General features: G+C 39.9%; 2 protein-coding genes across 13 annotated transcripts; one reads left to right on the top strand and one right to left on the bottom strand.

The window, feature by feature from the left end:
* The first annotated feature begins 18,122 nt into the window (after positions 1-18,122).
* On the top strand, positions 18,123-176,852 carry magi1a (membrane associated guanylate kinase, WW and PDZ domain containing 1a). 12 transcript variants are annotated; one of them, XM_072682178.1, is made up of 25 exons: positions 18,123-18,875; positions 61,646-61,762; positions 113,437-113,556; positions 115,853-116,062; positions 118,273-118,474; positions 121,580-121,662; positions 121,879-121,926; positions 122,635-122,673; positions 126,109-126,166; positions 126,470-126,573; positions 127,772-127,891; positions 129,503-129,688; positions 130,138-130,767; positions 145,035-145,069; positions 148,673-148,931; positions 155,147-155,238; positions 156,184-156,376; positions 157,434-157,745; positions 161,677-161,880; positions 166,750-166,837; positions 167,101-167,155; positions 169,112-169,255; positions 171,359-171,497; positions 171,974-172,062; positions 173,641-173,795. In XM_072682178.1, exons 1-25 carry the CDS (start codon positions 18,578-18,580, stop codon positions 173,695-173,697), a joined length of 3,882 nt encoding a protein of 1,293 aa, XP_072538279.1. In that variant the 5' UTR covers positions 18,123-18,577; the 3' UTR covers positions 173,698-173,795. The 12 variants fall into 12 exon arrangements, with proteins under 12 accessions (XP_072538279.1, XP_072538280.1, XP_072538268.1 ...); XM_072682179.1 differs by lacking the exon at positions 121,879-121,926 and having other exon boundaries at positions 122,638-122,673; XM_072682167.1 differs by lacking the exon at positions 171,974-172,062 and having other exon boundaries at positions 18,126-18,875; positions 173,641-176,852.
* Positions 176,853-182,966: 6,114 nt separating this feature from the next.
* LOC140557594 (rhodopsin) lies at positions 182,967-184,031 on the bottom strand. The gene has a single exon (XM_072682180.1). The coding sequence runs from the start codon at positions 184,029-184,031 to the stop codon at positions 182,967-182,969; it is 1,065 nt and encodes a 354-aa protein (XP_072538281.1).
* Between the last annotated feature and the right edge of the window lie 40,280 nt (positions 184,032-224,311).

The following is a 224,311-nucleotide window of genomic DNA, read 5'->3' on the forward strand; positions in this document are numbered from 1 at the left end:
TCTCTCTCTTAGGTTGTGTTCTCAGGTAGTATACAGGTGATGTTAACACTCAGCTTGTTCTGTCCCTGTAGTTTTTTTTGTTTTGCTTTTTTTTTTTTACCCATTTACAACCAGCAACAACCTCTTTACAAACTGCTTCAACATGCTCTGATGCATTAGCTAGCAGACACCTCTGCCAACCAGCATCACACTGAAGCGATATGGGGAGAAAGAGCAAGCCATCTACCCACCTGAAGGGAGTGAGGCCAATTGTGCTCTCTTAGATTCCGCCTGCTGATGACCCCATATTCAAACCAGCAATCCTCGGGTCATAGCGGCAGCGCTTTAGTCCACTGGACCACTCAGAGCACTCAGGATGCAGTGAAACTGTGTTTCCAGGAATGATGGTGTTCTATCCAATACCTTTAGAATGAGTTGGAATGGTGATAATTCAACATTCTGACCTCACTAATGCTCCAAAAACTATTTTTTATACCCTTGATTTCGGACGAAATGATGAATGAGCAGGCGTCCCGGTACTTTTGTCCATATAATCCATATCAAATACAACATATAAACATCACCTGTATACTACCTGAGAACACAACCTAAGAGAGAGAAAGGAAGGAGTGGTCATTAAGTGGGCATAAATAAAGAGCTGGCAAATTCTGCATGGCAACAAATGGGCTCTTAACTGTACACCAGCAAGGTTGTCTCCAAGCTAGGTGTTTAAAATAAAGTAAACGGACATGGGCAAAGATTTTTAGATGTGGTGTCACCTCTGGACTTGCAAGCACGGATGTCATAAGCTGAAGGAGGAGGAGCAATGATGAAGCAGCGTAAAAACACTGTGCAAAGCACAGCAGTTGAAGGAACAAGCGAATTAACTCTCATTATAAATGTAAATCCCCGCTGACTGTGTGCAGTCTCTGCTGAGAAATGCAACTTCAAAGTGTCTGTGGAAGGAAGGAAAGGATAACATGTAGGAAGACAGGAGCGGGGTTGAGAAAACGAGGGCAAGGAAGAGGCCTGAAAAGCTCACTTTTCTTAGATGACTTCATTTTTAAGAAAAAGCTGATGAAGAGCTGCTTCTCCATTCTTTTTAAATACACTTATTGCAGTGCAAAAGTTAAATGATAAATAAAACTAATAAAACTACTCTATTTCTGTTTTATTTATTTATCTTGGAGTTTGGCTTACATTATCCACAGGTGTTGTTTAAAAGACATAAAGCTCATGTTGGAAGGGAACGGTGTGTGAATAGTAATAGAGGTAGAAGTAGATGTTTGTGTGCAGTCTGAAGTTTGCATTTTGGATTTTGTGGGAAGATGTGCAAAGCAGACCAGGCTCATGGACATGGCTGGATAAATTGTGTGAAAATAGGGCCCTCTACTGGATGTGGTTGGGGTGGTGCAACAGATAACACTTCTACCTGCCAGTGAGCTATTACACCCTGTGGAAGACTGGAGTTTATTTCCCAGCCTGGGTGATATAAGTGCAATACGGTTCCTTGGGTGAGACCCTTAACAGTGCATTGGCCCATCTCTGTAATACGAGTTACCTTGTTAGTTACTCTGGATAAGAGCGTCATCTAAATAAATGTAAATGTAGCTGTATCACCCGAATGGTTACTACCTACTCATGCACATCTTGACTCCTGACAACACTGGTTAAAGTATTGATATCAGTATTAATATTGGAATATTAGCCTAGTATACTTAAAATGTTAAGCATATTTCACAACTGTACTTGTGAGTGTATTATTTCAGTGCTTTTTGGGAGTATACTTAATAGTGTCATAGTAGTAAATTTAACATCCATCCATCGCTTCATCTTCTTCTTTGTTGTCAATGGGCCCTCTCACCTAGGGGCAAGTTAGCATGGCAAATTCACCTACCATATGCATTTCTGGGAAGTGCCCAGTGGAGACCCTTGCAGACATGAGGAGAACACCCCAAATACCTCAACCCCTCAACCCCTGACTTTTAGAGTTGTGTGACACACCGTGCACTACCTGCAGTGCCACTGTGTGTATATGTTACAGTTTATATGTGTGTGTATATATTACAAGTATAAATTTATATTATTCATTTATTTAAGTACATCAAAGCAAACAATGTGTACAAACATAGGACAGATATACTTAGTCTTTTCTGTAGGCCCGACAGTAGAAGTATAGACCAACATCTACAATGTATACTTATACATGTCTGTATACTTAGCAGTATAAGCCTGGTATACTGAAGCTTCATTTTAGTTAGTATAGTCTGAGATAAATACATAAAAGGTACACTGAGTAAACCGACTCTAACTTGTTTGAAAGAGGGTCAGTATTACTTAGTATTATACAATACTCCATTTGATCCAATACACATGGCATCCATGTGACGCAATCTCTGCAATCGGTACACACTATGGTCACATCAGATACAGCCAATGGATATTTCAGCAGTGCAGCAGAATTATATGTAAAGCTGTAATCTATTCAGGAGAACTTTGCTTTGTTCTGTTGAAGGGTGAGCACTAAACGCTGCCCTTTATGTAGCTCAGTCTTTTACTTTACAGAACAATGTACAGTTAGCAGCTCAGGATTCTCCACTAGGGGGTGCTGTTAGTACAGCTTTCAGTGCTTCACATCACTGACACTGTGCATCCTTGTTTAAGGGGGCATTACATACTCAGAGCGCGCTCCATCACTCCTTTCCTTGCTGGAGCCGACTGCATGACAGTGTTCAGTGCAGCGTCCGGGCTAGAGGTGTCCACAGAAAAATGGTGAGGGATTACATGGAGGATTTACGGACAGCTATAGAGCAATGGCAGCAGATGATAGCTCATCTTGACAGTGATAAAGCTGAAATAAGCACCGCAAGAAACCAGGGCCTGGAGAAGAGGTGTCAGGAACATAAACCAGGGGAAGTCACAGAAACCAGTTGTTGAGTGAAATTTACCTTAAACAGAAGGACGAAAAATGACCAGGTCTTGTAGTAATCAGTCCTTACTGACCAAAAAAAGACATAATACAAAGAAATATATTAAATTTGAACTTTGACTTTAGTGTGATGTACTTCCATCAGAAAAATAAGGATGCTCATAGTCCTCACTCTTAATAAGTTGATGTTTTGTCTGACTCCAAGCTGTGATCATTTAGACCTGGCATTAACAAGCATTGGGCATCCAGATAGTATCTGGATATATACTTTAACCAGACACACCAACACATACCTAAATTCTGCTTTACTTCTTGCACGGTTGCAACGGTTTCTCACCAAAATTGCCTTGCTTCGGGAGATTGTGAACAGTGGTACGATGCGAACGGTGGTCACGCAGTGGAACAGGTGATGGTTCTCGTGTTCCTCTAACAGCTCTATCAGAAAATGTGACAGACTATTTATACTGCGAGGGACTATACTCTCTAATACTGCACTCATAGAAAGGTAAAGGTAAAGGTGCACGTGCACAGCGAAATGTACAGTGTACATTTAACCCATCTGTGGTAGTGAACACACACACACACACTAGTGAACTAGGGGCAGTGAGTACACACAGACCCAGAGCGGTGGGCAGCCAACTCCAGCGCCCAGGGAGCAGAGAGGGTAAAGGGCCTCGCTCAAGGGCCCAACAGTGGCCGCTTGCCGAGCCCGGGAATCGAACCCACATATACCTTTAAATAGCACGAGCGCCAACACGCACACACACACACACAAGAGAGCGCCAGTGAGCAAGGGAGCAAGAGTCATACGTCACAATAGCTAATAGTGGTTCTGAGACGCTTGATAACTACAAGCCCAGACAAAAGAAAGCAGAGAGGTTCAAAGAAAGAGAGAACTTGCAGACAGACAATGGCTGAAAGTTAATTCAGACAGAGTTTTGGAGATGGCTATGCTTAGGAAGACCTCGCACAAATGGAAAACTTGACCGGAATGGTACATACAAATATTTAAGACCTTGAAGAAACTAATCAGCAGTAAAAAAAAAAAAAAAAAAAGATCAGCTATAAAAGAAGGATGAAGTGAGAAGTATAGAAATACTGTACATAAAAAGTATTAGGTGGGGGGGGGGGATTCGGTCAAAAGATCTGGAAGGGAAGCCAGGTAAATAGTGCTGATGACCCAAAAGGTGAAGGAGCTGAACAGTGAAAGGGGGGTGCTGAAAAAGCAGATAGCTCAGCAGGAGAGGATGATGATGGCAATGTTTTTTTCACTGTCCCACGTCTAGGAAATAACATTGCTATCCAATTTCCCTTCATCATTTAGGGGCTTTCTGGGAGTTTTTAAACACTACAATCAAATGACTATTGATGTGATCCTGATCATTCCTATGAAGCCTGACTTCTTCAGACTGACCAGTAGATGGCGTAATCGCCTTCTCCATACACAACTATGCACCCCCTGCCAACTGACATCTCAAATACATCACCCAGTCACAAGCTTAATCATGGTGAGAGCAAAGCCTCTGCTATTCTCATTTAAATTTCTTACTCCTTTCTTACCTCTAAGATTTCTCCTCTGCTGGTCTGTGAGGCAGAAATGTGAAGCCTGATTTAATCCCTTAAACTGTATGAAGTCTCATAATTAAATAACTACTTTTAGTCTAATATTTTAGTTACTAAATAACTTAAAGTAGTTATTGAATAATAAATGTCCCACAGTGTAATTCAATGTAATCCAAGTTGAACTTATCCAGAGCGCTCGCTGAGTGGTCCAGCGGACTGGGGTGCTGCCACTATGACCCGAGGATTGGCGGAATGAATGTTCACAATGTAACTTCCGTGACAACACTCGCGAGAACTTCACTGCACTACGTAGCACTGCATAATCCCAGTCAATGAAGGTTCTGAATCTCTTAAAAGTCCTAAAACGCATGTGTAGAGTGTGTCCTTCATTAGGGGTGGCCCGAAACGCGAATTATACTTCCCAACTGTAGAGGGAGCCCAGAAGCAAGAATGACAATTCTCACATATTGCTGCTTTAATAGGCTTGTAAGTAAACAACTACAACTGAAATGTTCAGAACATTTACCACTTACAGTTACCACTGTTGGTCTTCTGAGCAACACACCCGCCCATGACCCTGGATTTCCTAGTTGCGAAATGCAATGCAATGTAATTTTGTTGTACTGTATAATGGCAATATACTTACTTACTACGCCTGTTTAGTGGGACTCACAGGCTTAAGGAAAGCAGAATTATCTACCAGTGCTAAGTAGATAACGAAAATTCTTTATTCTTTTGATGACTATATCGATCGGTATCGTGTCTAAAATGTTTTGTGCAGTTTATCCTTTCATCAAAGAATCTTTCATTGCAGCTTGTTTTGACAATAACTGAGATTTCAAGTCCATCCTCCCAAAAAAATCAAGTAGAAGAAGAAGAGATAACACCACTGTAAAACACTGAACAAACCAGAAGGCCTTGTCAGGTAAATATTTAGCAAGGCCAGCCAAAAAACAGCTGAACTGTTTTCTTTCCCATAGAGACCTTGTTGTGGGATGCATCCTGGTTTTGCATTGTGTTGGTCATGTGACAGGCCTGGAGCAGGATATCCTGCTGCTGAAATAGCCTCACACACACACACACACACACTGATCGAGTGAGCTGTCCATTCACTCTCGATGAGCTTACAATGTGCCTCAAAGTGAGTGAGTGATGAGAAAACTGGTCTCAGATCTGTGTCAAAGGCCATATTCCACCAACAACCTGTCTACATCACTTCCTGCCTTGTAACAAGACCAGGATTGTAAGTGTGTTGAGGTCAGGGCAGTTTCTCATGGTGTACTGTAATGGTCACACATGCTTGCATGAGTAAAAGTATTATCTGTGCACTTTTTTATTGGAAACATCTGTCTTGTTAATGGGGGCGCTAAGGTGACCACCACTGGTGTCTCCCATTAAAACTGGTAGTTGAATGTGTATTAGGTCTTCAATACTGCATGGGTTTGGGGACCATCCAGCTCATTTTGCTTCTCTGCATTTTTTTGTTCATTTTAAAACTTCAAACTGGATACTGATACACTCCTCAAAGCAGAATTTCAGCATCAGCAGACTACTACACACACTGCAACATTTATGACATTTGTCTGACACTGAGATTTAAGGAAACTACCGTTTGCATCATGTTAAACAGGTAGATGAATGTAGCGTTAGGAGTCTTGTCCAAGGACTCTAATTTGTGTAGTTTTAAACTATATATTATCAATAAAATATCACACCTCTAGGCTCCATCCGCCAGAAGTGTTTCACTGCAGCCAGGACAAATGGAAGTGGACCCACTCCTCCCAAACTACTCAGTTTCCTGCCCAGTTTCCTTATTGCTAATTCTTACCCGCTTACTATGTGTCCTCTATACCGGACGTGACACAAACACACGCGTGTTGCGAGGCGCCAGCAGTTTGAGTTTTCCCCTTATGGAAGTACAAGCTGCAAGCTGTCTTCATTGTCAGTATATAGCTTAAATATACTCATGACTAAATCTGAGCATAGCTTTTGGAACTAGCTGTTAACATTTAGCTAGCTGTTTTGTTCCCAATGTCAGGTAGCTTTAAATAAATACTTACTTTCAAACAATAAATACCAAATCTCGCATATTGCTGCTTTAATAGACTTGTACGTAAACAACCACAACCAGAGATGTACAGAAATGTAGAATTCAAATGTGGTTTGAATCCAACTGGCTATTCAGACTAGGCTGTACTGTTGCTCTATTAAAACAGGCCAACATGGGGGCATAATTTAGGCCACAAGATGGTCAAAATTGCGTTTTTAGCCTTGCAACTTGTGTAGTATGTACATGTGTAGTATCAAATATATGAAACATGTTCTAATTGATTGACTACATTTAGGTCACAGAGGGGTTTAGGAGGTAGTGGAAGCTCAGTGGTTAAAGCACGGGGTTATTGGTTGTGGGTTCAATATCTGTTTTCACTAAGCTAATTTGAGCATCACTTTTTAAACTAGCTGTTTTGTCCCCAGTTTTAGGTGGCAAATAGTTTTAAATACTGTACTGAATATGTACTTTCACATCCCAAGTGGCTGTTTGTTGAGATGTATAGTAGCCTGGATTGTACACCTACCAAGAATATGACATTTAAAATACTGCAAATACTGCAGTTTCTGCTTAACACAGGGGTTATTGCATTAACTGTGTCTGGTGTGAAATGGGCTTAACACGAGCCACCTTGTTTGTGCCGCTAACACAACAGAATGGAACAATTCCATGCTCTTGGAGGAGAATGCTAACTATTTCTGTTACTAACATACACCCACTTGTTAGCATCACTCTGAGTGGTGGGAAAGAGCGAAGCCAATTGTGCTGTCCTAACTAGCTACCCCAAATGAACCCAGAATTATTAGATTCTGTTTTATATGTGAGGTAAGAGATTCTAATAAAGTGTCAGTTATGTGAAGGTCATAAGTTACAGTTCTTATAACTGCATTCTGCAGTTATACAGTATAAAAGTTCCAAAAAGTTTCAATCCACAAAACAGTTAAAGCACAATTAAGCCCCAGTGTTTGGAGTCTATTTACAATTTGTGCTATTTCAAAAGCTGGGTGGGGAGAAGCGTGGTTTGTGGGCATTTTCGTACCTCCCTCCAATTAAAAAGTGAATTCTTCTCATGAAAAGACAATCTGTCTGTCTGCGGCTTTGTCCCAGGGGCAAACACACAAGCCTATATTAAAGAATCGCTGTGGAATATGCCCAAAGGGCGTCTATTCAGAGCAGCAGAGATATGAATTGCGAGAAGCCGGCCTCATTATCATCATTATTACATATTCAACCTAATTAACATAAATTACTATTCATCCTCATGCACAACTCTCAAAAGGTGTGACCTAATGGGGCTCGAGGGGGTGTGGCAATGGAAAGGGGAAGAGTCAAATGTGTGTGTGTGTACATATGCACGTGATCTCTTAGCTTGAGTGGCCAAAAACTAGACATTTACAGCCGTATGTTCACTGGTGTCAGTTTTCTGATGTTTTAATTTTCTGCATCAGTGTTTACCTCTCCCAAAAAGGTCACACTCAAGCCATTTCGGGCTTCACAGGACCAAATCATCATTTCTTCTAATGCAGTGATATTATAGCATATAGGCCACCACACAAGAATGTATTGAATGAGTGAGGTGGTGAGGAAGGTGTGTAAGTGCTAGGGAGACACAAAACAAAATAAAAAAAGACTCAATATTATATACGTTTCCATACATTTTAAATTCCAACAGAAAATAAATAACAATAGAATGTTATAAAGGCCTTCTGCTCCACCTTCTAACAAATGAACGCTCTAAAATCATAGCACCTATACTCTGACTAGTAATGATAGTGGAATCCTGTTTTGGTGCTTTATAGAATGTTTTAAAAAGTCCTAACTAAAATTAATATAGAAGATGTTCCAGCAATGCAAAGAACCCTTTAACTTGGCGAAGAACTGTTTAAAAAGCACCAGTCATTTGAGCATGAGTGTATGCATAACATGAGCTCCTCCCCCTCTCATCCTACTTTACACTAATAGGTGTTCTGTCCACAGCGGTGGGGGGGGGGTGGCTTGAAACGTGAATAACACTCTACAACTGTAGAGAAAGCCTAGGAGAAAAAACGCCAGTTCTCACAATGGTGCTTAAAATATGGTCATAATGGCGCTTAAAATCCTCGATGGATAACCCAAATATAGATTTTTTTGCACATTTGAAGTAGTTTTTTTCCGCTAGATTTCCCATATTGGGAAAAAACAAAACATATAAAACACAGCATAATCATTGTACTTTACAGTTGAAATATACATATTCATCCAATAAAGAGTAGTCTAACTGTGAATTAAAAGGTGCAGAAGTGTGGTCTGTGCAGTTCACATAATTTGACCAGGGGTGCCCAAGTCTTTGAGTATGACTGTGTATGCACAGCATCTTTTAAGGAACAAGAGACCAGAAGTGGAGCAGTAGAACATTCTTGTGCTTGCGATGCAATGTTTTTTGGGCCGGTTCAACACTTCTGTTGGTGTGTTCACTAAGCCGGAACATCCAGACGCCTATCTGAGTCAGCTGCCTACTGTCTCCAGCTGTGTGCTCGAATGTGTGTGTTTGTGTCTGTGTGTGGCTGGCGGCAGAGCAGAGGTTATGTGAGTTATATAAAAAGGGAGAGAGAGACTCACAGAGGCAGGGAACAACATCTATCACATGACAACTCGACTCAGATCTCTCTCTCACTCTCTCTCTCTTAGAGCTTCCTCATTCTTTTTTTTGCTCATTCACCCTTTCTGATTTGCAGTTGCAAGTTCACTATACCATGTAAGTGCTTTCATCTGCTGAGACGTTTCCTCTTCTTCATCCTCTTTCCAAAGGCGTGGCTCCCACAGTGGTTTCTCTCGTTTTTGTTCATTTGGTCATGTGTGGAGCTGAACGTTCAGCTGTGCACGTATGTGGATGAAAAGGGCCCATTTAGCACTTTCCTCTACTTGAGTGGCTCTGGAGCATGAGGATTCCCAGGAGGCTCCTGGCCCTCGCAATATTCATCTGGTGAGTCGTGCATTATTTAGAAGGGACAGTATATTTTCTGGAGTCTAATTTCCCTCAGGTACATCAAGCATATGTTTCCTCAATCAGACTCTACAGGAAAGCACGAGTAACTCCTACATGGACAACAGCCTGTGTTCACTATATATAAACCCCAACACATATCTAGGTTTCATTTGGTGGCTGTTTACAGATACATATCTAAGTAATCTGGATTCTTAACATTTAGGATATGTAAGATAATTTGACACATAGAAAATGGGGGACAAAGCAACTCCTATATATATATATAGGATATATACACACACAGTGGGGAAAATGTTCTCCCACTTAAAAAGATGAGAGAGGCCTGTAATTGACATCATAGGTAGACATGAGAGACAAAATGAGAAAAAAAAATCAGAAAATCACATTGTCTGATTTTTAAAGAATTTATTTGCAAATAATGGTGGAAAATAAGTATTTGGTCAATAACAAAAGTTCATCTCAATACTTTGTTATATATCCTTTGTTGGCATTGACAGAGGTCAAACGTTTTCTGTAAGTCTTCACAAGGTTGGCACACACCGTTGCTGGTATGTTGGCCCATTCCTCCATGCAGATCTCCTCTAGAGCAGTGATGTTTTGGGGCTGTCGGCGGGCAACACAGACTTTCAACTCCCTCCAAAAGTTTTCTATGGGGTTGAGATCTGGAGACTGGCTAGGCCACTCCAGGACCTTGAAATGCTTCTTACGAAGCCACTCCTTTGTTGCCCTGGCAATGTGCTTGGGATCATTGTCATGCTGGAAGATCCAGCCACGTTTCATCTTCAATGCCCTTGCTGATGGAAGGTTTGCACTCAAAATCTCACAATACATGGCCCCATTCATTCTTTCATGTACACGGACCAGTCGTCCTAGTCCCTTTGCAGAGAAACAGCCTCAAAGCATGATGTTGCCACCCCCATGCTTCACAGTTGGTATGGTGTTCTTTGGATGCAACTCAGCATTCACTCTCCTCCAAACACAACAAGTTGTGTTTGTACCAAACAGTTCTACTTTGGTTTCATCTGACTATAAGACATTCTCCCAATACTCTTCCGGAACATCCAAATGCTCTCTAGCAAACTTTAGACGCGCCCGGATATGTACTGGCTTAAGCAGGGGAACACGTCTGGCACGGCAAGATCTGAGTCCCTGGCGGCGTACTGTGTTACTGACGGTAGCCTTTGTAACGTTGGTCCCACCTTTCTGCAGGTCATTCACTAGGTCCCCCCATGTGGTTCTAGGATTTTTGCTCACCGTTCTTGTGATCATTTTGACCCCACGGGCTGAGATCTTGCGTGGAGCCCCTGATCGAGGGGGATTAGTAGTGGTCTTGTAGGTCTCCCATTTTCTGATTATTGCTTCCACAGTAGATTACCAAGCTGCTTGCCTATTGCAGATTCAGTCATCCCAGCCTGGTGCAGGTCTACAATTTTGTTTCTGGTGTCCTTCAACAGCTCTTTGGTCTTCACCATAGTGGAGTTTGGAGTGTGACTGTTTGAGGTTGTGGGCAGGTGTCTTTTATACTGTTGACGAGTTCAAACAGGTGCCATTAATACAGGCAATGAGTGGAGGACAGAGAAGCCTCTTAAAGAAGAAGCTACAGGTCTGTGACAGCCAGAAATCTTGCTTGTTTGTAGGTGACCAAATACTTATTTTTCACCATTATTTGCAAATAAATTCTTAAAAAATCAGACAATGTGATTTCCAGAATTTTTTTTCTCATTTTGTCTCTCATAGTTGAGGTCTATCTATGATGTCAATTACAAGCCTCGCTCATTTTTTTAAGTGGGAGAACTTGCACAATTGGTGACTGACTAAATACTTTTTTCCCCCACTGTATATATATGTGCATGTATGTGTATGTGTATACTGCTAACAATTGCTATCACTAGCATGTAGTGTTTTTGCTAGGTAGTAAAAAGAATTATACTGTTCAGCTCTGTATCTTAAAATCATAAAAGACACACAAGTTAACAATATATACTTAGAGGAAAATGGGGGACAACACAACTCTGAAACACAATGTCCCTTTTGTATATCCTACATGTTGGTTGATACTGTCCATGTATGGAGACAAAGCTATAAGGAGCCCAAAGTTATAAGGAGTGTTTTGGGCCTGGGCTGCTTTTTTGAATGAGGCACAATACAGGGTAACCAATCAGAACAGAAGTCATTTATATCCATTAATCATAAAGGCAGAATCAGTAAAACTCCATGTTTAACCCCTTAACACTTTAAGGCTTATTACACACTAAGGTGTATTATTCAGTATCTATAGGGTCTTCTGTACAAACCGGTGGGGCTATTCTTAGGTAATAGAAGTTTGCAATATTAGGCTTTTTAAAGAGGTTCATTCTAAGTATAAAGAGATATTTCAAATTGTGATGTAAAAAGTTTTTTTTGTACAAACTGAATGAGTATATAGTGTTTTGCATTACATTTTAAGCACAATACTAAAAATATTTTACAAAAAAGTTCTACTCATTAATAAAAATCGTAATAATGCTAAGATTAAGTTCGTTTTTCTTCTGAAGAATTATGTTTTCTTTCTTAATAACTATGTATGTAGGCATGTATTACAACTTTTTCCACAGCAAGTGATCCAAATGTCAAGCACACATTAACTACACAGTTTTTTTTTTATTAGTGACCAGTGCAACATTTATATACAACAAATCCATTCTAATTATTGACTTCATTCAGATTCCAAAGTCAGACATTCAGTCATACCAGCATATGGACAGGCTCTATCTGCTTTACACTTTGCATGATATCAATGGCAGGTTTGCACGTGTGTGTGTGGTTAATGGGCTGTTATGGCAGTGTGTTCTCATGGGAGAAATGTAATAAAGCCTTTGTTGACTCAACTACAGTGGCAGATCGATCAGACTGTTTGACTGCCAGGTTAATATTTAATTAGACCACATTGATCCGGCGAATTTCGAATTCCGGGCAGTTTCATGCTGTTAGTTATTCAACTGTATCTTGTTAGGAAATAAAGGACGCATTGGATTTACACAGTCTCTGGCCTGAGCTAACTTAATCTGTAATCCTTCACTTGATAACATATCAAAACACTTCTGTATATTTACACACAGACTGATGACATATACATGACTGATAACATGCACATAATATGAATGATACTGTATTCATACTGTAGGTGCTACAAACAGTCCTTTGAACAATGCCATAAAAGAAACATCCAACTCCTTCATGCAGCAAGACATAGGAGACTTATTATAGGACTTATAGGAGTATTATTCAGTAACTACAGGGTACAAACTTGTGGGGCTATTCTTTGGTAATAGAAGTTCATAATAAGCACTTGCAGCCCGCTGGCGGGCTATAGGCTTTTATGGTTAAACTGGTTAGAATCTTTACACCATTGGTTAGAACCTTTACATAAAAAACATCTAAAAATGTTATTAATGGTTCTTTATGGAACCAAATGTGTTTTTTTTTACTGCTCCTATAACGTTACTATGTTTCTTACAACAGCAGCACTACAGCATACAAGCTTAGTGTGTCTACAGTATAAAGTAACAGATCCTCCCTTCAGAAGCAAAGACTTTACATTTAGGGGACACTTTGACCCTGTTTACACCTGGTCTGGGTTGAGCAGTATCTGGACTGTATCAGATTGAATGGTTGTATGAGTTCTTAGCCCATGCATTTACACTTCCTAGTCAAATACATCTCCCATAAGGCTAAACTTCAATTGCTGTGTGAGACAGAATATGCATAATCGCTCATTTTCACTGCAAATACTACTGCTGTGTGCATAATGTAATGCATGTATCTAAAATATTATCGGGCTAGATACTAGTCACATACTAGTGACCAGGTGTATGGGGCATCTTAGGGGCAGTGATGGCTCTGTCTTTAGATGCACTGGGCTATTGATGATAGGGTTGTGGGTTTGATATCCAGGCTTGGCAAACTGCCACTGTTGGGCCCTTGAGCATCCTTCCTGCTGCCCAGACGCCGCAGCGATTGCTGCCCACCTCTCTTGGCATTTGTGCTCACTGTTACTGTGAATGTTTGATCTCTAGTGTGTGCGTGTATGTGTACTTACTGCATGGACAGCAGAGGTTAAAGGCAGAGGTCAAATTCTAACATATATGCTTGGCACCCACATGCTTGGTTAATATGCTTGTCTAGTGGAAATGAGGTCTTATTCATGCTTTAATGATTGAGCAGACCACATTGATGACTTATTTTTGGTGTTGAAACACATGTACCACCATTCTCATTCTTGCCACGGTCACTCACCCTTTACAGATGGGGGGTCCTTTTTTGGACAGACAAAAATTTCACTAGAAACACCTTCATCTCTGTGGTGCAGTTTTCCAGTGCAAAAAGAAATATGGCACTGGCAAAAATAATTCCACTCTCTTGTGTAGTTGATGTATTATTCACAGAAATAAGTCACTGTAAAGCGGCTGCCGTTTGTCTCAAATACGCATGACATCCCTCTTTCCTTCTAATACCACTGAGTGATATTTATAGACACATGTACAGTACAAGCAGCCTACATCAGCAGCATCTGAGTGTTTGTGTTTGTATGCCTGGGAATAGAATGCATGTGTAGAAGATGTGTGTGTGTTCATGCTGTGGATGCAGTGTCCTGCGGCTCTTGTCTTGCTCTCTGACTTTTTGCCAAATGCCATGTTTGCTGTGACTGACAGCGTCACTTTGTGTTCGTGTATAGATTTAATTTTCGGAGTCTTAGCTTACTTTTGCATGGAACAACACTCTCCAACGCAAATTCTAGCACGTACTAGACACTGTTCAATGTCTTTAATTTCTGTTTCTGGTTATGTGTATATAAGCCACACTCACCAAGCACTTCCTAATCCTACCCTATCCCACCACTAATACCCTATCCTACCACTAATAATTCCTCATGTCATGGATTCCACAAGATGTTAAAAAATCTGGTCCATGGTGACCTGATTTCATGATATCTACTGACTGAGATCAAGTGTCAAGGAAGGCCTCTAAAGAACATGGAAGTCATTGTTATGTTGGAGGTCATGGAAGTCATGGAACTAGTTGGAGATGGCATGGCTTTATTACATGATGTATTATCATGCTGAATGTATTCATGCTGTTGGTGCCAAATTCTGATTCATTTTTCAGTCTTCAACACTCCATTTTGGGTGAGCCTGTACCTACTGCAGCTTCAGCTTTCTGTTCTTGGCTGAAAGAATGGAACCCTGACTAGGTATTGCGCTGTTGCAGCCCAACTACCTCAAGGTTGGACATGCTGTTCATTCTGAGGTGCTTTAATATTCACCATAATTGCACAAATGCAATGCTCGGCTTGACTCGCCATCCGTTAAGATCTATGGAAGACCAGCATCCAGACTTTTTTCTGCCCTAGCACCTAAGTCAACTTCCCTTGGGTGTCAGTGCGGCAGAGTAGTGTACAGTCTTTAAACGCAGACTGAAGACCCATCTCTTCCAAAAGTACTTCGAAAAAGTGTAGGGTCGAGCATTGTGGCCTTCTGACTTTTGTATTAAGTAGCATCTAAGACTTTTGTATTCAGTAGCATCTAAGAAGGTATCTATTGGATACTAACCGATACAAACTAACTAATGATATTTTCTAAATAAACGGTGAAGCACTTTTGTAATGTGCTTTGGATAAGAGTGTCTGCTAAACGCCCTTAATGTAAATGTAGATGTAAATGCAGAGTGGTTTTCTGAGTTACTGTAGCCTTTCTGTTAGCTCGAACCTGGCTCTTCTCTGTCTGGCCATTCTCTATTGACCTCTTAATTAACAAGAAGCTCACATAGACAGACCTGCTGCTACTGCTGTTTTTCTTTATTGCACAATTCAGAGAAAACTCCAGTGCTGTCATGCTGAAAATCCCAGAAGATCAGCAGTACATATCAAATATACCAACAATGATGCCACACTCAAAACTGAGATTGCATTTTTCACCATTATGATGTCTGATGTGAACATTATCTGAAGCTGACCCCTATCTGCATGATCACACTGCTGCAACACAATTGGCTGATAAGATAATCACATGAAAACCTAGGTGTACATGTGCTACACTTCTGCAGTGAAGCTACAAGTCTAATGGAGCTAAAAACAGTAAATGAGGCTCTTGTGTTAAAGAAATATGGTTCCATTTCATTCTGTTCAATAGAAATGAAGCAAAAAAATTCTGCCATGTAGTGACAATTGTAACCAGAGTCTGTGCAATTTACTACTGTCCAAATTACTGTCCCTGAGCTCAGCTTTGTTTGCTCTTTTGGATATTGAGATGAACCAAAGCTACTACATCCAGATGCAGTTTAGATTTGGACTTGGGCTTTGGGTTTGTTAGTTCGGACTTGGTCCAGACCAGAAAATAAAGCGCTGGCCGAGACTGAGTACAAATACTACTAAATCAATCACATCTAACTGTAATAATGTTAGCTGGCTGGCTAACAACTAATTAGATCACACTGACTATTTTACGCTAACATCAGACTTACTGGGAATACAGCAAAGAGCTATGTACAGAATGTCTGTTAATGTGGACAACATCACAACAAAACATGATAAATAACAGTATGATTAACAAGCTAGTTGCCTGACAGCTTGAGTACAACTCAACTACTCCATGTCCTGCAGATGGTCTGTTCCAGCCAAGGCTGTCAATCAATTAATTGTATTTAATTAAGTGTAACCCTGCCTTTTTTCTACATAGCAGAATAACATTTACAAATTTCTGTACAATAAAGACGTGCCAATATTAGCACACAAATAACTAACTGTTGGAATTAGACACTATAGATAGTTTAGTGAAAAATGAGATGGGTTGTTTTATCATTGAAGCTTATGGGGATGGGCAGAGACATACATCATACTGTGTGTCCATACAGCAGAGTTAGCATTGGTAGGAAGGTTCATTGCCAGCCACACATGCCTATGCCATAGCAGCGCCTCCACCATGTTTGACAGATCCTCTGGTCATTGGATCTTTCCGTCTCCATGTTGCTGAGCTCACCAGTGCATTCCTTTGGCTACTCCTTTGTTTGCACTGACACCTCTTTGGACATTATATATAGAGTTCACATGAACGGCTACCAAATGCAAATTCAACACCACCAACAACTCCAAATGCAAATGCATGACTGCAGACCTTTTATCTCTTTCATGTGCCATGAAACAATGTGAAAACAGGCCCCACCAGGCCGTGAAACTGCTTACCTGTTGATTGCCCTATTCATTTTGAGGCTGAGGAAATGAGGGAGGGAATGCAATATTTTGTTAAACCACTTGAATTGCTGTTAAAAGTCTTCTTTGGACGTTCTTGCAGCTTCTGTGTGTTTGTGTATTCTTATTCTGGCTTCATGCGTGAGAAACAGCGACATCAGATTCACTCACTCAGCCGAACCTCATTATATTTGAAGGACAAGAGAATAAAGTTCACTTGACTTGTGAATCAGTGAATCGTTGAATCGGTTTAGTAGACTGAATCGAACATCAGATTCGTGGCAGTCAGAAATCAGGGCTACAAAGTCAACTGTTCTTTAGACAGTATTAACAATACAAACTGACTGTGCTTAATTTGTAGCCTATTCTTTAAACCAGTAAATACATTTATTGTCAAAGAATAAACAAGAGGGTTTTCAGTAATCTGCCTTGTCAGGAAAACGTAAATTCAGAAGGAGGACTCTTCCAGTCCTCTCAGTACTTGCCGGTTTAACGCATTACCAGCCTTATGTCTCGCGATGACATCACTTATGTCGGGTATAAGAGCTCGTGGGGATTTGATATCAGTTTAATCCGGTTTAGGTCAGCATCGCGTGCGGTTGTATCTCAAGCCGACCATTAGGACCCTGGAGGAAAGCTTGAACTCCCCCTTCTCGTTTGTTTTTTATCCCCACCCGTTTTCAGACAAACCTCGCCTCTCGCTCTAGGGATTGGCTGGCATTTTCTCAGGCAGGGGGGGCGTTTCACAAAGCAGGATTTTTTCCTTTATCCCAGTAACTTCCTCATCTGTTCGTCTATCGGACAGTGTACACTCAGGGTTTAAATGATGGCTGAACTTAATAAAAACACTGCTTTATAATTATACCCTCCCGTCCCAGTTCCCCGTTCTGAAACGAGTCACTCCAGAGACAAGCCCCGCCTCCCGAGCATTCTGCGCTGTAATTGGCCACAATTTCATATTTACAGGTCAATCCGCCGTGCTGAGACGCCTTGTCAATGACTTCCGACCCAATCCTGAGAAGGAGGCGGACACAACATTAAAGAAGTTATTTTACAGAAATGCTCAAATATAGAATATAGACATGCTCTCCATGAGACTAAAGAATATGGCACGTATTTCTGATTTTATCAGTGAGAACGAATTTCTGCACACTTTATTGTACAATATTTATTTAAAAATTTTAAATGAACACAAATTTGAACATACTATGTTGCATGTTGTAAACACGTGTATCACATTAATAAACAAAGAAGCAAACCAATAATAATAATAATAATAATAATCATCATCATCATCATCATCATAGCACAGGGGGCGTGGCTTGTCGAATATGGGTAGGAAAAAAAGAACGCCAGCGCTTCTGAGTTCACTGTTGCGCGCATGCGTGACCGTTCGCTCCGCGCTCGAGCTGGAGAGCCATGACAACATGAACTCTGATGTACCTGCTTAAAGGAGCCGCCGGAGAAGAGTCAAACTCTCAGGTAAAAAGTAGTCCAACCATTTCACCCAACTCAGAGAAGTGTTTAACTGAGGGAGTTTAACGTTTCGTGGATTTGAAAGTTAAAGCGGGCCACGGCTTAATCGATTGAGAGGAGTCTTCAGAAATCAAACACCGAGTAATGTGAGAAACGCCGTTCAAACTGGGGAAGCGGTAACGGACGCTCGTCGCTTGTCGCTCTTTGTGGATTATAAAAGTGCACTTTTAGGCGAGATGACCGAACCGGGCCACTTCCCACTGTCCGCCGAAGTTGTGCTCTTTAATGCCGGGTGTCTTTACTAACTCCGCCGGCGGGACGGGCCGGCTGTCCGACGCACTGGATACAAACGCTTCTTTATTTTAATCCAACATGTCTAAAGTGATACAGAAGAAGAACCACTGGACTACTAAAGTGACCGAGTGCGCGGTGTGTAAAAGCAGCGACGGGGAGCTGAGCGTGCAGCTGCGCGGCGGGGCAGAGGACGGAGAGTTCACGTACGTCGGGGAAGTGCGCGAGGACGCCGCGCAGTATAAGTACGGCCAGCTGAGTGAGGGGGAGCTGCTGCTGGAGGTCGAGGGTCTGTCCGTGTCTGGACTGCCTCTGTACGACGTTTTGACGGTGGTGAAAAACTGCAAAGGTCCCGTCCGGATGAAAACCGTCAGACAAGGTGAGTTGAGAAAGAGAAAAAGGGAGGAAAGCTGATTGGCGTCATCGTCAGGAACAACATCCGCACATTGTCCCGCTCTGACCACACTAGCGGTCAGTTTTCCAGGTGTTGGTTTGAGTTGGGTAATAAAACTCACAAAATGCCTCCCCATAAAATACTTTACCACAGTTTTACCCACGAAACGACTTTCCCCAACCGTTTGGACCCCCTGTTCACCCACAGTGTGTGTGTGAGTGTGATGTTAAAGTAGGGCAGCCGGACTGAGGCGGCTCGTGATGTGCAGCGCGAGCGCGCACTTTGACGGGAAGCTGCTCTGACACACTCTGAGGCCTTGTTGTTGTCTGCTAACAGAGAAAGATCCTCTTCAGCTGCTCACGGGCTACAATATACAGTAGCCTCTACAGTCACACGCGCACGTCTGTATTCCCGTCTTTGTGGGGTCTTCCCGTTGACTTCTGTGCACCTTTAACTAATCCTCGCTTTGCCCATCCTACACCTAACCCTGCTGTTAAAGGGGAATTTCACCAATTGTTCAAAACTTCTGAATAATTAATTAAGTAAGACGTGAACAGATGCATTCATAGTGGTTGGACTGGAAAGTCTTAATTATGGAGAAACTGGCCCAGTCAGAATGGGTTACTGTGGTGGTGATGGGAACCAGACGTCCAAAGCGTTTAAAGCTTTTAAAAGCTACACTGAACGACTTTACTCAGCATGGTAATAACTGAATTTGTTGATAGATTTACATTCACTTTTACATTTAAGCCATTTACCAGGCACTCTTATCCATAGCTTTGCTGTTTACTCAGAAAAATACCCATAGACTAGGATCCAACAGATACCTCTAAGCTTAAACGCTACTAAATACAAAAGTCAGTATGGAGACCACAATACTCAAGCCTGCACTTCACACAAGAAGAGATGGGTCTTCAGTCGGCAGTGACTGACGTTCGGATACTCAGGGGAAGTTTGTTCCACCACTTCGGTGCCAGGACAGAAAAAAAACCTGTATGCTTGTCTTCCGTGGATCTTAAAGGACGGTTGGCCAAGCCGAGTAATACCTGAGGCTCAAAGGGCTATCAGATGCCTAAAACATTGTTTTACAATAGTTTTGAGGTACGTTTTGGTCTAAAACATACTTTTTAAACAGCAAGTGACATTCAAAGAAACCACAGTTTTAAGGTCTATAATTTTATCTTTGACATTACATATAAACACTCAAAAGAGGTGTTTAGAGTCTATGGTCGTTTGGGATAGTTCATAAAATCCATATTCTCACTGTACGTCCGAGCTGGTAAATGTGTGCACTATTTCACAGCAAACCAACTTGTGTGCAAGTGATTTTGTGTGCAACTCAACGATTCACACGGTTAAGCTGTATTTCTAGTTTAAAACAAAACATATGACCAGCCAGACGTCTCCACACCATCAAAAAAGCTAAATGTTATTGTTTTTCATCATCCTAAGTCATTTGGTCCCACTAAGAGCTAAAAGCATGACCATACACACACACACACACACAGACTTACTCAGCACTTGGGCACATTAATTAAATACACAGTCATTAATAGAGACAGAAATATCACCTCTGCATTCGCCTCACTCCCCAATACCCTCTTCCACAGCGAATACCCAAAACCAGACTGCATTTACACCAAACACCACAGCTCTCTGCTCCTGTCCGTCTGTGCGTCTGTAAAAACACCACCAATGCCCAGAGGAAAGACAGCCATGGAAAGATGGTGTATGGTGTGGAAGGACAGTGTTGTGTGTGTGTGTGACCGAGTGCCTTGCTAGGAGTGGTGTGTTGTTCCCTAAACAAAACCCTCACTATTGTAGACAGATGTAGTTCTGACAGAGGCAGTCTGCAGTATTGCACGACTCGAGTTATTTCTGGAGACATACGCTGGAACTTTTCATGGTCCTGACCCGTAGATGATGGACTACTGAACATCTGTGTAACGTCTAAGTGTGTGTGTGTGTGCAAGTGTATGTTAGAGAAAGATAGATGATGAATATGAAAAGGGGAGCGTGGGATAGTCTCTGATATCACTTTTCGTCTCTGGATTCACCATTGGCAGTCCTCAGTCTTTTTATCCTTAGTCCACAGCCTTAGGAAACACATTTGGGCACACATTTGACCAACTACAAATTGACAATGAATAAAGCTGGATAATTTTATCTTTTTTTTAATATAGACTGGCAGTAATGGACATATTCTGTTAAGACATTGCTGCAAATACTTGTTATATAGCATAACACTGAAATCTATAGATATTACTGATCTACAAAATACACGAAATGCTTCTCACATAGTTCTGTTTCCATTTCTGTTTCATGTCACAGTAAAAAAGAATTTCCCTCCCTTAAGTAAAAGAATGTGATGTAGTATGTAAATACTATGGCTATCCTGACCCTGTTTTTTTTGCTGTTTTCGTTTCGTATTGGCTAGTGGTGTAACGGTTTTGGTATGACAGGTCCCAATTTACTGTTATCTCGAAATTTTCCCACACAGCTGCTTTAAAGAAGCAGGCGGACCTTTTAGCTCCTGTTTGTCATTTGCACTCATCATACTTCAGACAGCAGTTAGCTTAAGCCAAGCTTAGCATACTAACTAAAAAAAGCATTATTCCAAATTGGTATTTCTTGTCGGCCTTCCGGCCTACCCCTACAGGTGGGAAGTGGAATTTGCACTTTAAGACACTCCTACAGGGCACACATTTCTGAACATGCTAAGAGGTACATGCTTGCATTAACCTGCTCCTTTGAACGTGCTGCTCAACGGTAACCAAAAGAAGTGCACTTGTGCCAGCAGTAAAACTAAGCGTTTCCATGATAGTTTTCAGTTTTAACTGGCTATAATTCAAAAGTGAAAGATGTTTTGGATGTCCCACATATTATTGGAAGCAATATATGAAATATATGTGTCTGACAACAGCAGAAAATAGACATACACACTTGTCTTTGAAGGAAAGGTGGCTTCTCTCAAATGCAGTCAAACACCAGAACTGCAGAAATGACCTGTTTTCATATTCCACTGTAAAGACGTTACACATTTCAGACTCTAAAGAACTGTCGTTTCTGAAAATTGTGCATAACTACAGCAGGTCAGCTTATGGCATCAGGTTTAAAATAGCCAGTACCTGGTCCATGAAATATTAATATATGAAATTAACACATTTACAGTATATCCACTTATTCATCCTAAAGAAGTTCAGTCCTGTGCATTCTCATATAGGTATTTATTTTTTGACACAATGCAGGGCAGCCTATCAGAGCTGAGGCTGTATATCAGTCTTAAAGGCACACCGACAAATCAGCTTGTTAAGGGATAAAGAGCGGTTGAAAAATGGTCATGAGCAAATATGTTATTGCAACTCTGTGTGGTTGTACCAAACAGAGTTGCAATAACATATTTGCTCATGACCATTTTTCAACATCATAAGTGGACCTTAAGTAGAAATAAAATGTGGGATACAGTTGGTTTCTTTAATGTAACATCTCCCACAAAGTTATGTAATAACATTGCTTGTGAAGTATATTGTTTGTTAATCATTACCGCAATATCAGTTTTTGCAGTACTGATATCCAGCCGCTGTATGGATTTGCAGCTCACCTGATTTTCTCTAATGAATAATTGATTAGAGAAACTAGGTACTGAATGGTTACTGTAATGCTGCATTCCATTTATCTTAGAAGTGGGATGTTGGATCTGGGAATGACGTCACACCCATACATTCATAGCATTTAGCTGAGGCTCTTATCCAGAGCGACTTTCAGGGTTACTCAAATTACAGAGGAGGGCAAATGTAGTGTTAAAAGCTCACTAGCAGGCAGTTAAACATTCTAATAATTGTACACTATTTCAAAACATTACCAAAAACAAATAGCTGGAGTCTTAATATAGTCAGTATATTATAATACTGTATAATATTACTGCTTTTATTACTGTTGGTGTACTGTGCGGCCATCTTGGATTTTGAACTCTGGGTTGGTGAGGCTCTCATGACTTTCCGAGTAGGAAATCCCACTTGTGAGGGCGTTCCAGTTGAAATTCCTACTTGGAACCCTTAAAAACCATCCCAGTTCAAATGGAATGCAGGCATAAATACATTGGGCTTTCTCAGTGAAGTGTTTGAAAGCTAAGCTAACATACTCACGTGCATACAATCTCAATGTATGGTTCATTTGAATTCATACTAGTGTTGTAATATGACCATTTTGTCCATATTGAATGACCCTAAGACTTGCTGTATTTCTAAAAGGACAGAGCTAGGTGTGTAAAATAAGACTTCTTGGATAGGTGATGGCGACCTGCCATTGTGAACAGTGAGGGAATCAAATGCACACAGGTTAAGAGGACAAACTGTTCCATATGTCCAAAGTAAAGGTGTTAGAAATGTTCCTTTCATCTAGCATACCACTGAGGACAGTCGCCGTCGTCCTTTCGTCATGCTGATTTCACGGTCAAACATTCCTCACACAGAGACACACACACACATACAGTCACACACACTTGCCTTAATTGTAAAAACATTGTACTGTGGCCTTGAATGGCTTTGTATGTGGTTTGTGTGTGGTTTTATCACTTGGAAAATCATTAACTGTGTTACGTAAGATTAGCTATCGCTGCATTAGTGTATACACACACTCACACAGACCTGCACTTATCCCTCCCTCTTTTGGGGATACGTGTTGCTGTCTTTAAAGTATATGGCACAAGATCCAAACAAAAGGTTACCAGGCAACAGCAACTACGTGTGCTCCTTGTACACCTGAGCTCACCTGTTTATGTGTTTAAGGGAGGAGGGACAGAATATGACTTACCCGAGCATTTTGAATGATATTGTAAACAGACAGATGAATAGAGATAGAGATTATGTAGACAAACAAAGAAAAATGAGTGATGTCGTCTTTAACCTGTTATGCTGACTTCAGGAGATTTTTGTTTATGAGCATGAGAGATAACGACTGTAAAAAACAAATGACTTTTAGACACTCCAAAATTGCCCACAAACTGGACTTACTGGAGTTAAGTGTTATCAAAGGTGCCTTATTGTCTGTTTTGGCTGATTTAGGCTAAGCCTTATACATAAAAGGTCCCAAAAAATAGCAAAAATCCAGAAAGTTAAAATGTTTGTTTCAACAGCCTGCACAGCTCTGCTCAGCAAACCTTCTGGACCTAGATTTGCAACCTGTGCGTAAGATTATTTTTCCTGAGGGAGTGCAATAACAACTTTGAAAATGAACAACTCTCACACACTCCACAATGGCCTACAAACTAGTCACGGGTGAGGGAACGAAAGAAAGAGCTCTCTCTTACACTTTCCAGTCGTTGGAACAATGTAAATCTTGTGCTGATAATGGCTATCATGAGACAAGCTGGCCTGCGCTGGCTATTTTCATCAGCAGAACTCTCTGGAGTTGCGGAGACAGCAAACACGCGTAGTCAAGGTGCAGTCAGGATCAAAAGCCCAGACAAATAACCCGTGACCATGCGGAAACGGACCAGGTTCAAAGGTTGTTCCGCGCAGGTGTTTCCTATTGTAAAAGACAACTGCATTTGAGCCAACTGAAAGCTAGACAACAGCTGTAGGTTTGTTCAGAAGCAAGGCAGCCGGTTGCATGTTGTTTTACCAATAAATAAGCCAACCAAACAGATGTACACCCAGAGTGTGACTTGTGTTTAGTAAGGCTATATGGTTACAAGCTTTCCAAAGCTTAAATGTAAGCAACTTTTAACCAGTTGTTGTTTTTTTACCGCAGGGTATTTTGATGATTGTTTGAAACATTTCTGGACCTTTCCTATAGCCTATAGAATTTTTAGCTATTTGTTAGCCAGCACAGCTAATAAAATGACAATTGGAATAGAGCTGATGCCTCAAGTTATTTCAAATTTTGCAGTCTTCTAAATCAAATGAATAGATACAAGCTATCTCATTTATTATTATTATTATTATTATTAGTGGTCATTTTGCTGATGTTTGGATTCAGTGGGGCGGGCAGGGAACATATCTTACTTCGTTAACTTTTTCCTTATTTTCATGGTGAACTGCATTCACACGGCTGCTAAAAAGTGACTGGCTGAGGGCCACATCAGTTGACTTGAGCAATTCAACTTTAACCATTTACAATAAAATTAAGCAGTGCTTAAAATGAGAAATATACACCCATTAGGAAAGGTATAAGTAAATAAATAAGATCTCCTTAATATCGCTGTAGTTTCTCCAAGACGACAATGAGGTCAGATGGAAAAAGTAGACTTTAGCATTTCTGCCGAGTCTCATGCTAATCTAATGCGTCTCCTGAGATAAAGACCTGTGTAATCTCACTTCTGTCTTCTCTTGAGTTTTAGTACAGATCTCAGTAAAGTCTCACATTGTCTCAATATGAACTCCTGTTATAAGTAATGAGAACACCTCTTCTCACTCAAGACTAAGTTTCAATGCTGTGAATAACTGTTTTATTTGGGTCATTTTATTCATCTTAATAGCTGCACATCTTACAAAAATATGAATTCTTGTTTTATTTAAATAAACCAGATTTTGCAATATCATTGCATTTAAAGCCCACATAACCAAAATGAAGCTCTCTTATGTTAGAGACATGAGAAGAACTAGATCACTGAAAAATAAATGATGCTCAGAACAGTTAAAGGTAAAAGAGGAAGAGAATGACCAGCAACAAGAGGGAAGGATCTAAACAGAGAATTCATGATTGAGCTATTAATAAACAGGGTATTCTGGAGAAACACCATTCATATGTTTTTCTTAATATGCAAAATGAATTCTGTTCAAGAAAGGTTAAAAATGAAGTATAACTGATTGGACAGTTGTTTGTGTTAATTTAACAGATTTTTTTTATTAGGGTTACAAAGCTTTAGTCTTTAATCTTTGAATGATTTTGCAGCTCTTTCATTGCTTTATAGAGTAATTATTGTTCATTCAAAAAGACAGAAAAAGGAAATAGATTAAATCAAGACAAGAAAGAGATCTCGTTTCTGTCTAATGCTATTTCACCTAAGCAACATCTGTGACAAAGTTGATCTCTAAATGAAACATAAGTGAGATCACAAGACATCAAGGATCAGCATTTGAGCAATACAATTTTCCTCTGGGTGAGGTGTTAACTGTTGTCTCCCCATGTCCTTAGAGTACAGTACTATATATTTATCTACTGGCAACTAAGCTGTCAAAAACATGCTGCAGCATTTTTTTCTATGGAACATTCTTAGTAAAGTCAGTATTCACTCATGTAACATTGCAGTACATGGTACAAAGCAAGACACTACTGTGTGCATGTGCTGAATTTAAAAAAGCAAATGTTTGCACTGATTCAAAATTTAAGCTTGATAAGTAACTCTATTCATTTAAATTGCTCAAATTGCTTGTTAAAGGCTGTTGCTTGAAGCTGAAGACAGAGCAACCACTACTGACTGACAAGATCCAAGTAGCAACAGAAAAAAAAAAATCCTGCCCTGCTGTTGTGTTGATGACTTGAACAAGGACCAGTATATAGGGTACAGCACACTGCCCTTCGGAAAACAGAATCTAAAACCTGCATCATTCACTTTAAAACTCAAAACAAGCATGCTAAAAAATATCTAGTAAAACAGGCAACCTCTCATTACGTTCAGACAGAAAATGATAAGGACATGAGAGCAGCACCAGCTCCCATTGCTGAGACAGAAGAGGTCAGGAGTATTTAACAAGAGGGGACATCAGCATATCCACTGATCCACTGTGCCAACAGTACCTCAGTTCCACGAGAGACCTTGCTCTTAACAGCTGGGAAATACCAGTGGCTTTCAAGTGACAGCTCTGTGCTATCCTGATCTCTGTCTGTCAGAACTCATCCATGTACATCTGACCTGAATGAGTCTAAAAAAACTTCTCAACAGAATGCCCTTAAGGAGAACCACTGTAAGGTGTCTGTACTACTGAAAAAAGGTTCGTAGGACTGTTTTAGAAGAACCTTTAAAGGCGCAGTAGTCAAGATTTGAAAAACACAACCTCCCAGGTCTGAGGGATGTGATGATGTTAGCATTTTACTACGCCATTTAGCTTCTTGGTAGTAAAATGACTGACCTATAAATAGTTATAATAATAATAATGCTTGCAGTGATTCTCTCTGTTTTGATCAAAAAAAACAAAGTGCTGACTGGCTTTCTCCATGTGCGTTTGCAAAGCAGACGGACATGGGTGGGGTAATTAGGCACTGAAGAGTGTCTCATACAGACTGACAGGAGATCAATGTAAGTACAGACAAGGTCTGTATTTACAGACAAGGACTGTATTTAGCCTGAGGTTTTCTCAGGCCCCAAATACTAGGGATGTCTCGATCAGTTCCAGTGGGCCAGTCCAGGCTTTTTTGTAATGGATTGAGTATTGCCTATTTCAATCTCAGTCCAATTCAAAGTCTTTGTTTTAACCATAGTGTTCAGAGTACGTTCTGGTGTCCCCAAGGCGGACATTATTCCCAGCTGGCAGCACTGAGAAGTGTTCTCAGGTAGGTAAATTAAAGAGTTTCGAGTCTTCAGTGTAACTATTTTCAGTGGAACGTGAAAACATAACATTATATCTGAAATGTAACAGCGCATTAAGAACTGAGTGAAGGCTAATGCTAATACACACACTATTGCATGCCAGAAATGCACTGCATAGCTATAATGCACTGAGGATTGTCTGTATGTGGGTAAGCATCGTTATTGGAGGGAGCATGAGACTTCAGTTTTTAAAATACATTGTACACAGATGAATGTTTGGCTTGGAATCACTTATTTTTAGCATTGATTTAGGAAATCTAGCTTGATTAGATGGTGGAATGTGGCATTGAAACCTTGTGGGCATTTGTCCATTGAATTTGAATGTTGTTCTGTCTTCAGACTGTTCTGTGCAGAACACTGTTATGAATACAATGTATGAATAAAGTCTGCTGCATTTTGACAGTGCCATAACTTGTCATGCAATATAGTTATGAAATATTCAAATTTGAGAAGAGAACCAGCCTAAGGCTTCTTCTTCTTTTTAGGAAGTGAGCATTTTAAATAAAGCTTTGAGTTGGCAACATTAGAATTAGTATGAAACCTACGAAAGAGTGTGACCTGAAGTTTGACCAGCACTGCAATGTGATGTTTATGGAGATTCTGCAAAGTAGACCAGAGAGATGAATTTGTGGAGCTAGATAATGGTAACAACAGGTCTGTCAAGATGATGGAAACTGATTATATGGTATACTATGTGCTGCTCTGTTATTTACATTGTCCTTTTTTCTCTTTTTCCTCTTTTTCTTCAGCTCTCAGAAATGCAGTTTATGCAAAAAAGATACAGTTAGATTATTTAGGAGTAGATGAATATAATGCTTGCACTGTACCTTGGGGGCTATGTTAAGTATGTAACCTTTTTGGATGGAATGATGACAGATGGTTGCTTTCAGACTAATGGCAATTTCTGCTAGCTTTGAACTTCATTTATCATAAGCCTTTGATGTGTCAGGAACGGATGGAGGAAGTTACAGGGAGGCATGTCCATATGTTTTCAGATTTGACCAGGGATCTCACACTTAAATCACCTGGGGATTGACAATTAGATCTTTTTTACATTTTGGTTTTGCCATGTAGAAATTATAGCACTTTTATCGATAATTCCCCACCATAATGTGTGGTGCTTATGATTTCTCAGGTGTGTTTAAGAGTACTTTTAGCATTTGATCTTAATTCTAGGGTTTTTAATCACCTCTGGAGCAACATGAGGAGAAATTCAGAACCTTAAGAAAGGTTCCAAAAATAAACTCTCTGGAACATTATAACACAGAAAGAGAGAGAACTGGTAAACTAGTGCTGGGCAATTTGACCTCAGATTAATACCACGATTAATTTAATAGTTTACCTCGATTACGATTAATTGATGATGATTAAGCTGCTCAGTTGGCTCAGTGTTCTTATGTGAATTGTCATCTGAAAACACAAACCAAAATAATTTAAATAATCAACATGGTCAAGATTACATTGATTATAAATTCTGAACTTTGATTTGGATTTATGTTTGATTAATTGCACAGCCCTGATAGTAACCCTGGTGGGACATGTGGTCCAGGAAAGAACTCCACAACTAATGACAAAATAGTTTTAATAATAATGAATAAATCAGAATCACTGTTCAGGAGGCAGGTGTGAATTTGTGAAGGAGGACTGTCCATGGAAAACTATGAACAGAAATACAGAGACTGCACTGCAATATGCAAACCACATAGTACATCAACTGGCTGGTGGATGTAACCTATATAGGATGTGCCGGCTCTAAAATCTTCCCTTCAGAAGACCTAATGAGCTAAAGTACAGAAGTAGATAGTAAAGATTCATAGAGAGGTTTACTCTCTACATGGGTTTACTCTCTTCCATGGATTATTTGCCAGTGTGAAGATAACATTGAGAGCCGAGAAATATTGTTTAATTTTGTTAGCTAGAGTTAACCAACTACTCCAGGACTCGTGCACATCCCTACTGATCACTCAATTAATCATGTAAAAAAAAATCTATAAATTACTCAGTTACTAATGAAATTGTGACAGCTGTATTCTGGGTGAAGACAGAAAATCATTAACATGGGATGAGTCATGGAGGAGGGGGATAGAGGAAGAGGGATAGAGGAAGAGAGAGAGATAAAGGGAGGGATGTATGGAGGTCAGGCTCTGTGTTGAGAGAGAGGTATGTCAGACATTCCTGCACAGTGGAGCCTCCTGGTACGCCTCAATGAGCCAGACACCCTCATTCCCCAAAAAACACCCTGATTCAGCACTCTCATCATTAGCCCCTTCTCTTCTATTTTCTTTTTTCACTCTTCTCTTTTTCCTGTCTCTCTTTTCTTTCATTATTTAACCCTTTACACTTTACCTTTACACACAGAAATGTATATATTTTTTATTAAAATGAAAGAGATCGATGTGCCATGTAAACATTGTTAATGTTTCTATGTGACCTGTTTATTCCATTTTTTTGGAAAGCTGCTGTGTTTCTGAATGAATCACTAATGTTGCATTAAGTAAGGCAAAATTAACCTCTTAATAACCATTAAAATGTATCTACCAGCATTGCTGTAGTCATTGTATACTTTTGACCATTTTGTTGCTATATAGAACCATTTGTAAAAAGGTGTTTTTTAAGGAAAATGATTATAGAGAAGAACAATTTAACTATGCATATATTAATAACTTTATAATATAATACATTTATCAGATTCAGATCAGATATTGCTAATGTGGTATTGTGTTGCTGAATGTTTAAAATCCAACTTTTTTAACATAAGGTCTTCTTCTGTTTTTCTAACAGTCTAAAATAATGAATGTCCAATGACATCATAGTTTTATTATTGCCTCCAAGAACTGCTCCATATAAGTGTTACGATAATAGAATGTTAGTTATTCATGATAATATCATTAGTGCACAAACATACACAAAGCACGGAAGGTAATGCTTAGGCGTAGGAACATAGTGTTTTTGGCCGGTAGCTCACTGCCTGTTTCTCTCCCTTACATGAGTAGGTATTCATCTTTTAGCTAAGATATTTCATCCTGTGAACTGGTGCTCTACTCTTTGGTCAACTACAAAGGAATTACTGTTGTCTAATCTTCACCTTTGACACACTGGGCCTGATGTGTGCTCATGTTACACTATAGCACCTAAACAGTGTAGGCATTTTGCTTTAACCCTGTCTTACCCACATTCAGGGACCTTGGCTTTGTCTTCTGTAACTTATTAAAATCTAAGAGGAGTTATGAATTGTGAACTGTGTAGATTAGCATGTGAAATTGGAGCTGTGTGTTATTAAAAGCATTTTTTATCTATGTAAAAAGCAGAATGGTGCCTTTATTGTTGGATGAACTTTTTGGGTTTGGAGAAACACATGTGATTTTAAAAATGTTCTTAGTATTATAAAGTACTTAGCACTTTTGGAAACCCATTCCTGGCTGAGTAAATGAACTCTCTATTCATGAACCAAGTGGACTAAAGCTTGTTGCATCAAACTATTTCAGAAAAAAGATTCATTTAAATGTAAATTCATTCAAAGCACTAACCTGTGACACAATAAAACACAATAAAACATATGATTTTTCTTATGTCAAGCCATTTTGGCTTATTAACACTTATTAACACGATTAAATAGTCTTGCTTAAAAAAATGTATGATCTATTTATTGTACTCCAGATAAACAGAAGGTTTTGCGTTTTTATTTCTTGCATTGTAACTATACAGAAATAAGTGTTTTATTTATCTGTAGTTCTAATCCAGGTAAAGACCCACGTGTAGAATACATACCGGTGATGCATCTCTATGAATTAAGTTTGTAACAATTCATTGACAAAGTATGCATTGTGGAGATGCAACAATGCATTGTGGAGAATATTTATTGTTTTAATTCTGAAATTAATCTAATGCATTTGCAATGTTTGAATACTATCATTTGTAAACATCCAGCACCAAACAGCATCCCACTGAAGCACTACTCACCACACTCCTCTTGCCTCACAGCTCGGTTCTTAGTACTAGATTATGCAAGGATAAAGACATCAAAATATCACCGAATCATGAATCCAGTATTGTAATTTGAGTGTATCGTCACTCCCCTGTAAATAACAGTTTTTTGTTTAGGCATCAAAAGTCCCAACCTTTCGCTATAGGACTGCAGACCAGTTCTGTAGGTTTGTGCGTGTGTCTAGGTAAGTGCTGAACAGTGTTTAAGAACTTTTACACCCACACTCTTACACTCTTTAATGTAATCCCCTCACCCACACAGCCCTCTCGCTTTGTAAAACAGGTGTGTGTACTGTATGAAGGTAAATTAGCCCTCGTTTTGTATGTGTGATGCTTGTGTTCAGGTCAAAGACTGCTCGGCTGTGTGTCTGCTCGGCTCCATCTATCTTTTATTACACACATTCCTCAGACTCATGTATCATTTGTTCAGAACATTCTCTCAGGCTGTATGCCTCACTTTGCCAAGAGCAGTGCTTTTTGTGCACTTGTTAGAGACGTTTCAGAGGTTTTGTGGTATTAAGTAGGATTGAGTATCATTAAAAGGTTTTCTGTACTTTGCTTCCAATGAGGATTTTTGAATAATACTATTTATTTTTTTAATAGCAAACCAAAAATAGGTATGGCATAACCCAGAAATTAGTGTGCTGTGCTGGAAGTGGGTGTATTTCCTGAATGTTACAGATTTATGATGCAGAGTGTAATGTAGACTGGTTGGCTCACTTATGCTTATAAGACTGACAGCTTTTGCCGTTGGTATGTACTTATATGTGGGTATGTAATTGGGTTAGTACTATGACAGTTTTGAGTTTCAATACTCAACCATTGTATTAAGTTTAGTATTGCACTTAGGGAAACCAGAATAAGTGTACAAAATGAATACATACAAAACATGCAGATTGTCATCTAAATTATGTGCAAGGAACTGCAAAATATAAAAACTTTTACAGTGATTTTGGTAATAGATTCATTCAAATTAAATTCTTCAACCCAGGCTTCCACCTGTCAACTATAAAAATAGTTTAAGGTTGCAGTCAACACCAACAAAAACATTGTAATTTTATTTATTTATTTATTACTTAAATATTATCCATAAGAAATTAAGTTAAATGTATTATTTTCCACTCATAGCTCATTGAAACATGAAGAAATGTAGTCAAAGGTGTAAATTAAAACAAAGTTCAGTTTGCATTTGTATTTGTAGATGACATGAATAGAATTTGAAGTTATTATTGGGAGCATTGTTTTTTTTTTGCAAAAGGAATTATTTTTATTCTATTGCCAATAAATTGTAAAATCTGTGGAACGTAGACTGAATGTAGTTAATTATGTAACTATACACAGTCATGTAGGAATATTATGACCATTCCTGGTTTGCAACTCAGGCCATTACATCAGCTCCACTTACCATATAGGAGCACTATGTAGTTCTGTAATTCTATAATTCCAGACTGTAGTCCATCTGTTTCTCTGCATACTGTGTTAACCTTCTTCTTCTTCTTCTTCTTCTTCTTCTTCACCACAGCAGCTATTATTTGGGTAGTGTGTCATTCTTAGCACTGCAATGACACTAACATGGTGGTGATGGTGTTAGTGTGTGTTGCACTGGTTTCAGTGGATCAGACATCAATGCTGTTGGAGTGTATAAACACAGCAGTATCACTGCTGGACTGAGAATAATCCACCAACCAGAAATGTTCAATCAACAGCATCCTGTGGGCAACATCCTGTGACTGCTGATGAAGGACTAGAGGATGACCAACATAAGCAACAACAGATGTCTCTGACTTCTACAAGGTGAACCAACTAGGTAGGAGTGTCTAATAAGAGTGGACAGTGAGTGGACAGTGTTTGTGTCTGATCCATTCATACCAGTGAAGCACACATTAACCCATTAACCAAGTCAGTGTCACCGCAGTGCTGAGCACCCAAATAACAGCTGCTCTGTGGTGGTCTTGTGGGGGTCCTGACCATTGAAGAACAGAGTGAATAAAGGCTAACAAGGTATGCAGATAAACAGATAGAGTACAGTCTGGAATTGTAGAATTATTGAACTGAAAAGCCCTCTTACACGGTAAGTAGGGCTGATAAAAAGGTTGGGTTTAATATTCTGATTTGACTGTGTATAATTATTAGGACGGTCAAATGCTTAAAATATTTACAATGAATCAGATTATGTTGTGTAAAATGATAATAAAGGTTAAGCATAAACCCAGCTAACCATCTTTTCAAACTGCTGCTGACGCATCGTTACTGGACAGCTGAATAGGCTTGGAGGAGAACGCTTGGGTGCTAACAGACAGTTCTTTTACGTCAGCTTGCAGACACCCAAACTTGCTAGCACTGCGCTGAGTAATGGGGAGAGGGAGGGCCATTCTACCCACCCAGAGAGAGTAAAGGCAGTTGTGCTGTCTGTGACTCCCAGCCACAATGGCTCTGTCATTACCAGGGATTGAATTGCCAATCTCCCACCTGGTTGGTACAACCCTTAGACGGCTGCACCTCTCAGGAGCCCCCACGATATATACATATGTCATAGCGACAGTCAGTGGTTCAACTCCTCTGTGATTGTAGCTGTCACTCAGCTTGTGTATTTTTGTTATACTGGCTCTCGAGAGGAACTGTAGATCCACTTTCCTGTTACTGTTATCAGTTTGCTTTAGTTTGCTTAAGTTTGTTTATATGTACTGTAGGTTCCTCACCAGCACTGACCAACATAAGCTGCAGAAGGTGCTGAAGGTATTGTTGTAAAGACCATTGGAAAGCTGTATTTAAACAAAAGAGCTGCAGTGACACACCCAGTAACATCCAGTGTGTGAACAACCCGACACATTGTTATATTTAGTGTCTTTTTGGTAAATAAAAAATGTTGTTAAATGTGTAATAATTATGTAACTGTGTTTAGGTAACAGTGCATGTCAATCAAATGTACATCAAAAGAACTTTCTTAAACCTGGTCGTCTGAAAGTAGAAGAACGGATTACGAATAAGAAGTGCTCAGTTCTCAAGAAGTCTTTTATTGTGCCATTTTCAGTTTCCTTTAATTATACACTAGGAGGAACCCTGAAGCCTCATCAGTCAACAACATCCTGTTTCTCTTTTGTCATGCATCAGCTTTAGTATGCTATTATGTTAGCTTATGGCAATATACCAGAATACGTTTTTGCCCATTCCATAGATATCTGAAGTTTGTAAAAGACATTCTGTGTTTGATTTTAAGGTGTGTAACAGACATTACCACATATTTAACCTTATCTTGTAGTTTAACAGTGAGCTGTGGCACAGAGCTGCTGCCGGTATTCCAACAATCGACTGAATCCTGGTTAGGCTAACACTCATGTTCATGGTCAGCAGTGGTGCTGTAAGGGATTTTGGGCCCCATGAAAAGATATTATACTGGGCCCCAACACCCCACTGCCCCAGGCTACATGCTTTGAGTGATGTTATCTGGACAACCAGCTCTGGCATCCTGGAGTGACCAGCTAAAACCACCATAGACCATTATTAATATAGGGATGGGGAGGCAGGGCTGCTGATCCTCAAGCTACTTCTGCCTGTCCTGGCACAGTGCAGAGGCAGGGGCAACTTGTTTTGATTTAATTAAATAAAAATTAACAAAAAATTACAGACATAGCTTTGATTTCCAGAAACTGTGAAATTCTCACAAATATAATCATACCAATTGAAATTGATTGAAAATAATCAGGAAAGTACAAATTTATAAAAAAAAATCTAAATGTATCACATCTGGATGTAGAACAGGTTTGATATGTTTGGATGTGTTTGGACACTTTTTTAAAAGGTTATGTTTTGGTTGAATGTTCAGTTCAGAATAAACTGCTACTGTTGTAACATGCCATTTTTGCAGAGCACACACCATATGTGCTTTTACAGTTCAGAGGCTAAAGCTTAAATACATCCTGAGTGTGTAAGGATGACTGCTTATTCATGTGCATATGTGTGTGTGTGTTTGCTTAGTCGTAGGCTATGTTGGAGGTGAACTGATGTCCACTCAGTCCACTCACAGATGCTCTCCCGACAGGAGCTGTCTGGGCTTGAGTGTGTTTGTCTGTGTGTGTTCCCTGCCCTACCTGGCCACACCTGGTGCTTGGGCTCACTGCTTTCTTTGGAAACACTTACACATTCTGAGTGTATCACATCTTTGCCATTGTGCAACCTCTCGATTGTGATGTTAATAACTATTGTGCCCAGAGAGAAATACCAGACTATTTGTGTTCTGGATTTTTCAGTGGAATTGGCATCAATTAATTAACCTCACTGATAGATTATTTTAGACATTAATGGCAAAATGGAAATTGAATGGTTTATTTAGAGGTGGTTTTCCTTTTATAGAGTGGAAGTAGTGACAATTGCTACAAAGTGTACCCTCAGGCTCTTCCTCTCAATTACGGTTAATGCCTTTATAATTTCATAACCGTTCAGTAATCTCTTGCAGACAAAGAGGGATGCCTTTTAAGCCTGGGGCTGCCTGTGGGCTATGAGTGATTAGGATATGTGAGTGGGCGTGCTTTTATATGAGTGTAGGTGGTCGTGTCTCGGTTTTAGGGGAATTTTGGGGTGTTTGGGAGTTGACATGGTGGTTTGGGGTTGTCAGGGTGCGTAAGAAGAATTAGATTTTAGTCTGGCAGGGAATGAGTTGTATTTAAGGTTAGTGTAGCTATAGCTGCTTTTCTCACCCATATCTTTACCAACAGTGCAGAGGCTACATTATTCACACTTGCATCCCTTAAACAATGTTTTTTCAGGATGCATGAATTCACTTTTTTACGCATTCACTTGCTCTACATGTTTCTAGCATGTGTTTCCTCCGAGTCCCAAGTTTTTTTTTTTTTTAAGTAACAATAACATGCAAGTGATATGTGACAAAGACGCACAAAAGGGTTCTTCAGGGGTTCTATATAAAACTATGACAACTCAAAGAACCATTTGGATGCTTAAATGCTTTGTCTGGTAGAAACTTTAAATAGTGGTATTCCATTCAAAGCACCTTTGTTTTCCATGAAAAGACACAGATACTACTGTGGGTTGCGTTTCTTTTTCTTATGGATCTATATTTCTCGACATGTCATGTCAAGTGGGTAAAATTCAACTGGACTTGGATATAGAGCTTGTAGTGCTATGTAATCCTCTGCAGCACTATTACTGAGGAATCCTTCTCCTCTAAAAACATGTTCAGTTTTGATAGTTTGACCTAACTTTTTTCCCAGTATTGTATCTACTTGTGCGGGTAAGTTGCCATGCCAGTCTCAATATGAATATTGTTTCTGGTTTGCGTTCACATTTGATTCCTTCCCATTTAGTTACAATTCATTTTCCAAATAATTGGTAAATGGGGCATATGAAATGCTTCTGAACTGGGAAAGGGGCAGCTACTGTTTGATATACCATGGTATAAGCACTGATGATCATCAAGACATTTCAGATTTGAACAGTTCTGATAACCAACCAACCTGATAATCAGTTCATTTTAGCTGCTAATTTCATGCTACTTTTTAAAAGGGCTTGGTGATCTATAAAGATGAAAAAGTCAAACACAGCAGAAAACCAAAAGCACAAGCTTTTTAAAAAGGGTAAAAAAGGGTATTACATAAACTATAAAAACTGAACTAGAAACAGTAACACCTGGGAAAGTAATAATTAGGAGTAGTTACAAACTAAACACAGGGGAGGGAAATGACTAGGGGCAGAGCATGACAAGATACAACAAAGACAAGCCAGATTTAGAGACAGGAATGGACAGAGCCTGTCCAGGGGAACTTTTACAATCTGCAAGAGTTACATTCTTCTTGCTCACAAAGTTAAATCCATTAGTTTTACAGGCCTTAACAGCACCCCCCCCCCCTTTTTCTTTTAAATTCCAGTAACTACCAGCTGCTAATCAATAAACTATTAACAAAGAAATTTGCAGTATTAAAAGGTCAATGCTTTACTTTTCGCTTTGCTTTACAAAACTTTACTTATGGTTATGTGTTAATGTGATGCTATTTATGTTAATGTCCCTCTCATTTTCTATTAATTAAGCGTATAAAGAGTGGTGAACTTCTGCACATTCATGTTCAAATTCAGTTTGCTTTTATAACATTTACAGACTTAAATTCTTAAAATGCCGTATTGCATGCCTGTGAACACCTACACCCAAAAGAAAACTGGTCAGCATATTAAACCATAAACACAAGTACTGCTCAGTGCGTCGCACAAGCTACACTTACTAATCACTCACCATGTCATAGACCTCTTTTCAAATTGCAGCTTCTCCAAACTGTGTCCTTAGCAGAAATAAACACTAAGGCTGTTAATGAAGAGAAAAGCAATAGGGGCCAGTTAGCATTATGCAAATGCTATCTTGCTACGAGGTTCCCTGCTAGCTTTCATAGCTTGTTAGCCATGTTAGCGTGAAGCATTGCTTCAGATGGAAAGTGAGGTATGAAGCAGATAAATGAGTGGAAATGGAGATGGGGAGGCAGCCTGTGGCAGTGCAGGGCTGGACTCAGATGTGGCGTGACAGCGCTATGTGCTCTGCGGCACACTAATGGAAACAAAACAGCTGAAAATAACCCAAACTGCCACAAAAACAAAACAACAAAGTCACAAAAAACCCACAGCCACACTCAGGATCGGCGGAGCGCAACAAAATGAGCGTGGGTTAGAAAGTGGGCAGAGCGAGGAAGCAAAAACAATACACTTTCTCCATATCTTTCCCTAATGACTTCCTCTATGCACTTATCTGCACTGCTCAGTCATCTTCTAATATGTAAATAATGTTAGCCCTGATTAAAGACTATGTGAAGTTTTTTATTGCCATGTTACTGGAAGCTGCTTGTGTTTGGTTGCGGTACCCAAACGTACCATAACAAAGATGATGTTTACATACCTACAGTACATTCACAAATTTACTATGACTTAATCAGTCTGTGTAAAGTGTAAGGTGTAATAGTGTAAGGCAATGTACTACTACGTTTAACATATACAGGACATGCTGTAATTAAACCTCAAATCTATGAAATGTTTATAGGACAAAGGTTTAGGTCTTTATTAGAAGAGGACAAAATCTCTCAACTTCTCAACTGTCAAATCCTGTCTTTTACTACCTATTACTTTAAATCCACTATTAAGCAATCAAAAACACCAATACATTTTTCCCCATTTTCAATCTTCCCTTATCCGTTAAATTTAAAAAGACTGTTTTAATACTGTGCCTTTAATACTGCTATCTAATCACTGTCCAAATTTTAGTTTCCCATTTATGATCACAGCAGCTGCTATTTTCATTTACTTATCTAGAGCGACTTACAAGGTTACTCGTATTACAGAGGTGGGCCAATGTAGTGTTAGGAGTCTTGCCCAAAGACTCTTATTGGTATAGCGCAGCATAGTCACCCAGACTTGGAATTGAACCCCAGTCTCCCACATGGTGTGGTAGCTCACTGACAGGTAGTGGTGTTATCTGTTGCGCCACACCAACCACCAGTGAAAATATAAATAGAAAAAATTCCCAGTAATCTCCTGTAATAAAATCTCTTTACAACTTGTTACCAAAAATGTTTTTTTTTTTTTTTTTTTACCACAGCAATGCATAAATATCCTCTGTTATTTTGTTATTACTTTGTAATTTGAAATCTGAAATTTGTCTTTGGTAGAATTTAAAGAAGGTGGTTCCAGCACACAAACCCAAGAATATTAGTAAACTGGATGCCACTGCCCATGAGGAATGGGCTAAGCTTCAAAAAAAAAAAAAAAAAGCTGAAATGTTACCTAGGAAACCCAATTACAGTTGGGTAATAAACCTCATTTTTGATTGAATTGAATAATTTTTGCCACTGTATTTATTTGTATATTTATTAGGGCTGAGCTATGGTAAAAACACTATATCACAATATTTAAAGACTTTTTTGCAATACACAATATTTATCACAATACATGTAACCACAGACTAAAAACATCAGTAGCGGCAGATTCTTATAAACTGCTATTCAGATACTCTCCTGATTTTTATTCAACATCTGCTGCTCTTCATCTAATTAAACCAGTCTAATCACACTGTTTGTAATGAAACCTGCAGCTGATCAGTGTTTATTAAGCACTAACAGTACCCTCCATATGCTTAGAAAAGCATATTGTTTTCACAATAACAAAACTTATCACAATACTATAAAATATTGTCATATTGCCCAGCTCTAATATTTATATACAGTTGCAATCATTATTATTTAACCCTCATCACAAGTTGTATCAGAAAGTAAAGACTTTTTTGAGACAGCAATGACGTGTGCATATATATGCATCTAACAATCATGGTCCAGCAGTTTCACACATTTACATTTCCTCAGAAAGCTTCTTATAAAGCCTCAAGACTGGTATTTGTTTTCTTCTAAGAATGAAAAGCTGTGTGTTTACATGTGCAGTCATGTAAACACAGTCAGAAGTTCTATATGTTTTGAGTTGAACATTTATACTGATTTAAGTGTAAATGCATTTGGTCACACGCGCCTTGACACGCTGTCAGGGTTTAACGGAATAAAGTGCTTTAGAACATGTTCTCAAGCACATTTTCCTAAATTAGTCAGGACCCTTATGAGTACTACATAAATAGAATCACTCCGAAATAGATTTAGAAAAATCTCAGCCATGTTTTACAAAGGGTTTGAAGCACAAAGATCACTTTCAGATCCAGTGAAGTCACTTTAAACACTGTAACGGTGTGTCCTGACAAAGGGACCTGTTCTGATGCGTCTAAAGACATCAAAGTAAGGTGTCGAGCCAGAATCTATTTCCAGAACAAAGCATTTGACATAAAAAATGTCTCCATCCTGTCACACGGTCACTCGACATACAGGAAAAACCCACATTCGTATACACATCCTCACACAAATGACATAAGCTTTGTAATATGGATTTTATGTTTATGCACAAACAATACTCGTACAAAACTGTTATGTGTTGCTCTGTAATAGAAGATTGCATGTACTAAAAAATTCCACATCCACACCGTGGATAACCCTACAGTGAGGTGCTATTTAAGTCTCTGTCTGCACTTATCATTGCAGTAGCATGGGTTTCAGTACTTTTTTGGTAGTGCATGTTTACTTTTGGTGTTATTATTTAGTTTGTTGATGAGTATAGCAATATTGCCAGGGATACAGTCTCACTGTGTGGTCTAAACACGCTTTTTTGGACATCCCTTCTAATGAATGACTTTGACTTATTTCATGGCGCACCCCTTTGGGATGATTTGGAGGGGTGTTTGTGATCCAGAACTATACATCAGTACTGAACCTTACTAATGCTGTTATGGCTGTAACTAATGCTGTTATCTACTGTAATGCCTGTACTGTAAGTTTGTGAGTCAGAGTCCACACTTTGGTCTCAGTTAGTCCGCTTTGAACATCTTGGAAAATTTTGAAAAAAATGTGCAAAATTTCATAAGACAGCAAATTTGAACTCTTTAATTCCAAACAGAGTGCTTGGTCATGAATAATTGACAGGGAACAGGCCGTACTTAAAAGCTGCTCCTGCAAGTCCAGCCGTGAACTAGTTTTTGAGGGACACCAGCAAAGACAAAATGAATAATGGAGAGACAATACAGGACTTGTACTTGGTGTACTTGGTGGATACGTACTAAGCTGACTGACTGTTTTCTGGAAAAAGGCAAAAGAAATACATGATTTTATATCTAATGAATACCTTGGAATATTATATCATTTTAAGGCACATAGACAATAGAATAAATGCAACGCATGTATAATGTTAATTACGGCATAGGGCATAGCCCTGTTTTCATTAAATCAATAAATGGCTGAGACTTCACTACTCTATATCTCCATATTAAACATTTAGATTTTTCAATATTTGCTTTGACACTAAAAGCAACTTAACTATGGATATGCAGAAACTATTACTAAGAACATTCTATAAGGTCAGATAGCAACTTGTATTACTTTCTTGCTTTTTCCTCAAAAAATAAAGAAAGGAAGAAAGAAACTATAGACCCGCTATGAGAACTCAGACTTGAGGGGCTTATGTATTTTCACTTTACTCCAGTTGCCCTTTGGCCTGCTTGTAGAATCTTCTGTTTCAGTCTTGTGGAAGCTCCAGCGAAATTTGATGAGTCATTATAGGCAAACATTTTCATTCTTTCTCTGCAGAGTTCAGATCCCTGATGTAGACATGTCTCCCTCCATCTCGTCACTCGTTACATTTCTCCCTCGGTTATATCACCGCTTCATTCTGCTGCTTGACTCTGCCCTGCTGCTTCTTTTTTTTCCCACTGTTCTTTTTTTCTCTTGTTATGCTCCACATCCCTAAGCTATGCATATTTTTAGACCTCTCCTGCATGAAATGACAGTTTTATATGGTGTCATAGGAAGACGCTATGGCATGTGTCTTGTTTTCTGGACTGTATATGATGAGTGTTTAAAAAGCATGCTAAGTTGAAAGTTATATTTTGTGGAGGCACTTTTTTGTGAGACTGTGATCTGATAGACGTCAAATGTAGTTCAAACCGAAAATCATCCATCGATTCAGCCATCTTGTGTTCCACTAACTTCTGGACACAGTGGTCTGGAGTCCACCTGGAATTATTGGCCGCAAGGCAGGAATATCCCTGGGCAGGGCGCTACCAACACACACACCCATACCCTGAGGCAGTTTAGCATACCAGGTGGTCAGAGGAAACAAGAGCACGCAGAGAAAACACCAAACTTCTTACAGCCAATGACCAGGGCGAGGATTAAAGCACAGCCATAGGCCTCTGGAGCTGAGCGCCACCATGCCACCGTTTTCTTTTTTGGGTAGCATCAGAGATCAAACCTTCAGTCTCCTGAAAAGTGCCAATGCTTCGGTTACACTTGGACATTTAACCTAGCATTGTTCTCTGCTGTAGTGATGACCAATTACCAATATTCAGCTTACAGATACACACATGCTGCCTTGCTTCTTGAGCTAGCATTACATTCAGACAATATTTGTCTAAAAGTGTCCATTGTACCAAATTTCTTTGTGTCTTTCTGTGTGTACTTTTTAAAATGAACCAGGTTGTTTTAAAGGGTAAAGCCAAGACTCAATTTCACACACAGGACCTACTATCTGGAACTGTCTGCCACTGTACCTGAGAACTTGTAACAGACCAGCTAACAACAAATCCCTATCCAAAATGAATAATTCTAAGAAGTGTGTTTACTTAAGATCAATTACATTATAATCCCGGATAAATTCAAGTTCAAATATTTATTGCCACAAATGAATGATGTGCTTTTTTATTAACCATTTAGTTCCTTGAATACAGGCAAGCTTTTAAGTTTACACACAGCAGTCACATGACTAATTGTGTTTATGTGATTTACATTTCTAAAAGTGGGTTGTGAAGAAATGATAAAAGCATAGCAAAAATAAAAAAGCAAATACTCTTTCAGCAAAACAAGACGGCATGCTTAAGAAGCTGTTTTGGCACTGATTCAAAGTCTAGAATCTGTGCTTTTGTCAGATATGACTGCTTTGTATAATGATATCTGATAAAGACAATTAATTATACAAGAAGACACAATCAAGCCAATGGGGACTAGAAAAAGGAAATAATTTATAATAAGGCACCTGATCTTTTCATTTTAGACCATATATTCCTGGCATGGTGGCCTCTGAATATTGCCATGAAAATGTCGGTGACCCACAGCATCCAAAAGACAGTGGCAATCAGTGGCAAGACGCAGCTAAAGCCAATAGACTGTCATTGTCAGCATTTCTAGGGGAGATTGAAAAAAGATTTTAGTTTGGAGTTTAGTTTCTAGCCAATGCCAGCTACCAAACATCATCAGTGTGTACTGCAAGGCTTAGTTAGGAATAAAAAGGCTGCTGCTGATTAAGTAGCTTTGAGTAGATGTATCGTATCTGTGATGATGACTAAGCTAGAGAGACAGCTGGTTTTCGAGAGAGCAATTAGATTAATTTGATCATAATTACCTCTTTCCTCTTCCTTTTTGTGCTGAAGTCATCATACCCATACTTTGTCTCTTTGTTGTCTCACATCCTTCTCCTCAGCCCATGAACCATTGCAGTCTTCAATCAGCCATATGATTGGTGGACTGGTGTAGGTCGCTTCTGATGTGAGATATGATTCTGACTGATATGAATGTTTTGTTAAGGAACTTTGTGATGATAACCTATAGGCTTTTATATAGTATGAATAAACAGCTGTAGTCCGATTAAAGTTCAGTAGTGTTAATGATATGCCACTGTAGTACACTGTTAGCCACTGACTTCACTGCTCAGACCTACTGATCCTGACAATTCACAAGTTGAATCAGGTGTGCTTGAGCGAAAGCAAAAATTGCCCACAAAATTGGTTCTATATATATAACATGAACAAAGCATTCTTTGACTTGTAATGCTAGTGGAACCTTTTGGTGCTTTACAGAACCATTTTCAAGTTCTATATTGATTCATCTTCAAAAAGGTTTTCCACCAATGCAAAGATTACAATTCATGGAGCTTTCAGTATCTGCTTCTTTCAATAGGATGTAGTGGCATTTTGAGAATATGCTCCATTGTCTCAATCACGTTTTGAAAGGTTCTATGTAGAACCATCTGCAAAAGGTTTTCCACCAATGTGAACGCTTGCCTTTTCTCACGCTGTAAGATTCTAGCTCAGCTCTGGGAAGCCTTCTGACTCCATCTCAAATGGACAGAGGGTTTACAGCATGGCCAGGGGGATCTGAAGCATGGGATCCATGCTCCGACCTATCAAAGCATGGACTCCACATGACCTCTGAAGGGGTCCTATGGTTTCTGGCACCAATACGTTAGCAGCAGATCCTTTAAGTCCTGTAGGTTGTGAGGTGGGGCCTGCATGAGCAAGTTGTCTGTACTTGGAAGGTAGGTACTTATCGCTGCATACAGGGAACACCCTACAAGGCCTACTGTTTTGGACATGCTCTGAATCTGAACATATTTTTCAAACTACAATTCTAGCTGTATAAAACAAAGGAGATAAAAGACATCTCCTTTTACTGTGCCACTACAGACATGTGGTCAAACTCCAATATGAGCCCATACATGAGCTTGACCGCACATGACAAAACGTCTGACTGGACTGCGCAGTTATATTGTATCTCAATTCTGATGTAGGAATATTCTTAGTGATTAAATGTAGGGCTGTACAATAACATCTTTCAACATCGCAATCACAATGTGTGCAGACACAACATTCACATCACATGACGTGCAGTGTTGCATAAGGCACATTTAATTAGATTTATATAAATCAATATCTTGTTTTTCTGCTTGATACAAAAGGAAAATCTGCACTGTTCTCATTTTCCATGACAGATTATATCTATCCAGTATATCTATCATTCATTTTGCTTCAGTATTGGATACACAGAGTGCATTATTAATAATGACATGTTGGAACATTAACTTCTGGAGAAACCTGGTGAACATTCCTGTATTTTTTATTATTGCAGTGTATATCACAGAACAACGTTATATCGCAATTCCATTTTTTCCAATATTGTGCAGCCCTATTAAAATGTTTATTAGTCATTAAAAGGGTGCAATTGCACCATTATATAATATTGCTATATTATTATTATTATTATAATACCAATTTTAACTTAAAATGTACACATTAAAGTTTATTAAAATAATTTCTAGAACAAACTACCAAACTAAAAAATTAGGTGTCATGACAGACATACTTCCAACAGTCATCAACAAGAACTGACTGTTTACTCACTGCCTAATATTTATACCTCACCCCTTTCAGCATTGCCCTCGCAATGTGTACATGCATAATAGTCACAACACAGGACATTCAGTTTCAATTTCAATTTCAAATAAATATGGCAGAAAAATGATTGCAATGTCATTTTTTTCCAATATCTTGTAGCCCTAATGTTATGGGCTATCAGTGTATGATGTGATGGGGGAAGAAGACTAAATGAGATCTTTGCCTATTCCATGTACATTTATAGAGGACATCTGACATGCACTTGGATAAAAGCATAAGAATGTTTTAATTCCCTCCTTTAGCACAAAGGAAGCAGTCTTCTATGTTGTTGATCAAATTTGCTTTTAGTTTGGGCAGAATTCAGCTTAGAGTCTGTGTGGGTCGAGGGTGTGTTTGGAACATGGCTGATTCAATCAGTTCAAACTATGTGCTGTTTGGGTGGTGTCCAGTAGCAATCTCTCTTCTTGCCTTCCTTGTTCTTTCTCAGGCTCCCTCCATCCATGTTTTGCTTTGCACCATCCTTTTCCTGCTGACTCTGTCTCGCTGGCTTTTCTCACTCGCTCCCCCCCTCTCCCTCTCCCTGTCCTACTCACTCATTCAGGCGAGTTGATTGTTTAACTGGGCCTGGGTTTCTTTGGCTAAATTTAGCTGGGAGCAGATGTGTGTGTGTGTGTGTGTGTGTGAGTGTTTCTGTGTGTGTGTGTGTGTGAGCCGGCATATTGCCTGACTCCATATCCCAGCATTCTGTTCTCTGACTCAGCAGTACAACGTCACAACGAGAATGGGGTCAGACGTCCCCCCACTCACCCACTCACACACAAACACACACACACACACACAGCCTTGAACATGTGGTTACAGGATGAAAAGCTGTCCATTAACCTGTAGTGACTCGATGAGCTTGAGCAGTGACCATTATAGTTCACACAGATGTGGATAAAACTGGTGATGTCCTGAATAAAGAAACATCGCAAACTGGGGCCTGACCATTACTTTCCTGGAATTTTGAGTTAAAGGATTGTTCAGTTAAAAAAAAGCATCAAAAATGTTTCCTTAAAATGCTATGTAAGAACACCACCATTATTATTAAACCTAAGCAAAAATGTTTACTTTTTATGCAATCAAAACAAATGCAACTGCAGATCAATGGGACCTGAAGACAGAGCACAACAGTGCTACCACTGTGAGCCACCAATCTTGTCAATAAGCATGTCAACAGCAAATTACAAATCAATGCTGTGTGTTTGGAGATCGATACAGCTTCGCAATATTTAGATACTTCAGTACATCAATGTATTCTTCCCCTTCTTATTACTATATCAACTGATAACATTAGTTGTCCTTAAAGTATTCACTCTTTTTTTTTTGGTAAAGATAGTAGTTCTATGAAGAACATTGACAAATATGTGTGAATGGTTCTTTGCCAGGTTAGTAGAAAAACTTTTTGTAATTTTTAAAAATAATTCAAGGAATCTGTTTCTGGACAGTACAGAGCGATTGTAGCTTAGAGTGTAACAGTGACACAATTTCTCTCTTGGTCCGGCTTTATCATACACCCTTTAGAACGGGCTTTACCTCAAGTAAGGTAGTTCTTGGAATAGAAAAAAACAAACAACTATTTGTTATTCGTTGACCTAATGTTACTGTATTGGTCTTGAAACCAAATGATGTTACTGCACATCAGTTATGTGTCCTTGCAAACATAATTTGACCATCCTTTAGCAGATGATCGTTTGTGGTTGGTGTGGTGCAACAGATAATACCACTACCTGCTAGTGAGCTACCTCACCACCTGGGAGACTGGGGTTCCCAGTCTGGGTGACTATGCTGCGCTACACCAATAAGAGTCCTTGGGCAGGACTCCTGACACTACATTGGCCCACCTCTGTAATATGAGTAACCTTGTAAGTCGCTAAATGCCATAAATGTAAATGTTATGATCTCCCATAAACAGCAGAAATCACTAGATTAGGGTTAACATGCTAACAGTTACCACAAAGTCAAAGTGCAACACTGTTTTTATTAAGTATGGAAAGAACAACACTAGAGAGGGCAACTAAAAGGCTAGTTTTAGCCCTTTATCTTTGGTAACATCAGTATTGAGCACTCCTTCCTTACCTATTCACAAGCACCATGGGCCATTAGTTGGTGGGCTTAGTTGGTGAGTATAACAGCACCCCCCGCTGGTGACTGCCTTGCTCTGTGAGATCACAGGACAATTCCATGCCTCTGGTTACTGTGCTTCGTGTTGTTTGGTGAATGTTTGTAGATGTGGTATAAGTTAGCATGACTGTCAGTGGAAGCAGTAAGATTGTCCAGAAACATCTTTATCAAATGCTTAATAGCTCAGAAGATAATGATTTGCCTTGCAGCAGGACAATGCTCAGAGTTTACTACTAATACTTTGATTAACTTCAGACGTTAATACTCAAATGTTTGTTGGGCTCAGATCAAGTATGAGTTTCATAGTTTTAATTGGATTTTATTTGGATGTCCCTATTTATTACTTCTAGTCTACATTTTTTTTGTCTAACACATTGAAGGCACACTGGAAGAGTTAGCAACAAGTGACCTTTGAGGCCCACAAAGCCAGCATGAAAACAGTGGGTGTGTCCCAATTACATACTACGCAACGTGGTACGCAATTGGGACGCACACAGCCACTCTGTTGTTTAAGGTCAATTAAGGTAATTTATAATCTATTATTCATTTTTGTTAAGTGAAAACATTTAGCTAGCTCAGAGACCTTCTCTAAACATCATTACCCTCAGAAATATATCGCAATAGGGAACGCTTTACAATGACTTTCAGCCGTTGCTAGTCATGCTAGCATGGTTGAGTACATGACCACTGTCTTTAAGCCAAATACACACATGAGCACGAGTAAGGGCTTAGATTGCTCTGTCCTGGGGCTGTGTAACCTGAGTGCGCTGTTCTCCGCAAAACTCACCCAACAAAAGACACACACAATACACTCTCTTGTTTTACATACAGCAGCCTATCCACTCTCAACATGGCCGTCTGCATCTCACTCATGGCTACTAAGCTCTTTTATGCCACTGCATTATCTCGCCCTATTAGAATATATAGAATATTAGAGATAGATAGATACCTTGCAGTCCATAAGTGACTGGACAGTGCAGGTTTCTGGTGATAGTGGTGGTAGTTATACAAACACATTGGGTTTGAAATGAAACAATGGCAAGTGCAGGTTTAGTTGAAAAATATTGGGTGAAACATACAAATCACAGCCTCCCAGTTCAGGCGATCACAAGTAAATAGGCAGGTCTAGAGTTGATTTTAGATGCAACCTTAACATCTGGTGTCAGTATTTAGCAAAATACCTCCAGTACCTTCCAAAATGATCTAGCATAAAATGTGTCCCCCCTCCAATGACAGATCGATTAGAGATACAGTCAGGATATGTGTCGTAAGTTGAAGTCACTGCTAGATTTCTGTCTCCAAATTTTGTGTGAGCAAAAGGACATGCATTTCATGGGATTTGCTGCAATGAGCATTTTCATGCCAGCGACTTCTGGAGGGAAAAACTTCAGCAGGTTCAATTGTGGTAAACTTTCACATGCAAACTCGTGTTTTTTACCACTTGACCCCTGAAGCGGCAACCCTGCTCTGAATAACCCAAAACAGTGGAAATGCTAACGTTAGCAGTGTCTAAGCAGGAGTTTTGACTCTTAATAAAGTGAGAAGAGAGAGACATGCACAGTCAGTCCAGACGCTGAATTATCGTCTTTTCTGAGGTTTTACAGTTTATTGTAGGTGAGTTAGCCGGCCTACTAAGTTACATGGCACACAAATCACCCACCTCCCCAACCATGTACAAATGTAATGTAGCAGGAATGTAATTATCTGGTGAAAGTATGCATACTTACACTTACAGCTGCAGTGATACTGTACTGTGGTGAGAATGTAATGACATGGCTATGTTTACCATTATATTTATGTTAATGGCAAGTTAGCTCATGTTAGCATACTAACAGCACCACAACTGAGGATCTTTTGGTGAGAAGGCTTTAGGATAAGCCCTAGTCAACACCCCTTTTGCAAGGCCATGCAAACTGCAAATGTCTGGTGTGACTATGGCTTTAGCATGTGGGTCAAGACATTGATCAACAAGTAGACATAAGACAGTGATTTGTGAAAACATGAAAAAAATGTGACTAATTTACAATGGTCAAGCGGGTTAAGCTGGCTGACCAGCTTAGCTCTTGAACGGCATAAGATATGCTTTTGTTTGATGGTTTAGCTGGTCTACAAGCTTGATCAGCCTGACCAAGCTAGATCACCAGTATGTTCAAGCTTGACCATTCTGGTCGACCAGCATGACCCCGCTAGTCAACCAGCATGACCAGCAAGACCAAGTTGGTAGACCAGCATGACCCCATGCTGGTTACCAGCTTAGGATATGTTTTCTCACCTTGACCATTGAAGACCAGCTCAGACCATCTTAAAAGCAGCTACCAGAAAAAGCTTGATTTTTTTGCAGGGTCGTGATGGACAAGAACCTTTTAAAAGTCTAAAGAACTTTGTAATTTTTTGATGTAATTTTTTAAAACAATTTCATAGGTTCTTCACACTCATTGAAGGAAAATTATCATTCTGTAGCATCACTCAAAGAAACAAATCGTTGTGTTTGGTATTGTGTAGCTTTGGGTGTTTTAATACACACAAAACTAGCTTTTTCCATGACAGATCCAAAGTATTTTCTGTGTTGCTGAACATGCGTTTGCCGTTGAACCCATAGTTACATTAAACTGTGTTATGGAGTAAGAGATCTCCCTAACTGATGCTATCTGTGGCAGTGACCTTGTTTGTAGCGTGACCTGACTCTGTCTGCAATGTGTGTGTGTGTGTGTGTGCGTCTAAGTATGCATGTATTTGTGTGTGTGCATGCTGTCCAGCTGTCTCCTTCACACCTCACAGATGAGGGTGACCTCCATTAGCACTCCAGATGCCAGGGGGACGCCTGCCTAACCATGCAGTGCTCACGTCAGCTCCTCCACACTAACCCTCAGCTCTAAAACCATAACATCTATCTGATATCTTATTCTGGCCTGACCCCACACTAACTATTGTGTACAGTTTTCATTATCCTATTGTCTGATTTAGAGACATTGGCCCAGAGCAGCATCTGATAACATGTATCATTTTACTTAGCACAATACAGTGAGACAGAGCTTTTTTTGGTTTAGGTGAAATTCTCATGCTTCCTTTCAAACTGCTATATAGTTTGGCTGGTAAAGGTCAGTCAATATTAAGGTTCTGTTGATTTATTGAGATTAGGTGCAGAAATATTGCTGACAAAAATGAAGTAATGGCCTAAAATATCAATTTTAGGAGTGCACACTGGTTAAAATCAAACACCATTCACTTTGCAATTGCTATATATTATTGGTCAATTTTATTGGTTGTAAGAGGAATAGTAAGAGCATAAGTAACTTCTTAAAAGTGGTATCGGTAGCAGTGACAATTATCAGGCCCTAGCATACACAAACTGTGGCACCGTATGGTCTTTTTATGCGACTGATTGCTAAGGCCATGATGTTCTAATCTGAAGACCAGTTATGGTCCTGCCAAATTGACCTTTCATAGCTGTCCTTTAATGATGATGTCATGTCTCTCAGCTTGCCTTGTTCACAGACAGTTTCGCACCTAGTAGTGTGCGTTCAGCACATAACTTTGTGCCAAGGTACCTGCTAGCCATGACACACATAAGCTGGCACAAACCTGGCCCATGACAAACTCACATAAGCTATTAATACCAGTAACTGAGCTTCACATAAACATTATTAACTGCACACAGGCTATAGCTTTTCCACGGAATCCTACAGGCCATGACAGTTTTTGCTGGAGTGTTCTTTAAGAGTGTTCAGGTCTTGATCCTAACACAGTGTTGTTAATGTCATGTTACCATTAGGGGTAAAGGTTAAACCCCTAGATCAATTTTGTATGATTTATCGATAGTTTTACATTTCCAAAGTATTCATAAGAGACAGTCATACATGTTATTTTCAGGAGATTCTGAAGAATATATGTTATTTTCAGGAGATTCTGAAGAATATATAATATAATATAACACATTTTAAATCAGCATTATGCGAGAATTGGTATTTCTTGTCCAGGGCTTCCCTTACTGCCGGGAAGTGGAGCCACTAAAGGACACACTGTGCACATGTTTTTCTGGACAAGCTGCGAGAAACAGAACCGTCACTAAAGATGATAGAAGCATGTGGACTGTTGCGGTAGAGTGATATTACCAGACTTTACACGAATTACATTGTTCAGTAGCAGCATGCCGAGTCTAGAGTAGCTACAATAGAGACGCTGTTCTTCTTGTTTACAAGTCAGTGGAGCATAAAAATAAATCAGAAGCTGCTATTTTAACCCCTTACAAACTTCTATTACCAGAGAATAGCCCCACCAGTTTTTACAGAAGTCCCTGTAGGTACTGAGTAATACGCCTTAGTGTGTAATAAGCTTTGGAGTGTTAATGGTTTAAGGTAAATATGCTGCAGAATTTTACTTTAATTAAATATTTAAATCAAAAAAATTTAAAGCTTATTTTTGGCTTACCATATTTTGAATGTATGAATGTAGGCTTGTTTCTTATATATGTAATCCAGTCAGGGCTGTAGATTTACTGCAACTATCCTCATATATCATTCCCCTGTATCTTGTAGTATGATTCAAGTGCATTAGCCACATCAGCATTGTTTGATTAATGCATGTCTTTAAGTAGAGGCACAATAAATTGTTTCTAGGTATATCCCTATTTATTGCCCAATTCAATCGGAATACCAAAATGCTGATCCAATCCAATCTGTGTATTTCTATAAAGAATATAGCTACACCATTTTCCTAGCCTACGTCTAATATGTTTCATATGATTATGGCACGGTGGCGCCACAGGTCGCATGTGTGCTGCACAGCTTCAGGGGCCTGGGATTGTGCGGTCACTTCTCACTCCAATCGCTGTCTATGAGGAGTTTGGTGTGTTCTCTGTGTGTCTGTGTGGCATTGGCCCTGCTGAACTGCCTCTAGGTATGAGTGTGTGTAATAACCTGCAATGGACTGGTGCCCTTTCCAGGGGGTATTCCTGCCCTGCGCCTAGCGATTCTGTGTAGACTTACTGTGACCCTGACCATTAAGAAGTGAATAGAAAGATACACGATATGGACAGAAGTATTGGGACATCTACACATTACATCTACTGAAGCTCTTAACAGCAGGTTGGTAACTCTGCAGTTGTTAAGTCAGCACCCGACGACCCCGTCACACCCATTTTAAGTGGTTCCTAAACGATTCCACTTTTTAATAATCCCACAGTCAATTGTGGAAGGGATCTAGAAAGGAAGAGATTTCAATGAACTGACTGGTTGCAACAGTGTCATTCTTGTGCAGTACCACGCTCTTTAGAACAAATATTTGTAAAGACAGACTGAATGGTCCTAGGTGCTCGATTAATACACTGTATATTTATACACCAGTGGCAACAGGAGTGAAATACTTGAATTCAGTGATTAAAAAATGTGTTCCAATACTTTTGTTCATGAGTGTTTGTAGACGGATGGAATTCAACCATCCTAAATGTGTTATCAGATTATCTGCTGTGAAATCACTTCATGTTGGATATGTATATAGTAAAACACCCTTTTTGTAGCTATTTTACAGTGTTGTGAATGTGTTGGGAGTTCATTGTTCTGTAAAGCACACACTTTAGCCTGCTCTGTTCTCTCCCTGTCATGAATGTGCTGTTCAATGCTGGTTTAACCAGTTATAATTCAAGAATGAAAGATGTTTTGGTGCTATTGGGGCCAAAAATGGCAGAGCATAGACAAACTGCTGCATAACAGCTGCACGCTTACATTCACACACCCATTTCTGGAAAAAAGGCGGCTTCCTCAAACGCAGTCAAAACACTATCGTTGAATTCCACTGCAAAATAATGGAACCCTAAAATGCTTTGTTACATTCTGAAAACATGTCTCACTGCTTTCAGGCCGTAAATAAAATTTGTGAACGGTGATCTGGAGTAAAACAATCCAATAGCCTTTCCACTACAATGTGCAAGATCCCCTGGATTGGATTGTGGCATTCTTAATAATGTTTTTAACATTATTGCAGCACTGTGTCCTTTACCCTTAGTTTGCTTTTTACTGTTATTCTGTAACTATTATAAAATCTAAAGTTTCAGTGTCTGCAATAAGTGATTCATGATCTACAATAAATGATTCAGTATCTACAATAAATGATTCAGTATATTACTGATGAAGTATCTCCTTTATACAATTTAGCATCTGCTATAATGTAACTATTATACATGATACAGTATATACTTTGAAGCTAATATTTAATTTAATTAAATGCAAAATCATTTATATAATACATTGTTGTCACAAAGCAGCTTTACAGAGATCCAGGTCCAAGCCTCATTTGAGCAAGCCAAGGCTGAGCCAAGTGGCAAGGCAAAACTCAGAGGAACCAAGACTCAAAAGGGGAACCCATCCTCCTCCCAATGTGTAACTTTTGTGGTTTGAGGGCAGGGAATTGAAGTATGAACCACATACTGGCCTTTAAGGTTAAAAGGTTTACAAGTGAGTGAATGCTTTTGTGTGCTGTAAACTTTAGCTGTTAGCAACATGACAAGAATATGATGTCAGCATACATACCACAGTATTAACATTTTAGGTTTAATCAGTACAGAAAACAATCCATAGCCACGTTTAACATTAGTACAGTGGTTTCTGTTTAATGCTTAAAGCAGGCCTAATTATGTTCTCTTTGTAATGAAACATGGAGTTGCTCAGAGTTGGGAAATATAGAGCATTTTCACTGTGTGTTCACAAACAAGCATTCTTTATATTCTTAGCGAACGTCACAACCAAGCACAATCTCAGAAGAATATTTCCTTAATTCACTAAATAATCAATAATTAATAATACAATGAAAATAAATAAATAAAATAAAATAAATAATAGTAATAATAACAATAAATACAGTGTTATATTATTATATTGTGAGGAATATCTTAATATGATATGCCTGTTAGTTAGTTGTCCTTTGATATCCTATGTCTGTATATTTGTGTATGTGTGTGTCAGTCCAGTATCATCTGTGTGTGTGTGTGTATGTGTCTCTGGCATGTTAGTCAGGTGTCGTGACACGCACACAATAAACGTTGTGTGTTAAAAGGTTGTATGGTTTGATTGTAAACATATTTTTCCCCCTGAATTACGTCAGAATACGCTGAATGTTTAAACTGTTGTTGTAGTTCTAAAACGTCCCAGAGGGTGGCAGCAGACGCAGCAAGCTCGCCAGCCTGTATGTGATTGGCTGGTTGGAGTGGGTTACTATGGCGACCAGGCCAGAGGAAGCAGAATAGGTCCATGGAGTAGTGTGGCACAGAGGGCAGTATTGAGCTATGGAAAACACACACACACATACACACAAAGGCCAGCATTGAGCCAGCAGACACGAACTGAATCACAATCAGAGAACACACACACAGGCAGGCACACACACACTACCATTCTGTTGTAGCTCATCTCTAAATGGCTGTTAACCATGAAAATGTACTTAAGGAGCGCACCAAGTATTGGATCAGCTTACCCTGAGAAAGGACCAATAATGTTGATAAGCTTGCTAGGGGGACACATGCATAGATGCACCAGTGAATGTCAATAATACACAGTCATACACTACATATGAAAAGCAGAGCTACACATTAAAAGCATGGTTTACTTGACTTGATTTATAGGGTAGCTAAAGATGTGTTAAAGGGACACTCCAGGGTTTTTCAGCCTAATCTCTGTGTGCTGCATCTGGCGCGTGCAGTCGATTACCATGGACAGTAATTTCCTCATTAGGTTCTGGTCTCAGTGATGGTTAACCAAGTTGCCGCAGTAACAGCCCCCAGTGACGGTAAAGCTCATTTAACACTGGTGTGTTGACCGTGGCGGTCCCCTCTGCCAGGCTAGTGCGCATGGTGTATTAGATGTGCTTCTACTGGCTGAAATCACCATATGGTTACCTGTGTTATAGGTAAAAGGCACTGATGAAATGAAATATGTGCATATAAAAATGTGCATACCACAGTGCTGTTAAAATGACCATTTGGGCCAGACCTAGTTCAGACAGCAGCAGTTGTAGGTGTCATACGTCAAACACATTGCACTCTGTGGATGTTTCAGTCTGTTTTAGCATTTAGCACAAACTTTATCAGCAAACTTTTAAACTTTTTAGTGCGATATTCATTATGCAATATTCGCCATTCTGTTCTTTATTACAACATTAATTGTACATTACGGATGACGTTATTCTTCAACTTATAAAATTTATAAAATTTAACCTCAATTTTTCAGGTTTAGGGTCAGATTATGTCTTCACACAGTACTCTAGGTCACATGGGGTCTCATTGCAGAGAAAGCTGAGACTGTTCGGAATATTTTATTCTAAAACATGTGGGTATTCACTTATATACGAGTGCCTTTAAAGGCGGATTAAAGAAAATGCAAAAAATCTAGAAAATTCCTAGACTCCAGAGGGTTCATAGAGGTAGTGTCTCTTTTAGGGCATTTATAAATTTGTCATAATTACTTAATCCTGGAAGCATCAGAAGATGTTTCTACAAAGACAATGATAATAGTAATAATTTGTTGTTGGATCGTCTTCTTCTTCTTATTATTATTATCATATGCTTCTGTGAATGAGAGTTCTGTTACTGGCACAGGCCTGTTTCTCATACTTAAGAAATTAACAGTTTATGATGTAATAATTTAAAATGATATTTGATATTTAATATGATATTTGATAATAATCATTACAAAAAATACAATATATGATAGAAAACAATAAGTATGTGCTTTAGCGCTTCAGATTTTGCAGGCCAAGGAAATGATAATATGATCATATGATCAAAATTATGGTCCATGACAATTAACTGTGTGCTACAGATGCAACAGGTAGATTTTGGGTTGAAAAAGTCCTGTATTCATATTTCATTCGCTGACAGATTTGGGTGGAAACCCCACCAGTTAATGACATAAACCATTCCCTGGTGCTTTATGTAGGTCATCTTGAGTATGATGTGTGTAAAATGCAAATTATACAAATACAAATGATATTTTGAGTCATTTTCAGTTGAAAGAGCGTATTGGGTATCAGAGAGTTTGAAGTCTGACTTCCAAATTTAAGGCCCCTAGACTACCTCCACTGAAGAAAACACTCACACACACACTCCCCCACACACATACACATGCACACACACCAAAGTCATCTCATCAACATTTGAATAATTTAGCATAATAGACCCTGGGCTACAAGAACATGTGACTGTGTGTTTTGGAAAAGCACACACACACACACACACACACACAATTGTGCATGTGAAGATGACGATGTGAGAACACAGGCACAAAAATAGACTGAAAATGAGAAAGCATCCCTCTCTCTCTCGCTCACTCTCTCTCTCTCTTTCTCTCTCTCACACACACTCTCTTTCTCTCTCTCTCTAGCCTATTTACATAAATATGAACCCCACAGCTGAGACCAGGACTTCTGACAAGTCTTTTCTATAAGTGTGTGTGTGTGAGTTTGTGTGTGTATATGTGTGTGTGTGTGTGTGTGTGTGTGTGTGTGTGAGAGAGAGAGAGAGAGAGAGAGGGAGACAGAGAGAGTATGTGTAGGCTTCTTCAAACCCAATTGAGGTTAGAATGTGTAACTAGATTTGAGGTTATGTAATGTTTACCGGAGGCCTGCAGAGTGGGCAGTGTGCATGTGTATGTGTGTGTGTGTGTGTGTGTGTGTGTGTGTGTGTGTGTGTGTTAATTCTCTGTTATTTGGGTTAAACCCGCCTCTTTTGCCCCCTCATGCAATCTGTCCAAGCCAGGACATCTCCCTCTCTCTCTCTCTCTCTCTCTCCTACCTAACACTCTGTCACTGTAATTCTCTCCAGCTATCAGTCTGTCCTCTGATACCTGCCTTTTTCTTGTCTTTCTCTCTTTGTTATTGTCTTTTGTTTGATTTGCAGCCTCTCTTTGCTCTGCCGTTCAGATCAGAGGTGACCAAGCTGTGAGGCGTCTCCATCAGTCTGGTCAGATTGTCGTATTAGATATGTCTGTCTTGCAAAGGCGTCTCAGAGTATTCTCTTTTGATATTTGAATCAAAGGAAAGGTTATAAAAAGCGTGACGTGGTCATTTTTGCTTGATAACTCTAATAACTGCTTATTTTTGACCAGTGCTGGCAAGACAATGTGTGGCTTGTGAGTCTGATTGAGACCTATCACATTTGAACATCATGTTATCAGTTAGGATTTAGAGTTATTGCTGTTTACATGAAGATTGACCACATGTACATTCCAATTACATTCTGTATGAGCAGTTGAGGCCACTGAAATCGAGATAAAGCCTCCACAAGGCTGACCTCTAGACATTAATAAACAATGATCAGTCAGACATAGTGGCAGACCCTCTCAACCTCTCCATTTCAGAGGGACAGTAAAACCTGTTCAGCGGGAGCTCGCTAATCCGGTAAATGTTTTTGCTGCGATGCCAAACTAATTCACTTGGTCACAGTTTGTTACCACATCATTTATTAAATGTCAGCTGCTGGATTTCTTTCTGCTACTTCGCTTAAATGCCATTTGCTGTTCTTCAGAGATGTCATCTAGCAAATTTAGCTGTCTGTGCAGAACCCAATGATCCTACAGCATTTAGGCCTGTTGTTCTGAGAGCCAAAATGCAGAATTGGTAGCCAACAAATCAATCTCTATAAATGAGAATTAATCAACTTAGCCAAAATTAAGGCTGGGAGAAAAGTAGTAGGATTCAACAAGGCCATGTTCACACAAAATACAATGAATTTTACTTTATGGACAAAAGTATTGGGACACCTGCTCATTTGTTGTTTCTTCTGAAATCAAGAGTAAAAAAAAAGTTTGTGCTGCAAGTGGTTTATGATTGCATTCAGTGACAAGAAAGGTCAGGATGTTTGATGATCGCCAACACATCACACCACTTCTCTACAGGGACTAGACAAGGTGTGTGCTTTCACATATGTGTCAGGGATGGGTGCAACTTAAAGGCGGGTGGGGGTGTCCATAAACATTCAGACATATAGTGTTAGTGTATGTCATGTCATTATATACTCGTCTCAGTTTAGTTTGAGCTTATATGGTGCCCTGTTGCATGTCAGAAGAAGACTCTGAACTGTCATGTCGGATTTTTTTTTCAGCAAAGCAAGGCGGAGCAAAAATATTTTTTTTAGCACAATACAATCATAAAATATGAAATATGCCCTCTTATGAGAGCTGACTGATTGTTTGGAAACCACATTTTTAACAGAAAATGTGTTTAATTAAAACAATAATTGCGATAAAATTACACCATGCATAACTGCAATACTTACAGCTCCAAAGGGTTAAAATCATCAAACGAAAGCAGCTTGAGAAGTGTCAGTTGAAGAATCTCTTAAATGCAAAAAACTTTGTTCTTATACAAATAAATGATAACTGACCAATATTGTCTCAACGGTGGGCTCATGGAAGCAAGGTGCGCACGCATACATGTGTAAGCTTTACCCTGCACAGCCAGTATGTGTCAGGCCAGTGTGTGTCCTGCTTGAGCACAGAGACTCCCTGCTCAACCTGCATTAACGTGTGTTGTGGAGGCATGCAAAAACGGTGGGACGTATTACATAATTGATCAGCTGATTGATTCATGAGGACACCCAGGCTGCCGCTCCTCCAGCTGCAGTAGGAGGATGTTGTGTTTTACAGTAATACAAGAACGAAGGACTGCTGGGGAAGTGCGTAGTTCAGGTAATTCAGAATAATCAGATAGGGTTGAAGTGATTAGCCTTCAGTTTGCCTTTTGCTTTCAAAGCCACATTGACACGTGTCAATCATGATGTCGTAGATCTCTAATAGATTTCAAATCCTGGTCTGGTCTTGTCTGGTATTTGGCATCATGTGACTTAGAGGAAGCGTTTGCTAGCCTTCACCCTCCCAGCGCTGGATGCATATAGAACTATAAAGAATAACAACAGAGCACCGTTTTTGAAGAACGTCCAGTTTTTATTTTTGACACTCCACATTGCATTGTGCAGATTTGTCCACCTCTACAAAAATAAGCTTAGTTCAAGCTGTTTGGCATATGACTATGGCAAGAGCAAATGACCCACAGGAGCTAAAAAATCCACCTTCAGCTTTCTTTTGAGAAGGTTGGGCTTAAGCTTTAGATGTATAACTAATACCAACGTGGAACAAAGAGATTGAAACACTCCTCCTAATGCACACGTTTGATTATTTTTACTATTATATTTATTTTTTTTTACTTTTATGACGTAATTCATTATTTTGCCAATTGTTAACAGTCCTTCATCAAAATGTGACTAATGCAAGAGTGTTTGTTTACTGTATGTTTTACAGCCTGTAGTGTATTATACTGCATGGGGTGGGGGGGGGGTATATGACACTATGTGGGGAAAAAAACTGTAACTTGATCCATCATCTGTTCAAAATAAATGAAAATAAGCCTGATCTTATGCATTGGGAGGGATGTGCTGCTTTTCCCCATTCCAGTTTGTACCCTCATACCATACCAGGATGTTAAAACTATGGAATGAACCAAACCGTGAGTTCACTTACTGTAATGTGGTCCTAACTAATGGCTGGAAACTGGCAATGACCAAATTGGCGACTAAAATGGGGAAGGGAATTGCTGTCAACAAGATACGTTGTGAACTACACTACTCTAATAGAATAGAATAGAATAGAATAATCATTCTTCCCCCTGGTGCTTTTTTCTTCATGTACACAACGCATTATGATCTGTGGTCTGCGTGTGTGCACACACATCATGCTGTGACGTGGCTTCTGGCTTTCAGTGTTTACAAAATGGCACGCCGAGCCAGTCCACTGAGCACACCTACATGAACTACTTCCTTAACCTTTTTATCATAAACACCAGAACGTGTTTGTGTTCACACTCCAGCACAGTGGACACAATGGCCATGGACACTACATGCATTTATCCATTTGCTTCTTTTCTTCTTTTTCATCCTCTTCTCTTTCTTCTCCTTTTCCTTCTTCTCCGGAGTGCCCAGTAGGGACCACAACACTGGTTGTCAGCTGCAGACGGTTGCTAGGTAACAGTTACCTGACTGTGGTTAGCCGCCACTGAGTGACACACATATGGACCGGATGCACTGAGCGAGGAGGAAGAGATTGAGAGGGAAAGCAGGATTATTTTTCCACCATATACAGTCGTTGGACCATAAGGAATGCTTTCTCATCATGTCTGTTGTTGCTAATCAGTAACTCTGAGTAAGGTTTTCTGCAGTGTATGGCTATGAATACTAACTATGAGCTTAGTCATAACCATAACCCAAAACCTAAACACGAGCCTAATCCCAAACCTCAAAACTAAGCCCAAAACCTAAGGCCTAAACATCTCGCTCTTGTCTTTATACCTCACAGGTCGGAAATTACAATATGCTAATGCTTTAAACGCACTCTTGAGTCACTAGAGTGTCTGGTTAATGCGTCCATAACTGATGACTCATGGTGTGTAAGGGTTTGGACACACCTGTTTCTGAAATCCAGGGTATTAATAGGCCGTTAGTCTTTCCTTTGCGGCATCACAGCGTCATCTGCTCTTCTGGAAAGACTTTGCAATCAAAACAATGCTGTGAGGATTTGATAGCAGTCAACCACAGCAGTTGAATCGTCCCAAATGTAATGGATAGCAACTGCATAACAGCAGCATAGTAACCACTTGAAACACCACTGCAACCACCTTGTTTACCAACTGCAGAGCAGCCACTCTGAACAGCTTAACAACTGTCTTGCAACCCCATAGCTACCACCTGGAATATCATAGGAACGACATAGCACCACTTGAATCCGCATAGCAACCATTTAGCAACAGCACATCATGTACTTAAAACAGCATAAAAGCTACCTTGGAAACCATTGCAACTGTATACTTGCAGAGCAACCACTTTGAAACAGCATAACAACTGTCTAGCAACCCTATAGCTACCAGCTGGAATACCATAGCCACCACTGGGATCAGCATAGCAATCACCTAGCAGCCATTTCGAAACAACATAGAATAACTTGGAACAGCACTATAGCCAGCTAGAAACCACTACGCAATCACCTTAGGAACAACATAGCCACCACTTTGATCAGCATAGCAATTGCCTAGCAACTACTTAGCAACAGCATGGAATACCTTGGAACAGCATTACAATCAGCTAGAAACCACCTTAGGAACAACATAGCCACCACTTGAATCAGCATAGCAACTGCCTAGCAACCACTTAGCAACAGCATAGTATCTACTTGAAACAGCATAACCACCTAGCAACCACCTAAGGCTTGCCCACCCTTAAATCAATGGATGATTTAGTAGGTAATGTTCATTTTTGGGAGCCACTGATTAATATATTGATTGTGTGTGTGTGTGTGTGTGTGTGTGTAGGACATAAACTGAATAAGGACCTGAGGCACTACCTAAGTCTGCGCTTTCAGAAGTCATCACCAGACCACGATCTTCAGCAAACCATCAGAGACAATCTGTACCGCCATGCTGTGCCTTGTGAGTACCAGCAGACAATACTTGCTTACTTACCTAGATAATTACACACACACATACATACACAAACACACACACACTCTTCCATGCCTCACATTCTAAACTCACACGTGCTTCCATCCACAACATGCTGAGTGTTAGCGTTTTCACAATCTGGTGTATCTCTCATGTTTCCCCTGGGATATCCTGTATCCTATTGTCTAGTAAAGCTATAGCAACAGAACATGTCGTGAGGAGAGGGAGAGGGATACGGTCAGATAGACAAGACAGCACAGATGCTATCTGCACACACATTATATGTGCCTAAGTTACTGTTAGGGAGAAGCAGGTATAATGCAACAAAGATGAAGCTGCATGCACATTTGGTCATCCTTTATAGTCTCATATCAGCATCATCAGAGATTGGAGAGATATAGTTCTGTCATTAGTGTTTTTCAGGCTAAAGTATATAGTATATTCTAAAGTATAGCATGGTTTTCTTGCAGAGATTCATTGAAAATAAAATGTAGACTATATTTCAAAAGGTCAAAAATACCCAAAGGATGGTTCTTTAAATGTATTTAAATAAATAAATAAAAGGAAAAGTACCAACAATCACATATTTGAATACATCAAATATCTGCATTTAAATTACTATAATTAAACAAGAGATTATATTTATTTGTACACAGATATTTGTACAGTTCAAATGATTCAACCCCATTGCAAATTAACAATTTTCAGCCGTTTGCATAACACTGATCCAAACATACACAAAATGTTGCAGTTTTGTTTCATTGTTGCACAGAAGTTCTAGGATTCTGTTCTGTTGGGCCTATAACTAAGCAGTATGTCTGGAGCGGGACGGATGAAATAAATAGCGAAAAGAACACCCTGCCTACAGTGAAGCGTGGCGATGGCTCGGGTGATGCTCTGGGGCTGCTTTGCTTTCTCTGGCACTGGAAACCTGCAGCATGTGGAGGGCAATATGGATTTATTGAAGTGTCAGGAAATCTTAGCAAAAACCAAGGCGTCATTGGACCTTCCAACAATTGAAAATATTTAACAAGTTCAAATTTGCCAATTACAAAATTACTTCAAACTTTACAATTTTTGCACCTATATTTAATTATTGTAAAATTGATCAGGGTAATTCTGTTGTTTACCTGACACCGTTACCACTACCAATTGTAAACCCATTTTCATTTACTACTAAACCAAAGTTGTATGTTTTCCCTCTCAGCCCTTGCTGTATAAAAACGCACATGGTGTCACCCATACAACTGAGTGTGGCAGTTTGCTTGAAGTTGAACTTTTGCCAAAAAGAGTCACCCCTAGGCACCCTAGCCTAAAATTACTTGACATCACACTCTCACACTGACAATGAAGGACTTTGCTGCACTTGGTTACTTTTGGGTGTCCTATAATCCCTCGAATCCACCGTGTAGGACCCTCCCCAAGGCATTTTTCTCACTTCCATAAATCTTACCAGCTCTGAATGAAGGAGACAGGCTTTCTGGCTTGTTGAGCAAATGAGTCAGGTCATCTGGCTTGAGGGTGAATAGAGGGTGGGCAGTACAGAGTTTGGTTTGATCTAATTTCACTTTCAATTGCAGCCTCTCATGTTAAAGCAAGGACAGATCAAGCACAGCTGGTACTGATTGATTGGTATTAGCATGTGTTCTTTATCATAAGGGCTTATTTTTGTTTACACCTTGCCACTGAGCACTGCAGCCCTTCTGGAAAGCTGTTAAAATGTTAAAATGACCAAAAACAAATATTCATGGTTATTTCATAAACTGTTTTATTAATATGTTAATCATACAGCATCATCAAAATGAGTTGAGCATATCATATCAGTGCTTAATGTATCTGTACCTTAAAAAATAGCATTTATTTACCCACTGCTATGATAATATTAATGTATGTTAGCCTGTCTATGGTTTTCCTCATCTTAGATTGATTAATGGGTTTACATTTATAAATAAGAGTGAGAATGTTAGTTAATGCAAGTTTTGTTGTACTGTGTTTTATTGTTCACTGGGAATCCTTAAGTAAACAAGTAAGTTGATGAGTTTGTTGTAGTAATGGGTGATATGAATTCAAATCAGTATAACAATTAATTGAACATTCTACCTTGATGAGGTAAAATGAACGATTATATAAGCTGCTTGACTTGCTCAGTTGGCTCTGTGCCTGAGTTATCCTCCATGTTAGGGTCTAAACACATGGTAGTATGTTTACAATGGGACAATACATGATTACTCAGTGGGGAAAGTATTAACAAAATAAAAAAATCAATTCAATACAGAATGAAAATTCAAAATAATCGAAATGGGCAAGATTACGTCACATAGAGGCTCTGAATGTTGCCTTGGATTAGAATTTGGCGGTATGGTAAAATTGTTGCATCACAATGTTTAAAGACATTTTCACGATATGTGATATTTTCTCAATATTTTTTCATGCATGCATACTTCAGTTGCCAGTAGCTGCCAAAACTACTGTCAAAATACTGTCCCATGCTTAGTACAGTGATTTTATTTAATTTATTTTTCTACTCCATCCTGTTAAACAGGACTAATTGCACATGCAGTTATTCAGTGTTCCTAAAGTACTGACGATTTAGACGATATACTAATTTAAAAGCTATGGCGTATCTCAATTAATTTATCACGATTCAATAAAACAGTATCATACTGCCCACCCCTAGATTTGATTAATTAGTTAGTTTTTGGTTGAGCCTATTAGTTGTCTTAATTTGAAAGTGTTTTTGCACAAGATGTTTTTGTGTTTTTGCCCTTTTTTCTCTACAGATTATCCTTTTTTAATTCCCTTCCTCTAGCTAGACTTTCCCATCATACAATGCTACCAGCACTGGGAAGGTAACAGCATGTGCTCCCTCTTATAAAGTCAGCCAGTGCATCTTTTTTCTGCTGCTAAGTTTTGTCTGCTAAGAAAGGACCTTAGCCACCATCTACTCTTTCTCTGGAATGGTCTTCACTGTGATTAGACCGTGTTCTTAAATGGAACTACAGCATGACTGTGAATGCCTACTTTCTGCATACTAGACTGGTTTACATAGAGGAATGAGAAAATGAGATCCAATCAGTGTCTGCGTGCTGTAGCTCCACTGAAAAGGGCAAGGGTAAACTTAGGACTTCAACAAGCATTTAAAGGGCCTAGTGCTTCTTTCAGTGCCTTTTTGCTTGGAGGGGAATGCTAAACTCCTGACTCTGACGTGTACAGTGGAGATGCACAGCCTTCAATTGTTTTTTTACCAGGTTTCTGCACCACCAATCTGACCACGTGGAAGGGACTTGCTTATTCCAGTGACTTCTCTTCAGGCTTGCATCTCAGATCTCAAGGCTTTCTCTAGGAAGCAATGTTTTTCCAAATGCTGCTTCTCAGTTCTACTGTTTATGAATTCAGGCAATTTTTCCTCCCAAACTGTTCCCAGTTTCCCCGCCATTAATATACTTACTGGCTGACACAGGTTGATTCTCTGGTATTGTTCCATTGATAAATGCCATGTGGCCTGCTTGCCTTGGCTCACACTACCACGTAGGGCTAATGAAGTGCAGCTGAATATGGTAATCCCTTTCTCTGTTGCCTGGTTTCACCTTTCTTGTTCTTCCATAGCGCTGTGCCCTAGTCAAAGCCCTCACCTGTGTTTAGTTTAGTTTGCACCCCCGCCTTCTTTGTCAGTGTCCCCAGATGTTTCTTGTCAGTGGATACATTGTCTTGAGTAGAAGTTTGGGCTTTTTTGACTGGATTATACATTTGATTGTTTTTTTTTTATTGAGAAGTAGTAAACAGCATCTGTAAATAATCAAATGTAGAACACTGAATATTTTCAGCAAATCCTAATTCACAGGTACTCTGTCTTTAATAACATGGAAACACATTTTTGTGGGTGCTATGCAAATGTTTGGGCATTTCTTACGGAATCAGGTCTTAGTAATGCTTCCTTTAGCAGAAGTTACAAGTTTGTAAATACTTGTCCTAGCCTGTCTTTCAGTTCAACTTTTCTGTGATTTTCTATAGGGGTCATTCCATAGGGGTCATTCCAAAAGCTTAAACTTGTGCCAGTTCAGGTAGTACATAGTGGTTTTGAAGTATATTTTGAATTATTATCCTGTCTTGTATAAACCTTATCCTTATTTCAGCTCCATTATTTTAACAGATGGTTTGACATTTGCACCCCGGATTTGCTGGTATTTTGTGGAATCCATTCTCTCCTCCACCTGTGCAGTATTGCCAATGCCACTGCAGACAGCACAACACCAGTGCATGATAGATCCACCCTAATGCTTCACAGGTGGCATGGTTTTATTTTCAAGAAATGCAGTTCCTTTTTTCTCCAAATGTACCTTTGCTGATTTTGCCCAGAGAGTACTGTCTGGCTCATTTAGATGTTCTGCACTTTAAACGTTGTGTTTTGTGATAAGACTCATTAAAGGCTAGATTCTTATGTTTGCTTGCCCTCTCAGCTAAACTTTCTTGCAGGTTCTTGGCAGCCATAAGATGCCTTGGATTTGCCTGCCTTATCAGCATACACACAGTTCTCTCTTAGAGTTTGCCTGGTCTACCAGATTTCTTCTTTACATCTTCATATAGCTTTTCCCTGACATTTGTTTTTTATCTTTAGACATTTTCTTAGAGGACCCCCTCTTCCTCCCCCATGTTTTATCAGTGTTACAAGGTTTCAGAGAGTTTATAGAACTCAGAAATTTTATTTGACAGTTCCTAATTACAGCTGGTGACTTAGGCCTGGTTTCCTAATTTAAATCTGAGACCTTGATTCCAAAAATGTATTTCACACAACTTGTGAAAAATGTAAGTATTAAAGTGCACAAAACATTATTATGATTGCTAAGAATAATCAGAGTTTTTGTCAATATTAAATTAGTTTGCTCCCACCCCATTTGATATATTTAGCCACACAAGATTTCAGTAAAATTATTACTTATTTGACATATGCAAGGTAATTTTGGAGAACAAACACTAGCAAAAATACCTTAAAAACCTGAACAAAAATGTAGATAAGCTGTACTTTACAATTTTTCTCTGTCAGTTCTTTGAGTGGATAGATGCTTTGGTGTTGGTGAGAGTGTTTGATTGTAAGCCACTTTTTTCTTTTACAAAATGTTATATTTGACCATGTTTTCCACTCTGTCCGAAGCAAAAGACAGGCAGTGTGGTGAGATGTGTGTGGAATCTGAATGTTGTACCTGTATTCAGTCTGTATTCTTGATCTTCGCAATGCTTACACAGGGGCTAATAGCGAGTGACCAGGGGCTAATGGCTGAGTGTGCGTACACACACACACACATATATATATATATATATATATATATATATATATATATATATATATATAATATATATATATGACCATCAGGCATCTAAAGGCTTGATTGAAAAGCCTGCCAGTGAAATATATTGAACATGTATAGGTGAGTTGCGCCATACTCGTCGTTTCCTCCTGCCAAGCTGGACATTTAAACATTAGTTCAGAGCTGCTCTCCACCCCCGGTCCCTCCCCTTCTCTCTCCTCTCATCTCCCTTGGTGCCATGTGACGTTTAAATCCAGTGAACTGGTCCAATCCCCTGGACGTTTGGGATTATGATGATTTGCTGAATCTCTGAATCTGATGTATTGGAAATGGAATTCCTCTGTGGTCATGTGACAAGCATTTACATTTTAGGGGTGGAGAGAGGGAAAAAATTAGAAAGAAAGAGAGAGAACTCTTCCTGCTTAGTCAGACTGCTGATCTGTTGTTGCCCCCTGGAGATGCAAGATTATCACATAAAATATGAACACCATAAATGAATAATAAAGGGCTAAACCATTACAATTACTTTCAACTCTCATTTTTTATCAGTGATTCTCATCGCTCAGTTGTTTGACTGATCATTGAACCACATTTGTAAAGAAAGGGATAGAATCTATTGTCAGTATTTAATATTCTACTGTAATATAAATGCCTAACCTGCTGCTAGATAAACTCTATACATGCTGAACAAAGTGACACATTAAGTATGCTTCATATTGGTTCACACATGGGCTATATTTGAATCAAGCTAACTCAGTTCATTAGTTTTTTAGTGTAAACGTAAACAGTTGTTTTCTTTTTAGATTTGCCAAAAAAAAATAAACATCTTATATTCATTTTTTTTATTACTTGTAGTCAGAAAACACTACAGTATACTGTATAGTATAATCTATTTCCAGTTCTCCACAGTCTTTCTGCACTAGCACTCTTATCACAATTAGGATTATGACGAAGAGTCAAATAAAAAAATTAAAGAAACATCCAGCCTCTTTGGGGAAAAAAAAGTGATTGACCAAATCTGTTGACAGATAACAGATGCAGCTCATGCTAATGTCACGAGTTAATACGAGTAGCCGCAGATGTTGCCTGTCACGTTTCCCGTCGCATTAAAACCAGCGCCGCTCACGCTGCAATCAGCATTCAGCTGAGACACAACATGAAATATGATTGGACAGGAATACAGAATGAAATTCAGTTTTGCCCAGCAGTAGCCTTCTTCTTCAGAGCATAAAGCAGTGTTTTAGCAATGTTGTGTTTTAAGTCCTGAATTTTATAATCACTGTGGGTTAATTGAAGTATTGATGCAACTATTGATGATTTGCTGCCTTTCAGATTTGAAGATATCTGGCTTTAAGTGACTGCAGTTACTGCCAGTTCTGTCAGTTTCAGAAGCATGTAATAGCAGAATATAACAGTAACAAAGTGCAGGATGTTGTAGTGACAGAAACAGATAGCAACATGACCATGCGCTGCAAGAGCAGATAAAAACACAATTCTGCTAGCAAATTATATATGTGTTCAAAATGATTAGGTATAAAATAATTTTATGTGTGTTGGTTAGGGATGTAAGAAAATATTAATATCTTGAAGTATCGCTGTTTAATATTTAGCAATACTGTATCAATTCTCATGAACACAGTATGGATTTGTTTCATTTGTAGTTTACATGCAAAGATTGGTAACAGTGGTTGATTTTGTGTGGTGTTTTAACCCTGACCGCTAGATAGCAGTCTTCTATACTCTGTCTTCAAGTCCCACTGTTCTGATTGCACTGCAAGTAAACTTTTCTTTTACTCAGACTTTAAGCATATAGTAGTGTGGTTTTTAATAGGGGTTGCATGATACTACTTTTACATGTCCAATACCGATATAGTAACCTTGACTATCCACAGGTATCGATAGCCATTCGATGCCATCTTTTTTCCTGTCTTAACCCATAGACCCATGGTCAAATGTGCATGATTTTGACATAACTTTATTGCATAAAATAGTAGATTTGATAGGACATGCTATGAATTTGAAGAATTAGTAAGACAGGAATTTAAATATTTGTACTAATTTGACTATGTTTAGATCATAACTTTACTTCATGCCTGCAATTAAAGTTTGATAATTGTTAATTTGTTTGTAAAGACTATAAAGACATATTTATAGATAGGGTAAGTATTACTGCTTGTTGTAATGTGTGTATCTCTGTGTAAATTACACAGATTGTGTAACTGACTTATGGCACCTAGAATATGTAGTAATATACCACATGTAGGCTTGAACCTTGCATTTACATGATAGTTTAGGGTAGTGGCTCGGATTATCCTTTTTTTCCCTTCTAATATCTAATCCAGTGAGTTTGGCAAGTATCGGGCCGGGTATTGGAATAGCACATCCCTAGTTTTTCATACTATGACAGTTGCTTACAGTATCACAATATATTGCAGTATACCAAACCGGAACCGCTGTATTGTGATATGTATTGTATCATCAGGTTCTTGCCAATACACAGCTCTAGTATTGGTCTACTTGTACTTCAGGGTATACATACATTGCTTGTATTGATGGCAATATATAAACATTTAATAAAATGTATAAATTAGGACTAAATCCACATGGATTAGCATTACGGAGTGATGGAGCATTTATTTCTTTTATATGGGGCTACAGATTTAGTTAAATGAAAATATCTAGATGTTTTAGCAGAGTGGCCCAGTGGCACCTAAACCTTGTGCTCTTCTGGAGTGCCATAAATAATATGTCATTACATATCACTTTCAAATATCCATCAAAGATCCATCTCTCCAATGCTGAAAAGAAACAGTTATCTGAATGATTGTTTGAACATTTATTTGCCAATAGCGATATGATTACAGTTTCTTTATGCATCAGTAATTGTTTGTGAATTATTATCACAAAATTGACCTTTACAGTACTGATACTGAAGTTCATAAAATGCAATTAGGTCCTCTAGCCAATCACAGTGCGTTCACCAAAACAGCACAAAGCTGTACTTTATAACCATTATATTTTATATAATATTGTATTTGTAACCAATAACCATTATTAATTCAACAATGGGTTTCCATTCTTTTCTTTTTCAGCCATTCTATTTGTAGATTTGCTTGTGTGCTTGGCATCATTGTTCCAGAAGTCTTGTGGTTTGTTCAGATGCAGCTTTGCAAACGTAAGCCATGCTGCCATGTTCTTTAAGAAGCTTTCTCCTGGCAACCCTTCCAAACAAGCTGTACTTGTTCAGTTTCTTTCTAATTGTACTTGTTGTCACGAACTTGAACATTTAACATGCTAACTGAGGCTTGTAGAGTCTACTCTGAACATTGCATAGTCTGACCTTGGGGTGAATTTACTGGGACGTCCACTCCTGGGAAGATTGGCAGCAGTCTTGAATGTTTTACACTTGTAGAATAGTGTAGAATAATGGACTTTGGATTGCTTGTAAATGGCCTTTTAACCCTTCCAAGATTGACAAGCAGCAACACTTGCTTTCCTAGGATCATTGCTTATGTCTTTCCTTCTTGGCATGGTGTTAACACACACCTGAATGCTCCAGATCAGCAAACTGCACAAACTTCTGCTTTTATAGAGATGGTCACACTTGCTAATGATCCATTAATCAAGGGCATTTGATCAGCAGCATCTGGCTTCTACCTACTCTCTTAATTCTTATGGAAGCAGCATTTTTCATTCATTTATAGTTAAATAAATAATGACAGTGGAATCTGTTGTGTGTTGTTGTTCATCTGAGGTTGCATGTACCTAATGTTAAGACCTGCAAACCTTATTCAGCACACAGCACTCCGCACAAAGTACACAGATCTGAACTTCAGAATTGTATCTGAAGCCGTTTCTATTGTTTGAACCGTGTGTTATTTTCCAGGTGAGTCCTTTCTGCTTATTTACATATTTGTTTGCATGCATATTTTGCATCACAAGGACTGGCCAGAGAATGAGCTTCTAACTACGAGGCCATGGACTACAAAAACTATGATTGAGGGTTTCACATGTCACAGTCTAATGTATTAATAATCCAGTACTAATAAATGCATCTATTGATTTTTTTTTACCTACAAGTCGCCTAGCCTAGTCAAAGTGGCTCAGATGGGAGTAGGTATCACTGCCCAGAGAAAATGTTGAGAAATATTTATATTTTTATTTTTATTTTTTTTACAATTATTTAAGAGTACTTAAGTACTTAAGAGTTTATTAAAATACAGAAAAAACAGCACTTGTCCTTTAAGAGTAGCAGGTTTGTGTGTTTGCATGTGCGAATGTGTATGATGTGTGTGCTAACTGGTGATGCTGCAGAATGGAGGACAAGATGGAGTCACACAGCTGCATTTCAGCTCCTTCACTGCTTTTCCTCTGATTTCCTCAGAACATAAACCTAGGTCAAACGGAGTGCACACTCAAGGCATCTGGCGGGTGTGTGTGTGTGTGTCCGTGTGTGTGTGTTTTTATGTGTGTGTATGTGTCAGTAAGTATGTGTGTGTGTGTGTGTTTAGGGCCCTAGAGTTATTGGGCCCAGTGTTTTTGCATGTGTAAAGACAGAAGGACAATAGACTGAAGTCTCCTTGTCATTGATGCTTTCCTCAGTGCCAGAACAGCAGGGGGGGTTGGAATGCTCTGAATGAGCGAGTGCTGGAGTGCTGGACTTGCGGTGTTTGAATTTAAATGTGGCTGTAGTGTGACGATGCCAGGAACAGGAAGGGAAAGTTTCTTCAGGTGCACTGAGGCAGGCAAATTTGCACCAAGGTCCAAGAATGTAAAAATCTAGAAGCTTTTGGACTTGAAGTAGACAAAGATGGACAAAAATTGACCCTGGCTAAAAGTATGGAAAATAATAAAAAGTAGAGCTTGGGAATGTTTTTGCTTCTTCTGGCTAGTAATGTACGAAATGACTTACTTCATTACGTGAATATACACACAGGGACACAGCCTGTTGACACCTGGTATTAACATGCGTGTTTGGTGATCAGATTACAATTGGATTTCACCTGTCCACATGAAAAACCAGGTGTAAACACCCCCAAGATGCATTGTGATCGGATTACGATTGAATCACTGAAATGCGTTTTCTGTGATCGGATTCCGTCAGGCAAGTGGAAAACAACCTGTTAAAAAAACACAAGTAATAGTTACATACACCATGTCGGAGTCAGTGCAGTGCTGAGAATGACCCACCACCCAAATAATAATGCCTGCTCTGTGGTGGTCCTGTGGGGTTCTGACCATTGGAAAAACAGTCAAATGTAGTTTTTCTATGGCATCGCTTAAAGAACCCTTTTAGCACCTTTGTTATTAACAGTGTTTTATTTTTTTAACTACTAAGCTATTAAATTGAACATCTGAAAGTATAGGCCTGTACAGGCTAATGGTTGGTGTGGCACAAAAGATTATACCACTACCTGCCAGGGAGAATGGGGTTTGATTCCCAGTCGGGGTGACTATGTTGCTGTACACCAGCACACAGGTTTTTGAGCAAGACCCCTAACACATACATTGGCCCACTTCTGCAATATGAGTAACCTTGTAAGTCGATCTGGATAAGAGAGTATAAAGTGAAATGTAAATGTAAAAAGTGTAGTGTAAATGTAATGCTCAAACTACCCTACACTCTTATACTCTACCGCCCCACAGATAACAGCATGAGTGTGTTCTGTTTCGGTCTCGATTTACTAGACGACTGGGCTCTTACTTTTTTACCACTCCGATATCCACTTCTACATTCTCTGCTGATATTGGCCCAGTACAGATACTAGTATGCCACTATCTTACATAAAAAAATAAGCAAATAAACGTCATCAGCATATTATAGAGGCAATGCACATGACGTCACAGGTGGCGGGAGTCACTGTGAATACCACGTTCAGTGTGAATGCCGCTAACACAAGTAAGAGCTGTTGTGCGATTGACTGTACAAACAGATTCAGCAGGAATTCTGAGCTGTGCTGAAAACTAAATAGAAGAGAAACAAATGGATTGCTGCAATTTGCAGAAACAACTGGAATCCAAGCACCGAAACATGTGGGAGCTCACTGAGTAGTGAAGTCACGCTCTGGAAACAGGTGGGAAAACAATTTGCAACATTCTAACTTCAAGAAAGAGGGAGAGCAAGCAAACCTGGATGAACCAGTCTACTAAAGGAGCCTGAGCACCATTCACTCGACTGTGTGCTCTCAGATACGAGGTTTTAGCCTATAAATGTGTGTGGTTTGAGCCTCAGTTAGCTGGACGTTCCTGGCTACACATCGCAATTTGGATGGATTCCTGTCGAGTCCAAGAGTTGCCTTTAGCATGAGCAGATAACCGCTTGTTTGGTACCCGTGTTTTCCCCAATAAACGCAGCCATGCTGTAGAAAACTACAGTGAACGTGACGTCAATGCAATCTATAGTGTGGGAGAACACTGTAAGAGATAAAGGGAAGTCTCAGAACCATTGAGGGCTGGAGTTAAGGTGGCTATAGTTGTGTGCTAGAAAGCCAGACCCACCTCTGATAAGTAGAGCTAGGACTGAGAAATTTGAGCCAAAGGAAGTTAATTGGGGGGTTGGTAGGGTCTGGAAACTCTGGCATGAAAGGTGGAGATTTATAGGATGTTAGATGTTATAATAACTGCATTTCGGGAGGAGGAACATGCCTAAAGCCCCTCCTTCTTCTCTCCAAATGACGTTATCTGATAACTCAGCATAGACACACTACATTCATTACAGGACTGGATCTGTACCCACACACATACACACACACCTAGAGGTTCAACGCAGCAGGTCAGTGAAGTTTCTTCTGGTGGCCTTAGGAATATGGACTCTAGTAGGAATAAAAGTGCAGCAGATCATGAAACCTTTTCATTCATGTGCAAAATGGGATACTATACAAAATCTTATTAAGGCAAACTCTCTCTCACACACACACACACATACACACTGCTCCAAAGCAGAAGCCCAGAATGTCTAGGGTTTTTTTTTACGCTGTCAGGATGGCTTTGTCTTCCTTTGTTCCCACTCTTCTCTCATCTTTCACTCTGGCCTGAGGGAGCACTGCCTCCTTTCTTTTTTTTCTTCCTTCACATGTGTTGTTGTCCTTCTCTCTCTCTCTCTCTCTCTCTCTCTCTCTCTCTCTCTCTCTCTCTCTCTGTCTCTTTCTCTTCATTCCTACTCTTGGTGGAAGCTAACAGGTGCTTGTTGCTGCAGTTTCTCCAGAGGTTGCAGCAGTGTGTTCATCTGTGTTTTGTTGAGAAAGAGTGTGTCCTGTGGCAGGAAGACACTGTGTTTGTGAATCCCCCTCTACAGATGGCCATTGTTATACTGTGCAGTAAATGTCAGTCAGTGACAGGGTAAGTCAGTGTCTCTCGCTCTTTCTCTCTTTCTCTCTCTCCCTCTCCCTCTCGACCTCTCTCTCTCTTCCTGTGTGAGTGCCCGTCTCTCTGCCTTTCTGTCTCTGTCCCTTCATTTCCATTCCGTTCTGTCCTCCCAGCTGCTGCTGCCTGCTAAAGCAGAGTTATCCCTTATCCCTCAAAGCCCTCCCTCTCTCGGCCGCTCTCTCTCTCTCTCTCTCTCTCTCCCTCCCCCCACCTGATCTCTCTCTCCCTCTCTCCCTGCTCTCTCATTCTTCAAATCCTCTGCCGACCGCCAGCCCTCTCTCGCTTCTGCTGTTACTCTTTCATTCCATTCGCTCTCTCTCTCGCGCGCGCTCTCCTCAGCCTCCTTTCTCTCTCTATCACTCTGTCCATCACCTTCTCTCTCTCTCTCTCTTTCCCTCCCTCGTTTTACACGCTCCTTTTTTCCCAGTCCGTCTTCTCAGAGAAGGATCATTGTGCTGGACACATTTTTCTGCTAGCCGTTGACACAAAGAGAGGATTACCGCTTGATCGGAGAGGGCCCTGTGTGTGTGTCTGTATGTGTGCGTGAGTGTGTATGTGCACCCGTGTGTAAGTGTGTGTGTGTGTGTGCGTGCGCTGGAAGAGATTGCTCTCCTGCACTTCACTTCGACATCCAGGCAAGTGTCTCTCTCCTCTGCTTTCTTTTAACCATCTGTTTACCTTCTACCAGTGATGAATAGGTGCAGCCTCAAAGCCTGCAGTTTTTCATACAGGCAGTCGACTAACGTAGGTGTGCAAATGGCTGGACTGGTCAGGGAATATGAATGGCTGTGATGGTTATGTAGGCAAAGCATAAGCAAGCCCCCCTAGACTGGTGTGACTGGTGAGGATAGAGCGTCATATGCTTGTAGCAGGCTCGATTGTACGTTAAAGCTGGGTTAGGTTAAGGAAGGCTACATTGATGTTGTGAAGCTGTTTCAGTGCACTAAAACTGGTGCTAGGCTTTTTTGATCAAGAAAATGGCTGGGGGAAGGAGGGGGGCTTCATAAAGATCGAGCTGGTTTCTGTGGGTTAGATAAACACTGATTTGGCTGTATTTTGTGGGTCATTATCTGTCTTGAATAGATACACCAGAGATCATACTGGTTGGAATAGGTTAGATTTAGACTCATATGTCACCTGCTTTGGCAAAATTGAAGGTTGAGTCAGCTGGCATGGCTAATTAACAGCTCATGTTATGTAGTTTGAGGTGCACACTGAGGTGTGCTAAAAATCAGGCTAGCTTGAATGAGTTTGATATAGATTTATGAGCTTTAGCTGATTTGCTAAAGATTGAGATTTGTATGGAGGTTTGCATGGTTTAATTAAAGACTTGTGTGGTTAAAAGCAAGCTAGCTAATATAGGTTATATAAAAATTCCTAGATTTTCTGCTTTAGCTAGATATGCTAACAATTTAGCAGCTATGTAGCTTTATATGTTACCTGGTTACCATATGTTACCTGGTTGGACTGGATGTACTAAAGATTGAGCTGGCCTGTATGAGTTAGATATGGACTTGTATGTTATCTGGTTTGACTCTTTAGCTAGATGTGCTAAAGAGTGAGCTGGCTTATATCATTTATATGGGTTAGATATGATGAACGCTTTTCATTGTAAAATATGCACAAGTCAGGGTTCTGCTGGTTTGCTGAAAGATAAATATATTCAACAAGGGCTATTTTGGTGTATGAAGGCCACTAAAACATGTTGGGTCGTCCAAAGGAGGACTGCATAACCAAGGTGATGAACATCAGGGCTCCAAAGCCTGGGTTTGTTCCATGGTTTTGGTAACTACAGCCAAAAGCGGGATCTCGCTTGTGTAATCTGTTAGTGCATGTAGAGTGTTGTGTAGTTTAGAGTTTGCATAAGGCAGTGTTGAGATTAAAAAAATACTGAGCTGTGTTAGAGAATTCTCTACCAGGTAGGTTCAGGAACTGTACCGTGACGTTACTCAACACTGGTTTTGGACAGAGTGTGCTTGCGAAGGGTTGTGCCAGTTTACAAACTGCTGGACTGACTCACTGTTTGGACATACAGTTGTAGTCGGATTTACATATGCTCATCATGGACATGAATGTCATGGAAAATTTAAATAGAGCTTACACATACAACGTCAAAAATATACATAGAGCACACCTATTATTACAGCACCCATGACCAGGTGCTTTTGGTAGCAGAATTCCGGATGGATATTTGACCACTTGGAGTTCAAATAAATTTGATGGTTTCCTGGCACTGACCCTTTGTTTAAGCCCATATTTTCGATAGGGTTGAGGTGTGGACGTTGGTGAGGCCATTCCATAAGCTGAATGTTAGCCTGCTTTATCCATTCCAGAACCACCTTTGATGTGTGTTTAGGGTCATTGTCCTGTTGGAACACTCACTTGTGTCCAAGTCTCAACTGTCAAGCTGATGCTTTGAGGTTATGCGGAGGAATTTAGAGGTAGTCATCCTTCTTCGGTATTCCATCAGCTTTCTGCAATGTACGAGTTCCACTTGCAGCAAAACTACCCAGAGCATGTTGCTACCACCACCATGCTTAACAGTTGGTACAGTGTTCTTGGGGTTAAATGCTTCACCTTTACTCCAGCTTTTACCATTAAGAATTTTTCTTTGTCCATGCAGTCAGGTGAAAACTGAGCTTTAAAGTGTCAAATTCTGAGCAGGAACATGGCAGCCTCTCAGTCCATGGTGATGTAAAGCTTGCTTGACTGTTGACAGTGGTTCTGGTGTTCCATCAGCTTCCAGTTCATGGCAGGCCTGTGTCATGGTGGTTCTTGGGTTGCTCCTGACCATCAGAACCATCATTTCCCCTGAGCTGTGGGTGAATATTTGGGTCTTGTTCCAGACCTTGTCAAATAGTTGGCGATCTTGGATTCTGCACTTTTTTATATATGGTTCCATGAGACATTTCATGAGACTTAAATTTATACATCTTAAAGATGTAAATCTGGACTCCTTGGCTGGTTCCATTGTACTTTGTGTTGGTTACCACAGAATGCTGAGAAACAAACCCTTTTTCTGTGTTTTTTTGGCACAGAGCACAGAGAAGAGATTTAAAGACCATGGCAAGTTAAAAGACTGGGATTTTCAGCACCACTCTATCTCAATCAATAATCTAGGTTGGTGCATGTGTGACGCTGTATTTATAATTGTGACCCTGTTAATAAATACGTTCTATTAAATATATATGTCGTAAACTCCTTTCTAGTTGGAAGAAAACTGTAAATACCTGACAATTCAATGACATTTATCCACACAGTGAATGTATATAAACCTCTGACCACAGCTGTATATTGGTTCTGAATGTGTCTAAGAAGCCCAGGTGCATTTAGTCCACCAAAGATGGCATTGACCCCTGGTCGAATTACATGTGAAAATAAGTCCACATCCTCTACAGAGGACACAGTTCTGTACAATGTAATGCACAAATATAGTTATTATATATGCTTAAATAAACATATTGTGGGCAGTTCATAAAATGTTGCATGTACAAAAGTTATGGCACAGTTTTCTGTTATGGTTATGGTGTTTTTACCTTGACATTTTTTCATTAAGACTGTTTCTTAAAAAATGCCTTTTGTATCGATATTTAGAATTTCAATTTGCCTAGGGCTCACTGGGGGTTCAGCAAGGTGTAAACATCTTGTTTGTGTTCTCATGGTAGTCTGTAAAGGCATTCATATTAAAATGGTCAACTCATATTTGCAAGACATAATCAGCAAACAAAGTTACTACTGATTATTCAGAGGGTTTATGAAAATGTTGAATGCACTTATGACCTAGGAATCAACTGGATTTCTTAAATGTATTGTACATTAATGCAATACGATGTTATGTCAGTGTAACAAGAACTGTAATGTGCGTTAATGGAGTGAAAATTTATCCCAAGTAATTTTGGACCATTTCCATTGGTCCATTTCCATTTCCATTTATAATCAAATGTTTACACTATGTGAGGATCAGCTGAGGATCAGCTTAAAATGGTTTAATAAAAAGGAGAAATAAGAATTTGCAACCCTCTCGCAGTTCACATCTGTATCTGCAGGTCTTAATATACAGTTTACAGTTTGACAGTTTGAATTTTTGGCTTCAAAGTTTTTGTAAAGATAATTATAAACGATACATTAGTATGTTAACAAACTAGATCTGTGCATTGGCAAGAACCAGGTATGACGAGGGTTTCCAATTCAATACAACGGCCATAACAGCGTGTTTATTTTAACAGTGTATCACGCCGCTGAACTGAAAGAAGTAACGTAAAAGCAGGCTGAACGCTTCTCAACCAATCAGCTTGTGTTTAATACTGTTTAATAAATTGTGATGTATAGCAAAACTGTAAGCAATACACAATATATTGTGTTTTTTTGTATCCATTTTAGGTCATAGAAACTGACTTATTGTATAATCAAAGGAGTGGATCCAGCTGTGATTTAAACACAACACCAAATGAACCACTGTCTGCCACAGATCTTTACGTGTAAACTTCATTTTTGTGAAATAAAATATAATATCACAAAACTCCGATATGTCAATATTTTTGTACATCCGTAAAACAAGCGTGTTGCTGTTGCTTTTCAATTGTCTGACAGGCATTATACATTCTAGGTTTGACGCATGAGTATGAGGTCATATTTATATTTGCAAATAAAATGTGAGATGTTTTTTGCTTGTATTGTAAACAGCAAAGATGGACTTTTGGAGGCCAATATTTGTTTAATCTAACATGCTGGATCTCCAAGCGTAAACATGAATGATAACGGATAAGATTAAACCGATTCAGCACGCGTATGATGCAAATCTCATTTCCCACAGAGCGGCTCTCGCGTTTAAACCGATGACCACTGTGCAGCGTCCAGTTTTCCACTTCTGACCGCTGAGACTGTAACTGTAAAATGACTAAGAGACTCCAATCTGATCTTGCAGAGTCTCTGGCCATCCGGAATGTTCTGAAAGTGGTGATTAGAGCTGTGCTGACATGAGTGTATGTCTGAATCAGTGTTTATTCATGTAGACCTGTCTACTGAATCTTTTGTCCTGAGAATTCCTCTGCTCAGCAAGTATTCTGCTTTTACAGTGTTTTTTTTGTCGCGGCCTCTTAAGTTTGAGGCCTCCTCCGATGCATGTTATTTTCTTTTGGCGTCATTTGATGGGGATAAGCTTGAGACAGAGGAGGATGATGATGATGAAGATGTGTGGGTGTGCGGGTAGGCCAGAGAAAGGGAGAAATGTCGTCTAAGAGGACGAAAAAAAGGAATATCAGACATGTCCAGCTCATGAAGGACAGATGGCCAGTGCTCCCTTGCTCTCCCTCTCTTTCTCCCTCATACACACTCACACACACGCACGTACACACACACACACACACATACACATTTATCTAATTCATCTCCGGGCTTTGTGGAGGGCCTTGTGGCACACAGAGCCTCTTTCACAAGCTGAAGCAGCCGGCTGCAGAGAAAGAGAGAAAGAGAGAGAGAGAGAGAGAGAGAGAGAGAGAGAGACAGATGCAGAGAGAGAGGGAAAGAGAGAACGAACAGGAAGGGAAAGAAAACGTGCATCTGAAGAGAAGAGAGACAAGTGAGGTAGGAAAAGGGAAGCAGAGCGGATGGATAAGAGAGTGGTAAAGTAGAGGACTGAGGGAGGGAAAGGAGAGGAGAAGAGAAAGCACGAGAGAGGGAGAAAGAGGAGGAGGGGAGGGGTGGTTATTGTGGTAAAAACGGTAGAGGTCAGGTCCAGATGCTTCCAAAACAAAAGAGTCTTTCTCAGGAAGCGGCAGGGGGAAGCGTGGCACTCGCCATTGTGTGTGTGTGTATGTGTGTGTGTGTGTGTGTGTCATTTGTCTGTGTCACTGTGTGTGTGTGTGAGAAGCTCACTGCATTGCAGGGTGTTTTTCTAGTAGCCTCTCTTAACGACCAGCATTCACCCAAGCTCCAGGTCTAAACTGTCTCCAGGCCTCTTGTGTGTGTCTGTGTGTGTCCTATATGTGTATGTGGGTGTGTGCATGCATGTTGGTACAGGCTTGACAAAACACACATGGATCGCAAATGGAGTTGCTGATTGGATAGAAATGAGAGAGCTTTTTCTCATTGAGAGGAAGGAAACTGGTAGGGGAAGCCAAGTAAGGAATAACAATATGGACAGGCAAGTGCTGGCTAGAGCTACCTTTCCCACTCTCTCTCTCTCGCTCTCTCTTTCTCACTTGTTTTTCCTGCCTTTCCGCTATCCTCTATCTCTCACCTCTCGCTCTATGCGGAACGGCGTCAGCTCAGAGGATATTGGGCTCTTGACATGTCAAACATTAATCATGAGCCGTGTGAGCACAGTGCTTAAAGGTGCATGGAACAGTGGGGCTTTGTGATGGCCAATTTCACCCTCTTCAGGTTGTGTTGAGCATGAGTGCTAATACTTAGCAATAGAGATTCAGAATTGCACCTAAGAAAGATGCTATGACTTCCTGTATGCTATGATGCTATGACTACCTGTACAGAGGTTGGCATCATTGGGCGGCAGGGCAGGAATACCCCTAGACTGGACGCAAGTCTATATGCAAACAGTCCCAATACAAACAGAAACATATTGTCTCTAATAATGGCAAATTAATTATTGTATTGTATTGTTATTTCCTGTGTGTGTGTGAATCTGACTCTCGGGCTTATTACACTGGAGTTGAGGAAAATGGCGTTTAATGAAATTCGCAACCAAATCCTTTCATTATTTTGATTCAGTGCTGCACAAAACCAAAATAAACCGGACTAATCAATCAAGAGTTTTATTGTCATATGCACAGCAGAAACAGACAGTTACGCTGTACAATGAAATTCTTACTTTGCTGTCCCTCCATTCACCAATAGATAAAGATAACAAAAAAGAAATTAATAAATAATAATAAAAAATATATACAAAATAAATAAAGTATAATAATATAAGTTGAAGTAAATAAAATTAAAGTAAACTTAAACAATTATGCTAATTGTACTAAAACATGCAGTAAATCACCATTCTTTAACTAATGTTGCGATTCAATGTGCTCATAAAAGCATACTGGGACATAATTTAGCACAATGACAACCAAAAAAAGATTGTCATATTGCCCACCCCTCGACTATCCGTGGAACCCACTGCACCATTCTGCATTGGCACTATGTATGCTTGGTCTTATTGCCGTCATAACACACACATAGATTTCTTGGCATAGAGTATAGACCTTGACGTTGTTTATTTCAACAATAAACACCAGACCCCAACGTAAGACCCAATAAATTACGGTTGGGATGGAGAACAAAGATTTTCATTTCAATTCCCCCTCCGACGATAGAATTAGCAGTAGATTAGTGGGTTACAATGGAAATGCAGGGTCCAGATATCTGGGGTCCACATTTGCCTGGTTCTTTAAAGATGATTTTGCGTTCTGAAAACAGGCCCAAAACCGCCTGACCCACTTTTAATAATGATATAATGACCCAAACCTAACCTAAAAGCAGACAAAGAATCCAAAGGGAATTCCTTACAAGCATTTAATACGCCTTGTTTACTCTGATCACACATCCGTTGAACTCCAGCTAACCTGATCTGTTCTTTTAAACTGAACAAGCAGAGACACAAAATCCATCCAAGCCCTGTTTCTATGCGTGCTAGTGATAGACTATATAATCCCGGCTGATTGAAGAAGTGGTGTTGTGAGCAGGGTGCTAGCTGGGTGCTAGGCTGAAAGGTAATCTTAATACAATTTCTTCAGTTAGCTAACCACACACTGTACCACCTGGACACCAGCTAAAGACAACTGCCTCCAAAGGATAATACTGCATGTGTAGTCACATGTGTAGTCTACAACTTGGAAGCAACATGGAGGAGAACTCAAACATTGAGCCAACTGAGCAACTTGAGCAGCTTATGTATTCAATGGTTCGTTAATCGCAATCGAGGTAAAGTGTTTAATTAATCGTGATATTGGAGGTCATACCGTCCAGTGCTGGTTGAGGTTCATTCATCCTTAGCAGGGGGATATTTCTATTACCATGTTGCTGAGTGACAATGTGTAACCTTAAGCATAGTTACATTAGCACATCGTCTACTGGAACCATGGTCTCTCTTCCTGATTTTCTAGATGCAAGTGCTGAGTAGAATAATGGCACCTATCCAGAAATACAAGTCATTCACCTTGAACAAAGGCAGTACCTCAGCAGCGGTCAAATAAGACGTACACTCTGGCTTTGTCCATAGTTGCTTGGTGAATAAGAAAAAAAAGGAAGACCATGAAATGACTTAGCAACACAGAGACTTAAGAGGAAAACAACACACACAAGGGCTGAGAGAAACCAGGCTGAACACAGTGACACCAATACAAACAAACAAGACAGAGATGCAAGTAACGAGGAGTAAGGGTGCATCTTCATCGGGCCAGAGAAATGACATCATTAAAGATATTCTCTTAATAAAACGCATTATGATAGAAGGACTCTTCCGACATGATGTAAACAATACCACACATTAACACTAATGTTCAGTGTACAAATAGCCATGCTTTCAAGTTGGGTTGTATCTAGTTCATTTTACTGCAGTGTGCTAATGCAGTGCACTAGACTGTCAGTAACTCCAATGTTAAAGTTGCCTCTTCCTTAGCTAAATACCTTCCAAAGCAGTAGTGTTTCTAGAGACGGTATCATTGCTTTGTACATTGTCTAAGGCTCCAACACATTAAGTATGATTATGTTCTATTGATTATGTATTTTTGGTGGAAGCTAAACATTGAACAGTATAGTAACTAGCATTGCACCAATACTGGTACTGCACCGGTATCAGCACCAATACTGGCACTTACACATAGTATTGGTATCGGCAATAGAGAGCACCGATACCATGAAGCTTACTGACTCCCTACATTTGTTTTTGTTGCATAGAACATTTTTGTTTGTACACTTTGTTCTGAAACCAAACTTTTAAACAACTAGTAAAAGCCAGTCATAAACATGTATTACCATTTTACAGACATTTAAAGGGAACCTTTACGTTTACATCACTTTTTGTTTCCAAAGGTTGAGTTTCAGCAGCTTGTTTAAGGGCCACACACTGATGTTTTGTACCTTTTTACATAGAGACATGTTCCTAAATGTAAAATTGCTGTATAAGCACTTTTTGTTTCTAAACTGGCATTTTATGTAAAGCTCTGAAATGTGAATTTTAAACACGTATTAAAAAGCTTTTTGGTGAAGCTTGTACTTTCACTGTTCTTTCAAGCTTTTTATTTGGGATAAGATATAAAATAGTATGACCTATTAATAGGAGAACACTATAAATATCATGATATATAGCCAACTATCGAGTATTTAAGTCAGAGTTGGTATCTGCATCGGTACTCAGCATCGGAAAGGAAAAAGTGGTATCGGTGCATCCCAAGTTATAACCAGTCGTAATGTTTTGGAAATCTGTGGTTTTTGGTCTAGGCTTTGAAGTAAAACTAGTCTTTTGTCCATGTTGGAGGGACGTCCAGACGTTCTCCTGTTTGATCTGATTGTAAGGTGTAAGGTCTATAGGGAGCCATTTTGGTCACATCCAAGTTGTGTGTGTGTGTGTGTGTGTACGGTTGCTTTTGTGCCACTTGTGGCCTTGAGTCGTGCACAAGTGTAAATGTGGTCTGGTTGGCCGTTTTCCAGTTATGGCCGATTAAAAAACGTCCGATTCCGGTCACCAGCCGATTGCTTGATGCATGTCTAATAGATATGGCATGGAATATGAGAACAGTGTGACCTGGTGCGATGGCAATGCTGAGACGATGCATTTTGCAGCTCTTCTTGTCAGACTTGTAAAACAAATTCTGGTGCAAATGCTTTGTTAGTGCGGTTTGTTAGAGTGAGTGTAAATGCTAGACGAGGTCACCCCTGTCTGCAAAATCTAGTATCAAACTTGGCCATCCGCTCCACCAACGTCATGCCATCCGCATCTGCCCGCTCCATCAAGGGTGAGTCTCTGTGCAGACCTGCCCAAGTTTCTGTGCTATAACTTCTCCTGTCTGATGCTTTTGTTCAGCGGGCTTCAGCGAGTCCCAAACCACACACTACCACACTACTAGCCACCATTAGACCTGCTCAGTATTGTAGTTACTGTAAACTAAAGATATCTTAACGGTCCAGTGGTTAAATGTTTCTAGGTTTTTAAACGTTTTTGCCCTTATAGTATTTGTATGGATCATGCAGGACCCACGGTCACCTCCACCTTGTGCCAACCTCATACACACCTCATACAAGCTACAAGCTACAACACACCCTAAGAATGCTGGTAAAGTGAAGTGGAAGTGACAAAAGTTCAAAAATAGGCCTGTAAAAATGAGTGAGATGAGGCGGTTTTGTTACACAGTAGAAGCACCCTATTATTGACTGGGTCTGTATGACCCAGTGCCTTACAGGTTGAACTGGAAGCCTACCCCATTAAGCGTGAATTGATTTTGCCTCATTTAAAGCTTCTTGACATGAGATATTTATATGGTAACATCAGTTCCTGCACAGTCGACTGTTAGCTTTAGCTGTTACTGTGTGTGGATTGGCTGTTGTGTGTTTGCAGGTGTATGTGGAGGTTTCTGCATGTACAGGAGATGCAGTGTGGTATTTAAAGAGGTGCTGATGAAAGTCACTTATTGGTCTTGGAAAGAGAGTGTCTTCCTCTGCTGATTTTCTCATTCCAGATGAAAAACACGGATGGAGGGATGAATCATCCTCTCGTCTAAAAATATCATCCCTCGTTTTTCCTTTTTTTTCTTTTCTTTTTTTTTAGATTTCCTCTTTTAGGAGCTACAGTGCCAGGTTGTGTGTGTGTGACCCATTTTTTTCTGGCCTAATGTTGCAAGTGTGGATTGCTTATAGCCCTGTGTGTGCTTGTGTGTGTGTGTGTGTGTGTGTGTGTGTGTGATGTGCATGAAAGTGGTTTGTCCACAGAGGATGCTGGATGTTTAAACAGCTCAGCTTTGGCTCGGCAGGGCCGACACTGCACCTGTACTTACATATACACTGGTGTGGTGGTAGTATGAGACGGATACTTGGTACACTGCCACTGCAAAAGAGTCAAACAGCAAAGTAGACACTTCAGTAGACCTATCCAGGCCCCGCCCACAGATTTGTTCTTTCGTGGCTGCTTTTGAGGGGTCAGACAAGCTCATTTCAAATGATATTTATTTTGTATTAGTGATGTAGATATAGATTAAGTGTGATTATTTGTTTTAGAAATTTGAGAGGGAATTTGTTAGGAATAAAACCTTGATTGATAAGCTAAGAAGAAAGTGCACCAGCTTCACCTGCTGCTGACACTTGAACATTAGCTAGTTAAGCTTGTGGCTTATCCTGCTAAGTAATGTATCAAAGCCAAAATCACACCACCCAGCCCGTACACTCCAAGAACTAGCATCATCTGGATACCTGGTGATCGCCTTCTGAAAAAAACAAAACAATGTACTGAATGTGCCTGTGTGCAGAAAAACAACTTTAACATCATGTCAGGCTATGCTAACAAGATTGTCAGCTAAGAGGTCACTTGTAATGTGTAGAGTTAGGCTTCAGCTGGAACATTTACATAAGCATGCAAAAATAAAGAATGCCATTCAAACATTAAATGCCTGCACTGAAGCTAAACCCAGTGTAAGCTGGCGAGGTCTTATTATTCTAATGAACATGCGTGACTGACGGCCCTCCATCACTGGCAAATAAACTTTGGTTACGTTACCATGGCGAACTGCAGTTGTGATTTCACAGATCTTTAGGGTTTACTGAGATTTGGATATCTATAATTGAGTTACCAGCCTGTATGTAAATTCGAGTTTGAACCGTGACTAGGGCCAATGTGCCCCATCGTTCCTCTTGCTCTTACAGCGCTGTGCCAGTAGGGCAGTGGCTCGGAGATGCTACGGTGCTGCGTCCTTACCTCCCCTCTGTAACCCCAACTCGCAGCTCAAGCAAGCGGGTGTCAATGCAATCACAATCTCACAGCAACGCTCCAAAATCTAGTAGAAAGCTTTTTCTACACAGTAGTGACAGATACTCCAAAATTTACAGGATACAATTTTTAGTACCCTTGATTTCAGTACAAACAAGGAATTAGCAGGCGTCCCAATACTTTTCTCCATATATACAATGCTAGGCTAAAAGCTTACCCTTGTTGCCGGGAGGAAAACAAGATTTGCGGCTTTTGTGTGAGCCATTGCATGACTGTGAACCAGCAAATCAGAGCAAAGGCCAAATCATTGGGTTGTAAATGTGCGTGTAAACCACATCTAAGCATTTTTTTACCCCAACCGAAACCACATGTAAAATACTGAGTAAATGCATTATATGCCTTAGAAGTGCCCATTCCCAGTTATAAAACGACTTGCTCTCCAATGTCTTGCTTACCAATGTTGAAAACCGATCAGAACTACACCTACCGCTGACTATGAACATTGGCTATGAACGGTCAATGCTCACTGAAATTATGGCAATATGTTGATCAGGCTAGACCAGTAAAGTTAAGCTGCTCTGTGACTATGATACAAATGTTCTTTAAGGCTTGTTTAAATTAAGTAACAGTAGCTATAATTTGCATCCACATTATGTGCATGTGATCCTGATCTTGATCATGGACGGCACAATGGTCATGAATAAATCAGAGGTAAATGAGAAAGATAAAGGCAAAGCTACCTGAAATCAGTAATCTACCAATTAGTTCGCCAGTGAATCGAGTTCTAAAAAGGTCACACAACAAATTGGTCAATAACAAAAGCCATGCACAACCTTTCAGAGGTTCTACAATACTTCCATCAGGATCTTCCTCTTACGGACTAATGAATGCCTTCAGCTGCTTTCAAGATTCACCCATTGCTGACACAGATCTGCTAATGCTCGACTCCAGCATTGAGCTGTGGAGCAGTGGAAATGATTGGTGTTCCATCAAGTACTTTTGGCATGAGTCAGGGACTTGGGGACGAGGTGGGGTGATGATCTTCCAACATCCTGACCTCACTGGTGCTCTTGTCTCTGAAAGCAATCACAATCTCACAGCAACGCTCCAAAATCTAGTAGAACGCTTTTTCTACACAGTAGTGACAGATACTCCAACATTTACAGGATACTGTTTTTAGTACCCGTGATTTCAGTACAAACAAGGAATGAGCAGGCGTCCCAATACTTATTACCATATACCTTATACCATATACATTACAGTCCTGGAAGGTTGTGCAGGCAGCAGAAGTAGGATTAGATACTGTAAGCTCCAGTTTAAGCAGTGAGGTCTTGTTAGGGTTTCTCTCCGCAAGCCGGAACACCGCAGTATTGATTATCGGGCCGTCAATATTATTGATGAAGTGCCGCCACCACATTGAGGTGTAAGAACTTGCCACGTCCTCTGCGGGTCACTTTCGGGTTGATGTGTGCTCTGAAACACAAACTTCACACACACACACACACACACACTCTTTCTCTACCAATAAGGAATGGACATGTATGCACATACACTGGCTATTTTGTGTGGTGTGATGTGTGTGATGGAAAGATATTCAAAGCTGCAGCCTTTGGTCCATTTTTAGCTCTTACACTCGAATAAAAAAAGCACATCTCACTTTCCTTCCAGCTTCCCCTCTGAATTATCTGCCATATTACCATCCGCTGATTTAAAATAGCAGTGGAAGTGAGAGAGAGAGAGAGAGTGAGAGAGAGAGGTGGGTTTATAGACAGTTAGTGGCATAAGTGGGGAAAGTGCAGGATTTGAGCATGTGTGTAGTTGTGCTTGGGTGTGTGTGTGTGTATGTGTGTGTGGATGCAGCCAGCCCACCATTACTGCAGCATAAAGGGAACTGCTTCCGGGATTAACACAGATGCGTGTGTGTGTGAGAGAGAGAGGATGAGAGAGAGTGAGAATGTGTGTATTAAGCTGAAGTCTCATCACGCTGTGCTGTTCCTGTTGTGAGATATTGATGAGCTGTTCCTGTGCTTCATCGCCACAGAAGAGCTTAATGTGTGTGTGTGTGTGTGTGTGTGTGTGTGTGTGTGTGCACGCACACACGTTTTTCAACACTGATGTGTTGACGCACTCGTCCATTGTTGCTGTCTGGCTGCATAACATTCTCTCTCTCTCTCTCTCTCTCTCTCTCTCTCTCTTTCTCTAGCTCTCTCGTTTTCCCTCTTTCTCTCTCTCTCTCTAGCTCTCTCGTTTTCCCTCTTTCTCTCTCTCTCTCTCTCTCTCTCTCTCTCTCTCTCTCTCTCTCTCTGTTCTCCCTCTCTGTCTCTCTCTCTATTTTTCTCTCAGTCTCCCTCTGTCTTTTTCTCTTCTCTCCCTCTCTGTCTTCCTCTCTCTATCCTCCTCTTTATTTGGCTCTTTTCTTCTCTCTCTGTCTCTCTCTTCCCACTTTCCATCTCTTTTTATTTTTCTTTGTCTTTTTTGTTCTGTTCTTCTCTCTCTTTTTTCTTCTCTCTATCTCCCTTTGTTTTTCTCTTTTTGTCTCCTACCCTCTCTCCTTCTTTCTACCCCTCCCCTCTTTACTTTGCTCTTTTATTCTCTCTTCATCTCTTCGAATCTCTCTCCTCCTCCCTCTGTCTTTCTCTTTCTGTCTCTGTCTCTCTTCTTCCCCCTCTTTTTTCTCTTTTCGTCTCTCGTACCCTCTACTTATTTTTCTCCCTCTCACTATCTCTCTCTTGTTTTGTGTGTTTTCCTCTCTCTCTCTCCTTTTCTTTATCTCTCTCTCTCTCTCTCTCTCTCTCTCTTGTCTCCCTCTCTTCTGGTCTCTCTCTCCCTCCTGCCCTGCTTTTTTTCTCTGTCTCTCTTCCTCTAACCCTCTAACCCTCTCCCCCTTTCGCCCTCTTCCTCTCTCTCCCCCTGTCTCACTCCTTCCCTCCCTCCTGGCTGTCATCTCCTCCCTCCTCTGCTCACTCTCAATGGAGGCTTTAAGTCTATTTTTTTTTCTCCTGCTACCTTTTCCTTTTTTTTCTATCATCTCTTTCTCACTCTCTCACTTTCTCTCTCTCTCTCTCATTCAGTGACAGAGCTATTATGAAGAAACAGCTGAGGATGAAGAGAGAGAGAGGTAGAGAGTGAATGGTAAAGCAGCGAGTGTAGATGTGAATAGTGACTGGTATGAGCTTTAGTGAGTAATTAAGCTCTGGACTATGTTTTGCAGCGTTCGTTAATTTTTTTTACCTGCTTGTGGCTGTTCTCCATTTTTTTCCCATGACCCCCCATTCGCCCACCCCCCAAACTCTACTCCCCCTTCCTCCACCCCTCCCTTCCCCTGTAAATGAAAGGAGAGCGAGGGAGAGCTGGAGAAGAAAGCAAAGGCTCAGCTGTGAATGTGGTGGCACTGGCTAAAAGAAAAGGCCTGTTGTGAGCGCCCGCATTGTGTGTGTGTGTGTGTGTGTGTGTGTGCGCGTGTATGTGTCTGGCCTCTCGTTGATCTCTGTCCAGCCGCCCTCGAGACGAGCTCAGCTGGAGAGCATTCTACTGAATCAACCCTGAAAAGGAGAGAGAGAGAGAGAGAGAGAGAGAGAGAGAGTAATAGATAGACAGATGAGGACGAGAGAGGAGGCAAGAGAGGGAGGTTAGAGAGAGGGAGGGAGTGAAAGAGAAAAAGGAAGAGTGGGAGAGAGAGGTTAAAAGGGAAAGAGAAGAAGAGAGTGAAAGAAGGAGAGAGAGACCAAAAGAGATAGAGAAGGAAGGATAGAGAAGAAAAGTGAGACAGCAATAGAGAGGTTGACACAGAAGGAAAGAAAGGGAGGGAGGGAGGGAGGGAGGGAGGGAAGGAAAGAGAAGACATGAGAGAAGGACGGAGAAAAATAGGGAAAGAGGGAGAGAGTAGTTAAAGAATAGAGGGAGAGATAAAAAGAGAAGGAGGTAGGGAAAGAGAAAAAGACAGAGAGAGGGAGGTTAGAGAGAATATGATGGCGAGAAAAAAGAGTGAGGAAGAGAGAGCTGTTATTAGTGACCTCATCAGTTGCAGTGGGATCTCCAGCCCACCAGAAAGCTTTATGTATGCTAGTCTGTACTAAAAAGATCTCTCTGCTTTGAGGAAATCTGATTTGAACAGTTGCATCTTGTCAGACCTAAACCTGTATTATTACTGTATTCAATCAGTGTGTAAGAAAAGTCAGTAAAACAATGATGCTGAAGCCCAACTTGTAGACCCGACCAGGCCTGAGCCGTAGACATTGACATTGTTACAGCGCTTTGCTGCTTGAGCTGATTGATTACGTTGAAGGACGTTTTCACACTAGCGTTTTCTTTTTTATCCAGACCCTGGAGCACTTCGGTACGTGGAGCAGTGTAAATGTGTTTTCTGCAATAATGGTGCTCCATCCAGTACTTTTGGGATAAGTTGGGGAGTTGTGGATGAGGTGTGGTGGGGTGGTGATCACCTAGCATCCTGACCTCACAAACGCTGTTGTTGCTGAATGCAACCAAATCTTCACAGCAGTGCTCCAAAATCTAGTAGAAAGCCTTCCCTGGACTCCAACAGCTACTCCAACAAAAGCAAGATAAACTCGTTTTTTTTTAACACTGATTTCAGTAATGGATAAGAATGAGCATGTGTCCAAATACTTTTGTCAATGTAGTGTACAGTACAAATGTAGGTAAAATGAATGTATTTAACATGACTGCCGCAATTAAAACAATACCTGGCCACTTTCAGATTCCGAACGAGCACACCGGTCTAGCTAGCCCAACTAGCCTAGCCTATTAAGCCTGAGTGGGGAAAATCCAATGGATATTAGAATTATGCAAATTAAATCATGCTAATTAGTGGATACTGGCTTCCATTCTCTGCTAGCCTTATTATAATGCTTGGTCCAGCTTAATCTTTTTGCAGTATTCTCCATATACACTGATCAGCCATAACATTAGCACCATCTTCCTAATATTGACTAGATCCCCCTTGTGCCGCCACAACAGACGACTATTTAAGGCGTGGACTCCTTAAGACCAAGGTGTTAGCAGCAGATCCCTGTAAGTTGTGAGGTGGGGCCTCCACAGATTGCATCAATGAGTCTTAGGTACCCATTTACCAGTTGTCCTATCTTGGACCACTTTTAGTAGGTACTGATCACTGCATACCAGAAAAAAAAACCCATAAGACCTGTCTGATGTTTTAAAGAGACGCTGTGTCCCAGTTGTCACAATTTCACAATTTTTGGTTCTTATCAAAGTGGCTCAGATTCTTATGCTTGCCCATTTTTCCTGCTTTTAACATCTTACTTTCAAAAGGTTCACCTGCTTATATATATATATCCTTATTTATATTCTTAACCGAAGCCACTGTAAATAAAGATAATCAATGTTTTCCTTCTAGTGGTACTAATGTTATGGCTAATTGGTGTATGCCATAATCATTGTCTCCAAAAAACACCTTCCCAGCCTGTGCTTGTTCTGATATAAGGGTATTTATAGCGAGGCTTCTGGCAAGTCTTTACACTACATGTTGGCACATTGCTGTGAGGATTTGATTGTATTGCGATACAAGAGCATTAGTAATGTCAGGTACTGTCATGTCAAGGCAATTTGTTGGATCTTACTGTTGCTGCTGCACAACCCAATACTTGGGGGGCTTTATACCCATCTAGCCGACGCTTGGCACTAGACACGATGACCTTTGGCTCATGTGCAGCTGCTCCTGAATGCTGTTGGCTGTGGAGATTATGTAAGCTGTGTCTGTGCAAACATGAACACTCCTGTCAGCAGTGAAGCACCTTACAGTTGCTGAATTCACTGATCAGAAAGGGTTCTGGAATTTGTGTGTGTGTGTGTGTGTTTTGTGCAGCTAAATCAGTGCTATTGGCAATGATGTGTGATATTGATTCCAATATTGGTGCCATATGTGTTCGTGTCCCTGGAGAACACTTCAGTGTACCTGCTCCATGCACTGATCAATTCATTCCTGTTAATAATTTGTTTTTCACTCCATCTCGGCTTGATGATAATTGACATGCTTGTGTGTGTGTGTGCGTGTGGGTGTGGGTGTGGGTGTGCGTGCGTGTGTGTATGTGGTTTATGGTTCACATAGGGCATGCAGAGGTGAGCACTTGAGTAGACGAGCTTTAAAGTGGAGTTCAATCAATGTTTGTGTGTGTGTGTGTGTTGCAGTAATTGGTTTGCAGGCCCAGGAGTCCTCCTCTCCCTGTGTGAATATTTTTCAGAGTCTTAGTGAAATCTTCAGCATTTTAGCTCTCTCTCTCTCTCTCTCTCTCTCTCTCTTCAGTAAAAATTATATGCGTATGCATCACTTCTGCATGTATCTCTCACCGAGTGTATCTTTCTTTCTCTCTCTTTTTGTGTATCTCCCTCTCTTCATAAATATCCCTATTTATGTATCTCTATCTTTGTGTATGTCTCTCTCTCTTCATGTATGTCTCTCTCTCATGTAAGCATCTCTATCTTCAGGAAGAATTATGAGTATGCATCACTCTCTCTCTCTCTCTCTCTCAATGTATCTCTCTCTGAGTGTATCTCTCTTTCTCTCTGAGTATCTCTCTTTTTATGTATCTCTCTTTGTGTATCTCCCTCTCTTCATGAATATCTCTCTATATGTATCTCTATCTTTGTCTATGTTTCTCTCTCTTCATGTATCTGTCTCTCTTGTGTATGTATCTCTCTCTCTTTATGTATCTCTCTCTCTCTCTGTCTACATATATCTTGCTCTCTTTTTATGTATGTATCGCTCTGATTTTGTGTACCTGTCTCTCGTCTCTCTTTCTCTGTGAATCCCCTCACTCTTAAGGTCTCCCTCTCTCTTTTGGAGTATCCCCTCTCTATTCATCTCTCTTCATCCTCTGTCATCATCTCTCTATATGTGTGTACCTCTCTGTTTGTGTTTCTCTTTCCCTCTTTGTATCTCTCTCTCTTTCTCTCTCCCTCTCTCTCTGTTTTGCTGACAGCAGTGCACCTCCCTGTAGTCGCTCCTTTGCTGATGTTTGTTCTAGAAACTTTCTTGAACGTGGTGATGTAATGTTCACTGTCTTACTTGTGATGTAGAAGCAGGAAGAAAGAGACAGGTGTACTGTGTGGATGTGTGTGTGTGTGTGTGTGTGTGTGTGTGTGTGTAGATCTGTATCTGCGTTCAGATTGTCTGTCTGACTCTCTGTCTTTCTATTTATCTACTGAAGTGTTTTTCAGGGAAAGCTGTTTGTAAGAAGGTGTCTTTTATGTTGCTGCTGGGTTTTTGGATTATGACAGACTGCAGTGTGAGACTGTGCTGAGGCTTCTCTATGATACTGAATACTGTGATACAGTAAAGCGCTGCTGAAGCTGGATTACTTTTACCACAGGAGCTTCTGTAATGTTATTGATCTACCCTTACTCCACCCACAAATGCACTCTTTTCAAGCTGTTCTGTGGCTGGATAGGCTTTATAGAATATTGGGCACAATTCTATTCAATAAAAACATGTAGCCCATAACTCCATTTGGGTCAAATTACCTACATTTAGAGAGCTGTGTTCATTTCAAATGATATTTATTTTGCATTTATGTGAACGGTCACACTGTTAAAATAGACCAGGTGGGTTTTTTATGCAATCATGCTAATGTAAGCATGGTGGCAACGTCATTGATGATATTTTCAACCTGCCCAAGCTGCCCATAACATCTTAGAATGGACAACACAACATTAGACTTTGCAACAACAGTAGCGGACTGTCCAAACTGCTACATGCTAATTTTCACAAGTATCCCTATAGGATATCTATAGGATTTGTATTATTATACTAGCACTAAGCTAACAGTGGTACACATCAGCATTTTGGGGAAGTTTTAGAGCAGATGAGGCTATTTTATTCTTATTAGGGAGGTATGAAGGTCTTTCTGAGGGGTTTGGAACAGTATTTGTCTGACAACATTGCTCCCATCTTCTGGAGATCAAACTGGGATTGACTTATTGCTCTGTTAGTTCCTAATTATGTTGGTGGTTAATGTGACGCACATGACCTTCAGTCTACCTCACAAAGTCCTAACCTATGGGTGAGCTAGCCTGGCTATATCTGCCCAGACACAACAGGAAAAGAAGTCCAAAGGTCCAGAAGGTAACAGAGTTCAGTGTCTACAAAAGAACTGGAATAAACACATAAAAAGAAATACAAAAGAGATTGTACCATATATATATATATATATATATATATATATATATATATATATATATCAAATGATATTTATTTTGCATTTGACTGATATTTGTCACATACATCTAGACTGGGTGTACTTTTGTGTGTACTGGGTGTACTAATTGTTAGCATGGTAGCTAATCATCTTTGGCTGATTGTTAGCATGGTAGTAAATTTGCTTTCCCTTCCAACCTGTCAAGCTTGGATTAGCTACAGCAGCATAGTTTGCCATTTCCACTGAAACCTCAACATATAGTTTATAGTATATAGAATACAGTACTTAACATAATGTACATAACACTTCTGTAGCATCATAGAAGTAGTAATACTTAATATTTCAACATTTTATTCTATATAGTAATATAAATGTGGATTCCTGTTAGGTGGAATAGATTTTTTAAGCTTAGTCTGAAAAGGGCTTGACTTTCCTTTCTGATTTAGGAGTCTTGCTAGTATACACACCCCACTTATAACAGATTATACTACATGGAATACCTACTGGCTGTGTAGAGCACAGGAGGTCCTTAATGTGTAGAAGGTGTAGTTGGTTGGGTCTTCTAACCCCCTTCTTTATGAACATTCACATACACCCCTAAGTAGTCACTAGGGGGTTGGAAGCAACAGATGTTTGGCTGTGTTTGGTCAGACAATGAGCTGCTGCCGAGCCGAGCCGCTGACAGCAGGCAGACGACAGGGTTTCACATATCACCCATCTCCCCTCAGTGTGTGTGTGTGTGTGTGTGTGTAAATTAGACCCTGCAATGCTTTACAAAGCCTGTATGGGTGTGACTGGTCTGTTCATATCTTTGTGTGTATGTGTGTTGGTTACTTGGATAAAGGTCAGGTTATATTTTGGCTATATTAAGTTTATTAATAATATTTTGGTTTGTGTTTTGTTACTTTATTATTTGGTATCATTGTATGTTGCGCTTATTAAAGATTATACAGCGACAGTGCTGCCCTCTGAACGAAACCTCTGAAGGTTTAGCTTTCATTGGTTTACGGGCTGTGTACATTTACTCTTAAAAACAAACAAACAAACAAAAAAACAGCAATAAAGCTTGAACACTACAGAAAAAGAAAAGATATAGATGAAATAAGCCGAGTATATTTGAAAAAGTCACTAATTAAGCCAAATTACAATATTTAATATTTAAATATTTAAAGCAGCAGTATGAAGAATTTGTAGTTCTTTCTCTTGGGTTCCCCCTACAGTCGGGAGAATTTGCACTTTAAGAAACCCTTAAAGTATGTTATTCTTCCCATTACAAGTCATAGAGCATCACAATGATTTTTAAGCTGTTATTTAGAGGTAAGAATGCTGTAAATGCTTTGAAGTAGCGATGCACCAATCCGGTTTTCAGTTCCAATACCGATACAGATACATAAACTTTGCATATTGGTCGATACCCGATTACTATACTAACTTTGTAAAACAAAATATAAGAAATTAACACATAGATATCCATGTACTAAATTGCTATTTCTTTGTCACTAAAATAAACCTTGACAGGAGTTTGGAGTGCAGGACCTTGACACATCATTCTAATTCAAAATAAAAAAGAGTCAAACTTAATAATATAATTATTAATTACAAACTTATATACTAATATATTAAAATACATAAAATGTATCAGCCAAACCTGAAAATAAGTAGCTTCACTTTGTCAAACACACAAACAGTAATCAATCTTATTTTTACATTTTTAGCGTAATTCAAAATAAAGTCTGAACATTTAGTGCAGTCTCACACCAACAAATTAAAGTGAAAGGATCGGTTCCATGGATTGGTCTAATTATCTGATCCTAATATCAGGACCGATATCCGACCCTAATATCGGATAGGTGCATCTCTACTTTAAAGCACAATAAATGACTGTTTGTCTGATTTAGAAGACCAACATGCATACTAGGCTGTGACTGTGGCAGGACTGTTTGCCAGCCTTAATTCTTTCTTCTGGGCAGAAAGCAGCCCAGAATGTGTGTCCAAATTCTATTCAATTAAACGCCACAATAATAATAATTATCTTTCAGGTTATATTGCTCATGAATGTTTGTATTAATCTTGTGATCTTATACTGGCTTTCAGTGACATGACATCAAACATGATATTTTCATTCTGCGCCTTATTTTTCTGTTCCTATCTGTTGCCTATCTGTTCTAAAGTTGCCAGATATGTAACTCTAGAATTAATAGTCACTCATAAAACCATTCATTTTTATGTTCTAGTGTTGAAAACAAAGTATTACGTCTTTCTGATATCATAACGTAGCATCAATCCATGGCTCCAATTTGGCAGGAAAAGCAGTTTACTAGTCGTGTTGCAGTTTTAAGGAGCCTTACAGCTCAGCCTCATTCAGTCAGTGCAGATCTAATTTACACGTACATGTTTGTAATAGAATAGTGTAAAGAACCCTTTAGAGGGCTAAAGCGCCTCTTCTCTTGCTATAATCTCAAACATCTCTATTTAAAACATAGGACTTTACGGAACCAAAGATGCTTTGTCTATAGCATTGCTTCAAAAAACATTTGAACCCCCTTTATTTTAAAGAGTGCAGTGCAAGTGTAAGGTTTTATCTCCATTAACTACAGTACACTGTGAAATGCTGGATCAGTGTGAAGTGCAGTACAATTGTAATCTCATTGACTTGCTAAATTAACTGGCAAAAATCCATGTAAAGCAGATAGCCCTGATGCTTAGCTGTACAGTGGTTGAAGAGGTAGATTTGTGTATTTCATTCCAGTTGTACAATGTAATTTACTCAAATATGTCTGCAAGTGCAGCTTTACACTGTGGGCTGCTCGGCCTTGCTGGGTTCTGGAAATATAATATGCAGTAAAACACAGTCAAATAGGTGTAGGTATAAAATCAGGCAGTAGTGAAATATATGAGGCTTGGCTGCTGTGTATTCTGTATAGTGGAAAGACAATGCATAGTGTACTGGACAGTGTGTCTGTGTGTGTTTGAGCGAGGGATGAAGGGACTGAAAGAAAGCCGAGCAGGGAGAAAGAGAGGTGGGGGAGCAAAGCTCTGCAGCCATAAAACTGATTAATGTTCATGCTTTTCGATTGCAGCAGTGTGTGAGCATGTGTGTGCGTATGTGTGTGTGTGTTCATCCACACACACTGCCTAATGTGTTTTTTTTTTTGTTGTCATTTTTAATATTCTCTGAATCAATACATTGTTTAAAGTTCCAGCCTCTTTTACTCCAGGGTTCAAACTGGAATAATGGCATGTTTTAAATTGAGATCATGTCATATGAAAACCATGTAAATCGTATTTCCCACTTTTTCTTTTTGCCCTTTGATCCAAACTGAGTGCTTTATTATTCAATATCAGCTAGGGTTAAACCATCAATCCTTCCATCTCCTTATCCACTTCTTCCTGGTCAGGGTCATGGTAGGTCCAGAATCATTGGGCACAAGGCAGAAATACCCCCCTAGACAGGCGCCAGTGCATCGTAGGTCACCACACACACAACTGTTTACTCACACACTTTAATATTTAATAAGGTAAAAGGTAAAGGTGCACGTATTTGTCTACACTGTACAGCGAAATGTCTCCTCCGCATTTAACCCATCTGTGGTAGTGAACACACACACACTAGTGAACTAGGGGCAGTGAGTACACACACACCCAGAGCGGTGGGCAGCCAACTCCAGCGCCCAGGGAGCAGAGAAGGTAAAGGGCCTCGCTCAAGGGCCCAACAGTGACAGCTTGCCGAGCCCAGGGAATTGAACCCACAACCCTGTTATCGCTCTAACCGCTGAGCCACCACTGCCCCTATCTGTAAGAGTTGTCATACGAATATCCAGTTGTTTGTAGGAAATGAAAAAGGGAAAAACAATGGTGCTACTTTTTGGGTTTTTATGTAGGGTAAGCGCTGGATGAGTTGTTTGACAATTAGAATTATTTTATACATTCATGTGCTGTCTTTTCTCCTCCTTCGTTTGTCAGAGAAATATACAGTATATTCCCTGTTTCAGATTAACATCAGTTAGGTCAGTAAAAAGTGAAAAATGCATCTCTGCCGCCTCTGCCATTAACGTGCTCAGTAACGTTTAATGTCTTATGTTAACGAAACACCAGAGGACTTTGAAAATACTTTAAAGAGACTGAAGTCTGACACATGCTCACTAACACTCTGAGAACAATTTGTCATTACTTACAGATGATTTTGCAAATCTTGCTTAATGACTATTTGCAAGACTGCAAAAAGTCATTGAAATGCTTTCACATCATGCAAGAAACTGTTGAACAATGGAGCAGAAACAGAAGCAGCTTTTGGCCACAGCTACACAGTAGTTAAACACAGGCCTCCACCTGGACTTAGTCCTCTTGTGTATCTCGGGTCATGCTGCCTGCCATTAACAGCCAGAGCCTGAGAGAGCATAATTAGTACTAATGAGTGTGTTGGGTAAAAATAAATAAATAAAATAAAGTATATCTACTATTTTTCTAAAACATACCTACCTTCTGCAGATTGTGTGTAATGCCAGTTCATGGAGCCCCTATGACAGTGCCATGAATAGAGCATGACAAAAACTCCAAAACATAAAAAATTGTAATTGGACTGGGCTTAATATAGCCCTGATTGGAACAACACTAGTAGAAATGTCCCAAAAAATAAATACTCCTGTAAAGTTAACAATTCAGCAGGTTTCATTATTACAGTGATCACACATGATTTGTATTTTCCCTAAAAGAAGATTTAGGAACACACCAATGAGATCTACTGCATGCTGGGTGTGTGTTGCTCTACATACACCGTTTTCAGAAGCTAGGCCACAAAGGGTGAGCTGCTGCTACTGGGTCAGCTAGTCAATATTTGTGTATTCCTCAGAGGGCTTTTAGCATGCAGAAGACATGGTGTCATTTATCTCTCTCTCTCTCTCTCTCTCTCACTCACTCACTTATTCACTCGCTCAATCATCAACCTGTCCACTAGCACAACCTAAAACCAGCAGGCTGATTTAAGTAAGCCTGGCAGCTTCCAAATGACCTGGATCAAAATATTCAGGTCTTAAACCTCTGCTTTCAGAAAGCTCAAAGTCAAGCCCACTTGACCAACTGCTGGTTAGTTCCAGTTAGAAGTGTTTACAACTGTAACAGCACAATACTTCAAGACATTTTCATGATACATGACAAAAACAAACCATCACAGCCACATTTAACAAGGACACACAGTGTCATTGATGCAAAGCATCAAAAGCTGTTTGCTTGTACCTGCTTAATGTGAGTGAGTGAGTGAGTGAGTGAGTGAGCTATAAGTACAAGTACCTTTATTCAGTGTTTCACATGCTGCACTAATGAAACACAAACTCAGGGGACGTTATTTGAAATCTGACAATGCCCACAATGTGCTCAGAGGGTCATACTGTGACTGTTGATGTCATCATATTGGCCAGACCTACTCTCAATGCTGGCGTGTATCTGGAAAACTGCAGTTGTTTGAGACTAGATGTGTACATGTCTGACCCTGATTGAAATAATGATGTTTTTAACTGACGTTTTTCTAAATAACATAAATCACACAAACACATAATTGGATCACATTCCACACCAAAACACTTCTACCATATACAGTAAAATACCTGCTTTAACCCTTCACAGCTGTTTCACACCTGATAAACCGAGCATTAATTTTGCATGCTTTTGTGGTGTGTCACTCAGTTAGGACTGCTTTACCATAATAGGAGGTATTATAGTGGTAAAAGAAATACCTAGCATACCTGACTAAAACACAACTAGATTTTTATCAAAAAGAGCATTAACAAAAAAGCTAATTTTGCAAACTGCTAGCCAAATACTATCCCATTCCTTTTACACCCTTTTACTTCTAGTAGCAATAATAATAGCTCTAGCTTTGGATTCAGCATTCTGTTTATAAACAATCAAATAAAACACTAATTAGAAATATTTGTCATATTGACCACCTCTATTCATAACCCTACAGAAAAAGAAATGTTATGTCTGTCCAAAATGCTGATCTAGATGGATTTATTGACAGTCTTTTCATTTTGCAAAGTCTTTATGTATCAGCATCTGAAATGCTTCCTATTGACAAACTGTAGCTTTGACCTGGAGATTGCACGATGCCACAAAGCTTCTGTGTGTCTCTGTCTGTTTGGTCATCTGTCTTCTTTCCCATCATTTCTGTGATTTTGCAGAGGTGTCGCAATCCTTTTGCTTTTTTGTTTTAACTTTAGGTTAAGATGGCACAATAACATGGTGTACCCATATTGTTTTTTTAATGTATATATTGAATCTTTCCCTTTTTCTCCCATTGTGGCACTGCCACTTAACCCACCCATTCGTACCTCCCCTAATACTAGCAATGCCCCCCGACACTAGGTCGGTAAGGACACATGTCTCCTCCAATACATGCGAAGCTAGTCACCACCTCTTTTTAAACTGCTATCAGTGTGGCATTGGTGTGGCTTCGCCAGAGGTAGGTGCCAGGTCCCCAGCTCCACCGCACCAGCTGACAGATACAGAGTGACAGACAGAGTGGTGAAGGGAGATTGCACCATCTACCCACCCAGAGAGAGCATGACCTGTTGTGCTTTCTTAGGCTCCGTCCACTGACGGCAAAGGGGCATGGATTGGGATTCTAACACGTAACCCCCCACCATAATGCCATAGTGGTAGCGCATTAAACCACATTAAACCACTTGGAGTACAAATATAGAAATTTTCTATATTTCTATGTCTTAAATCTGATCTAGCATTTTCTGCTGCCGATACAAAAGCACATTGATGCTGATTGGCCAGCTCTAATTTGACCCCTCCACTGTGCCATACTATCATTTGCATATTTAAACTACGTATTATTCTGTCCAGTTCTGCATCATACATGTGTTATAACGTCTCTCTGAGCACAGCTAGCAGGGCTGAATGTACCGCCTGCCTTGTCCTCAGCATGGCGGTGGATATTTCTTTCCCCCTCGCAGAGACGCATCCAACCACAACTCTCAGAGGAGATGGAATTTGCATAAAAGAAGCAATGATTCATGGGTAGTTCATCGGTCTTTGCCGCCTGCAGTTCTGAGCGCCGAGACACGGAGCACTTCCAGAACACATAATCACACACACGCACATGCGCACACACACGCTTGCACACACACACACACACACACACAGTGTGGGTCATACTAATCAAATATTTAGCCGGCTTCATCTGGGAGAGAAAAACAAGCATCTCTCTCTCTCTCTCTCTCTCTCTCTCTCTCTCTCTCTCTGTCTCTCTTTAGAAGCATGGCTGCTGTAGATAACAAATAGACAAATACACAAATAAAAGCACAAATCCTTCACAAAGTGTCCCTGAGCAGAGTTTGTAATCAGGCTCTTTTGTGAAGTATTTAATGTGTGTCTTTACTTATTAGGCTTGACTGCAGGGAGGTCTCACAGTAAGATACTGCTCGTCTGACTGGGATTTTAGGGAGGTTTAGGAAAGCTCATTCACTCACTGAGTTTACTGCTGTTCTGTAGGCCTGACATCAGCTCCAAGTACTGTTCTACAGATGTATCTACCAACATTGGCCCTTATTTACGTTCTTAAGAAGGAATTACTTTTTAAAACCCACAAAGATTCTGACATTCACCAGTGTTTTCTTATTTGGAGTTTGTTTTTTGGACAATGGGATCTGTCATTGTAAGAGCTGTGAACAATTCTGTGGTTTAACCCCTTAACGCAGATAGGCTTATCACATAGTATGGCATATTATTCAGTAACTACATGGATGTCTGTACAAACTAATGGGGCTATTCTTTGCTTCTAGAAGCTTGTCATAACACTTTCGGCTGAGCAGCGGGCCGTAGGCTGTTTAAGGGGTTAAAGACACATCCTGAATCTGACATAGAATTTTCGTTAGGATATTACTCAAGAACAAAGAAAGAAAAAACTCAGGAAATTGTTGAGAAATAAGACATATTGCTTTTACATTATATAATCAGCACAAAAATCCAAATTGCTCATTTTGGAGGAAGTTAATGTACTCATCTTCTATCAGATGAACACAAAAACAAGCTAAATAGACCTTTGAAAAGATGCTATTGAAGAACCTCTCTTGTTTTGGTTCTTTTGCTATGTGTTTTGCAGATTTCTCCACTAACATGTCTTATAAGTTATGTAATGAGCACACGCTTATTAAAGGTTTTGACCTTTGGGGGAGGTTAATGTGCTCATGTTCTAACAGACTTGCGCATACATGTGCTAAAGAAGGGTTCTTTGAAAAGATGCCACAGTGGAACTCATCTTTTTTAGCAGATTTATCCACCAACATTGCTTTTAAGTTATATAATGAGCACATTCTTTAACATAGTTCAAGTACTCATGTTTGTTTCAGACTCTTACTTTGGTCCTTCAAAAGAACCTCCACATAATGTATGGCTTCTATGCCAACCTTTTTTTCCCAAACAGCACATTCAAGACAAGGACCATCATTACCAGCAGTATGGGTTAAACTGTTTAGCTTGAGTATAAAAAAAGATAAAATAAAACAATGTAATTTGTAATAATGTAATCCCACTTAATAAATGTATAGATATCGGTCAAGCCCTAATTGCCACCAGCTTTGTCCTGATTTTTGCAGAGCAGGGAATGTTAGATTGCCTTTTTTCCTGCAGTCACTCCTGCAGAGTAACTCCTTGTCACTGATATTAATTTAGAGGTTGATCAAACAGCCTGCACAATTTTCTTCAAAAGGGGCATTTAATCATCAGATAAGCTCAGAAATGATATGCGACGTCACCTCCGATCAGTGTCTAATTTCTACATTTTTTCACTTTAGAGCTGAAGGATTTTGAAGGCTTCTCGTCAGGCGCAGACTTCAGCTTCTAAAGCTGTGGTGGAGTTGTTTAGTGATAGTTGTCATTTTTAAAGCTCTAGCTGTTGTTGGGTGAAAGACTCCATTTCCCAGAGTGCCTTGCTGTGTAGGTGAGAATGTAGGTCACATCAGGGTTCCCCGAACTCATGTCACATTTCGCTATTTATAGCCTGTGAGTGTGTGTGTTTTCTAGCATGCCCTTAAATCAGTTCTGTTTTTGAAGGATTACGGTGTTGATTATACTGACAGAGTCTACACTGCCCCTTTTAAAGCCTTCGAAACCCCGTTTTTAATGGTGTGGTTAAAGCAGCATTATGTAGCATTTTTACCTTAAAATACTTCACCTTAAAACTTCAAATCTTGTTGATGCTCCTCTGATTTGTAATGAGGGTAGCATCTTTGTTGTTGATACTTCAGGTTTGGCTGTTAACTACACTATGCAACTTTGGAGAAGCAAAGAACAAGGAACAACACGTGTGAGAACTGTGTAATGCTGCACACATCATTTCTGTATCTCTCTGCTCTTCCAAAACAACTTTCCCTTTTTCCATACTGTTGCTTTAACAAAGGTTGATATCATATTTGTCATTTAGAGAATACTCATAACATTCCATAAATTCCTACATAAAATAGAAATGGAAAATGGAAAAAAATATATATTTTTTTTACTTCCAGCGTAAACATTGTGTTGATGAAATATATTGTTGCTGTCATGCAAAAATGCTCCAAAATGGTAAAAAAATATATTTACTTCCTTTGAAAGACAAGAAAGTTTTTTCCTCCTCCTGGAAAGATTTTGGAAGATTTTTGCATGACAGTAACAATATATTTCATCAACACAATGTTATTTTTTATGTGCACTTTTTGCCATTTCTATGCTGATGTAATATATTTTGTGTGGAATGTTTGTACATATGAGAATTCAATTGAATGCTTTCCTTTTTCCATAAAAATGTCATTAATAGTTCATTCTTATTTCATGGATATTGGATTCTATTTTGTAGAAAAACACAGGGACGCCATTGCAGTTAAAATATCTGATGATTATCAGAGCACAGACAGTACTGTCGGTAGAGGCTGTTAGTAATTATGTATGTTTCCTCTCCTGCAGTTCATAAACCTGTGTGATTAATCATGACTAACTGCAGCAGACTATGTGATTAAGCTGATATTTTTAGCATTGATTCCTCCAACACGTTCTGCAGAAGGTTGAAAGTCATTTATGTACTTTAAAGTGATACATGACAGAACACTGCTGCCATTTTTAATGTGTCTGAATTGCTGAGTAAAGCGTTACTAAAACTAACTCAACACCATGAGTTGTTCCAGCAGATTAGATTAGAAATGTCATTAGCGAATGGTCATTGTGCTGTGGACAGGTTAACATACACCCATACACCAGCCACATCCTTAAAACCACCTGCCTAATACTGTGTAGGCCCCCCTCATGCCACCTATTACCCTGTCACCAGCTGTTCTTCCTTGGGCCATGCTTGGTAGGTTAACCACCACACAAGGTCTGCCTGATATTTGGGAGATTCTCTGAGCCTGTTGTCTAGACATTACAATTTGGCCCTTTGTCTCAGATCCTTGTTCTTGGCCATTTTTAATATTTTTAACTTTAAGAACTGTTGACTGTGTTGCTGCCTATGTATATGGTGTGTATCCCACTCCTTGACAGGCACAATTGTAATAAGACAGTGTTCACTTCACTTGGTTTTAATGTTATGGCAAATTGGTCTACTGTGTTGTCCAAGTAGCTAAAGTGGATGAAGTATATCATACTGCTGAACATGCCATCAGCTTGTTTTGCATAGCTAGTCATGTTGGATCACTAGCTGGAACAAATAATACATTTCTCATGCTTACTTTTCTTGGGCCACAAATGCAAGCCCACCTCAATACCTCCTCACTGTCCCCGTCTGTTTTCTAATAAAACACAATGGTATATTACAATGTAGATCGCAGTCGGTTATAATGCTATGCTGGTACATGTACATTATGGGTTGCTTGTTTAGTGTGTATACAAAGACAGATGTAGAGAGATCTCTATGAGATGTCATGAAAACAGCGTCAATGACAGGAGACAGAACATTCTTCCTACTGCTACAATCAATAGCACGTCTGCGGTTACGCTCTAGAGCTGTCACTGCTGATTATATTAGCAATCAAGTAATCTATCAATTATTCTGCTGATTAATTAAGTTATCAGCATATTGGAAAAAAGGCTAAACAATGCAGATAGACTTCATTTAGCAGTAACAAAACATTTGACCATTTATAGGGCAAATATATATGATCACTTACTCTTGACAGATATCTGTTGTGTTGTTTTATGGTAGGTGAAAGTGCCATGATTTAAGTTTCTATAGCATGTGTGTATTAGCATTCCCGCTAGCCTCCATTTGGTTCTGAATGTGCTCTTGGTTCTCCCGCTGGTAAAAACAGAGCATTTCCATGATAGTTTTCCATATAGTTTCAGATGTTATGTTTTTATGTCCCACTGTAAAATGGCTCCACACTGGAGACTCTAAACTCTTTTATTCACCCTCGGAGAACATTCTTACTGCTGCAGGCTGGGCAATAATGTCTGTTAATGGCAGCTTGAGTACTGCTCTGAACACAGTGGTTAGCACAAAAAATCGTACTTTGATTTGGATTAAAATAGCCCATACCGGATTCATTAAAGTATGCTTGGATCTGCCCTGATCTCGATCCACATCGGATTGGGACATCCTTACTTTTAAAGAAAGAAGGAGCTCGTGGCTGCTGATTGTTGGGACAAGGTTTGAGGAGTCCGAGTATTTATAAAGCCTTGAAATGTGAACAAGCCTTAACAAACCAATGAAGGTCTTGGTAGACTGTCATATTATGCTCTCATGTTTGTGATGATTATTGCGAGGAGTGTCAACAGCTTGCTGTTTGCACTTGTGTGTGTGTATATGGCTGTATTTGTTAAATACAGTGTGTACATTAGACAGGGATTTAAATGCCCATTAGATGATTGTTTTTCACGAGGCCTAGTACCCTGTCAGTTTTCTGTCTTCCTTTCATTCTCCCTCTCCCTCTGAATCTCTCTTTTTATCTTTCAGCTTGCAGCCGTTAGCTCTCAATAAGGGTTGGCACTTGCTTATCCAGCTTTTGCATTTAGCTTGGCTTGCTGCCACCCCTTGATGATTGACTGGCATGTTTACACAGATACAGTGACCCATTCTGCAGTGGGGCCCTGACCAATGAACGTCTGGGGTGAAGAGTTAATTTGCATTCTTTGTGTGGGGCTGGTAAAAGAGGAGGGGCTACAGCAGTCTGCTATCAAACATCAGGATAGGGGTGGCCAAAATGCTGATGTGGTATTGTTATCCTGTGTTATGTTGTGGAGTATACAGTAGGACAACTGCATGTATCATAACAATGCCTTACTTTAGATCTGTTCATCACACATATAGGACACTGGCCAATATCTCATTCAACCTCATTACAAATTGTAGCGCATGTGTTATCATTTCAAATGGAATTTATTTTGTGTGGATGTCAAATGCCACACTGTTAGATAGGGTGTAGATTGCTTGTTGCATAATCAAACTAATGTTAGCAGTTAGCTGAAGGCGAGTGCATGCTTCTCTGTGTCACAAGAAGCCAAATCCACATCTTTTTGAACTGCCTCAACACTTGTAAAAGATCGCTAAGTGCCAATTCTGTTCCATCTGTGACCAAGTGCCAAGGATCAACTCACAGTCCCCCAATGCGTTGATGGTTGTGCCAAATTTGTTATTTTATTCATTTAGTTTTATGATAGATGGCACAATATCACTCTTGAGTATCGTCTGATCCAGTATCTATTTATCATTTTCGACTGATTATGACCTGGTACTCATTAGGAATGCACCGATCTGGCTTTTTTAGTTCTGATACCGATACATAAACTTTGCTCACCAACATTTTGTAACATTGAAATAGTAACATTTAAAATCACTATACACATAATTTTATTTTTGCCATATTCACAGATTTTGCACACTAGTGTTCAGCACTGTTTCAATGTAGAATGGTCTTCATTACCATTTGCTCTGTCTGTATCTACCAGTGTTTGTTAGGGAGTAAAGGATGGTGCTGTAATTTGACCTGTTTTGCTGTACCTTAGAGGTGTCAGGCCAATTATAAGTCATGTTGTTGGTTTTGCACATCATGAGGACCTGCTGGTTTGACTACTACTATGTTAAATTTTTAGTCTAAAGAGCATTGCCATTCATGGAAGTTGTTTTTGGACACATTGTGTAGTCTGTTGAATTGTACATTTGAAAATTGCTGATCTAACACAACCCCTAAGGTGTTCCCTAAGGGATGCCGTTGATGTAATGAGATTGTATTCCAAGTTATTTTGATCTACACTATATGGACAAAAGTATTGGGACACCTGCTTATTCATTGTTTATTTGTAATCTAGGGTATTGCATTCAGCATGTTAAAGCAGTCAGGATGTTGATCACCACCCCATCCCCAACTTTCCAACTCACCCCATCCCATCTCCAACTCCCCAATTCACCCCATCCCCAACTCACCCCATCCCCAACTCCCCTCATCCCATACTCAACTCCCCAACTCACCCCAAGAGTACTGGATGGAGCACTGGATGGATCATTCCAGAGAATACAGTTCTAATGCTCCACAGTTCAATGCTGGTGGGCTTCATGTCCTTCTAGCCCAGGTCTGGCATTAGGCATGGTGCCAATAGGTTCATGTTTACATGCTTCAGAGTGTCTTACTATATTTTCAGTACTTTTCTACAGAGACCAGACAAGTCGTATGTGTGCATTTGCACATTCATGTCAACAGTGGGTGCCGCATTCATTAGAAGGGGTGTCCACAAACATTTGGCCATATAGTGCATTTCTGCTGACATATTTATTGTAAATGTACACACATAGGAAATGACTGCTGATGTTGTGAATCAGGCAATAATTTATTGGCTCCAAAAATCTATCTTTATATCATCAGATCTGTCTCCTATAAGAAGAAGTAAAGACGAGTGTGATTTCTGCTTCTTGAAAGTTGGATTTTGGTTGTCCATAGCAACAGCTCCGGGTGTCTGGCAGTCGAGTCGTCCGCTGAGATACATGTACAGTGCAATATATACGCCTATACAAATGTACTGCTGTTTCTGAATCCATATAGTATTTCAGAAATAGCTGCACTGAGTGGTCAGCTGCGTTGAACAGTCTTGCCTGTCATCAAAAATGATAACATCCAGCATTTTAACATCCAGCAGTTTTGATTGGATTTTTGTCTAATGTGTTAGGGTTTAGAGAAGAAGAACAGCAGCATTTTTTTTGTAACGGGGTGGTACAGAAGCAACACTACAAACGCGAAATACACAAATACAAATTTGCACCTTTTAAGCTCCTGATCTTGCATTCATTTCTTATGACAAACTATCAGCCCCATACTTTGTCGATACATGCTGAGTCAGGACAACATGACATTGACAAGACATCACAGTGTCATTATATTGTCATGAATGAAGCTTTGATTGTTCGATGGGCCCAGATGAGGGAACAGGGTACCGTTACAGATTGGTTAGCAAGCTACATCGCATCTTCCTGTGGCTTACAGTGTGGAATGCAATAATTGCAGCATTGTGCTATGATGTTGCACAGGCCAAAATTATACAGTACATGCTGTATGTTGCACAGCCTCGGAGTATGAAGTGAACTGCTTTCAATCCACCATGAAGACTGTGCACAAATATATCACTGTGCACAACACACCACTGAATTGACGTTAAGCGCACACTAACCTTACAGCACCTTAATCCTCCCAGCAGTAAGGACCTGTAATACAATTACCCCAATTGACCGGGTGCCAGACCTCAGTGGAAAAGAATTAGGCATCACTCTTTGACCCAGTGGAACTTGAGCCAGCAGTACATTCATGCTGTTTCACATGACTAAACAATATACTGTATGCTACTGTATGTAGTGTGATTTCTCAGTGCTGCCGTTGCCTTTAATTTGGAATATAATGAACATAAGCAGAAAATGTGTGTCTTCCATTTTTGAACTGGACACATGAATTGGATTAGAAATGGAATATCAGTATTCATGGGTATCTGTCCTGGGTCTTAGTCAGTATCTGAGCAAATTGTGGTGGCTAGACGACTGGGTCAGAGCATCTGTGTTCCCGGTATGCAGTAGTAGGTACCTAAAGGTTGTCCATAGTAGGATAACTGGTAAATTGATGTGCGTGGGGTGCAGATGACACAGGACACCTTTAGAGGTCTTGTGGATTTCATGCCATGATGGGTCATAGCAAGATTAGGCCGGTGGTTTTAATATAATGGCTGCTTCATGTACTTCCCTCTTCAGTCTTTACAGTAACTCTGATGAAATAAACCAACAATAAGCCCCAAGCAATCTGAACTGCATTCGGAATGAGTGCGCTTGCCCCGAAACCATCCAGCATTAAAGACAGCATGCCCTCTTTATACAGAAATGGAAATAGAAGCACACAGTTTGGTCCAATGTTGATCCATTTTCTTAACCCAAATGTGGATGTTTATGAATCCTAACTGTTCTGATGGCCAATTCTAATGGTTTAATGTGGGCCAAAAGCCAAAGTTTGTGAATGTAGCATTGCAGTTGATGTGACTTATCATTCACAAATATGGCAATATTCCAGGTAACGGTACGAATACCAATGTGGGAAAAAAAATCTGTGGAAGGTGAGTCAGGTTTGAGCAGTAATGTAGTTCAACTGTACCTGGATTTACAATTCTAGTACATGTGCCTTTGTGAAGTGTCCCCACCCAGTGCTAAGCCACCACCTGGTGGAGACCCTGAATGTGAAAAGCCAGTCCTTTTTCCACAGAGTGCATCTTAACTAGCCAGAATAACAATAGCGATTCAGGGAGCGCACTCACTGTAAGACAAAGGAAGAAGCTCATAATGAAGGAAGTGAGTGGTGAGGGACCAAACAATGGCTGTGAGTTTCAACTGCCACCCATTTCCTGGAACAAAGGCCAACTGTCTCCAATTGGATCCCAGCAGATGCACAAAAGGAAGCACAAAGGGAAAAGGTTAGATAGTAGCCATGTTTATGTCAAACTCCACCCTTTTCATTGGGCCCGAAATATGATTTCACAGACACAGTTCTGAAAGCTTGCACCGCTTATATAGCTTTAACTGACCTCTCGTAGTGGATGGCCGGTTGCCTTCCAACTGGTCCTCCAACATTCAGCCATTCAGGCAGCATCAGTGTTTAGAGAGATCCAGAGGCAAGCTGTAGTGCAAAAATATATCAATGTACAGTCTGCATCAAAGAAATGAGGTGTTCTGAGGTTTTACTGGCTACATTTACATTAACGGAGGAGAAGAAAGTATGAAATGTGAGGCAGGCTCTGTTTCTCTAAGCTGCTCACGTAGCCTTTGTGTCATCTCACTGTGCTGAAGATCTCAATCCCACCTCCTGCTCATATGCATTAGAATGGGTCACTCAGACACAGCTGTTGTAAGAAGTGCTGACAGCTGCAGGCAGTTGTCGTTTTGGTGGCTGTGGGTCTATGAGCTGGACAGAACGCTGTGAGATTGTACCTCCTGTGAAAACTGGTGCTCAAGCTCGCTTGTAGAACTTGCGGTATGCTATCTAATGTTTTCCGTTTGGGCTACACTCCATGCCTTTGCTTGGTATTGTTTACTGGCTACCTCCTACTGTCTTGTGATTGATTAGCAAAAAGTGAGTCATGTGCTATTTTTTTCTCAGCTGTGATAAAGGAAGACTTTGCCTGAAAATGCTAACGTGGCTAACATTAGGCTTTTGTTTTGGCTGCATTTCACTGACTTCTCTTGGTATGATTATACTGAGGATCTCTTACTGCCTTGTGAATGATTAGCTAAAAGTTTGTTGACGTTTGTGTTTTGTTTTGTAATGTTTTGTTTCTCTGGCCCAAAAAATGCAAATGTGGCTAATGTGGCTTTGTTTATGTTTTGGTTATTCTCATAGACGTTTCTCTCTCTGTCTTATGTACTGAATATTATTAACTTTCAGCTTTGTTTCTCAGTATTGGAAAGCTAGTCCCACACATTTCAATGTATTCTACTATTGATTACTATACTATATACTATATACTATATATATTACTATTTTGGCATCAATTGTTATTGCATTTGTTTGTTTTGTTATGTACTTTAAATCACTTATACAACTTCACATCAAACATTTGTTTTAGACATTGTATTCAAAATATTCCCAAAAATATTTTGAGAATGGCCAGAAATGATATATATATATATATATATATATATATATATATATATATATATATACATTTGGTTGTATTATATGAAAGGTGACATACAACTAACATTTTGGAATCATTTTAAATATTTATTTGCAGCCAGACAAGTTTTATTTGTTGAAAACATTGATTCCAAACATGTTAGTTGAGTGGTAGAGTAGAGTAGCTGACAGTGCTAAGCGGTTAGCACTCACATTAGCATAACAATAACTATTGCTCAGAATTCTTAGTGCTGTGAGGCCTGTTTCAGTAAATTATTTCTTTGAAATGTTGGAAATTGTCCAAAAATCCGATTTACGTTGTTTACTACAAGGCTAATGTTAGCTAATATGTAAAACTTAGCACTACCCCAAATATCATTGTGCTAGGTACATCATCTCAATCATCACACTTTCCTCAAACCATGTGGAGTTGTCAAGTAAACTCAAATAGATGTGCTTATATAATGACACAATGAATACTACTATGTCTACAAAAACAATAGTAACTCTAGTAACTAGTACCCTGAAGACTTTTGTCCATAAGCTTCCAGACAAAGCAATGGCTCTGAGTTTTAACTGCCATCCAGTTTTCTAAAACAGAGGCCAGCTGGCTTCTACTGAATCCCAGCAGATCCAGTAACAGACAGGTAGCACAAAATGAAAACTCCCACTTGTGTCAAACTCTGCCATTTTCATTTGGAGTGAAAAATGATTTAACAGACACAGTTCTGAAAACTCATATCACTCATATAGCTTTGGCTTTTCATCAGAGTGGATGGTCAGTTTTCTTGGCTGGCAGCTGTGGTGTCCTTGGTCAGAACTATAAAAAAAACTGTATAGGAAATAAAAAAACTTTGACTGCAATGTAAAGAAAAAATCATTTTTAGTGAATTTCTAGTTCCAACTTTAGTGTTTGGATTACCGGAAAGCTTTGACAGTTTGTTGTAAGGCTGTTGAATAAAGCTGTCGAAAATCACAATGACATGATATGTGAGAAGGTTCTGGAGGGCCTATGTCCAGCACAGGTTTGTGATTTCCCTGCTTCAACACACCTACTCAGACTAATGAGTTAAATAAGGTGTGTTTAAACAGAAGATGACCAGACTGTGCTGGACCAGGATTAGGGATGTAGCGCAATACTCACGCCCACATTTAGATTCAGTTTTCGATACTGAGCTCATGATTTGACATTTGACAACTGTATTAGGCATCATAATGAATAAAATGTCTGTTCTCTGCAATACATGAACAAATGTATTGCATTATAATGTCACCTTATATTGTTTGAAACATTATAACACCCCTACCAGGACCATTACACATGAAGCATTACACTTATCTGCATGGCTGTTTCACACGTCACACACAGCTCTGGCAGTGAGAATCATCATCACGCTCAAAGTACTTGTACAGGTTAGTAGTTACGGACAGATTAGAGCTTTGCTAGTGGGCTCTGTAGAATAGTGGTTAAATCACTTGCTCTACACATAAGAGATCAAGGTTCAAACCTTCCCTAAGCTTTCTGTTAGGTACGAGGGATCTGTTGTGGTGAAACCACCAAAGCTCTGGCCCTATCATTGGGAAATCACTGGCCGGGAGTCCAGTAGAGCACAATCTGCATCGTCCTGTTAGCAACAGAATTGGCAGTTAGGGGTCTGTTGAGTCGTCCTGTCATCCAGCCCTTGATTGCATGTTATTATTAGCTATTTTTACCTTGTAGGGATTGTAAAGGTTAGTTTTTACACATCTGCAGTGATGAATAACCAGCATGTCTCTAAGCTTTCCTCTCTTCTCTGCGCAGGTACCACCCGCCTCCCCCGTGACGGCGAGGTTCCAGGGGTGGACTACAACTTCCTGTCCGTGCAGGAGTTCCTGGAGTTGGAGCAGTGCGGAACGCTTTTGGAAATAGGAACTTATGAGGGTAGGCGAAAAATTGCACAGCTGTGTTTAGCATTTACACATTACACCTACATCAGCAACATCACACACCGGAATACACACCATCCTGCTCTGCCTTGCTGTGCGGGAAATGGAAGCGGCTGCTGTCGAGACCACTGTTGTAATGGGAGTTCAGACACACTTGCACACACTGAGAGGAGAAGTGCAGGGATAATGTTTGGCTTGCGTGGCCGCGGTTGGACAGGAGGGAAGGAGTACACACAAACACACACACACAAGCATACACACACACAAAGAATTAAGCATGCTGTCCTCACAGTTCTTCTGGTGGCTACTGTCTCTGGCACACAGGTTTAATCTGTCTGGTACTGTGTGTGTTCCTGGCATCTTTCTCTCTCTCTCTCTCTCTCTCTCTATCTCTCTGCACTCTGTCTGTCTCTGTCTATCTCTGTCTCTTTCTCTCTCAATTTTGTTAATTCACTTTAGTGTCTGCTTCACTGGTGTTAATGTTTATATTGTGATATTACTGCTACCATCAGCATATACATACATAGACATCTTTGACAAAAAATAAAAAAGGGTTCTCCCTCTGTTTCTGTACATTTTCCTCCCCTGGATGCCACTGGATCTTTGGAATTACTGGGTCGTTAACAAGTCAATGTGGGTGATGTTTACAAGAACCCTGTGTGTACAGTAGGCCCACACACCATTCAAGTCCTCACTCTTAGAACTACGCTACTGTCTCCAATTAGCAGTTTCATAGGCCCCAAAATAGAACGCTGTAGGACGCAGCAAAACTAAATAGTTAAATAGTTGATAAATTAGGCATCAAAAATTCAATACATCTCCGTCACAAACTGGAGAATATATTGTAGGGAAATGGTGAAACATGTGAAGTAGAATTTAAGCACATTCACATGACAGTTTGGATATGCATGCAAAAAAAGCATGAATGCTCGTTACTGGTTTTTTTGGGAGTATTTGTGGCCAGAGACTGATGTAAGTGGGATACTCATTCCGACTCATTTAAAGCTCATTTAAATCACAACTAGAAGCCGCTGCTGATCTTTTCATCGAAGGCAGCAAAAACCACATGTTTTAATCAAACCATTCACTGTCCTACAGCATCTTTATAGCTGGACTGTGCAGCTCTGGATGTGAAATGACAGCAGTGACTCGTTTCTTATTCATTTAGCTTAAAATCTTAACAACTGACTGAAGCCCGCCCCATAAGTTGCCTTTGGAACGCTCCATCAAACGTTCCACTCCTGGAAGGTTTTTAACAGAGCATAATTTTGACGCTGTCTGGGGTCTGCTGTCCGTCAACACAGCACTCTAAATTGATATTTACAAGAAGACGGCTGCTTAGAATGATCAGTCCTGTACCAGCACTTATAGGCCTGAACCACAGAAGGATTGGATAGAGATGATAAAACATGACGAGGTAAAGTTATCTAAACTGGTGCTTCCTTTAGACTAACTAGCTTGACAGGGGATTGACAAGGCAGGCTCCCAATTTGGTGAGTCGAATGTGGCACATTAGCAATTACACTGGTATGAATGAGATGAATGAAATGCATCTCAGGCCAAAGCACTACAACAAACCACAGACATTTGCTTTGCATATATGACAAGAGAATGTCATAATAATGTATGTTATCTCCAAGATGGTAACGCTATGGGACTAATGTACATGATGATGAGCGATGGAGTCATTTTGGCCCGGTTGGTCTGTTTGTCCTCGTCACCCCCCAACCCCCAAAATAAGGTTTTCTGTGACGGCATTAATACCTAGTATATGTAAGTTCATAGTCTCTCTCTCTCTCTCTCTCTCTCTCTCTCTCTCTGTCTCTCTCTGTCTGTCTCTTCCCATGTCATGTACTTCATCTCAGTCAGGAAACAAACCTTCTCCAACCAAATCGTCCCTGAAGTTTAAACACTTTTGAAGAGAAAATGATTTTGACGTTTTTGGAATGCAGACTGTACTGCAGTATTGGCTTTTTGACACATCAGCGCTAGCGCTGGGGAAAGAGAAAATCTTGAAGTTAAGCAGTAGCTGTCTGACTTCTTTTAATGTGTATAAGTGTGTGTGTGTGTGTGTGTGGTGTGTCTGCCAGTCTCAGGCCAGAGAAAAGCCTCACTGCGTTCCTTTCCAGCCGTACCGTTCCTGCCCACACATTGTTCCGGACCGTTCTGCTTCCCTCCTCCTTTTTTTCTTTTTTTTTTTTTTTTTTTGCTCTCTGCATAACAACACAGTAAGATACATCTCTCTGTACATCTCTCTCTCCCGAACATCAACGTCTTCTCCCCCTGCATAGGTAACTATTATGGAACACCCAAGCCACCCAGCCAGCCCCCCTGCGGGTCAGTGATCACCCAGGATGCTTTGCGAGACGGCCTTCCTGGCTCCCAGAATTCCACACCCAAGCGCACCAAGTCCTACAATGACATGCAACATGCTCGAGTAGTGCCCGTTGAGCCGACGGAAGATGCAGACTTCGGCACAGACATGAACAACGCTTTCACAGGTATGTGTGTACTGCCTTCTGCAAAGGTTTTCGCACCCCTGGTGAAATGTCACGTTTTGTTGATTTTATAAGTGTGTTAAAATGTGGCATATTGAATATGTCCACGATGTTTTGTATGTGGCACATTTTACGTTTTGTTCTTTTTACAAATTCTGCTCTGGCACGAAGCAAGCATTATTTTTTAAAGAGTTCATGCTCTTATGCAAGTTTATACAAACACTGCAAAGCTGGCACTAACCAGTGCTTGCTTGCTTTTATTATACTGAACTGATAAAACTAAGATAAAGCAAAGGTAACATATAGATCGTATGCAACCAAACCTAACCTTTAGTATTAGGACAGTATGCGATGACAAACTATGGAACTATACAACGGCTATGAAAGTCCTCCGTTAGTGCTACACTATTTATTTATCTACAGTGTTATTTTCGGCTGTTTATTTAGCCCATTGAACTCATTATATTCCATCACTACATAACAGACACAGGTGGTTACTTCCCTGTTGGCTAAGCATGGATTTTGTCTAAAGGAGAGTGTTCGAAAAACTGTAATGGCAGACATAGTTTTTATGTAGCCATGTTTTATAAATTCATTAATACACTATATGTCCAAATGTTTGCTACTTTAAGTTGCACCCATTGCCCACAGCTTGTCTCTTGCCACTGTAGAGAATTACTACCAATAGAATAGAACTCTCTGGAGCATATAAACATGAGCCAATTGTCACCAGGTCACCATGTTAATGCCAGGCGTGGGCTAAAAAGGTAAAAAGCCCCCAGCACTGAGCTGTGGAGCAGTGAAACTGTTTCATGGCGTGATGGTGCTCCATCCAACACTTTTGGAATGAGTAGGGTGGTGGGGTGGGGTGGTGGGGTGATGATCCACCCAGAATTCTCACTAATGCTCTTGTCCAGAATCTAGTAGAAAGCCTTCCCTGGACAGTAGAGACAATTGTAACGATCAACATATTGTAACCCCCTTGATTTGGAAAGAAACAATAAATGTGTGTGTCCCAGTACTTTTGTTCATATAGTGTATGACAGTTCAGAACTGACAAAATCACATTTGACAATTCACAGATATCACATGACGATCATATCAGTCAGAGCAGTGTTTAACCTAAATGTAAAAATAGATATAATGTTTACCATATTACTACATTATGTATGTATGTATGCGCTGAAAGGGTTTGAAAATGAGTATGCAGGCATGCAGGAGTGTGTGTAAGTAAGAGATAGTTCACAAAACCTGCCTTTCTTCACATATTTACAGCCTGAATTACGGTTGAATTTCAGTTGAACATTTACTTTTTTAAATGCCCCCCTCTCACTTCAAAGGAGCTGCCGCTCCATGCAAACCACCCACTGAGCACAGGGCAGGATATCTGTGTTAGGGTTCTCCAATAAATAAATACAATTAAAATCTGAAATTATTCCCATTATTTGTTGTTGGAGTTTGTTCTAAAATCATACATGCTTAATCAAATACTGTACTGACCTGTTATTAGATACATTAACGTTAAGTTCAGGCCATGCCTACAGGACTTCTTATTCTTATTTTGAGCACTAAACAGATGCAGATAATGGCGTTGTATCACACCCTAATTCACACTTAGGCAGTGACACATGTTGTCACTGCTGCTTAACTCAGCAGTGTAAGGATTTACACACAGAGAGTTTCTGAATGTGCAGTAGAATGCTTTAGAACATGCAGATGTGTTTTCGCTGTAGAGGACAATAACTTAGGACTTAATTTAACCGGGTGTACCCAAACTTTTGCATAATACTATGCCATCTGTAAACAATTACAGACAAATTACAGGTGTAACTGTCATTTGTGATATCAGCACCAATATTGGAATTTTCTCCTGATATTGGCCTGATACTGATATCCCTCGATACTGTGCAGCCCTGGTGTGCCTGTGTGATTACTAGCTCGTAAGATGTATTAGCATTCTCCTTGAGTCCTGGTCCACTGAACCTCTTTTCAAAGGAAGTCACGGGCAGTGGGCCAAACAAAAGGTTTTAAGGTCTAGCTTCTCAGCTAGTTTGTGTGTGTGTGTGTATGTATGTGTAGCTCTTCTTTTTGTGTACGTGTTGAATTTGCATGAAACCGTAAATGTCTTTGTTCTGTCTCTTCCTACCTTCTCCTTTAACATTACCCAGAGTTCTTAGCGCGTAGTCTCTTCCCCTCTCCCCTATTGTGCACAGGAGACTCCAGCCGGCAGGAAGTGCACGGCGTGGTGCGAGACAACGCCCCCTCCAACGCGCTCAGCAACGTGGCCTTGTCTCCCCCGGCAATCATGGCCAGCTCCCATCATCCTCAGCTTCCTCCAGAGGACGACCCGCTCGGCCCGTTGCCAGACAACTGGGAGATGGCCTACACAGAGAGTGGCGAGGTCTACTTCATAGAGTAAGAACAACTACTTTACTCACAGTGCAACAGTAAGAGCAGACTGAGCTACTCAGTTGACCTACTAGGCTCCACCCATAAGTACGTTCTTTTTTTATTGAAACAGTAAGCTAACACTGCTGCAAACTTAACTGACTTTACTAAAATGCCCCCAAACAAGCCAGCATGCTTTGTCAAATAAGGTGAAATAGGCTGCAGTGGTAGAGCCAGCCCCTTTGGAGGATCCGGTGGTAAAATGTACTCAAGACAGAATTTAAGTTTAAGTTGGGAACATGTTTGTTTACCACAGGGTGAGATTTTTTAAAATCCCATTCATTTCTATAATGTAGAAATCCAGCTTAGTTCCTTATGTGGTCTACTACAGAAGGATGCATGCCTTCAGAGGTCTATTGAGACTTTTGAGTGGCCTATAATTTTTTCTCATTGAAATATAAAGATTTCTGTCTCTGTTTTTCATCAATGTCACAGAGAAGCTTGACTTTATTGATGGAGCTTGAGGGCACAATGCTTTCACATTTCGACATCCTGTTCAAATGACAGTAAACATTAGTGAATAAACTTTAACATGACATTTCGTCTGCATAACAAATGGGAAATTATGTCCAATTAGGCAAATGAACAAGAATTGTGCATTCAATGTACAAAGTTTTCCATAGAGGATTTTGAGAATCAACATTTAAATATGACTGTGCAGTTTTGCCAGCAATTTCCCTAATTTTATGATTGGCTATGATGAAGGTTTGGGTGGTGTAGATAAAAATAGTATATATTAATATTTTACAGCCTTTTACAGTTGAGCAACAAATTTCTCAACCTTTTTTGAAACAGCTTAAAAGAGTAATATTTCAAAAAATCTGTCAAAAGAATCATAATTAGGTCTGAACAACCTTAATTAAATGCAGTGAGAAATGAACACATTGTTGTCAAGTAGATTCCGAATGTTAATTGCAGTAATAACTAATACAAAAGAACAAAGTCTAATTAGAAATAACCAAGGTCTGTTTTTCACAACATGAAACCAAGGACAAATGGCACCCCAAATATTCCTTTTTTATTTAGACATAGGCAGTGATGACTAAATCTTTACCCTCTACATCTTTCTCTGTACATGTACACAACCAATCACATGGCAGCTACATTCTTCATGAATCTTACCTGATTACATGAAACACGTTTATGTGCACAAAAGGCACAGGATGAGGCACATTAAGGTTGCTGGTATATTTACAATGTTCCCTTATTTTACATCTTCAAAAAATCATCATGAATATATTGAATGCCCAATGTTGCATTGCACACCGCTTTAATGATATTAATATGGAATTCCACCTTAAATTCAGAATCTCTGCATATATCAAAGTCATGGAGAGTGGTTTTATGTGAAATGGTTTACTGCAGAAACAGACTCTGCAGTCTAACGATTTCTTTACAGTGGTGAAGAATGGAACCTAGGGTCACAATGTCACAAAATAGATCAGAGCTATTTTGTTTGCTGTTCAAAATGTCCAAGGAACTAAAAATTGCTGTTTTGGCTTATAGTGCCTTGAACGTGCCTTAACGTTGGCGAAGTTACTATATTAATAAATCCTTATCTGTTTTAGAGGTGAAACAGTGTGATCTCTAGAATGCAGCATTTCACAGCAAATCATTGTTTAATGATTTTTAATGATATAAAAACATTCTGAAAAGAAAAAAACATAAAAAAACCATTGCATCAACTGAATGAATGAAAGAGTCAATTGAGAAAAACTGCATTATCCATATGTCTCCAGTCTGACTGGCATTTTACTCCTTTATCCAATTCATGATGCATTTCAGCTCAGCTCAGTCGCTGAGATGTGTGGACATGTTGATTTAATATTTGGCTTTAAAATGAGTTTCTGTCTCCATCATCATTACGTCATTAGGAGTAGCTTGTGGATATTGTTGTAATGGGTAATCATATTCACACTTGTTGCATTTTATGTTGTCTGTCATTATTTGATCATTTTATGCCTCCGTCCGCTGTCCATACCATCATTTCTCGCACAGAAGGCAGTAAAATGCTGCCCATGAATACAAGCTCTTGAAGAAATGCACTAGAGACACAAATCTTTGCTTTTTTATGGATCTTATTACATGTGACACACCAGATATGTATATGTATACAGCCAAACTAGTTAGTAATTCAGTGATTCGGTATATGATTCAGCCTTTTCACATTTACAGAAGTGGAAGATTTAAAGAGCTTTACAGAGATAAAGTAATATAAGTGAAGTAAAAACAATAATAAGTAAAGTTTAAAAAATGTACATATTGTGCTTGCTGCAGTAGCACTGACTATGTGTGTGCGACGGAAGGAGCTAAATTTAATGCCTAAATTAATTCACAAGCTGCTTCTCCATAAGTCGGATTAAATAAAATCATCAATGATTAGTTGGCAGTTTACTTGCTGATAATGCATGTAATAAATTCTCCTACTGGTCCCTCTGACAGTAAGAAACAGAGCCTGATGTATATGCATTTTTTGTCACATAGGGCTCTGATTTTCATGCAGGTGCAAGTTCAGTCTTACTGGACTTTTAAACAGTTTTAAACAGTCTTTTGACTTTGCGTCATATTTTTGCACTTGCACTGTGATTAAAATATTACCCAGCAAAGATTTTACTTAATGGGAAGCATTCAGACTATAAATAAAGGCTTATTCAAACTTGCTTCACTTCTTATAGGGCTTGCTGAGGTGAAATGCATGGACATTGACAACATTTAGGCTTTTATAAATGTTATTGTAGGTTTATGTCAGTAAAAGTTTGTTAAGAAGTGTTACCATGGTTTCCATTTATTTTCTTTGAACAATATATATATATATATATATATATATATATATATATTATTGTTTTATGTATATTACCTTTTTTAAAGAGTCTAAATACATCAATAATCATCAAAATATTCAGTAGATTATTAGTAATTCAGTTTTTAATATAATCAGTGGTGACAGTACGAATGTCCTGACTTCAGTTGCAGTTTTCTCGCATTCAGCTTGCTTTTGATCACATCTGACAGAAAGCCAGCACTATGTTTGCTTCATTGTCTCTTTTTTTTTTGGATGTTTCATGTTCATAGCCACAACACAAAAACCACCTCGTGGATGGACCCTCGTTGTGCAGAAAAGCAGCAAAAGCCTTTAGAGGAGTGTGAAGACGATGGTAAGAGCACAAAGCATATTTTTCCCAAACACTCTGTTTTTGTAGTCCCGACTGAGAACACCCGTCTGTGGTAAAACAATTTAGCCATAGACTAGAAACCACATATTTATGTTGCATTGGTACAAAATGGATCAAAATAGTATATATAAGGTTGACAGTGATTCTCAGTGAGCTTTGTGTTGCTCATTATGTCATGATTTTGTGTTTTCTGACCAGCAGAGGGCACACTTGATCCTGAATTGTTGAATTCTGGCTTGGTCCTAGGTAAACACTTCTAACCTTTAATACATATGGTGCCAGATTCTGCCAACCAAATCTGTACAGGGGAAAATGCTACACAGCTACTTTTAGATAGCTGCAGAAAACCATTTCATCTAGCATCTATAATGTGGCCCATTCCAGTTAGTCCGAAATTGCATTCCTGTGAGCAGGCAAGAGGGACTAAATATGCATCAAAGCGGGATAAGAGCCAGCTTTATATTTATGATTTCAGTGATTCATTTGGAATAGCATGTCCCATTGCAAGGAATACTTCACTCATATACACATCCATTTGAGTTTCTGGAGGAGTGCCATAAACTGATGGCATTTTTAGATCAGCTCTAAAAAACAGAACAGAGTTTAATTAAACAGAAGTCATGCTAATCAAATATATATTATAATGTGTGAGTGTGTGTTTGTCTATGGCTTAAGCAGAGATGTTTCAGTTATGATGATGCTGATTGTCTGATGTGTTTGTGGAGTAATAAAAAATAATGGCTGTATTATATGGGTGGTTGGTCAGAATACAGGGAACAGTGCCACCTGATGGAGACAGTTGGGGTTACTAAGTAATAGAGACCAGTGATAAGTTCTAATATACCCGTGATAATTGACTGTGATTGTGCTACTCAAATCAATAAACTACGTGTTATTTTCTTTCTCTCTCTTGCTCTCGCAAACTCTTTTTTTTCCCCTTTCCTCCTTTTGGAGAAGAAGGGGTACACACTGAGGAACCAGACAATGAACTTGGTAGGTTATCTTCTCTCCTGCTCTCTTCTCTTCGTTTCTCTTTTCTTTTCTTCTCTTTAATTCAGGAGTCTAACAGTTTGATTCAATATAATAATAATAATATTGGCAATAATATTGTGGGTGGGTGCCTAACAGAAGCCCACCCCTGTTTCTTACCACTTTACACTGATGGGCTACATTCAGAAGCCAAGCTTCAATAATTGACAGTGATTTCCATCATTCAGAGATGATTAAGGAAAGACTCAGAAAACAGAGCAAGGGGCACACTGGAGTTACGTTGGCAAATTAGAATACAATAGGTTAAATTTGTATTCAAATTGTGACACCCTTTCTACTTCAGTTTTGCCAGGTTGGAATTAACTACAATGATAATAACTCATCATTGTATCTATTTGATCCACTCTTTGGTCCTTTTGTGTTGGGATAATTAAGTGTTTCCAAGTAACATGGTATACCTTTATAATTCAAAGTAAATATGGTTCCTAATACAATCTGTTCTGATCATTAATTAAGTCACAATTATAAATAAACACATAAATCTAACTAAATTAATTATACACAAACAGTTCATGTTTTTCGATGAGCACATTAAGTAAACTCCCACAGTGCAGGCTAGAAAAAGTAAGTGAATCATTAGTTTTAATAACCTGTAGATTGCCATTTAGCAGCCTCCTCTAAAGGTTTCCTGTGGCTGCAAATAAGATTTGCACAATGTTCATCAATATTGGTGTTCGGATTAGGGCTTCGGAATATGGCAGTTTGAGAGTCTAAAGGATAGAGTCATGTTCGCTGTCTGCTTGTGTAGACTGAATCTGAGAGTGATATGTGAAACAGTATGAAGACGAGAGCACTTAGTGTATGGATGGATTGTGTAATGTATCTGCAGTGAGTGCAAGGCCGTTTGCTTGTGTTCAGCGTTCAAACTGTCAGTGATTCCATGTGAAACCCAATACAGTCAACTGCTCAAGTGCTAATGACACTCTGTCAAAAGAATAGCTGATGATAACTGTGTGATGTTTAAATCAATACATTAGCACATATTCATAGCTGTGTATGTGTCTGTTATCTAATTGAGTGCAAAATGATTCATTTCAAGGCAATATAGACATTATCTAGATTTCAGTCATCATCTATATTTGAGTACATTAGTGTACAGGCTGAGATGCCAGCATATGTATGTAATTGATCAGCCAAGACATGCTTGGTGTCCAAATTTGGATTCTTTAGTTTAGTCCTGGAGTTATGAGGGCAACACATGTTGCTAACAAACACTAGAATTCTATGGTCACCCAAACCTTTCCCGTAAACATAGGCCCATCGACATCTCTCAGACCACTCAAATCACATTCAGGTTTTATTAAACCTTTCACAAATAAGATGCCACCCATGGAATCTGAACATTGAACTATTATCATCAATATTACTGATTCTTCCAACATAAAGGTCATTTCTAAAACACAAATTTCTATTCTACTTGAAATGGTGCAGAAGTTACAGAAAAGAAAAACACACAGGTAGCATTACAGGTAGCCAGAAACATACCTGTGAAAGGATTAAGGCATTTTTATGCGGTTTAGGGCACATTATGACTGCCTGTGAGCTACTAAAATACACAAAGCTTCACCGTATTGCTGTCTAGAGCAGCCTTATTAGAAAACGTGTTTTGCTGAATTACGGCTCCCCTTGAATTTTCCGACTGAAAATAAGCACTTATAAATACAACCAACATGAATTACAAAAGCAGTCTACCATCCACTTGTGTGGCGTGCTTGCATGCTAACGTGGTTCTTCTGTGACATCCCTTCACATATGTTAATGTAGCTCTTTTAAGGGTTTAATGTTTACCTTTGTATGCAACGTTAAATCAGCCAGAGAGAAATGTAAACCAAGCAAGAACGATGTAAGAACCGTCACTAGAAGAAAAAGAGACGGAAAGAATAATGCCTGGGCTTACAGTGAGGCTACGCTAAGGACTAGCTGAATCAGAATGGTATTAAGGATGCCAAAATCAGGAGCAAGGTCACAAGAGTTGAGGAACCTGAAAGTAATTGTTAATGGCAAGGTAACTATGTATTTGAGGAGCAGCATCTCCTTCTTAGCATTTGGAGACAAATGAAAGATGGCAACAAGAGCTTTGAGAAACAGAAGAAACAGACACCACACTTATTAATGAGGTTGGAGTTGGGAGAGAAGTTAGTAGAAGAGCAGGTCAAGCTGGGAAGTGGAGAGATTTAGTTTAGGAATAAGAGACCGAATGTGGATCTTTGAAAGAAGAGTAAGTGGGTCAGGGAGTGCTAGAAACAATAAGGTTCAGGGTAAACAGGAGATGAAGAGACAAAGAACTTAAAGCAAATGGTCTACAGAGCTGGGACAGCCTCTGTAGGAGGCGTATTTGGTGAATAATAAAATGGTCATGATTGATCATTTATCCAAGGCACTTACCCCAAGTCAAGACATCAGCTTATGCGGTTCATAACAGGAGATTCTAGTAATTCATAATTACCTTTATCCTGTCATCTTAGAGAGGATGAGATGACCCTACCAAAAAATCAAAATCTTGGTCATGAATTGGGCATTAAATAAATGTATGTATATCATATTGCCCTTTCACACATGGGGAAAAAGGTACAAAACTATACCCATAGAAGGATACCTATAAAAACGTGGGCCGTCATAGTATTAGGAGGGGTTTTAATTGTCGATGGTGGCTTGTATAACATCTGATAAACTTGAACCATTTGATGATTGTGTACACTCAGTGTACACTCTATGCCATAAGAGTCCTATGTAGGACTGAAAGTGTTTTTTTCTGTATATACTACCATATTCAAAAGTCTTTCCCCCAAAGTAAATAGATGTGTAGCAGTGTAGCATCCAGCAGCATAACACAGTTAGTACAACATAGGAACAGGTAGAGACGTGGCAAACAGTGATGTAAAAAAAAAAAAGTGATGAACCCAAATGATCAGTGATGATCAGACAGACAAAGGGATATGTAAGCATCCAAAGGGTTCTTTGAATTGTCATGGTTCATGTAGAATCATTATCTTAAATAAAGAAGCCTTTTTGAAAAATCATTTTTAGAGTATAGTCTGTATATATCTCAATTAAGTAAAAAAAATATATATCAGAAAATCTGCAGCTTTAGCTTCAGCGCAAACCTGAAGAAACGCACTTCAGCCATTCCATTAAAAGGCCCCACCTTGTCTATGGAAGACAATCACATAATATTCAAAGCCACATTGTTGGAACTGTACAGTTCAACCAGCTAGGAGACCTCCTTCCTTCCTATATATAGCAGAACTCAGGTGCACATGGGAGATGTAACTGCGAAGCTGGGATGAAGAACAGCTAAATGGAGAATTGGGTTCCACACTGGACCTTGAATCAATCTATTAAATCTATTAATTCCATCTCTCTTTCTTTCCATATCAGAGTTGCCCCCAGGCTGGGAGAAGATAGATGACCCAGTGTATGGTGTATATTATGTAGAGTAAGTGTCAAGAGTTTCATTCCTTTTCTTTCTTTTATTCCTTTTCTTGCCATCACACGTCCCTCATCACAATGTGCAGAAGAAAGCCAATACAAGCCTGGGTTATGATTTCTTTCCCTACTTTAATTTTCCAAGGCTCAACATAGATAACAACATCTGTGTGGGTGTGCGCAGCTTTATTGCATGGTGGGGATTTGCCTGTGTGTGTGTGTATCAGAAACCCCCTGTCGAGACATTCATCACAGAGACAATAACTCTCTCTTTCTTTTTTTATCTCTTTCTCTTTCTCTTTTTGTCTCTCAGTCACATTAACAGAAAGACACAGTATGAGAACCCAGTGTTGGAGGCCAGACGTAAAAAACAGGTCGATATCCAGCAGCCACCAGAAGGTGAGCGCTACGTCAGAGGTTCGTCCCGTTTTTTTCCCTTCTCTCTTTCACTTTTACACTTCTATTTGTTTTGTGCAGCAGACACACTTGGTTAGCTGAATTCTGAGGTAGTCCAGAGATCGTAAAGCAGGTCGGCTGGGGTTAGCTTTTAGCCTAGTACAGATACCTGCTCACCTTGCTTCCTCGTGCAGCGCTTTTAGCATCTGCTTGCCTGGCTAGTGGCATTAGCTTGCTCTCTAGTGTTACTGATGTACATCTTAAGATTGATTGCATCAGAAAACTGACAAGAGCTAACAAGGGCTAAAATGTATGTGTAATATATGCAGTATATGTAAACCATAAATATTAATTTAGTCAAGACTTTTTCAAAACACTTTAAGATTGTGGAATGGGCTCATTTTACCACCTTCTTTTGATTTGCATTTGAATAAATAGTGTATCAGTTCATGGTTCATGGTGTATCAGTTCTATGTACTGAATTCTTATTTTTCAGCTGTACCTAGGAAATTAAATTTTTTTCATTCTAGAGCACTTTTACCCAATCTCAAATAGACAGTGTGGTGACATATCTAACAATATATTCAAAAATACAGTACTTAGCTAAAACAGGTAGTAGGCCTTTTTCAGTACATTTTTTGTTGTTGTTGTTGTTGTTGTTGCTGCCAAACTATTGCTTTAAAGGGCTCTGGATAAACACTGATTATGAGGAAATTGATATACTATCTATGATTTGCTGTTGATTACATCAACTTTTGACATGTTATAGTTTTCTAATCAAGTTATAAGCTAAAGGAGTTTGTTCCAGTGAGTAGCCATGATATTTACAGGACTATATATAGTACTGACTGGCCTTGAAACACTCTTCAGTTTAAAACCTCTTTCTCTTTTCCACTCTTACCCTAAAACTGGAAATGAATTTTATTTCTTGCTTTTTGACGAGTTGCCCAGAGTGTGTCATTACTGCTTAGTTACGAGTTATATGTGCTATCATACTGTGCGTACTCTAATACTACAATTCATTTGGGTTGTATTTTAACATGTATTTCTCTGTTTAATGAATCATCATTAAAACTATGTGATCATTTTTGTAAATGCAAGTAAATTGAGTAGTTTCCGTTACGCTAAAGGCTGAAAATTACAATTGAGATTTTCTTCATAGCATCTTGTGATTCTGTCTGGCATCACAGAGTCTTTCTTTCGTTATCTTCCTGTACAGAATGGATAGAGGAGCACTCGTCTGCAGGGGCTCCGATTGCAGCATATGTTCCAAACCACTTGGAGACGTACAGAGACCCCCAGAGTGGCCCGCCTCTCCCGCCAGTGCCAGGCTCTAAAAGTAAGCATACAGCTGCTGCTAGTGACATGGCTTGTTCTGTAACGGATATCATTGAAAGAAGACCATTCTGCAGGGCACTCCAGGCATTTGTACTTTGTAGCAGTCAGATGGTTATGTAATGGAGGCTCCTGTCAGAACAAGCAGATGTGTCTTCAGAATGCATTTGATTTGCTGTCACAACAAATATATATACAGCTCTGGAAAAAAAATGAATGAACCACCCTACATGATCAGTTTCTCTGGTTTTACTTTTTATAGGCATATGTGTTTAGGAAAATTAACATTTGCGGTGTATTTCATAAACCATGGACAGCATTTCTCCTAAATTCCAAATACAAATATTGTTATTCAGAGCATTTATTTGCAGAAATGACAACTTAAAAACAGCTAAAAAAAACTTCTCAAATAATGCAAAGAAATTATTAAAGTTATAATGCAAAATAAGTTAATAAGTACTAAGTTAAATAAGTACTTATATTTGAACTTTGAGAGCATTCAAAAATAAATTAACCTTGACTGCCAATCACAGCTCTCATGTCACAGGCTCTCCACGAGTCTTTCACACTGCTGTTTGTTGACTTTATGCCATTTATAGTCTGCAAATTCAGGTAACTCAGCTTTGTTTGATGAAATGCCTGGAATTAAATGGCTGCCATACACGTAGAGATGCAAATTTAATTTGGGTTTATTTTAGGACTCTACTATATGACTATATCATCATCAGTAGCGACTATATATATTTGTAATGTCTTGCTTTGATGGATAGATAATTGAAGTCTGCTATGCTTAGCACATGTTTTGTCAAGTTTCGTTATTCTTAGCTTTGCTGTTTGGACTGTGTTTTTGCAGTCCTTCAACCAAAATTGAAACAAATTCTGCACCTATGAAATGTCCGTGGGGTTTATAGCCTAGTTTCAGAACTGTTCACAGACATACACACTTATGTTGTAAACAAGATAGTTGGTATTATCCAAGTACAAGGTTGGCAGCAGCAATGCAGGGTCAGGGAGTATGGATCAATGTTGTGAATAGATGACAGTTTTTCCAAGTAACCCTGGCATCCTAGCAGAGTTTGTCTCTGTATGGTATCCTCTTACTTCGCCTCTGCTTCTCCAGTTTTATTGCTTTTTAATGCTCTAAAGATTACTAAAGTAAGTTGGCTTCTACGTCTTGCACTGTACCTTCTTGCAATGTTTAGCCTGTAATAAGTGATACTAAAACTAGAATATAGAACACGTTGAGGTGTTAGGTACTAAACAATAAAAGACATAAATTAGTTGACACTACCTAGAACCTGTAGGAATAAAATGCTGGCAGTTATTTACTAATAATAGTTAAATGCGAAGGGAGAAATTATGCTTAGTAATTTAAATAGCAATTTGTATTGCATTACAAAATTTATTGTGTCTTTACAACATGGGTTTGTTCAGGACTACAGCAAAAAATACATCTGCTTATTGTACTAATGCAGCAAATGCTATCTAAAGCTAAATGCAGTCCTTGTAAGCATTCCTGAAAATCCAGAGCTACCAACTATGGTAGGGTATTATTTTACATTAAACATACTACTGAAGCTGTCATATAAACATTCATGTGTATGTGTGTGTGTAGGAGGGAAGCCATTCTTCACGCGGAACCCTGCAGAACTGAAGGGGACGTTTATAAGCACTAAACTGCTGAAGAGCAGACGCGGCTTCGGATTCACTGTGGTAGGAGGGGACGAACCAGATGAGTTTTTACAGATCAAGAGTCTAGTGCTGGACGGACCGGCCGCTGTGGACGGCAAGATGGAAACAGGTATGCACATGCACACCCACACACACATACACTGTATGTCTAAAACTATCCAGATACCCCTTCTAATTACTGAATTCAGCTACTAGCTACCTTAAGGCATGCCCATTGCTGACGCAGGATCTCAGTTCTGCACACGCAGCTTGTAAAATCTCCACAGAAAAGCACTGCCAACAGTGCAGCCGCACATGAGACTGTGGTCGTCATGCCCAGTGCTCAACTAAACCCAAAACTCTGCTATAAAACAGTGGAACTGTGTTCTTTGGAGTGATTGAACAGCATTGGATACTTTGTGATCCAGAACTAATCATCTAACGTCAGAGCCTGGCCTGTTCTGAAGCTCTTGTGGCTGTATGCAATTCGATCCTCTCAGGAGTGTTCCTACATCTGGTGTAAAGCCTTTCTAAAAGATTTTTCAACATTTAAGATATGCACGTGTGTGTGTTCTCCAGGTGACGTAATCGTGAGTGTCAACGACACCATCGTCCTAGGCTACACACATGCCCAGGTGGTCAAGATCTTCCAGTCCATCCCCATCGGCTCCATGGTCCAGCTTGAGCTGTGTCGCGGCTACCCGCTGCCTTTCGACCCTGACGACCCTAACACCAGCCTGGTCACCTCGGTGGCCATCCTGGACAAGGAGCCCATCATTGTCAATGGTCAGGAGGCCTTCGACCCTCCGCCGCTGGGCCTGGGCCAAACAGCCCCAGGACCCGCAGAGCCCCGCCCCTACAGCCCCACGGCGGAGGGCCCCGGCTCCGCGGCGGCGATGACGGAGGGTTACGGCAGTGACGTGGTGACTCTGGCGTCGTCCATCGCCACGCAGCCGGAGCTCATCACCGTGCACATGGAGAAGGGCGACAAGGGCTTCGGCTTCACCATCGCCGACTGCGGCAGCGGCAGCTGCGGAGGGCAGAAGGTCAAGCAGATCGTGGATTACCCGCGCTGCCGTGGCCTGAAAGAGGGCGACATCCTGGTGGAAGTGAACAAGAGGAATGTGCAAAGCATGAGCCATAACCAGGTGGTGGACCTTCTCAGCAAGTGCCCACGTGGCAGTGAGGTCACCATGCTGGTGCAAAGAGGTAAGGGAGCTGTATGTAAGTTAGTGATTGTGTGCATGGTGTCTAGGCCAGGAAATCCAACCTTGAGAATTTTCTCTCTGCTTATTTGTCAGAGTGGTTGGGGGCAGGAGCAAGAAAGTAAATACCTGTCCTGTGTTTCGGACTAGTGCATATTTCTGTGCAGTTTAACATGAAGCAACAGCAGAGATGTCATTTGTTCATAGCTGTAGGGATTATCTGGGCAACACACCAGGTTAAACTGCACATGCAGATTTCTCAGCACAAACCAACTGCTCCAGAGTTTGTTTTGGACTGGGCCGAGACCATCTCATCTCATAGGGTTTTGGTGCGGTCTTGGTTTTGGTCTGCATCCAAGTGCAACTACTGTTTTCATACCTGCCCAAACGAACCGCACAAGGGGTTAAAAAAAAACTGAATCTGAACCAGAGTCTGATTTATCCAAACTAGAAAGTGCAGGTGTAAAAACACTGTTAAGCAAGGCCTTCAAGAACATCTTAGTATTCAAGCTAGGGATAAATCAGAATATTCAAATATTTGAAAAGTTTAAAAGGGCGAATAATAAAATAAAAATAAAATTCAACTAACATAATTTTTTTTAGAATCAACTTGATCTGCTCTAACCAGACGGCAGTGTAGAACCTACATCTTAAATTTTAGTCCAGAGCAGAAAACTGCAGCACAGCCATCAGTACAGGGGTGAGAATCTGAGGATCGATTTAGCACACCAAAAAAACTGGCAGCTAACTGATGAGCTAAACCTGGTGTGTTTGAGCAGGAAAATCTTCACACTGTGCTGGAATCCAACTGAGAAGCACTGCACTGCAGAAAGCCCACATACGAAGAATCAAATGCATTTTACACTACTATTCCAAATTTAACTGAATGAAACATAATTGAATGTTTCACGTTTATTATCGGATACGTTCATACTCACAAACCTGCTGTGTTCTTAAAGTAAAAGGTAAGAAAAGATGGGACTAAGCTAGCAGCAGCTGGCGCACACTGAGCATTTGTCAGTTTTTCTTCAGATTTACTGCCCTGTCTGTGTAACTATCAAGCCACAGGTCACCTTCAATGGATTGCGGCAGCTGGGTCTAGGTGTGTGACACGTTTTTGGGTTGCTGTGTTTTGTTTACCTGACACATCTTATGAATGTTAGTCTTTAAGCCAACTCTTGGGTGTACAATTAATATTGTTAATTATTCAAATATTTGAATTATAGAATAAAATATCAAATTTGACTGAAATAACCTTCCATAATTAGTGCCACACTCTCAATGGCAATTGTGACGATTCACTCATCTGGGCATGATACATGTGAAAAGAGGCAAAGAATTCTCAAAAAAACAGACACTTGGCAAAAATCTGAACACCAAGGCTGGGAGTAAAAAAAAACAGCAAATAACAGCACTCAGAACATTAAAACAATACCAAAGACCTTATTTCCCTCCAATATGCATGGTCAGTAATCAGAACTCTACTGAAGCTGATTGTCTTAGCATAAGCCCAGCAGTAGATACAGTGTAGATGGTGTAGGGCTTGACAGCAGTGGATACCCAGGGCGGTCCTCGTTTAGATATCTGTACATGCTGTCATTTAACTTCATTGGAATGACAGTGAAGTAGGTTTTATGGTATGATGTGTGTACGTAGGTGTGTGATTGTGAGTAGTGTGGAAGTTGACTTTGACATGAATTACTGAGTAAGAAAGGGATAAATCCACAGTAGAAACATAATCTATAAATAATGCATTTACGGTCTTTAGCTGACGCTTTTGTCCAGACTGACGCACATCTGAATGATGTTACACAGGTAGATGAATTCAGTGTTAGAGGAGTCTTGCCAAATGACTGGTGTAGCTTGGTGTGCTTCCTTGGCCAGTTAATTGACCCCCAGTTACCCACTATGCTACACCAACCACTAGAGAAGCCAGTCGTGAGTCTTTACACTTTGAAAATGAGGTGTGTGTGTGTGTGTGTGTGCGCGCGCTTCTTTATCACAGTATCCCCTAATTGCTCTGCAAGAGATTGCTTCTAAACAGTAGCTCTAGCAATTCAAAGACTCATACTGAAACCAGTCCAAATGTAGGACATCTGCTCTCGCTTTTCTGTTTATTACCTTTTTCTAAGCATCAGTCCTTTGCTTGCCCTACTTTCAGTCATTTGAAAGAGTTTTTCCGAAAGTTTACTTTACACTCGATACACTGTAGGTTTGTACATGTGAGGCTCAGGCCTGAAGCCATCATCCCTTTGAAAACCCTTTTAGTGGGATTATGTAGGGGTGTACAACCATAATTAGGCAGGGTGAAAAGGATTGGCGTAAATAATGGGCGTATGGGCGTAAATAATGTAGCCTAGCTAAGTACACATGTGCTGCATTTGAATGCTGTTGGAACTACTTTATGTGCATGTAAAGAAGAAAGCAAGGCCACTGAAAAAAAAAAAATATATATATATATATATATATATATATCTGCAGGAGGAGGCTCTACGGTTTGCTTCATAGCAATCCATTCTTTTTGCGGGCATGGTATGAGCTTTAGCTAACATAGAAAAAGAAGCAGTGTTATTGTCTGTTGATTTATTTATTTATTTATTTATCAGTTCATTCTATCATATTTTCTCGACATCAGTGACTCATCCCCTCCTCGTCGTGACAACCTCTGTCCGTCCAGCCCAAAGCCTCACTTACAGACGCCAAGGTCAACCAGAAAACAGACAACACGCCCTGTTGCCACAGAAACACGGCCTAGCGACCGCTTCCAGCAACAGTGTGCTGCTCGTGTCCCATCTCCGCTCTGTCATATTGTCAGTGCAGGGCTATGGGGGCTGTTGTTGCGTGTGATGTGACGTGTGTGTGTGTGTGTGTGTGTGTGGCTATGTGTTGTAGTGTTAGAAATGTTTTCTGAGATATTACATTTTCATTGAATCGCTAAATTGCTAAATTGAACTAAAAGTTTCTGCCGCAGTTTGATTGTGAAGATTTGTACCGCTGGCTTCTTTACACTACATGAAGTAGTAGACTGTTTAAATACTTGGGATGACCCAGTTCAATCCAGTGGATTAAGATGGGGGCAGATCCAGACATATTTTAATAGATCAGATATTGGCTATTTTAAACCTGATCCAGTTCCGATCTTTTGTTTATACCAGTCTAGCAAAGCCCCCTCTGGCGTCCTCTAGGCTTAAGTAATGGACATTAAGAAATGGACAGCCCACAGCTGTGAGGAGCATTCTAAACTCTGAAAACCATAAGCTGCAGTGTTTAGGTATTTAGGAGCTGAATGCTGAGGGAGGTCAGTCAGCCCATTATTTTGTAGGATATTAAACACTATAAAAATGGTCAAAAAAAAAAAAAAAAGCTTACTCAACTAAATAAATCAGTCACGAATGTCACATGACAGCTGCGTTCCAAGGCCTAGAATGCAGGATGAAGACTCTTTCTTAGTAACTTTTTGGTCACATAGATGGAACAGTCTAATCAGGCAGTGTGATGATGTCACCAGACTGTATGTAAAGAGCTACATCAGTTGCTATATCAGTGGGCTTCATTTCTAGGATCCTTCACTTTGGAAAGGTCTTCTGTGATGCAGCGGCCATGAAATGCAGTCTACCTCGTTTGCAGCCTAGGCTATGGAACACAGCTTTTATAATCTGCTCACTAAAAATGAAGTCATCAAGATTTTTTGTTTTTGGCTCCAGGGCTAATTCCCTTTCAGACCACTGCCATAAGTTCACATATCCTCCCTATATACTACGTCAGTGCAGCAACAAAATAATGTTTTAAGGCAGATTCTAAGGCTACATCATGTTGCTTAAAATTAATAAATCAATTTTTTTTAATGTGGCGCAGTGGCACAGCACGTTATGTGTGTGTGCCGCACAGCTCCAGGGGCACTGGGTTTGAGGGATGATTCTCGCCTTGGTCCCTGTCTGTGAAGAGTTTACCACCTCTCAGATACACACATGGTAGGTAAATTGCTCACGCTTAAATTGCCCCTAGGTAAAAGTGCATGATTGCGTGTGATACCCTGAGATGGACTGCCGCCCTGTCCACAGGGTATCTCTGCCCTGTGCCCAATTATTCTGGGTAGGCTCCAGGCCCATTATGGCCCTGTCCAGATCAAGCCGCTGAGAAGAATGATTTTATTTATATAGTAATTTCGTTCTTTTTAACCATTAAATTAATGTTACTTAAGTTTTAATTTCTGATTTTATAGTATGTAAATGTTTCGAGGACAGTGTGGTTGTTTTACAGCAAGGTCACCAGCCATCAAAGCAAAGTGTATTAAAATTAAATAGACAGACTATAAAAATATATTAAAATGGCTTTTTTGTATCGTCTATATTTTATAGCTCCGGGCATAATATGATCCTGCATCAGCTCAGTAAAAGCATTCTTCTAATCCCTTTCCAAAAATAGCTTTTACAGAGTGTTTAGATTTTACAGTATTTTTTTTATTACAGGTGTAATGTTACATAATGCACTAAATACACAGTAAACACAATTTAAAGATCTATAAAAACTATAAAACATCTGACAATAAAAAAATATATAACAAGTCTTAATATATTTATTAGCAAATGTCCAATTAAGAAAAGCTGAACAGCACTTTGACTTCTCAACAAACTGTTACTACTACGGCATATTAAAAATACTGTATGTTGCTGTTTAATGCAGTTGTTTAGTGCTGTTTACAAAGGCTGTGGTGCTATGAGAGGTCTGCCAGTTGGAGAGATTCCTAAAGCCTTGGATACACTACACTACAAAACGGATTATTAAAAAATAGTACCTCACAGTTTCCAACTGATTTTTACAGAATAATGTTGGGTGAAACATTGGGTGGGCATGAGCAGGGAAGGAAAGTACTTGAGTGATTTACTCAAGAAAGACAACCTAAACGCTTTCATTTAGACCTTTAAAGTAGTCATTTAATGATTCAACAACATGGGAATTGTGGGGGGCCCAGGTATACTGTATTAATCAAATTTCTAAAATTTGAAAATTGGGAGTAAGTGTACCTGGGTTAGCATTACAGAGCAATACAAAAAAATTTCTGTAGTGATTCAAATCCTGTCAAAAGAATATAATGCAGATACTTAAGCATAGTACGCCAATGTTGCCTGAACATTCTGCTTTTCTGGAGGTCAATAAAGACCAAATGTCAGTTTAAAAATATTTGCCTCTACTCTATCTCTACTATGCATTACAAATACACTGTGGTGAGAATTTCCCCACTGTGGAACTAATAACGGATTATCTTATCTTATCTGATCTTGTTATGAAAGACCATTATACGCAGTATGGACAAAAGTATTGAGACACAGCTCTTAATCATTTTATTCAGGTATTTCATTTAGTCCCATTGCCATCCAGCCTTTACAAACACTAGTGAAAGAATGGGCCGTTCTAAAGAGCTGCAGATGTAGCTGCAAAAGGGGGTCCAACTTTGCAGTAATATCTTTACATTTTGAACGGGATGCCATAAAAACTGTAAGTGTTATGTGTAGGTGTTCCAATATTTTTGTCCATAGAGGGTATTTCTTTTTTTTTTAATATTTAAAACATCCAGTTAAGTGCATGTTAATATAAACTGCCCACAACTATGCCAATTTACATTAATGTTCTGAGCGCTGCCACTTAGCCATAACTAAAAACCTTTTGTTAGACATTTATTAAAATTTGTTATTATACTTTTTTGTCTTTTTATGTTGTTTGAATGTGGATACATGTTTGCTTTAACTCAAGAATATTTTTGACCCCCAGTGCTCATACCTTCACTTAAGTTCCTAGGATACACAGATGGCAAAACAAATTTGTTATTTCATTGAATATTGGAATTTTAGGTTCTTAAAATACAGGAAATATTTGTATCTATCTATCTATCTAGTCCGCAAGGTCTTGGCGATGTGAACAAGATAATGAGGTGTGTTGCAGGTGAAACCGCAATTGTTCTGCTCATATGGCCACAAGCAATGACGTAGAGAAAACGCAATCAGTCCAGAGCAGTCATTAAAGAATTAGAAGAGTGTTTGCGTGTGTGTGTGTGTGTGTGTGTGTGTGTGTGTGTGCGCGACAGGGAAGGGAAGAATGTGTGTATGTGTGTGAAGGAGAGCATTCTTATGGTCAGAGTTGATTGTAGAGTTGTAGCTCCTCCTTTCACCCCCACCCACACAGCCATACACCACACACACAGAAGCAAGAGTGCTGCTGTAAATCTCTGCCATCTTGCCTCCTGCTTGTTTCCATGACGATGCTTCGCTGCACTGCAGTAGGAGGAGAGAGAGCAAAAGATACAGAGAGAGGTAATGAGAGAGAGAGAGAGAGAGAGAAAGTGAGTGAGAGTGAGAGATATTGAGGTTTTATGGTATAAATTGTGTACACACACACTTTTCTCTTACCTCAGTGAATCAGTTCAGGCCAAATAGAAACATCATGTATTACATGCAGACAGATAATCAATACAGACTGTTAAGCCAGAGCGACATGACAGAAATGTAACATCATCATACTTGAATACATTCTCATAATATGTATCAGTTTACAGTTTTATATGTTCAAATGGTTGTGGCCACCCCTTCTACTGAATGCATTCAGCTACTTTGAAGTTGCACCCATTGCTTACACAGATGGGCATATGCACACACACACACATACACATATCTTCTCCCTGTAGAGAAATATTGCTTTTAGAGTACGACTCTCTGGATCAGATAAACATGAACCTATAGGGGCCATGTCTAATGCCAGGCATGGGCTAGAGGGGCATGAAGCTTGACTGTGTTCTTTGGAATGATGGTTGGTGCTCCAGTCATTACTTTTGGAATGAAATGGGAAGTTGGAGATGTGAGGTGGGGTGGTGATCATTCAACACTTTTGTCGCTGAATGCAATCAAATCCTTATCTAGGATAAAATGTCTATTACCTAGACATTTTTCTATGTAATCAAATATTCTGTGCCACCGTTAGGTAGTCAGTGAGGCACAACTAAAAACACTTCGGTTTGTGTAGGCGGAGCTGGAGAAAAGAAGCTGCTGATGAGAAATCTGCCCTGATTATGACTGGTTTAAGGGATCACTTGACACCAGCGACCTTCAGTACGAAATCCAATATCAGCTCAAAGCCAACAGAGGAAAAAAAGAGAGGCGCAGGAATCTCTCAATTGAAATGACCAACATTCTTGATTTGACAGACGGTAGTAGACCATTTATACAGGAGGTTTTTATGTCTAAAATGAAGATTAACTATTTGTTTTTTGATAAAGAGAGACACATATATAAAATATATAAAAAAATGTTTTGCTAGTTTGTTTTTCCAAGTAAAAAGACCATTACAGAGAACACTTTGTCATATTTTATTGAATAACTATTTTTATTTGTCTAATTTCACATTTTGTAAAAAAAATATGGAACATGAAGCTTGGCATTTACAAAGATTATGGCACATATAATATGTTTAATGTTTTTATATATATAATAATATATTAAATAAAACAAATATAAAAATTTACATAATAGATCATTATTTATTATTTTTATAATTAAAACAAAAAAAACGTTTTATTTATTTATTTAAAGATTATTTATTTAAAGATATTTAAAGTTTAAGGCTTTCTGTAGAGGTTTTAAACAAGTCGTTTGAACAGGAGTGTTAAAACTTTTGCATGCAACCTTCATCTTACACTGTCCCACAGAACATGTGCATTTCAGTTTGGCAATGTGACAGACCACATATGAGTAGTAAGCCGTGAGCGGTATAGTTCTATGAGCAGCATTGTTCCGTATACGCAGATGTTATAGAAGCAGCAGTGCAGCTCACTAGCTACACACACAGTGCTGAATGAATGTGGAAGCATATATTAAAGGAATAGCTGTGCAGCTGTCTTATCGCAGTGATGAAGAAGCGGCGGTGTAAAAATAGCAGAGCCGAGTTGTGTAAACAAAGGTAATGAGAGTCGGTCGGGTTCAACGATTGTGACAGCGAGTCCCGCCAGTATCAAAGCAAGGCGCGAGTTCAGCTTGTTAGAAAGGCGTATCGCTTGCAGTTAGAAACCGTTATGGAATCTGTTGGTTAGAACAGCGGGGGGGGGGGGGGTGGTCTGAATGGAGAAGTGAGGGAGCGGAGGGGAAATATGACGAAATAAATGAAAGGAGAGGGAAAAGTAATATAGAGGCAGCTGTGGACTCTAACCTGAGTGTGTGTGTGTGTGTGATCTGATGACGTCTCGGTGACAGATGGCCAGGACATCTTTCCAAGGTCAGATGAGATGCAAAAACCTCCCACACGATTACACACACACACACACACACACACACACACACACACACACACACACATGCATATACCTACACACTTTTAGAACAAACAAGCAAAAAAAAAAAACAGCAAATGCAGACTTTTAGAATTCAAACACACACACACACACACACACAGTTGTTGCTTCTTATTGACTTCATTTTCCTTTAGAAGCTACTAATTACAGTAAATGTTGACACATGTAAACTTTGATACACACACACAATACATTTAATAGACCCATATGTGCAAAAATGTGTGTAAATGTTAACTGATGCACTCTTAAACATACAGATCTGTGTTGTAATAGAGATGTTAAGGTATTTGATGTTAAGAACTCACACATCTATATTACAAACATGGTTCTTAATGGAACCAAAAGTGTTCTTCAATGGCATCACTCAAATAACTTTTTGAAGCACCTGTGTTTTTAAGAGTGTATGTACTCTATGCACTACTATGACCACCTGACAAATGCACGACACTCCACGTTACACTAAAACAGCTCGGACCCACGGGGATATGAACTCTGTGTCTATGTCAGATATCAGGCACTTATGCTGTGTTCGAGTGGTGTTGGAAACTGGGAAATATCATTTTTGCCACATGTAAATTGCATTGCAACAGCCATTGAAAATGTATTTACAAGTGGGGAAAGTCAGGATTATAGATGATTCACAAGTTTACAAGATGCATCTTTAATCTTTGACCTATTTTGTATGTTTTTCAAAGGTTTTTGGGGTTTTTACCATACATTTTGTTTAATATTTCGCAGTGTTGTGAATATTGTCTGAATATTCCAACAAGCACCGGAACGGAGGGAATTGTATTTGTTAGTTAACCATCTAGTGAAAACAATCTTTTGATGAACATTACTAGGTCCTTTTAGTGTTTTTAGTTTGTTTCTTTCGCCTTTAAGTTAACATTTCTGGTCATTTCATATCAAATGGTTTGTGGTCGTATTATATTCAAAGTGATTTTTTTTTATTTTACAGTGCTACAGTACTCTACATTTACGGCATTTAGCAGATGCTCTTATCCAGAGCGACATACAAGGTTATTCATATCACAGAGGTGGGCCAATGTAGTGTTAGGAGTCTGGCCCAAGTGTTAGGAGTCTGGCTCAAGGACTCTTATTGGTGTAGGGCAGCATAGTCACCCAGACCGGGAATCGAACCCTGGTCTCTCACGTGGTGTTGTAACTCAGTGGTAGGTAGTGGTGTTATTTGTGGCGCCACACCAACCACTACATGAATGCAGTCTGCTATTTAGAACATAGCTTTTTTTTTGGTGTTCATAACACTGTCGTTCAAACCAAGTTCTCATTTTCTTCCAATCATTGTAACAACCTCTAACTAAACATATTATACTGCTGATTGTATGTTTTCTATCGCTGTGGTTGTGATCTGTATCAACGGATCTGCTGTCGCACCGGACATTCTAACACTAAGTAAATAAAAATGCCCCCCCCCCACACTGATAATAAAAGTGTAGTAAATATTATATAATATTTTAATATAAATACATTTTTATTGGTGTTTTTTATCTGCATTAGTTTTAAGCCCATAAATGTATTCAGCCCAGAAAGTCTGTATTAGTGCATTTCCTGAACGTATTATCTCTGTTTCTGTAGTGTACAAACTTCTCCAGGGCCAAACATCATCCACTCCCTCAAGGTCAACAAACAAGTCAGCTGGGGGGTTTTGGAGAGGGGGGGGGGGTAACTGTGGTTGTTTTGAAAGAATTACTAAACCAAGCACTTTGCATAAGCATACCTATATTCACACTGGCGGAGCATTGATTGCCTGACATAATGAATTGATTTGCGTCTTTGCAGATGATAAAGTGACTGGATAATGAACTCTGAGCCCTGGAGAGGAGAGAGAGGGAGAGAGATGTAAGGAGGAAAAGAAGGATGAAAGATGAGGGTGGAAAAAGAGAGAGCAGGGGAGGTAGAAAACTAAAAGGGAGAGGGAGAACAAAATGGGGGGGGGGGAGAGAGAGAGAGGGAGAAGAGAAAAAAATCAAAGATGGGGAAGTGAGACTAAGAGTGAGAAGAGAAAGATGAGAAGAAAAGGAGCAAGAGAGAAGAAGGAGAGAGGGAGGATGACTGGAGTGGAAAAAGGAAGAGAGGTGTAGAGTGAGTGTGAGAGATGGAGAAAAAGAGAGAAAGGAAGAGGGAGTTGCAGAGAGAGATGAAGCACGAGGGAATGGGAGAGATATGGAGAGGAAAAGAAAGAAAGGAAGAGGGTGTAACCGACAGAGTGAGAGAAATGACAAGGGAAAGAGAGTGGGAAGAGAGAAAGGAGGAGAGAGTGACAGAGAGAGGTAGAGGACAAGAAAAAATCTTGACTTGCAGTTAGCTGTGAAGATGCTTCTTCTTACAGCTTAGACCGAAGCTGTGTCTGAAACAGTGCCCTGTTCACTACCTGCAGCACTATTGTAGGGAACAGAATTCAACAAGGTAGTGAAGGTATGTAAGTGAGTTCATACTGTGCGCATAAACAATCTGACTGTTGGTCTTTCTCAGAGAAGCTTCAAGTGAATCTTCAAACCAAAAAATTTAGGATTATGGGTATTCCATGTGCCGTTCCATGTTTAGTGTGCTCTAGGACACTAGCTTGGGTTAAATCTCTCCGTTTAATCATTTTAGTGTGTTTTTTTGTACCAAAATTTCATAATTACGTTTGAATAGAATCCCGGCTAGCAAGAGAACAGACAAGGGAAAGGGGCAGACAGAAGAGTTAGAAAGAAAGGACATGGGAATGAGAAGGAGGACAAGAGGGACAGAAAAAAAGGAAGAGAGAGATGTAGAGGGAGATGAAGCGAGAGAGTGAGAGAGAGAGGAGATATGGAGAGAAAAGGAGAAAGAGTGGGGGGGCGCATGAGCAGCACTGAGTTTTAACATTTAATGGCTTATGCTGAGAGAGATGCACACTGCTGGAGATGTGTGTTACAGAAGGAATGCTACTAGAGTGTTTTCTCTTTTTTTTCGGGGGATTCAGCACATGGGCAGTTGGCGAAACCGTTTTTTGCCTTGGGTCCCTCCAAACCCACATGAGTAAGAAATAAAGAATGAATTAAGTCTGTGCGCAGAATACAGAAAAGAGTGTTCTTGACTGGGGGGGAGGACGCGTAAGACTTCAGAGCTATGTTTTTACAGCAAAGGCTAATGCCAGCTGCAATATTCATGAAGATACTAGATGGAAGGAGGGAGAGAATGCCATCACACACACACACACATGCTAATTTGTCATTTGAAAGTATATGTGGGCTCCACAGGCAGAAGGCTGCATAAATGATCATTTGACTGACGTGTGTCCGGCTGTGTGTGAATATTAGATTTGCACTACTGAACCCTCCCACGTGACCCAAGTATGCAAATCAGGGCTGAAATTATTTCACAGAAGCTTCAATGTTCAAGCTTACTTGATGGTTCGATTCAGGCGTGATTCATTAGGAAATGATTCAGGGCGCCTGACTGAAAGCAGATTTTCCCACCATTAAAATGCATGAAATGATTCAGGGAAATGACTCTTGAATCACTGTGTTTTTATTGTTTTAACTGTGGTGTCTGTTAGGAGATAAGAACCCTGACTTACTCATAAAAAGGGAGGCGAGAGAGAGAAAGAAAAAAGGAATATATGCGGTTTTCTCTACGCAAAGGCTGAATATAGAAAAGTGTACCCGAGGGCAGCGTATGATAACCTAATATGTGGTGTTTCGTTGAATCAGCTGGTTGTTTGTGTTGGAAAGGGTGGTGCGAGTCAGAATTAAGTAGGTGCTCTTCTCAACACTTTTTTGGACTGGTATTATATATTATCAAATATTGTGATAATTTAAATAAATGCTTATATTATGAAAATGAGTGTTTGAATGAATGCTTTAATTCTCATTCATGTGCCACATTTGCATTTATTTATTGAATCATTCCCTTTGTACTATGAACACAAAATCTGCACTTAAGTATTGGCCACACAAACAAAGCGTTATGGCTGTGCATTCCAAAGCAACTGTAGACTGATGGGTCTGATTTTGGCTTATAAACAGCTTTTTGATCGGACATACGGTTTCCGTGTAGCAGAAAATATTTATATAAAATATATATTTTATATAGAGGGTTTTTTAAATAATATGTTTTTTTCAACCCACAGGAATGAAAAAGGTGCTGTAGTTTAACACCGTTCTTATCTTACAATAATATAAAAAACACACTAGTAACACCCAAGCAGCCACATGTGGTACCACAAAATCTACTTGGTGACACCATAGCAACCACCCTAGCAACTGCCAAGAAACACCTTAGAAACACCATTGCATCTTATTAACCACCTGGGGCAACAGTAACCACCTAGAACTTCTTAGCAACCACCATAGCAACCACCTGAAATACCATAGCAGCTACATAACAACGCCCTAACAACCACCTAAAGTGCCATATCAGCTGTATAGAAACAATCCAGCAACTACTAGCAAGCAAAAACATTTTCATGCTAGTGATCCTGTAGCCTAATAACAGCCTAGCAACTGCCTGGAAGTGGGAACCGCTTGAGCAGTGCAACTACTGAGTGTTTTTTCAGGATATTCACTTTTCCCCATTATATTATGTGTTTTTACAGAACAGGCTAATGCCACTTGCATTACATGCAATGAAGATAATAGATGGAAGGAAATGTGCTATCACACACACACACATGCTAATTTGTCATTTAAAAGATTAGAGAATGGAGAATGGCCTCCACAGGCAGAAGGCTGCTTTAAAATAATTTGATTGGCGTGTGTCTGGCTGTGTGTGTGTGAATACATTATTGTAATGTAGATTTTCACTCTTTACCTTTTACTACCAGTTACTTCACAACACTACAGTGAAATCATTTAATGTGTAATGTGTACATAGTGGTACACACTAAACTAACAGAGGGCGCTCTACAACATCAGAACTGAATCTGACTTGAAATATAGCAGGTGCTCAAGGATCACCCCACCCCAAGCTCAATTCACTCAAGTCATCCCTAATATTAATAATGAGAATATAATTTTCAAATGTATTGTTTTTTTATAATATTATATTTCTTAACTGAATTAAACTGATAATTAATTGACCTTCAGATAATTTTTTTTTCAACTCAGTATGAATATGGAATTTTATGGGGGTGGGGGTGGTTATGGGTTTTCTTTATTATTATTATTATTATTATTATTATTATTATATCTTTTTTTACTTTTAGCAATATTATTTTCTCCCAAAAAGATTAGAATCTATTAGAACCAGTTTAAATAGTCAAATACTGAAGCTTTCTGACACGTCTTCTGTTTAGTAGCGTAGATGAGCCAAACAGCACTGTGAGTTTGCGATGATGTCTTTGTTCTGTGCTGTAATTGGGTCTTGGGTGGCTGGGGGTGTGGCTGAGTATGCAGATTTGAATAGGGGGTGTGATATTGAGAGCCCAGGTGTGTGTGTGTGTGTGTGTGTGTGTGTGAGAGAGAGAGATAGAGAGAGAGAGAGATAGAGAGAAATAGAGAAAGACAGGGGACGAGAGGCGGAGGGCAAAAACAAAGAGAGAGCGCCACTCTGTAGTGCGTGTGCTCAGAGCCGTGGAGGCTGTGTGGTGGTCTAACACGCACGCTCACTCACAGGCAGGATGTAGCAGCATCCACAGGCTGCAGCTGATGCTCAGGATCTGTCACATTCCTCTGCTCTGCTCCCGCGCTCTCACTCCCTTCTTTACTCTTTCGCTCTGAGACGGAGATCAAGTGAGCTTGCAGCGCTCCGTGTTACGAAGAGAGAGAGAGAGGAAGTGGGAGAGAGAGAGGGGAGAGATTTGCACAGCACTTCCTAGGCTGTGCACTCGTTCGTCTGCAGGACCGTGCTCTGTCGTTCTTTGTTTAGTTTTTTTTCCTTTTTCGGGTGGAGGTTGACTCTCAGCAGAGAGGTATTAATGCTCTCTCTCTCTCTTTGCCGCTGTTTCACAGGCGTGGTGCAGGCCAAGAGAAGTCCCAAAGTGGTGGTGAGTTCAAACCCTTTATTATTGTTCACACTCTCTCTCTCTTCCTCTCCCTCTGTTCTCCTCTCTCCCCCCTTCTTTATATCTCCTCCACTTCTTGTCCTTTTCCTTTCTCTTCTTCTGATTTGCCCTTCTTGTCATGTTTTCGTTTGCTATTTTCTTTTTTTCTTGTCTGTTGTCTTTTATATTCTTCTTTATCCTCTCTGCTCTGCACTTACCTCTTCTCTTCTCCTCTCTTCTCTTCTCTCCTCTTCTTTCTTCTTTTCTTTTCTACCTTCTCTAACCTCTGCTTTCCTCCTTTCTCCTCTTCTCTCCTTTCATCTCTGCTCCTCTGCTTTCTTCTGTTCTCTTAAATTATCTTCTCTCCTCTCCTTCTCTTCTGGGTTGTTGGTGTGTGTAAAATGTGAGATGTGTGTGTATTGTGAGACATCACTCACTTTCCTCTTTTCCATAAAAAATAACAAATCCTGAAAACTCTAAAGTACAGTGCAAATGTTTAAGAACCCCTGGTCAAAATATATGTTACTGTGAAAACGGCATCACGTTAAAGTTGACACATTTCTTTAAGATTGCATTTTTATTTCCATCTTTTACTGTCTCAAAATAATCAAAATAATCAAAATGAAAAGGGCCCAAAGCAAAAGTTTGGCCACCCTGCGTGGTTGGTGCCTGGTAACACCCCCTTTGACAGGTATCACAACTTGTAAATGCCTTTCTTAGCAGCTAAGAGTCTTTCAGTTATTGTTTAGGACATTTGGACCCATTTATACTAGCTAGTTATTTATACTGCAGATCCTGCATTCATGGCCTTTTTTGAGGCCTCTACACAGTTTTTTTTAAGGATGTTTGGTAACTTTAATGGGGATGCCCTGGCCAGAAGCTACTGACTACTAGACCATTTAGAAGACATATATTGACACAGCAAGCTTTTTGGATTGTGCTCTTTTTGCTGAGAAGCACTGAAAGTGCAGGTGCTGAATCCCGCTTACACTCGCAAATGACCACGTGTTCATGCTGTTCTCAAACAGGTAGTCTGCTTGAAGGAAGTTCAATAAAAAGCTATGCCAAACGTATTTAATAAACCAAGACATGCTTTTAGTAGTTTCTCAGTTTTGCACTGAAGCCCAAAGCCAGGTCTGTAGTAATCTCAATCTTCTGACACTGTATGACTCACTATCATCTATAAAAAATGACATCACCTGTCTGAAAACAGTACTGACGGCCGTTCTAAAACCTGAATTGTGTCCCCAATTCTTTCCTTTTACATGACTTATTCATTTATTAATTATTCTATTAAGCTGAACTTTGTTTATAGAGACAAATGCATCTATTGCCTTAGTTGTCACATTGATTCGCCTGTGTGAATTCATATATTGTTTTGGATTACAGATACACCAAAGCACAGGCCAGCCAAGGTGAAAGTGTTTCTTTTAAGATTTAGGTTTAGAGTCTAGGTAGACGAGGCTGTCTGACATCAGTTTAAATGTTCAAGCAATTAGTAAAAACACTGGTATGCCCCACAATGTTAGAAATGTTAGGAATTATTTTAGAGCTGGCAAGAAAATAAGCAGAAGTACATAAATAAAGTAACTCTAAGAAGTAAATATTCTTCAAAATAATGTAGAACAAGCTGAACAAAAAAAGAATCTGAAGAATAGCAGAATAACTGTGGATATTTTAGGTTGCATTAGACATTACATTCAATAGAATGGAAAGAGTATATGCAGTGGGTCCGTCAGGATTAGTGGGATAACTATTTGAGTAATGGTTTTAACTGTGACTGAGAAAGATGGGGAGAGAGAGAGAGAGAGTGAGAGAGAGAAAAGAAGGAAATGAGCAGATTTGTATGTGCTGTTGCTTTCTGACCACAGAGATTGCTAAGGGCAGTCATTTGTGTTTGAGGGTCATGGTGGGGCAATGGCCTTTCCAGTGAGCCATCACTTTGAGTCAGCCTCAGTCTCAGCTGTGTATGTGTGTGTGTGTGCGTGTGTGTGTGTGTGTGTGGGGGGGGGGGGGGGGGGGTTCCTGTAGAGGCATAGCACTACATGGAACATTTCACTGAAAATTAAAAGGACCATAGACAAGAATTAGATTTTACAAAGCAATTGGTTGCTTTCATGAGATTGTAGCATATAGTGAGTGGTTGCCTTGTTGATATTAAGGCACTTTAGTGGCTGTTTGTTTTGGTGATGTATTGCATAGTGATTGGTTGCTTTGGCGGCGTTGTGGACGGCAGTGACTTGTTACTTTGGCAGTAATATAGACCATACTGACTGGTTGCTTTGTTGCTATTGCAGCACTTTAGTGATTGGTTGCTCTAGCAATGTTGTTGACCATAGTGATTGGTTGATTTGGTGATATTGTAGAGCATAGTGAGTGGTTACTTTGGTGATCTTGTACCATGTAGCGACATTTTGCTTTGTCAATATCATAGCATATAGTCCCTGGTTAATTAGGTGACGTTGAAACAAACAGTAATTGGTCGGTTTGATGATATTGTAGCCCACAGTGATATGTGTTCTTGGTGATGCAGTAGGCCATAGTGATCGGTTGCATCAAATAGTGATTGGTTACCTAGAGGATATCACAGCACATAGTGTATGGGGATACTGTAGACCATAGTGATTGGTTGATTTAGTGATAGTGCAGCCCATAGTAATTAGCTGCTTTGGTGATATTGCAGCAAAGAGCAGTTCATTGCTCTGACAAAGTCGTAGCAGATAGCATTTGGTTGCTTTTGCAGTAATCAAGCATATAGTGACTGGTTGCTGTGGTGATATTGTAGAACACATTCTGTTGAAAAAAAATGTCATGCTAATTCAACAGAGAGCAAGAGGGAGAGGTGGAGGGAGAAAGTGATGGAAAATATCCATAAAGGACTGAATGCCATTTGTGTGGGTTTTAAAGAAATGATTGCACACACACCTACATGCACATGGCCTTGTACATTGTGTTTCCTCTTTCACCCCTCCACCTTCCTCCCTTCCTCCTCTCTCTGTCCTTCTCCTTCATTTCTAGTTTTTTTGTCTCTCCAGCCATGTTTGGCCTTCCTCTATCTCTTCTATCTCATCTCCATCTCCGGCCTCTAAACTCACCCTCAGTCTCATCTGATCTCTCTCTCTCTCTCTCCATCTATCTCAGTCTCCTTCTCTCCCTCTATCCCTCTCCTTGTCATTTGCCCTCTTGCTGTTTTTTTCCCTTTCGCTTTTAGTATTCACTCCAGCCCAACTCTCAGCCCATTCCTTCCTGCTCTCACTCTCACTCACTGTCTGGCTTTCAGGTCGGTTCAAAAGCGCCTTATTGAAATGGGTGCTGAGTAGAATGTGCAGTGCAAAGCAACACTCTCTCTCTCTCTCTCTCTTTCTCTCTCTATCTCTCTCTCTCTCTCTTTCCCCTCCCTCGTCTTTTAGCGCACTCACATGCAACCCTTCTACCCGCTGGGTCATTTGATGATGTATTATTAGAATGTTCATTTGCATAGAATTGCATCAATGTAATATAGATGGGAGCTGACTCGTGTTTTCCACTCTCTCTCTCTTCCTCCACCCCCTTCTTTCTTCTCTGTTTTCCTTCTTTCATCTCTCCCCCTCTCTCTCCGTCTCTCAGCAGTTGGAAAGGAAGGACAGTCAAGGCAGTTCTCAGCACAGTGTGTGTAGTCACCGCAGCACCCACACTGATTCTCCTGCCCGTGCCGTGCCCGCTGTGCCCAGCGAGACGCTGGCGGCTCCGCCCCCAGTGCCCCCGCCCCCCACCCAACCCCTCCCTAGCCTGCCCCCGCTGGAGCCGCCCGCCAATGGAACCCTCCAGAAGAAGCCGGACCCCTTCAAGATATGGGCGCAGTCCAGGAGCATGTACGAGAGCCGGAGTGAGTAGCCCTTCATGTTTCCTGTGAAAACACTTCTGACTTGCCTTTTGAGTGGTCCAGAAGGTGTTGCTTGATATGTCCAGGAAAGAGATGTCTCAAAGAGATCTGAATACTTGTGTCAGATCTATGAGCTGTATCAACCTCAGTCTCACTCTAGTATTTTGTTTCACTGTAAAAAAAATAAATAAATAAAAAGGCCAGTTATCCTTAACTTGTGGACAACAGTAAGCCATGTGTACATTTTTAATAAATAAAAACTATTCTGTGAAAATACTGAACACAGGGTTAATTTACTTGGCAGCTTAGGATACTGTAGCTGTTTTGGATTGAAACACCTCTAATCCTGGCCCTTTAGTTTTCTAAAAAAAGTTTCTGAGAAGTTGTTGCCTTGGAGGCTGTAGTTGGATTTGTTTTTGTTATTGGCATTGGCCTATTAGAGTGTGTGCCTGTGAACCAAGGTAGAAACAAAAGCAGTTGGAAGCGCTGTCCTCGTCTCATAGCCTTTGAGATCTGACGGCTTTTATTTTTTTGGCCGCAGGACGAGCACAGTCAGCCACCTTCGTGAAGAACAGCATTGTGTGAACTGTTTCTGGATCAGTCAGGCTCAATTCGTTCAGAACAGCAGGAAACAGTGGGAATCTGATCAAAAATCACCCTGGGTTTTGTTTGAGATCAGACTGTTCTATTTTCACTGTACAGTCAAAGATAAGAGGAGCGATGGCAATTTTAAGACAGGATCAGTCACATTCTTAAAATAATTGCAGTCTATTAAAATACTGTTTGGTCTGAAATGCGAGCAGGCTAGACCCCTGAGACCTCATTTTCTCACGAGGACCAAAATACCAGGTCTTGCCCCTGAAGTCTACTAACTTAGATGAGATATCTCAATTCCGTTTCAGATATTACATTGTAGAAATGCCAACTACATTATGGTTAAAGGTCATTCATTGGTCACTGTCTAAAAGTAAAGTTGTTCATCCGTGGGCAACATAAGATTTTGTAAGTCAGAAAGGAATGAACTGTGGAGGATATGTAGATAAATGGGGGCGATACATCCTGGCTTGTTGTCTCACTCGGAAGGGCAGCCTGTGACTAAGCATGTGCTTCCTAAAGTCTATGGTTTATTATGAAAGCGATGAGAGTTTCATAAACAATCTGATTGACATGTACAGTAAATGCATAGGGCAAAAAGATATGTGTTATTAGCTCAGCTAATTAGAGCAGAGGTTATATACAGTGCTAACCTCTTAAACTGTGTGACTTTTATCATATCCTAAAGAGTGTTTTTTAGCCATTCTGTGGAAAGAAATGAAAAAAAAAAAAATCTTAAGTTTGATGAGTGTGGAATTCAAAGTCTGGAAGCACCAGCACTTCCATGGGTTTTGAATGGTTAATGGTGGCAAAAACCGATACAAACTTGCACAGATGTCATCTGTAAACCTTGTGCAACCAACAAAACAGCCCTTTTAAAGCAACACTATGGACAACCTGGGCTCCTCCCACAGTCAGGAAGTGTAATTCATGCTTTAAGCCACCACCAAAAGACATGTTTTTCTGGACGAGCTGAGAGATACAGAAGCATCACTGAACTGACTTGGCACAGTTTATTGCCGAGTTTTACACTAATATGACTTGATGATGGCTATTATTTTTTTGGGCTAGTTTTTATGTGCGCTTCTCCAAAGTTACATACTACATACGTTATTAGCCCAAAGTAACAACGACAGCAACGCTATTCTCCCTATCACGGGTCAGTGGAGGATCACAGTGATTGTGAAGCTGCTATTTTAATGCAAAAAGGCTACATAGTGTTGCTTTAAACATATAAAAACAGCTATTTTTCATTTAGTCCAGCCCTGGAATTTTGCACATTTTAAAAACAAAGGAAATACATAAACTGGGAAGGTACCACATGTAATTGGCATTTTATTGTTTTATTGATAAAACAAATAAAAAATAAGCACTTAGTGAAGTATGGTCTGCATGGATCCATAACAGCACATCCACCAATAAAGGCAACATCGAATGACAGCAGCACATACAAAGCATTGATTCCACTTGCTGATAGATTTTACTGCCAAACATGGACATGCACTTCACATACCTTCTCTGGAGACATAGTTTAAAAAGCCCCAAAGCCAAAGTATGATTGGATTGCTGATGGGACATTAGGTAAGCAAACATGCCAAAGGACATTGAGGTAGTTTGGTTGTAAAGGGTGTTTGTGTGCAGCAGGTAGAAATGCTCATGCTTCTTCTTGGCAGAAGAGAAGACGTGCGGGTGTCACTTGTCGTGAATGTAAAGCAGATGCTGTGATCTTTTCACTTTCTGACACATGTTATGTGGGCTGCTGGACCTGATGCTGATTTATCTGAGCGGTTTTCAGTTTTAACTATCTAAACAGGACATTGGGTTGCATCAGGACTAAAGGAGCTGACTTGAGTGGTTTTGTCTGAGAACGTCCATTCGTATTCATGTCTGTGCATCTGTGTGTATTAGGGGAATTTGCACTGCATGTGTGTGTGTATGTGTATTTTTTTTTTATATATATATATATATAGAATCTCTAAGCGCAAGTCTGACTAACACACTAATGAGGTTTCATAACTGCAAGGGTTAGTGTGAATCAGAGAGAGCTGCCCAAAGAGTCTCTCTCTCTCTCTCTCTCTTTCTCTCTCTCTCTCTCTCTTTCTCTCTCTCTCTCTCTCTCTCTCTCTCTCTCTCTCTCTCTCTCTCTCTCCCTCTCTTCACTTTTACTGTGTGTTATACATTATGTATGACCCTTTCGCGTCCTCCCACACACTGCTAGATATGAAGAGCAAAGCTTAACTCTCAAAATGTGATGAAATCTCCTATCTTATGAGTGCCAGTTCACTGCAGTAGTATTTCTGTATTACACAAAGTGGCCCGGTTAGAAATAACGCAGAACGAGATTCAGACGGGTGCCTATTCCATTATATAAAATCCCACGCATGCTAACCATATGTCCCACCTTCCAGGATTGTTCTTGTGTGAGTGACTAAGATTTGCCCCTATTGGACTTCCGACTTGTGTGTTAAAAGGTCCTCTTTAGAGGACAGTTTTCTTATATTTCTTATTTTGCGTGGGTTGACAGTATGTGACACAAACAGTTATGCTGCATTTTTACATGGCCATATTCTGCCCTTAAAAGGATCCTTAAACACACTGCTTTTGCTGCTATACCTTTCAGACTGATACTGTAATTGATCTGTTGTGATTGGCTGCCCTGCGCTTTATTCAAAAAGCAGTGCAGGGGGGGACGTTCTGAGCATGTCAGTGTGATGGAGCTGAAGTGCTGCAAGTTGAATAGAGGGATATATGTTAATGCTTGGATATTTGTGACATCACTATAATAATGAATTCAGAAAAGTCTGTTTCCAGTTTAGTTTCCATATATGCATGGAGTGAAACTGGAATCTTAGAGGTGGTTGATAGTTTCTCCCACAGTGTTGGAATTTTCTTTTTAATTTATATGTTTTCGCAAATTTACTTGAAAAATGTTGTTTTACTATTTCTTGTTTGTCAGTTTTAAAGATTTATAAGTCTTTACTAGCTAAATAAATATGTTTAAAACATGCCACCTCATTGCTCTTCAATTTCCGATTTGGAAACATGCTTCTCAAACTCAACATACACTGTATATCCAAATGTTTCTGAACACCCCTTAAAGATGCATTCAGCTTCTTTAAGTTGCCCCCATTGCAACTCTACAGTCTCTGTAGAGTACTGCCAACAACTTAAAGCCCCCTGTAGCAGATAAATATAGGTATTGGCACCATGTCTAATGCCAGACGTGGGCTAGAGAGGCATGAAACCCCCCAGCATTGAGCTGTGGAGCAGTGGAACTATGTTCTCTGGAATGATGGTGATCCATCCCATACGTGAGGGTGAGGTGGGGTGGTGTTCAGCCAACATCCTGACCTCACTAACCTCCTGTACTTCTTTCCTCACTGTAATGCTCCAAAATCTAGTAGAAAGCCTTCTTTGGACTGTATGTTAAAGTTAATCCCGCAAAAGCAAGACAAACTCTTTTTAATACCCTTGATTTCAGAAGAAGCAATCAATCAGCAGGTGTCCCAAAACATTTATCCAAAAGAAAGAAAAACAGCACCATGAAAATGACAGGAAACGAAGCCCCCCAGAGCAGAGTTCATTATAGAAGAATAAGGAGTCTTCTTTGGACAGTCCTACAGAAGACCCTCTACCTTGGGTCTACCTTGACTGCAGACTATGCTTTGGAATGCTGCCATTGTGCTTTATATGTGGTCCTGAAGTCCTCTGCAGTAGTGCTATAAAAGTTTGAAGAGTGCACTCAACTGTCCTTAATGCTCATCTTCATCTCTGCATTTGTGTAGTAGTAGCATTTGCTACAGAGAGTAGGTCGACATAAGTTCAGTGCATGTGTGCGTGTGTGCTGGATGGCAGATTGTTCACTAATAGCAGCATTTGGTGCCTCCCATGTGCCCACTGACGCTGCCAGGACCCAATCAGGCCTGTTAAACGATCCGCAAGGAGCGGCTAGGACAGCTAAACGATCCGTGCTGGGCTCCAGGCCGTGGCCAGACCTTTTTCAAACGAGCCGTGAGCCGCTCCCCGCTACGGCCAGGGCATTTAAACGATCCATGCTGAGTTACCTGCGGAGGCCATTTTGCTGTTCGTCTGTGTGGAAGCTTCATGCCTTTCTGCTCTCGTTGTGACCGACTCAGGAGCCACAAGGGCCGAATGGGCCCTGAACAAAGGGGCAGGGCTGGGCTAACGAGCTGCAGGACCCATCTGCTGAGCCTCTGCACCTTGCATCCGTACACATTTGCCCTTATCGCTCAGTGCCGTTCTAGTTAGGGCTAAGCACTGTGACAAGAAAGGATAGTTGTACCAACATACCACTTAAAGCTACTCATCTAAAACGTGCGTGACAGAGATATTTAAGAAATGTTTAAGCTCAATAATTATCGTCATTGTTTTATTGCCATGGCCTGGTTTCAGTTCTCCCTCCTCTTCAGCATGCTTCCACTTCTGTAATGGTTTTGTTGCCAGACTGAAATTTATGGGCGCTTCGCTCGCTCCCAGTTCTCTTCTCTCAACAGCGAGACAGAGAGAGAGAGAAGGAGAAATGGTCCATTCTCATGTGTGATTTGCCTGGCTGGTTAACAGATTGCCACAAAATTACTTTTGACCCCCAGTACCCTCCTACTGAATCCATAAGGGCATTTCATATGTGAGTGTTTGTGTGTGTGTAAATGTGTGTGTCTGCAATGTTTTCTGAAAGGAAACATTGCATGTGGATCTTGGTTTAGCTGTGGTCTGACTATTCTGACTTTAATCACATTTAGTAATTAAGAGACTTTGTAATAATAAATTAGGGTACATTGGTTGAATAGCATTCAACCAACTTGCAGTTGAATGCTTGTAGAGGATTAATACTGATCTAAAGGATCTGTTATGAAGGCAAAAAGAAAAGCTTTCTGTTCTCTAGCTTCCATTTCCTGTTATCCACCTCTTTTCCTTTCTCTCCCTCTCTCTCTCTGACCTTGTTTTCAGATCTCTAGAGAGATGGAGAATGTATGCATACGTGTGTGTGCGTGTGTGTGTGTGTGTGTGTGTGTGTGTGTGTGTGTGTGTTTGAGCGTGGGAGCAAAAAAAATTTATATTAAAAGAACAAAGGCTGTGTGTATGCATGTCTGTGTGTCTGCAGAACTGCTCTTAAACATGGAAATCATTGCAAGTTCTAAATAAGTAATATTTCTACACTGTGTAGAATGTGCTAAATATAACAGTACATTTAATGCTACCTTACTAAGGATCTTATGTTCTGCAGAAACATTAGCTAGCACAGTTAGCTCACAGTGCACTGTGAGAACCTGCAGTGTCAAACACTATTCATAAATAGGTGTTACTATATTATAGCTCTGATAGAGGCTGTATGTACAGCTAAGAGTCCGTATCAGACAGTCAGTGGCTGAGTTGTCCCTTATTAATCCGAGAAATGTATAATTTGTCAGTCAGCCGCTGTACAAAGCCAAAATGTGCTGATGAACACTGTGTTGGGTTTTTGCAGTAAAAGTTGTGTGTAATTTGGCCTGTTCCCTCAAAATGATTTTGCCACCCTGATCTTGCATTTACTACTACATTTATTTACTTGTATTTTATTTTTTAAGATTAGCAGTTTATTAACTGATTATCAATGTGTGTTTTAGTGCCAGACTCTCAAGAGCAAGACATCTTCCTCTGGAGAAAAGACACTGGATTCGGTTTTAGAATCCTTGGTGGAAACGAACCTGGAGAACCAGTAAGAATCACACAAACACACACACACACACACACACACACACACACAATCAAAATAAAATGTCCAGTAAGGCAAGTACCAGGTAATACCAGCCCTACATAACTCATAACTCAGTTATAATTTCTGTTATAGCGGTTGAACTGTTTTCATCATCCTTGACATTTTGACACTTTTTGATTTTTCAGCATCTGGTTAGTGTTCCCATTATGTACATAAACAACACTTTGTCCTAAAACATCTGTAATAATTTGATGATTTGGAGGCTCGGCAGGTTTATAGTGCAGCTTATTAAACAGTCAGAGGAGCTTCAGGGCCAAATTTCAATTAATGGCTCAGTTTATGTTTGCAACCTGTTTATGATGATCTTGCGACGATTTATGATGGAATTAACTGGTAAGTTGAATTAAGCACCATGGCTGCACCATAAAACTGGCATCTGGCTTAGAAAGTACTTGACCTGAATGGGATGCTGTTCAATTCCCGTCCGTTGCAACTTACAGTTTACTTTGTAGTGCTAGTGTGTTTATAGTAGACATACCGTAAATATGCTGAGTGATCCATCATATTACACTCCCTCTCTTTCCTTCTTCTGTACCTTTCATCTTCACTTATTGTCTCTCATATCTCATCTTATCAATCATCTTATCAATCTCTTCCATCACTTTCACAATTATGTGTTAATCAAGACTTAAAAATGTAAAAGCATTTAAGGGCTTATGACACCAAAATCTGAAAGTCAATGAGCATCCATATGTACACAATATACATAGCATGTAAACCAAAAAAACGCAGGTAAACCTGTAAACCTAAATAACACAAACTTACAGTTATTAAAAGTAATGGAGTTATTATTGTTATTATTAATCTTTTAATCCATCATACACAAACTATTGAGTAACTACTATGAAGCTGACATGCATGATTTGCATTTCTATTTTCTTACAGATCTACATTGGGCACATAGTGAAGTACGGGGCAGCGGATGAGGACGGGCGTCTGCGCTCTGGGGATGAGCTGATCTGTGTCGATGGAACGGCTGTGGTGGGGAAGTCCCACCAGCTGGTGGTGCAGCTCATGCAGCAGGCGGCCAAGCAAGGCCATGTCAATCTCACAGTCCGCCGCAAGACCGGCTACGGAGGTACACACAACAACATATATATAGTATATTTTAAATTTGAAATGATGTATTGTTGTGAATTGTTTCTAACAAGACTGTAAAATGTGAATATATCACGAGGCTACTACGAAAAACTTAGTAATTTAAGCCTCGGATATTCATTTGGCACAAACAGCATTATGTAGCATGTCTACCTTAAAATATTGACTTCAGAATTATGTTGATGCTCCACTGACTTATTATTAAAAGAATAGCTTCTCTGTCATTGCTACTGCAGACTTGGCACCATTTGCAAGAACTGGCGTGGTTGGTGTGGCGCAACAGATAACACCACCACCTACCATTGCGTTACAACAACACCATGTGGGAGACCAGGGTTCGATTCCCGGTCTGGGTGACTATGCTGCGCTACACCAATAAGAGTCCCTGGGCAAGACTCCTAACACTACATTGGCCCACCTCTGTAATATGAGTAACCTTGTAAGTCGCTCTGGATAAGAGGGTCAGCTAAATGCCATAAATGTAAACTGTAGTTGTTTTTATGTGAATTCCTGTAAAATTACTCTGTTGTGACAGTCCACATGCTTCTCTCACTTCAGATGCCTGTTTTGTTTGTCTCAGCTTGTTCAGAAAGGCTAGTAGTGGGAGCTTGGAGCAAATAATACCAACTTTTACATAATGCTGCTTTAACACTGCTATTTCCCTCTTGCAATTCAACTGACGTATCTGTTTATTAGCTGTTACAAATACTTGAACATCAGAGAGTATAACCCTAATGGATATATGGACTGTAAAGTAGAAGAAGCTGATCAGATGGACAGCAACAGTGAGTGCTGAACAGGTTATTTACACAAGAAATAGAAACTGTTCCATAAGTGAACTTTGTAACTTTCAGTATATACTTAAAGTAAAAAGGCACACAGGTTTTTGAAAATATAGACATGCACACTCACACAGAAACTTTGGTTGCTTAGGCCTAAAAGTTTCTCCATCAAACAAACCTACCTACATAAATCTCCCTCATCCACCTACTGTACTTTACAAATCCATCTCTTTTCTGTTTTCTCTCTCCTGGCAGTATGTAAGGGTGAGGGAGACGTGCCCCCTTCTCCTGCCTCGTCTCACCACAGCAGCACGCAGGCCCCGTCCCTGACCGAAGAGAAGCGCACGCCTCAGGGCAGTCAAAACTCTCTCAACACAGTCAGCTCAGGCTCTGGCTCCACCAGCGGCATCGGCAGCGGGGGCGGAGGGGGCAGTGGAAGTGCCGTGGTTGCTGTGGCTCCGGCTGCACTGCAGCCCTACGATGTGGAGATCCAGCGTGGAGAGAATGAGGGCTTCGGCTTCGTCATCGTCTCGTCAGTGTCACGGCCTGATGCTGGGACAACGTTCGGTAAGAGTTTAAATATGTTTGGTGAGAGTTGTCTGGGCTGCAGTACTGTGCAAATGCCTTAAGCCCACCGAGAAACAAATATTTAACCCATTTCTGTGGAAGAAAAGACATATTTCTATTCATAGCTGTTTCTTACCCAGGGGTACCAAAACCTTTCTTCACAACTGTATCATTTAAAATTGTTTTCTTGGCTTTTGCACAGTACTGTAGAGTGATGTGTCTGTGTGTGCATACACTCCAAAAACATGCGCTCCATCATTACCACGTGTTCACCTCCCTCACTTTCTCAGCTAGCGTGGAATTGCTGTTTACGGGGTGCAATCTATAGCTGTCCAACCTGCTTAGCAATAACCGCAAATGATGAAATAACGTCAGTTACATTCACTCAAGCACTAGAACGGCAGTTTAGGGAGGAAGGGCGAGAGTGTGCGTGCATATGTGCGTGATGTGCCACTGCAATGTCGCCGCAAGGTCTTGTCTGTCAGCCGATGACTGCCACACTTCTGTGGAGAATGATAATGATCTCATCGTGGCACGCTAGAGCGAAGGTAATTGATGAGTGTTTTTGAATGGGTTGGAGCAGATGTGCTTGTGTTTGTGCAGTGTCTGTGCTCTGATCTGTGACTGCCAGGTGTGTGTGTGTGTGTGTGTGTGTGTGTGTGTGTGTGTGTGTGTGTGTGTGTCTTACGGTTAACTGTTTGCTGTCAGGCTAATCTGTTTAATCTGACCATGCCCATGCCAGGTCTGTTATGCATGTAATCTGTTTATCTTATGGAGGTTTTTCTTGTATTTGTCTGGGTTTATGTTGTGGTTTTTTTTGTCTATCATATGACAATGACCTAACTCGCCCTAACCTATAGGTTACTATACAAGGTTTTCATGCAGCAGCAACACTATAATCAGCTCTAAGCCTGTATTGCTCTGTATTAGTCAGATCAGTTTTGACCTGTACTTTTTTTAGTTTGAGTTGTTCGTGCCCCCTGCTGGGCTGGCATGCTCACACTAGGGTCTTAGAGTCAGTTAGAATAGTTTGTGTTGTTGTGTGGAAGAAGATTTCAGAAAGTATCAGAACGCTGCTGGAGACATAAAAAAAAAATTAAATGATTGGATGAAGTCTCTGAGTGCATGTCAAACTTGCAAATTAAAGCAACATTATGTTGCATTTTTACCTGCGACAGTTCACACGCTTTTTTCACTGTCAGAGACAGTTCTGAATCTCTCAAAAATGCAGAAATGCATGCAAAGGCCAGTTTAGGCATCTGCATGGAAATATACACCCTAGTCTATGTATAGCCTTTGTGTAGTCACATGCTCTATGCGCGTCTCATCAGAAATGTAACTACGCATTGTGGCAACACAGACCGCATCCACAGTGATTGGTCTGCTTGGTAGCATCTTGTTTACACCTTTGCCGCCATTTTTACATTCAGTTGGACGAACATAGATCATTTCCTTGTCCGTGTCTTTCAGTAGCTGGACAAGCACAGAAATTTCCCCCTCATTCTGCCTCAGTTCAGTGGCAATATGAAATCTCCTCTCCTTTGATATCCTTTCCCTCTTTCGTTGCAGATATTTCAGTAAATCAAGGAGTAAACAATACCTATTTTGCAACAAAAACAGCATACAACATAACTCACTCAGTAACAGTCAACACAGGTGCATTAAGAACACCCCCCTTGCCAGACTAGTGTTTTGGCTGCAGGGTGATGCAGACACATCCACACATCAGTATAAACATGCAAAACCATAGACTCCATAGTCTATCATGAGGGGTAGCCTCCCAACTTTAGGGGGAGCCCAGGAGCAAGAAATACCAATTCTCACATAATGCTGCTTTAAATTGCAAAAAAAAAAGCAAGTTTGGACACAACACTTGTGAATGTGATAATGTCACAGCGTGGTACAAACTAAACTCACTTGTCCGTTGGTGATTTTATTGCCGTCCGAATGTGAGAGTTTTATCACTGAGGAGACGTGTCGAGTTTTTTATTAGAGGCGTCCCTCTGTTAAACTAATCTTATCCCAGTAGGGCTCTTGTTTGCTTTGTGCTTCATAGCGTTCCATAGTCGCTCTTATCTGTTCTCTGGATGTTCTGTGCTTTATATCTGATATGTTTTTGAACCTTTAGTACTTTGACAGATAGTGTAGGATTGTGTTTTACGGAAACTCCAAGCTTCATTTTTTGTGTGGGCCTAAACCGCACTGGGAACGTCCTTATATGGCACTGGAAAAGACAGAGGAAAGGAGAGAGGACAGACAACGAAAAAGAGCAGGCTGGTAGTATCCTCAGCGGTCAGTGTGGTCATTATCTCAAAGTGTGTGTGTGTGTGTGTGTGAGTGAATGTGTGTATGTGCGTGAGAGAGTGCGAGTCTGACCACTACAGAGTCCATCTATCCTCAGATCCTGCGAGACGACAGAAACTCAATTACTGCACATCCAGCCATCTGTCTCCCCGTTCAGGGTGTGTGTGTGAGTGTGTGTGTGTGTGTGTGTGTAATGATGTCTAGAGGAGCAGCTGAAGTTGCATGCAGAGATTGGTGATAGTATGATTAGAGCTGCCCTGAGCAGTGTGTTTTACATGACAGTGATTTATAGGTCTCCCTCCACATGCACATAAACACACACACAGAAACTCAACTATTACCATGATTTACACATCTGCAGCTTCACCCCTGCTCTTACACATACATGTCAACCAGCTCTTTGATTTAAAGTGGTACCTGCACAGAGCCAGTGCAGTGAATGAAGGGAGATACAGGTCTCTACACTACTTGGTGGTGAGGACACTGTCCAAGCTGAATGATGACTCTGCATCGCTTTCCACACTTTTCTTCCTGCTATCAGCTCAACAGCCAGTTGACCCTTCCATGTAGAAGTCTTGTAGAAGTTGTTACAAGGTTGGATAAGCTTTAGAGAAAGCTGACAATAATCCCATTTAACCTTACAAGAAACTGTAGCAGGCAACTCTCACAATGTTAGTTATACGCTTTAACAAACATCCATAGTTTGAAATAATATGTTTATATTATTGGAAGTTGGAAAGTTTGCTGCCCATTTTGAAAGCCTGCCATCAGCAGCCAGAGCCTGAGATAGCACAATTAGACTTTCTTTTTCTCCTCACATCACTTCATCTGCATCTGCTAGCTGATGCATCAGAGCTGGGTACCCAACGCTTTCCTCCGAGTGGGTTGGATGCCCAGTGACGTTGCATCGCTGAATGAAAAGGGGGTCCTAACAAGGGGGTTGGGTAATTTGCTCTTCTAATTTGGGCTGAGAATTTTAGAAAACATGAAATTAATGTAGTGTATTCTGATTGGCTGATTATTTATAAATAAACTACTATACAGGTCTGTTGTTTTTCCAATTGGTGCAGATTTGAATGGTTTGTAGATATAATGTAGATGGAATGTGTAGTGAAATTACAGTTTGAGAATAATTAGTAATTAATACTTTATATTATTCGCTAACATTTTGCTTTAGGTTAGGGATGGGATTTTTGTCAATGTTCTATGATGCTTATCCAAGCTTTGCTAGTGACAATAAAAAACTGCTTTTGTGGACAGAGCATGGATAGGTCAATGTGATGGGTTCTGGACGGGTGGTTTGATTGGATGGTTTGCAGGTCTTTACCTGCTGTTGGTTGCTTGGTGAATTAATTCTCTTCTTTCTTTTTTCTTTCCCCTCCCTCGCCACTATTCCCCATGTCTTTCCTAAACCAAAACACGCTCCCTGCCTCAAACACCATCTATCCCTCGCATACATGTTCATCCTTTCACCCCTTTCTTGTTTCTTTCATGCGCTTCTTCTCTTTTCTTGACTCTGTCTCTCTGCATTTTCCTCTCTCTGTCACACACATACACAACCCCCACCCCCCCCCCCCCATATTTTCACATGCACATATGCTCCCATATTCTCCTGTTGACATGGCAGCTGGAAATGCATGTGTGGCCATGCCCCATAAAATAGGTCGTATCATCGAGGGCAGTCCGGCAGACCGTTGTGGAAAGCTGAAAGTGGGTGACCGCATCCTGGCTGTGAACAGCTGCTCCATCACCAACAAATCCCACTCAGACATCGTCAATCTCATCAAAGAGGCCGGCAACACAGTCACCCTGCGCATCATCCCAGGAGATGGTGAGTGTGTGTGTGTGTGTGTGTGTGTGTTTGAGTATATGCTTTACTGTTCAAAAGTTTGAAAACATCCTTCAGAAGTTTGGAATCAGTTTGTTCTATACTATAAAAATTACCTCCAACTTTAACCTATCTGTGCAGTGAACGCACACTTACACACACATTAGAGGAACAGAGAACACATGTACCCAGAGTGGTGGGAAGCCCCAACTGTAAGCAGTTGCTCAAGGGCACTTCAGTTGTGTCTTGTCGCGTTAGGAGATCAAACTGGCAACCTTTCGGCCACAAGGCCACGTCTCTAACCTCCAGGCCACGGCTTGTAAACTTGGTTCTAGCTTAATGTTAGTACTCTGCATCTTACATATTTGGTTCCAGCTGATGTGTTGGACGCTATGAAAAGAATAATAAATGAACCTGCAGATAAATAAATTAAGTCACAGTACGGACAATTATTAATATGACAAGACAAATTATTGGATGAGCAGCAGAAAGGGAAATTGTGTATGTGTGTGGAAAAGAGACTCCCAAGAGATGTACATGAGGGTAATGCAAACATGTGGGCTTGAGAGTGTGTGCCTGTGCCTGTCTGCACCAGCGTGTTTGTGTGTTGACTGTGTCCAAAGTCTGTTATTCAAATGTATTGTTTTATTCATGAGCTCGCTGTGCTAGAAATGGGGCCTCCATTTGCCCTCTTAGCGCCCTGTATTCATCACCATAACAACAACTGCCATTACCATAACAAGGCATCGCCATAACAACAAACAGCTGATATTGGTGACAGTTGCTTGTTGCCGTGACAGCATAAAGCAGTGCAGCTGATCAAAGCAGCCTTTAGACTTGACAGCTAAGATTTGTTAAGAGGGAATTGCATCAGACTGCAGACAGCACTGAACTAATTATTGGTAATCATTGCTTATAATTTGTGAATACAGACATAATCACTATACAACATTGTGCTAAACATCTAAAAAAAAACCTTAACTAATACACTTAAAAGCAACTGCATTAGAAACACATGTCCTTCTGTTCACCTAGATATGCCCAGGTGGGACTTGTAAGTCCAACTGGGAACCAGAAAGTTTTGTCCATGGGTTCCGTGTTGGCCCCACATATGGATGCCCACCAGGGTCCCACCATGGACAGTAATGGTGGTCATTAATGGGGTTAAACATGGGCCCATTCTGGGGAGGACACTGCATATGGGGCCTAGATGGGACCCATGTGAGATTAGGGTGGGCTGGAATGAAGAAGACTATTTGGTAAGCCCACTTAACCCACGTTCCACCCATGCATGTCTTACTTGAGCATATCGGCTGGGCACTCATGCTATGAGGTCCACCTACCTTATACACTCACCCAGTGATTTATTAGGAATGCCTGAGCATCTACTCATTCATGCAATGATCTAATCTGCCAATCATGTGGCCGCAGTGCAATGCATAAAATCATGTGGATGTGGGCAAACTGCTTAAGGTAATCCAATAGAACAATTTCATATGTGGTACATTGGGAGAGTTGCAGCATAAAGTGCTCCTTAGTCTGACTTAGTCATATCAACATGAACCAGAATCTCAATGAAATGTTTCTAAATGCTTACGGAATCCATGCCACAAAGAATGAAGAGGTTGGAATGGTTGGAACAACTCAAAAATATCCAAAAGGATATGTGGTTAGAAATGATTTTGGATGATGAGCTACAGTCTCTAACTGTACACCAGCAAGGCAGGCCTCCGAAGCAATAAAAATTACAAATCATACCACCAGATCATAAATCTTTATGATGACACCTTACTCTAGAACAGCATTCACTAAGCTAGATAACACCTACATAAACCTTTTATGACAACTGACAAAAACCTACATAAACAAAGCTGTTTTTTTCTTTTTTTGCCAGTGGACGAAAATGATAGGAAAATTATATGACACCTAGAGCTTGTTGGGTAAAGCCTATAAATGTTTATGTAGTTTTTGTCATTTAACACTTTCAGGTGTTATGTAGCCCGTAACGTTGCCCTACAATACAACACAATAAAGGATTACCAGCTCATGCCGCTAAATACAGCTCCTCCCATCTTTCCCTTAAACACCATCAAATCTTGCTGAATACCAAACCAAACTGATCCATGTATAATGATATAATCCCCTTTTTAAAGACCAACACTGAACACATACATATACAAAGCAGATTTACAGTACTGGTCTAGAATGAGACTTCTACGCAACGTACACGAGAAACATATCCTAGATTGGTGCATCTGTGCTTGAAAAAGAGTCCTGGGTTTCTGTGGTTAACCACTTTATTTATTTATAGAGCATCATGTTCCCTTCCTCCAGCATCCATCAGCCTGTCTCTGGCCTACATCCACCACCAGCTATAACTCTGTTCTGCCTGTTAATAATAACCATTAGGTTCGAGAACGCTTCCCTGCAGAGTGAAAATATCCCATGTTAATTTATCCATTTACAGCAGCGACAGTAACTGACTGGTTTATGGTTTGAGCAGGGGAGTCGTGCTTACACGATTTCTTCGGAAATAATTTTCTGAACTTTTCCGCAGTCTGAGGCCCAACCTGCTCTCAAATCAACTTACACCACCAACAAAATGAAATTCCCTCCTACAACACATACGACTTACAGCATAACAGTATTATTAAAGAAAAAAGAAATATTTCTTTATCGAGACTTTAAAACGTAGATACAAGGACCTTATTGTGCAAGAGTGTAGGATTGCTGCTGGTAAAGAAGTATGAGAATGGTAATCAGTTACCTTCAGTAAAAGTGTCCTGCCTGCGTGGGGGTGTACTGTACTGCATCTTCTCATACACTGTATCTTTTTCCAGCTACAGGTTTAGAAGCTATGTAACATTTGCAGTTTGTGTTTTATGCCACATATCCTTTTTGTTCGATTTTATTGAAAGGATGACCATACTACCCATACATTCTGACCTGTCTAGGTGGTCCAAACTGATGCAGAATTTAGTTCCAACTAGCACTGCCGCAGTTACTAGATAATTCATTCATCCATCCATCATCCTGGTCAGGTTCCTGGGTCCAGATTATTGGGCACAAGGCAGGAATAACCCCTGGACAGGATACCGGTCCATTGCAGGGTTTACTACTTATCAGACTTCTTAAAAATTCGAAAATTAATCAATTACTAATGCAATCAATACTAATTGAAATGATGCCCTGATGCATTTTGTTACATTTAAAATGTTATGAATGCATTGTTGATGCTCAGTTAGTCAATTTTGTTCAGAATTTAAAAACTTTAAACATTTCTTTAAAAAAGAAATGGTGGTACTATTGTTTGGTAATAGAAGTTACCAAAGTTACCGGCGGGCCATATATTGTTTAAGGAGTTAATTGTCCAAAAATAAATAGATTACTTAGTTACTAATAATGACAGTCCTGGTCATTTAGTCTATTTCAATTTGTCTAATATTCAGAGGCTCTTTAGTTATTCAATAAGAACGGATATTTGTGCCTGTGTAAAATCAGCAGAAAAAAATGTTGTTGACAGGACTGTCTAGAACAGTTGGCTTATTGTGCAATCAGCATGGTTGTATTGCTTATTGATAAAAATAAAGCAACCGAACAGCACACAACATAATATGGATTAATTTGTATCTGTTGGCTGATTGCAATCATCTGTGGACCAACTGTACAGCTCATAAATGTTTCCGTGCAAACGAAGGACCAGCGCAGGGTGCTCTGTAAAAATGGAGGGGGTGTTAGAATTGCCTGGTGGTCGTCTGCATACACACATATACACTCACACACACAAGGAGGATGGCAGTTTGTGTTAAAGACTACGACAGGAGAAGCTATTTTTACCACTATCACCACAGGAGAATAGAGAGAATGAGAGAGAGAGAGAGAGAGAGAGAGAGAGAGAAAGAGAAAGGGAGAGAATGAGAGAGGGAAAGCCATGAGTAAAAGATGGCTTGAGCAAGGCAACATGATGGGAGAGGGAGAGAGTAGGGATAGAAGGGAGGAAGGCTGTAGTAATAGTGGTAATGGAAAAGAGAGATAGGGCACAGAGGGAGTAAGGCAGCAGAAGTGGTGGTAGTATCTAAAGCTTCTAGGCAAGATTTATTTTAAATGCAGACCAGAGCCACATAAACCATTAGCTCGCCTTGAAGTCCAGCAACAAATAAAACAGGTCTGCTTTTGCTTTTTAGCCAGAATCAGAATCTTTTTTTTCTATTTGCCAAGATTTTTCTTAGTAAACAAAAGTTATAATTAAATAAATAAATAATAAAGAAAAACATGACGTGGTGCTAAAGCACCTTTAGCACCTGACGTGGTGCTAAAGACATACAATAGGTGTAATATACTGTGTTACATGTTTTGAGTAAGTAAGCTTACGTTTTAAGGTACATATGCACAGTCGGTGCTATTTAAATTAAGATTGTTACATAATTTAGGCCAGATATGCTGCCAAGTAATTCTAAAGTGAAGTAGAATTGTGGGCAGTTTTGAAGTAAATTGTGGGCAGCTGTGGTACTGCTAGGGGCTGTTGATCAAAACTTCTGTCTAAATGTTTAAAAACCGTTAAAACCCTTCCAATAAATGGATATTTTAACACATGTAATTTAAGATGCAGATATTTTCGAAGGTCCCTGATTGGTGTGGCATAGTATAGTCACATGACCGACAAAGTTAGACCGACTTGTTTAGATCCTATTGTCATTGAATTTTACCTATCATGGATAAAAAGTTACAAACAGGGTCTTTCACAACAGAGTATTTGAGCCCCTTCATTAATTTGATATACAATTACTTCAATGTCAAAGTACTGCAATGCAGCTGTATTGACGAATTTCTTGTGAAACATTTTCTTGACCCCGCCTCTCTCTGTCTGAACAGAGTCTTCAAATGCTTCTCTGCTGACCAATGCTGAGAAGATAGCCACCATCACCACCACACACACACCTCAGAGCAGCAGCGAGCCCAGGTGAGTGACACAAACTCACACATCGACTCACACACACAAATACATATCAATTCGCAGAACACAGAGCCTGAAACCCCAGCTGAATTTGGTTCACCTTCTTTCTGAACCAAATCCCATTCACGTCTACAAGACGAGAAGTGTAATCCGCCCCACTCAGTCTTTTTTGATGCAGCACTGGGGATATTTCTGTTCCATTCTGACAGGCTGACAGATAGACAGCATTAAGGCTCTGTTTATAGTCATCCATCTTTATTCTCCCTCAGGAACAACAAATCAAAACAGGCCCCGCCTCCACCTGCAACACAAACCTCCAATCAGGTAAGAGCAGCACACATCGTCTACCTTTTCCACTTAACCGGTCTTTTAAATATGTGTCAAGGCTCTCCAACATCTAGAAACAGAAAGTAAAACGCCACAAAGAGCTACTTTTAAAGTGATACATAGTCTTCAAAGGTGGGCAAAACTTGACATTTTCACAATACATGGTTTATATATATATATTTTTTTTTTGCGATTTGTGAAGAAGCATGCTTCAAGGGCACACTTTAAAAAGCTTGTACAATTATGGTTACATATTAAATAAGGAAGAGCAGGGGGAAAAAAAGTTAAAAATAAAATAAAAATAAATGAATAAATAAATAAAATAAATAAATGGATTAGGAGAACATCCAGTTAGTTATGTGTTACTGTGTAGTGTATGCAGCTACTATGCACTGCAATATATAGTGTAATGATTGCAGATCTATTATATGTTCTGCAATCATTAACCAACCAAGTTGAGATGCCAGAGTTCAGCTTTTGCTTTATCCTTTCCTGAAGTGTTAGCATGCATATTAAGATAGCTAAGCTATTCCTGAACACAGTCACACTGAGTTTGTGTCAGCAGTGTCAGCTCCGTTGGTGAAACACGCCTTATCTCAGCCCTGAGATGCAGTATTTAAAGCTGGCTCTGGACTCGAATTTACAGAACAAGATTGTAGTTGAGTTCCGAGTTGTGATGAATCCTACCCTTGTTCTTGGCTGTGCTCAGTTGTGTTTTAAACATTCATGACCCACTGTAAACACTCAAGTTCCACTGTAGCAATCGATTGCCTACTTTTTAGGATAGCAAACCTTACTGACATCATCCAGACTCTAGTTTGCAAGGCCTGATAAAAGTTTAAAAACGTGTGTAAAATGTATTATACTTCAGTTAGAATCTCCCTGCTTGTTGATTTCAACTAGTAAGAAATACACCCATCTTTTCCACCTGCTTAGAAACTGAATAAGGATTCTAAGATGCTTTTCACTGCCCTGCATGTAGAGAAGAAGTTAAGACCTTAGTTTTTGCTAAATAATTCTTTGTAAGGAAGTATTGGCAATACAATAGGACTCTCTGGAGCAGATAAACATGAACTTACTGGCGCCATGACCAATGCTGTGTGTGACCAATCCTCTAGTGTGGGCTAGAGGGGCATAAAGGCCCCCAGCATTGAATTGTAGAGCAGTGGAACTAGGTTCTCTGGAATGATGGTGCTCCATCCAATACTTTTGGGATATGTTGAGGAGTTGGGGATGAGGTAGGGTGGTGATCATCCAACATGCTGTTCTCACAAAGGCTCTTGTCACTGAATGCGATAAAATCGTCACAGGAATTCTCCAAAATCTAGTAAAAAACCTTTAACTCTTTTTAGTACCCTTGATTTCAGAAAAAACAATGAATGAGCAGGTGTCCCAATACCAATATTGTGATTAAACTGTGCATAAAAAGTAAATGGATTTACTGTATATGGGGAGTATCCACTTCTGTATACATTTGTATGGTTGGTTGCAACACTCTTAAAAGTAGCTATGTAGCATGGTTAGCTCCTACATGCTTTAAAATGAATGGGCCTATATTATAGAACCAGTGAGAGAGCACAAGGTGTGCATTCTTCGATGTATACACACATATACATCAAATAATCTTTAAAAATATGTGTCCGATTGCTGTGAAAATGTAGACTGTGATGATTTTGTTAATGCTATGGTAATAAGAGAAGATGATCAAACGCATTCTCTACCTGACCCTATTTATCCATGTTACACTTTACCTTGCATTAGACTGTGCCCTGCTCTCCTCTACTATACTTTGTCTATAGGAGCTGTGTGGGTTCTTTTTGCTCTACAGCTGGAATTGCATCCTTGTTTTCTGATGATTCTTTTTTTTTTTCTTTTTTCTTTATTTTTTTTACTTTTTTATAACTTTTTTATAACTTTTTCTTTGTGTGTGGGTGGGCATGTGTGTGAATGTAGGATGCTGAGTTTTACTCTGTGGATCTGGAGAGAGACAGTAAAGGTTTCGGCTTTAGCCTGAGAGGAGGCAAGGAGTATAACATGGACTTGTACGTGCTGAGACTGGCTGAAGACGGAGCTGCAGTGAGGAACGGCAAGATGAGGGTGAGACATGATTTCACACTGCTGTCCGTCAGAAATGCATCTCTTGCTTTCGGTTTTAAATGAGAACAATGCATTGGCTGATATCAGACACTATCGCTATGCAATGGATGAAAATAACTTGACCAGATTTTAACTGTTGATGCAATGTACTCTGTTGAGTGAAAGTAGTCACGTGTCAGCCATTAAGACTAGGCGGCTAAGCAGGAGCTTCAGTCATTGCTGGGCAAGTTAGAGGAGAAACTAATCACAGCTGTACAGGCCAACTTTTCTGCAGCTCACAGCTTTTCCTCTTACTTCTGTGAAGAACAGCAGTTTTTGCCTGCAAGCATTCATGTTTGAATGGGTTTGCAGCTCACATCCTTCTTATATAGGGGAAAAAACATCAATCTTTGCCCACAAACACATCTACAACAAACCAGCAATGCTTATCAGTGCATTTTCTGAGAGATTTTGTGAGAATATGAGCAAGCTAAAGATCTGCCTTACTTTGCCTCCTGCTGGACAGTTTTGACATTTGCCGTAACTCTGGCTTCTAAGCATGTGGGTGAAAAACTGTAATACACAATTGTAATACAGGTTATCTGTATGTGCTGTCAGCATCTTCTACCCCTGTTTTCATCACTTGCCTCGAGTCTTTCTCTGTTTACTTATTTGAGAATATGACGTAACATATATTAGTTGGAATAACATACGCTAATGATAGCGCCATAAATAATCATGTACACCGGAAAGGCTCTAATAAGGATGCACATTCTGATACTTATGTACTGATAGAGTTGACAAACGAGTAATTGGTAACCTGCAGGAAGGGTAAAATATCCTTCCTGTGGACTGATGGAGTTAAACAGAACATTTAGGCCACACTGAGTAAAGGTGTGTTGGGGAAAACAAAGAACGCTTTGATTGATGTGTGAACTGTAGACTTACTTTTTGGGGATAGTTCTGGTGATAAGAGGCAAATACTTTCAGTAGAACAACAATAAAGCAGCACACAGAAGAATTTAGAATGGGTTTACTTTTAATAATAGCTGATGATTAAAGGAGGCTTCCTCTGTAGATGAGCTAAACAGTACAATGTTGGTTGCTCATGAGGACGTCTACAATTTCATAGGTTGTCTTTTACACTACTTTTTTTTCCTCCTCAATAACCATTGTATGGGTTTTTGAGAGATCTAATGTCACTTTTTCTAGACTCTAAAAATGTCACAATGTTTGTCTTCAATCACGTACTCAGGGCTTTCTTTTCTTATCTCGCTCAGGTTAAAATGCTTGTGTTGCAGAATATCAAAGTAAAATGAATTAATAATAAATTAATATGCATAATGTGTGTGCTCATTCGCAGTTTAGTGATCTAATTGTAAAAGTGAATTAAATTAAACGTGACCAACTACAATAGTGATTTTATTACTTGAATATTGGCACATTGAGCAGCTAACCGAGTGTTTAAGTATATGTACACTTTGCTAGTCTCTAACCAGTAACTCAAGTAGTAGTTTGCAGCATGCCATAACAGCTAGCTTAGAAGTAATGCATAGAATTTTGTCTTTTAGCTTACCTACTTTTGGCAGCAGCTGTGTTGATATTTTCTTTTTTTAATCTCCATGAAAATGCTACACAAGAACACAACCCACAGAATGAATAGTGCTTTAATACAGCCGCAGAGAAAGTTCTTAAAACAGATAGAGGTGTGCATTCTTTGACACATGCACACATTTTAGTAACTAAAAAATGACTAGTAGTTTGCAACAGGCCAGAGTAGCTAGCATAGCAGGTTCTATGCAAAAAGACATAATGCATAATGCAACTGATAATATGTATATGTGCTGATATGTATTTTGATTCATATGAAAACAACTTTAAATATTTGAAACATTTTCTAAAATCATACAGCCTGAGCTTTGGCTTGATTTATTATGTTCCATATTAGCTAGTTAGGGTTCAACATACCATCTGAATGCTCAGTGGACTCAGGGACTCTTTTAAGGACTGATGTTTTATGATTTAAGACTGCTTACTTTGCCCCAAAAAAAGTTTCAACCTCCAAATGCACCTCACCCACCTTCGCTCTGATTTACAGTACAGATCCAATCTTCTTGCTTTCAGGTAGGAGACGAGATTTTGGAGATTAATGGAGAGAGCACTAAGAACATGAAGCATTCCCGTGCCATCGAGCTCATCAAGAACGGTGGCAGACGGGCGAGACTTGTCTTAAAAAGAGGAGACGGCTCCGTGCCAGAATATGGTGGGTACAAATAGATCTGCATATCTCCTCAGTTCTATCAGCTTATGAAGATAATCTGCTCTCAGATTGTCTCTTATTCCTACTATCATTTCTCTTTTTAGATCATCTCCTCTAAACCGTTCTCCGTCTTACTGCTGTTCTCTACCTCATTTCATAATTTCCCTTATTGAATTGTTGGTACAAGACTCCTAGTAGTCTATTGTTTTAAAATATTTTTTTTCAAACCATTTAATTAAGAGTTTTTTAAGAGTTTTTTTTTTGTAGATAACATTCTTCAGACTTGTGAAGACGTCTAAGATAAACAGCTCTCTCTTTTTTTTTTCTATCCATGCTGAAGATCTAAAAAAGTCTCTACTTTCTTTATGTTCTCTTCTTTGTTTATCTCTCTCTCTCTCTCTCTCTCTCTCTCTCTCTCTCTCTCTCTCTCTCTCTCTCTCATTCTCTTTCCTGGTGGGCTCTCACCCTCCTCGCCTCAGCGATGATGGCTCCCCATCTCGCTGCTTGTCTAAGGAATGATAAGTTGGGAGAGCCCTGCTTCTACCTAATGGGCCAAAACCAAACCACGGTTTGTAGTGCACCATTCGTATTTGTGAATCCTCTCTGTGCCCTGTTAAAGCCTGTGGACTTTGCTTACACCATCCCAGCCCTACTCCCACTGCTACGCCACCTCACCTCCGCTACGCTTTCATCTCGCCACTGTGAATCCATGTTACCCATAGTACTCTGCACTGACTCTGACCCTGCAATGGAATCCATGAGGAAGCATGGATCCGTACCCTTGCACTTAGCGCCACCTCAGACCATGCATGCCGTTGAAATGCTTGACTGCAGCTGGTGAAGATGTTGATGTTGTCACCGTGCTCCTCTCTCAGACGGTTGTTGGATAGGCTAGTGCTGTCTAGGAGTCCTCTGTTACATGCCTTATGTAACAGCAGTAACATTCTCACCATAAGTTGATGTCATTTTTGTGTGGATGACCCATACAGTAGTCTAATAGCTTGTATGGTTGACTTAGACCGTCTTTGGAACTAGTCAGCTATTGAAGTGAAGTTCTCTGTTATAGATGCGTGAAAGCATGTCTACATGTTTTTGTGCCATGTCAAACCTGTTCAAGTAATATAGTAGTGTAAGTTTTATTTTTTTATATTATTTAGTTCTATTTTTTTAGTTCTATTATAGTATTTAGCTAATGTAAAGGCTTGCAAGTAAAGGGTAAAGAAGCCTTGAAGTGATTAAAGAGGCTTTAAGGGGCTAAACAGTCCTAATGATCCTCTAGACCATGTGGTGAATCTGGTACTTGCTGGTCGACCCCTGGTTTCCATTACATAACGATGCTTGTGAAAGTAAGTTCAAAGAAGAGTTCTCAGGAGGCTATATGTTGGTAACATGCTTTTCCACCTAAAGCTAACAATGGGGGTGCTTTAAGTTCTGACTTGACCTTATGTGAAGAGTCACAGACAGCATGTGGCAATTGTGTTTGACTAATCAATAGTCTACACTTAATACTCTAACTCTATTTATGCCCCTGGAGACCTAAATCTGAGTTTTCTCTCTAATGATGTTAATCTGGCTCCTCAGGCTCCCAGTGTAAATGATCAAAGTATTTCTTAAACACAACCGCAATTCAAAGTAACCAAATTTTGTTTGCCAGTAATAGAGGACTGTCAGTCACACACGTTCAGTAGAATATCCAGACCATGTCCGATTAATTGATGTATTGATAAATACACAATTGCACAAATGAAGTCCAGTATGTGGGTGTAAAAAAAGCATTTGTGTTGTTCATGTGAATTACAGTGCATGTTCCTGTACTGCATGAACCCTCTGTTATTTGTCTGTGACGGATGTGTGGAAGAAAACAAGCTTGTTGTCAGCGGCATTCAAGTGTAACGTCTCTTGTGCTACTGGAACACTTTTTTTAGCCAAATTCTAACATCCCCTGAGGGCTTAAATGTACTAGATGCTTAGGGTAACACCAGAGTAGCTTTACCTGCTGACATTAATGCACCTTGGTTTAAGCATGTATGTGCATCATGGAAAGGATCTGAGTGTGTAATCCTTTGTTCGGCATGTGATCAGTCAGAAACATGATCAAATCTTTTAAAAGTTTCTTTTAAAAAACTTTCTTCATGCTCCTTTCCAGACGGGCCCAATGACGGGTACCCTGCCCCACCCGGGCCACAAGATCTTTCGGAAATGAGAACCATGCCGTCCAATGGCCGACTTCACCTCTCATCAGAGTCCAGCTACACATCAGAATACCATCCACCACCCTGGCCCCAGGAGCAGCGGCTGAGAGAACGAGGGAGAGAGGACTATAAAGACTACACCCATTACCCTAAAGCCCCCCAGCACCACCACCACACCTGGAACAATAACAACCACTCCGGTCCCCGCGCCCTCTCACCCACCCCTTCCCCCGAAAATGACAAAAAGAACTCGCGCCGCAAGGTCAAGAAATCAGAGTCAGAAAGTGGCATCGCCAAACTCTTCAAGACGCTGAGGAAGGAGGGCGGCTTTGGGAAAAAGTCCTCTGACCGGGACCTTCGGGGGCGAGGCCAAGAGCGCTCTCCAGAGAGGCCTCAGACGCGCCGCGGCTCTCTGGACCGTTCCCCCAGCCGAAAGCGCAACTCTTCTCCGGACCGCCGCAGGGCCAAGTCCATGGACCGGCGGGCAGACCGCTGGCAGCGTGATTATTCGCCGGACTCTCACATGTCTAGCCAGGTCCTGCTGCGGCAGGCTGCCACACCCGAGAGGCATTTTCGGCCCCAGAGGGAGCCTCACACTCCGAGCAGGAATTACCTACGGGAGGAGGGCTACCTCACTTCCACCCCAGAGCGATCCAACAATGGGCAGGCGCTGACACTGGTCCGCGGACGCACCCCCGAACGCGCCCTGAAAAACGGCAACGTGCTGCGGGACGTTTCTCCGTCCAGCCGCGGTGAGAGTTGGAGCAATGGCACGCCGGAGAGACGCTACCGGCGGGAGTCGGACAGCAGCAGCAACGGCAGTTACCTGGAGGAGGCCGCCACCCCCCGGCTGAAGGACTACTACAACGCGCTGAAGGCCAACGGCGCAAACGGGACCAACGTGGGCAGAGCTCCTACCCAGCACCCTCAGTCAAAGAGGCGACTTTACAAAGAAAACCACACGGACCTCAGCATTTGAGCGCGGGGAAGCCACAAGACTCCACACACACAAAGCACTCGCCGAGCTGGACGACTGACATCACATCTTTTTAAAAAAGCTGATGGGGTGAATGATTGATTGTTGAGTGAGTAGTTTATTGACTGACTGACTGACTAACTGATTGACTGATTGATTGATTGCACAGTTTCACATCAATTTCACATTCGCACATTTTCCAAGCCTGAGATTTCCACAGATCAGCCATAAACGCAGCAGCGGAACAATCTTGTGTGAACTTTATTTCATTTTGTTTGTTTTTTGTCTTTTTTTAACATCTCTACAGTGTTGTGTTGGTCGGAGAGAGAGAAAGGATTTTGCAAATTCATGTTTCAATTCAGTCGAGATATCCAGGCTTTTTTTAATCTTAAAAAAAATCTTCCTCTGTCCACACTCTATCGAATTCCTCAGCGTGCACCAGAAAAACTGTGTGAACTTGCTGCCCAACGTTTTTCAGATTTTTATTTTGATTGTTTGTTTTTGCGTGCTGCGTGTCTTCTATTCCTCATAACTGCAATTTTAGCAGATGAGAGCACAAGCCTTGAGTGTTTGTTTGTACATTTCATGGATGAAAACATGTGTTTACGTATGTGCGCGATCATCTCAAATGAAGGCAAAATTTAAAAAAGAAAAAAAATACAAGCTATGATGCTACTGTCTAATGAAGTAATATATTTAAAGTGTATTTATTTTGAAGAATTGGCACATAAAGGAACGTCAACAGGACGTTTACCTCCCTAAATGAAATCGGATGTTTGATCCTGATCTACTGTATATCAGTATCACTGTATACCGTACTGAATTTCTCTTGCAAATGCTGTGGACTGCTGCACAAGGGCAAAGTGCTCCTCTTCCCAGAATTCCCCACCAATTTTCAAATCTATTATGTTGTTCAGAAAGTACCTGAACTAGACGATATGCATCAGTAATCACCAAGAGAACAATTGGAACGAGATTGTATCTGAGGTAGCTAAGGAAATTATCCATCGTCCTGAAGGTCCCGTCTACTAGTCTGAGAGGACGGACTACAGAATTGACAGGATTAGAGGCTGACAGAGCTTGACCTGAGTAAATGACGCCTGTGTGTTCAGGCCCCCAGGACATAATCTGTGGTTGTTCACAAGTTTGCAGGGCTTGGCAGAGCTTTCTCAGTGTCTATAGACTCTTTTAGGTTGACTGCCGTACCAATAGGTTAACAAGGGGCCTGAACCACGGCAGACGATCTGGTACAGTCTGTTCAACTGAGCCATTCTGTGTCTTTGCACTGGAGTATGATCAAGGCTAAGCTATGCGTGTTTGTATGAATGTCTTTTTTTTTTCCTCTTTTCCTTTCTTCGTGTGTATGTGCCTGTGTATATGATGTTTTTGGATTTTACAAGCCAACACGAAGCGATCTCGAAACACACGATGGCAAAGCAGAGTAAGTTTTCATCACTGTCGTCTTCATAGTACTGTATCGAACCAATAACCTTCGTCAGCCACCATCTCATGTACAGACTTTTACTACTGTATGTAAGTACTAGCAACCTACGGAAGAGAGGAGACCGTTGCCTTTTCTTGTACAAAAGAGAATTTATGAGAGACCTTCACCTCGAGGAACATGACTCCCGTGTGTTTATACTCCTCGAGTGGAGGCGGTAAGTCATAGATAATATGTGTAATTTATACTCCAAAATCAGGCATGTGTAAAAATGTTTCAAAACCAGAGAGGACCCAACATGGATCCCTTTCTTCGGGGTGGGCCAGGGTTGGAGCGGGTAATTGGGGGAAAGACTGGGGTTGATCCGACGTTTCTTGGGGAGGGGGTTGAATATCTCTCGTGATGCATAGCCTGCCTTTTTATTATGGAGCACTTGTATACTGTCTGTGGTCTCTCTGCAATGTTATCTGGACTTAAATGCTTTTTCTGTGTCGATGAAAAGCAGTACATGTATATGGGCCAATCTTTTTTATGAAACACTATGCATATATAGATACAACATTGTCCATAGCTTTATTTGACTCATGAAGCTATACATAACATTAGTCTAAGTACAAGTAGATGTTGACTTACCCAGTAAAGCTTTTTTTTCTCCTTCAGATGAATCTCAATGTATATGTAGCTATCAAAAAGAAGTCTGTGAATGCTATTTTTATTATCAAATAAAGTTTTCCATACAAATTCACAAATACTCTGTATCTTTGCACTTTGACCGGGAATGCTGAAACTGGCATGCTGTCTCGAGGACAATTCTAGCAGTAGGGCTCCCGTAGTAGTGCTGCAGCTGTCTAAGCATTTGTCCCCAGATCATTGTGATAGGATCAGTGTTAGCAGTGTTCTCCTGCTAGCGTGTGGTTAACTGTCCAATGATATTAAACAAAGCATGCACATGTTAACCTGCGTTAGTGACAGTGGGAGTCCTAGACAGTATGTGGGAATTGGAAATGCAGAAAAAAACTGTTCTTCATAATTGTGTTATATAATAATGACGGCATCTGTGGAATAAATAGAGGGTGGTGATACTTGAGCAATGGAACACATTGCTTTTGTACCATAGTTTTTACAAAAAAAATAAGGAAATTAAAGAAGCCCTGAATTTCATACTGAGTATACTTTAAGTCCTTCCACCATAAAGTAAATCCACAACAAGTGAGTTGTTGCCATGCAATGTTAACTACAATTGCACAGAGCAATTCCAGTCACTTTCCGGTTGTCAGCTTGGTTGGCCATAAGATAATAGTCTCATATAACCACTTTCACATTTACACTTGTGCACCATATGAGGGCGCCAGCGACACAAACACAGCCGCACACACCATGGCTGTGATCAAAATGACTCCCTATAGACCTTTCTTACAGTCACTGCATCGTCCACCAGATCAATAAACAATAAAATTCATCAGGTTTTCTTCCGGTATGTCCATGTAAACATTAGCAACATAAGAAAAAAATCTCCTGCTGTTCAGCCCTGTATTCACTCCGGTTCAGTTTAACTATCATTTTCTTGGCTGATTTGTTAAAAGTGAAACATAATTAACAGAGCTTTTCAGCTGGAGTTGAACATGTTTTAACTTGATATACTGGAAACTCTGGTAAGTGTGTTGAATTATGGGTGTATTTTGGAACTGGCAGTCGCCTCAGCATATTGTTTCCAACATATATCAGAAGGGAAAGTAACTTGGGGGAAAGCAACCTATAGAAGCCAAACCCCCAAATGTCAAAAGCTAACTGGTTACAATCTCTTAAGATCAGCATAAAATACTTGAAACCATTCTTTGTTAATGGTTAATAAATATATTTATTTGGAAATCATTCCATACCTACATTTCACTATTTATATTGCAATTCACTTAAAAAAACAAAGCTTCTGCCTTTACATCATAAATGCATATTTATGACTAATGCACTAATGTCACTATGATCTGAGGATCGCTGGTTGGAATCCCGGGTCATGCTGCTTGCCATCAGCAGCCAGAGTCACAGAGAGCACAATTGGCTTTGCTCTCTCAGGGGTGGGTTGATGGCATGCCTGAAGGCGTCTGTTAGCTGTTGTATCAGAGTCAGGAACCTAGCTAAGCTACCTAGTGATACTGCATTAGCAGCAGTTTGAAAAGAGGCAATGGCTGGCTTGTATGTATCAGAGGATACGTGCTAGTCTTTAAGTGTCTTTCTAGTGTTGGGGGCATTGCTAATAATGGGGGGGGCACATAAATAAATTAAAATAAAAATATATATATACTGTATATAAAAATGCATATTCAGGTATTTTTAATCATTTAACTGGTATGTATATTGCTGCTGTTGTTTATCAAACCCATTTATGTAACAATAATCATTGTTATGTTATTTTAATATACAATGCGCTGGGCTGCAGCTGTGTGCCTCTGTGGCCACACTACGATCGTATGGAAGTGTCCTGAATAAACATATCATAAGGTTAATCGTGCTGCCTTGCTACAAGAGTGACATTATCATTAAAGAAACAAAATAGCCAGCTAACCTTGATGGGTGGTTGCCATGGTGACTGAGTGAAACGTGTTCTCAAGCACTTTAATGGAATCTAAAGGCAAAACATACCCACTAAATAAACTTTTTTACGTTTTGCTGAGGAGTGACATATTGTGTTTCGGTCAACAAAAGTAATGGGACACCTGCTTATTCATTGTTTCTTCTGAAAGCAAGGGTATTAAAACAAGAGTTTGACCTGCTTTTGTTGGAGTAACTGTCTCTACTGTCCAGGGAAGAGGGCTTCCTGCTAGATTTTGGAGCACTGCTGAGAGGATTTAATTGCCTTCAGCAACAAAAGCATTAGTGAGGTCAGGATGTTGGATGATCACCACCCCACCTCATCCTTAACTCCCCAACTCATTCTCTGAACTTTAGAATCATTATTAATAGACAGGCTAACAGAATAGGGTTCCGGAATAAATTTACTATGGATACATCAAAGAACAACCTTTTTTCAGAAGGGAATGGATGCCTGAAAAAAACAGTATTTTCCAGTGTCCTGGGGTTGTATTGGTAGCCGTTTGTGATGTGGGTGATGTGGGATTAGAGAACCAGCATTTTCCAGACTAGGAAACTGAACAGAAGTTCAACATAGTTGTGGCAATCTTAGATGGAATTCTAGATGATGAGTTTACCAGATGTGATGTATATCGTGCCAGTAAAAATGGGATAAAGGTAAAAAAAAAAAAACATGATGTACGTCTATGTGATCAGTGTGCTTTTAATATAGCAAAGAAAAAGGAGGTTTGTCTGTACTCTGGACATGCTTTCAACAAGCACCTGCACTCAGCGAAGTTATTACTACTTCGCCATCTGGTAGGCATAGCCTTCTAATAAGCTGCCTAATGCAGCATGATTCAACATCAGTACCTGAACTTATACTCTGAATGTTTGTGTGGCTGAATGCAACGCTATTGCCACTGCAATGTTCCAAGGACTAGTGTAAAGCCCACCCAGAAAAGTGAAGCATGTTATTGTTGAGGGTTACGAGGGTTACGTTATTTTTCTATTAATTCTCAACCATTAATCCCTCTGATTTTAGAAGAAACATTGGAACCAGGTGTCTACAGGAGTTTGGATGTTTACAATATTTCTAAGCACCGAAACAAGGAATGTCTTTGTCGAAGGCAAGTTATCTGATTTGTCCTTATCTGTGATTGTAGGTGTTGAAGGTGTAGGTATTTGCTTCCCAGGATCCCATTTCCAATCTTGAAACACATTTTAGCTCTTGTAGAAGTCACTGACACAGAGGTTCACTTACTTTTTCTAGCCTGCACTGTGGATGTTTACTCAGTTTGCTCAATAAATAACATTTACAGCTGTTTGTGTTATTGGTTTAGTTAGATTGTGTTGTCTATACTTTGTACAGACCACATTTAGTAATCAAGGTGGGTAAATAAGAAAATAAGAAATCCAGGGAATTCCAAAAGGTTCACTTACTTTTTCTAGCAAGTAAAAACTATTCAAGTTGAGTAGAGTAACCAAAAGCCATAACCAAGTAAGTATTTAGTTATTTCAATAAAGAAACAACCTCAGTAAAAGTAACAAGTTTTCTAAAAGAACTGCACTAGAACTGAGGAAAGTGTAATTCCTAAATATTAAGACCACCATTGGCTTAGATAATACTAGCGAGACATTGTGGCATGGACTGTAATAGGGTAAGGGAAGGTATATTCTAGGAGTTACCTGGTCCACAGTGCCAAATTGATTGCTCTGTACCGCTTGCTAGAGTTGTCATTCCCCTCTGGCATCAGTGACCTGTGGGGCACCGCTGTTATGTCGTTGGGAGGCACGCAATGTGCGAGAAGTCCATTATGACTGTGTATATCAGCTTAGAAACTGATTGTCTGAAACGTCTTTTCTAAAAGCTGAAAGCTGAAGCTCCAGACAGTGAAGTAACTCACAGAAGGGGAATCAGTAACTCAGAGAGAAGGGTTTACGTGGAACTGAGCAAACATAGAGTATCATCCTCTCAATTATCCAGGTGAGTAAAAGTACTATAATCTGAAATGACTCTGAGAGGTACATGTTGAAGTACATGTAACGGAGTGAGTGTGACTAGTTACTCTAATAGATGTGCATAGGTGACCTAATTTCTTTGTACCAAGGCCAGCTGTGTCCTCTGAAAATCTGAAACTATAATTACCCCAACTACTGCTTGTGTGTTCATCTGTGTATTGTGCTAAGCAGCCTGGTGAGCTCACACAGCCTTGAGGGACACCTGGGCTAAAAAGTGTGACTCAGAGAGGGATTTACTGACTCACACACTGGGTTGTAGATGGTTATATAGGAATGATACTGTGTGATAAAGTTGTGATTTACACACATTTGTTTTGTCTTCCTCAGTAGATGAGTGAGTTACAATGCGTTAAATGGTGAGGTAACGCCAAGAGTAAGCAGTGCATTTGGATTAGGATCTTCTACACATTTAACAGTAAGATGAACAGCGTTACTGTACTGAACACACTTAAACTCCTTATACACACTCCTAATAAAGGTGATACAAAGCGATCTTTGAGCACTGCTATAGACCTTGTGTGTGTATATATATGCAGGGCAGGGGATTCTCCAAGACCAGGGTTGAAAACCATGGTGTCACTCAAAGAACCCTTTTAGAAGTGTATTTATACTTGAATATACTGTAATATATATTTAATATATTTTAAGATAAATTAAATCATCAGATAAATGAAATCATATATTCCTAATATTTTATTGTATTATTTTACTGTTTGTTTGACATTGAACATTGTCTTCTTTTTATCTAGTTAGACTAGTTATTTATTGTTAATATGTATTTATTGTTTATAAATTAATTTCTGTACCCATTTATTGTTAACAACAACAAAAACACAACTGCACTTGCTGTCTTTGTTGTTGTTATTATATCCTTTTTATCTTTTTATTGTTAATGAGTGCATCGTTGTGCCTTAATCACTCTGCGGATATGGTAATTCTTCAAAAACACTCCATTAGACGAAACCACCCTGATGTTAATTTCTTATAATAGATTTTAAAATAGAAAACGCACTACCATTGTGGCTCCTCTTCTTCATCACCTTCATCATCTTCTCACTACCTCATAGGGCTTGTTGTGCTGAATGTCCCTGTAGTGATGCCTTTCTTTTATTACAAGCTTTTATTTTGTTTAGGCATAGCATTGTAGCTGTAGGCATAGCAGTACTCTGCTGTGATTGTCCACAGCTCAGTGGATAACCTCTATGATCATAAAGATAGCGACGCAAGTACAGAAGAGTTCTTGTTCATCGTTTCCTGACACAGTCCATACGCGTGTTGAATGTAAAGTATACATAACCATAATCTGCTAATCCATCATTTGCCACACTGACCTCAGGGAAGATGAACCCATCAGTGCTTATCCTACCTGCCCCGTAGTCATAAATATCTGTGACATAATTCCTCATAAACCTTTGCACAGCTTTTAATCCAAGGTGACTGTGAAGCTCGTTGCTCACTTAGCTTTAAACTAGGATAGACCCTCCTGTTATCCATGATTAGATCTGCTGAAGACTTTGATTCTGAATTTGAATGAACCTTAAATTGTCTTATTAATTTTTTCCTCCTGATCGCATGTATGTATTTGGCTTTCCTTAGTGGTTTGTTTGCCAAAAAGAAATACCTACTCAAATTACGTTAAGTAGACTGTTTAATGTAGCTTCCCTTTTGAGCTTCCCTGAGATGGAGTGAAATTCAGAGCAATTGTCTTGCACCAGTCAGTAAGAAGCAGAGTAATTTGATACACCACACTGAACTCATTTCTCTCATTTCAGATAAGTCTGTTTTTATTCATTTCAAAATACTAGTTGAACATGTCCGGTTAACAATGCAGCTCAATTAAAACATGAAAAGGGCGATTCATTTGCAAAGTGCATTTTATTTTTTACGTTGCCTTGATTACATGCCTCTACAATCACAACAAAGCCAGTAACATTAGGAGTCCAACAGTAAGAGGGCTAAGATATTTTTCCTTTCGCCACTTTGGAACAGAAAAAAAACCCCAAAAAACATCTTTCGCACAATTACGTTGGACTTGCTGAATGTACAGAAACAACTTGGACGTGGCCCGTCCTTTCTCTCAACTGTCTTTAGGTTGAACCAATTGGGTTTCGTAAAAATACAAAAAGGTGAGATGACAGAGACATTACTTTTGGGAGTGGTAGCGGTCGCTTGGTTCTCTTTGCTGAAGTCTTCGTCGTGGTCTTGTTGGCCTGTTTGCTTGAGGTGACCGGCGGGTTTCGCGGTGGACTGTGTGTGTCGGCGTGTGAGCTCGCCTTTTATGCCGGGGACACAGAGCTGGAGGACACAGACGAGGCCTCGGTCTTGGAAGCAGTGGTGGAGGCGCCCTCCTCTTCCTCGAAGGGGTTCTTGCCGCAGCACAGAGTGGTGATCATGCAGTTGCGGAACTGCTTGTTCAAGCAGATGTAGATGACTGGGTTGTAGATGGAAGAGCTCTTGGCAAAGAAGGCCGGGACGGTCATGAAAATGGGGCCAAACTCAGCGCCCTTGTTGGTGAAAATCCACCAGGCGGTACCGGCATAGGGCAGCCAGCAGACCAAGTAGGCAATGAACATGAGGATGACCATGCGGGTTACTTCACGCTCGGCCCTCTGGGTGGTCTCGGACTCCTGCTGCTGGGCGGCAGCCTCCTTGACGGTGCAGACCAGACGGCCGTAGCAGAAGCTGATGACAAAGAGTGGAATCAGGAAGTGGACGCAGAACATGTAGATGACAAAGGACTCATTGTTGAAGCCCTCAGCGCGGGTGTAGTAGTCAATACCGCATGAGCACTGCATGCCCTCAGGGATGTAACGGGACCAGCCGAAGAGGGGTGGCACGACGCAAGCCAAGGCCATGAACCAGGTGAACGCGACGCCCATGATGGCATGGTTCTCTCCGAAGCGGAAGTTGCTCATGGGCTTGCAGACGACCACCCACCTCTCAATGGACAGCACGACCAGGCACCAGAGTGAGTTGATACCACCGAAGGTCGCAAAGAAGCCCTCCAGGTTGCAGCCAAGGCGCCCGAAGACGAAGTAGCCGTTCAGCGATGTGTACATTGTGGTAGTGAAGCCACCGAAGACCATGAACAAGTCAGCCACAGCCAAGTTCAGCAGGATGTAGTTTAGGGGCGTACGCAGCTTCTTGTGCTCGATGGTAACGTACAGTGTGAGGAAGTTGACGGGGAAGCCGGTGAGGATGAGGAAGAACATGTAGGCAGCCAGGCAAGCGTACGCCCATGGCGGCGCCAAGTAGTACTGAGGGTACTCATAGGGGCTCCTCACAATGCCGGTGGCATTGGACATGGGCACGTAGAAGTATGGACCCTCTGTCCCGTTCATGGTTGCGGTCGAGCGGTTGCGGTGCCCCTTCTGCGGTGGTCTTTGGCTATGCCGGAGGGACGGTGGAGGAACAAGTCAGGACCGAGCTACAGAGGGACAGCGGGTGCGGCCCTATGCTTTATAACACACCTGGGATTACCACCGCTTTCCAGGCAGTCAGCACAAAATGATTTAGGCCATAGATAATAAAATAATCCCATCCATCGCTGCACTGCGTATCTGGCAACTCATCAAGTTATTAAGGTTACCTGTCCAACCAGGTGCTTGGTCCTATTCTCGCAGAGACTTACACCTGCTGACTGGTTAAGTCTCGGTCTGATTGTCAGCAATAAGCTTCATTTAACTGGGTGAAAATATTCACTATGTGGAGCAGAAACACTACTGCTACTTTACTCATTTAGCATTCAACAGAGTAGCACTTACATGCTCTGGCTATCATCAAATTGTTGTTAGCATAATCTTTGAATATAACAAAAACACAGAGTTAAAGATGCAGCAAGGGTATACAAAAGGGTTCTATGCAGTTACAAAAAAGGGTTCTTTAACTTGTTACAATAGTGAAACACTTATTGGTGCTATACAGAATCAATTTTGAAAGGTTCTTTAAAGAACCATATGCAAGATGTTCTAGTGTGTGAAGAAGTGTTTAAACAATTCAAAAGGAAAGAATAGAAAACGTATAGAACCTTGACTACTTAATGAACCTTTCAAACCATACATACATACATACAAGCCATGCATTTCTATATAGCACCATTACATTTACTAAAGACCTCTTGAGGACCCCTCTTTTAAGGGTGTACCTAAAGCAATGGAACTACAATTTTACATTTTACAATTTTAACTTTTAAGGGGGACATGAATACAATAATGAAACTAAAAGACACATTAATTAACAATAATTGCAATAATTATATATAATTATAATATTAAATAATAATGATAACTTTAATATATTTTTCTAATATGCTCAAAAACAACAACAAGAATAATAATAGTAATAATAATAATAACAATAAAATCTTGTAAAATTCTTTTACAGCCATGGTTTGTTATTTAGCATTCAGAAACTACACAGTTTGATTTTCTAACAATGAAGAGCAGAGGTATCTAAGTACAAGATTACCAACAGATTGCCAGGGATAAATTTCACTTCACATCAAAAGATGCCCTGGGTGATCTCTTTGACCTTAATCTGTAGGAATGCCATCACAAGAGATGACAGCTCTTTAGGAGAGCAGAACGTGGAGAAAGATGAATAAATTAGCATTGCCCAAACGCCGCTCACAACCCACAATGTGTGACATTCTGTCATATTTCATTTTCCACCTGGCTGCCTCTACACCATGGAAATGGATATCTAGGTAAAGTCAAGTCAAGTCAAGTCAGATTTATTTGTATAGTGCTTTTTACAACTGTTGTCGTCACAGAGCAGCTTTACATAAATAGTAATTAATAAAAGAAAGAAGAAATAACGTAAGACATGATGACTCAAAGACCCCCCGTGAGCAAGCCAACGGCGACAGTGGCAAGAAAAACTCCCTCAGAGCTGGAGGAAGAAACCTTGGGAGGAACCAAGACGCACAAGGGGGACCCATCCTCCTCTGGTCAGAACTATTTAAACATTAAATATGTAAAGATGTCTTGGGGATGGAAGGTCCTAGATCTTGTAGATTTTGTCAGGCCTCAGGGTTTTAAATAGCACCAGCTTACTAGAGCCACTGGGTGCATTCGCTAAGAGACCGTGTGAACATTAGCTATACATTGGCAGCTCTTATTTTACATTTATTTGTATTGATCTGTTTCAGATTTAAATTACTGTTTATGTTGTGCAACTCCAATTCAGGGAGCTTAATTATAGAGTGGGTTATTACTATTATTGTTATAATAATAATAATAATAATAATAATAATAATAATAATAGTTTGTATTTGTCTTACAAAAAGCAGAGAAAAAAAGTCAAATCTGAAACCCTTCTACACAGAACCCCAGAAATAAATGGGACAAAATTATTGGCACCTTTTCAGAATCGTAAGAAATGGATTTAACTGTATTTCTATGTGTTTCAGGTGACGCTTCTTTAATTTGTATTGGTGGACAGTAACAGGTGCTGGCAAGATATAAATCACATGATCAACCAGTTTGAATGGAGAAATGCCTTTTGCATGAGGAATTGAAGGAGAACCAAAGTGATAGAAAAAGTGCACAATATCATTGTGTCAATCAAGAAATTTACATTGCATGGCACTGTAGGTAACCTCCCTGGACATGTACAGAAAATAAAAATGTATGCAAGATTGCAATGCAGGATTGTTGGAATGGTGGGTAAAGAATCCCAATTAATTTTCCATACCAATTCAAGCTGACCTGCATACTCAAGGTACAACACTGTCAGCTACCTGTCACCACCTAAATGAAATGACACTATGGTAGGAGACCCAGGAGGGCCCCACTGTTGCAGTTATTGCAACAATGTTTGAGTAGAAGTGGTGTATTTTCTGAAAGAAGCGCAAGGGTGACAATATTTTTGGTCATGACTATATCACTATATCAAATGTTTTTGACATACTCTGAATCTGGCAGTTATTCTTTACACTGTGTCAAAATTCTATGATGGGTAGACCAATTGTAATGCTAAAAAAAAGAGCAGAACCTGTTCAAATAAAAAAATCACAACAAAATATACACTGATAATTAAAACGGCCTGGTTGAACCAGCTGTGTCTATGTTCAAACATGGACTCGTTGTAATTAAAGTGTTTCCTACAAACCGGATTCCAAAAAAGTTGGGACACTAAACAAATTGTGAATAAAAACTGAATGCAATGATGTGGAGATGGCAAATGTCAATATTATATTTGTAATAGAACATAGATGACAGATCAAATGTTTAATCTGAGTAAATGTAACATTTTAAGTGAGAAATATGTTGTTTCAAAATTTCATGGCGTCAACAAATCCCAAAAAAGTTGGGACAAGGCCATTTTTACCACTGTGTGGCATCCCCCCTTCTTCTTACACACTCAACAGACGTCTGGGGACAGAGGAGACCAGTTTCTCAAGTTTAGAAATAGGAATGCTCTCCCATTCATGTCTAATACAGGCCTCTAACTGTTCAATCGTCTTGGGCCTTCTTTGTCGCACCTTCCTCTTTATGATGCACCAAATGTTCTCTATAAGTGAAAGATCTGGACTGCAGGCTGGCCATTTCAGTACCCGGATCCTTCTCCTACGTAGCCAGGATGTTGTGATTGCTGCAGAATGTGGTCTGGCATTATCTTGTTGAAAAATGCAGGGTCTTCCCTGAAAGAGATGACGTCTAGATGGGAGCATATGTTGTTCTAGAACCTGAACATAGTTCTCTGCATTAATGGTGCCTTTCCAGACATGCAAGCTGCCCATGCCACAAGCACTCATGCGCAACCCCATACCATCAGTGATGAAGGCTTCTGAACGGAGCGTTGATAACAACTTGGGTTATCCTTGTCCTCTCTGGTCCGGATGACATGGCGTCCCAGTGTTCCATAAAGAACTTCAAATCGTGACTCATCTGACCACAGAACAGTCTTCCATTTTGCCACACTCCATTTTAAAAGACCCCTGGCCCAGTGCAAACGTCTGAGCTTGTGGAGCTTGCTTAGAAATGGCTTCCTCTTTGCACTGTAGAGTTTCAGCTGGTAACGGCGGATGGCACGGTGGATTGTGTTCACTGACAATGATTTCTGGAAGTATTCCTGGAAGAATCCGGTTTGTATGTTCTGAATGAAAATGGGTAGCACCACAGACACCAGCATGTACTAGTTGAAGCTAGTAGCTACTAAATATTTACACCAACTCCTAGGCAGGTGTAAATTGTGACAAAACTGACAGCAACCAAATTATGGTTTGTTTGGAGCGTTTTGAGTCACATCATAGGAATCACTGTTGCCTTCGGATGTTAAGAGACAGACTGCACCCTTTAGATAACTATGATGTGAATATCTTTAAATTTTGGTTCAGGTAACATCAAATTATGCTAATAATCAATCTACTTGGTAGGTAGGGGAAAATAATAATAATAATAATAAATGACAATTTTGAATTTGGCTGTTGAAGGCTCAATTGGATTCAGCTGTTAAAGGCTCACTGGTAGAATATTATTGTGCTGCCTTACAATGTCCACTTGTTTAGATTTTTAGCACTAGATAGAACTAGATGTACTATTACAACTGAGTACAGACCTGCAGTGATTCACAAATTAAACCTGTAAATGGTTGTGAATTAGATGTAGACCACCCGCAATGCCAGTCTTTGTGCCAGACTTTCCCTGCTGTCTACTGCAGGTACGTGGTACACAGTAGGTTTTGTGCCAGCCATTTTAGCAGACACACCTACAGCTCATTAAATTACTCAGGAGCTTTCTAATATTAGACACAGCTGCGTTTGCTTGTGGTCAGACCTAAATCCTGCTGGCCTGCAGCACTCTGAAGGCCTGTCCCTGATCTACAGTATAGCCTAAAACAGGCTTCTGAGGCAATTTGTATGTGGCTTCTACACTGTGTGCACCGAGGCTGCTCCTGGGCTGTGGAAAGAGCTGGACTGTGGCCTTGGGAAGGCAGGCACTGGGCTCAGCACATTTCCAGTGGTGGGCTGTATGGAGAGGATTTAAGGATTAGAAAGAGGGTTGGTGCACACTTAAAGGCTCTAAGCTGCTTGTTAGGCTGTTACACATTCACCTTTCAGGCCCTATAGAGGATTCTGGGTGGACCTATAGTTCCGGTGCAGTGCCTATAATTGGTGTACACTCTTTCCAAAAACTACATTTGCATATTTATGGTGTTAAACAGTGTTATTGAGATTTATATAGCAACATATTTGGGGATATTAGTAATATAAAGTAAATATATAGTCAATATAAATGATAAGTTTAGTAATATAAAGTACATGAATTAATGTTTACTGAATGCTGCTACTGCACAGATTGTTTTGATTAGACTGGTTTTTGTCTCTTAGTTACACAACTACACAGTATCATCCATGAACTAGACAAAAATATAAAACGTTGTTATGAATACACATAAAATAACAATACTGCCCAGTACTACACTGTATGTAACAGACATAGGTCAGAAAAAAGGCAATGCACAGGTACAGTTGTATATTCTGAAATACAAGCAGTTTAACTGTACCCACAAAAGTACATTTCAAAGTTAAGAGAACATTTAAAATTACACAAAAGTAGATTCTATTTTATGCATATTGATACGTTTTTAAGGTACACTGCATTACTTTTCAGTAAAAAAGGTGAATATGTCTACACAAAGAACTACTGCTGTAAAAAAATATAAAATAAAATAAAAAAAGTAAAGAAAAAATTAAAACAAAGAAATTGCATATTCCCTCACTAAAGGTACTGAAAACATAACCCAGTGATAGCATTTGATGCCACAAAAAGTACAGTTTAGAGTCCTTTTTTAATAAGAGTGTAGGGAACTGTACTGACAAACTGTATGGACTTTTTATGAAAAAGTTTCATTCATGTTCATAATCATACAGTCAGATTACATGTTGTTGACTTTATAAGTTCCCATTCTCTACAGAGACACATATCTGCACATTCTAAAGCATAATTACATTTATTTTCCTAATTAGACTTTACAGACAATACTGGCATTGGTTATGTGTTTTATTTTTTTCCAATATGTTAAATTCAGAAGATAAATGGGAATCATATGCAGAAATGTGCAGAATGTGCAGAAAATGTTTTTTGATGTTCCATATTTTTTTCACTTCACTTTCACGTAGAAACTATGCAAAGTGCACACTAGCCTTAAGCAGTTTAGCATGCACAAACATTCTCATCTTGTTATATGAGCTTAAGTAGCTGATTTCTGTGATTATTTATGCTGAAGATTCTTGCGAATGAATAAGATTTAGTATGGAAAATCTCAAATTTAAATCTAAAGCTTCAAACACATTTTAACTTTTAACAATGTGAATTGGTAAAAGAGGTGTTTTGTCCAATTAAATGGTAACATGGGCGGAAGGTGTATAAGCCATATTTTTTGTCTTTGTAAGGTGACGTATAGCCTCTAGTGGACATTGAGGGTCAGCAAAAAATTCCCACATCTCGTAAAACAGTGAAATAGCGGCAGCTTCCTTTCAGCCGACAACGTTGTTTAGAGTGGAAGTGTTAGATGGGAATTAATGATTACTGCACTGGTAGTTTTGAAGAACATCAGAGAGGTGTTTATTATGTTTATTGAAATGTTTATTATGGAATATCGGCTAGAAAATACAATATCTACTAATTTCTTAATTCTGCTAAATTATTGATGTTCAGGTTCATTTTAGATGTGTCTCCCAACCATCTGTGACATCTCCCTTACAGAGACATTTTCAATATTCAGTATGCTGTGACACAAAATACTAATTAGTGTAGACTCAGCATTTTGCAAGGGGGCAGTAGGGCAGGGTAAGCAGGGAGTGACACACTGATCAGCTGGTTCTTGTCATAGTAAGCTTGAGCGGTTTACAGAAACGACTCAGCGGAGTACCTTTACATGTAACAGTACAGTAATAAATAGCAGTAATGTCATTTTAGGGTTTTTTTCTAATTCATTTTCTCAAAAGCCTAATCATAATGTACTCTTCCTTTTACAATATTGTACACCATTTATTTCATCATTATTTTTATTCGGTTTTTTTTGTTTGTTTTTTTTTTTTTTGTTAATGCTGACACTCATTTTAGCTTTAAAAAAGTATTATTCACAATAAAAATACTGAACTCCACAGCAGCACACAAGAAGTAGTGCTCTAAATCAAATATTTAAGAAGTGCACGTAGCTAAAGAAAGACTGTGGCTGAATTTAAAATGTCTCCCTATAGAATGCTCCACATAGAGGAAAGCTCTGCCTTTGATTTGCCTGTGTTGCGTATTGTATGTCAAGCTGGGTCCATTTTCAATTTGGCCCATTTCACTACACTGCACATAATTCCTCTCACAGTAGACATCATACAACAAACTACAGCATTCTAGTGTCCTAGGCTAATTCTACACTATCACACCCTTATCATATCACTTCCATGTTAATCATGTAAGTTAGTGTATGCCATTGTTTTACTAGTGTTTCAGTTAGGGTTAAGAAATTCAAATGGAAATATGAGTAAAACTATTAGCTGTTTTATGGATCTGTTTCAATCCTACAGTATTCTTACCTCCCATTTCAGTACTGGCTCTAACAAGCCCTTGTCCACTTGTTCTTTAACAAACCCAGTATGCCAAAGAATCCCAGACGCCAAATTATAGGCCGTTACATTACTTTAGTAGCTCAAGTGAAGTTGATTAAATGAGCCCTCAGAGGAGGAAGGGATCAAGTGAACACTTCATCTAAAACATCTCAAAAAAAACCTTTGAATTGTTAAGTTTGCATGGCTAGCTGATTAGCACACTGAGGGTGAGTGCGGCCCGTGTGCCCATGTGGTGGATGGCGTACATCTTGAGAAGTGAGTTCAAGCTGAGAACGGCACCCATGGCACCCTAATGACACAAGTTGCCTACCATGAAAAAGCCTACAAAGGACATGATTTAGCTACCTTAGAGGTGACTGCTTTATGCAGGCTAGCTGTTACCTCTAATATAATGCTTAACAATTAGGGCTGAACATTACAGCAAAAAATGGCTATTACCTAGTGTTTCAAGTTTAAGGTATAATGACCTAATTGTAGCAGTCTGAAACACTATGAAACAGCAGGACAGAAAACTGAACATCATGTGCATATACTGCATGACTGTGAACGTGAAAGCTTAATGCCCTAGTGGAGCATTAAAGTGAATGGACGCATTGGAGAAAGTAGTTATAGCAGTGGTCTTCAACCCCTCCTGGAGATCCTCCTTCCTGTAGGTTTCAACTCTAACCCATATATAGTAGTAGGAGTAGTTGTGGTTACAGCATCAGCAGCTCGGCTCCAGCCCGGTTTTACCCTTGCGATGCCAAGTCAAATAAACACTTTCCCTGTAAAATGCAGGATAACTAGAACACATTTTCACCACCAGTAACACATTTCACAGTTGTTTTTACCCATACTCAATCATTTTCATGGAGCCCCCTAGTGTCTGGGGGTCGATGTGCTGGCCCTAAAGCTTTGTGGGTTAATAGGGTCCTGCTGAACAGGTATGCAGAAGAGACACAAATCAGCAGAGGTCTAAAAGCTTAGTGTTAAATCTCCATAGTAATGCTACAAGCAGCCATAACATTTTTGGTGCAGTATAATACTTTTGTAATAGTGTCATTTTTTCAGTGTAATATTCCTGGATTTGTCAGGTATGCACCAAGTTGGAACGGGAGGGTGGACTATATTTTTGGCTTAAAATCCGGGTTGGCTTTCCTGTAGTGATGGAACAAAGGGAGAAAACGGGATGGAGGTGGATGCAATGTTTATTGAATACAGAGTTGATATTGGTTGTGTAAGGTGCTTGAGGGGCTGAAGGAGGGGTTTGGGGTGTGGTCCTTCTCCCAAAACTCTACTTAGTGTGTTACAGTAATCTGTAGTGGTGAAACTGAAAACAATTTATTATGCTTGCTTATTTGTTACTTACTACTTTTATTATTTATTAATTCCATTTAATAAATATAATTAATATCATATCCATTGCACAGATGCAAATTATCAATGGAGTTACTATGGACATGAGCACAAGGTTACTATAGGTTACTGTTTTTCAGCAGGAAAATATAGATTGATAAATTATACTTTAGCTGAAAACATGTGTTAATGGTAATTCACTTTTTAATACATCGTAAACGGTTCAACTGTTTGAAATGACTATAAATCAAATTGTAATCCTGTACAATTATATGATTTCTTTCCATAAAAAACTCTGATTAACTCCTTCTTGCTATTTGTAGGCACACACTTCAGTCTCGTAACTACACTGCTGCCACAATTAGCATTAATGAACCCTTTTTCAACAGAACCCTGTGGTCAACAAAACTGTTATAGAAACAATCATAATGGTTTCTGCGATATTTTGGGATAAACAGGCTATCAATTATCAATTGTGGCAAAAATACTTTAGAAAAATGACTACAAGTATCAACAACACCATATTAATGAGTCATACCATCAATCATTTCCCAGTAATGCACTGTAAATTTCCAGTAGAAATGAAACACCTCACTCTGACGCAGTTCATAATGATGATGTGTTTGGGTCTGTCTGTACCCCAGAGCAGCCTGGTGGCTGGCGTAGTAGTAACCATCATACACTTACACAAAAAATAATGCTGCAAGAAAGGGTTCTTTGAGGCGATGCAGAATTCAGTAATCAAGCTATGAAAGCCCTACATTCACACATCAGCCATGTTCTGCGTGAAAGGCGAAGAGGTGCTACCTCACCTTGTATGACTGGTAATGCAGCAGTTCATTTAGAAACCAGCAGAGGTCTATGTTGACCATGGCTTGCAAAACTGTGTTAAGGACCTCTTATGTGATCCCACATAACCAAGAATAGTCTACATTTCCAGAGCCAGTCAAACCTCCATTTTCATTTCTGCAACCTCCTAGTCTTGCTATGTACTATCAAAAGACCTTCCTTTTACAAAACCAGTCATATCTGAACTCTTTCCTTATTTATATCAGGCATGTTTCACCTGTTGTTTCCTCTATAAGTATAAGTCAACAGCCTCCTCTCCTAAGTTAAAGTGACACATATGTGGTCAGCCAAGATATGTTTACATATTTTACAGGTTTAAGTTTGGGGCTCTGCATAGTAATTACTTCTCAACATTCGCTTTGGCAAGCAGCACAACTGTCCATGCTTTTATGTAGAAGTGTTGTCTTGATTTTTGTTTGGGGAATTTTGGGCAATTCCTGCTTACAAAAGGTTTTTCTGTAAGACTCTTGGGCCATCTTTTGAGGTCTAGCCACAGATTTCTGAAGATGTTTAACTCAAGGGACTTGTGGGGGCCTGAGACAGTCCAATATGGATGATTTTGATGTGTGTTTAGGGTGATTATCCTGTTGCTGAAGCTATCCTCTTTTCACCTTACTGTGAAAAAGCTGAAGGTGAAAAGAGGATAGCTTCAACAACAGGATAATGACCCTAAACACACATCAAACACACATCCATATTGGACTGTCTGAGGAAGTGCAACCTGAAGGTTTTGCCATGGACATGGATAGTGAATGTCTCAGTGAATGCGTGTGTTTTAATATATATATATATATATATTTGGGCCAACGTTTAAATTTTCAGTAGGACAATCATGCTAACTGACAGTCCAATACATACTGTTCAAAAACTACGCAGTATTTAAACATGTGGATATAATCCAAATTGGTCACTTTAAAGCTTGTTTTGTCTTTGCGTAATTAGGATTTCTGATCATTGGCTGAAACCTGCTGAAGAGGTAATTCCCAGTAGCAGTCCTGCTACCTGCTGCCTTGCACAGTCAAATGTTTTTCCAACTCTGACACACCTAATTCAGCTACAGAAGACTGAGATAATTAGATGATGATTTCAATCAGATAATTTGTTTATAAGCATGGGAAATACCTGTTTGTGGAAATCAGTGGGTACCAGTCACTGGGACTGAGATCCACTGTAGTAAACATTGCAGTATTAAGTCACCAATTGCTTTGTTTAAATCAGTAGTAGCCTATAATCATTCCTGCGAATGTATGCCGACACACCTCTTTCAACCTGCTCAAACCACATCCATCTTTTCATTAATGTCATTTAGACATGCAAATGTGGATTAGGGCATATAGTGAACTACTGTGAACTATAAAATGAGCTAAATCTCACTGTATAGCTAAAGCCATTTTTAGAATATACAGTATGCGGGCATGTATTTACATGTAAGATATGGGTGTTTTTAGCAACATTAGCCATGAAGCTCCAGTGCCATTTATTAAAGAATGCTAGATAAGTCAAGACAAGATATTTTCTAGTCATACTCAAAGGTGGGAAAAACTCTGCTGCATAGTTTCATAAGATTATTACACCTCAGGCTGTCAGGCTTTCTGTGTAGCGGAATCTGGTCAGTTACTTAGCAGTTTTTTTTACACCGAAATTAAGCACTATAACCATCTAGAGAGGTTCAAACGAGCACCTCCTCTGAGCTGAGTTCATGCGCCATGATTTGCATTTGCTTGAATCATTTACATACTGCAGTATCATAGCACCTGTGTGGCGAGACTAATAGCACCACGTCTGGTTTCCATGGCGTTGAGTGTCGAGGAGGGAGGAGCACTTTCTGAGCTGTAGTTAGCCAAGCTCTCTCTAGCACTAAGCCATGGCTTGGTTTAATCAATCCACCACCACCAACCCTCCCCACAACACCTCCACCCTGCTGAGAAAAGAGAAGAGTCTGACCCCTCCAGTTCTTTTTCAGTCAGTGCCTTATAGACCTGCGGATCATATCCGCTCATGGTGGACAAAATAATGTGCTGTTCTGTCTGAGCCCAATACACTGTAGGAAATTAATCACACAGGCAGTGCGCTCGCAGGCTCTGACTCACTACTGGGAAATGGTGTTATTTTGTTCCTGGTGCTTTGATTACGATGTGTGCATGTATGTGTGTGTGTGTGTGTGTGTGTATGTGTGTGTGTATGTGTGTATGTGTGTGTGTGTGTGTGTGTGTGTGTGTGATCATAAATACACATTGGGGACTGTGTACTCCCTCTCTCTTGTGGGTTGATAATGGTGCTGAATTGAGTATATTACCCTCTCTCATGCATAGGAATTTGACCTATGATGGGGGTCTGACAGTGGTGACATTATAAGGTCAATGCCCTTAATATTATATTCTTCTTGGATATGTAAATAGTCACATTTATAGAGTCATATTGGATTGAATGCCAGTCAGTAGTATATCAGCATGTTTTATCTTAATTTTCAAAGGTTCTGACAAGGCATGTTTTTTTAGAGTACAGTAGCATGGCTCATCAGCTGCTTAGGCAAACAGGAACAGCTATTTTAAGTCAAAGCCCAAATACAGGAAGTATTGTAATGATGTAATGATGCAATTTTATCAGGATACAAAAATATATTTGATTTCACTTACTAAGGAACAATAGTAATCAGTAGTCGGAAGTGTACATGAAGGTGATGGCAATATATGGCTTTCAGCCATTTTATTACATTGTTCTTTTTCTGGAGCTAAATCTCTATTTTACTAGTATGATCCAGGCCCATGGCATTTGTATGGGGAGGCCATCTCAGGAGGCTTTTTTGTTCTGGAGTTCAGAGTGAATTCAAGGGGGGTGCGTAAAACCAAGCACGAACACTGTAGCTGAGGTTTGCAATGGAAGGAAGGAGGGAGGTGTCATTGTGGAGGTGTGGTGAGAACTGAGGGTTTCTATAGGACAAACACCACTAAGTGTACAACAAAAACAAGACTTTGGTGTGCAAGTTTTCATTTTGGTCACAATCATACATGCAGGAAAACATTATACATACAGCACATCTTATACTTGTTGTCTTCTAGCATGTTGCATCTTGTCCAGGCCCTTTTGGTTGCTAAGCTCCTGGTAGAATTCTTAATTTGAATCATGTTGAAACACCCAGTTCCAGTCCAAGTTCCAATCATCTAGCTTATGGTTTGAGCTTATGCGTAATAATGCCCTTCATTATGTACCTGCTGACAGCAAAATAGCACCACAGCATGATGCTTCCAACACCATGGATTACTCCTCTTTACTCCTCCAAACATACCTATGGTCATTGTGGCCAAACAACTCAATCTTTGTCATTTTCAAACTCAGATTTTGCTAACCTGTTCACCATTACACTGGAACACCAGGGAGAAACTGGCATGATGTTGTCTTAAGTTATAGGTCTTAAGTAATAGGTATTCTTAACATTGAACATGTTAACAGTGAAGCAAACGGCAAACAAAATTGGCAACTACATCAGCTTACATCACATTATGTTCCTTGTAAAAATTTGTTTTATTTACACAAACCTTGACTAAGACATTTGTTAACATGTACAGATTTCACAGAATTTAGAATTCAGTCGAGACAATGACAGACAAACATTAGGTTGTTTGGTTGGAATATTTAGTTAACAGAGCAGCCAATAAATGGCACAAATCGACACAAGTCTCACAAAGGACCACAGAACTGGTCTCAGCAAAACCTGCATATCATATTTGGTGGATCCAAAATGGAATGGGCAGCCATCCTGTGGGAGTCATTTGGTCTGACAATTGCTCTGTATGGTCATATAACAGCCAAGGAGTACGAGGCCAGGTGGACCCAATCTTGCACTGTTCCTTCATGGTGTTCATATTTTCCAAGATAATAATGCTCTCATCGGGATCACTAAACAAACTCAGCATTAAAAATGATTTGGAAATTTGCCACAAAGACATGACATATATTAACACAAAGATATGAGGAAATCTATGTGAATTTATTGTGGAATGACGTGTTTTAACAGCTAATCACCAAACATAAACATAAGTGAACATTTATGGGTAACTTATGGGAATCCTTAAAGAACTGAAGAGTTTACTTTTTGAGAACCGACCCAGTATCCCTTACAGTTCACAGCTTGTTTAAAGGACTAGGGGTGGTGGCATCCTTATTACATAGACTAATTTATTTTCCTGCATTATGGTATGATAAGCCCACCAGACAAAAAAAAGTCACCTTGCGTGTTTATGGTGGTAGTAATTTCACACAAGGATGATATCAATACCTGCAGGGTGTGCAACGGGATTCATAGATTGAGAAGAGGTAGTACAGTGCAGTGAATGGATATGTTGAAAATGGGTCGCAAAGCAGATGTTATTGACTGGCAAAAAGAAGTGATCATTTGGGGATGCCAAAGGTACGATCATGTATGGTCATATGGGTCTACCAGCAGTGGCAAAAAGCAAGAAATTCTACAAGAAATTCTCGTCGGAATTGTGACCAAAAGGGGAAACTGACGGAAAGGGACTGAAAATTGTTTCGCTTCCAGGCAAGAATTGATTCCAGAAGTCAATGCAGGTCCTTCACAACCATGTTCTGAAAAAAAAAACTCAGGGAACTGCATATCATCAACATATAGAGTAGCGTTGCATGCAAGAGGCCATGGCTCTAGAATGACGTGAATTTCATGCACACTGCTGGTAGACCTGTATGACCGTACGCAGTTCAGTAACATCCTTCACACTATGGCCTTTGGCACGCCCAAATGCTCCTTTTCCCCAATCATTAACATCTGCTTTGCGACCCATTTTCCGCACATTGAACGAGACATTCAATGCACTGTACCACCTCTTCTCGCCACACACAGTTACTCAGTTATTTATAGCCGAATCATCCTCATGTAATGCCATCTGCAGGAATCTGAAGTTACTACCACCTAAACACGCAAGTCTGGGAAGGTTATATAACCTTTATTCATATTTTTTGCTGGACTGACCAGTGGGCCACCCTATGAAAGTCTTTGACAATTAGCTTGTTAGCTTAGTCCACAGTAAAACAGGCCATTTCAGCTTCCCTAACATTAGTTACTGCATATCCCAACAGACAAATCCAGAGTGTTTACCTTTTGCTCTTCTTTATGCTGACATTAAATCAATGCAGGCACACTTTTAGCAAGGTGTTCATGCTAAGTTAGTTCTCTGCAAGACCAAACAGATGCTCAACAGCCTTGTCTCCCCACCCCTACACCCTGACCAATAAGATACTATAATTTTTTTAAAAAGACTTTATTAACTTATTCATTAACGCAAAGAGTTTTACATTCATGAATTTTACCATTAAACTGGAATTAAAACTGTATAAGATTGCTTTAATCACATTTTTACACAGAATATTAGTCCTACATAAATACTTAATTCCACCTTATAAAGAAACGCTGCATGCATGTCTGCACAGTGATATATCTTCAGGGTCAGCAAGCGTGTTATGGTGGGAGGTGGGTTGTTTGGGCTCACATGGTGTAATTTAATGGCAGGAAACCCTGACACACCGCAAATGAAATCTCTGTACACAAGTGCAATTGATTTGAAATGAAGCAATTTGGATGTGAGGGAAGTGAAGACGTTTAGCTTTGATTCAAGTTTTAAGGTTTCAGAAAAAAATTGCACAAACTATTCAGGAATTATAGAAATTTTTACACAGCCATTTACCAGCTAACATGTCCATGTGGGGCCTGTATAGGTAGCCCAAATCGAAGTTTTATCCTCAGGTTCCATGTTGACCCCACATATGGCCAACCAGGGTCAGTGATAGGACCAGGAGGACTTAATCATGAGACCCATCTAGGTAGTACACTACATACTTTGGTTGGCTGTAATGATATGGCCAGCCAGTAAAAATACATGTAAACATCCACTCTAAGCCCATGCCCACCTGGAACCTACCCTAGCCAGTATCACTTATGTGGGCTCCATACGTGCATGCTGGCTGGGTTATATTTTCACAGGAGTAAAAGTAATTGGACAGTTAACTAATAAGCAGCGTCATGGCCAGGTGTGGCATGTGCCCTCATTAATTCATGTCAAATTGTCAAATTAAATTAACAAGAGGAGTTAGGAGTTTATTTTAAGTGTTGAATTTGTATTTGTTAGCTGTTAATGGAAACTAGTATGTGTCAGGCCCTCGTTTACGTGCCCTCCCCTGGGGCGATCCCGGGTCGCTGCCCACAGGCCCATATAAGGACTTCCGGCTTGTTTGTGTTCATGTGTTGCACCTGGGACCTGGAGCACTTAAGGAGCCTCTCTTAGGTTGCTGCACCTTGTTTTTTTCGTTCCATGTTTTGTTCCCCCTTTGTCCCCCATGTTTTGTCCCCCATGTTTTGTCCCCCCAGTTTTGTCCCCCCAGTTGTCTCTGTTTCGCCGTACACACCGTGACAGTGTGTGGTCTAAAGAAGTGTCAATGCAGGTAAAGGAGGCAATCATTAGGCTGAAAAAAAGCAAGAGCATCAACATATTAACAACTTGGGACATTCTTAAAAAGAAGAAATGCATTGGTGAGCTTAACAATACCACAAACATCTAAACAACCACGGAGGACAACATAAGTTAATGAACTACTTTCTTTGATGAAGGAAAACTCATTCACACTCACTCACAACATCTAGAACACTTGTCAGATAATTTTTTAAAAAAGTGTACAGTCAGGTGACACCTTCATGAATGTACATATATAGAAATAAGCTTAGACTAACAGAAAATCAAGATTCTTTGCACAGAGAATACCATGACTGAGTTGAACATGGAGAAGGAAAGGGAGGATTCATGATCTGAAGCAATACCACATTATCTGTCAAACATGGTGGAGGCACTGTCATGCCATGTTTGTTAATTTGACTGCTGCAGGATGGATTCCAATGTAAAGCTGACATAAAGTGTATAAAGCTGTACTTTCTGCTCATGTTTAGTCAAATGTCACAAAACTAATGGTATGTTGCTTTACAGTACATATGGATAATGGATAAATGATAGCAATGAAAGCAGAAACTCAGCATTCGGTGATGTCCATGGGTTTCAGACTTCATCAATCATTGACTGCAAAAGATGTCATTTCTAAATGGTCACTGCAATAATTTTGTTAAGGCCTTTGAATTAAAGCTGAAAGTCTGCTCTTTAGTCACACATCACACACAGGCACATAACACTACTTCATTAACAAAACCATTCAGGAGGTATACAGAGGCAAAATTACACAAATTCAGTCCCTGTCCAAATACTTCTAAACATGACTGTATATTGTACCTTGTATGTTAATTTATATATTTTTTCTAATGCAAACATTACACCTATCTACATGTTGTATTAAAGATACACAGCTTGACATCATACTCACATGTGTTACATGAATCATAGTATCGCTTTCCAGACAATACTGTTATGCCATCTGGTGATGTCTGGGCCCATTTTTACAATTAGATGCTGGAAACAGGACTGTTTGTGAGCATAACCAAATGTATGCTCTGAAAAGGATGTCTCCTGCCCTTGAATTCATTACATCAGCTAACTGCTAGTTATTAGCATTCATTAAAATGGATGGGGCTACTGCTGTTATGGTTGTGGAAGGGTTGTTAGCAGGGTTCCAAGTTTGAGTGAAAGGCCATTGAAAGAAGCTGTGCAAATCACAAGTCGGTAATAATATATGGCTCCAACATTTGAAACAGCTATTGAAATTAGGAGAATCTGCCTTGCCCATCTGAGAGCTATTGGATGGTGATCCATTCCTGTCGTCCAGGACTGCTGGCGTACCGAACTGAACTTTAATTGAGATTGATTCCTCTCATCAATAATGCACTTATTTCAGACACTGGTGATGAATTTGTCGTTTTTTCCTTCGGTCTCCGGGCGCTCCTCTGACTCATTTACAGAATTGAGGTTTAATTGTTCCCGAGGATCCAAACGGAGGGCTTATGATTCAGCGCCTTGTTCCCTTCAGCCAAAAGAATCGTGAAATGTGAAAGTGGAACAGAGTGGCAGGCTGAGTGGCATTCAGGGTTCTTCCACCATCCTGTGAGAAAGAGTGGGCAGTTGAGAATGTCATCCGCCCGTCTTTTCTCCTCCAGTAAGGATGAACTGTGTGTGTTCGTGTGCGTTTTGTTTTACTTTTATTATGCTTCTTTTATTAGCTTATTTCTTTCATAGCTACTCTGTTTTGGAGTCTACATGCCCTTACAACATCTAAAACTTGATTTCATACAGATATAACCTTACAAATAGACCTCTGAGGATATTCTTATTTTAAGCATTAGGATGAGCCCAGCTAAATTTTGTTCAGGGGACCCCATGCTCTGCACTTTTCTGTGTTATATATTTTGCCTGTATGCATTTCCCCCAATATATCCCTGTCTTGTTGAATTAGGGAGGTATTAAGTTGTTCAAATTTGATTATTGCAATATGCAAGCACTCATTTAACATCAGGACTCTGCTGAAAACAGAACAGCCTGGCTAGCTCATGCTTGTCAAACTTAGCGCTTGACCAGTATAGGGCATGTATCTGTTAGAGTTGGTTTAGTTGATCAAACAGGGAGTGACCTGGCTTGTTGACCAGCATGAATGATGACTTGATTGTAGCATGTATGTAGTAATGTTGGTATTTAAACTTAAATCTAAAAAATCTACATTTATACTGTTTTCCACTAAAGCCAGATCAATCAGTTCAATTTGCTTGGAGTCCAATTTCTGATTCTTGATTGTGTTGTGTGTTGCAACATATGCAGGCTAATGTTGCTAACCAATTAATGTAAGTAGTGATCCAAATCACTATTTCTGTAAACACGTTCCCACACACTTCTCTTAACCCACTCAAACAGCATAAAGATCTCTGTTAATATCATGTAGACTTGTCAATAGAGATGGACTGGTTGGTGTTATTGGGGCCTATACTCATCATCATTTAGTTCGATTGGCTGATCGCAGAGACCGCTCGAGGGTGAGCTGGATGCCACATTAACCTTTCCAGGCAAACTTGGTAATGAATCATTGTGCAGAGCTTTTGCAATATTGATGAATTTTCTCTCAAGATGAATTGTACTTTAGAATCGACCACATATAAAACACTCTCACTGTACTGGGTTGACTGATGTACCCTCATGAGGAGCATCCGGTTAGTGGTGTTCCCCCACAAGGCAGAGACACATTTTACAAATATTTGAGCTAGAGGCAGATACGGCTCTGTACACTGAGCGGATTTCTACACTGGATTTAATGGACTTTTGCATTTGTGTGTGAGATCCGTTTTGCTATCTTGCGCTTGAATGAGGAACTGCAGGGTCCTGTAGCTGTCATATGATCTGACCAGCTCTCAGGATCAGCTAGAAATATGGACTGTTTGTTGATCGCATTTTTGGGCGGAAAATCAGCTGATACCAATACAAAGTTGTTTGATCCTCCTGTTTCTACTTGGCAGTGTGGTTTTAGTACACAGCATGACTTATAAAAAATGAACAAAACTTCACAGTGTAGCCAAATGCTAGGTATAATAATAATATTTTAAACAATTTGTGCCAATTTCTGACTACCCTGCATTTGGCCCTACATTTGGATCTACAGTGACATTTGGGGGAAAAATGTATAGCAGAAGAACATGTTTGCTTAACACAGTGTGTCATTTTGTACAGTACATGACCTCAGGGGTCCATTAAATGTTACATAACAGTTTATAGTATATTAATAGCCCATAATATCATGCAAAACATCAATAACAATAAAATAATTTTATCCATTTCCTTTTTAAGGAATCATAAATTCACTGTATTCATGCGTTCATATTCGCATCTGGAATCATCTGAACAGTAAAGAGTGTGTCTTGATTGGCTCAGCTAGTGCTCACAGCAGGTCTGGAGGGGCTGTGATAGGATTAGAGTGGAGATTGGGCTAATTTTATTCGTCAGGGGGCCTTACACAGATTGGCTGTGATTGATGGATGAGGTGAAAAGCTTGAGCATGAAATCTGCACCACATTAGTTGGTACCACCCTAGAGACGGAATCAGAAAGACTAATTAATAAAGTGATGGCTTTAAAACAGTATTATTCTTCATTGCATTAAGGTTCATTAATATATAGTCATTCAATGATTAGCCATAACATTCAAACCAATTCCCTAATATTGTGTATGTAAAACAGCTATGACCAAAGTGTGGGCTCTACAAGACCTCTGGAGATGTCCTGTAGTATCTGCCACCAAGATGCTATCAGTAGATTTGTTAAGTCCTGTAAGTTGTGAAGTAGGGCCTTAATGGATCGGATTAATTAGCCTTGGGCCTTTTGCTGGTTCACCAGTTCTCCTTTGTTAGGTCACTGCATACCAGGAACACCCTACAAGACTTCCTGTTTGAGGATTCTGTGATCCAGTCGTCTAGCCATCACAATTTGGCCCTTGAATTCTTATACTTGCCCATTTTTCTGTTCAATATCCGTATACCACCCTTTGACAGGTGCCGTTATGTTATGGTGTATATCAAAGAATTTTGTAGAAAACAAGAGCAGTTTAGCAGTTCGTAATACTCCCTTTCTCTTGGGTTACTGTCTCCTCCAGTGACAAAAGAAAATGTGTGTATGTGTGTAACCCACACGCATGCACATGCAGCACAGAGACAGCTTTTGGGGACAGAAGGCGACATTGTCGGTGGATCAGGGAGCTTTAGTGGATTTGCTGTGATTGTCAGTGTAACTCTGTTCAAACGAATGCACAATGCCACACCAACTAAACCCATATCCCCCACTGACACCACCATAAACACTGCTGACAAATGGACCTCTTTATTGTCTCACGGCTTTGTGCTTCGCTTCAACATTTCAAGTAACACCAATCCCTCAATGACTGAGCCAAAACGGAGGGCCATGTATTTACACATGCAGATTTACAGCTCTTTACTGATTGCACATGATTTACTAGAAAACACAAGTTTTACTTCTTTGTGGACATGCATAAAACCATGCAGATACAGGCCAGCAGCTTCAGGTAATGTTCATATAAACCATCAGAATGGGGAAAATTTAATCTGCTGATCTCCCGAGATTTTCAGACACAGGAGTCTCTAGCATTTAATTAGAATGGTGCAATAAAGGAAAACATCAAGTGAGTGACAGTTCTATGGATGGAAACAGCTTGTTTGTGAGAGAGGTCAGTGAAGACTGACCAGACTAGTTTGTGCTGACAGATCCTGAGGTACAAAAACGATAGAACCAGAATTTGGAGCCAACAGCATTAATCCATGAACAAACTTGTCTGGTATTAGCAGGCCAGGCTGGTGGATGTGGTGTAATGATGTGGAAAATGTTTTCTTGGCACACTTTGGGCCATTAACCCCAATCAGCTATCGCTTGAATGCCTTAGCCTGTATGTGTAATGTTGCTGACCATGTGAATCCCATCATGACTACAATTTACCCATCTTCCAACGACTACTTTCAGTACGATAATGCATGAGCATTATATTAATGCATGTTGTATATTATTTATGAATATAATTCCTAAGTGGTTTAGCGGTGGCTGTTGATGCAGAGGTAGGCCCTGCACTGGGGAAGTTGAAACCCAGTGGTGCCATGTGCCATTCGTGGCTGAAGAACGCAGTTGGATGCGCTTTTGCTGGAACGGATTTCATTCCTGTCGCTAAGCGACGTACCAACCAATCAGGCCGAGTGGCACCCATCTAGGAAGGCAAATGTTGCATGAGTGCATGATGCGGTGGCAGGTTTCACACACATCTGAGTCATTTCCATTCACCAACAGTGTCTGCTCCACACAGCAAAGATATCTGTGGAAGTTCCCTACTAGAGCTGAAGTGAGCTGCTTATTATGGGTGCTGAGGCAAGCCAGCAAGTTCGTGAATCGTTTGATGTAGGAACTTGTGTGTTCACATAGTGATTCCAGCACATTAGAAGTGTCTCTGAAGTGAGTCCCAGTCAAATCTTAAATCTTTGGGATGCAAGTCGAGTTCCTGAAATGTGAATCCAATTCCATTTTTGAATCTTTGGGATGCAAATCTGAGTCTCAATCCTCTGAAATGCGAGTCCAAGTTGAAGCTTGGATCTTTGGGATGTGAGTCTGAATTGAGTCTGTGTTTAGTGTCTGAAATGTACATTCAAGTTGAGTTTTAAACATTTTGAATGCAAATCTGAGTCTCGATTCTCTGAAATGTGAGTCTGAATCAAGTCTTGAATCCTTAGGATGCAAGTTCTAGCATGCTAATTTGAGTCTCAAGGCTCTGAAAATGTGAATCAGAGTCCATTCTTAAATCTTTGGGATGCAAATCTTGAATCTCTGTCTCTCTCTTTTAAACAAGCCTTTTGCTGCAACTTCGTTCTGTCCATCAGACTGATAGCTTTTCTATTAAGAAAGTGTGAAGCTCTATTGAATTTGCAGGCTGTGAGAGAACAGTTGGTAGTCCTAATTTAATCAGTTTTGTTTATATATTTTTTTCCTCAGGCTGAAATTTATCAAGTCAAATGTCTCAAGTCTAAATTGGGTCATTAATCACAACTCAGTCAACAGGCATTGATTTGAGGCCAATTCACACCTCCTGACAATCACAAGGTGTCCCAAATTCTGTCTTCCCAGATTATCTTGCAAGGTGGGGTGTATAGAATCCAGTCTTTACTCATCCAGTCTGCTCACAGTACAGTTGTAGATGACCAGATTTTGAATTGCAAATATTCAACATGTTTAATTAACATCTTGTAGTGTGTGGGGCACCCAGCATGATGCTAGCCAACATGGGTGTCTGATAGCTGACGTAACAGAATTGGCAGTTCCGCCAAGTGCGTTCAGCTGTCCGATGATGGTGCGTTAGCGACAGTTTGGAAAGATCTGGTGGTGCTTCACAAGTCTTGGAGAAAGAACATTGGAGGACAACTTGTAAGATGATGCTCCCTATCAGCATTGTGTGTGATGGGAGAGACCTAGCTAGTGGGGGGCTGGCAATGACTAAATTGGGGTGAAAATTGGAAACATAAAGTCAACTTGCAATCTTGGTGTTGGGTTGAATGAAGAAACAGAGCAGCATTAACAGAGATGTTAATGTAATCTTACAGTGTTTGGTCTCGCTGAAAGATAAATGGCTCTCCAGAAGCCGATTCATCTACCATTTGTGTTTTTATTAGGCGGGAGGAAAACTGAATCCACCCAGAGGACACCTGCATGAACAAAGGGAGATCATACCAAGCTCCTAACAGAAAGTGTCCAGAGCAGGGTGTGAACCCACAACCTAGACCCCTGGAGCTGTGCGACAAACACGCTACTTGTGGTGTCACCCTGACAAAAACTCCAATTTACTACAAATTACTCCAATACACATTTGAAAATGGTATTTTTAAATCTGTACAGCTCTAGATTGGTGCCACAACCTAAGTGCTTGTTTGTCAAGATGATGACAGGTATTATTATATTTTTAAAAAGTATATTACAATTATTTGTCATTTTTCCCCTAGGTTTCACTGCTATGACTCTTACGATAATGGCTGGATTGAAGGAATAGCTTGGTGAAAAATCGAACAATTTTTCTCTGGATGCAGTGATTTCTGCATGTGCTTCTTTAGTTTACAATAGGGGATGCTAATGCAAGTCTAATATTGCAAACAAATGCAGTACTTGTCGCCAATGTAAGTGAATACAAAATCCTCACTGATTTGCTTTAAAAATATAACATAACCCTACATAAACAAGTTATGCAAAAAAATATTTAGCAAATTTGCATGAATGCCATAACCTATTTAAGCTAAAACTGCAACTATATTATCATTGGTCATTCTACCTAGATATTACTATTCCACCTTTAAACTGGACTGCAGAAATAATACCACATGTTATGCTAAGGTAAAAGTAGTTTCATTTCTTCAAAATGGCTGCCCAATCAATTGGGTATGTGCTGAATTGTAGTTTTTATAGACTTATCATTTTAGAATTTCATATCATAATATACATGGATTTGTTTGTGTGAAGCAAATGAAAATCTGGATGAATTTTGAGCAGGTTTGGAAACATTTGGGGGCATTTATTTATGGAGATTAGACTGATTTGACTGTAATGTCGTGGTTTAGTCAATCTAGTCATGTGACTCTGCCTCTCCTTGAGCTGAGATCAAAACTTGTATACTATACATAAGGCTCATCACAAAATATCAAAAAACAAAAGGGGACATGCCGCTAATACATGTCAGATACTGCAACACCATCAAGGTGGAACGGAAATTCACATAAGAAACTAACATCTGCGTAGGGTAGCCTTGAAAATGTGCTGTGCTGGTCACCTCCAACTCCTTCTGCAGTCTGTACAGACCGTGCTGACTCCATCTTCCCACCCATAACCTCACTAACCATCATTTAGTGTGCAATGGATATTTTTGTACAAATCAACAAATGTCAATCGGCTATGGCTTAAGAAGTCCTGTAGTGTACCCAAGGCTTTAGGGAGGTTTAAGAACTAGAGGTATACATTGTAATGCTTGTAGGTTCAAAGGAATATTCTAAGCAATATAACAATGTAAATGTTTGTGTGGACACAATTCAACACCTCAGTCCTGATCTTCCTTCTTGTCTTCCTTGTGACTGTTTAAGCATTGGCTCCATCATCAAGAGACCACAATCACAGCCATCCATGGCTCAGAGTCCAAGAGAGCATTAATGGGCATAGGCTAAACCACGCTAGCCAACACTGCCGCTTGTCAGCTAAAATAACAGAACGGCCAGTCAGTGATCTTGTCCAAGTGTGTTCAGCTCTCCAAAAAACTTTGTGTTAGCAGCAGTTCCACAAGATGTGGTGGCACTTCACATTTCTCAAAGGAAGCACATGGTAACTTTCACCCAGCCTGGTAGCGTCATGTGATTTTCAGTTTAAAAGAGTCTCAGATTTTTCAAAGCTTAGTGCCATGAAATAGTCGATCCTACCTCGCTTGCAATGACAATTATCTGGAAATTTTCAAACTGTCAAGGCTAGCTCGGTGTATGCATGTGTTTGTGTGGTGAGCAATTCTGTGTGGACCATCTGACGGATGATCACAGAGCGGATTGCGCTGGACCGGTTACAGTATTTGAGCTAGCCAGATGAAACAACATGGCTTAAACACACATGCTGTTCTCCAAGCGCAGTAAGACTGAAGCTGGGAACCAACTGGTGGGTTCAGCAGTGAGCTTTGGCTGTGGTTGGCTGCAACACTTGAGCATGTGTTGTCATATGGGAAAATAAAATAATGTCTCTTAGAATTTGTTAAGTTTTTTTTTCTATAGATCTGTGTGTTATTGTCATCAGTTCACCCACCAAACAAAAAAAATCAGTAAAGTATTGTGACTGCAGTCAACATTGTGTGATGTTTCATGGCCGTTGGTCAAGCCGATAAAGTCTAATGTCATTAACTTGTAGATTTTGTAAAATAAAAAAGTTACAATCAGGTCCATAAGTATTTGGACAGTACCACAGTATTTTGTCATTTTGCATCTGGGTGCCACATAAAAGGATTTGGGAGTGTAGTGTAGACTTTAATTCAATGGGTTTGACAAAAATATGCATTAACAAATTTAGGGACTGTGCCCATTTTTACATGGTGTCTTCATTTCCACAGGCTCAATTGCAATCAATGACTGCCTGACGTTTGGATCCCATGAACATAAAGCATAGCGTTTCCTCCCTTGAAATGCTTTGCCAGTCCATGATGGCAGCCACCTTACCAGTTCCTGTTTGTCTGTGGGTCTGTCTGCCTTCAGTTGTGTCTTCAGTAAGTGAAAGACTGCTCAATTGGGTTGAGGTCAGGTGACTAAGAACTTGGGTTGCTTTCGTGGTATGTTTTGGGTCATTATCTATCTGTACTGTAAAGTGCCACCCAATAGTTTTTGCAGCATTTGACTCACTCTGAGCAGAATTCATCCTGCTACTTCTATCAGCAGTCACATCATAAATAAACACCAGTGACTCTGTATGCCACAGGTCTTGAACCCTTCCTTTCCTTTTCTATATTGAAGTTCATTTTGGTATAATTTTGGTATATCGGGTCAAAGAACCATGTTCCAAAACTAAGCAGGCTTTTTTTTCTTAGATGTTTTTAGAACAGTCTAATCTGGCCCTTCTGTTATTGAGTGTTACCAGTGGTTTGCATCTTGAATTAAACTCTCTGTATTTAAATTCATGAAGGCGTCTCTTTATTGTAGACTATGCCAATGATACGTCTATCTAGGTGGTACGTCTACCTCCTGGTATGCCATGTTACGTTGTGATGTTGGTGTTGCCTTTTTTTTAGTTTTTCAGTGTATTGATGGCCTTCTATTCATAAACAAGTGCCTAATTAACTACATGCACTATATGGAAAAAGTATTTGGACACCTTCTCATTCATTGTTTCTTCTCCTGCTTTTGTTGTAGTAACTGTCTCTACTGTCCAGGGAAGGAGGCTTTTTACTAGATTGCCTAGCATTGCTGCAAGGATCTGATTGCATTCAGCAACAAGAGCTTTACTGAGGTCAGGAGGTCCTGGGCTCAGAAGTAAGGCAGGAGTTGGCCATCCTTCTATCTATAAAGGACAGGGAGAGGAGTCGAGAGCAACAAGTAAAGATGTAACAAGCCTTTTTTTGTCAGAATCTGCCGAGAGTAAACAATGCATCAATTAGCTAATGAATGCATATTTAGAGCTGCTAATTGTCTCAGTGTTGTATTATTTACTCACAAAATCACTGAAAGGGTCCTGTTTGATACCAGCTTGTGTAAATAACTCTCAAGATACACAATGTTATTGCGTGAAGGCAGAGTTTACAGCATGTTCTCCACTTTTCACCGTTTATTGTTTTTTGTAACTTAGCGTAACATTTTTAGAAAGTTCTCTTTGACATTGCTTTTCTTTTGACATGCTGTTAATTGATTCATTGTTTGCTTCTGCCCTAAAATTTGTCCCAATATGAGGGCTGACCACAGTTTCACACTTATTGTCTTTATTGAAGCAGATTATTTTTGTAAACATGGAAAACCTTTAAATAATCTGCAGTAACTGCATTTATAGTTGCCTAAACTGTTTTCCTTACATTTACTAAGCTTATGTTTGGAAGCTTTTAATGGTTTCAGAACTGTCAGGCTTCATAACTGACATTATATTTACTGTTTATAAAAAAAAAAAAGAAACCGCACTTATCATTCATTGTGTAATGCTGTTTATAGCTTAGACCATTGTCAGTTGAAGCCTTTTGGACCACTAGAGCTGTGTTTTGGCAAGAATCTGGTGATGCAACTCTGTATATTGTGATTATTGAAATACTGTAAGCAAGTCAATACACTTTTTTTTTTTTTTTTTTTTTTTTTTTTTGAACAACTTTTTAGAAAAATGTCATGGTATAAAAAAACTGGTTTACATTGAAGTAGAAGATTCAAATGGCAAAGGATTACAACACTGCTATCTGTCTTTAAACACACTGTACCACTAAATGACACCATTCTTACACCCCTAGAATGTACAATCATGTCCAAATTCACAAAGGGCATACAACATAATGCTTGAACACAATGCTCACACCCAAATACTTGAACCAAAAACTTATATTTACTAAATCCAACCAAATGAATCAGGTGAGAAATTAGTCGTAGTGAATGACATGAGCGCAGATGCGGTTGCTTGCAGGTAGGAGGGATGATTAGACTGCTGGGCGCTACCCAGGTTGCCTCAAATCAGCCAGGACCTTAGAAGTATTGGCATGCCTTTCAGCAGCATTGGCACAACAGTTAAAACACTGCACCGCTTGAGAAATTACTGTGGCAACTGCTTGAATGGCTTGATGATCCCTCTCTGCCTGGTCATACTGCTGTTTAAAAACATCTTCAAGAATGGCTCTTATCTGTGGGCACTTCCACAGCTGTGTGGTGTTGGATGGTGGTTCCAAGTCCTCTGGCACCAGTTCATCTGGCAGATCTGCTGAAGGTGACCCAGTAAAGTTTGACGACTGTTCTATGCAGAAAAATACATTGATATGAAATGTTATATTACAGACCACCAGCACGTGTCCTTGTCCTGATTTCAAATGTAACATCTAAGTGATAATCTAATAAACAGGCCTAAATGTTTTGCCTTCTGAATTCTTCTGAGTAACTGGATTTACCCCTATCAATAAATCAATATACATGGGCCTATGTTTGCTCGTTTGTTGTGTAATGACCAACTTTAAAGACATTGCTTCAATCCAAAATATATTCCAAAACAATTAAGCACATTTGTTGATGGTGTTTGTCTCATGTTGAGCATTTGTGCACTTGTTTTCACTGCATTCACGTTCACACATTTCAGCAAATATGTAATAAAAGAAATGTCAAGGCAGGTCATCTTAAAATGTTTTTTGAGATAATTCAGTTAGTTTAGCCAAAAGTTTGCCTTACTCACGGTCATAAATACACATTAGACTGAGCCTAAAAACATGAGTAAAAGTGGAATGGCTGAAATTTATATTTTTAAGATTTTCAGTCTGTATCCTCTCCTTCCGGTTTGCCATGTATTTCTATCTGCAGGTTAGGACTCCTTACCATGACATCTCTCATATTTTTTTATTTTACACATTTTACATGTGTCACTTAAGTGAACATTTACACAAATGAGTATGAGTATGCATTCTGGGATATTTGGCTGTGCCAAGTCCACACAAGTCACGTCTTGATGCATCCTCAATAACACAGGTGGAACAAGAACACATCTGGGCATTTGGACTGTACTTTTGAATGAAACTGTCCTTAGGGTGCAATGGATGATGTTTCATGAGTTCACAGGAGCACAGACAGGCTTGTATAGACAAGAACACAGATGAGAACCTGGTTCTTCGTTATAGAGCTTATAAACATGAATTAATGTACAGAAAATCCTGCTGAAAAGGTGAGAACTTCACACTCCATTATGGTGATGTGGTGATCTAAGGTAGGGTAGGTAGGTAGGTTAAGTTTAGGTTATGGTAAGGGTTAATCATTTTCTGTTTACTTAATTTGATTTCTGTGTGTCTGGGTTGCATGAGTAATCTGTGTGTATGGACAGCGATCCGACGATATTTAGTACACATTGTACGAATCGTGAAAGTTTTTTTGTCTCGTATGAACAAATTCATTTTGACACCAGGCTGACCATAGAGTTATGATCTCCTGTCTCTTGACAAGCTGGCAGTTAGCAGAGATGTCAAGTAACGAGGTACAAATATTTTGTTACCTTACTTAAGTAGAAATTTTGGTTATCTATACTTTACTGAAGTAATGATTTTTCAGCCAACTTTTTACTTCTACTTCTTACATTTTCATGGTATTATCTGTACTTTCTACTCCTTACAATTTAAAAATAGCCTCGTTCCTCCTATTTCATTTCCATTTATTTTTATTCTGGCTTGTCATTGTTTATAATAAAAAAAAATTAGAAAAAACATTCCTACCATTTTGACACCCTATTGGTTTGAAAGCGATCCATCGCACCTGCACACGTCACATCAAGCCCCAGCAAGGACATAGCAGACGTATGTAGCCTAGTATGAAGATGTCCTTAGCCATACGTTTACATTCCAATAAAGATAAGATAAGATAAGATAAGATAATCCTTTATTAGTCCCGCAGTGGGGAAATTCACAAGGTTATTGATAACATGCCTACAGAAATCTTTTAAAATCTACACTTGTTGTAGATACACAGTTGTGCCACTCTGCATCTGTAAAGCCATCTACATATGTGTCCAAGAAAGAACCAAAAGGTCATTTTAGTCAGAACTGTGTTTTTATGTAGTGTAATTACACAGCTCTGGAGTGGACCTACGGTCTGACTGCTGCTCATCAAGTGTGAGGAAATCATAAATTTGAATTCCAGCTAGGGCTCAGTGCTCCATTGTCAAAAACCTCCCAGTTAGGAGGCATCATGTGGCAAGGGAAGTTTTAACCTACAGATGGGAATAAACATTTCACAAACCTAGGGGCAGGAACATCATTTTTTTTCAAGTTGATCCTTCACATTTTTTAGTGTATAAAAACCTCATCTGAGCTTTTGAGGGTAATAAAAATTTATGCAGACATGATTCTTTGGCCCAAGCTGTCATTAATTTTAATCATCCATATCCATATTTCACCACCACAACTGCAACAGGAGAGGTCCCATTTATCTCCCATATAACATTATTTGAGCACATTCTATTTACTGCACAGAATGTGCCATGATTTGTTGTGGTCTGCCATGCTGTGTGTATTTGAGGTAAGGGGAACGTGAGGGAAATGGTAATTTATGCCACTTCAGTCGTCTAGTTGCTATCTAGTCTTGCTTACATATAGCCTTAATATCCTCACTACTACATACAACACTGCCACTGGATAGCTGCAGTATAATAATAATTTAGCCATTAGCTAACCAACATGATTGAAACGCAGTAATAGAGAGTAACAGGGTTGCCAATTTACATTGAGTGAGACGTATGCAAATGGCTCTAATCATACACTCTCTTGCCATACTTGCCGTTTCTCACAGATTCTTAACGAAATCCTCCTTCTCCTCCAAAACAACCTCCAGATGAATTTGACTACAGCTGCTGCTCCGGATTTCACTGATTAAACACACTCGAGTGATTTGTACCAGCAAGGGCAGCTTTCTGAAGAAGATAAGCAGAGCACCCCACTACCACCACTAGGCCAACTGCATGGAAAACAGATGCTCCACCTCTTCAGCACCCCCTCTCCCCCAGTCTGCCCGTTCAAGGCTAAACTAACCTGTAATTGCACTTCAAGAAAATTGTATAAGTTGTCAGCTTTGGTGAGTAAACAGCAAACTGGAGGTAATTTGAGGAGCTCTTGTTTTGCACAGGAACCATAAGGTCCTATAGGGGCAGTGGTGGCTCAGCGGTTAGATCGCCGGGATATCGATAACAGGGTTGTGGGTTCGATTCCCGGGCTCGGCAAGCTGCCACTGTTGGGCCCTTGAGCAAGGCCCTTTACCCTCTCTGCTCCCCGGGCGCTGGAGTTGGCTGCCCACCGCTCTGGGTGTGTGTGTGTGTACTCACTGCCCCTAACACGTGTGTGTGTGTGTGTGTGTGAGTGTGTGTTCACTACCAGATGGGTTAAATGCGGAGGACACATTTTGCTGTACAGTCCACACTGTACAGTGACAAATACGTGCACCTTTATCCTTTTTACTTATGCCACTGCTAGACTGATTCTGGAGCAAGACGTATCGGGCCCATTTACCCCTGGCTTTAAGATGTATTTTGTATCTGGCTGGTATCTGGATACACAATTTGATGTTGACCAGATTCTGTTTACACTTCGCTGCATTCCTGTAACGAAAAGTTAATGTGACGGACAATTTAAACTGCCCGGGAACAAACTCTGCTCTCACCTATCCGTAATTAATCGCGAACACACGCAAACACACATTCAAACACATAAGTGAGAGCAAGGACGATCTAGCAAGAGGGAGAAAGAAGCCACTATTCATCAATAATTACTTGTGTTAACGTTTTGTCGACAGACATATTTCCGCCTCCGTCAGACGGAATTCGTTCACAGTAAATGCATTCTGTTGACACTTATTATGTATTACATACTTTATTTATTATGCCTATTAAATGTAGACAAGATCAGTCTCTGACCACCTCTGAATGTGGTTTAAGTGATCCGATCGCAATCCAATCACAGTGCGTCTTGTGGGTGTTTACACTTGGCTTTTCATGCAGACAGGTGAAATCCAAGCGTGATCCGATCACCAAAAACAGCAGGTGTTGGTGTGCTTTTTACTCAGGAAAGTAAATCAGATCTCATCTGGTCAAACTAGAGATTTTAGCATTTTGATGACAAGTGTAAACAGACACCAGTCAAAATAGATTCAGATACTATCTGGATACAAAACGCTGTTAATGCCAGGTGTAAACAGGCCCAAAATGTCCCAATGTTTGTGGACACCCCTTCTAATGAATGCATTCAGCTACTTTTAAGTTGCTTAACTCATACATATGTGCAAATGCACCCACAGAGCTTGTATAGTCCATGTAGAGAAGTATTGCCAATAGAATAGGACTCCCTGAAGCAGATAAACACCTATTGGCACCATGCCTAATGTCAGCGATCAGCTAGAGGGGAATGAAGCTGCTTTTGCATTGAGCTGTGGAGCAGTGGTACTGTGTTGTCTGGAATGATGGTTGGTGCCCCATCAAATATTTTTGCGATAAGCATCCTGACCTTATTAATGCTTGTCACTGAATGCAATCAAATCTACAAAATCTAGTAGAGGGGTTTATTAGTTTAACCTACACCTAAAATCAGCTTTTATGTTATCTCAAGCTTTTACGTTATCTTTCAATGACTGATTTTTATACTTATGCTAGTACTGATTCTCTTGGAGGCTTGTGAATGCTTACACTTGAACCAATCAGACTCAAACATGCAGCGCATGTGTGTGTGAAAGTGTGAAACAGAAGCCTGCTGATTCAATGAAAGAGACATCCAAACAGAGCCATATTCATATTTCCTCTGTCCTCAGAGTTCAATTCATCCAATTTTCTTTGAAATGACACCGGCTTGCTGTGGATACGCATCCATTATTTTACATTTAGGCAGAATGTGTCCTAGAACAAGAAACTGAGGAGGTGCTCTTATTTCAGTCCACCGCTCACGTTATGCTCTTTGTTTTCTGACGTATTTATTGTTCCTTGCGGCAGCAGCCTTGAGACACTCTTTGTGACCGTGTGTGTGTTCACCCACGCTTTTGCGCATGTGTGAAAATTGAGCTTTGCAGCTGAGTTCCCAGCAGTACTTGTTGATAGCAGGCAATATCTAGGATAACACTTTCTCTATCTCCTCCTGTGGTTGACAAAAGAGCCTCTTTCCGGAGCAGACCCCAACTATTGAATTCAGGAAAGAACACTGCAAGACAGAGCTAAAAAAACATTGCCTTTGGGTTCACATGGCTCAGGGTGCTATGTTGACTTTCATATGTCCATATATAACAGAATTGTGATAAATTTACATGTCAGTAAAGAGTCCCTTTAATTAGACAATTAGGCTATATTGATTTTTGTAACCACAGATTTTGGACATTTTAGCTATTGTGTCTATTATTTGATGATATTATTTAATACTTTGAAATATAGTATGTGTGATATGCTGCTAATGCCTTAATTAAAAAAAGGCTGTTGTGACCATTAACAAATAAAACCCAATGGAATTGACTGCAATTTCCATTAGATCCCATTAAAAAAAAAACATTTGTCTAGCATAGGTTACCAATTAAACCCTTTAATGATATACATTTTTATACAAACCCATCAGGAATACATAAAATAGTTATTGGAAATCAATATTTAACCAATAGCAGACAAGCTTTTCTGTATTTCTTATATATATATATATATATTACATTTGTTTTTGTTTAATATATATTAAATTAACTATGATATAAAAGACAACTAGAAGAAAATGCTTTCTTAATATTGAGTCTATATACTGCATTCTCTTATTGTGGCCTCATTAGAGTGAACCATCCAGGTCAGTAAAGTTGGAATCTTTTGAACTGGGTTGCTCTTTATCATGAGTTAATGTGCTACATACTATGTACTACGTGTGTGTGTGTGTGTGTGTGTGTGTGTGTGTGTATGTATGTGTATATATATATATATATATATATATATATATATATATATATATATATATATATATATATATATATATATATATATATATATATATATATAATCAGGAACGCTACCAGAACCTGGAAAAGCAGTAGCCTACTACACTTGCTAGTATACATATTTAAACTTTACTCACACACAGCTAGTGTCCTTGTATGTGGGCAGGTCATTTCACTTTCACAGCTAAACTGTCAATATGACTAATAACACAGATGACCAAGTGAGTTTCGAAGGTAGGAGGTCCACATGTTCGTTTGATTGGCTAGTTACATGAGGAATTAGTTCCAACAGCTTGGCTCATGCTAGCCGCATTCCTTCCCTCTTCCCTCTCCGCCACTAGTTTGTTGCATTTAAGAAAATAATAAATAATAGTCTTTCATATATTCATTTTGTTACAACACTAATTTACCAACATTCAAACATTTATGACTTGTTTATAGTGCTAGCTAGTTGTTCCCATGGACTTTCATTCATTAGCCAAGAAATGCTATGAGGGAGAACTGCCTGCTTGATCACAACATGCCATCACTTGTGGCTTAATGGAGGAATGTCTGCAAGCTTTCATCAGCTCTTTCCAATTTTATGGTCAGGTCCTTGAATTTTACACCATTACACCATTAGTCCTGTGATTCCTGGAAACCAATCAGATGTAGAATTTTACTCTGGTGTGATGTTCCTCTAATGTTTTTCATTATGATCGGGTATTGTTTGATGTGGTGTCTCTGCAGGACGCCATAAAGTCTAGCATGTTAACATTTCTGTTGGTATTGAAATTGGGAAATAAAAATACAAGAGCTAAATGAAAAGCCTATTTACAGTGCTAAAACCTGGAAGGTATCTGGTCACCTATTGCCACCTATTGCAAACCAGACTAATATATACCACATTTCAAATCTGTCAAAATATAAGTAATACTTTAATAAGAACTTTATTAAGGTTTTTATGACTTTTTGACTTGGCTTAGTTAACCACAGATCTGTAAGCAACTTCTGCCTCTTCAGCAGGAGGATCAGATGTATAAATGTGTGAACCATGTGACCAGTGATTGAAATGACCTGTAATTATGAGCAAGACCACTTCGACATAGCATTATGCCTGTCTGAATGCCAGTCTGTCCAAAAACTCATGTCAGGGAGGTAGCACCACTGTCCCCAGGATATTTTATTATATATATATATATATATATATATATATATATATATATATATATATATATATGGTCTGGTAGGTTTTCGCTGGAATTTTTCTTGCCACGTCACGTCTTTACATACTTACGTCACATGCACAGACTCTATAAAAGGATCTGGCCCCTTTCGCTGGTTACCCAAGCAACTGTGGTGTTGCTAGCTTATGGCGCTGATTCAAACAGAATGGAAACACAGTCTTCATCTGCTCATTCACCCACTGTGAAACCAAAGAAACGTAGAATTAGAATTGAAGAGAGCTGGCAAGCCAAAACACAGTCTGACCTTGGGTTCTCGCTAAAACCAGGATTAACACTAGCTTCACATTCGAAAGGTGGTGAGAACTCCATACCCTGAAAGCATTCAAAAGTGATGCTCAGTTGGCTTTTTTCTTGCTAATCAGGTTAAATATATTGTTTTTAATGCTAGCTGTTAAAATGGGAAGCCAGGCTTTCCTGTGGATTTTGTAACATAATGTACCTGTGTTAAAGTGTAGTACTGTACAGTTGTACTAATTGTCTAGCAAATTAGCTGGTTAGCTTGTTTGTTTGAAAAAACAGGGCTAGTCACTATTATCAGACTATTTCAAGTTCCATGCTCTGTCGTTTAGTGAACACAACCTATATGGCCTCTTAAACAGACCTAAACATTTAATAAACATGACTTATTATTTTAATGTAGAAAGCCTTTAGATTACATTTTCCTTATTTTTAGTTTTTTGAAGGACGTAATCACACTCTGCATTGAATATGTGACAGTAAACACATGACAGTATTTTACCCTAAATTAACAAAACAGTATAACTCAGTATAACACAAAAACTGTTTCACATGGCAAATTATTTACATTAAGCTGCATTAAAATAAAATGATTATGCTAATAAGAAAAGTAACTAGTAGTAGTATAATTCTCTTATATCCTTTGAGGGCATTTTCTCATTTCTTCATATTTATATACTCTGAATAATATATTATAATAATATATAATTATATACTTCTTCATATACTCTGAACTACTCAACTGACTTGACTGACTCACCAGAAAGGAGACCACACCACAGTGCAATTACACATTCTCACCAGGGTGGTCTCTAAATTCCCAAAACATATGGAGTAATAACATGTACAGTAATAACATGTTATATTATATTATATTATTCAACGTATGAAGTTATTTTTATTCTTTTACAGGAAGTTTGGTCTTATCACAACAGATATCAATAGCATAACAGGTAGCACAGTTAGCCAGCAATTTTAAATAATGTTAGCTATGCTAGTGAAAGACTTCCACCAGTTAAACTCACCTCAGCATGTCATTTACAGTCATTTAACCCAGCAGCCCAGAGATATAGAAACGTCACTGTTGCAAACAGTGCAGTGAGCAACGCTGTCCCATGGAGCTGCAGTATACCAAACAAAACTGTTAGACACTGACATTTTCCCCATTTTCATCTGGTCACTTCATGTGACTGGTATCTGGATTGCATCCTGACAAGATTTTAGCCTCATGCATTTACACTTGGTAGTGGAATGAGTCTTCGATTAGACTGAAATCTGTTAATTCGCTTGTTGCACGTCAATTATTACTGTTTTTTCGGTTGTACTGGAAGGGGTTTTCGTTGCCAAATATGTTGTGGAGAGATGGATGTATCTGGTTTCAATGTGTCTTGGGTGTGTTTACACTTGCACTTGGCTTGGCCTTCTCCTGATAATCCTGATACTCAAGACACATAAAGTGACCAGACGTAAATGTGGTCTAAGAGAGAGATCAGCTGTATATTCCACCCACATTGAGTTTTGTGGGCATCAGGGAGCTCCTATTAATATGCGGGAGACTTCCAAATCTTCCAGCAGAGGTAAGATTTCTGAGCTTTATTATTATATATTTATTTTTATTATAATTATATTTTATGCATGACATACCATATTGTTTTCTCTTATATGTGCTTTTCTATGTGGTACTGATTGAGCAATTCAGTTTACTAAAGCAGAGTTTCGCTAATGCCAGACTAATCAAACCCATTCGGCAATCAGTGGGAAAAAAACATCCTATACGGCTGTTATTGCAGTATGTCATTAAAGTGTGTCTGATTAGATATAAGCAGAATAAGCAGGTCAAGATACGTATTATTTATGATAGTGATTCTTGTGTAACAGTAACAGCATTTGTCTACTGCTGTAATTGCACTGATGTGATTGCTGCGTTGTGAAACTGAGCAGATCTTTTATGAAAAGCATTTAATTTGGTTAATTTGGTACAAATCATCCTTAATCCTCTCCAAAACAGAGCAGCAATATCTACTCGTCCACTCCTTCTCTGTACTATATACTGCACTTTACTTTCAGTAGCTTAGCGATGAGGGACAAAATCCCATTGCCACCTGGCCTTGCTGTGATTGCAGTCGAAATGGAGGTGACGTGAACACAAGGCCTCTTCCAGGCGGAGTTCAGATAGTGAAAATAGGCAACAAAACTTCACTTCCCCTATTCTGAACACCCATGTCCCCAGTGTCCCAGACAAAACAACTGCTTTTTATAAGAGTAACATAGTCAGGTAACTGGTAAAATGTCAGCCCTACTATTTCTGTTCAAAATGTCATTTCTTTTTTTATCCAAAATTGGACATTTGGATAATGGAAAGTGTAGGTTACGATAAAAATGGGATGTGTGAGAAAGTTGTAACCAGGTTTGTACAAAGTAATGTCTGAGCCTCTGAAAAGTCTGTTGAATGGAGCTCCCTTTAGCTCCCACTGCAAGTGTTCAGTTAACACTGTGAGTGTTAAATCACAGTCCAGGTATCTTTTCTCACACTAGTCGCAAATCAATGTTTTTGGTCTTGTCTTGGTTGGTCTTATATTCAATCATCCGTTCATCTTGTTATCCACTCCTTTCTGGCCAGGGTCGGTCGTGGTGGGTCTGGAGCCTACCCAGGATCATTGGGCACAAGGCAGGAATACCCCCTCCACCGGGCGCCAGTCCATCGCATGGTACCACACACAACCATTTACTCACACTCTCACAACCATGGGCAATTTAGCACAGCATTCATCACCATGTGTGGTTTTTTGGGAGGCAGGAAGAAATCGGAGGAGCCAGCATAACTTAATCATGTGTCAGTTTCAGTGTATTAATAATTATTATTTTATTAAAAACAATTATAAATATTAGGAATAACAATGATAGGCCTAAAATACATAACAACAATAATAATCAGCAACAATAATATGATGCAGTAAATGTACATTTACATTTACATTTACGGCATTTAGCAGATGCTGTTATCCAGAGCGACTTACAAAGTGCTTTGCTATTTACCCAAGAAAACCTTAGCTAGTTAAAATAGACTAATAATTCAAAGATACCTTTAATGTGGCCCTGCACTTCATCCTGCAGCACCTCGACAGTCCAAGGACAGTCTAGTGGATTTCTGCCTGATTTTTAACACCATTGTGCCAGAGCTCCTACATGTCAAACTGTCCAAACTGTCAGTTCCAGATCCCATCTGCCAGTGGATCACAGATTTCCTGACCAACAGGAGGCAGCAGGTGCGGTTTAAGAAAACAGGGCCCTCAGTCTTGGAGTACCGAAATGCCTGGTGCTCTGCTCCTTGCTCTTCAGTGTCTACTCCAACAATTGCATTTCCGAGGACCCCTCTTTAAATTTTTTGAGGGTCGCAGAAGGACACTATTGTGGTGGGCCTCATAACCAACAATGGTATCTGGGTGGAGCATACACAATGCACAAAAGACTGTAGAGATGGTTGTTTGTGGACTGCACGTTCTTACCCCACAAACATCCATGGCTCTGTGGTTTCAACTGTGGCATCGCTCAAGTTCCTGGTCACCACCAAATGAAGTGGGAAGGGGAACACAGTCTGCATAGCTAAGCCAAGAGAGTTCTACACAGCGCTCCTCAAGTTCATACTCACATCATTTATTACCCCCTAGCCCACCTGACTTGGATCGTTCACATCTAACAAGAACGGTCTCACCTCTTATGATCTCAAACTACAACTATACTAACTCACACACATAAACTGTGCATGTCTTTCAGCTGGGAAATCAGTTTTCCGCTCTGTTTTTAGCCCCTGGCCAACCTGATAAAGCCTAATCGGCCTGACTCTTTTTAATGGTTGTAAAAAGTCTACCGGATCCCACCACGCACTTTGCTCACCTTGGACCTCCATTAAGTGTCCAGATAAAGATTATTCTGTGAGCTTAGGTCCTCGAACTGCGTTCCCACAGGAGAGGAAATGTCCAAGACTGCACGTCCCCCATTACGCCAGTAATTCACTCTGCTTGTCTGTATTTTTGTCTCTGGCAATGAGTGCTTTGACCCTGCGTCTGTCTAACTGCTGGCTGTTGAAAGGGTGGTGAGGTTATTAAACAAGCAGGGGTCTGTGGTGGGGGGTCTGTCGCTACGTCGGATGAATCTTAAAGGCAAACAGCGTGCAATTTCCTCAAGGCAAGAGAGCCTGGGGGTGATTTGTTGATAGCGATGTCTACAGTTTGTCCTTGACTACTTTTTGTACATTTACTTTGTAGTTTTGTTTTAGTTCACTTCTGGGGTCTCTCTCTCTCTCTCTCTCTCTTTAATTCCTTTTTGTTCTCCCTCTTTTTCTGTTGTCTTTCTCTTACCCTCTTATATGCTAAAAAGTACATATGAGATCATGCTTTCATCAAATACTTGCAAGTAAACATTTAAAGAAATGTATAGTGTGTTTGTCATAAATAACTATTTTGAAGCATACTTTTAGTTAAGAATTGTGTTTAATTATATGTTATTTAATATACTTCTTAAATTATTGTGTTGGTATAGACTTTTTAAAATAAAGTGTATTAAAAAACAACTACTACAGTAATTCACTTATAGCATACCTGAAATGTCACATAAAATGATAAGGATACTGTAATCCCAAAAGTTGTGTCTACCTAAATAAATGAAGTCTTACACAACTGTTTTGAATTAGGTGAACATTCATTTACCAGATCTTTGCGTTGAATCAGCATACAATAATAGAGTGTATTCCAGCACACACAAAAACAATAAACTGCCCTGATGTTGGATTAAATCATTTCTCCCATGTTGGTGTTTTTTAGTCAGCTGTGCTGATTTAATAGTAGACAGTGGGTTTCTGTGTGGAATACAACCTTTTTGCTTCTGGCACTACCTGTTAGCATACTGGACCATCCGTGTGTAGTTGTTCCCTTTAGGCTACATTCACCTATGCATTTACTTGTATATCTACATAGTGTTGTAGCTGCCACATTTGCTGAATGCTATAGTGACCATGCATTCAGAATTAGCCCATCAGCATTTGTGAAGATGGTCATTTGTAACATGTTATTTTGGTAACATCTGATAGAGATTGTTAAATTTGGATTTTGTAATCCTTGGAAGGTGTAGCATTACATCAATTTGTCCCTTAACCTCCAGTGAGTACAAAATCCATGTTTTAGGACATTTTTAATATACTCAGTGTAATAATAATACAGTTGTAATACTTAAATATGTGCTTGTTTCACTTTAAATGTTTGTAAAATATAGATTTAAATAGAACTTAAAATAGTTCAATTTTAACACAGTTCATGTTAGGGCTTTGTTTTATTTTAGCACTCTTTAAGTAGACTGGTCATTGGTGTGGCTATAAAGACACTTTAGTGCGCTGTAGCATAATAAAGTTTAACATATGAGAGTCTAATTTTGTCACTAGGGTGTCCTCACATTTATCTATTGCCAAATCATGTCAAATCAAATCAGTAATCAGTAAGAGAACAAGAAATCAATAATATAAAAAGACATAAATAACTAAGACCCCAAGTGAGCATGCCAAAGGCGACAGTGGCATGGTGAAACTCTCTCTCAAAGCTGGAGGAAGAAAACTGGAGGGGGGACCAAGACTCACAAGGGCCAAGAGCCATCCTCCTCGGGTCAGAGCTATTCATAAAGTATTGATAAAAATCACAGAACCACCACCAGGACTGTTCTACTTCTCAGGTGTGCAAAATAATCCTGATATCATAATATAATAATCATAATATAGTATCAT

This window comes from Salminus brasiliensis, chromosome 6 (assembly GCF_030463535.1).
Source record: "Salminus brasiliensis chromosome 6, fSalBra1.hap2, whole genome shotgun sequence".
Taxonomy (NCBI): Eukaryota; Metazoa; Chordata; class Actinopteri; order Characiformes; family Bryconidae; genus Salminus; species Salminus brasiliensis.

What these genes read in the sequence shown, in the direction of transcription:
- magi1a (XM_072682167.1), top strand. Translation starts at nt 18,578, where the DNA reads ATGTCTAAAGTGATACAGAAGAAGAACCACTGGACTACTAAAGTGACC. An exon ending in GCCAGTGCCAGGCTCTAAAA is followed by an intron (nt 127,892 to 129,502) that starts GTAAGCATACAG and finishes GTGTGTGTGTAG; the next exon opens with GAGGGAAGCCATTCTTCACG. An exon ending in GGACGGCAAGATGGAAACAG is followed by an intron (nt 129,689 to 130,137) that starts GTATGCACATGC and finishes TGTGTTCTCCAG; the next exon opens with GTGACGTAATCGTGAGTGTC.
- LOC140557594 (XM_072682180.1), bottom strand. Translation starts at nt 184,031, where the DNA reads ATGAACGGGACAGAGGGTCCATACTTCTACGTGCCCATGTCCAATGCC.